Consider the following 265875-nt stretch of genomic DNA (forward strand, 5'->3'; position numbering starts at 1 on the left):
CTAAAATTCCTGACAATTCAAAAGGAAAGGGTATTTTGGGCAGTTCTACTCCAATTTTGACACAATCACAACTGGTTGTAACTACATGCACACAAACACAACCGACAGTCATAGAGAGTGTACAGTTTATACCGACACAAACCAATTTTGAGCAAGAGAGTGTACAGGACACTGGAAACATTGTGGATAATACTCCACCGACAGTAACCGACACTGCACCAAGTGGTGAAGCCATCAGTGCAAAAGAGGTTGAGATGGACAAGGTTAAATCTACCGAGTCCATGCAGGTAGGCAAAATAGATTCATCGGCAAGAGTTTTGGCAATTGACATTTCTCAGGTCGAGAAGAAATCAGTTTCTGAGTTAAGTCCAACAGAACTAATGATGATGGCCACTCAGAAATTGTTAAAGGAAGGAATTGTAGACCAAGGGTTAATTGATCAATCGGTCTCTATATTACATAGAATAATGCCTGACTGTCAGATAGAGGATGGAGCAAGCCCTTTCGGTAAGCTCAAAGCTTTAACAAAACACATATCAAATAACTATCAATCCTTGAGACAGATTGTAGACCGACAGGCTTTGGATAGTTTCTCTGCTGCAAAAAGAGCAGCTTATAGAAACTGGGAAGAAGAAGATAGAGGACAAACTTATCTCTATTGAGGTTTGTTTGAAATAATGCACCAATATTTACTGAGTATGTTGTAATATAGGAAGTCTAACAGCCAATGTAAATGACAAATTGAAAGAATTATATGACAAAATGGCTACTATTGCTAATTATTTTGATGGGCTAGCTACACTAACTACATTTGTTGATGGACAAATTTTGTCCTTGGAGAACCAAGTTTTTGCTTTTGAGAAAGAAAAGGATAAAATACTGAGGTGAGAAAGAAATTTAAGAGGACTGGTGAGTCCAAGACTTGACTCTTTGGGTCTTCACAAGAGAGAATGCATGGACATGCTAGCCAAGCCCACACCAATAGATACCCAGGAGAAGGAATCACTTGCCCACTTACTCAGTGGACTTGCATCGGTATCAGACACTTTTAAATCAGGTTGGGACACATATCTTCAGTTGTTGCAAAAGGCATACCCATAAATTTTGAAGATGACTAAGCTCGAATGAATCTAACTATATTATTACATTCTTTATTCTTTCACCGGTCTTTGGAATAAATGTCAAAGGGGGAGTATGTACATATATGAAAAATATCAAGGAATATGTTATCAGTTGAAATGTGTTGCTCAAGGGGAGCACACCGATAGGGAATCCATTTTTCACATGAGTGTTGCCATCAAGCCAAAGGGGGAGATTGTTGGCAATTGACACTCATTGGATTCATTTTATTGTCATTGATGGGAACAAGATTAGATAGAAGGCAACAAGATTTCATGGAAGTCACAAACCTACACTACGAGGCATATACTGGCATTGGAAGCATTCAGGGCTACACTAGCACTAGCACCGGTACCTAGCATCAATACTTCAAGGAAGCCGACATCAAGGAAGATTTATTTTTGTAAATCATTTTGTAATTATTGTCGAGGCCAAAATTGAATATCTTTTGTAAATGCATTGTAAGCCGACATAAGGCATATCATATGTAATAGGTATATAAGTCAGTCTGCTAGGTCAATTTTGTAAGAAGTGATATAGGATGCGAATGAGATTATGATGTAATAGGTGAATAAGTATAGCAGAACTATGATGCGAATTATATGTATGGAGATCATTTTTGTATGAAAACATTGTATCATGCAATGATCTATAGATAGCCAGGAAAGCACTCTTGGAGAAGAAGTAATACCGGTAATAGTTCAAGATTGTGAACTAGTACATAGCAGAACCAGAACCAGAACTCTTTCTAGCATATCAAATGCATTCCTGAGTTCATTTTCAGTAATTTACTTTAGCAGAAATATTGTAGTCAGTAAGACTTTTTAGTGATGAGCAGTATGCTCTAGGCAGTGTGCCTTCCTGCAAGTGCAGGCCCCTGTTTATGTAATATCTTTTCATATGGCCAGTGAACTGATATTGTGGGTCACAAATCTCACCATGGTTTTTCCTCATTGAGTTTTTCCATGTATAATTCTATGTGTTATGATGTTCATTTATGTGGATGATTTATTTACTTTTTGTTATATGCTTATTTGTTTACCGGTACATACTTGCATGGTGTAGAAAGTTAAAAACTGTTCATTCCGGTAGAACACTGATTCACCCCCCCTCTCAATGTTCTTAGATCCCAATAGCTTGAGGCCTAGGTTGTCCTCAGAGAGAGAGACTAGGTAGTGACATGATTCGAGAGTGCCAAGAGGGTACATGATGCTCTACAGAGCCAGGTCGATGACCTCCAATGATAGGTGGATGTTGCTTAGCAATTAGCAGGGTGCAACTGGTCACCTTAACCACCCCCGAATGCACCATCTACTAGAAGACGTGGAGGTGACTTTCTAGAGAGAGGCTATGCTTCGAGAGGATCTCACGATGCAGTGGGAGACCATGGCAGAGCTGCGAGGAGAGATGAGGGGATTGCGGTCACGAAGCATAATAGCTACAAGTTGGAATCTACCTCAGTCAGACATCCATAATGTTGGGATTAGGATCCTCTGGTGCCTGCAACCTCATGGACCCATCCTCCTGGGGGATCATGAGATATTTTGAGTTATATAGATTGATCCATTTCTTATTCATCGGATGTATAACATTATTTTTTATTTATATATGGATGTACTCATGTAGTTTACAGACACATATGCCACCATCACATGTTTTTGTAGTGATGTGATACATGTACATTGATACTTTATAGTGACATCATACACACGCACATATGAGATTCAACATTTTGATCTTACCTTATGTCATTATGGATGGATATAACTTTAGATGTATATGCTCATTATGTATGCTTATGTGATGGATGCTTGAGATTAGATGTACACCATGATTTAATTCATATATTGTTGTATATATGCATGATTAAACTCTATGATGATCATTATATAGATATTTTTGAGACATAGACTGAACATGTATACACACGCGCATGTGCACACACAAACACAAATATGCACAGTCACTCCATAACACAAAGATGATTAGAGGTCATGTTGATGAAGATATATCATGACATGACTATCGTAGAGATCTGAGTGTCATGTGCATGATACATACAAATTTCCTTCTATGCATAATATCTATGTAGATGCAAGGTGTTGACAGGTTCCTTGAGAGGAATACCATCCATAAGGGATAAACCATAGGCACCAGAACCATAGATAGAGGTGATGATGTATGCACCCAACCAATTTAGGCTAAACTTTCCTCTTTGATCAGGTGGTGCATTCACATTTCTCTGATTCTCACAAAGAACCAGGTCACCTATCTTAAAATCCTGGGGTAGTACAATTTGGTTATATTGTTTAGACAAAGACTTTTGATAAGCTTAAATATTTTGAAGGGCCTTCAAATGACGCTCATCCAACAACTCAATTTGTTTGAGGCGAAGGGTACGATAAGAATCATCATCAATAAGCCCTTTCAAGGAGATGTGTAATGATGGAATCTCTAGCTCAAGAGGCATGATAGCATCGGCGCCATACACAAGGTTGTAAGGCGTTGTCCCTATAGTTGAACCTACACTCATATGATAGGCCCATAATGCATATACCAACTGAGTATGCCAATCTTTACCATGTTTGGTAATGGTCTTACGTAGAATTTGTTCAATATTCTTGTTAGATTCTTCTACTTGACTGTTAGATTGAGGATAATAAGGTGTAGAAAAATGATGGTGGAGTAAAAATTCTTGAGAAACTGCTTAACCTCTTTGTTCTTAAATGGTGTACCATTACCAGTGATGAGCCAAAAGAATGACTCTATTTTATCTATGTCTATGTGTCATTACTGGGACATTAGGAGTATATATATGTCTTTTGAGTTCAAAACCTTTGCTAACTGACAAGACTTTATATGTTCTGATAGTGTGGTCATATGGCATGAACTCGTTTGATATATGTTCCTTTTTTATGCAATATAATAGGTAATTATGCTATGAGGAATATCCATGGTAATGTTGCATGTAGATTTTGAATGTTACTCTAATAGGAATAATTAGGCCTATATTTGTGCACGTTAACAATTTCATGCAGGACTAAAGAAGAATGTTAAACCAATCCAAGATGTTCAGCATTAAAGATCATGGACTTGTTGGCTGGTAAAAGAGACAGCGAGGATTGTCATTGAAAGAGTCAACTAGTGGTTGAAGATGGTTCATTATGACTTATCTGGGGACTTAAATGATTTCCTTTGCTATAGGAGTAAATTTAGGTTAGAGGTTGTGCTAGATTCTCTTTGTTGTTCCAACAGACTTTGAATGATTCTCAACACTTGTAACTGTAGACACCTAAAACTGGCACAACTAATTAAATGGATTTTATTCATTTAATCATCATTTAATCGCCTATTCATTAAATTAAGATTTAAAAATATCCTTGTTCTTCTAATTGACCTTTTTAATTAAATTAAGATTTAATTAATATCCACTTCTTCTATCTAAACCATTTTAATTAAATACCCCCACTCTAGCCATTTTAATTAATTTCACATTTAATTAAAAATATTTATTTATTCTTTTTCCCATTTTAATTAAATCTACATTTAATTAAAATCCCCTTTGCATCTAAATAAATCAAAATTTATATGTAAATCCCCCCACTTGCAAAATCCTACAAATGCAAGTTGCATCCCTTTTGGCTAAATTAAATCATTTTAATTTAACTAAAAATCCTATTTTCCCTCACCCACTTGCAAAATCCTACATATCCCACTTGCCTCATAATCATCCTTCTAGAACCTATCTAATCCCTTCATTATCCTAATTAATCCATTTTGTTTCTTCCTAGCTAGGTTGCTCACACATGTGTGAGCACATATCCCCCTTCTCCCAAGGTGGGACCACACTTGTGGGACCACATTGACTTTTCACCTTCTCCCCCTTATGACACTTGTGACAAGGCTAAGCTTGCAAATTTGGGACCACATTGATCCTCACCCTCTCCCCCTTTGTGACATTTGTCACAAGGCTAAGCCTTCCAACTTGGGACCACATTCCTCTTTCAATCTTGACCCTCGATTGGTAATCAATCTTGGCCATCCATTTCTAAGTCTTAAACTCTATATGATGATCCCTTGTCTCAAATCCAATATCCATCTTGATTTTGCATCCAATCTATAGCTAAATTATTTTGTGCAGGTTACTAAGGAGCTCCATTGTCTTCTCTTAGCATTGTTACATCATCTCAGTTGCATTATAGCATAGATTTCATCATGTTTTAGTATATCATGCTAGCTTAATCTCATACAAATCTTCTCATTTTAGAAGCATATCTAGTTTCATATCCATTTAGCATATCACTGAGATCTTAGTTGCATTTCATTTAGATCTTAGAATCATACTTATCTCTCGTTCTTTAGGTAGTCATCCTAAAGATCAAGTGCTCTTCCAAGTTGAGAGACACCTTGATTTGAAGGGTCCTTGGAGATAGAGGAACATGAGACACGCTTGGGATTTTTTATTTTGAAACTTAGTTTAGTTTCTATTTTGGATTTCTAACTCTAACATAATGTTTCATGTGTGTGCTTGTTTGTTATTTTCTCCTCTTGCAGGTTGATTCCACAATTTAGAGGTCACATTTTTTGCACCCACTGTGTCTATTTTACAAGTATCATACCGAATACTTGAGTTCAACTAATGAGGGGTGAATTCAACAAAACTAGTTTTGAACATACTCAATAGAAGTTGCATGATTTTTGCTATTCTTCTACATTCCATTACATTTCTATGATTTTTATGTTATTCTTCCATTACTGCCTGTGATTTTTCCAAAAAAAATCAACAAAAAAAAAAAAGTACATAAATTAGAAAAATAAATAAAAAATTAGAAGGGACGACATTTTTTATTGTTTGGGCATTTTTTTATATCTACACAGTCCACGGACTGTGCTACATAGCCCGTGACTGTGTTTTTGGTTAAAACAAAAAAAAAATCTCAAACTTTTCTTAATGAATTTTAATTTTTAAAATTTAATTTTACATTTTAAAATTTTCATTAATAAATTTTAATTTATAAAATTTATCTTTTTATATTTTAAAATTTTGATTTATGAAACTTGACTTTAATAAATTTTGATTTAAAAAATCTAATTTTATATTTCAAAATTTCATTAATGAATTTTAATTTATTAAATGTGATTTTTTATATTTTAAAAATTTTGATTTATAGAACTTGATTTTATAAATTTTAAAATTTTATTAATAAATTTTGATATTAAATTTGACTTCATAAATTTTAAAATTTTATTAATAAGATTTTGATTTATCAAGTTGTCTTTTATACAAGATTGATTTATCAAGGTGGATTTATGCGAAAGAATTAGGCTTTTTTTTTTTCATGTATGCCTTCTAAATCCATTTTCTTGTGCTTGCAGGACATCGACGAGCATTTTTCTAATACATTGCTTGCAGGTTTTGGAAGACTTTCACATTTGAAATCTTGTTGCTTTTGTTAACACATTCTAATTGGGAAAATTGATCGATCCTAAGATAGTCATTCACATTTCACAATCGGGGTTAAAACGAACAATTGCACATTTTCCTATCTTGGTCTAAAAACAAACAAATCACACATTGTTATCTTGGATTAAAAAGAACACTTCATTCTACTATCTTGGCTAAACATGAACCATCATTTTGCAATATTGGTTAAAAATAACAATCAACTTGTCCATTTTGGCAAATCACTTTACTTTCTAGAAATGTGCTTTAGTTTATGTTGACCAAGATTTCCTCTTCCTAGTCTAGAGAATCATTGCTATGAAGGATTAAAATGAACACCATGTTTGATTGGAGCAGTATCTCCAATTAGGATTTAGCAAATCATTGCTTTGGAAGGATAAAAAGAACATTGTTTTCCTTGTCTCGAAAGTGGTAGGTATATGCTCTCCCCTTAATTGGGTGACCGAAAAGCCAAACCCACTCTTTTCACACTTTCTTTATTTTCATGCAATTAAATCCTTTAGAGGGCCTGTCTTCCCGAACGCCTTGAGGGGGCTAGTGAGAAGAAAATGAGCCAAGAGAGTATGACTAAAGCCAAGTATTCTAACTCACTATAATCAAATCGCCTTTTGAGATGAAAATCTAGGGAACATAGCATTTTGGAGTTATCTCATATCAAGCACTTTTTAGGGCCTTGCGGTCTCAATCATGCTTGCGTGACTACACCTTGTTTGGTACTTTGTTGGGCTATAGGCCTCAATCGCGCTTGTGCAACTTCAAAGGGTATCTTTGAACATAAGTTGTTACTAGAAGCCATAGAGATAGAGACTTTGAGCCGAGTTAGTTGCCAAACATTGGCAATATCATAGTGCAAGGGTGGGGAAGAATCCGCCCCCAAGATTACTCACCATATATCTCCCGAGATAGCTACCCAATTGTGAAGCAATTCACTTTGGGTTAATTTTATGGAAAAGGGCAAAAAAATGGGCACCCTCTAGGGGGTGAAAACATTGTTTGAGCTGACGGAGTATCGAGACTAGTGGGCTATGATATTGTTAATGACCTTTGAATAAAGAGTATCTGATGTGTATTTATTGTGATCCAAACTAGTGAAAACATCATGGATTTGAACACGTCCTCAAAATAACACACACTCAATGTTTAGCATTAGGATGGCCATTTTTTTTTTGTGTGCTATGTATTATTTTCATAAATGCTAAAATATCTTGCAAAAAGATCCAAAATCAAACTCAAAAATCAGTTCAAAAACAAGAACAAATCATAGGTGAGAGAAAATTTTGAATCCAACCAAGCACCTTTGGAGGTGGGTATCAACATTTCAACTATCTTTAGGCAAGATTTTCATCCAATCAACATAGCGGAGTATCAAAACCAAGTGATCAAGAGTTTATCATCCAACTATCTCAACAACAATACCCAGCTAGGTATTCAAGTTAGTCAAATCAAGTTTCCATATCAGGAGACTTTATCCATATCATTTGATGCACTTTGTCATAGGAGCCTATCGAACAAACCCTTTATTTGACCTCTGTAAGCTTGAGTATTCGAAACAAAGTATCCATATCAACCATCAACATCAACACTCTTTGATCATTTGTATGACCACTCCCCATATTTTGAGAGGAAGAAGTCTTTGTCAAAAGACTAAGTTGAAGAAGAGACAACCTAGTCCTAAGGAACTTATCAAGAGGAGTAAATTTCTCAATATCAACCGTCAACTCTTTAAATCACATCATGTTTTCTTGCGTCATATGCGATTGTATCTCCAAGGAAAAACTAACGAGTTTGACAAGGAACCTTTGAGAAGTAGAGATTACATTCAGAAAGAAGCATTCAATCAATGCCTTAACAGTGGGGGAAGGATCAATCGTGCATTGTTTCCAATAAATTACATCACCTACCATGAAAATCGGCCTAAACCACCAACCCCTCCAAGAACCCCGTTAGAAGAGGAGGAATTCACTACTATAGAAATCTATTGATGCCTGCTAGCATTCGATCTCGAAAAGGCAAAGAATTGGATCCACAACCAAAACCTAGCATGAGTTGTAGGGAATCCAACCCTTTTGACGAATATGCAAATATGGAAGAAGAAGGTATTACTGAGGAATTTGTCCAACAATGTCAACAAAGCGTCTCCTTCCAAAAGATCATGGAAAGGCTTATAGACGTGGACAAACAAAAGTACCTCCTCATGCTCAATAGTACAGGAATCCTAATGCCTGAGGATTTTGACTTAGAAAATTCAAGAAATGAAAGAATCCCAAAAAAAAGGCCAAGGGCCTACACATTCACTCAACATCAAGAACACTTAGAGGAAGTGACTCCCAAGACAATGCCCACAACCAAGACAATACGCGTGATCATGATGACATTAGTGAACAAGGGGATTCCTGTCATCAGAGGTCCAATGAATAGAATATTCCCCTCGCTAACATTACACAACAACTTCAAGAACTTCAATGACAAATGTAGGACATGCAAAAAGGGTCCACGATCAGATACTCCTTGGAGGATATTTGTCCTTATCCTTTTGATAGGAGGCTAAACATGGTATCTTTCCCACCAAATTTAGATATACCAAAGTATGACAAATACGATGGTAAGAGTGATCCCCGTGATCACGTCAGGGAATTTTGTACTTCTAGATTGGATTTTGATCACAATGATATATACATGATGAGGCTATTCCCAAGAAGTTTGGGAGGGAAAACAATGGAGTGGTTGTCAAAACTCACACCTCCCATCAGATCATTTGATGAGTTGGTGAATAAGTTCTTTACACAATACTCCTACAATATCCAATATGAGGTCACCATGCTTGGCATATGAAATGCGAAGCAAAAGAAAAATGGAACATTCATGGTGATCCTACAATGATGGAGGTGCATGGTCTCAAGGTTCCCATGAGATGTACCTAAAAAGGAAAAGATGGAAATCTTCATAGACAATTTGAACGATGAAATGAGTTATCAACTCAAACTAAAATGTATACCATCTTTTGCAAAATTAATAGAGAATGGTATCCAAGTAGAGGAAGCCTCGATCAAAAAGAGGACCTTAAAATTATCTAAAGAAGGTGTTGGTTCAAACAACAACCACGCCTATAGCAATCAATATAACAAAAACTCTAACAAGTCCAAATTTTGGACTAGAAAAAAAAATATTGTTAATGATGGTGTAGTCGATGCCAACAATGTAAAGTCTAAACAACCAGTGTTGACTTTATTAGGTAACACACCATCCAACAATGATCAAAGAAGTGCCAATCAAGGCACTAACAATTATTAATGTGCTAACAACAATAACAACAATTACCAATGTAATACCAAGCAAGGGAACAACAACAACTACCAAGGAAACAACAACAATAATCGAGGCAACGCTAACTTTCCACCTCCCTCATATCGAAGAACCTATACACCATTGGGACAAACCCTGGAATCTGCATTTCAAGAACTATTGGCAAACAAGATCATCACATTTCTAGTCATCAACAACTTTGAACCCCAAGTCAAACCACCATGGTGGAATGACTCACACTATTGCAATTATCATCAAAACAAGGGGCATAGAACAAATGATTGCATGAAGTTGAAGAACCTGGCTCAAGATATGATAGATAGAGGAGACATAATGGTTGATGGTCATAAAACCAATGGTGATCATGAGGCTTTCAAAAATCCTCTTCCTAATTATGACAAGGGAGGAGCATCAACGCCAAACAACAACAAAGGAGTCTGCATCAATAACATATACAAAAACACCATAAATCACATATCGGCATGTGACAATCAAGTAAATGTCATAAAGATCAAAGATAAACAAGAATATGTGCTGGTAAATGTGACAATGAGGGCTCAGAAATATGTCTTGAATGGGAGCACATCAAAAGAAACAACTATCCCCAAAACTCAATATAACTTGGTCGATCAACTACGTAAGACACCCGCTTAGATATCAATACTCGAGTTGCTTAAACTCTCACCAAAGCATAAGGACATCTTGGAGCAATCTCTTGTCGAAACAACAGTGTCAAACGATCTGGATGTCAATCTATTCCAAGCCATGGTGGCACATATGATGGTGCCACATCACATATCATTTTTTGAACATGATGATGTCTCCTTGAGTCATCGACACAACACCCTGCTCCATATCTAAGTCCTAGTCTACAAATATCGGGTGAAAAGAGTACTAATAGATGGAGGAGTTGGTCTCAATATATGTACCTTAAATTTTATCCATGCATTGGGCTTCTCCGAGAAAGTTATTGACCCTAAAAAGAAGATCACTATCAAAGCCTATGATGATGAAGAAAGGTCATCCGAGGGAATAGTGGTACTACCCATTTGGGTAGGACCTGTGCAAAGAGACACATTTTCCCAAGTCTTGGACATAAACTTAACATACAACATACTATTGGGTTGTCCTTGGATCTACGAAATGCAAGCAGTACTTTCTGTGTGCCATCAATGTCTCAAGTTCCTCTACAACGGACAATAAATTTCAATATCAGCATATACTAACTCTTTTCAGTACTACAATGCTATGGGGGCAACACAAAATGTCTTAGTTCCACACAACAGTGAGACCCAAGCTTCCTCATCATCCAACCATCAAGAAAAAATCAAGTAGTTGTCCATGAAATTTGAGAAAAAGATGAAGATAAAGGACCAAGGCATGGGGGAATACTCTTTTGAACCCCTATGTCTATCTAAATTGCCAACTTCACCAAGGTCTCATGGACAACCTTCCACATCAAGACATCAAGAAACACAACTTATCAAGAAATTTGATGGTAAATTTATCCAAATGGTCACACTGGCTAAAGAATCAGACGACAAAGACATTCTCAACTGGTTATACAAGGATGAGGAAGAAATTAGAGTTTTTGCCCTAGAAGTGGTTGTTCCAATAGAACAATATGGAAATGGGTTTAGAATCATGCAACGCATGGGATACAAAGGAAAAGGACCTATTGGAAAGCGTCAAGAAGGAATCCTAGAACCCATACAACTCCATTCACAAATTGTAAAAGATAAATTAGGACTTGGGTATGGTCAACATATTCAACTTGTGCAAAAGAGGAATTACCATCAGAAACCCCAATGGAGAGAAAATATAACACATAACAAAGACTCATGGCAAGAGGTGCTACACCACACAATAGAAAAGACAAGAAAATAACAAGAGCGTGAAGAAAATGATAAGCAACAAGATGAACTCACTATCCAAAGGGAGGAAGCTTCTTATAAGAAATTACATCATGTTCAAGAACCTGATCAAACCGAGTCCGAGCCACGACCTAAGGAGATTGCTACTCAAAGAAGGGAAATTGTGTATGAGAAAATCCAAAGAATAAAAACAAGCACAGATATTGAATCAGAAAAAGCCACCCAACTTGTATCAATTATCAGTGATCTTTTCTCACCATACAACATCCCTATCAGATTCAGTGGGGTAACCTTGGACAACGATTCTAAAATAGATTCCAATGAGTATAAGTGGGACACTTGTTTTGATATTATAGAGGATATTGGAGTGGATACAATCTACACATACACACCCATTCCTTATGAGGGACAAGGCTCGAGCTCTAGATTGTTTGAATTCAGACCACAACATATTTATGAGGCTAGTCAGAATGGACAACTTCAATATGAAAGAGGCAATATCGACGAGAGTACCATCAAAAACCTTGAGACTGTTATAAACCTCACCCATACCCCGGACAATTATAAAAATATCTCTATCATGACCCTCACAGCAGCTGATCTTGACCCACCAAATGACTCCCTACTACTCATATATCCTAACCTCATAGATTGGGAAGAACCTAAGCACAATATACCAATCTTCCAAAATGATAAGGCCATTGTTAAATACCTCTACTCAGTTAACCCAGAAACATGATCCACCAGTGAACCACATAATGATATCTGCAATCAGGGGAGTGCCAAGTCTCTCAGTCATAAAATGAACAAAATCAAAAATCAATCTAATGGTGAAAACCATCTAGTGGTAGTATTAGATCGCAAAAAAGTAAAAACAAAGGACGCATCTAAAGGTGAAAACCTCTTTGAGGCACCTGAAGATGGGATACTTGGCACTCTTCTTGAACATTACCAAGAGAGGTCACCAATCTTGATTGAGCCAACTCAATCAATAAACATCGGCACTGAAGAAATAGCCAGAACCATACATTTGGCAGAATCGATAACAAAAAAGGAAAAACCGGACTTTGTCAAATTCTTCAAAGAGAAGAAAATCAATTTTGTTTGGTCTTATGCAGACATGCCGGGGGTAGATCCAAATCTCATCATGCATCACTTGTCCATTACTCCTAGAGCTAAACCTGTCAAATGAAAATTAAGGAAGATGAACCCACATGTAGCCATATTGGTCAAAGTAGAGCTGAAGAAGTTACTTGATGTAGGATTCATCTGACCCATCGATTATGCAGAATGGATCTCTAACATTGTGCCAGTATCTAAACTAGATAAAAGCATCAGGATTTGTACAAACTTCAGGTATCTCAACAAATCTTGTCCAAAGTATGACTTCCCTTTACCAAGCATCAACATCATTGTTCATCTCACCGTCAGACATGCTTTGTTATCCCTCAAGGACAGTTTCTTTGGCTACAACTAAATCAAGATAACTCCAGAAGATCAGGATAAAATGGCATTCACATGTCCATGGGGTACACACTACTAGAACGCCATGCCTTTTGGCTTGAAAAATGTTGGTGCAACTTATCAAAGGGATATGACAACAATCTTACATGACATGATGCACACTTTTATGGAAGATTATGTGGATGATTTTCTAGCTAGATCATTCACAAGAGCGGAACACCTAGACATCCTGGATAAAATATTTCAAAGACTGGAACAATTCAATGTTAGATTGAATCCTAAAAAGTGTGTCTTCGAGGTAACATCCGGAAATTTTTTGGGGTACATAGTCTCAGAAAAGGGAATCGAGGTGAATCCAGCAAAGGTACAAGAATTCATGGAGATGCCGCCTTCTAAAAACATCATCCAATTGAGATCTCTACAAGGACGGGTACAGTCTATTAGATGATTCATTTCTCAATTAGTAGATAAATGTCTCTCATTTACTGATTTGCTTCATAAGAATGTACCTTTCAAATGGAAAGACAAGTGTGCAAAATCATTCTACCAGCTCAAACAATATCTGATGAATCCACCAGTTTTGGTACCACTAATAGCGGGCAAGCCACTCATCCTCTATATATCAACAACATAAGTGTCATTGGGGGCACTTCTAGCACAAGAAGATCCAACAGACAAAGAAAGGGCAATCTATTACATCAATTGGATTTTGAGTGGATATGAACTTAACTATACATTCATCAAAAATGCTTGTTTGGCAGTGGTGTTGCCATTCAAAAGTTTTTCCACTATATGCTAGCCCATACAATCAAGTTGGTAGAAAAAAATCACCCTCTAAAATATCTACTCAGCAAAGCCGCTATCACAGGGAGGCTAGCTAAATGGGTTATGATCCTAAGTGAGTTCGACATTCAATACACAGAACGACGAGCCATCAAAGGACAAGCAATTGTAGATCAACTGGCAAAAGCACCACTACCAGACAAACACCCACTGTAGGTGGAATTTCCAGATACAGATGTGCTCACTATCAAACCCAAGCAATGGACCCTATACTTTGATGGATCTTATACCCAACATGGATCAGGTGTCGGTATCTTACTCGTCACTCCGAAGGGACACACAATTTCGAGATCCTAGAGATTGATGTTCCTATGCACCAATAACATTGTCAAATACGAAGCCTTGGTGACTGGTATCAAAGTAATCGTGGCATGGAAAATCACAGAATTGAAATTCTATGGAGACTCTCAATTAGTCATTAATCAAGTCAATGATGATTATCAAACAAAGGATGACAAGTTGATGCCCTACAAACGAATGGTGGATGATTTAAAGAAGTACTGTGTGGACATCACCTTTTACTAGATTCCAAGGTTGGACAACAAAGCTACTAATGGAATGGCCACTATCACCTCACTCCTACAAATTCCAGATAAACAGAATTGCTATGAATTCCTAGTGGAGCAATTGTTTTCCCCGGCCTATAACAATTCAGAATCCCAAGTTATCTATTCTCTAAACAGTTTTGATTCCCCCCTATACGAGAAGATCTATGCCTATCTCAAAGACAATACCCTCCCACTGACCTATCTCACAAACAAAAATGAAACTTTATCTGAAAAGTCACCCGCTACACCTTAACCGCTGACATGCTTTATCGCCAAGGTCTTGATGGTACTCTTCTTCGATGCCTTGATCGTAACGAATCTGACTCTGCCTTACATGAGCTTCATGAAGGTATTTTTGGTACGCATTCAAGTGATCCTACTCTTACTAAGAAACTCATGAGGATGGGATATTACTGGCCGACAATGGAGAAAGAGTCCTATCAGTTTGCTAGGAAATGTCCTAAGTGTCAAATTCATTGTAACCTCATACATGCACCAGCGCAAGACTTGCAACCATTCACTACATCTTGGCCTTTCTGCTAGTGGGGACTCGACCTAGTGGGAAAGACCCATCCTTCCTCGTTGAATGGACACAAGCTCATCATCACGGCCACCGAATACTTCATCAAATGGATTGAGGTAGTTCTATTAACTACAGTAATTAGAAAACATATAACTTCCTTCATCTTGAATTACCTCATCTGTCAGTACGACATCCCTAGTTCCATTATCACAGAAAATGGAAGACCTTTCAAAAATCAAGATGTCCAAGAGCTTTGTGAATGATTCCATATCCAACATCACTTTTTGACACCTTATTATCCACAAGGGAATGGCCAAGAAGAGGCCTCAAACAAGACAATCTTGAAAATCCTCAAAAAGACAGTGAATGATGCTGGTAAAGATTGGCACGTCCAGCTCAATCCTGCACTTTGGGCCTACAGAACAAGTATCCACACACCTAAAGGAGCTACACCACACTCATTGGTACATGGATTAGAAGCTATCCTACCTATTAAGGTAGAGATTCCATCACTCTGGGTGTCATTGAAAGGCCTCATTCTAGATGAGGAGTAACAAGTCAACAAACTGCAAGAGTTGATTGCAAGAGCTTGAGCTGCTAGATGAACGTCAACAACGTGCCTTTGATCATATCAAGGCATCTCAACAAAGAATGTGCAAAAGCTACAATCACAAGGTCATCCCACAAGCATTCAAAGTTGATGACCTAGTCCTAAAGGAAAACCCCCAGAATCAACAAGATCGAGAAAAGAAAGGGAAATTTGAACCCAACCGGTTGGGGCCCTTTGTTATCATATCAACTTATGGATCGGGAGCATATCAGTTATCAATTTCAGAAGGGGACGTGCTTAACGAGCCAACCAACAACATACATCTGAAGAAATTATACACTTGAGCCATCCAATGCACAGATCAAGCAAAAAAAAAAAAATTACCAAAAAATATCAAAAATCGTCACTAGGGTGAAAATCTAGCAAACAGGCGCCCTGTGACACACAAAAATCATAAAATCAAGAAAAATACAAATAAATGAAAAACAAATCAAAAAGTGCAATAAAAATAAGTGGTGAAAACCAAGCAACAGGTGCTATTTGTGAGAGAGAAGCTCCTCCATCTATCGGTACTCACGTCATATCTTTGGCTCCATCTGATCTAAACCAATGGCCACCGCAGAACACTTATACGTGCAACACTATCCCGAACATACTTAGCATAGTCACTGCCCCTGAATATCTGAATCAGTTATCCAACTCATAACCCACCATGGCTTGGTAATCAGTGTACATATCCATATCAAAGTAGTATCGACAACAAGGGGTAGAATCCTGACCTCGTTAGGGGGGCATTGTGCCTTGTGGGTTTTAAACATCAGACCAAACACATACCAATACAACAAGGATCAAAGCAACCAACAATGAACATAGCAACAAGAGAAGCATAACCATCAAGGGTAGACATCAAGGACTTGAACTGATTTCCATTGAACAAAAGATCTATTTGCCAGATGTTTTACTTGACAAGAATACATTTTTGATAACATGCATGCTTACTTATGGTTCTTAATTTTTTCTTAGCATATCTCCTAAGTGACTCAAGGATGTCTCAAAGACTAGAGAAGCAAGGAAGGAATGTGATGTTTTCTTTGTCTATTGTTTGGGAGTGAAGCCTTCTACTATGCAAATTTGTCTTATGACGTGATCAGGCAACATATCACTGAAGACATTTCAGATTTGTATGGGACTAAGGTTAACTCTTGTCTATTTTATGCAAGCAACACTCGATTCATCTTGGTTCAATTATACCTTGACTCTTGTGTCGTCTTGCAATATCAAAATCCACGTAAGTTATACTCAAGTCGTTATGGTCCAATTACACCATGACGTTTGTATCAACTTTCAACAAATCAAGGCTCGATGATGAAAAATAGGGATGCACTGGCAATTTGATCAAAAATAGATGGCAACATCTGGGAATGAGAATGCATTAGTATCATTTAATTATCATTGTCATATTAAATTTTGCATTAGGTTGCACATCATTTTCATTTTCTATTAGTGTCACTTATCATCTTTCAATTTCAATTAGGTTGCATATCATTATCATGTTAATCTTGAATTAGGTTGCATATCATTATCATGTTAAACTTGCATTAGGTTGCATATCATCATCATGTTAATCTTAAATTAGGTTTCCTATCATTATCATGTTAAACTTGCATTAGGTTGCATATCATCATCATGTTAATCTTGAATTAGGTTTCCTATCATTATCATGTTAAACTTGCATTAGGTTGCATATCATCATCATGTTAATATTGCATTTAGGTGCATTTGCATTATCATTTTCCACTTACATTTGATTGCATTATCATTTTCATATCACATTATAGTTGCATTTTCCTACCATATCATAATCATTTCCATATCATTGTAAGTGCATTACATATCATATCATACATCTCATATCATGCAAATCATTATCCATCTCATTTTCATGATACATTTCACATTTCATTTCATTATTGCATTTTGCATATCATATTAAAACATGTGACATTCTAGATCGCATTATCCAAGACACACAAAAGCACAAAAACATGTTAGAAACATCTACAATCATCAAATCTAACCATCATCTGCATATCACCTTCTAAACATATAGTATCATTACAATCATCATATAAGCATGTGTATCATAAAAAATTAAAAAAACACACATCACATCATCTGCATCATCATCTACAAAAGTCATATAGATCAAAAGCATACCATATAGCTGATTGAAATTAAAATAGTTGCATCCATATCATATAATCATGCACATGTGTGACCACATGTTGATCCAAAGTAAAATCAATGATACAAGTCAGAACCAATCGTCAGTCAGAACAAATAAATGTCCAAAGTCCCTAGATATCATATCATAACAAAGAGATCAATCAAAATACAACAATGTACATCTCGACGGAATCATCAAAGGTAAAATGATCTATGCATCATCATCTATAAAGAGAATCAATCAATCCAAGTTCCATACCGAGAATCAATCAATCCAAGTTCCATATTGTGAATCAATCAATCCAAGTTCTATATCGAAAATCAATCAATCCAAGTTCCATATTGAAAATCAATCAACCAAAGTCCCATATCGAAATCAAGCAACATATCAAAGTTCGGTATCATATCGCAATCATTCATTCAAGGATGCATATCATGCAATCAATCAACAATTGACCCATATTGACAATCAAGACCCATATCGAATCAGGACCCATATCCAATTAGGACTCATATCAGTTTGACCCATATCGACCTTTGAAACATATCGACAATCAGGATTCATACCAACATGACCTCGGTGGACGTGTGGGGCATGTGCACGATATTCCCACATTAGTCTTCCTCATATCTTCAATATAAAATTTATCGATAGATAAATATCAAAACATTTAAAAATTCAAAATCGTCCAAATTTTTGAAAATCATCCCGCATCGCGCCACTACCCCGAAAATCATAATTTTTCTCAATTTATCTCCCGAGGGGGAAATCAACATCAATTTCATATCAATCTCATATCGACATTATTTCTAACAACAAATTTCATATCGAACCAATTTTTTATATCTAAGGTTTCATATCGACAATTTTGACGACAACATCATATCGAAAATTTTGGTGACATATCGAACATTTTCTTTGAATCAACATGTGGTCACACGTCACTTCAAAGAGGAGCAAAATGTAGACACCTAAAACTAGCACAACTAATTAAATGGATTTTATTTATTTAATCATCATTTAATCGCCTATTAATTAAATTAATATTTAATTAATATCCCTATTCTTCTAATTGACCTTTTTAATTAAATTAAGATTTAATTAATATCCACTTCTTCTATCTAAACCATTTAATTAAATTCACATTTAATTAAATACCCCCCTCTAGCCATTTTAATTAAATACACATTTAATTAAAAATATCCATTTATTCCCTTTCTCATTTTAATTAAATCTACATTTAATTAAAATCCCCTTTGTAACTAAATAAATCAAAATTTATTTGTAAATCCCCCCACTTGCAAAATCCTACAAATGCAAGTTGCATCCCTTTTGGCTAAATTAAATCATTTTAATTTAACTAAAAATCTTGTTTTCCCTCCACTTGCAAAATCCTACATATCTCACTTGCCTCATAACCATCCTTCTAGAACCTATCTAATCCCTTCATTATCCTAATTAATCCATTTTGTTTCTTCCTAAGTTTCTCACACATGTGTGAGCACATATCCCCCTTCTCCCAAGGTGGGACCACATTGAGTTTTCAACTTCTCCCCCTTATGACACTTGTCACAAGGCTAAGCTTGCAAATTTGGGCCCACATTGATCCTCACCCTCTCCCCCTTTGTGACATTTGTCACAAGGATAAGCCTTCAACTTGGGGCCACATTCCTCCTTCAATCTTGAGCCTTGATTGGTAATCAATCTTGGTCATCCATTTCTAAGTCTTCATCTCTATAAGATGAGCCCTTGTATCACATCCAATATCCATCTTGATTTTGTATCCAATCTATAGCTAAATTGTTTTGTGCATGTTACTAAGGAGCTCCATTGTCTTCTCTTAGCATTGCTACATCATCTTAGTTGCATTATAGCATAGATTTCATCATGTTTTAGTATATCATGCTAGCTTAATCTCATACAAATCTTCTTATTTTAGAAGCATATCTAGTTTCATATCCATTTAGCATATCACTAAGATCTTAGTTTCATTCCATTTAGATCTTAGAATCATACATATATCTCATTCTTTAGGTACTCATCTTAGAGATCAAGTGCTCTTCCAAGCTGAGAGCCACCTTGATTTGAAGGATCCTTGGAGATAGAGGAACATGAGACGCACTTGTGGTTTTTGATTTTGAAACTTAGTTTAATTTCTATTTTGGATTTCTAACTCTAACATAATGTTTCATGTGTGTGCACATTTGTATTCCACAATGTAGAGCTCATAGTAATTTTACCTTCTTTTTCTCCTTGTTCAATAAAAGTATCCTCCTTGAACTTTGGGAGTGGTATGCTAGTTAGTTAGGAATTTTATGCTTTAAATAATCTCTCACCTTCTCTTGTATGGTGGCTAAGAAAAGAATAGTTTCAGAGTTTGTAATAGAGTTTTGATTTAGTTGAAGAGACAAACTTCTAGCAATATATTGTTATGTTATCAAGTACTTTTGGATTAATAAAGATGATACTTTAAGTTCCAGGCATTTGATTCAGCTGTTTGGATGCTTACTAAGGGGGGCCACTTAGTGAGTATTAATAGTTCTAATACTTAATATAAGTACAAATCCAATAGCCAACAAGATGAGAGGGTGGGGGTGAATCATTCAAACGTAATCTTCCATAAAAACATCAGATTCAACCTCGGTAACATATACTTCAGTAATATAACCAAAACTGCTAAACATGCAAACTCAAAAGCATATAAACATCATAAACCTCATAACACTAGATTTAACGTGGAAACCCAAATAGGGAAAAACCATTGTGGGATTTTGGACCCACTAAGAAATATACTCTTCTAGAGTATGCTCGGTTAAAAGCAAATCCTGTTAAAGATTACAAACACATTGCTAGATGTGACCCGGTTAAGGGATTTCCCTTAGATCTGTTAGGATCTTCACCTTGTTAGAATTGACCTTGTTAAAGGATTTCAAACACTCAATCAGAATGTCACCTTGCTAGAGGGTTTTACAAATAAGACTGTTAAGTCCACTCGGTTAAGAGATTTTCTGTCACTTTCACAAAATAACAGTAATAAAAATCTATCTGCAACTTCACATCTAAAATGCTAAAGCAGATTCTCATTTTCTCAATACAATCTAGACATAGAACTAATCTTGTCCATCTGCTGGGCTTCTATACTCTGTTATTCAAACAGGTCTTCAAGCTTCTGTGCTTGGTAATCACTATGTAGCATCCCTGTGCATACATTTGCCGGCATACATTGTTTATCAACTGTTCCCTATTTATATACAATTAGCTAACCACTTAATCTCCTTGATCACATTTCCATGATCAATCATAGCCATCAGATCTTCATGCTTGACCAGGTTTAATGCATCTTTCGATCTGAAAAACATTTTACCCCACCTTGGAACTTGCATATATTTCTTGAAACTTGTGCTAGGGTATTGCGGTTCAATATGAGTTGTAGATATTCCTGTCGATCTTCCATTGCCATAGATTCTTAACAAACTTTATTTACGGCATACCAATCATTTAATCAGTTCCAGCTCATCAGCTTCCTTCATTAAATAACACATGTAACCATTTAATGCATTATGTTACAGCTCGGTTATAACTTGGTTACAACTCAGTAAGTACTAAACTTCACTCGGTAGACATTCCGCCTTCATCAACTGATAGCGATAACCTTAGGGTTTACCGACTAGGTTATTTGCTGGTAACATAGTATAGTATTAACCTTACAATTTACAACATATGTATGATGTCAAAACAATCTAAACATCATGATCTCATCATTGTCTGACTCGGTAATAGTTGCCCACTAAATACCTTATTCATCCTCTTATTCATCATAATCTTTCTTTGTCTTTTACCGACATCTTTATACTCTTCAAATCATACTTCTCAAGATATGGCAACATCATACTGAATTAGAAAATCAATTTCTTGACATCAATGACAAAATAATAATATCAAGATAGTAAACATCCTTAATCAGTTATATCCATAATCATCAACAACCTTCTCAATATCCTTATTGAAATGTCAACAATCTTCCATTGTCTGTTATAATGCTAAATTGCCAACAATCTCCCCCTTTGGCATTGATGGCAAAACCAATTGATTTGACTTTAAAAAGATTCGGATTGCTGTGATTCTAAAATGCTGAAATGCTCTCTTGCTGTCATCAGACTTCTCCCCCATACATTTGACTTCTCCTCTTTTTTTCAGTCTTCTTTCCAATCTTCAGTCTTCTCCCCTTTCTCAGTTTTCTCCCCCTTTGACAACAATGCCAAAAAGTAAAGAACTAAAACATAATTTATGCCTATATGAAGTGAATTCCTGCTGTTGTGTATCAACTGAGTCTCGGTTAGAGCATTTTGTCTTCAATTCCTGTTCCCTGTATGTTATCCTGTATTGTTTCCTGTACACCTTTAGAAAACCTCCTAAAGTGTGTAAATCAGCATCAACTCCTAAAAGATATTCGATAGAGTCATCGGATTGATGCTTTCACCGAACTCGGTCAGTGAGTAGAAGATACGGGTAGGACCCCTAACTTACTTCTGAGATATCTGCTATTTGTTCCTTTGTGCTAACATACTCCAACACTACTTTCTTCTCTTGAGCTTCTTCTCTAAGATAATGATATTTGATAGAGATGTGCTTTGTCTTAGAGTGCATAACAGGATTTTTTGAAATGTTAATGACACTAGTATTGTCACAGAATATAGTTACTGGCTCGGTAACTTTCTCATTTATACCTTCCAATAGTTGTTTGATCCATGCAATGTTGGTACAATTCAATGCTGCAGCAACGTATTCAGCTTTTGTTGTTGACTGTGAAACACATCCTTGTTTCTTGCTAAGCCAACTCACTAGTCTTTCTCCTAAAAAGAAAGCTCCTCCACTTGTGTTTTTTCTGTCATCAATGTTGCCTGCCCAATCAGCATCAGTATAAACTGTTAAATCAAAATCATTTCCTTTCTGATATACTAAGCCATAATCTTCAGTGCCTTTCAAGTATCTAAAAATTCTTTTGATTGCTGGCATGTGTGTTTCCTTAGGATCTGCAGAGAATCTTGCAATTATACCTACTGCATGTGTTATGTCTAGTCTGTTGTCAACAACATATTGTAGCTTTCCAATCATGGATTGGTAAAGTGTCTCATCAACAGATGTAGATTCATCATTCTTTGATAATTTACAGTTGGTAGTCATAGGAGTACTTACTGGTTTTGAATCCTCCGTTCCAAATTTCTTCAAGATTTCCTTTATGTACTTGGATTGAGTAATGAAAATCTCATTTTTCATTTGCAGTATCTGTAAACCTATAAAATACTTTATCTCACCGATTAATGACATCTCAAATTCTTTGCTCATTTCATTTCCAAAGTTCTTACATAGAGAGTCATTTCCACAAAATATAATATCAATCAACAAATATGGTTGAGATCAGTATTCCATTTTCATCATTCTTCATGTACATATTGTTGTTCTCACTTGTCCTTATAAAACCAATCTTAATCAAATAAGAGTGCAATCTTTCATGCCATGCTCTAGGTGCTTGTTTCAAACCATATAAAGCTTTGTTCAATTTACATACCTGATCTTTATTATTGTCTTCTACAAATCCTTCAGGTTGTTCAATAAAAAGTTCTTCTTCTAATATTCCATTCAAAAATGTAGATTTGACATCCATTCGATATACCTTGAAGTTTTTGAAAGCAGCATATGCCAACAATGTTCTTACTCCTTCAAGTATAGCAACAGGTGCAAAAGTTTCACCATAATCAATTCCTTCTTCTTGAGCATAACCTTTGCAAACTAGTCTTGCTTTATTTCGAATAACCTCTCCTTTTTCATTTAGCTTGTTTCTAAAAATCCACTTTGTACCGATTACATTTTTGTCCTTTGGTCTTTGGATTAGTGTCCATGTGTCATTCTTCTTGATTTGATCAATCTCTTCTGTCATAGAATTTATCCAATCTTCACTGTTAAATGCCTCTTTCACTATTCTAGGTTCAAATTCAAATATCAGACATGTGTTCTATCTCAGTTTGTTCCTTGTCATCACTGGATCATCCTTATCTCCTATAATCTAACTTGGTGCATGATGTCTTCTAACATACTTGGCTAATATAGGCTCGGTAGGCTCTATATGATCTTCTTCATCACTCGGTAACTGGATATTCTCTTCATTTTCTTCAACAGTTTTCTCGGTAAGACTTGTCGGTTGAACATAGAAAAATTCATCATAATCTTCTGGTTCCTTGGGATTTCCTTCATCATTTCTTTCTGCAAATTCATCAATTTTCACATTTGCACTTTCTACTATTTTGTTAGATGATTTGATCAGACATTTAAATGCTTTGCTTCTAGAAGAATAACCTAGAAATGTTCCTTCTTCACTTTTTTTATCAAACTTGCCATTTATATCATCTTTGTGAACATAGCATCTACTTCCAAAGATTTTAAAATAACTTACATTAGGTTTCTTGTCATACCAGATTTCATATGGTGTCTTCAAAGTACCTTTCTTCAGTTGTACTCGGTTCAGGGTGTAAACTGTTGAGCTTATTGCTTCTCTCCAAAATGTTTGTGGCACTTTCTTTTCAATTATCAGTGTTCTAGCACAATCCACAATAGATATGTTTCTTCTCTCAGCTATTCCATTCTGTTGTGGAGTTCTCGGTGCAGAGACTTGTCTTTTAATACCATGATCATTGCAAGAATAAGTTGAATTCATCAGATGTGAACTCTCCTCCTCTATTTGATCTAAGACATTTCAGTTGTCTCCCTGTTTCATTTTCAACTCTTGCCTTGTACCATTTAAACATTTGAAAAGCTTCTGATTTTCCTTTTAAAAACATTACTGACATCATCCTTGAATAGTCATCCACAAATAATATGAAATATTTATCACCATAATAACTTTCAACTTTCATAGGACCACAAAGATCAGTGTGCACAAGATCTAAAATTCACTTAGAAGTGTAAGACTTACTTGTGAAGCTTTATCTTGTCATCTTACCCATCTGGCATCCTCAGCACATAGCATTCTTAGGTTTTTCAAGACTCGGTAGACCTCTTACTCAGTGCTTCTTGCTTATTTTGATCAGATTATCAAAATTTACATGACAAAACCTTTTATGCCATAACCAGGTATCATCTATCTTTGCATACAAACACTTGTTCTGAGTTGAGTCAAGGTGAAATGTGTTACCTTTTGTTTGTGTCCCGGTAGCAGCTAACTTTCCATTCTTGTCATGAACTTTGACAATTCCTTTCTGAAATTCTATTCAGTAACCTGTGTTGTTTAGCTGTGCTACACTCAACAAATTGTATTTCAAACCTTCAACCCAATAAACATCATTGCATCTTGCATTGTCAAGAAGTGTTATATATCCTTTACCTTTCACCAGACATGGTGCATCATTACCAAATCTAACATAGCCTCCATCATAATCTTCTAACATAACAAACTTGTGTTTATCACCTATCATATGATGTGAGCATCCACTATCTATGATCCAAGAATCATTAGTGTTTATGTGAGATATTAGGGCTTTTTCTTCATACCTTTCTTCATCTAATCCATCTTTGATAGCCACATAAACTACTTCCTCTGTATCAGTTTCATCTGATTTATCATCATTGGATTCCTCATCAGCTATTAAGCATGTCCTTTTATCTCTTCTTCTGAAGTCTCGGTATCCTCTGTAATGATTGTCTTTCTGTCTGTCATCTTGGTAATCTCTCTTTTCAGTAGAATCTTTGTCAAGACAGTTAGAAGCCATATGTCCTATCTTATCACAATTGAAACATTTCAAAGGTAGTTTTCCTTTATACTTACCTTTGCCTCTCGGTAACCTTTTGGCTAATAGTGCTTCAAACTCTTCCTGCTTTCTGATTTCCTCATACAGTTTGTGTACTTCTTCCATGTTCTTACGAAATCTTTCACTTGCTCCACTGTGATCTCCTTCAGAGTACCTATACTTTCTTTCATTGTAATCATTCGATTCATCAAGATGAAAAGAACTAAATGCAAATTCAACTTTATTTACCGAAGATCCACTGTTATCAAAGTTACTTAACTCAAATGCATGTAGCTTACCAATAGTAGCATCTAAAGAAACTAGCATATTAGGTACAGACCTCAATTCATTGATTGCAGAGACTCGGATTGCATAAGCTGGTAGAAGGGTTCTCAACAACTTACTTGTTATATCCTTTTCTTCAATAGTTCCACCTACTCCTTTGATTTGATTGACAATCTCCTTTAGTCTTGTATTGTACTGAGTTATGTTCTCACCTTCATTCATCTTCATAGATTCAAGTTGTCCTCTTAGACTATCTACTTTTGCTCTTTGAACATGTTCATCTCCTCCATATACTGATATGAGCTTATCCCACATTGCCTTTGCATCATTGCAGCCTTCTAGGTCATTAAACTCTGAGTCAGTCAATGCATATGTTATTTCAATCATTGCTTGGATATGTTCTTGCTTTGCCTTTATCTCTTCTATCGTCAATGGATAGGTGCTCGGTGTAACAAAATCGTTCTCTAGATAGTATACAGCATATTCTCCAATTCCTGATAGATGCAACTTCATCCTTTTCTGCCATGTAGAGAAACTTGACTTGTTCAGCTTCGGTGCATCTCTCTTAGACATCTTTGGATCTTTAACTCAAGTGCCTTTAAACTTTTCTTCTGGAGTCCAAAGCTCTGATACCAATTGATAGTTCTGATACTTAATATAAGTACAAATCCAATAGCCAACAAGATGAGAGGGAGGGGTGAATCATACAAACTTAATCTTCCATAAAAACATCATATTCAACCTTGGTAACATATACTTCGATAATATAACCAAAACTGCTAAACATGCAAAGTCAAAAGCATATAAACATCATAAACCTCATAACACTAGATTTAATGTGGAAACCCAAATAGGGAAAAACCATTGTGGGATTTTGGACCCACTAAGAAATATACTCTTCTAGAGTATGCTTGGTTAAAAGCAAATCATGTTAAAGATTACAAACACATTGCTAGATGTGACCCAGTTAAGGGATTTCCCTCAAATCTATTAGGATCTTCACCTTGTTAGAAGTGACCTTGTTAAAGGATTTCAAACACTCAATCAGAATGTCACCTTGCTAGAGGGTTTTACAAATAAGACTGTTAAGTCCACTCGGTTAAGAGATTTTCTATCACTTTCACAAAATAACAGTAATAAAAATCTATCATCAACTTCACATCTAAAATGCTAAAGCAGATTCTTATTTGCTCAATACAATGTAGACATAGAACTAATCTTGTCCATCTGTTGGGCTTCTATACTCTGTTATTCAAACAGGTCTTCAAGCTTTTGTGCTCGGTAATCACTATGTAGCATCCTTGTGCATACATTTGCCCGCATACATTGTTTATCAACAATTCCCTATTTATAAACAATTAGCTAACCGCTTAATCTCCTTGATCACATTTCCATGATCAATCATAGCCATCAGATCTTCATGCTTGACCAGGTTCAATGCATCTTTCGATCTGAAAAATGTTTTACCCCGCCTTGGAACTTGCATATATTTCTTGGAACTTGTGCTAGGGTATTGCGGTTCAATCTGAGCTGTAGATCTTCCTGCTTATCTTCCATTGCCATAGATTCTTAACAAACTTTATTTACGGCATACCAATCATTTAATCAGTTCCAGCTCATCAGCTTCCTTCATTAAATAATGCATGTAACCATTTAATGCATTTTGTTATAGCTCAGTTATAACTCGGTTACAACTCGGTAAATACTAAACTTCACTCGATAGACATTCCGCCTTCATTAACCGATAGCGATAACCTTAGGGTTTACCGACTAGGTTCTTTGCTTGGTAACATAGTATAGTATTAACCTTACAATTTACAACATATGTATGATGTCAAAACAATCTAAACATCGTGATCTCATCATTGTCTGACTCGGTAATAGTTGCCCATTGAATACCTTATCCATCCTCTTATTCATCATAATCTTTCTGTGTCTTTTACCGACATCTTTATACTCTTCAAATCATACTTCTCAAGATATGGCAACATCATATTGAATTAGAAAATCAATTTCTTGACATCAATGACAAAATAATAATATCAAGACAGTAAACATCCTTAATCAGTTATATCCATAATCATCAACAACTTCTCAATATCCTTATTGAAATGTCAACAATCTTCCACTGTTTGTTATAATGCTAAATTGCCAACAAGTATTCCCTTGATTTCTTTTATCAGTTACTTTCCATTCTGTATTTAGCATTATCTTGATTACGGACTGTTCCTACAGCCATTGGAATATTTTTTGTGATTGTTCCTGCAGCCACTGCAAACTGAGTAGAACCGCGTTTGTTGATCATAGATAAAGTCTTGTCTTTCTTATTTGTGTCTTAGAATTTAGTTAGTTTCCTTTTCAAGCATTTCAATTACTTGTTTTCAACATTTTCCTTCAGTAACATTTCATTTCTAGTAATAGGAAAGGTGATTGTTTTAGGCTTTCTAGTGCATATACTTTGCAGACCCATTTCAAGTACATGCCCTGGGTTGAAAAATAAATGAACCTTCATGATTAAAGATAATTACTTAGTTAAATGCCCAATCCCTAAGGTATGACTTCAAAGTCTAGTTGTTAAGCCATTGAGAGGATCAGTCACTTTTGGCACTGTTGTCGGGGATGGTGTCAAACTAGAAATGTTTGCAGTTATTGATAATTGTACTTTGTTTTCAATAGTTAAAAGTTTCATTTCCATTTACCTTCATAGAGTAATGACCCATAATTACTTTTGAATACTACTGCATGCCTAGGAGAAGAGACACTTTGGGGAGGTTTCTTCCTAACGACCCTTATCCAGATAATCATTTTGAGCAAGCTTATAGCCTATTTTTAGATGGGGACCAAGACATAAACCCTTTAGCTGATTTATTTGCCAATATTGAGGAGCCAGCTCACCCAGAACCTATTGAAAACCCATTTTCTTTGATACTTTATCAAGCGAGGATGGTTGGTGCTGCACAAAATCAGCCTAACCACGCTACCTTTGAATTCCCTATCACCGACCAACATGATAATAGCAACCTCAAGAATATCCCTGCTTCAGTTCTCCCTAAGTTTTATGGGTTTGCAATAGAGGACCCAGATACCTTTCTGTTTGAATTCGACATTCTTTGTCGAAGCTATGATTACACCACTGATTCACATCCACTGGTCTCATAGAAGAAGGCAATAAGATCTTTTGCAAAGCTTCTTGTAGCATACCTTGATACACTAGAGCAGTTTGAAGCAAATCCCATAGTGAGATCTTAATGGGAATAACCTTAAGTTGCTTGATAAGATCATAATCACTGGTTCGTTTATCTACCAATAAAGGTGCTTGAGGAAGAATAGGCTGAGAAGGTGGTAAAGAAACTTGTGGTTGATCAAAAGCTTGCTTATTCCTCCAAGTGTTATACATGTGATCAATGGTCTTGTAAGACAACTGTTTAGATTGCATAAACTTAGATTACAAATCAAAATTTTCTCTTTTAAAAGGTTTTCCATTAATGGTTTTGATCTTCTTTGGAGAAGGACTTGTTGTACTCACATAAATGCAAGGTCTCTTAGGCCTTTGAGGAGTTGCATAGATAACAATAACATTCATGAACTTCTCATTTTTGAATGAGGATGTTGTGGAGGATGACGCTTCTTTTACATCTCTGTTGGATAGAGGTGTTCCTAATAAGTCATCTAAAACTTCATCCAACATATCAAAGTCATCCTTAGAGAATGTCTTGTCGAAAGCATCAAACTTCAAGAGGAAGAGATTTGACATTAGGCATTCACGCCAAGTTCACCAAAATGTAGAGGGGATTTGTTACCTCTAAGATGATAAGTCTATATAGAGAAAATCTATTTTCCACTACCTCACTTATATTGGCACTAAGGGTGAGCCAGAGGATAACAAAAAAATAAAACTACACTAATAAGGAATAATTGAATTATTAAAGTGTAAAACTGATAAAATATTAAAATTTGAGCTAACAATTCATGGTACAGACTTAAGAGGAGGTTATACTAGAGAACTGGGAAGGTCTCGGGTTTTGGATGCCAACATAGTGCGTCGACGTCTACGCGACATGTTGTCGTTTGTATGGCTAGAGAGCACAAAATTCCATAGAAAGCTAATAGTGACTCTCCTCGATTGTGTAGAACCTGTTCATCACCTGCACACATCGAGACAAGGGAAAATGTTGGGGCTGTATAGGGGCCTGCTTCAATCAAACCCCTATATTGGTGTTTCCACCTCCATGAACAACCAGGTAGATAGATTGGATAAAAGATAAAATATAAAATGCAAATAGAAACTATACTCCGCTTAATGGAAGAAAACCCCTAAATCGCAAGTAAATAAAAAATGATATATTGATAAGCTAACTCCACCTACATGATAGATACACTTAGATATATGATAGATAAATTGCATGCAATGATAAAAGATAGATAAATGATAAAGAGAAGACAAGGCATGTAGCCAAACCCCCCTTTTTGAGATACGTGCATGATGAAGCTCAAGATAAATTGTGTGTTCCTGCGAGATGATTGGAAGAGTGTTGTGGATAGAGATATCTTGAGAGAACTTATAGAGTGTCCAAGAGGGAGAGAGAGATCAAAGAGCCCAGAATTACCCTGTGTATAACCCTTTCAAATGAGAAAAGAAGGGTTTTTAAAACTGGGAAGAGGCGCGAAGAGTTGTTACAGTCGAAAATGAGCCAAGGGACATGCATCGGAAGGCATATGATTAACTGCAAGACATGAGATTCCACTGATCTATCAGAATGTTAGCACGACACACAGACGTCTATGTGTCATGCTGCCATCCTCTCAAAGATAGGCCCAAATGGGGTTTCGGGGAAAACGGGAGCACTTTACCTTTGGGGCTCATGATGTCAAAATGATGGGATTTTGATCATGAGTTTGTCATCAATGCACTAGGTGCCATGCATAAGTGTCATAAATGCACTAGGCACAATTTAGGACACTACATAACTTTTAGGAAATGAAATGTTCTCTAATCTAGAAAAACACAAACATACAAGAAGAAACTCCAAATCCGCACTTACAAATGTATTAGTACTCTTTATTTTTAGTCTTGGATAGCCAAAACATAAGTTGTAGCACTTGCTAGTTCAAAATGGTTAGCCAAAAATAAACAAATTTATAAATGCAAAATTCTAAAAAAGAAACATTGAAATATAATACCAAAATGTAGCTATACCTAGTAGAAACACATATAGAAACTTCAAAACCATAGCTAGAATCCACTAAAATTGCAAACAGAGAAACCTACAAACCTTGCTAATTGACAACTTGCAAATACACAACTAGAAAGTGCAAAAACAAAGCATAATAGAGAAAAAATATAATAATAATAAATGTAGGAAGACTGCACAAAAATGCAAGAATAATAGACTTGTCAAAAACTGAAAAACGTACAAAAACTCAAATTCTTGTAGATCACATAAACACAAAAATAGTTAGCTAAAACATAGAAACACTCTCTAAAAATGCAACAATAATTTGCAAAAAAAATAAAATAAAATAAAATCCTCCCACAAAAATACAGAAAAAACTACAAACATAAATGCCACCAGATTCGACAAATACGTAGGTGTAATGGTGCAAATTTGGAAATTAGTGTTTCAATGATGAATCCATAAACAATCCCAAATTGACCAAAATAATAGGAAAGAGGGGTGAATGTAATAGATCTAACCTCAATCCTACTAAGGAAGGGCTAAGAATTCTGATTAGATTCACTTGGGTTAGGGTTTGACTTCCTCTTTCTCGAGGGTTGAATTGGATTGATTAAAGTTAAGAAGAATAGGTGATAACTAAGGTATTCTAATAGAAATAGTAAGCTACAGATATTCCATAGAGCCACCGACTTGGATTTGGGCAAATTAAGATGGCTGGAATCTATTCTTAGAAGTTCGACTTGATTTTTCAGGACTACGTAGTATCAATTTGCCATGGTCCTCCAAAAATTTTGTCATTGAAAGTTGAACCTGTTCATCTCTGTGAACTTTGTTGATCCTCCCAAGTACAACAAGTACAACTCTGCACCTATTTCCTGCACACAAAAAGAAAGGGAAAGATGTTGGGGATAAGGGCTTTTCTAAGTCAAACACTGGTTTATGAGTTAACCTTGAATGAAATAATGCAAATACTAAAATAAATGTTAAATAGATATACCTCAAATCTGCAATTGTTGATGATGATGCAATTCTCTTTGAATGTAATCACTAATGTTGTATGTATTAACATGACAAACATGTGAACATGAAAACCCTAATCACACACACATGCTTGCATAAGATTGATGTAATTTTGCTCCACAATGCTTGGATGATGAATATGCATCCTTGAAGATATATGAAAACAATTGATTATGAATACTTCATGAATGCATGAATAATGGCGATGAAGTCTTAAATTTCTTAACTTAGATGAAAATAGGTTGATAAAAAAAATTTATATAGGTTCCCTAGGTAATTTACCGATTAGGCCAACCTCCAATGGTCATGTTTAGCCACAAGGATCATTTTTTGGCGGGGAGATATGACACTTGCCCCAATTCAAATTTAGGCCCCATTGAGAGGGACCATGGCATTTTAAAGCACCATGGTCTAAACTAGGGTGTTCCATGCCTTGGTCCCTCTGCAAACAAGTCCAAAATAAGGTGCTAAGGGGAAGGGTACCTCACCATGGTACCCACCAATGGGTGTTCATGGCCTCAAAGTTGGAGAACGTGGTCAAATCAGACTTAGAGAGGGGATGAGGGTAGGACACGCTAAAGCGGGAGCCCAAACATGAGGTGTAAATTGTACTAGTGATAATTTACGATGTTATAGCAGGTATGCTCTACAAAAATGAAAAAACCCTAGTTGGAGAAAAAAAATCCGTAATTTTGGTTAGCAAAAACATGGGCAAAGAGCACAAAAATGCAATAGAACCTTGCAAAAATGCAGAACTAGAAAATCATCGCAAAACCTACCTACAACTCCTAAAAACATTTTAAAACTCAAAGAAAATTATTATTAACAAGGGACTGAGGTCCCACCAGGTGTGCTAAAATGTGTGTGTTAAATATTGATTTATTTGTAAACCCTAAAGATCCAACCACCAACCCTAGATCTACAAACTAATTCAACAAAACCTTCAACGGAGATCTACCATACATACAAATAATATATAAAGCAAGTATATCTTCACATTCATGATAGGCTTGTCTTCATTGGTCTCGTATCCTCCGTAATCTTGTATTAATAGTGTTTGGTTTCAAATTGTGTGCCCTTGCACAATAGCTCAAAGAGGAATGGATTATGGTTGTGATGATGTAAGCTATGATGTAATGTGATGATGTATTTTTGGAGAGATTTTGACATAGTGTAGGTATGCTCAAGCAATGTGTCATGTAGAATGAGAGGAAGAAGCCTTTCTATAGATCTCACAATGAGAATGGAGGGTTTAGATTAAGAGGTTAAAAGATGAATGGCCATGATCACACATATGATAGAGAATTGATAAGATTGAAGGGTAGGTAAAAATAAAGGGAGGCGATTAAGTGGCAGGTAGGAGTGAATAAGATTAAGAGGTTAATTTGAAATGGAAGGCTAAGATTGAGTGGTGTGTAAGAGTTGATAGTTGTGTTGTCATATGGAGATAAGGAAAGATAAAAGGTAATGAAGAGTAATGAAATAGTTGTCACATGCCTAGGAATTTAGATTATGATCCATGTGAACAAGCTGGAGGGCTAGGATTAGATAAAATGAGATAATTAATTCATTCATTCATTCATTAAAATTATTTACTTAATTAATAGAGAAAAGGTAGGATTAAGACAATTAAATAAATAATATATTTATTTAATTTTTAGAAAGAAAAGGGTAATGAATTAATTAAATAAATAAAAATATTTATTTAATTAATAGAGAAAATAATGATATAATAATTAAATAAATAATAATGTATATTTATTTAATTAAGGATAATTTTAGGGGTCTACATTTTGATTTTTTAATTTATTATTTGTGCAACTGAAAGGAGGAAGGAGGATTAGATTCTCTGAAGTAAGCAATGAATCAAGATAAATGACAAATATAGCTTTGTGATCACCCAAGGGTATGCCTTCTTGAATTTCCATGAACTGAGTGATAGCTTTATCATTTTCAAAAATATCTAAGCTCATTGGTCCTTATTCATCCCAATCAATGTGTTGCAAATGGACTAGAGGTAAGTTATCATCAATACTTGTGAAGGCTATAGATAAGACAATTAATGTGTAGACTAGAGAGTCATTCGAGTCCCAAAAGGTATCAATCCAAGAATTGACCATTTGAATATTTCGCTTCACGTGAGTCGTCAAAATCATACTCCCACTCATGATAGTCTATTTTAGTACTATCATTAGATGTCTTGATACTGTCAATAGCATTAACATTTTTATTGGCAAGCAACTTACTACTAGAATTGTCTGATTTCAATGGTGAGTACCCTGATCCTCTATTCTTTGGTAGACTTTGAGGTTGAATAGGCTCCTTAATTCCTTGTTTACGTGAGACAAGGTCACTGCATCCATCGTAGCCTTTTTTGATTCATGATAGTGAATCATTTATCATATTGTTCCACAAATAACTCAACAAGTTTTTTGTCTTCTTCATCCCTATAAAGCTAGTTAAAAATGTTATCCCGTATGGATTCCTTACCAAGTTCACCCCACTTAGTGAAGGTGGTAGGAGGTTGATACGATATGATGACCTTACATTTTAGTTGAACTGGATGTGGTTTACCATATGAACTAGGAGAGGTGGGTAATTTGCCTATGCAAAATAAGTCAACAATAGTGTATTCACCGCACCCTTTATCTTGAACATGAACCTTGATCTCATGAAGGGAAGAAGATGGAATGGAATACTTAGATAATGACAATGGGTTGATGTATGCAGAAGTGGTGGAAGATGAAGCTTCTTGATTAACATGTACTTGATACTTAGGAGTCTCTTTTAAGTATTTATTGCAATACTAGAAGGGATCACGATCATATGATATAGTGATCTTAGCTCTATTATAGGTAACTTTTATGCATTGATGGTATGTGGATGGGATGGCCTTTATTACATGAATCCATGGTCGACTAAGGAGAATAATATAGGGGAGATCTAGATCTAGGAATTGATATATTTTATTTTGAACCATGAGCCCAACTTTGATAGGAAGAGTGACTACACCTTTAGAAGGACACTCTACATCATCATATGCTCTAATTACAAATCTCTTAGATGTATATATGCAACCCTTAGAAAATCCCAATGTACATGAATGAATTTTAAAGTGAAAATGTTTATGCCTACTCTCCCATCTATCAAAATTCATCTAATTTTGTGTTTCTAAACAAAGACTCTGAGACGGAAAGGATCATTGTGGTAGGGTTTATGTGTAGGCATATCATGCTCAATAAATGTAATGTGGTGTGTGGTGGCAAGATTTCCTACCATGGCCTAAAATTCATCAGCATTTATGTAATTAGGAACAGAGGACTCTTGTAGTGCTTTCTCTAGGACTGCCTTGTGAGTTAGATATATATGTAATAGATCAAGAATGAATATTTGGGCAGGCATCTTTCGTAAGTGGCCTAAAAGGTTGTATTGGATTGTAGGTTGGGATTTTGAAGTGGTCCCTTGTAGGTTCATTTCAAATTAGCATTTTGTAATGACACAATTAGGATTTTTGTTCTTTATTGTGGTGGTTGAGACATTATTGTTAGGCTATTGGATATGATTGAATATATATTCATAGGTGATGTTAATATAGTTGGTGTTATTATTGTTGGTCCCCGAACTAGAGGCTATACATGTTTTGTGATTTTGCAAGGGATATTTGAATATATTTTGATATGTGTTTAAGGTTTTTGAGGGATTGTCAATTGTTGCTTCTCCTTGATTATAAGATTCTAGAATATGTTCTTGAGTTTGTAGCAACCAAAGGTCTTGTGTCCCTTAGCTTTGTGATATTTGTAAAAGTCATTATCGTTCCACCAAGATGGCTTAAAATATATTGGTTCATATTGTTTCACTTCTGGAAGCGTGATGACATTTGACAAGACAAGATTCTTAAGAGTTGATTCAATTGGTTCCCTTAAGAGCATGTAGTTCTATCTTGGGGTGTTGTTATTGGTCCTAGGAGGACCACATTGCTGATTGTTTTAAGTTGTGTTTCTTGAGTGATTGTTATTATGTGGCCAATTGTTGTTATTTGTTGTTTGTATACGTGGAATTTTAGGTCCTTGAGCGCTAACGATAGGCTGAGCCTTGTTGACCACTTTAGCATCTACAATGCCATCATTCATTATGTTTCTATTTTGTAACCAAAATTTTGTTTTATCTCTTAATGAGCTAGGGTTACTATCATTGGTCTCTTTCAAAATATTTACAAGTCCTTTTGTAATTAGGGTCTTCTAAATGACCTCATTGAATGTGTTGGTGCATTAGACTTGAAGATGAAACATCATCTCTAGTTTCTTTTGTATGTGGCATGGGATTTTATTGGTAAGATTCATCCATCTTCGAAGAATAAAGAAAAATATTCTCCATATTTTTGACATTACAAAGGTCTATCATTGTTACCTCATTCAATATTCTAGGAAAAATGTGTAATGAATTTTTTTGTCAATTTGTTCCAAGTGTGTATGCCATGAGATAGGTGAGAAAACCATTCCATAGCTTTCCCACTAAGATTGTGTGGGACGAGGTGCATGAGATAAAGTGATTATATGCAACCTCAAGATAAGCAATGTAAAATTCTCTAATATGATCCCTAGGATCTCCCCTTCCCTTGTATTTATCAAATTTAGGCATTTCAAAGTTGTGTGAGAAAGGTGGCATGGGTAATATTCTATCAAACAGGTGTAAAGACATATATCCTCCATTGTGTATGTCTTTTTAGGTCCACTAACTTGAATATTCAACATCTATTGCTATATTTTTTGCACTTGTTGTGCTAGTATTTTTGTTGGTGATGACAAAATGTGAATGTTGTTTTGGGGATGGTATGTTTGGATTTGGTTAAGATCTATAAAAGGGTTTTTGCTATGGTAGATCAGGAGTTGGTTGAATGTATGTGTGTTTTAGTTAAAGTGATGCAAGTTATGGTTAAAGGTGTTGTGGTGAGTCATGGATTGAGTGGTTTGATTAAAGTTGTATGAAAATGTTAGGTAAGATGGAGGTATGTATGTAGATCATGAATTAGTCGATATGTCGTGTTTAGAAAACTAATTGTGATGTGGGTTATAGAGGTTTTGGTTGTCTGCGTTTGTATGGATGGTATTTTGCTGTGATGGTGGGATAATATGTTGTTGGTTTAGAGTTTGGTTGGGTGGTGTGATGTAAGTAGTAGAGTTTTGACCATTTTTTGAATTGCTAGGTGGATGTGAATTGTTTGTTTGTTGCATGGTAATTGTGTTGAGGAGTTGGTGTTTTTTCTCTAATATAAAGGAGACAAAAAATTTGGTTGTTGGTTTTGAATTGGTGGATTGTGACTCATGTTTTGGTTGGTTATGATTGTGTTATTTTAATGTGTCTTTGTGTTGTTTTGGTCCAAAGGTGGTGCATTGTAAAGTGGGTTGTTGAAATAAAATCCCTATGCAGAAGATGTAGGTATGTTTATGTGGGTTGTTTCATGTGAGGTGTTTATCAAAGGCATGCTCATATTAAATTGTTGAGACATGAAGTTGTCTAGTAGGGGTGGTATGTGTGTAGATCCTATGTTCTATGACATTTGTTGAATTCAAGCTCTTTCAAATTGGAAATGTCAAAATCAGTAGGAATCTTAGCTCCATTTTGTATGAGCAATAGGAAATGCCTATTAGGGTCAGTAGACAAAAGTACATCCATGACTCTAAGAATATGGGGATATTGGGATGTATAGTCAATTTCCTCTTGAGTTATGTTTTTGTCAATATTATCCAAGTAAAACTCATCATTAGATGGTTCCTCTCTGGGGTGTCTAGTGTGAATTTGAGGATGAGCCAAAGTGCATCGTGCTAGTAGGATTGAAAGTAGGGTCAAATGTAGGGTCCATTTATTTTTTCCTTGTTTGGGATCGTGTAAATCATACAAGACTTAGAGATTGTCATGTGTTATACAAATGGGTGCTAAAAATGTTGTGATCGTGGGAGTATCCACAATGCTTTATTTTTTATTTTTTTTAAACTTCTAAATATTGGGTGCTAGCTAATGCAATAATTGATCAAAGTGAACAAGGAATGTCAATAAATCAAATTGCAAAGATTAAAAGTGTTGGTTGATAAACTCAAACCTAAACTAGCCTAGTGAGTTTTAAGCCCAACTATTGGTAGATTGATGAAACGACGTGAGATCAAAAACGATCAATGGACAAATAAAGTCTAATCAAGATATAATTGATAGGTGTGTGGTAATTATAACATCAAATGAATGCTTAGATGTAAGTTTAGTATAAGGATGTAAGTCTGGGATAAATGTGTGCAAATATATGTAAGGTGTATGATCTTGAACTATGATAAATTGTCTAATCTCTAGTATCTATATCTGATATTTATGACACGTATGATGATCTAAAAAATTGAATCCTAATGTAAACCCTGATTTATCAATTTTGAAATAGACATGGTAGGTGATTTCTTAGTTACAGTGCAGACAGTCTAAAAATGCATGATAAAATGTCACAATTGTGGTATTCTACATAGGGTAGCTTAAATAGAGGATATAAGTGACATGTCAAATATATTACTATTCATAGCAATTGTGATACAAAAGGTATTAGTTATATTACAAGATTTGGTGATTTGATTTTGTTCTTCTGGATTCGACCGTGTAAATTTTTGCATTGCTAACATTTTGGATCAAATACCATGATCCATCATCAGGGCAAAAGAGCAAGTAATAGAGCAAGAGAATAGAATATGAATCCAGAAGAACAAAATCCAATCATTATGGACTGTGGAAGCTTCATGAATTCAGATTTGGTGATTGTTGTATTGGATATTACAATTGTGTTACAAAATTAACAATTATGTTTTAGGATGTTTTTATTGCATAATTGGTATGGATTTTGCAAAATTAGTACTTAGAATAGTTTTTTGTTCCTTGTGAGTGTTTGATGTTTGAGATTTAGAAAGAATACACACCTAAATTAAGCGTGAGATTGTCAATATATAATGGATAGGATATGTTGAAATCTATTTGAAATCTTGGGTGGTTAATGGTTGATTCTTTGACGTAGATTGTGATTAATGATTACATTTTAAATTTTTCTATTCAATTAGCATAGATGTCTTTGTGGTGAGGTTTTCCCCCTACACTCATGGTTTTTGGCACATGTGCACCTCTATGTGTAAAGACTAGTTGTGTTAGGAAGCACATAGAGGATACCACTAGTACGTAATGAAGAATTATTTAAATTTCTCGATAACTAGTCAATCCATATTCGTGATGAACGAGAATGAATCCACGCTTGAAAATAATACAAGTATAGCATATATTTATACAAAATGTTGAAGAAATCTCTTAGTCATGAAATAATGTAGTGTAAAAGAAATGAAATTATCTCATTATTAAATGATGTACCAAATCCTATATTTAAATATAAGATATTGGGAGATCAATTTGAAGTGTTTTAGTGCACAATTTTGAGTAGGACAAACACTCTAAAAGGATTGGGTCCAAAAGTGAGAAACTAATTTTAGACTAGGACGAGACCACATGAATGATCATGTCTAGATAAGTTTGTGATGTGAACTAATCAAGAGTAAAAAAAGATAAAGAGATAGATTGATCTTGTTCTGCAACAATGGATTGAGCATGACATATGATAAGTTCAACATTAAGTTGAACTTGTGCATAAAACAAAACAATTTAAACATAACGACAATGTGTTTAGGATAGAACCTAATATGAGTATTAAAAATAGTAAAACATCACAAGGTATATTCCTTTCTCATATGTAGGATTATTATTACTTAATAAAATATTCATCTTCTAGGTAGTTTTGCCTCTATGCCCTGTCTTTTGATAAGTTATTTTTTTCATACATTTTTTTTCATCATCCCAATTCCATTAAGGTTTTATAATTTCAAGTAGAATTTTTTATAACTCAAGGGTGATTTGTAATTTAATTTTTCACATTTTTTTAGTAAATAATGTCAAAATATTTTGAACAAGATGACGATTCCAAAATTTTGAACAAGATGAGAATTCTAATAAGGAACAATGATGACAAAAGGAACAATGATGATGGGGTGGAGATAATTTTTATTTCTATATTAGATACATGGGTTGAATTAAAAAAAAAAACCATAAAATTATTGAGAATATCAAGCCTACACTACTTTAGCATGAATTCCTATTGAAGGAAAATACCTATACTCCTTACTCTCTCCATTTGCATACTTCCAACAAGATTATCACTATGATAATTGTTTATCTTTATTTTAGTGGGACTACAATTACCTCATCCTCTAGCAATATCTAGTCACATGAATATCGCATTCTCCAACATTGTCTAGTGCAAGTTCTAACAAACTACCCCATAATATGCCTTATTGTGCTAATATGTCCTTAGGGGAAGTTGAACCTTGGTCTCTAGAGTCAAATGATTCGACCATTTTTCCACACCCTAGTTAGCAAGGTTTTTAAAACTATAAAAATTTTAATGGTCAAATTGTTTAAATATATTTATAGACATTTTATAGTTATGCAATTATTATCATGAAACAAATTTATTTATAATAAATTTTATTTTGGTTCTAGCTCCCAAGGGAGATATTAAGGTTTTGGTTGCTCACATGTGGTGAAAATTGTTGGTGAGGGGAATGGGTTTCTTTGTGGGATCACACTTCTCCCAAATGAGGATGTTGAGTGGATTGGAGCTTTAAGTCAAGCTATTAGAATATATTTAAGGGCTATTCTCTTCCTAACTAAAGCTAAGTAAAAATTATTACAACCTCCAAATCAAAGAGGGATAGAAATCATGAGAAAAGTTGATCAATGGTAAGGTTTTTAACAATCTAAATTTTTCTCATAATTTGAAATCAATTATGGAAAAATAGAGCCTCCATCATAGTGCACTATATTATGTGGTTTGTAGATCTTGATCTAGATTTGAAAACATTCTTATAGGGAATTTTCTTATCTCTAATCTTAATGATGATATTGTTAGAAACTATTATCTAAGAAAATAGAAACTAAAAGGTCAAATTGAATCTCTACAAGGTTTTTTTTCTTAACCTTCTTTTTGGTTCACAAGAACTATTTTTTAACCTTTTTGAATGTACATTGGTTTTTGGAAAGAAAAAATTTATTCTTGAGAAAATAAAATAAATATTCGATTTTGAAAAATAAAATATAAACCTATTTCATACATAGGTTTGATGGTCTAGTGAAATATTGAGAAGACAAAATCATAATGGGACACAATGAAAAAAAATGGATAACTTACAGCTTTTCATCCTATTACTAAATCTACTAAGTATTTGGTTTATCCAAGGTTTTTATAAATGCTAATATTGATAAGGAACTATGGTCTTTTGTCAACTCATTCCCAAAGTATGGAAAACCGATTTAAATTCAACAATATGAAAAATCATCTTTTGTTCATCAAATCTACTACAAAACATGCCCTTTGCTAAATTTTGACTAACCATAAAGTGTGATCAAATGTTATGAAGAAAAAGGGAACATAATAAAGAAAGTGTGTTTCAATAAGGTAAGAAGAAGGTTGAGAATGATACAATGGATGATCTTTAAAAATAGGTCAATAAATATAGAGTAAGATTATGCCTCCCCTAGGAGTTAGGAGATTCAAAAATGAAAAATGAATAATTTATTACTAGTGGCAGAAAGTCCATCTTTGAATCAAGCCAAGGCTTGGACTAGAGATGGCATGTTTGATAGGAATTATATTCAAGATCAAACATCCTAATGTAGAAATTGAGAATGTTAGTGGGAAGAAAAAATCATGCTTCTAATGGCTCTTATTCTAAAAGTAGTGTTATAAGAAAAAAAAAAAAAAAAAATGAATTAAGATCTAATGTATGAAATTGAAGAAATGATTTATCTAATGGTAAAGAGATAACTTATATGAAACAATAAAGGTATAATGCTCCATATTTTAAACATGGCCTTTTGTTTACAAAAATACGTGTGATTCTTTTTAACTCACAAAAAGATTCTTAAAAAAAAAGTTCGTAATCTTGACTATTTTCTTGTATTTTCTAAAATTAAAAAATAATGCACTATGAATATAAAAATTCATATAAAACAATCTTATAAGAAGAAAAGTATGTCTACAACTATTGTAGACATGGCAAATGAAGAAACTTCCTTTCAAATGAAAAAAAAGAGAAATGCCTTTCAAATTCAAGCCTCAATAGAGAAGAGAATTTCCACAAACCATAAACCCATAACAACCTTTGCCACTCATAACCAATCCAATCCCACAACCAAGCAAAATTCAAATCCAAGTCATTCAATTAATAGAATTATTTTTTCCAAACAAGAAGGGTTTAAAGCCAAAATATTAAGTGAAAAAAATAAAGGATGTTTCAAAAATGACTTTTTGAAAGATATTAATATTTTTCTAACTTAACACATTTCTTTTAATTATATTTCTTTCAATATTACTAGTTTATCTTTTCCACAATATCAAAATTAATTTCTAATTATAGTGAAAATTCTATTTTCAAGAAAAATTAAACACTTATTTTTTTCACAAAATAAAATTAATCAAAAAGAAAATTTCCACTAAAGAACAATTAATTATCTTTCTACTCAAAGTATTAAATAATTTATAAAACGTGGCAAATACACATTCTAAAATAGATTATATTCAATGCAATAAAATGAAACAATCATACACAACACCCACTTAGTATATGTGTTTGGACACAACACACAAATTCCAAAATCACCACTAATTCAAATATAGGTTTTCACAAGGATTTACCAAATATATCACACTCAACTTGATTGAGATCGATGTTTTTGATTAAGGAAAACCAAGTTTTAAGGGACCCGAAATGCACTTACATATTAAAAAGAAAAGAAATAGAGAAACTGGAGAGGATAGAACAAAGAGAGAAAGGCTGCAAAAGAACAGCACAAAAGACAGCAACCAGAGAAAAGAACAACAAAAGGCCAGCGAGAGACTGGCACACCTAAAACAAAATTAGAGCATTTAGGTGAAAATCTTTATGGTCTCTTCAACATCCCTGACAAGCATCATCATCGCATTTGCTGCCTCTTTCAGGTCTTTACTTTCCTGCACCTGTTGATTACCTTTGGTCTTCAGCTCCATCTCTTTTGCATTTTGCCTAGTTCTATGTCTGGAAGAGTGATGGATAGGACTAGAACCGGCTCATCATCAACAATCACGGTGTCTTTATTCTGCTTATCCTTCTCCAGGCAACAACCAGTGCATTCATATTTTGAGAAGACACCTTCAACACAGCCAAGCTATTCTCCATGAATTTCCTCAGAACACTCTCGGTTTTTTGAATCCGATTGTTTATCAATTCATTATCAGACTCGCCCTTTTCTTTGAGAGTCCTCACCACATCCTCCAGGTGCTTCAAATCTCCCTTTATGATCTCACCTTCCAACCAGTCCGGAATTTCTTTGTCATCCTCTACTTCACTATTATCCTCTGCATTTTCCTCTTTTCCTTTATTATTGATATCCTTAACCAAATTATCTATTTTGAAGTCCAACTCTCTCTGTTTTTCCTGAATGCTGGTAATATTATCAACCACCCACTTCTGGAAATTAAACATTTCTAGAGAGTTGTTTCTAGCAGCATTCAGAATAGTATCTGCATCCTCTACCCTCCTCCATATTATTTTGAACATCATCCCTGTTGTCTGAATCATAGGGACTCTCCTTCGCCTCTGACTCATCAACATCCTCTTTTCTCTGCTCATTATCCTTGTCTCCTTCCTCACCCTCAACCTCCTCTTGTTGATTCTTCGCCTCTTCTTCCACCTCCTTCACCTGCTCCTGCTCGGAATCAGCCTTCTCTTCAGCGCCTTCTTCAGCTTTCTTACTGACCCTCGATTTCTTTTTAAGGGGAAGATTGGAAGAATCCTCATCAGAGTCAAAACTGTCATAATCCTCAGAAATATGGGCATTCTCCACAAAGGGATCATCCTTATTAGCCTTAACTTCATCCTTAAGATAGTCATAAATTAACAAAATAAGACCTTGGTGGGCAATGGGGTATGAATTAGGTTTCTTAGCATGGTAAGCCAAACTGTCATTAAGGGAAGAGACTAGATAGAAGGGCAGAGATATCTTAGAGCCATGGCGAAAGTGATTAAGGATAACAAAGTGATAATTATAGACTTTCGAAAACCTACCATCAACAGTAAGATACTTCATTAACACTTTCAACATTTTCTGCCAAAAGGATTTTACCTGGTTAGGGAGATAATAGGAAGTATTATCCTTTTTGGCAAGGCGAGCCCTTTATTCTTCGTTCTTGGGGAAATTTTTGATGGCTTCCACCGAGAACTTATGATCTCTATAAAACTTGATGTCGTCCTTCTGCAAACCAGTCACCTCAGCCACCAAATCTTCATCCACTCTCCAGGTATGACCAAACAGAGTAACTCTGTTATTTTTCCAACCCTTCGCAAAACCACGGGAAACGGACTTCTTGCTCCAATGCAATTTCTCCATATAATCAGTGAAACCGTTTTTATGCAACCTTCTCCAAATTTTCCTTTCACCCTTCCAACTTTCACAGCTGGTGGGCTCATTACGGTTGAGATTTCCTCCCATAATGTAATAGTTGTTCAAGTCGAAACCCTCAGGGGAACACAAACTAACCAGATGCTGAAGAACAGAGAAGCTGGAATCGAAAACCAAGGTAATTTTCTTGTTTTTCAAGTAGCCCTTTAAAACATGCAAATTAACCCAGTACTTAATATGATAAGGCCCTTCACACCTATACTCATTAGCGCAACGCCTAAAGACAGGTCATCATCTGACAAACCGCCTCACTCCAAATTCTAGCATTGAAGTCCGAACCAAAAAGGGTAATAATGAGATTAATATGTGATGCTCTGCAAAAAGGATTAGAAAATCTGTTTGATGGAAACACACACAAGAGCACAAGAAACAAACGTTAGTGTTAGCAACAAAAGATTATCCTAAACAGGCATATCAAGAGAGATATTAAGCATGAAATAGAAAGCATATAAACATAGAATGAAATAGCTAATCAAGATGCTCATAGTTGCTCCTCCCTTGTTCCTCTCCTCTCCAAGTCCCAAATGAGTGTAGCTCTCAGCTTTTAGCACTAGCCATGGATGCCATATGGAGATTCAAGATGGTTGAATATGATAAGCAAATACTATGCAAGAGTAGATAGTGATGCTATGAAAAAGCTCTATGCTAATGCCAGTATAACAACAATACTCTAAAAATGCTTCTCCTTTTGCTTGAGGAGAAGGGTTCTATTTATAGAAGAAATGGGGAAATGAAGGGTTAAGATTGAATGGTTTAATCAAGGGCCAAGTTTGAAAGTTGGGGATCCATGTGCACAATTGGCACCAATAAAATGGTGACAAGTGTCAACATAGGATTGGGTTGAGAGAAGAGGTTGGAGGCATTAAAGGCTTGAGAAGACCTCATGGTTATCTAGAAGGTAAGGGTCAAGTCTAAATTAAGATTACCCATTGGATTAAGAGTTAATCCAAGGATAAACCTTTGTGCAAATGTTTAAGAGATAATCATGGTCAAAGCATTAATGGCCTGATGAGACCTTTGGGTTGGGTAGAGGTTGAGTCAAAACAAATGTTTTAACCATGTGGGAGGGTTGAATTAACCATTAATGGTTATTGGAGACTTTGGGGATTAAGTGGTTGAAGGTTGGAAGCCTTCAAAGGTTATCCAAGACTTTGAGCCATTTAGTGGTTGAAGGTTGGAAGCTTTCAAAGGTTATCCAAGACTTTGAGGGTTAATTTGTTGAACACACAAAGCATTAATTGCTTTTCAAAGACTTTGGAGTCTTTGAGAAGTGACTCCAATTTGCTTAGGAATGTGACAATATTTAAGGGATGAATTTAGGCTAATTAGGAAGGGTTTAGAAGAATTTAGAAGGGGTTTAGGCATACAAGTGGATTTTGTAGGAAAATGCAAGTGGGAGAAATTTTGGTATTTTCAATTAAAATAAAATCATTTATTTCAATTAAATGGTGTAATTTGCATTTGGATAAATATTCAAATAAATATTAATTTATTTAAATGAGAAAATGAAGATAAAGCATTAAAATGCTTGAAGACTTTGAGGGAAACCATTAAAGGCTTGAAGACTTTAAGGAAAACCATTAAAGTCTTAAGAAGACTATAGAAGGAAGCCATCAAGTTTGAAGACTTTAAAGCCATCAAGTTTGACTACTTTAAGGGAAACCATTAAAGGTTTCAAGTGGGTGAGGATAAATAGGATTTTAAATAAATAATTTATTTAAAATAGTTGTGCAACTTGCTTTTGTAGGAAAATACAAGTGGGTGGAGGATAAAGGTGATTTAAATAAATTATTTATTTAAAATAATTGTGCAACTTGCATTTGTAGGAAAATGCAAGTGGGTGGAGGATAAAGGTGATTTAAATAAATGATTTATTTATTTAAATGTGAGAGGTGGGATTTTGGAGGATTTAAATAAATATTAATTTATTTAAATGTGAGAGAAGATTTAATTAAATAAATATGATTTATTTATTTAATTAATGGTCTGAATTTGGTTAAGTGAATTAAATCAAATAAATTGAATAATTTATTTAATTAATAGGAGAAGAGGGTTAAGATGAATTAATTAAATATATTAATTTAATTAATTATTAATTGATGGTTAAATAATCAAATAAATATTAAATATTCATTTAATTAAGTGGACAGATTTATGTGACTACATTTGCCCCTCTTTGAGACGGTGCGGTTTATCGCGTCGTTTCAAAGAAAGAAAAATAGGTGTGAAGAAATGCCCCATAAAATGTAAATTTAATGGGTGGTATGCCCCCTCGAGGGATGGGCCGAATTTTTTTTTGAAAAATCGAGCGATCTCTCGAAAAAGAATGCAAAGTGGAGGGGAGGTAGAATAGAAGAATTTAGAACTAATGATGAAAGAATGGGAGAAAATGGAGTGAATATGAAGAAATAACAAGCCAGCGAGTACCCTGAGGTCATGTAAGAGATACATAGCAGATGTAGTGTGGGGTTTGGATTGATGCTATACAATTGATCAAAATTGGTTGGACAATCTGGTGCAATCGGTTTAATTGCCCCGGTCAAGTCAAAGCGTGACAGTTGATGTCAGTTGGTCGCTTGGACATGATAAAGTCTGAGTAAGTGAATCAAAGTGACCTGATGGTGACTTAGACAATTGATGTAATTGCCCGATGAAGTCAAGGTATATGAAGCAAAATACTCGTTGAGACGTAGACAATTGATGTAATTGTCTGTTAGATTGTGTTTGATTGGTTGATCAATTAATAGTGTGTGCCTGTGATGGATGATTGTGGTGAATCATAGCAGCCCCGTTGAGACTAGGTCATTATGATAAATGCCTGATGTAGTCTAGGATTACCATGATCGATTACCTGTTGAGACCCGAAGATACTTGATCAGAGTATCTGTTGATAGTCTAGGTGTGTGGGAGTTGATGTACCTATGCAGATAGAGTAACTTTCTTGACTTTATTGGATGACTTAGGATAGGAAACACAATCCCTCCTATTTAGAGATGGATGGTGATGAACGTGGCTTGATTAGGTTGATTGGGACACGATGTAGGGTATGTGATGGTGATTATCGAGATGGGGAGGGTGAGGGGGGATTCGATGTTAGATAGAAGAAATGGAGGACCTATTACATTCCTATGGAAGAAGAGGAAAATAGAGTATCCATTGTCATTACTATGTATGAATGATATGCAGCTATTTATGAATGTATGGATGGATGGAATGCAACGGAATGCAATATATACAAATGAGATGGAATGATGATCCATGGTGCATTATTTTTCATCATTGAGCTTTAAAATGTTGTAAGAAAATACAAGCAACTTGACATAAAGATTCAAGATGACCAGAGTCTTTCTTACATGGATTTTGATATAGCAAGTTAATACAAGCAACTTGATATAATGGATCAAGTTGACCTGAGTATTGCTTGCGGAACAGACAAGGATTATCTCCTTTCGTGCATGACTTGGATCGTCCTCCTTGATCTTAGGCTTGATCAGATCCTGAGACAAGTTCATACCGTACTAAGAAAATAAAACCGTTATCCAATTTGGAGGAAGAGGAACCAAAGGATGAGCATTGTTCCTGCAATCAAACAGCATATTTACATAAAGAATAAAGAATAAGGATCCTTGGTAATGGCTCATGCTCATATGGTCGAGGTATACGCTGGAGTCAGCAAGCCGTAGTGATCTATGACTACATTTTGCATAAGATCACGTAGCTTAGGGAACTTCCCACGTAGACACCATTAGTACATGCCCCAGAACTTCATCGGAAGTAATGCGCAAACGATACAAAACAATGCTGAAAGATCCCGATACAGATAAACAAATGATTGTACTCATAAATCAACCAAGTATTTGATAGCTTAACATAATTTTCTTGTCAAAGAAAATGTCATCTTGTCTTTGTTTTGATAAGGAAGGATGCATCCTTGTTTAAGACAGTTTGGATTGTTGATGTTGATTGTGTTGGTCGAGTGATAAGTGGTCATTTGTGTGAGTATTTTGTATCTGATCAGATGAATATGTACAAGGTGTTGCCATGTTTTTGTGTGATTTTTGATGGTTTTTCTAATGTTTTTTGGATTTTGTGAAACAATTTTGAATGTTTTTGGTATTTTGAGAGTCATTTTTGAATGTTTTTGATATTTTCTGATGATTGCCTGAATGAAGAGCGTAATGATATATAAGACAATGTAGAATCCACTTCCATCATTAGGGTAAGGGTATTGCCCCCAGTTTGTAGACCTGACTATGAAAAGGTGGGATGCTAGACGCATGGAGTACTTTCTTAATTGCAGATCAAATAACAAGCCATGGTTGGGATGGATGGATGTATGTGTGCATGAATGTGATCGCAACAAGTCTGAAAGATAATGGAGCTATTGCCTTTACGAGTGGCGCCTGTTTGCCAGGTTTTCACCATCGTACTTACCCAATGTGCCACCGGAGTGGTTGTTCACCGTTTGGATGCATGATTTTTCTTTACTTTTTTGAATGTTTTTGTATTTTCTTCAGGAATTTTCTGAATGTTTTTGGTATTTTTCTGATATGTAGGGGAGCCTGATGCTCTGTACACCTTAGGTATAAAACCGTTTGAGGTGCATGCTATTGATTGGATCTGCAAGCGGTTCGCCTTCTAATGTAGCCAACTGATATGCCCCGGACCCGAATACAGCAGTGACAACATATGGGCCCAACCAGTTTGATTCAAACTTGCCTTGATGTTCTCTGTTTGGTTGGTTGCGAGGATTTTCTCGAAGAACAAGATCACCTACCTCAAATGTACGAGATCTAACTCGGTGATTGTAGCTTCTACTCATGCGCTGCTGATAGGCTTTGAGGTGATTGTATGCAGCTTGTCGCTTCTCATCTAGTAACTCTAAGTCCTGAAGACGGGATACTCTGTATGCTTCATCATCGATGAGATTATGCAATGAAACTCGTAAGGATGGTATCTCGACCTCAATAGGTAAGATAGCTTCAGCACCATAGACCAATGAATAAGGAGTTGCACCTGTAGGGGTCCGAATGCTAGTTCGATATGCCCATAGCGCTGGATTCAATTGAACATGCCAATCACGACCGGCATCATTGACTGTCTTCTTTAGGATCCTCAATATGTTTTTATTGGATGCTTCGGCCTGACCATTGCCTTGTGGGTAATAGGGAGTGGAAAAGCGGTGTTGGATATGAAATTTCTCACAAAGCTCACGAACATCCTGATTTTTGAAAGGAAGACCGTTATCTGTGACAATGGACATGGGCACACCATACCGGCAGATGATGTAATTGAGGATGAATGAGGCGATCTGCTTGCCGGTGACTTGGGTAAGTGGAACAGCTTCGATCCACTTGGTGAAATATTCAGTGGCGGTAATAATGAATTTATGGCCATTGGATGAAGATGGATGGATTTTACCCACAAGGTCAAGGCCCCATTGACAAAAAGGCCATGGTGTTGTGATTGGTTGTAGTTCTTGAGCTGGTGCATGTATTAGGTCACCATGAACTTGACATTTTTTGCACTTCCTGACAAAGTAGTAGGAATCCTTTTCCATAGATGGCCAATAGTATCTAGCTCGCATGATCTTCTTGGCTAGTGATGGACCACTTGAGTGAGTCCCGCAAATTCCTTCATGTACCTCTTCCAAAGCCTTTGTTATCTCACCTTGTTCTAGACATCGAAGGAGAGTACCATCAAGACTGCGTCGGTATAGGGTTTCGGCAATAATGGTATATCGAGCAGTTTGGCGAATGAAGGTTTTACGTTGGTTATTTGATTGGTTGGGAGGAAGGGTGTGATCGCGGAGATAGGTGTAGAACTCACCATACCATGGGGATTCAGAACCGACAAGGCGACATATCATTTCGGATTCGGGGATATCATAAGCGGGAATCCAAAGCTGTTCTACCAAGAACTCGTAGCGTGTTGAATTCTGTGGAAGATCTAGTAGAGATGCGATGGTAGCCATGGCGTCAGCAGCTCGATTCTGATCTCTTGGTATCTGCTCAAAAGTGATAGTAGTAAATGATGTCTTTAGACTGTCCACCATTTGCTTGTATGGCATGAGTTTATCATCTTTGGTCTGATATTCATTAGTTGCTTGTCGAATGACCAGTTGGGAATCGCCATATACTTGTAGTTCTTTTAGTTTCCATTGTATGGCTAGCCTAAGTCCTGTGATCAAAGCCTCATACTCTGCTATGTTGTTTGTGCATGGAAATGTGAGCCTGTAAGACTTCGGGATGCTATCACCTTGAGGTGTGATAAACAGAATGCCTGCCCCCGAGCCATGCCTAGTGTATGAACCATCAAAATATAGTTTCCATGGTTGTGCTTCTGTGATCATGAATATCTCTTCATCTGGAAAATTGGAAATGAGAGGATGATCGCCTATGAGTGGTGCATCGGCCAATTGATCTGCAATGACCTGACCTTTGATAGCTTTACGGTCCACATACTCGATGTCGAATTCACTTAGAATCATTACCCATTTAGCTAAGCGACCTGTCAATGCTGCTTTGTTGAGTAAATACTTGAGTGGATCAATCTTTGCAATGAGTTGCACCTTGTGTGTTAACAGATAGTGCCTCAGTTTAGTGGCTGCCAAGATTACTGCTAGGCAAGCTCGCTCAATAGGTGTGTAATTGAGTTCATAGCCCACCAGTGTGCGAGAGATGTAGTATACAGCACACTCTTTACCTTCTGCATTATGTTGTGCTAGTAGTACACCCAATGCTGTACTTGTTGCTGAGATATAGAGCAATAATGGTCTACTTGGATCTGGTGGCATCAACAATGGTGGATTCATGAGATAGTCTTTGAGTGACTGAAATGCTTGCTGGCATCTGTCATCCCACTGAAAGCGGATGTTCTTGTGTAGCAGGTGTGTGAATGGGTGACACTTATCGGCTAATTGTGCAATGAATCTGCGGATAGATTGAAGCCGTCCTTGTAGTGTCCTTAGCTGACTGATATTCTTTGGAGGTGGCATGTCCATGATTGCTTTAACCTTTGCTGGATCGACCTCAATACCTTTGCTTGAGACAATGTATCCTAGAAGCTTCCCGGAGGTCACTCCGAAGACACATTTCTTTGGGTTGAGTCGAACATGATATTGTTCCAGTCTATCAAAGATTTTATCTAAGATGTGGAGATGTCCATCTTTAGTAAGTGATTTTGCTAGTAAGTCATCCACATAATCTTCCATCATGGTATGCATCATGTCATGGAAGATGGTGGTCATTGCTCTTTGATAGGTTGCTCCTGCATTCTTTAGACCGAAAGGCATTACATTCCAGCAGTATGTGCCCCATGGACATGTGAAGGCTGTCTTATGTTGATCCTCTGGTGCGATCTTTATTTGATTGTATCCTGAAAAGCCATCCATGAGTGAAAGCATGGCATGTCCTGCTGTCAAATCTACTATGATGTCGATATTTGGTAGAGGGAAGTCATCCTTAGGACATGCCTTATTTAGATCTCTGAAGTCTGTACAAATGCGGATGCCCCCTTTTGGTTTGCCAACTGGTACAATGTTGGAGATCCATTCTGCGTAATCAATTGGTCTAATGAAACCAACATCTAGGAGTTTCTTGAGTTCTGTTTTGACTAGCACGGCAATCTGAGGATGCATCTTACGAAGCTTCTGCTTGACAGGTTTGGCTCCTTTTGCTACTGTGAGATGATGCATGACTAAATCAGGGTCAAGCCCAGGCATGTCTGCATATGACCATGCAAAGTTGATCTGACGCTGTTGGAAGAACACTATAAATTGAGGTTGTTCCTCTGGAGTGAGAAGAGATGCCAGATGTATGATATGAGGGTTTTCAGGAGTCCCCACATTGTATTCTTTAGTCTCCTCAATGAGAATCGTCGATCGTTCCTGTTGTGTATTAGCAGGGAGAATGTCAAACCCTTCATCCTCAGGCGCCTCAGAGAGGTTTTCACCGTTGGATACGCTCTTTCTTTTTACTTTTGTTGGATCAAACAGTGCCACAGTGTGGTTTTCACTAGAAGATCCATGTTTTAATTTTATATTTTTGCAGCTGAAGGGTTTGGCATCCGCCCCGAAGTATGCTGTGCTATTAAGTTCAATGGCGAATCCAGCTTTGTGATCCCCGCTTGGTAGATTATCCCTTAATTCCAAAAAGTCAATGATAGCCTCATCGTTTTGGAAGAGGTCAAGACATGGGGGATTTGGTTGGTTCCATTCAATGAGTTCAGGGTGGATAATGGGCATTACTTCATCGATTAAGTTAAGTGCGGGAGATGTATCAGTGAGGGTTAAGACGGTGTGGTGAAGGTCGTTGATGGTACTCTCCCTGTCAGAATCAGGCGTAGGATGAGACGTAGGGTCTGTGGAAGATGTTTCCAGCTCAGGTACCCAAGTGGTCTTTATCTGTGCTTCTCCGTAAACAGGGATGTCTTTGCCTGGTGGAGATGGTGACGTGTCTTCCTCATCTGAAGTGTTAAGTTGCACAGAATCAAATTCCCACTCATGTGAGTCGGTCTCTGAATCACTTTCCAGCATCCGATTGCTATACCATACTGGGATGTCTTTGGAGTTGAATACGGCAGGCGTGATTGGTTTATGTACCTTTGAGGTGATCGGTGCTGCAGGAACCGTGATGGGGTTTAAAGGATTTGTTACTGGAAGTATTGGTAATGGTGACTCAGTGGCTTCTGCTGGAATTACTGGCGCCATAGATGTTGCAGCTAGTTCTGATACAGTTGCTGCTGCTATTGGTGTTATTGACGGGATTACTGGTTCGATTGGTGGTATGTTTGGCACTGGTGATGGTTGCGGTGGGGTTGTGAGCCTCGATGGGGCAATGGCAATATTGCTTGATGGTGCTTTGATTATGAAAGGTGTCCTCTTTACAGTAGGTGGGCAAAATGGTTTGCTAGGTTTTCCTTTAAATCTGAGTTTAGGAAGGATCTCTTTTTCAAAGCCTAGGCCTGTATTACCTTTGGGCTTGAACTCTGGCAGCAGTGGTTCATGTCGTCCTTGTTTGCAGTATCCCAAAGCACTCTGACCATCATACCCCATTCTTTGCATAATGAGGAGGCCTTTACCATACTGTTCCGTAGGAAGTGTAACTTGCGGTTTATCAGTGGTGATGGGATCCTTATAGATCCAGTCCGCTAGGTCCTCATCTTGTGTTTCTTCCTCTTGACTCTTTCCAAGGATGAAAGGCGTTAAGGCACATGCTGGCGTGATTAGTGGTTGCTGGAGCAACTGCTGTGGTTTACCATGTGTTCTAGGAGAAGTGGGCATTTGTCCCACACAAAAGAGCTGACTCAAGTTGTATTCTCCAGGACCTTCCTCTGCGACTTTCATTTTAAGCTTTTCTTGCTTGGGCATAGGGGTGTTCGAACTGGCAAGAGAGGCAGGATTTACATATGATGTGGGGGAAATGGCTTCCCTATTATTAGGAACAGTAATCTCTGGTTGATGGCTGATATTATGGCAAAATGCAAAGGGATTTGCATCGCCCAGGATTGTGATCTCTACACCGTTATGTGGGAACTTGATACATTGATGGTAGGTAGATGGAACGGCTTGCATGGCATGTATCCAAGGTCTCCCTAATAATAGATTATATGGCAGAGGAAGGTCCAGAACCTGACAGATGATGTGCTTTACCACAGGGCCCACTCGGATTGGTAGTACCACAGCTCCTTTGGATGAACGCTCTGCATCATCATTAGGCCTTGATGGTGATCTTCTTGCGAGGATCCACTGATTCTACTGCATAGCCCAATGCTGTGACCAACTGTAGTGTGCAAATGTTTAGGCCTGCTCCATTATCAATCAAGACTCGCTTGATCCTGTGTTGGTTGACAAAGCCTTCAATGTGGAGTGAGGCGTTATGAGGTTGCTGGAAGGAAGAGTTATCACTTTCGGAAAAAGTGAGACAAGGTGATGACTTTAGACTTCCAACCATGGCTTGAAATTGGTCCGTGTTCAGGTTTGCAGGGACTGACGCCTCTTGGAGTGCTTGATCCAAGATTGTTTTATGAGAGGGTGACAGACGCAAAAGCTCCAAGATGGATATAAGCGCAGGGGTTTTGTCTAATTGTTCCACAAGATTGTACTGCTTTGGGATGGAGGTGGTGCCTTGTGGAGCTGCCTTGATGGTAACTTTGCCACGACGCGTAACAACATTGCAATTTGAGGTGGGATTTTTTAAGGTTATGGTTGCAATTTGTTCACTGGCATCATACAGGTGATTTACAGTGTAGTTATACGCATCCTGCGTATAATCAGTGGTATCAGTGCCTCGCCGGGAAGTGGAAGGACCCCTTTGATCTTGTGATGGAAGTGGATTCTTAAACATTAAATGATCATTATTTGTCATTTTTGGATCATGTCCTTCAATCTCAATTTCTCCTCGATCAATAAGATCTTGAATGAGATCTTTCAATCGGTGACAATTACTTGTCTTGTGTCCTCTTCCTTGATGGAACTCACAGTGTTTAGTATCTTTCCACCATGCTGGTTTGACTTGAGGCTCGTAGTTTGATAGCTTAGGTAGAGTGACCAAATTTTGAGAGAGGAGTTGTCGCAACACTGTTTCAATGGGTTCCCCTAAGGGAGTGTAAGTGCGTTTTTGTTTTTGTGGACGAGGTCTTGGTTCATCTTGAGATGTGATGCGACCTTGATTAGGAGGACCATGTGTATTATTTTGAGGTGGAGGATTTTGTCCTGCAAACCGAACCATAGGTTGTGCATTTTGGACAGTCCTGGCATCCACAACTCCATCATTGACGATATTCTTATTCTTGTTCCAGAAGTTTGGTTTATCACTATTGAATCGCGGGCGAGGACCATCTTTTGGTTCATTAAAGATTTTGATGAGTCCTTTCTTGATGAGTGCCCTTTCACATTTTATACCCTTGGTGATCATATCGTTAAAAGAGTCTGTGTCTTTGACATCCAGGTGAAATTCCATTTCTTCGTTTAAGTTGGAAATGAAAATTTCCACTAGTTCTCGTTCAGGTAACTGAAGAGAACGTCTGCTAGACATTTGGCGCCATCGTTGCAGGAATACTGAGAATAATTCACCTGGTTTTTGTTTGGTGTTGCATAGATCAGCCATGGTGATGTCGCGTTCAATATTATAAGAGTAATGAGATAGGAACTTCTGGATGAGTTCCTCAAATGTTCTTATGCCACCTGGTAGTCGGGAAAACCATGATGTGGTTGTTCCTCCCAAGCTTTGGGGAAAAAGGCGCATTAAGTATGTGTCCTCATAAGCTACTTCAAGACAAGCAGAATGAAATTCTCGGACATGATCGCGGGGATCTCCCTTTCCTCTATATTTTTCGAATTTTGGTGTTTCGAACCCGCGTGGAAAGGGTGGCATATAAAGATTCCTGTCAAATGATGCTCTGCAAAAAGGATTAGAAAATCTGTTTGATGGCAACACACACAAGAGCACAAGAAACAAACATTAGTGTTAGCAACAAAAGATTATCCTAAACAGGCATATCAAGAGAGATATTAAGCATGAAATAGAAAGCATATAAACATAGAATGAAATAGCTAATCAAGATGCTCATAGTTGCTCCTCCCTTGTTCCTCTCCTCTCCAAGTCCCAAATGAGTGTAGCTCTCAGCAGCTTTTTGCACTATGGATGCTTATGGAGGATTGAGATTTAATACTAAGCTTCAAATATGAAATGAAAAGCTAAATACTATGCTAGAGTAGATAGTGATGCTATGAAAAAGCTCTATGCTAATGCTAGTATAACAACAATACTCTAAAATGCTTCTTCTTTTGCTTGAGGAGAAGGGTTCTATTTATAGAAGAAATGGGGAAATGAAGGGTTAAGATTGAATGGTTTAATCAAGGGCCAAGTTTGAAAGTTGGGGATCCATGTGCACAATTGGCACCAATAAAATGGTGACAAGTGTCAACATAGGATTGGGTTGAGAGAAGAGGTTGGAGGCATTAAAGGCTTGAGAAGACCTCATGGTTATCTAGAAGGTAAGGGTCAAGTCTAAATTAAGATTACCCATTGGATTAAGAGTTAATCCAAGGATAAACCTTTGTGCAAATGTTTAAGAGATAATCATGGTCAAAGCATTAATGGCCTGATGAGACCTTTGGGTTGGGTAGAGGTTGAGTCAAAACAAATGTTTTAACCATGTGGGAGGGTTGAATTAACCATTAATGGTTATTGGAGACTTTGGGGATTAAGTGGTTGAAGGTTGGAAGCCTTCAAAGGTTATCCAAGACTTTGAGCCATTTAGTGGTTGAAGGTTGGAAGCTTTCAAAGGTTATCCAAGACTTTGAGGGTTAATTTGTTGAACACACAAAGCATTAATTGCTTTTCAAAGACTTTGGAGTCTTTGAGAAGTGACTCCAATTTGCTTAGGAATGTGACAATATTTAAGGGATGAATTTAGGCTAATTAGGAAGGGTTTAGAAGAATTTAGAAGGGGTTTAGGCATACAAGTGGATTTTGTAGGAAAATGCAAGTGGGAGAAATTTTGGTATTTTCAATTAAAATAAAATCATTTATTTCAATTAAATGGTGTAATTTGCATTTGGATAAATATTCAAATAAATATTAATTTATTTAAATGAGAAAATGAAGATAAAGCATTAAAATGCTTGAAGACTTTGAGGGAAACCATTAAAGGCTTGAAGACTTTAAGGAAAACCATTAAAGTCTTAAGAAGACTATAGAAGGAAGCCATCAAGTTTGAAGACTTTAAAGCCATCAAGTTTGACTACTTTAAGGGAAACCATTAAAGGTTTCAAGTGGGTGAGGATAAATAGGATTTTAAATAAATAATTTATTTAAAATAGTTGTGCAACTTGCTTTTGTAGGAAAATACAAGTGGGTGGAGGATAAAGGTGATTTAAATAAATTATTTATTTAAAATAATTGTGCAACTTGCATTTGTAGGAAAATGCAAGTGGGTGGAGGATAAAGGTGATTTAAATAAATGATTTATTTATTTAAATGTGAGAGGTGGGATTTTGGAGGATTTAAATAAATATTAATTTATTTAAATGTGAGAGAAGATTTAATTAAATAAATATGATTTATTTATTTAATTAATGGTCTGAATTTGGTTAAGTGAATTAAATCAAATAAATTGAATAATTTATTTAATTAATAGGAGAAGAGGGTTAAGATGAATTAATTAAATATATTAATTTAATTAATTATTAATTGATGGTTAAATAATCAAATAAATATTAAATATTCATTTAATTAAGTGGACAGATTTATGTGACTACAATATGTACCATTGATTTTGTCATGAAATAATTGCTCTCGGACTTTGTTCTTACATGATGACTCTCTGATATAATTAGCATCTTCCGCTAAAATGACCCCCTCATTGGCTAACAAATCGGCTACCCTATTACCTTCCCTAAAGGTATGGGTAATAATCACACTATCACAGGCGTCTAACATTTTTTTTGCCTTATCAATGATATTTTGGATATTCCAAGAAGGGGAACTAATACCTTTAATAGCCTGAATTATATTAAGGGAATCCCCCTCCAGCCAAATTCTTATAAAATTGAAGCCCTGAGCAACCTGAAGACATTTTAACATTGTCATAGCTTCTGCCACATGGTTGTTTTGAATTCCAAAGGGAGAGGCAATCGTAGCAACACAAAAGCCATAAGAGTTTCTGATAACCCCTCCCCCTCCAGCATTACCTAGATTTCCTTTAGCTGCACCATTGAAGTTCACCTTCACCCAATCTTGAGGAGGGAACCTCCAAACCACATTATCTCGTCTACTCTTCATATTAGACTTCCAAACCTTATTCATTAATTTCCATTCAGTTAGAATACTTTTCTCATTATCATTCATATCAATATAACTACACTACTTGTTGCTTTTGTGAATGGTATTGATGTTTTCTTCAATAGCCCTACAAATCTTTTCATAAACCACCTAAGAAGAACACTTAGTCTCCCTAAAAATTATATTGTTTCTCTCCTTCCAAATATGCCAACAGGTCATAGGAAGAAAAAAGAACCAGAGGGTCTTAATGATGAGAAGCTTGGTAGGGAAAATCCAATGCCAAAGGACTTCCTTAAAACTATTCTGCATAACCCAATCAACTTTCCATTGCGTCCACACTTTACCCCAGATTTCCCAAGTAAAAGAACAGTGAATGAACAAATGATCCACAAACTCGACCTCTTTCTGACATAACTCACACCTATTACGGATCATCAATCCTCTTCGAACTAGGTTATCAATAGTGAGAATCTTGTTGTGAATTGCAAGCCAGAAAAACATATTAACTTTAGGAATGAGAAATCTATTCCAAACTTTAGTCGATATGGGGTTGCAAGCCTAAGTAGATATCTTTTTGTAAGCAGAAGCAACAATAAAATTACCCCTAGGATTACTCTTCCATAAGAAGACATCATCTGAATCTTTGCTGACAGAAAAGGACAACAAATCATGCTGGAGCAAAGAAAATCCAGCATAAACCGCATCAAGTCTAACTCATTTATTCTCCTCCCAATAATTACTGACCATAGAACCAAACCTCCTTTTACAATCTTCAATGATATGGCTGCAATCCTGATTAAAAAGAGGCTCATCTTTGATCCAGACATCCTCCCAAAATCTGATTTTGTTACCTTTGCCAAGGACCTAATCAGCTCCAGCTTTAGCAGCTTTAATAGATTTTATCATAATATTCCATATAAAAGATCCAACAAGGATATCTTCAGAATAGAGAAGGGAATGAATGGGCAATTATGGATGTATTTGTCAAACCACACCCTACTCCAATCTCTCTTAATACCATATGCCCTCCAAACCTGTTTGGCTAACAAAGATTTGTTGAAAGGTTTAAGAGATTTGATACCTAACCCCCCACTACTTTTAGGACCACAGACTTTATCCCAAGCAACCAAAGCAATCATTTTCTTATCTTCCACACTAGACCAAAGAAATCTTTTCTAAATTCTTTCTAAAGCTTCTACAAATTTGATCGATATACTAAACAAACTAAGAGCATAAACAAGCAGATTCTGAAGGGTAGCTTGAAGAAGTTGTAGCTTACCAACCTGCAATAACATAGAGCCTTTCCAACCAGCCATTTTTTTGTTGAACTTTTCAATCAAAGAATTCCAGAAAGAGTTTGGAGGAGCCAAACCAAGAGGGAGTCCCAAATAAGTAGAGGGGAGCAACTCAACCTTACAGCCAATTATGTTAGCAATCCTTTGTTGCCTCAACAAAAGGGTGTTGATGAAGTAAATAGCAGATTTCTCCCAGTTAACCTTCTAGCCAGTAGCAAGGGAATAAGAGTTGAGAGCATTTTGAAGGCAAAAGCTTCACTCACAGAAGAGTATCCCAACAATATAGTATCATCAACAAATTGTTGATGAGTGCAGAAGAAATTAGCTGAAGAGGGTTGGAAACCTTTGATGGTCCTATTCTCCTTCAAATTTTGAATCAATCTACTCAAACATTCCGCCAAAATAGTGAAAAGAATAGGCTAGATAAGATCGCCTTGCCTGAGACCCCTTGAAGATTTAAAACATTCGGAAGGAGATCCATTAATAAGAATAGAAAAATTTAGCGCAGATATCAACTCTCTAGTGATTTTGATAACCTTCTCATCAAATCCAAAGGCCTCCATGATCCTAAAAAGAACCTGCCATTCAACCCTATCATAGGATTTTGCCAAATCCAGCTTTAAAAGAAAATCCCTCTTTGTTTGCAGCATTAAGAGAATGGATATTCTCATGCACAAGAATTATAAAGTCCAAAATCTACCTACCTGGGACAAATCCTTTTTGCTCCTCAGAGATAACAAGGGGAAGAACAACCAGCAATCTAGAAGTCGAGACTTTTGAGATTATCTTGTAAAAAGAATTACAGACTTATTGGCCTAAACTTGCCCATAGAATCAGCTCCAACCACCTTAGGAATTAGAGCAATGAAGGTAGAGTTGATTTCTTTAAGAATTCTTCTGGAGCCAAAGAATTCTTTGACAGCATTGACCATATCAACCCCAACAATGTGCCAATATTCCTGAAAGAAAAACATGGGGAATCCATTCGGCCTCGATGCCTTATCCCCTTGGAAGGAGAAAACATCTCTTTTAATTTCATCAACTAAGGGGATGGCAGATAATATCCTATTCTGATTAGGTCCAATAATCTTAGGAATATTTTCAACCAGATCTTGCTGCTTAACAAGGTCAATTTCCTTGCTACCTGTCAGGAGATTAGAGAAGAACCTAACAGCTTCATCACCTATATCATCATTTTTGACAAGATTTTTATCATCAACAATTAATCTGAAAATTTTGCTTGCTTCTTTATGCTTCATTGATGTCATATGAAAGAATTTAGTATTTATGTCACCAGCCTCTAACCAAATAGCCCTGGATCTCTGCCTCCAGTAAATTTCTTCTCTTGAAATAGTGTTGTTTAATTTGGCTAGAACCTCATCTTCTTTAGCCTTGGGGACATTCGTATAACCATGTTCCTGAATAGAATTTTGAATTTGTTCTAATTCCTCCTTGAGCTTCCTCTTAGATTCAAAAATATCCCCAAACACCTTTGTATTCCAAACCTTGATGTTATCTTTGATATTTCTTAACTTTTTAACAACTTTGAACATGGCAGAACCATCCACAGTTATATTCCACCATTTGGCAATGGAAGCTTCCAAGGAAGGGCGTAAAATCCACATTTTTTTCAAACTGGAAGGGAAAGCGACGTTTGACCTTAATAGAATCAGCAAAAAAGAAATGGGATAATGGTTTGATCCAATTCTATTAATAACGGATAGAGAACATCTATACTTAAGGACCCAGTCAAGAGTAATAAGAGATCTATCAAGCCTTACCTGAATAAGTTCTCCTCCATCCCTTTGGTTAGACCAAGTATAGGAAGCTCCAAAAAGGTCAACATCAATGAGGGCATTGGCATTGATAAAGTCCATAAGATCAATCCTGCTATCCAGTTGAGCTTGGGTTCCACCAAATTTTTCAATCTCCTGTAGAGGAGTGTTGAAATCTCCCATCAAAAGCCAACTATCCTGGGAAAAAGTCCCTCTTTTCTGTTGGATTTTGTCCCAAAACTTGCTCCTAGCTACTTTAGAGTTGGGATTATAAATGTTGGTGACCACCCATTCCTGTCCTTCAACAATGCATTTGACTCTCATAGAAATGATGTTACCATCTTCATCAATCAGATCTCCATCAATAGTTTTCTTATTCCAAAATATGGCAACCCCACCAGACGCTCCATTAGAACTACTGCCACATACACCCCCCTATTTAAAGAATTTTAATTTTTCAACTTTTTCCTTACTCATTTTTGTTTCCTGAACCAGGATAATGTGCGGCTTATGATATCTGATAAAATTCCTGAGCACATCTTGCTTATGGAGATCATTTAGGCCTCTAATGTTCCAAGAGATTACCTTCATTTGGAAACCTGGGAGCAGGATAATGGTTCGTTGCCTTCCATCAGCTATATTTTGTTTGCTCTCCTGGTCCCTGTGCCACTTCATAGTTTTATGCCCCTGTGGAGATTTGGATAGACCAATATCCGCCTTAGACCTGGTTCTAGTTTTAACCCCATTAGTACAACCTGTTTTCTTGTTTTTCTTTTTTCCCACTTCTATTAACTCTTCATCTTATTCATCTTTATATGCAGACTTCTTACCATTCCAAGGTTCTCCTTTTCGCTGAGATGAGGTGGGCGAATCAGTCCCAAAGTTCTGGAATAGAGAGTTGAGGTTAACCTAGGGCGATCTGAACTGGGTCTTTTCTTCAATGATAACATTTGAAGGTTCAGAGTCCTTTGAACACACTTTATTACATTCTTGTTCTGTATCTTTTGGAATCTCATATTGTGATTCATTTATGTCTCCAATCTCACCAAGAATTTCTTCTATAATTACATTTTCTTCTTCTTGAATCTGTAAAGCTTCAAAGCCATTGCTTGTTTTAACTTCAAATACATTCTCTTCATCCTTTCTAATTTCCTTCTGAGGAACATCCTTGGAAGGACTAACTTTTCTTTCATCCCTTGTTATATCGATGTTAACAAACATGTTTTACCAAATTTGATCATCTCCAAATTATTATTAGGGAAAAATTATGCATTTACAAGTTGAATTGAAACATTAAGTGTACTTGCATCATATACAAATTATTGAAGCAATGCATGAACACCCAAAGTGGCATGATATCTAAATGAAACAATATCAACTCTCATCATATCAAACAAGAAATCATCTACAATGAGCATGATTCAAATAACAAGATGTAGAATCAACAATGATCTAAAATGTTGAACCCAAGACAATAATCAACACAACATTTATAGTGAAAATGGTGAAGTTGAAACATTGTAACAATCAAAACATATGATGAAAACAATGAAGTTGAAACACTATAATAATCCAAACATATAGTGTCAACTACTGAATAATACACCATCTCTTTCACAACCAAATGCATCAATCACGAGAGATAATAAAGTGTTTGATTGAATTCCAATAACATCTACATTTCCTTCATACTAAAGTTTTTATAATCTTTATCAAAGCAATACTACACTAGCACAATCATGACCCCATGAAGTTCATTCAATTTCTCACACAAAGAAGAACCGTTGGCAAGTATCCAATGCATCAAGAAGGCAAATCATAAAAAAGGTAACTTTTTATAATAATCTCATAGTCAATTTATTTGACAAACATGCACATGCAAGAAAAACAAATTAGAGAACATATTCTTCATCCCAATGCACACAACCAAGGTAAAACCCCACACAAATATCAACAAGTAAAACCACACAACACAAAGCTCTCAATGCTACAACATGGGCTTAATTTCAACAATAACTCAAGTGTGGCCAAAGAAGTTGTGAGATAGCAAATATTGGTGACTAAATTACTCAAAAACAAGATAGTAAAGACAATGTTGGTCCTTATAAACAATAAAGGAAAATTCATTAATGATAAAAAGAAAGTATTAGTATCTTGAAATTACTTCTAGTCACTAGCGAGGGAGCCAAAAGCTACACTATACTAGAATTTCCAAAAACCAAGGTAAGAGAATGCACTCAAGCAATACCATGCAAGCAAATCTTCTAAGACTCCAATCATGTCATTTGAACATAAGATTGTAAATCTTCGATCATCCTCACTAAACATAACTTAGGTTGTCAAGCAACTAATATTTCATGACACTACTATCATATTAATTGCTTTGTAAAATGGTTCGAGCCCTTTCAATTCTCATTTTTTATCTTATCAAAAACAATTTCCAAAATTGTTAACTCTAGCCAATTACCCATTTTCCTAAAGCGACACAAACCCAAAGGAACACAGTACACAATGCATGACACTAGTTGACATTACAAGTGAAGTCACTTATGTCATCTCCTTTCTCAAATTGAAAAGGTATCTACTAGAAATTATTAAAAACAATTGATTTAAAGAATGAAATCAAAGAGGGGATCCAAAACGAAAGAACATTATACCAAAGAAAAAGAGAAAGATGTTGCTAATGGAAATTAGAGTACTCTATAGCTTAGTAGTGGTTCTCGATGACTTGTTTTAATAAATAAAGAACATATGTTGAAATATAAATGGGTTGTTTGGTTTGAACATCAAATATCAATCTCAACAATGTGTTTTAGTGATATCATTTTCATAATTTTTAACTATGATATTAACATTATCGATTTATAACCCTATTTGTAACTTCTTTGTTGCTTCTTGAACTCCATTCTTAAATGTGTTCTAGTCTTTGTAAAAAAAATTGGACCCTTTTAAAAACCCACCTTTACAATCTAATCAAAACCTACTTTCACTTTAATTTGTATACATATATATTTTCCTTGTTAAGTTCAAATGATTAATTATTGCTACCAATCTTAAAATGTAACATTAAATATGATTAATTGATTTTGAAACCAAAAAATAATTATATTTTTTATAATAAAAAAAAAAAAACTACTGTCGTTGATTTTTCAATAAAAAAATTTCATACTAACCACCAAACTGCATTCCAAAAATATTATAAACTGTGCGATTTAAATATTTACTTAAAAATTAGAAATAAGCTGTAACATAAAAACTGATAGAAGCCACATAAACTTGGATAGAACTTGGAACATATGGTTGAGACAAACCTAAGAAAGATTGTTACATACATAAACCCTAACATGAATGTGGTTCAAATTTCTCGGACAAATTTTTAAAATTCTTTATCAAACAACCGAGGCAGCAATCGGCACAAAGATGATGCAACTCCTAACATAGCCTGTATACCTGCTTTAACTTTCTATTGAGCAAAATGACGCAAAAGCAAACCGTATAGCCATTAATTAAAAATTTAAGTATAGGCAATAGAAATCCTAGCCAATTTTCAACCCCAGTTTTACACAATTTTCAACACAAAATCGGGCTTTTAGCACAGTGCATTCTATTACACCCTTCAGGGAAGCCCATAGCCACAATCTCAAGCAGCCCTTGCCGCCCATCAGCTCTCATGCTAAAAAAATGGTTAACTAACTTGTTTCGGCATTTTACATTAGCTAATTTGTTTGCTGCCCAATAGCAACGGTGGCAGCTAAAGCTGACTACTGAAGATAATTGTAGAGCTTATTCCAAGAGCTATCAAGTTTCAAGTTCAACGTTGGTCCCTTCATGGTGCTGATTACTACCACATCTCCCTCAAGCAACATTTCAATCTTTAGGTTTAAGGTCAAGCATGGATCCCAAAAAACAGGCATTGCAACATGCTTGTTATTTTCCCTTGGACATGGAGGATGAGTCACCAAGGCTCTGTCTATGCTCATATCAACTAATGCATCTCATCCTGTGATGTTCCATACTGAATTATATTTGATGGCCATAAGCGTAAATAATATGGATGAACATGGAAAGAGCCTTGCTGACTCATCCTTACATGCCCAAGGGAAGAAATAAGAAACTCTTGTATGTGTGTGTGGTGTTTATCATGCCCCATTTTCTCTTACTGTTATCAAACTTCTGGTGTGTGTGTGGTGTTTATCATGCCCCATTTTCTCTTACTGTTATTAAACTTCTTGTTAGAAACCATTGTGCACTGAAATTAAGCTGAAATTTGAACCTGTCTTCTGTATTTTATTACCGCTTGCTTCAATCAGCTTTACTGTATAGGCAGCAATGCTACTCAATAGTGGCTAACATTTATTCAAAAGTAAATAATATTTTCACCTCTTAACTGACCATATATCGTATAGATGCATGCATAATAAACTGTGTATTTCGTTAGGGGAATCGCCACTATCTGCATGAGGAGCCATCTAACTTTACTTATGTTGACTTTGGATACTGTTGATCCATTAGAAAGGAGGCCAATCCAACCCTTTTTAAAATTTACATTTCGATGATAAATTAATTGTAATATGTCACCATATAAAAACAAACTCATCGATTTTTTTTCCTTACCATTGTTGGGAATATTGACATCTCTCAATTGGGCTGGAAGGCAAAAAATTAACTAAGAAGAAAACAAGCGTAGCCTCCCTGAGCAATGCCCATAATGTCCCTTCTGTTTCGGGCATATTAATTTATTCTTATTAAATGTCAAGTGACTTCCATGTAGTGTTTAAGCTAGACAGGCTTTAAGTAGCATTAATCAAAGAGAAATTTGCTAAAATACACTCAGTTTATCATTGCAATGGTGAAGTAACCAATTTAACGGAAATAAGTTTCGCCAAATTTAACTTCCAAAATTATTTTCATGTCTAGTTAAAATTCACACTAGGAGGGCTCATTTAATTCCCGTTGAAATTTTATCAAATTCACAGTTAAACGAGGGACAAAGTGCAGAGATGGAAATCATTGCATTATATTGATACCTTCATAAGCATTTCTAGCATTTACACATCTAAAATATGATTTCAAAAGGAATCATAATTTTCTTGAACAAAAACACCCCACAGATTCTGCAAAAGAATGTGATACTGCCTAGCAAATACAAACACAAACTCGTTCAATTTCTCAATGGTTTGCAGTGGCATTCATCATTTTTCCTACAATGCACAAAATCCTCAGTTGTTTATACAACAGGGCCCAAAGCCCTTTACATACATGTAGCAATAATCATAGAATACATGATACCATAAGAATAATTGATTTCACCGAGTTGCTTCTGACATATTATCACTCTCACTTTTCCTTCGGAGCTGAGCTGACCTGTTTGATGGTGTACTTGGATTCAGTACATCTCTAGATGATTCATCTTTCTCGAGGTCGTTCGCAAAATTTTTCATTGAAGGAACTCTCATGGCCAATGTTTTGTATAACCTTGAATACCTTGCACGGGTTCCATCAGCAGTTCTTGCCAAGGCAAGCTGGCATAAGGCCTCCGGAAGTTGTGAAAGAATTTGTCTCATCTCTTCTAAGCTCAAACTTGTCAACACTGCAGGCTTTGGTACAGTGGCAACAATTTCGTGGCTAGTCTCATCTTGCATTTTAGCTTTTGCCTTCACCAGAAGCTCTGATTTTGATGTTGCACCACACTTAATTACAAAAGGTGCAGTTGAGCCAGTGTTAAACTGCAATACACTCCATTGAACTACTTCATTCTCAGTAGACTGCACTGGTGCTGGAAGATTCTCATTTACTACTTCAATATACTGCACCATAAAAGTACAAATAATTACATCTCATAAGAAAGCATATAAAATCACAAAAATATGGGAAGATCCGAGGATAACATTATTTCACTTATAAAATACTGCATTTGTTTGCAACCTATACAGTGAATCTGCTCCATATTGAAACACACCTCGATTGTTTTGCAAGCTTCTGCAATGTGTCTTTGCGCACAAGGATGATCAATTGAAAGAAGTAAAGGCATTCGCCCTGAAAGTTCATCCAACGCTTCTAACAGGACCTTCTTCTTGGTTTCAGTCATAGCTTTCTGAGAAGCTTGATTATTTATGTCCTGTGAACACAAGTAAAACATAATACTATGGTATAAATGCTTAAATAGAATCTCACTGCCTTTGAAATCAAAGAACTCTAGCATAACCCAAATATCAAATAAGAGTATGAAAAACCTTTCTTCAGTAGGTTCTTTGTTCTCTTATCTACTGGGAAACTGATCGATAAAGAGAACATCAATTTCAATTAACACAAGACGTACAGCAAGAATTGGAAGATACAGAAGAAAAACAAACCTCTACTTGTCTCAAAATATCTTCAAGGGATATAAGTGATGCTAATCGTGCATCTTCAGCTGCAGTTGAAGGGTTACGTACAGGTGACCCCCCTTGCTCTTTTGTTAATAATGCAATATCTGTTCGAACTTGTTGCAGTATCTGTACATCCACAAAACACCATTATTTTCAAGTTCTGTTCAACAAGTATTCAATTTTGCTAAAATAAGACAAATTCACTCGTGACTACTATCAGTGTTTGCATGCATCATTTTCTGACTGCAAGTTTCCCAAAGTTCAAAATTACCAGAGAGAATTGAATTAACATCCAAACCACAAACCTCAAGCACACAGCCCTAAACAGGCAATTTAATAATTTATTTCGGTACCTTTCAGAGCACCAAGAAATTCATACAATATCATTGGAGTGCAACAGTTGGAAAAATGCATCCAGCCTCATGTTTGCCAGAACCTTCATGCCAAGTTGTGCTTTCAAACATGCAAAAATGGAAGGGGATGAATAGGGCTACAATACAGCCTCTCCTTGTCTCACTCCATGTGTACAGGCCTTACTGTAAAGTATGCCCACACATGCACACATACACACATATCAGTGCTATGAAACATGTCAAGGACTCAGCCAAACTCATGATGCCATATACAAGGTGGCCCTAACAAGTATTTGCACTCAACTTGCACAATCAGAGAGTTCAACACAAGACTCACAATTCCTGGAATCACAAGTCCCATCCTGTACTCGAGATTCTGCAGCAGACCATGACCACTAAAATATGATAATTTAAAATTTCATGACTAAAACAATAAAACATAGAACACTTAAAACCAAAAAGAACATCACTCAACCTAATCTGCCACTAACAAAGTAAACCACTTGTGCAAATGAGGAGCTAATATATATATATATAAGTTTATGACTAAAAAACTAAAAAATGGAACACTTAAAACCACAAAGAACATCACTCATTAACTTAATCTGCCACGAACAAAGTAAAGCACTCCTATTTGACTCTTTTTTAACTTTGTCTTTTCTTTCACAATCTTTTCACCTTCACTCACTCTATTTGGTTTTTCCTTCTGTCTTCAAAATAGCTTAACTGTCCTGTACGAGGAGTTGGTATGGTTGGATTGGTGGTTTACTTGTGCAAATGAGAAGCTTATATATATATATATATATAAACACAGAAATAATAAAAAGATCAAAACTTTAGTTTTACAGTTGTCTTTAGTACATACACTCTACTTTTCTCTCCACAAAGTAGAATTTATAATTTTCGTATCTAAACCACAAACGAAAGACCATAGAAGCATAGCATACCAAGTACAAAGAAAGCGCACCTTTTTGTAAATATTGTGGTGTGAAATTTCAAGGAGGCATTGATCATCTCAAATACCACCTTGCACACATACCTGAATGTGATGTGGCATTGTGCAAATATGCTTAAACTAAGATTGTGAGCAAGGTGTCAGCCCAATTGGAGATCTTTCAAGGGAACAAAAAAAGGACAAGGAAAAAGTAAAAAACTAACAAATAGCTACTTCTATTTTTTAATCCCCTAAATGCTTCCACAAGTATTGGGCCTAGAGTGTGTAATTTGGAGGGTTGGTTTGTGCCATGCAGTATTCTCGGTTACTAGTTATCATTACAAAGCACCATGGGTTAGAACATTACGCACATGCTAGTGAGGAGTGTTGTGGACGATTTTTAGTCCTTTTTTTTTTTTTTGTATTCTAGATCTCCTTACTAGCAAAGCATTGGTTTGGGTAATTGTCATTGGATGGTTGATGTGATTCAAAGCCTCTTCCATTGATGACATATAAGGTGACCAATTTCGATGGAGAAAGTGATCGATATATAGTCACTTATTGATGAGCAATGGAGTATTTGGAGGAAGAAGGGTGGCAATATCATGTCCTACGGATGGACTAATATCAAAAATAGCACATTGTTGAATATTTTAGTATCTACTTGAGGTGGCACAATCTTCTTTAAGTCAGATGATACTTTAGGGTAGATTAAAAAACTCAAATTATTTGCATGGTGTATTTAAAGAAATTTTGGTGGAGGTGAGAAAGGAAAATGTAGTAATCACTAACAATTGAACAAATTATGTTGCTACAGATAGATTACTAATAGTAATGGAGAGACACCTCCACATTTTTCAGACTATGCTCAACATATTGTATTGATATGATCTCGGAAAACATTGATAAAATAGAGTGTGTCAAGCCAATTGTCGAGCATGAGTGCACTAATACATTTTTAATTTTTTAACCATGTTGGGGTACTCTCTTTAATGAGTTCACAAATAACGAGTTGGTCCAACTTGGTGTCACTCATTTTGCGATGTCTTTTATTAGATTATAGTCTTTGATACAAGCAAAAGCTTTTTTAAAGTAAATGTTTGTTAGTGAGCCATGAAGCAAGTCTTCCTACTCAAACACAAATGTTGGGATTAACATGGATTATAAGACATTTGATGGAATTCATTTTGAACTCATAAAAAAGAAATTGTGGATGTAAGACTTTAATTTTTTTTACTGCATATTTTTTGAATTTTTAAATTTTATTTTTCTTAATTTTCAAGTTAGGGCTCAGTTGTTGAGTTACTTTTTAACAATCTGACTTTTAATAGTTCATTGAGACATTTGTATCTCTCCTTTCTATGGTCGATCGTGCAAAGCCAACAATACGTTACATTGACAAGGGCATGGAACAAGTAAGGAACATACACAACTTTATGGTGGCAGCATGAAAAACTAGTATATGCCCATTCAGAATATCATTGACCAGCACCAGGTAAAAATTCTCTTCTAATATTCTAACCCAGTCATGTGATTGTCCTACTTCAATGAAAGGAAAGTATGTAAAACTCAAAACATCTTATTTAACAAAATGAGAGAAGAAATGCTAAATAGGAGCGGATCTAACAATTTTAGAAAAATAAGCAACATGCAACACAAAATAAGATCACACTATAAAAGGTATACCTTGGGAAAACCCTTCAGTAAAAAAGAAGCCCAACATCAAAGAAGCACTGAATCATCGATACTAAGATTACAGTACAATATCAGAGAAAGAACCCCTTTGATAGCAACCTTCAACCTATGTCTAGAGAAAATTCAACGACATAAACCCCACAAAATACAAGTGCTTAATACCTTGATCCTAAGCATATCGAATATATAGAGTAAGTCCATATCCAAAAACTACCAATGCCTTCCAACATAATTTGAAAACTCGGACTCAATGTAGGCTCAACTACCCAAAATTTTGACTCAAACTCCAGAATCAGCCAAAAACTAATAAATAATTACACAAACAATAAAACCTAATGCATTTGGAGAATTCAAGTCTATTATGATCACCAATTTGTCATAATTCAAATATTAAATATCATTTTGATATGAACCTCAAATCAATAAATTGCAATTCCACAAAGTCTCAGAATAAGGGGACCATGGGCTTGGATTTGGGACCAACATGGGGATAGTGACAAACGATGGCCAAGGGGTAGCGTCCCTCATAGGGATCTTGGGGGTAGTGCCCCTCGTGGGAGTTTGAGGGCAAGGTGGTTAGCATACAATGCATTTATCATGTTTTGATCGTATGGTTGTCTATGACAACGTATAAATTGTTTGTCAGCTTTCAAGTTGTGTTACCAAATCCAAAAAAGGACCGGCCAAATCTGAATCTATTTTGAACCAAATCCACGGTCCAATAGAACACATACGCATATTTTGATCACCAATTTGTTATAATTTGAATATTATATGTCATTTGACCCTCAAATCAATAAATGGCAATTCCATGAAAGCCTCAAAAAAGGGGGGCCAAGGGCTTGGATTTGGGGGCAACATGAGGATAGCGACAAGCAACGATCAAGGGGTAGTGCCCCTCATGGGAGTTTTGGGGCAAGTTGGCACACAATGCTTTTATTATGTTTTGATCATATGGTTGTATCCAACTATGTATTAATTGTTTATCAGCTTTTCGGTTATATTACCAGATCTGCCAAGGGACTGGCCAGATCGAGATCAGATTCGAACTAAATCTGCAGTTTGATCCAATTCACCTGTAGATTCTATCAAGGAATGCAGATGGAGAGTTGGGTTCATTTGAGATGAACCCAAGGTAATCCAAGCTGATCCAGCCAAAACCAAGTTGAACCCATCAGTTCTTTGACATTTTTTTTTTCATTTCCCCCTTTGACTTTTAACTTCATCATCCAAAAGCAAATTCCGAACCCTAAAAATGTCATCTAAAGCAAATCAAACACCAAAACAAACTCAATTTAGCTCGTTTTTATTGCAAAAGATATATACCATTCGAAAAGGTTGAATTTTCATTCTTGCTTGTCATTCAAAAAAGGGAGCTAAATATTGATCATTTAAGGTTCCATAGCAGTTGCATTGCTATTCCTATGCATTTGCAAGTGTTCATCAGCTAGTAAGAAGATCATAGAAGAACATTTTTTAGAAGAGGTAGCTTTTTTTCTCTTGCATTTTGATTTTACAAACATGAAACAAACTCTTTTTTTTGCTTTTCTAAGTTTTTTTTCATTTTCCTATGAATGTATCATTGTGCTTAAAATTTTAAAAAAAGTTTGGTTTTATATTATCTTTTATTTTTTGCTTTTTATGGAATTCCTAAACTAGGCATCAAAGCTTGCCTTGGAAAGAATACAGTATATGAAAGAATAGAGTACAAGTGTCGCCAAAGCAAGTAACGACACATTAATAAACAAGGGCAGGCAAATGAACTAGCAAGTTGTAGATAAAATCATCCTTTAGCAAAGCGAAGATCAAAGAGAATTAAGCACCCTATGACCCCATCTAATCCCAATGCTGTGGTAGAGAGCCACCCATTTTTTTATCACTCCTAAAGAATAACCCACTACAAAAAAGGGACCAAAGGGGCCTTTGAAAATGGCATTTCAAAATGAGACTCAAGACATTGCCAATCAACAAATAGAAAGATGTATTTATGCAAATGGGTTGGCTTTCAATGTTGTTGACTTATCATTTTAGTAAGAAATGCTGTAAAAAATTAATGAGACTCCAAAAGGGTACAAGAGCCCAAGTTATGAGAAGGTGTGTGGCACCTTATTGGGTAAAGAGATCAATCCCATAGAAGATTCATTGAAGACAATACGGCATTCATGGGCCCATACAAGGGTGTCCATTATTTACTATCTATGTTACCAAGTTTTGCTTATTTGCGTCGAAATCAAGGCTTGGTATGAATCTAGGCTCGATATGAGTTGGGTTCGCCCCCGAGTTCATCCTAGGTGTGTCCTAGGCAATTGGGTTCCCTGGGGTCCGACAACACCATACACACAAGGAACCCGACCACTCGAGGCACACCCAGCAAGCAAACCTGGACGTACCCAAGGGGACCCAAGCCTATAGGTGCCCAAAAACGGGGCCCACAGGTTAAAAAAACATTTTTAAAAACATTTTCATTTTTTCAAAACCCTAATTTCGCCCTAAAGATGCCACTATCTACTCTTTTCACTCATTTATCTCCATTGTACTTGCATTTTTCACCTTTTTTTCTCTCCAAGCAGGTTTTGAAGGTGATTGCATTTTTCTTTGAAGGTGAAGGCTACAAAGGTGTGAGACACACATCAAAGGCATAGGAATCATTGGAGAAGGAAGACTTAGCCATCAAAGATGAGCGAATCTTAATTTTTTTTAAAGTTTAAAAAAAAGTTTTGAATATTTTTTTAACACTTTGTATGCATAATAAGGGGTTATAATGCCAAATTTTTTTCAATATAGTTGAGTTTTCCATTTTTTATTTTAGGTTCATCATTCATACATAATGGCTAGAAGTACAAGAGCAAGTGCAAGGTCTAGTTCAATTGCCCAAGCCCAAATTCAATAGAACCCTTTTAAAATTGATGTTGATTCGGCAATTTGGCATTATACAACAATGACCAAGCAAATGCCTAGTGGTGGGAGTTTTTTTTACGGTATAAACATTGCGCATAGAGTATACTAGCTCATACTATCAAGTAAAAGGTCACTTTTGCACCATCCTTGGACCTAGAATAAAATTTTGGAAGGCAGGGTCCCATGGAACGAGCTTAAGCTCTATTTTTAAGGAAGAGGTGGTCCCATGAAGAAGTTATTTTTTTGCTACGAGATTATTTGGAATCTTTTCCCAAAAAATAGGAGCCCCTACTTTTTAGGCCTGTAATTTTAAGCAGGTGAAAACAGGGTGGGGCTAGAAATTGCCCCACCAACTTAGGAATATTTTATGCCACTTGTCAATCATCTGAATTTTAGAGGGAAAACTAAATTTATTTACAACCAGCTTGCTTAAGTTTAGGAGTTTAAACTTAAGATGAGATTGCCAAGATCCTTAAATTTAGGAGCTTAAATTTTTAAGATGAAGTGCAATACAAAATTCATGGGACCGCCAACTTTAAAATATTCCTAAAAAATCTCAATAGCTCAAGTTCTATTTTTTAGGATGCTCCCCTCCATGGGACCCTAGCCCTAAGGGGTCAAATGGTAAATGGCTACCAAAAGCTCTAATTATGGAATATATTAGAGAACAAGATAAAGTCGACAAGAGAAGCAACAAACCAAAGACTAATCATCCTCTTACCAAGGCAAGCTCAAAGAGGCCTCCTAGTAGTAGTGGCTCCACAAGACCGGTTGGCCCACATCCTTTCATGCCAATGCCACCACCTTTTGAACCAGAGAATGTCGTGGTTACACGAAAAGGAGTCCCATTGGGTAGTGCCTTCAAAAATGAAATCAGAGAGGTAGCAGATCAAAGCGTTGCTCATTGCATTTATGACAATGGGCTTCCTTTCAACATTTTTAGATCACCTTATTTTCGAGACATGGTGCATACCCTTTGCAATACACCTCATTATGTTTGTCTTGAGCATGAAAGGGTGCGAACCACCTTATTGGCAAAGGAGAAAGCTTCTGTAGAAAGTCTAGAGACACAAATGAGAGTCATCGAAGATATATGGAAAGAAATACTTGTGTCCATTGTTTCTAATGGATGGAAAGTTTGCAAAAATAGGCCATTGATCAATATTATAGCAGTGTTACCCGGAAACGTGTTTTCACCCTTAAGGCACACGTTCCGGAAACAAAAACAATTTTGGGGACAGGAGGATGGCTGAAAACATTTCCAACTTGTCCCCAATCCTCAAAAAGTTTTGGAAACGCTCAACTTTTTTTCGAGGACCGTTAACCATCCCTGGGATGGGGGGATGGCGGGACAGAGAAAAGGTATGTTTTTTTTTCCTCAGAAATTTGTTGTAACACTGTAAACATTCATCATTGCAACATAATAACATTTATAAATTAGAATCTAGATTATAAATCTAATATCATATTCAAACCCTAGGTGAAGTCTTGAGTCTATGCCTGAGCAATAAAATTCACACTTCATAGTCTTTTTTTCCCTTGCTCAGATGAAAAAACCCTTTCACACTTCACCAGTTCACAGAATTTTGTATTTCTCGTCCTTTGTTGAGCGGTGTTGTGAGTGAAAGCTTCGTCCGTAAAGGTTTTTATTTTCTTTTAAAACTAAGTCACTGACTTATATGAATGCAACAAATTGTTGTTGGTTGTTGGAACGAGATGACCACCCTCTTACATCTCTTAGCATTTGCTTTGACACCAAAGTTTAATAGCATGGAGATGCTTGCATTGCCAAGGAGGGTGCCAGCATATAGAGATGTGGAGGTTGCTAGTAGATATAGGGCTGCATTTAAAAAGATATATTCACATGAGGAGGCTAAAAATATTGCCTTGAGGGAATTTGGCCAATTTGTATCTACAAAATATCATGATGTTGAAGCTCTTCAAGCCAGATATGGGATGGATGCTGATGAGTGGTGGTATGTACATGGTCAAGGCTCCATTTTCTTGCAGCCTCTTGCAATTAAAATTCTCTCCCAAGAATGTATCTTTTTATTTTTTATTTTTTATTGTTTTCCAATTCCATTTGATGTTATCATATTAAAATATTTTTATTTTATAATTTATAAAATTAGAATTATGTTTTAATAGTTTGCAAGCTCTTCAGCTGAGTGGAATTGGAGTATATACTCCATCCACTCGGTCAAATGTAATTGTTTGGGTGCAAAAAATGCAAAGGATTTGGTTTACGTGCACTCCAACCTTCGTCTATTGTCACATAAGAAACCTGAATATAATGTGGTTGTGAAAAGGAATTGGATACTAGCCCTTGAATGTGCTGATTTAGATGCTACAGTTGCACAACTTGCCCAAGTCACTATAGAGGAGGTGGCTATAGAACTTGACAAAGACATAGCTAGTGGTAGTGGCAATCCAATGGATTGTGGTTCAAATGATGTTGAATTTGAACCAAATGATGTTGAATTTGAACCAAATGATGACCTTGGGCTTGGGCTTGATCCTTCTGATGAAGATGAATATTGAATCCCATATGGCTTGTAATTTGAAATTTCATTCTGTTATGACATTTTGAAACTTGAAAGTTGAATATTTTCATTTTTGCAAATTATGAATATGATATTATATTTACGATGTTATGAATATTTAATGGCAATTATGGATTTATGTATGTGAAAGTTACATTGTATGGATTGTATCATTGTAATAATGGGAGTGACAGTTTATATTTTATAATTTTTTATGTTTGAACATATATATAATATATGTATAAATTATATGTGTATGGATGTGCCGATACCTGTACCCAAGGAAAAAAAATTGTTGTACCCGTGAATCCGTACCCAATTCTGTATTTGTACTCATACCCGAACCGGTAACTTAGCTTTTACATTTAACAAAAGTAGTATAGGTTTAAAATTTGTATTTCACTGGTTAACCAGCTAAGAAAGAACTTGGTATTTATGATTTAAAAAAAAATTATATGGTTAATAGTTTACAGATATTTTGCTCATACGAGCATCAATATAAGACCAATACAAGCTCTTGCAAGCACAACCATGAAACTAATATCAGCTCCTTTCGAGCAACTACACTAGAAACCATCTATGGAAGATCTAAAGACAATGTACAAATCAACTTATTTATAAACCACCTCCTTGTTAAAAGAAAACTATGGAAGACCAAGAATCAACTTAGAATTCCATATTTGATGTCCCATTGGAATTTGAACTTGGGTCTCCACATTGAGAACTCAATGCTTTAACCAATTGAGCTCGGCCCCTTGGACAATTTACAATAAAATCATTAGCTGACCAGCTATAATATTTGATAATACCAATATGTTGAATTGGAAATGAATACAAAGTGCTGAACTTTAAATCTGATACAATGTACTAGAGGATCCTTTATGTAATAATGTTTGATGCATATAATTTACTTCATTTTTATAGGCCAGGCAGCCTCCATAGATGATCAAATTTATAAATGAAGTCTTCACCTATTTGCAACAACCACCTTGAAATATATCCACTAACTTGCTAAGCATTGGGATTGAAAAATCCCTTTTTTACTCCCATTGCTATCTTCTATATTTTAATGTTTTCCCTTTGGCAACCTTACACCTCCCTTTTCCTTAAGAAGAGCTATTATTTATGTAACGACTAGCAAGGTATATCTGTGATAACACTTTTCTTTTATTCCTCACATCCACCTTGGATTCCCTAAACCCCCCCATCACAGTTCCAAACTTTGAAAATACCTTTTTAGATGGTGTGGATATGATAATGGAGTCCTAATAGTATTAGGAATCCTTAATAATTTAACTTTTATCTTATGATACCTTTTTAAGACTAACAATACTACCAAAAATGTTGGGCAGTTGGGTTTGTGGAGTCCTATCAGCATTAGGAATTCAAAATTCACTTTTTAACTTGCACACCTCCCTTCATAATGGTATGGTAGATTCATCACTTCAAAGAGATATGTATGGCAACATTTAGAGGAACCTACAGCCTAATTTAGGGCTCTTCATCTGTATTTTATGACCGCTCCTTGTAGATATTCTATGAATCTCACAACTAGAATTTATAAAACAATAATACTTAGATAGAACTTTGATATAGAATATTTATTTCCTTTGCAAATCCTTTCGACAAATCTCTATAATCACCAATTTAAGCACATCTATGAATCTGGCATGAATCCACCTAAAGATTGACTAGGAGGGTTTCCATTCTTGAAACCAATTTTGCCTTAAGATTTTTGTCCTAGGGCAAAACAAGAACGATTGCTTGCTCTCCAAACTTAAGTTTTGAAATGTAAATGCCAAGAATGCCATTTCCCTTGTCGATTCTCCTCTTAATACATTTTTTGAAAATTATAAAATCTTATTTTCCATAACCTTTTAATTTCCTACCTCAAGTGATATTTTTAATTCAACTTTACTTTTAATCCCCAAAATAACTAAATAAGTTACTTTTATGTCTCCATATAATAACCCCTTTTTATATAATTAAATATAAGTTGTCTTCTAATTTTTCCACTTTACGAAAAAACATTTTATCATTTAATACTTTATTTATTTCTATGCAACCACCAAAGTTAAAGAAAATATTAAAATATCCCAAAATATGAATTCTAACCACGCCACCAATATCTTAAGTGCATGAGATATAAGTCTACGAAAATTAGTGCTCTCCCAAGACAACAGACTTCTCCAAGAAGTGTTGAGTGCTCCTAGAATATCGGATTTGCACATGGAAAGTACCATTGTACTCATCTTGGCTCTAAGAACTCTCTACCACTATCAAAATACCTTTCCAATAAAGTTGGCACTCTCCAAGAAAGTTGGGGCTTTCCAAAGATATCGACATGGACAAAAAAAGCATTGTTCCACGGTCGTTGGGGACAAGGAGACGGGGGGACAAAGGGAAAAAGTTTCGGGGACGGGGGGACTTGGGCCTGGGGAGGGGGGAACGCGTTTCTGCGGAACACTGAAAAAAAGGGACCTTACAAGAAAGCATGGATATATAGGTTTCTCCTACCAAACCTTTCAATGCCCTAGTCATGTGTTAAACTCTTATTCATGTTTGTTTTTGGTAACTTATATTGAAAGATATGTAATTTCCCCTCATGGATTTAGGGATGCTTTAGCCATAATTAATCAATTTCAAGATACTTATGACTCAAACTAAATATATTAGGAGACAATTCCACCTTAACATGCATCAAATCAGTGATATTCCGCAGCTCAATCAATTAAATATTAATAAATAAATTGTTTGTCTATCAAACATCCATAGTTCTTAATGTAAGTATCAAACCAATTGTAATGTCCCCTATTAGGAACATCTCCTTTCCCAACTCCTTAAACACAGACAGTCATAACAGAAAACAAATTCTTCTTCCTGATATTAACTTAAGAGTTCTTCTGATTTATATTATAATATTTATTTGTCTGATCAAATCATTACTTTATATATTTATATATATATATTGATATATATATTATGTATTTATATACTATTATTATGACATTTGTCTGTAGAGCATTTCTCAATTAATGTCATAATACTAATAATTATACAATTATCAATATTTATTTATTTATTATAATTTATTATATTTTATTCATTAAATTCTGCATAAGAACATTGTCGGACTTCATATATTAAGCATACATATTAAGCACATCCCCATGCATACCACCTAGTACAAGAATGTTACTGCCTGTAACTTACTATGACTGTCAGAATATACATATACCTCTTTTATTTATATTCCCACGAATTTCCCCAAAGTCTAGTCTATTCACTGTGCATTATGAAATACCTTTGCTGCACATAATTAAATCATACGTATTACTTGTAAAACATTTCTTTTTGATCCATCCTTTTTCCCTCCCTCCTTTCTGCACTTTCAATCTTCATATATATGCTTTTACATTATGAGACATACCTTTTGATCATCGAAGAAACACATCCTTTATCATCCCGTGGCAAATAAGAAGCATAACTAATATTTGTATCTTTATTTATTAGCAATCATCGATGTAATCTTTTCATGAGTCATGGCATTGACTAATCCACATCTTCTTATAACAAATCATTCCTTTGAATAATCGGTCTTTCACAGTTATTATTTTAATGGCAATTAACTTTAAGTAAATTGATTCATATAAAGAATCGGACTTATGCATATTTGATTGTAAGTTAATTATGTCTTTGTTATGTTAATCTGAGGAACGGCTGCATAACAGATTGCCATCTTCTGACTACCTTTATATGGGTGAAATCGTTCATATCAAGTTAAATTTATAAATTGTGTTTACAATTATGTTTAAAACTTATAATATATAAATTATCTTTATAATATAATATTAATTTATTTTTATTGGAATATTTCAAAAATATTATTATTATTATTTAAATAATAATATTTAATAAATAATTAAGTTTCAAATAATCATTCTTTGGTAATTATTATATTGATTAATAATTATTATTATTTCATTTATGATATATATAATGATCAAGGTGGGGAGATGACAAGATAACTCATTGAGCACTCGATAAAATACATGGAAATTATAATTATGGTATGCTCTAGCAATTGCCACTCTAGCAACACAAAAACACGCTTAATCACTATTACCAAATACCCAGAACCATGTGGACCAGAAGTCATGGTCCCAAAGGGCCAACAAACACTCTAAAATAAATATTTTCCAGAATTAGTTTCATTATCCCTGATATATAGCAATACAAATGGTTGTGAGAACATATGTTACTTTAAATCCTAAAAACGGGAAACACATGGAAATATATCTTGAAACAATTTCCATTCTAAAAACAATTCAGTCAATCTAATTTTGAATTCAATTACCTTTCTCAGACAAGTTGATAAAATATAAAAAAACAAATTCAAGAGGCACATATTGTGACACAGAAAAATCCAGACTCCAATAGAGTTTTTATTTTGACACTGGGATCTGATGATGAGACAGTAGAAACCAGTTTCCACACATCCCTATACAGATTGCTCCCATTCCAATACAGTTTCGTCCCATTTTTTGTAACACCACCTAGCTATAGAAAGATAAATCAAGCTAGAGAAATCAGACAGCATACAGACCTTTCTTCTTTTATGCTCCACAGATTCAAGAGCTGACCGCAGTTTTGTTATACTGGCCAAATCATCTGCTTCTTCTGTGGCCAAAGTCCCTGCGATATCCTGAATCACAAAAAATTGTGTACACGTGTCAATATTTTAAGAAAACATTAGTTGAGTATTTTTTTCATGAGCGTTTCAACTCAAATGGAGTTCTTTAAAATAAAGTTAAATGTTAGATTGTATTCATTACATTGCCTTCAGGAAAACAGGAATGCATAAATATAAAACATGATCTCACCAGTAACCTATTAAAAAAGATTGGAACAATTTATAAGAGATTTGAGCATGTTACCATCTACTTATCAATAATTGCAAGTGTTAGTGCTAGTCAGCTGTTTATAGAATTAAATGTATGTATCTTTCCCTTGGATAACAATGCTAAGAAAATTTGACCAGCTGGATCTTCTACAATTCACCATTGACATGTATATAGGAAAAGATATAGAAGATTATGAAAATGATCCTAGGCCTTCTACATTTGTTTTACATTAGTGGATGTGATGATGGTGTCAATGAATTGTTAGCCAGACTGGGTAAGAGAAAGGTCTTAATCTCACTAACTTGTGATTCCACCGTTCTCATACATATTTTTTGCTTTGACATGCTGATTCTAATGAGATGATTATGCTCCCTGGTGCTACTTAGGTAGAAATTTAGATGCTTGATTGTGCCCTTCATAATAGTGTTGGTAGAGAGACAAAAGAGTGTGAATCTGTTCGGAATGACAAGCAGTGTACCCATTTGGAATGCCAAAATGCAGAATGTGGTTCATGACACTCAGATCATTCCTATGGAAAATTTATCCTAAGTTGTACCCTTCATAATAGTGTTGATAGAGAGATAAAAGAGTGTACACCTGTCTGGAATGACAAGCAGTGTACTCATTTGGAATGCCAAAATGCAGCATGTGGTTCATGATGCTCAGATCATTCCTATGGAAAATTTATCCTAATATTACTTCATTTGCCATGTTTAAAACTGTGAAGATTGAATCAATGCATAAAGACCTACTTGAGTGTGGAAAGGCACTTTCTAAGAAACATCTAATTCCCCTTTCTGATAATGTGCAGTTTTGCAATGTAATTTTGCAAAAAAGGATGTTTGATAGGTTTGTGTTACACTCATAGTGCATATATCTATGTGCTATAGAATGATACTGCTTCATTATTCTTAGTTAACAAGTTATTAATATTGCCCCCTTTAAGTGGCACCACTTTCCTATTTGTGCTTAAAGTAACTTAGCTTTCCATCAGTACCACTGTGCACATCTACAGTTCATGTTAATCACTTTATCTTTGTGAACCTATTGTATTTCTCACATTAATATCCTAAAAGGTGATATCTAAGCATCAACTTGGAAGACAAATTCTTTGTGGCACATAGGCAAGGATTGGTATATAAGACTTCACTAATAGAAACAATTACTAGGCATTTTTCCCCTAAAAATTCTGGCGTTTCATGGAATCATGTCGCCCTGGCCTCCCCCACAAAAAGACAAATTTCCAAAATGGGGACATCCTCAGGACATGTGGACAGGGATGAGACATCCCCCCCATTACCATTCCTCCCTTCCCCCCAGCCACCATCACCAAACAGGAAACATCTCCATGGAGTTTGCCTTATAATGGAGTCCATTGGGGATGTCTAGGGGACTTTGGGAAGTCCGCAAGACAACATGGAAGCTTTGTGAAGTCCCTCAACGTCTCAAAAACATTGGGCCATCCCCATTGCCAGCACATGCAAAAAGTCATTTAAAGAAAAGAAAAAAAACATTTATTAAAAAATCTACTTTACTGACCCTAATCTTAAAATGTTAATGGGCCCACCCACACCCTAAACCCTCAAAAAAGCTATAAATATGTATGCCCGTCCTCAATCTAAATCACCATAAACACTTTGGCATTGCATTGGCCAGGAGGAAGAGGAAAACTTCAATCGTCTTCATCAATCAACTATTTGAAGCATTCATCGAATCATCAAGGTAAGAAAGACTTAAAACAAACTTTGAAATTTATATTTTGTTTTTGGCATTTATATTTTTCACTGCTAAAATGACAAATTTGAAATTATATTTTTGTTTTCAATTTAAGTATTCAATATATTATTATCCTGTTTACATACGCAAATTGCAAATTATTTGTAGGGTTTAGAAATTTTTAAATGTTATTTTCAGTACTGTTTAACCGTTGTTTTTACTATTTAGGGTTTTATTATTTTATGGGTTATTAAAATTATTTAGCATTCTAGGATTTCAAATTTATTTATTTTTAAATGTTTATTTCCAAATTTGAATACTAATACATCTGATTTTCTGATTTTCATTTGGCTTTTGTGCATCATCAGCTTCTACACTACGTGGAATCTAAAGAAAATCAACAGTAAAATGAAAATAAGACTTCCCCTTTTAGTTTCAAAGTTTTAAAGTTCCAATTTAAATGTTAAATTTTAGATTAGAATTCTTAGTCTTACTACTAAGAGCCAAATTAGGATTTCATCTTTTCTGTATCCTCTGCTTCTGTGCTTTGTTCAACCAGAATTAAGTAAAACAAAAGTGAAATCCTTGTTCAATTAATGTTTAAGAACACAGATTTCAATTTTTTTGTATTCTCTACTTCTGCCATTTGTTCAACCAGAAGGAAGAAAAACAAAAGGGTAATCCTTGTGTCTTGAGCCCTTACATCATGCATATGCACTAAATTTTAAATTTTAATCAATAAATTTCATTTCTTGTAGTGTCACTATAATTTCTCATAGCATGAGTAACTATAAGGCAGTTCAGAATCCAAAGATTGCAATTGAATCAAAGAATTGGAATAGATGTCAATGGGAGTGATACAACTAGTTATATTGGAAGTGCTCCTTTGAATTGCCCTTCAAGGACATGAAGAAAATAGATTATCAAACAAGTAGTTCTTGATCCAAGAGATGTGTAAATGTTTATCTACAACCACCACAAATCATATGTGCCATTCCAAACATTCTCCAAGACAACTTTTGAAACTTGTAGAGATCAAATATACATCATACTTTATTTTTTTAGAGAGGGTGCTTGAGTTGAAAGAGCCATTGCAACAAATGGTCATTACACAATAATGGAATCAATGGCTTGATTCTAAGAGTAGAGGAAGAGGGTGAACAAAGTGGTAAAGAGCAAGAGCAACACTTTTTGGGTCGATGCCAAATACATTGTCTCAATCATATCTTCAATTTTCATATCATTAAATATATGACTCTAATGCCCAAAAACTTGGATAGGTGCAAAAGTGCTTTGACAGCATATATTGCCAAATGAACGTTATTTTATAAGTGAAAAACGGCATCTTGTAGTTCTATAATGAACACATTCAGTAATCATTCAATAGAGATAGGAGACGCTCAACACTCCCTTGCACATGTTTGGCTATGCATTGAACTCAAAGTGCTGCATGCAAAAGCTTTGTAAGGCTTCCCCTATAGCTTCATGAAGGCAATTATGAAGTTGTATAGTGCTAAGGATGCTACCGCCATTATATATATATAACTAACACTTGCACCAAAAGAACGTGCAATGGTTACGCCAATACTAAATTATATGTTAAATAATATATTGGAGAGTATAAATCATAGACTATGAGAACTAAATTTAATAGTTATAATTTTTTTTATTTTTTTTTTTATCGGTAAAATCTGAATAGCTTTTGACTGGAGCTATGAACCAATGGGGACACAGTAGGGGGCCCCATCCCCATTACATATCTTTGAATTATTATTATTATTATGTTTGATTAGATTGACCCCAAGACCTTCCCCATCCTATGGAAGGCCAAGAGTCACAGCTTAGAATTCCACTTCAGATGTCCCTATTGGGAATTGACTTTGGGTCTCCACAGTGAGAACCCAATGTTTTAACTAGTTAAGCTCAACCCCTTGGACATAGTTATAATATTTTATAGTATGCTATAATAAGTATAAATTGTTTGATTCAATTTCTAAATCAACCTGGAGTATAAATTCAAATGGAAATTCAACAAAAAAAAAAAAAAAAAGTTGCATGAAAAAATTTTTAGAAAAACAAAGGAGTTGCATAAAAAAAGACTTGCATTGAAAAAGGGGATGGTGAATCATCAAAGGCTACCAATCTTTGTTTAGGAGATAGACTTTGAAAGGGGTTTAAAAGCTGGCTCTAAAGTGTTTCTTTTAAAGAATAGCTTGTTGGTTCATTTTCTATTATTCTAGTTGTAACACTTATTATAAAGCATAGCCACTTTGCAGTTCTATTATCTAGCCACTTTGTTGTTCTATATCAAAGGAAATATAGAATTAACCCCATGTTCATAAGTCACGTACAATAATTTTCTTGTTGAGCTGTATATTATTAGCCCACCTACCTAGATTACACCTCCATTTTCTGCAAACGATCCACGTGCTTGACTGGGCTGCCACGCTCAACAAGAAGCTCACGTGTCTAGTTTATGCCTCTACTTTTGCATGCAAGCAACAAGGATACCAAGTTTCTGTTCATGCCTTATGTCAACCAACATATTGTAATATATTGTCAGACATGTCGAATGATTAAAGACAATCACGTACCTTTCATATGCTTCCACGTTTTGCATGCAATCGGAAGAGAAATCCACATTTTGCATGCCTCATCTATGCTACCACATTTTGCATACATGCCTCTTACCATGGGAAATTCTTGGGGAAGATTTAGGTGTTCCTAATATTTATCTGGAAAAAAATAATAATCTAATGAACATCAGGGGAAGGAAAAAGGAAAACAATAGCTGACACAGCAACAGAAAGAGAAGGGGTAACAGTGGTTTAGCTAGATGAATTTTCAATATTCATTGTAGCTGCTTGTGTATCTACTGAACAAAACGAATGCCCTAAAATCGAGAGAAAAACACAGAATTTTTTCAAAAAATTGATTGATACATACATAATCTATGTTCTTGCAAAAATTTCACAGAAATAGAACCAAAAAACCATATTCTATATGCAGAATGCGTTTAAAGAAGTTCCAAAATTCAAGCTATACAAGTTCTGAATTTTATTTTAGTTTTTTACTAAAAAATTGAGATAAATATTTAACAAAAAGATAAACAGGAAATAGAAAAATGCCGAATGTCTCACAACAATAAAGCCGTAACTGCCAATTGGTCAATCACTGTACAAATTCATGTGAATTATGAAAACACAGAAATTATGAGAAAAGAAAGCTGATACCTAATAACCGTATGCCTTGTTACGAGTACTCAACTGGAGGACTGGAAAGATAAAATGATATAGAACCCAAAAAGAATAATGGAAATCCAATGTGATTCAACAAAATGGGAAGAAAATAAAAAATAAATTGGGCATATTTTCTGGGATTTTAAAAAACTGAGAAGAGAAAAAGAGTACATTCCAAGGGTTCCAAATAAAATGAGTACCATGGACTCCCGGGAAATTATCAACCTAGAACCATGGAAATCAAAATATAACTTCTGTCAAAACCAGCATATCCAAAGCTCTCACTGATTTTAGAAACCATTTTTTAAAAGAGAATTTTGATTCAAACGGATTCATCTCCTGCTCATTGCCATTTCTATCATTGCCACCGCAGACGCCAACAAAATGTGCATCGTAATATATCGGGGCTGCTCAGACATGAAATACAATCGGGGAAGCCCATAAGAAAGCAATCTGAATACATTTCTGGACTCTCTGGCTTTGGAGGGGCAGGCAACAAATTATGTTTAGAAGCAAAGAGTCAGCAAACCGTATGGCATGTTCCAGTGCAGGGGCCACGTTTCCGAGTCTTTAATGGATGAATAATGAGTCTTCGATGGAGGAATAATCTTTCATGGAGGAATATCTTTCATTTCATTATTCTCTACCATGGCAATGCTGGTGTGTTGGTGATGCTGAGCGGTTTAGCTGGGCAATTTTCATCTTCCCATGGGGAATAACACCCGCCATGGCTAAAGATGCATTGGCACCTTTACCGGCAATATCTTTTCCAGAATCAGAAACATTTTTTCGGTGTGAAACTCTCCAGCATGAGACAAACCCGGTGGGGGTTGCCCACCTAAAAAAGCCTATCAGCTAATTATGAAGTGGCCATGCTTGGGGGATATCTAGATGAGCCAAAGTTGGATAAGAAAACTATGGCACAAGAAAACCAAATTCTATTCACAAGCCTCACCATTTGTATTGACTAGACCAAAATGCCCATGCTTGGGGAATATCTCGATGAGGCAAAGTTGAATAAGAAAACTAGGGCACAAGAAAACCAAATTCTATTCACAAGCCTCATTCATTGACAATTACACTAGCCATTTGCGTCGTCCGAGGTTTCTTGTTCAACTACTAAGAAAAACTAGTCCACATACAATTTCATCCATTCTATTAAGAGGAACAAGCTTACCTCTAGGAGGGAAGAGAAGTTTGTAGTTGTACATAGTGCTTTCCATCTAATTGAATGCAACATACTTACATGCAAGGAGATTCCAACTATAGTTGGAAAATTCATACTTGGCACGGACCCCACAAATCAAAAATTTGAGTTAAAATGTCCTCTAGAATTCTGCACTTGTGTTTTTCGAAGATATACTTATCCATAGTCAAATTTAGAATCAAGTCTGCAGTATGTGGATAACATTTTATAACTTTTGGAAAGAGATCAGCTTTATGCCATGCCCCAAGGAAGTTTGAATATCTTGGGCAACGCTTCCTTCAAAGGTGTCAAAGTAGGCTTTAACAAGAACAAAACAACCATGGATTGGCCGTTTCCGAAGATTATAAAGGGTCTTCAATGATTGTTGTTTCTTGCACAATACTACAGCAAATTTGTGCAGAAATATGGTCACATTGCAGATACTCTAAAAACAATCTAGCAAAAAGATGTTTTGTCTGCACTAACAAGGAGATTGAAGCATTTAAGGACCTAAAGCAAGCCCTTGCAATGCCTCACCTCAAGAAAAATTTCATAGTGGAATATGATGATTAATATAACAGAATTGAAGTTTTATTAATGCAGGATGGTCAACCAATAGAACTGGGAAGTCCACAACTGAAAGGAGGTATGCCTCAAATCCACATACAAAAAGAAATAACTTGCAATTAAGTAATGCACTATGTAACTCATACATGAACGCTTCCCTAAAAAATAATATCATAAAGCACTTCTTTAGCAAAGGATTTATTTGAAAAAGCAACCAAAATAGGAATGGACAAAGATTACAGTCAGTGACTGAGGACTAGTTTTCAGAAGAAATGATTGCATTAACTTGATTCTAACTCTCAGTACATGGTACACAACTCTTCTTACCACCCACAATCAGATGGGACAACAAATATGGTAAACAAATGCCTTGAAGGATATCTTCATTGATTTGCCTATGACAAACAATCTCAGTGAGCCAAAAGATTAGCATTAGTTAAATGGTGATACAATACTACATTTCACAACCAAATTCAAACCCATTAAAGAATGACACAAATATCCCTCACCACCGACTTCTGCTTATCAGCATAAGCACTATGGGGTCATGGCAGTTTTGAAATCACACTCAACATCAACAAGTTATGCTATAGATCCTCAGCATACTTGGCCATGGCAAAAAATAGAATGAAACAAGCATATCAAGGCTGAAGCAATTGCCATTTTAAGGATTACGGATTAGCTCCTAAGAATTTAGCAGCCTTGCTTACAAGTTGGGGCTGCATCCATCCTAAAGGATCCACCTAGTTTCTCAGGTTTCTTGCATGAACAACATGATTGATCACTAAACCCTATAAAAACAACGTTTGGATTGAATGATAAGAGCAAAAACAATGGAACTAGAAGAAGTAATTGATAGGTAAGTCAAGCAATTGTGTAGCAAAGTTATCACGGGGTATCTTATCAAAAACATAATTTGACGAGAGAATGAGACATGGGAAGAAGAGCATTTCATGCAAAAGCACCTTCACCAGGAAAGTGTTGAGGGAGCAATTTTACAATGGGGAGGCATGCTATGATACCAGTTGTACATGTCACATGCATGATCACATAATGTAGTAGCTCACATATGGCATGTGTAACATATGGACATAGTCAAGTAACAATTGCTAGATTCTAGTCATTCATCTTATAAAAGTTTATGAGTTTGCCCTAACCAAATTGAGCTATTTATATAGATTAGATAAATATCTGGATATTACGTGTAGTGTGAATTTGTCCTTCGCTAAAGCATTTAGGAGGCTGCCCACTCAAAGTTGCATTTCTTTCTTATTCTAGACTCTAGAATAAATTAATTTTATTCTCAAATACTAAAATTCTTCACGTTTTTTCTTTATATGTTGGACCTATATTTCTTGTGCTTGTATCCTAACAGTTTGAATCATTCAGGATCAACAGACTTGATAATTTTTTGATTTGTTTGATGTGTATCCAAACAGTGGATGAACAGCATTCTCAACTCTTTCCCTTGAACAAACATTATAAAGAAGAGTGAAGATCTTCAACGTCTATTGTCTTGTATGATCTATCATTATTCATATATCTTCCACAACAATTTGAAGGATGAACTGGACAACAAAGAATCGGCTTGCTAGCTTAAGAATTGTACTTAAACATGCAGATCTAAATAAAAATAGCTTAGGAATCAATGAATGGCTAAGGAAAATAAAAAATTTAATGACATTTCTCAGGAATTATGAGATTTAGGATAAATGCTTGAGCAATGGTTTTCAATGAAAGAATGCTATACAGAAAAACAGTTTTTATCAAAAACAGTAGTAATTGGTGAAAAAATGGCAACATGGTCTTAACTTTTTGTAATGTCCCCATTTTCGGGTTCTCTAGTAGTGCAGTTGTCACTGACTTTCTCGGTTTGTGTCAGCTTGTTCAGGGAGGTAATTTGATTTTACCGGAGAGCTCAGATGGTTTAGAGGAGTCATACGCTTTCAGATGTTATTTCCAGCTTCTAGTTTGGGCTCCAAGATTCTTGGAGGGAGTGTCTATTTATAGTATGTCACCCGATTGGCTTCATTTGTCATTATTCTTCATCGGGGTCACTCTAGTGCGATCAGATTTCAATTCCGATGCTTTTCAACAATTTTTGTCAAGTTGGTGCATTAATAGCTTATTTTTTAAGTATTTTACTAAGGTCACAAAAATTAATTAAAATATTTAAAAAGCACCTAAGTGTGATAGCTCGTCAGAACCGGGGGAAGGAGTTTTAAATCTTGGAAGCATAAAATAGGGACCTTGCATGTCAAATTTTCATTATTTTAATGAAGAGATCATTTTCAGAGCTTAAAAGGAGTTTAATTTATAAAGTGACTTTATAAAGGGGTCCTTGGGAGACATAAGTTAATGTTTCTTTATATTTATTAAAAAGACACTTAAGTGGGTGACTAAAAAAGAGAAATAAAATAAAGGAAAAGTTACTTTTCCCACATTGGCAAGGCGGATGGGCAACTTCCAAGATGAAGTTATAAAATGAATTGAAGAGCTCATTCTTGAGTATGCTTGGTTGATTGAAGAAATTACTTGTTTAGTTTGGCGGAGATAATCTTCCTGGGGCTTTGAGGACGAAATCCCTCTCAGCTATCAATCTCCACGCTGTTGCAATATAGAGTCTGGGGGTTTATTTGGTGCCTGCAAATTAGAGAAGACTATTATGCACAGTGAATGGTGAATAGTGAATTGCTACAGTGGCGTGAACAGTAATCTGCTACAGTAACGTGAATAGTGAATTCGCTACAGTAGCGTAAACAGTGTACTGCTACAGTGACGTGATCATCTCCAGCAGTAGTGAACAGAGGATTGCTGAGCGTTGAAGCATATTGCTTGAGATATCAATTTCTTCCATTTGCCAATATTACAGCTGCCAGGAAAGGGTTCAATCTGAAGGTTTGGGTTTGAAATGAGGAGTGGCAAGGGTTAAGTCTGATCTGATGTTGGAGACTGAGTACTTCCATTGGTTTATTGCAACCGTAGACTGCCGTACATGTTCAGGTCTCCTTGCAGCAGTGCCGTACTGTTTGGGAATCACAACTAGGGTGTTGTGCATGACTGAAGATTGGCATTCGGGTTTTGTGAACCCAATTTAGCTGCTGTAACAGTCATAAAACATATCAGAACTGAATCATATAAGTCTGAAGGTGACTGTGGTCTGCCGTGCTAGCATAGAGTGAGCCATAGCAGCAGCTGAGAGCAACCATACAGGTCTGCAATGCAGTGACTGGGTGCCATAGAGTGTTGGAGGTGCAAAGTCAAGGGTTTAGTTATGCTGTTGTATTCTCGATAATCTTTATCATGTTAGAGCAGTAAATTGGTATGCAAAACATTGTTTTATTGTTACTTATTAATGGAATCAAAGTAGACATTGGATGTTTAAGATTTCTCAGATTTACTGGTGTTTGAATAATAAATACATCTGCTGTTGTAGCTTCAGTTTTATCAGTAATAAAATAAGTTTATGTGTGCATTGGATCCTATACAGTTATATACACTTGTGTCCTATCTTAGTGAGTAGCAATAAACAAATATATGCATCTGCAAATTGAGAACAAATCAGAAAATCAGTAATCAGCTTGCAAGTAAACTGTTTGACAAAATTACCGTGTAAAAGGCACTAAAAATTGGTCTAGAACAGGGGGTGTCCTTACACTTTTTCTTATAAATAGTAACCAAATACCTTTAAATGCTGTAATTGAGATGTGTAGACCCTCTTAGTGTAATCTGACAGAAGTTGACCTAAAGAGTCAGTACTTGGATGCTGAGGAGTCCCAAGTCCAGCCATCCAACCATCCATAATAGCAGTTGAAAGAAGCTCCAACTGCCCAGCAACTCCCCCAACACCATCACCACCAGTTACAGAAAGAAAGTCAAAATTCTCTGCAAGCCAGGATCGAATCTGACGTTGAAGTTCACCAGCAGGAGTATGGACAAAAAGAGCAGCAAGAGATTTATTTCCTGTTGCAAAATTTCGACCTTCTTCAGTTACTTCTCTAAGCTTCCCTCCTGTTACATGTTGCTGCCACGTTTCCTATTACAAGCATAAAACATAGGGTCAATACAAAAACATTAATGACTATAATCTACATAACACCAAACAGAGTGGAATAAGTGCACAAAGAGATACCTTTCTTCACCCATTGCTAGATAGAGAAAACGAAATTACTTCACATTTTATGTCGGCTAAGAAAAATATTTGGAAATGGAAACCACTTATATGACATGTTGATAAGTTTAAATTTTCACAATACTCTTTCTTTATTAGAAGTATATAGCACTGTTGATTAGAGAGCACATTTAGTTTATTTATATCACATAAGTGGTCATGATTACAATAGACTTGCACTCAAACAGGAAAAGCTTACAACAATGTCTTGTTTCTATGTAACACAAGATTGAATGGAAAATCAAATAAAGTTAAATGAGGACCTCAAAGATGACTAACATTATTTTTCTTACCTGGTCAATACCTCTGAGCTTCAAGACAATTGATGAAAATTTTGACTTCTTCTCTTGTTTGATATTTACTTTAAAAGTTCGTACATGATCGTCATTGAAGTCAGAACTTGAATTGTGATAGTACCGACCAGGAGATCTTCCTGGGCTGCTGCCCCTACTGGAATTCCTGCTACGCCCCATACTAGCTTTTTCTAAGAAACGTTCTACTGGGGGCACCTAAAATGAGTGTTCAACAGTAAGTATTCCTAGCTAATGAGTGTTGGTTCACTTGAAAGCAGATAAGTCATACATAAAAAGTAAGAAACATCAGTTTTTGTCAACAGATATTTGATGAGTACACTACCTTGATTGTCTGTAGTTCTGGTGACCTTGACAGTAAGGAACGTATATACAAAATCCGCACCCGAGACACAAGCATGGTATCCATCACTCTTCTAGGCTCCATCTTGCTGATAAAAGCAAAAACAGCATCCCGAATTTCTGCAAGCATTTCATGTTCCCTTGCAGCACCTGCTTTGATTACTGCTGCTAAAACCTGCATCATTAATAATTCCCAGCTTAGCAAATAAATGATGAAGTTGGTAACTAAAGGAATCCAGAAGAAAATGGCTGAGAAAGCATATTTCTTATTAAGAAATGCTCCAAATGCCATCATCTTGCAAAGTCTATTTCAAACATCAAGGAATATAAATCTATTACTATTGCCCAAGAAAATCCTCTCATCAGTTGTTCATTAATAGCAATGCCATTGAAATGTTCAAGTCTTCGCATGAGAATAACAGATTCATTATCAAGAATAAAAGGTGGTGATGTAATAAAGAACTGTAATCTCAGATGTATCAAAATAAATTTTAAGTTCACCTTCACAAAAGGTTACAAGATTAAAAAAGAATGTACAGGGAATTGCTTCAGCATATCACCAGTGAAAATTTAAAAAGATTGAAAAAACATTTTATAAGGAATTTGCTTCAGCATGTCACTAGTGAAAGATTACAAACAATTATATGGGGAACAACTTCAGCAAATAACCTGTGAAAGAAGAAACAAAACATTGTGTGGAATTACTTCAGCAAATAACTAGCAAAAGACAAAAAAGTGCACAAAAAGACAGTTTATACTCTTCCGTTCAAACTATCATCCTACACATGTAATTATAATAACAAGTTTCTCCAAGGTAATCCTTCCAATCACAACAATTCATAAGAACCCAGATATGGTTTATCGAGATGCAAATCAAGAAATAAAGTATTAGCAGGTAAAATATAATTGCTGGTTCAGTACAAAAATAGATTACAAGGATTACAAGAAATGGTGCATCAAGAAAATTAAAAAATCCTTTCATTTGAATGATTTTATGAGACAGAAAGTATTGAATGACACAAGGTAATACCAGGCCTTCCCTCAATAACACAAGTTTGCACGAACTCAGTAATGTCTCCAGTTTCAACCTGGTACGATACCAAGATTTCATATAAAATGACAATTGTTTAAAAAAGAATAAAACAATCTATTGCACTATAAGATGTTTGTTGCAGCCATTCTTTTTTAAAATAAATCCATAGAATGTGCTATAAAAGAAGAATTCAGCTGTAGGGCATGAAAATATAACTTCACTCTTCTCTCTTGCTTCACCAACATAATGATTTTTTTAATAAGAAGAAAATAATTTCAATTTTCCATTACTATAAAGTATAAAACATGGTGCACAAAACTGCAGAATTTTGCTTCTTCCATAACTAGATCAGAGATAATGAAACAGAGCTAGGTTCTACCTATAGAATAACCATAGATTGTATTATGGTTTCTGATATATCATGCATGGGCTCAAAATAATGAAATCTTAGGATGCCATGACTACTGTTTAGAATCTAGACATCAGCCTGCTACTACTGTGACCTAGATGATATCAAGATTTATACAGGTAGTGTCCCTTTAATGGCATCCTGAAGAGCCTAAGAAATACTCAGAATTGCTGGAAACTGACATTGCAACCATATGACTGTCATGAAAATCAAAGGAGAAGTCATCAGCATGCTATATTTATTGGTGTTCATGATTAAGAACATAGATAGTTGTACAGACCATAGTTGTAAAACTCGGACTCAGCAATCCCAAAAAATGACTTGGCAAAAACTCAGCAATTTAACAATTAATTAAATTTCATTAGAAACACATTTTTAGCAAAATTCAATGACAAGATGTATCCCATGAGTCCATAAATGAGTAAAAAAGTGTTCTCTATTAAATTTGATTGATTTGGAATTCAAATTGAGTACAAAATTGCATCCTCATGTGGAATCCTGGTATAATAGTTAGCTGACAACTATTATGAATTAATGATGATTGCCTTTGAACATCATCATGATTCAGCATAATTCAATAATTGCATATTACAACATTTTACATCTTCTTCTTCCTAGGTCTAGTGAAAACTTTGGGAGACATTCTAAATTTCTACTAATTACATTTGTATCTTTGACACTGATAGTCTGATATTTCAACATTGATAATGATTTTATGATAGTGATAAAATTAGTTGTTTAACTTCTCAATTCTGGTCTCCACTCCCAGACCCCCTCATTGTAATCAAATTTCTTATATGACGAGATCCCAATAACTAGTCAGGGTTTGGGATTGGAGACCCCAATGGGTTTGAGGGGCAGCAATGGCAAGCTGCACAAGGTGTTAGGTGCAATAAAAAACTAACGATAGAGGGAGTTGTGGGGGAACATTTCGTTCCCGTGGGCTGCAAGTGGAGTTTCGGAGGCTATGCCCCCGGAAAAAAAAAATAGATAATTTTTTGACATGTTTGAGCCTCTTTTTTTATGCAGCCAATCTTTTGCCAGACACTCACCGAGTTTTTGTGAAAAACACGCCAAAAACTCGACAAGTTTTTCACAAAAACTCGGCAAGTTTTCTCTGCATAATTTTATCTGAAAAACTCAGGAGCAAAAAACATGACTCGCTGAGTCTTCCATCTATAGTACGAACCTTCTCAAAAAATTATATAAGCCACAAACAGCCTCAATAACACTTCAAAAATGGTTGCCCAGAAATTGAAGATCCTTACACAAGTCTCAAGTACTTTCAAACCATTCAACACTCAATCTCAGCAAATCATGGATGGTATGTCCAGCTCCAGGAGGGTTGTACAGCCAAGTTTGAAAACCCCTTTGAATCTCTTCTAAATCACACCAAAAATTTTGAGAACAATTACCAGAAGAAAATCAAAAAACTGCAATCAAAATACTTTAAAAATCTTCATTTTTTGAAATCCCAAATCTGCAAATCTATGAATAGCATTGGTGATTCTTGAGTAGAACCACTCCAACCAGTTAGGGATTGTCTTCCAGATCCAAAACCAGTAGCCAAAAGAGAGTTTTCATCCTCAATCAATCCTTGGAAAAACACACAGGTTCAATCTGAGAATATTTCGTTGTGTACTCTTCAACATTTAGAAATTGAGAACCCCAAACCTCCTTTTATAGCTTTGGGGAGAAAATAAACCTATTTAAAATTTGAAATAATGTATTTCCCACCAAAAGCACATTTCAAATTATTAGAAGACTATGAGCAAGTCCCCCTTCCCTAGGCATCCGCTTAAGGGGGAATAAAATAACTTCATAAAAAATATAACATTAAAGTGAAATATAAACGTTAAGATTAAAACTTTAGTGAATAAATATTTAAATACTCCCATTTGAAATGCAAAAAGCAATATTGGGGAATCGAAAGCCAAATTTGAACACGCCATGACCTAACTCGGGCAATGGGACGATGATAGGTGTCAAAACAAAAACCTAATAAAAATAGACGTTCTCTCCAAGAACTTTGGAGAAAACCCCAAGAGGCTGAAAACACTTTTCAAAAAGTCACTGTGATCCAAGACGCCAACCAAGCTCAAAGCCATCAATGGAAACCAAGAAATCCTAAAGTTACATCTTCCAAGAGTTCTTCCCAACTCACCTAGCAACATACAAGAAAACTCGGAAATTGGCCAAAAGCTTGTGAAACCATATTGTGTAAAATGGGGACATTATAGTTGTTACCTAGTTTACAATCAATACACCAAAGTTCTTCACTTTCTTTTGTGTCCTTTAATTCTTTCATCATTCTCTGTGTGTCCCTTTAAAAAGCTTGTAGCAATTCAAATTCATTGTCACTTGAATCACAATCCTTTCCATTTTTCTTCAAAGGGTCAAATGTCTTAGTTTCACTCTCTATCTCCAAGACCCAGTCATATGCCACCTTATATGATGAGGGGGGATATATATCCATTTTCTATTGAATTGAGGGTATCAACCCTTCAATAAACCATCATTCCTATCATCTAGTTCCCTCTCCAATGAGTTGAGTAATTCCTTGACCCTCCTATTATAGGTTTGAATGCTTTTGTGCTTGCCCTACCTAGGATTATAGATTCTGATAGGGATCTCATCATCATCCGTTAATAATTTGAACTCTTTTTCAAAAACTTTGTTCAGTCTCTCCCATATCACTTTCTCAATATCAGGATGTTTTATTTATCAATCTATCAACACTCCCCAAAGTGTGGTTGCAACACACCTTAACCAATATCTTTGGTTCATTTGCTTGTTTCATGCCCATATTATAACACATGTTCTACAATGTCTTAGAGGGCCTTTGGATCCATCTCTAAAAGATTTTGGTAGTTGCTAGCTCTCGACACTAAAACTTTCTGGAGGAATCACCATCATTTAATGTGAGTGTAATGCCTCAAAAACTTCTCCCTAAGTAATTTTGGTCAAGACATTCCTTCACTCCTTGAGCACATTCGAACACGAACCCTCAACCCTTCCAAAGACCTTGATAGCCCAAATACCACTAGTTCCACATTCAAACTCTCTTCTTCCCACTCCAATCTTTAATCTAGGTATCTTAGGCTCAAAGTTGTCTTTGATAAACGATTCATTGATGCCTCAAAGATTACTCACATACACTTAGGGGAGTCAATTATTTCCTCCAACTAAACTTGGTTTATAAGATCAATGCACACTTCTTCACTCCACCCATTCTTCCTATGTATGGTTCATCACATTGGTTTAAATGTTTTGATGTTTTCACTCCTAACTATGACTCTAACTTACTCCTAAACTCCAACTTTTTCTTTAAATTGAGCTTCAACTTTAAATTTACATTGATGGAGTCTCTTTAGCTACTCCCCATAGTCATTTTTTTCACTCTCTTTGCTCCAACCTTCAAGATCATTTGATCCCTTGATCCTACTCGCATTGCGGTCTCTTCTAGCCTTTGTTGGGGTCTAATGGCATTAATGTCTTAATTCAGACCCTACTTCAAAAAGGCAACAATACCAATGTTTACTTCTTTATTTGATAAGGCTAATACATTCATAAAAGAATATAAATAATAATGCATATTAGATAGAGTAACTAAATCATATGTTTAATCACATCAGGTTCTTGTACAGAATTAGACCAAAGATAATCAACCAAGGATCAAACTACATTTCTTGACTAATAAAAACCTATGTAAAGTACCTAACAATCACCAAACAACTACTAATAACTATCTCCCAACACTACTACCCACAAGCTAACAAGAAAATAATACATAGTTGGATCTAGACAACTTAACAAAACATTACAAAGTCATTTTATGCTAACTATAGTGTGGCCAAGCATGGGGAGACTCGTGCGCACCTCAAAGCACTTGCACTTTTTGATCTAATTTTGAGTCAACAACTTGACAATCACCTCTCCATGGATGCACTTGGACACTCATTTGCACTTTTGTTATGTTTTGAACTTACAGAGTGACAAGTAAACATATAGGCCCACCCTTCCACATTCAACTTCACTATTTTTATGTTTTTAACTAGATAAACTAGCAATCAAGCCATCTGATGTGCACAAATCCACTTAGTGTCAAAAAATGCACATTTTCATTCTAATCCTTCATTGACATTTGCCTTGTAAATGAAAAAGTGTTTTTCTCATTCTAACTTTTGTTGGGTTTGGCCACTTAAATGAAATGTGTTTTTGGGTCAATTAAGTGATCTATTTCTTCATTGACGTTGAAAAGCCCATACACTTTATGACCTAAGCGATTTCTAGCTTGCAAAATAACCTTGGTCCCCCTAGGGACACACCGAAACTTCTTAGACACATTTGTTTGTGATTTTAACTCTTGAATACATATTTCTCTTCCTTGCGCATCCTTTGGATGATCACACCACCTTTTCCTGGCCTGAATTTGCCCTTAGGAGCCTTTGCTTCACCAAAGCATGGGCTAGAAGCTCTCCACTTCACTTCCCTACCTCTATATTGTACTACCTTGTCCCTATAATTGACTTCACAATTCCTCGTTTGGCATGCTTGAAAAAGCTTTTCTTCTAAGCCTTGCATAGGTGTTGCCTAAAATCCATGATGACAACATTGAAAATCACAAACAAGGACTCAAAAATGAATTAAAAGTCACAAGCAACAAACTTTATACTGAGAATTTGACTTGTGACCAACAAACGAATGGCATGGCATAAAACTTGACACAATATGACAAATTTTGTATGGCTAACAACAATATGTATATTAGTTCTTGTTTCTAGGCTAAAATATGCATATAGCAATGATTTTAATATTTTTTTTACCGACCTACCCAAAATGTATCCAAACCCCCAAATAATAGCATACTGGCATACTCAAACATGAGCCAAAACCAGTAATTTATAGTTAAATTAATACATTTTGCTCCACATTAAGATCTTTCAGTTTCTCCAACTCTTTCTCATTTAGTGATGCTGAAAGATTCACCATTTTTTCTTCTACAGGAAACTTTCCAGGATAAGAGCAACAGCAAGAATAGATGTCAAATGTCTTCTCAAGATTACCAAAAACTTGTGTTTCTGCCAACTTCAACTTTGAGAAACATCAGGAAAGTTTTTATAGAGCTTTAGGAATAGTCAGTAAAGACATATTTTATCCATAACTTTGGTTAGCTTGCTTGTCTGCCTGTTTAAAGTTTGTACATACTTTGCATGGATGGAAATGCCACCCTAACACTTTTCCTTTTCCAGTTGCATTTGGCATTGAGATTTGCTGCATGCTTTTGTCTCAGATAAATCATTACAGAATTAAAGATATCAGCAGCCTCAGTTTGCTGAACGCTCGGATCTTCTTACTTGTTTGACAACCATGAATCTTATACAGTTGTTTGCAATTTTCCTTATTCTTAGTATGTGCAGTTTCAAAATAGAAACTAGAGTTTCACACAGTTCCATAAAATATTACATTATTAGTCAATCCAATTTTCATAACTATAGTAAGGTTTCCTCCTTCAATTACCTACCAGCATCAAAAGCTTATTTGCCCCATCAGCAACAGTCGCCAAACTTTCATACTGATCTGGGTTGAAATCCATCAGAGCAGCAGTCAAATACTCTCCAGCAGGGGTTGTCTTCATCTTTTGAGAGCCAGATTTCACAAGAGATAAAGTCCCACCAGTGCTCAATGACCCTTGATCTGGAGATTTTGAATAGAAATTGCCATTCCTGCTAAAGGACATGCCATTAGAAAATTCATGAAATTTAAGTTACAATATGAAACAGAAATGAAGAGTAAATGTATTCTATAAAACTTCATAACAAAATACCTGACTGAGCCATCTAACTGGAGATTATCGAACCCTCTTGAAACTCTGCTTGCGACCTAAGACATGCACAAATGAAAAAACACACTAATAAAAACAAACCTCAAAGTATATATCAATTTGCATAAGATACAACCTAGAACAATGTAAGATTATCACAAAGGAAAACATACATACTAACAACAGAACTTGCATTGAACATTAAATCTAAGAATTGCATTCAATATGATCCAACTTTCCACTTGCAGATAGAACATCAATTTTAGAATAGACAAGCCAAAAGAAAGATTCCATAGAAGATTAAATCTAAGAATTGCATTCAATATGATATACCTCTTAGCCAATAGTAAAAGCCAAAAATAGAGGAAATATGGACTTAATTTTATTTAATTTAACTATTTCTAATTACAATCAGCCAGTAGGAAAAGGTAGCATTAGATATGCAGTGAAGGGGCAAAGAGCAATTGTCATCGTTACTCTTGCCTCTAGATCAAGTTAGTAATTCCAAATAAAATAAGAGTAAACTTTGTTGGGTGTGCATTGCATACTTTGCATATTCTACACCCCAAATGGGACCTTGGGCTGTGCCCCAGCAACAAAATATGAAGGGTCATGCATTAAAAAAATTGGGCCCTTATGGGTGATTTTTTAGCCCATGGTTTAACTTTGTACCCATTGTTTTGCAATACCACTTAGTGGTTTCCTATAGTGATGTGCCTATAAAATACTCACAAATGGATTAGAGCTAAAAACAAGTGAAAAATATTTTATATATAATGAACACTTAACATACCAAGTGTTGTGTCTTTATAGGTTTTTACCCTGTAGTCGGCAAAATGTGCCAAGTTTGTTTATAAATAAATATTGGTTAGCCGAAGGTATTAAGCGTGTAGTAGTTAGTTGACTAAGTCATATAATTGTGCTTGTTGTTCTCGATGAGTAGTTATTACTTGACAATTCCTAGCAGTGCCACGGACTCGCGAGTCCAGTGGTGCCATGAGTCGACTCGCCATGGACTCGCGAGGCGAGTCCTGGCAAGTCTTTTTTAAAGACTCGCGAGTCTAGTAACCCAAATAACACGTCAAAATTATCTAAATCTTTTTTTTTCAAATCAGTCTCATTCTCTTCATTAGAATATATACATGAAATGTTTGAGAGTGGTTTCAGATCTCTAGGAATTATAATGCAAATTCCAGGTTTTAGAAGATCTTTTAAATTTTCAGACTTAATCAAATTTCAATAATCAATAGGCTCCTATTAGCATTCTCTCGCTCTCTCTATCTCACTCACTTTATCTGCCCCGAATTTTAGACCTATCTATCTCCCTATCACTCTTCCTCTATCCCCTCTCTCTACCACTCTATATCTCAGTCTCTCCTCTCTCCCCCAAGATCTAGACCTATCATTATATGTAAATTTGTAGAAATTTAAAAACTTATGCTGCTATTATACATTTTAAAGTTTGAAACTATGAGTATGAATGATGAAATTTCAAATATTGAGTGTTTGGAGATCATATGACATGTGTAATGTTTCAATTATGGCTCTTATGCAGAGTTACCCGGGGACGCATCCCCGACCTGAAAACCCCCGTCCCCGTCCCGGGGACGTTTCGGGGACGGCCAGGGGACGTTTCCCCCCTCCCCCAAATTGCCCTGTTTTTTGAGGGGACGTCCCCGAAACGGGGGGACGGCTGCCCTGGCTATGGGGGACGTCCGTACGTCCCGGGGACGGTTGGGACGTCCCCAATCCGTCCCAGGGACGGCCAGATGTCCCCCATTCTAAGGCCCTTAAAAAATATTTAAAAAATTAAAAAAGTCGTATTTTCAATTTTTTATTTAAATTTTCTAATATAGGCCCCTTATTAATTCAAATTGTTATTAAAAATTAAAAAAATTAAAAGATAACATTAATTAAATTTTAAATTTATTAATTTATTTCATAATTTTGACAATGAAACTATATAGCAGCAGTGTAGCCTTTGGGCATTTTGACACAGATTAGAAAATCGCCAAACTCGGCAAGTCAATAGAAAAATAACACCCAATGCCTTTATTAAAGAATAAGTTTTTTTGGTCTCGCGGGGCGCTGCCCCTCGACCCCGCCCTGTATCGCGACAGGGAGCGCACAAGGGGCGCTGCCCCTTGACCCCACCTTGGGGACGCTGCCCCCAAACCCCCGTTGAAAAATATGGGGGGAAACTGCGTCGATAGAAGTAGGGAAAATTTAACCTCCGAGTCTATTGATATGCATATTGACAATGTGAATGAATTGAAATTCTGATTTATGAATGCATAATTGCATATTGTCTATTGAGTATTAACAATGTTGTATGTTCAGAATTTACATTCTAAAATGTTTTCAACTTTTCATAGTATCATACAGATGCTATATCCATGTTTTATTGTTTTCATATGAATATAATGTATGTATGCATGCTTTATCCATGTTTTCATATGAACATTTAGAATTTTGAAATTTTCCTATATATTTTAAATTTTTCCTATTTTATATCGCCGTCCCCTTTGCCGTCCCCAAATTTGGCAAAAAAATTTGCCATCCCGGAAACGCGTCCCGCCGTCTAAATGCATTAATTTCTTTATGTTTTTTTTGTAAAACTATGGTTTTTTTTTTTTGCCGAGTCTTTCGCGAGTCTTTCACGAGTCTGAGTCTGAGTCCAATTTTTTGGTTTGCAGAGTCCATGACAAGTCCGAGTTTTAAAACTTTGATCTCAACCAACCATGGACTACTATTTATGTACTCATTTTGTATGAGTTGGGGACCTGTTATCATTACTATATACACATTGCATACTGGAGTAAATGCTCTATCTTTCTGAAACTATATTGTACTTAGTTTTGCTTTGTTTTGAAATTATATGTTTTGTAAGTGATATTTCCATTTACACTATATGTTAAGTAGCATAATACTGCCCAAGTAAACATTTGGCGTCATTGACAATACGAATCCGAAAAATATACTACAACGGTATGAGGAAAGGAAACGGAGGGAGGAAGAAGAACACAACACAAGTAGACGTCATACCTCTAGTGATTATGCCCATACGACCAAACGAGGATAGAACATGTGAGGGAGAGGGATAACTAAGAAGATCTCTCCGGCTTAGAGAGCAAAGTGAACAACGATGGTAGTTGTGGAGAATCATCAAGGAATCAGAAAGTCCAACAAGAAGTTAGAGTAGAAGTGTTAGCAAAAGTCCTAATCGGAAGAGATGGAAACCATCCGGCGAGAAAGACACAACACACCGTATGAGTGAGTGGGAAGAGATTGCCAAACACCTATCACTCCTTGATGAAGCAAATAAAGACCTTGTTGACGAAGCAAGCAACGAGTCCATACAATCAATATCACATGAAGAGGATGAAAGAAACTTTGGGACCAAGTCCGCAAAGAGTTACCAATCCATACAATCTATATGGGACGAAGAGGATGAAGGAGGGAACCTTGAGAACGAGGTTGTCGAAATACTTAAAAATAATTTGCATTGCATTGAGAACCTATTCATCTCAGAAGAAACAAGAATAGGAGGAAATGAGCCAAAGACCTCGAGGAGGAGATAGTCCAAAAACGATGAGGAAGGTAACTGAAGTGCAAGGGATGTTGAAGGTGGATGTGTAGAGGGCTCACACATGGCTATGAGTGCAAGTAAAGCACTAGAACATCCAGAGCAAAACAATCCAATCAGGTCACGAGCACAGGGCACATACCAACTAAGGAGGATGGTGACTCCCTCGATGAGTCCAAATATCGACAAGTAGAAACTCCCTAAGTTCACAGGGAATGGATCAAAGGACCCTATAAGGCACTGTAAGACATGTGAAGCTATCTAGTTGGCAAGCAGTCAGCTAGATAAAGATTATTGGTTGATGGCGTTTCTCACAACGTTACATGGAATGGCCATTGACTGGTTCTCAGAACTAGAGGACACACACATGGAATCTTGGGAAGTGCTAAAGAAGGAGATAATAATGAAATTATTGCTGAAATCTATAATACCAAACAAGGGAAGCACAAGATCGTACAAGCTTCCAATCATGGGCTCAAGGACTTGCTAGGTAAGATGGAAAACCAGCCAACCGACGAATTGAAAAAAAGGTAGTTCGAGGGACTGATCCCCTCCCTACAGAAAAAAATGAAAGTAGTACCTACGTCCTCATATGTCAATGCTTACAACCAGGTGATAGACATTGAGAGTGAGAACAAAACATCCTCACTGGGAAAGAAAAAAGCAAGCAACAATGAGAGCTTGAAGGATAGCAACAGTGATAGTGAGTCGAAGACAATGCAAGCCTTGAGACTGGGATATGTTGTGCATGATGAAGGAACTGAAGGCCAAGAAAGAAAACCCTAAGGAAAACAAGAAATGTAGTGCACTAATTGTAAAGTATGTCACATAGAAACAACCTATCAAAAAGAATTGTTTTGCAACATCTATTAGGTACTAGGACATTCTATCAAGGAATGCCTATGCAACCTAAAAACAAGAAGCACGGGAGTGCTCTTTACTCAGGGGGAACAATCAACCCCACCAACCACACCACCCAAACCACCTCCCAACTCCAATGCATCACTTGGCGGATACCACAACAAGCAGAGTAATAACAAATAAAACAACAATAGTGACCCGCAAAGAAAAATATAATACAACACGAAAGGGAGGCCAATGATCCAGTGTTGAAAGTGCAAAGAATGAGGTCACTTTGCCCGAGAGTGCCAAAGCAGTCAAAATAACTCAACAATGTTATGCAAGTGGTGTGGACCCGGGAATCATGAAGCCATTGACAACCCAAAGCAGAAAGGGATGAATATGCTGGTGTGAAGGAACCGGATGAGGAAGTTATGGTGATAACCAAGTTACAAACTACTAAGGCAATATACCTAGATCCCCATGTGGAGGAGAGACTTCGAGAAGCGAAAGCCGGCATGGAATGAGCAATGGCGAATGAGAGAAGAGCCTCCAATGAAGCCGCCAGTACTCCACTATAATTGGAGTCTTAGAAGAATATAGTACAAGAGCTGCAAACAACAATACTTGTAAAGGTAATACACCACCTATAAACCAAGCGATAATTAAAAATGGCAACCACTAATATAGACAGTGACAACAAAGGCTGCCAAAACCAATGTATGTCATAAGAAGATTTGACAACAAGACCATCATGTGAAGGTAACAGGTCATTGATCCTATGTTGTTGACAGTGAGCATCGATAGGAAGTTGGCTATCATCGAGATGGAAACAATGGGGAAACAGCTGACAAATACCATTGTCGATAGAGGCTCAGTAGTTTATGTGTTGCCAAAAGAAACTTGGAAATGCCATGAAAGACCAACACTCTGGCCACCAACCTTCCACTTGATCAGTGCCAACCAACATGGCATCAAGTCGTTGAGAACACTCATGGCAAAAAAAGTAATGATTGGGACACAACAATTTTTCTTGGACTTCCTAGTCATCCCATTGCAAAAGAAGGCATACGACCCACTCCTTGGGAGGGGATGGTTGATTGCTACAAAGGTGGATAATAATTGGAAGTGGAATAGACTCTCGATCGAGAGTGAAGGGTAGAAGTACTTCAGAAATCAGGCGATGAGTGAGGAATTGCCATCCTCTAAATCAAAAGCCGAAGACGGAGAGTTAGGTATGGACGAAGGAAGGAAAGGCATGGAACCCAATGATGAAGGGGTGCCTAAGCTAGAAGACTATTCTGAAGACGAGACAAGTTTCCTAAATGGACTATTCCACTGGCAAATGGAAGACTATGAAGTCTTCCACCACAAATGCAACATGCTACAGATTGGGGAAGTCGATGAAGGTGACCAAGGTGCTAAGAGTAATAATTTCCCTTTGGAGTATGAGGAGTACAAGGAGGGAGTGGCATGGGTAGATGATAGGCCAGCCCATCACTTTGAAAGAGACAAGACAATAAAATATGAGGAGCCTAGTGTAAAAAGATAAATCTAAGCAATGAAGATAACCCAAAGGTCATCTTGGTCAATGACGATTGGGACCCCGTACTGAAGGAGCTGCATTCAAAATATTCATGGAATATAAGGACACCTTCACTTGAACATACAAGGACCTAAACGGTATACCACCAGAGCTCTACGCACACGGAATTCCCCTCGTGCCTAGTGTGCAACCAATACAAAAGAGACCTTACAGAATGAATAAGAATTATGTTGCCAAGGTATATGAGGAAATTGAGCATATAAGACAGGCATAATTTTTAAAGTGGAAACGAGCAATTGGGTGTCGTCGATTGTAATTTCCCTCAAAGCGGCAAACCAAAATAGGATATGTGTGGAATTCAGGAGCCTAGATGCAGAAATATTTAATGATCCATTCCTAATCCCATTTATTGGTACCATATTGGAAGAAGTTGTGGGCCATGAGATATGCTCATTTATGGAAGGATTCTCGAGGTACAACCAAATAAGTATTGTCGAAGAGAATAAACTCGAGACTACCTTTGTAGTAGAAGATGGAGTGTACGCATACAACAAAATGCCAATCGGTTTATGCAGCACCCCAACAACCTTCCAAAAGGTTATTTTACACATTTTTGACAAGATTTCAATAGAGAATTTCAAAGCTTTCTCGCATTACTAGTCCATATACAATAGGCAAGACATTCACCTAACAACATTCAAAGAATTCATGGAGAGGTGCTAAAGGGAAAGATTGGTGTTGAATCCAAAAAAATGTTGATTCATGGTGTCCCAAGGCAAGTTACTTGGTCACATAGTCTGCAAGGCAACATTGAAGACTAATCTAGACAAGGTAGGAGTCATCATACAATTGAGGCACCTGTGAACGTCATAGTGGTAAAATCCTTCCTTGGGGCATGTCAACTACTACAAAAGGTTCATAAAGAACTTTGCCCGGATTTCATACCCCTTAGATATGATGACAAGGAAAGGACAACCATTCACATGGGGGAATGAGCGAGACAAAGCTTTATCAAGACATGATTGGTCAGCGCACCTATCCTGTCATACCCAAACTAGAACAAGGAGTTCCATGTGCATGTAAATGCCTAAAATTATGCCATTGGGGCTACAATTGCACATGTAGGATCACAAGGGCTAGATCACCCAATGTTCTTTGCCAATCAATTACTCTTGAAGGCAAAGAGGAACTATAGTACGATTGAAATAGAGGCACTGGGATGGTGTACTCTATGCAGGAGTTCCACCATAATTTGCTAGCAACACCATTCACATTTTATGTCGACCACCAACAATCCAATCTTTCAGGGACGAGTAAGCAAATGATTGCTCTTGCTACGGAAGTTCACCTTCACAATCATTGTGCAATCAAGGAAAAGCCATGTCATTGCCAACCAAATGTCAAGAATCAAGTCGGGAGAGCCACCTGACGGTGTGAATGAGGACTTCCCAAATGCTCACTTGTTCTAGATCGCAGCATTGCCTCCGTGGTATGAAAGCATCAGGGAGTACCTATCTACCTCCACCTTCCCAAGGGAGATGTTGCTAGGCAAGAGGAAACTGGAACTCAAAAGCAAAACCTTCTAGCTCATAAATGGGTCCTAACCAAGTGCTATGGAGATGTGTCATGCCAGAAGAGATACCTAGAGTGTTGAAGGAAACACATGAAGGTCTGGTTGGAGACCATATGGGACCGAATGCTACGACAAGCAAAGTCTTACTAGTAGGGTTATGGTGGCCAATGGTACACACAGATGCCTGCAAATGGGTAGTCAAATGTGATACCCGTTAGAGAACCGACAAACCCCAGGATAGAGACTACATGTCGCTATTCCCCTCGTAGCCATAGGAACTCTCCAAGAGGTGGAGCCTAGATTTCATTGGACCATTGAAGGTCAACCAAATACATAGAGGTTGATACATCATGGTAGTCACTAAATATCTCACAAAATGGGCGAAGGAGAGGATACTACCAAACAACACAACCATCAATTCAGCAAGGTTTATATATGAGAAGATAGTGACATGGTACAACATCCCAATCCAAATCACAAATGATAGAGGGGTGCACTTTGTCAATCATGTCATCCGACAAATGACAATAGAATTCAAAACCTTTCAACCTATCTAGTCTATATTATCCAAGAGCCGATGGCCAAGCAGAGTCAAGAAACAAGGTACTCGTCTTCGTCATTTAGAAGTTGTGTGGGGTCAAGTACAAAGATTGCAAAGAAAGATTGCCAGCCATACTGTGGGCTTCCCATACGACTTAGAAGGTGACAACAAGCCATATACCATTCTAATTGATGTACGAACAAGTAGTGGTCCCCACCAACTACATGGTTACAAGCTAGAGAATTGTTGTGGAGAACAAGCTTGGCGACATTGAGAGCTTGAAGGAACAACTCTTCACCCTCAACAAGTTAGACAAGCAAAGGATAATGGCACAATGGGCCACCGAGACCATGCAATGACAACGACGTCAAACACCTCTAGAAAATGAAATTTCAGCCAGGGTAGTTGGTTTTAAAATATAATGATCATAATGAGATCAAGCTTGAGAAATTCAAAATTCGGTGGCTAAGTCCCTATAAAATCAAGGAGGTTGGTGAGAATGGTGCAATTAAGTTGGCAACCTTGGATTACACCCACACGAGACCCCATTAACGGATCGAAGCTCAATGTTTATGAGGAGAGAAAGGGACCTACCATGGAAATCAATATGTTGGGATATCCAACCAAAGGAGGATAAACTATAGGAAGGGGCGAGGCATTAGAGGAGGACCCAGTGATAACAAAAAAACAATTTGTACCAAAAGAAGACTGGACCGAAGGAGGCAACAATCTGGTTGAAGAACAACTGGTGCGGAAGCATGTGTAAGGCATTGTTGTGTCGTGCATTCACAAACATATGATGAATGGCTTCTTCTGAACATCGACATTGTGGAGATGAATGGGTGGTTATTGGAGATGAGTCGCGCCATACAAAGGTGAGCGCCGCGAATATCTGGCACACAACATAGACGAAGAAGCCAAGAAAAGGAGGAAGGAGTAGCAAGCCACACAAGATGCAAAACCTGAGAATGACCCGAAAGAAGAGATTGATCTTGATGAATATGAGAAAGAAATTGGCCCATGTTTAAAGGCTATAATAAAGACAAACGATAGGTTCATGTCTGAATAAGATGGGTACAACGAAGACATCATCAAGCATTGTCAAAAAAATAGCATAGAACCCCCACCGCTACCAACATCAAACACACTCCAATGAGTAATAACAAATCCAACAAGGCCACCAGAGGTTGATGGCGAAGAGGCAACATGATACCAACAGTATGGAGGGCGATATGTCGATGGACGTTACAAAGGTATGGGGCCTACTCTATTGTTTGATAAGATTTTTGGTTTGGAATATGCGAGTGTGTGTTATGAAAACACTTGCTATAAGAGGTAGTCATTCACCTATTGGTGGCGATATGCCTCGGAAATAAAGGTCAAACTATCCGATAGGTATAGAGGAACAAAGAGAAAGATCAATGATGAAGACAGTGGAAAGAACAAGGAGTTAAAAATAAAGAGGCAAAAATCAAAATTTTGAAAAAATTAAAAATTAAAAAAATTTAACGGAAAAAAGTCTTATAGCGCAATAAAGGTAAGAAAATTGAAATTGAAGAGGACGATATGGGCAAAAGGTATAAGAAGAATTTTTTGATTAAAAATTAAAATTAGAAAATATTATTGAGGTGCCAGAAATAAAAAGCAAAGTGGAGGTCAAATTAATAGATATTGTAAAACATGGAGGGGCAAAAAAGGAAAAATTTAAAGTGAAAAAACTATAGTGCATTAAAACATTAGAAAAAGAAATAATATCTTTATACCTTTGGCCATTTTATATATTCTCTACTCCATAGAGAACTTATAAATTTTTCAAGGCACTTTCACTAAAGGCATTTTTGTGGTACAACAAAGTCCTAGGCAGGTTCATTTTTTACCGGTAGAAGCACCTATACAACGAAACTCCTAGCAAGGCAAAGTACGTCACTTCTTGGCAATACAAACTTCTCATCGAGTCATACCATTTTTTTTCCAACTCATGCAACAGCCTTCATCCAAGCCTCAGTCCGTACGGCAACACCCTTTCCATCCCACATGACAGACTCAGTCCGTACGGCGGTTGTCATCTAATTCCATACGATGTCCTGGTCTCTATCCCATATGACACCCTTGTCATCAATTTGTCCAACATCTTCATCATCCCGTATGCACTTGCTTTCATCTCACACCATTTCTCTCCTACACCGTATGGCAGTTGTTTCTAGGTAGCAACGTACGACAGTTCTTCACCGTACAACAAGTTCCTGCTGAGCTCATAGTGCATTACTACTCTCCATCCGTACAATATAATTTTGCTTATGTTGTATGGCATACTTGGAACCATTTACCTATACGAACTTTGTATCATCATTGGCACTTCAGCAATGTATGTCACTTCTACCCTACATAGCATAGCATACGAATTCTAGAGCTGTTAATATGGTTTGGTCTTGGACTATTGGTACAGTAAAATAATTAATAGCATAGTTACAAAACTCTGTCAGTACATGAAAAATCATAAGCCAAATTAGTACTCACATCTATTACTCAACCCCTCACCTTACAAGAAAATCACCCTTCCTTGCCCAGCACTAGCATAAATCTTGGCCACAATTTTTAAAAATGTGATTTTACAATCAAAATTTTAACAGTCGTGGGTTGCTTTTTGCATACAATTTGTTTGACAGCTGCTTGTGTATGTTGAGGGTTTGTTCAACGAAATGTTACACTTGCAATAAAGGAATAGGAGGTCTGTTTTTCCTCATTCATGTCAGGCTCACAGTAAAGGAATTGTGGGTCTATCTTTGCCAAAAGGAGGAATTGTAGAACTAGAACTCTAGAATTTACATTGTCTATTCTCCAAAATAATGTCATGTCCCCTTCTCAAATATGAACAAATTATTTTATTATTTTTCCGGTTATCTAAATGAGACTATTTAGCCATTGTAATAATTGCTTTTATGTAATTGATTCTAGGTGCCTAGGGGAAAAAGTGAAATTTAGAATATGAAAATTATTGGGCCCACTTTCTGATGCCTATTTTTATGAGACTAGCACCAAGTGTAGTTTCCATTCATGACATTTGCAAATTCAAATTTTGAATTATACTCCCAAGGATGGAAACTCTTGTGCGATGTACTTTCCGGAGGACAGAAATCCTTGAAGGAATAAGCATTTTAAGGATGAGGCCCCTCCATTTACCGGACCAACTTAGAAAGCTGCTGATTGTGATTTTTATGTGTAAACAACAGCAGGATTTGGGGCATGATTTAAGATTTTTATTTTCTGCATTAACTTTCAGCTTGTGTGGTGAACTTACTTTAGAGCACAATTAGGGTTGGCAAATACTTTTTTGTTATTAAAATAGATTTTGTGTTTTAAAATTGTTGTTTTCCATGTGCACCATGGTCCTCCCAAGAACAGTCTAGGTTAACCCAAGGTTTCTGAGGCAAACCCCAGCCCAACCCAACACCAAACTAGGATCAGAACCGAACTAGCTGAGTACAGTAGGGCCATGGACAATGCTGTAGAAAGCAGTTACATGAGATATGGAAAGAAAGAAATAATTGTCTTGAATGCGTCAATAATTCATCTTGCATCCCTCTTGCCATTTGGAGTTGCTCCATTTGATGTTATAATTAAAAAAGAATCCAGTTCATGTTGCTTGCTTCTCATATTATTTTTTTCTTAGTTACTAGAGCAAATATTTATCCATATCTTATAAAAGTTTGCCAAATAATGAGTACGCCATAAAGATTAATTAATATGGGTTTTTACACTGTGTATGCATATTACTTGCCCAATTATACATGAGGTATACCAAATATCAACTACTTGCACATGGTTGAATGTTTACAGATAACTAATTTATTTATACTACCAAGCATGGTATTCATTCATGGAAAAGAAGTGTTTCAATTTGTGAAGCATTCTCATGATTGTTAAGAACACCTCCCTAAATACAATAGGGAAATAATCATGTTCATGTGGAGACAGTTTTCTCTATAGAGTAGATACAATGGTGTTGATGAGTAAGAAATAGCAAATTTCAACCTCTATAGAAATTAAATCATCTTCCATTAATATGTACACTGTCAAACCTCGTCAGACTTATTGGCTATCAAGTACGAAACAATATGTGATGACAAAATATAGAGGTTTTACCAAACAAACTTCTGGTAAAAAAATCATTTTTTGAATGCTTAACAGAAAGTGAAGCAAAAAATGTATGCAGACAAATAGAAAAGCAAAATTTAATTATGGAACAATTTGTCAGTAATTATATTTTAGAATGTTTCACACTACTGAGATTTATTTAACAAAAAGGACAAATGGAAGATAAAATGAAACCTTCGGTGAGCCTCCCGATCCACTTCTCTCAGTAAGTCGCTCAAAAAGCTTTTCGTTTTCCTCATGCAAGCGCTACACCAATGGAAACCATAAACATAAATCAATACAAAAAGGATGTATGACTGTCAAGCTGATGTTATGTTATAGCATGCCATTTGAAAACTGATAATTTATTATTAACAAAAAAAATTATGTGCATACTTAATAAGTTAATAGAACCTAAATAAAAAGATTATAAAATGTGGAAAGCAAAAATTTAGTTGATGAATTTCTTTGTATTATGGTACTAACATATACATTGTGGTTTATATATGTTACGCAGAGGAGTACTTAAGTCCTTCCCAAGTTTAATTTTAAAGAAATCAATACAAAATTGCTGTGTATAAATCTTCAAAAACCATAGATATATATCCCTTTTAAACAAAAATGGCATCATACATTGTTTCATCACCATAACTAGATTCCTTCCCTGTAACCATAACTGATACCCTAGAACATGTCTGATATTCTTATGTGAAAAAGAATCTGCACTAAATCAGGTAGTCCTATTAAGAAAAATATCTGCAGAACAGAGGAAAATGAACCTCATTGAGCATCAAGAATAAATTGCCCTTCCCATGAGCAACTAACAAAGATATTAAATTTCTTGTAGAATTCGCAAATTTGCACATCCGATTTCAGTATCTTCTAAGCTAATATACACGACAGCATAGTGTGCACTAAGATTTTCTCCTGATTATATAATTCACTTATGTCCAATCATAGTGCTGGATGCCTAAAAGGCAGAGAGCAAATAGTTTTCAGTTTTACCTGTTGTATCCGTATAAAACTCAACTTCCATACAGCTTCTGGTCCATTTTGTCATCATCAATCATCATTTGTTTGTTGCTCATTGCAGTTGTAGTATTTTCTGATCAGGTTGTAAGGGCATCTTGCCATATTCTTGCTTTCCAGCTAACTCTTGCAGGATGTTCAAAGTTGCAGTCATCCAAAGATGAAATAAAAACAACATTCAAGATTGATGATGGATGTGGTGAAGGAAGTGGCGTGGAAATGACTAAGGTATGGAGCTTTGAAAGGAAACACCAACAGTCCATGACATTCTCTCTTCAAATCTCCAAGACTCCAACAATGTGATCAAAGATGGCAAGGATGTAGGCCAATTCTGTCAAGGATGTAAGGGTGCACCTTTTAATTTGCTTTGCCAATGGCTTTTTCCAGTCAAATTGTTTAAAATGTGGCAAAAACTTAGCAGATTCAGGCAAGAGAACAAAGGAAATGAAGAAGCTGTTTTGAGTGCCCTTTTTGATTGGTTTTACCATCCCAAATCTCAGCTATACTAGCTACCAATTCAAAAAATATTTGTCTAACAATCAGCAATAAAGGTAATTTGTTATCAGTAGCTGATATTCTGCTTTTTATTTGGTAGTTGAACTAGCTGTTGTTAACATTTCTGCTAATCATCATCACTATTTTTAGAAAAAAAATAGTATTTTGCATTGTAAATTTTTATGCAGTTTACTGCCAAAAATATTACAAAATATGACACTGATTTAAATATTGTAAGTCTGGATGGCTATTGCTGCCATGACATTAAAAGTCACTTTCATCTCCAGCATCATATTTCAAATGATAATCTGTGCAGTTCTTCACCAGATTCAATACATGTATTTAATTTGAAAGGTTTGCCCCCATGGTGTATTACATCATTTCCAAATTTTTGTATCAATCTGCTATAATAAGTTGTGCAACCTGCCCCAAACAGGCATTTTTTTTGTAAAAATCAGTTGAACCCCTTGTACTGTGTGCTCTCACTTTAACTACATCAAGATCATAGCGATCAAAAGATGTTAAAGTTGCATGCATTGTCCATTGTGAATTTCCAAAAAGCACAAAATTTCCACTTCAGGATATTCAACACTAAAACAATATGGTGCACATTTTATTATGTATTTGTCATCTAAAAACTCCTCCAAGTGCACATTCCTAGTGGCTTTGCCACTCATTTTCTCTACCTAAAAATCCCAGTTGGCTAAAATATGTTAAATATCTACCTAAAGTTAAGTGTTAAGGAAGATTTTAGCAAAAGGTGGCACCTTCCTACTCAGTCAGTCTGAAAGTAAAAATCAAGGATAAAGCGATCAAAAGAGAATAATTTCTATGCCTACATGAAGGCAGCTATTCACTGTTCAAATTCACAAAGTAATTCATCACTGCTGTTCACAGAAGAAACAAAGGCTTTCATTCTTATGAATGCAGGTCTTTGAAAAAAGTTTTCAAGTAAAACAATATTAATGCAGGGTTTCAAAGTGACAAATTCAGCCATCTAAAGCAGAAATAACAGTAATTCTACACCTGTTATTTGTCTGAAATTTCTGCATACTTGATTGCTCGTCTCCAACATGAAAGCTAGGGGTTTGGGATCCCCCTGGGCCCTATTCAAGAGTTTCCATTGCACATTTCAATCTTATCAAAGCCCTAAGAATCTTTCTCCGCCTTGAGAGTGGATTCATCATGGTTAAGATCTTACTGTTCTTCAGAAGATCCAAAGATTCAGCAGTCACAAAGTAAAGATTTGTTTTAGAATCGTGAAAGCCACTTATGTGCAAGTTGCTATTTTTAGCAGCAGCTGCAAGTACTGGATATTCTCCACATTTTATTTCCAAGCCATGGATATGAGCCAATTTTTAACGTTTTGTCTTTTAGTGATTGTTTTAGGATTAATTTGCTTTAAAGTGCTTTCTTTCCCTTTTCCTACAGCTGTAGATAGGTTTACTTTAAAGCTGTTATTTTTGGAATATTTTATTATGATTCTTAAATCCTATAAACTCTTTATTGTGACCTATACATAAGTGCTTTGAGCACATAAATTGGATATGATAGTTGAATATGGACTATGTGGCAGAGATCATCATCCAAATTGAAGTTACTGTAACTGTGACTGTAATTTCTCCAAGTAAACTGAAAGTATATTGTATTGAGTCAAACTTTGTATTGACAACATCTGTCTACTCTAAATTGTAGCTTGAATGCATTTTAACCATTTACTTATTGAAATCATGTGTCGTTATCCCTTAATATCTTGTTGCAATAGGATATCGTTCTTTTCTTTAGCCAGAAGAAACTATTTGTGTGTTTGTGCTTAATAGTTTATTCTCCTTAGTAACAAAAAATCTTTCTGCAAGGTTTGATTACTAACAATTTGGCACATGCATTCAGAGCCAAAATATGTGCATTTAGTAATTTTCACTTATGCAAACACCCTTGCCCCAAAAAGGGAAATAATATATAGTGTGTCTTCCATCTATAGTATAGACCTCAGGGAGCTTCCACTCTAAGAAGAACGGTTATACTGTACATGTTGTTTTGCTTTGTGTTGTCTCTCAAGAGACAAATTGAAATACTAACATTACAAGATAAACCCAGAAGTTCAATTCCATTTAAATTTGTGCCATGCCATGAAAATCAAATACTACTATAATAATTATATCATTCAAAAAAGCAATAAATACCAGTCTCTACAAAGTGTAGCCTAACATTATGACGTAAAGACTCTCTGCTGATACAACGCATAATTCACAATATAATGAAAAATTACAAATACTTGCCAAATTTATTGATAACAGAATTTGTAAAATTATATCTGCAACAAAATACATAAATGGCCTTCATGGTCTCTCATTATTCATCCCTCTTCTCTCCATTTACTTCCCCAACTCTATGCAGCTTCCTCTTCCTTCAAAACTGCATCTTCTCTACCTTTTTCCTTATTCTCCGTGCAGCTGTATATATTTTAATTGCAGCCCCAGTATCTTTGAATTTCTGTTTTTTGCAAAGCTCAAAATCAGCACCTCTTTCTCTTCACCTCCCACTCCCTTACCTTCCGTTCTTTCTTTCCTACATAGCATCTTTTGTACCTTTTTATTTGCTGACTTTTGTCTCTTCCATGAAAATGTAATGTAGCCCTACTATCCTTAATTAAATTTTCTGTTTACGGTCAATGAAGTGGCAGATGTCTCTGAAAATTATCATGATCAAACACCTTTTCACACTCTCAAACAATTTATTTTTGCCTATTTTCCAATTCGAATGCCCCCAAATTCTTTATGCAATGGAAAGATGAAGCATAAAGAAATAAAAATCAATTATTTAATTGCCACAAACTTTATATTACATTGCTAAAATAATTCAATCAAATTGGTGTCTTAGAAAGTTAGAAGTGCATGAACGGATGCTGGAAAGTGACTTTCGATGTAACTTTCACTCGGAAGCTCTATTTCATCTGAGAACTGGTGAAGCGTGGAATGACCTCTTAAAGTCCCCAACAAAACCATTTCATTCCAGCTTTTAAAAAACCTTTAAAAAATAATATTTATCATAAATTGTCTAGAAAAACAAAGAATTTTAAATTCTCCCAACTGGTGAAGAATCCAACCATGAAAATTTGCCACATTAAGCAAAATCCACAAATATCCTTGTAAAAGGATTTTGCATCAGCTCTCATAGACTTTTAAAGACAACTGTTTCCACAAAACTACTTGTGGAGCATTAAAACTGTGTTCGATAAAAACTCCATTTTTCCAATGTTGATAAAATCAAAAGTTCTCTAATTTTGAGAGATGCCAAAATAACCAAAATTGAGATAGAATAAACCAGCATTTTTTTGGTTGATGCAAGATCGCCTGTGGACCCAGATGCTCCTACATCACATTTTTTTTTAATAGTCAAACATTAAATGATATCTAAGGTTGCCAATAAGGGTACGGGTGTGGGTACATGAACTAGAACCCAAAACAGTGGTATGGCAATTTTTGTACGGAAATATATATATATAATGTTCAAAAATCTAAATTATAAGAACAGTGATACTAAATTGCCAAAAAAATAGAACATTTAAATCCTCATATTCATAATTTGCAAAAATGAAAATACTCAAATCTCAAAATGTCATTAGACAATGAGAATTTAAATTAAAATAGATATTTAATATTCATATCCTTCTCCATCAGAAGCATCAAGGTCAACAGCAACATTTGGTTCAATTTCATTTGAACCACAATCAATTGGATTGCCACTCCCACTAGCTGGTTCAATGTCATTTTGCAAACATTTGACAAAATGCCAAATCATTATCAATACAAGGAAAGTGATTTCACAAAACATTAACAAACAGCTGCTACATATGAATAATGTAAATCAACCAAAATAAATCTCATTAAAGCTGATATAAAGTTTACTAATCCCATGTACACTCACAAATGTAATTGAAATGATATTTAATTGCTTGCTTGCTGGCATATTCTGATATAAAATTATCTTACAAAGTTATGATACAGCTAATGCTGAATAGATAAAGGAAATAGCATACCCAAAATGATGGAGAGTGAAATTTAGGCTATAATGTATCAATCTACACTTGGGTATGGCACCAGGTATTACTTAGATTCTCAGGTTTGCTGTGGGTCCTTTACAGAAATACCCACAGCAAACTCAAGTGCCCAGATAGTACCTTCGGCATAGTCAAAGCCGTACTCAGACTGTACATGTACCCATGTCATAACCATACCAAGAGTCAATGATACCCATTGGATTTCCTCCTTTTCTCCGGTTTAGAGACACTTGCATTATACATGGATAACTGAAATGGTTTTGTGACTGGGACCTATTGTCATTTTATAACACCCTTGGTCCATCAGCGAGAACCGATCAGAGATATGTTCCATGGACCAGCGCGGCCCCAGTTGATCAAGGAGAGAAGAATGATGAAGTGTGAAGTGTTGCCTTGTCCGAAGGAAGTTCCTCCCTTGGCCTTTTCTTTTTTCCCGGAACTCCGGAATCCCGAGGTTCCGAAGTTATTTGCCTTAGCCGCTTTCTTTCCTTCTCCGGAACCCCGAGTTTCCGGAGTTCCCTTCCTTCCCTTAGCTTTTCTCCAGTTCTCCGGAACTCCGGAACCCTGAGGTTTCGAAGTTCTTTCCTAACTTAGCCCCTCCTCTCTTTAGCCTTTCTCTCTTTTTGCCTGGAGCTCCGAAACCCCGAGGTTCCGAAGTTCCTTGTCTCTTTTCTCCTTCCCTCTTCAAAACTCCGAAACCCCGAGGTTCTGAAGTTCCTAGCCTTCCTTTCCTTCGCCTCTTCTCTTAAGTTTCTCCTTTGCCCGGAACTCTAGAACCCCGAGGTTTCGAAGTTCCTTTGCACAGTTCCCCGAAACTCCGGAACCCTGAGGTTCCGAAGTTCCCTCCTCCGCCTTCTTCCTTCTTCTCCCCGGAACTCCAGAACCCTGAGGTTCCGAGATTCCTTCCCCTTTTGCCTTCTCTCCCTAGTTCCTCCGGAACTCTGGAGCCCCGAGGTTCCGAAGTTCCTTTCCTTCTCTTCCTCTCTCTATCCCGGAACCCCGTGGTTCTGAAGTTCCTTGCTCCTTCCCCTGTCTCCCTTACTTCGGGAGTCCGAGCTTCCGAAGTCTTCGGGCTTCCTTCCGACTGGCGACACTTCCGGATGGCGTGATCGACACTCAAGGCTTTTAATGCTCCGACAGCTTGGTGACTTGTGCACTTTCTTTTATGCAGCCACAAGGGTGCATTAACTGTTTTTGGCAGGATTTCCATCAGGGAGGTACGGGGCCATGCTTGGTGACTCATGTCATGTCTGACTTTGGAAGGTTAGTCAGTCCACCTTCCTCAGAGTTGCCTTTGGTGGTATGGCTAGGTTGCTTGCATGTACAAGCCAAGTGCATGCACTTCCCTGCACTCTTAGACTGACATGCATGGTTCATGATCACCATTGTAGCCCATTTTTCTATATAAGGTTGTTAAGCCTCATTGTAAAGGGTCTCTCCCTCCTACCTTGAGCTTTCCTATGCTCTTTCGATTCTCTTGAAGACTTGTAGTTATTTTTTTTGCATTTCTGCAACTATAAGATTGGCTTTCAGCCTTATGATTAATTTAAAAATCACCATTCTTGCCTCCTAACCTATGTATGTTGTGTATGTTTTTCTTACCTTCATCATAGGTGTATGTTTTGTGGCTTTTCTCTCTATATATGCTGTGTTAACTTGTTATCTGAGTGTGACTTGTGGGAATCCTTCTCCCCTCTTGACACTTAGCAAATTCTAACCTCCATATATGCGTTTGGGTCACTTATGCAATTGAAATTGTGCATCTCTTGGGTTTTTTAGTTGGTTCCTTGTGCCATTTTGATAGGGAGAGAAACAATCTCTTCTTTGTGCATCACCTCCTTTATTTCAAGCAATTCTCTCTTCCCTTTACCTCTGCAAATTGTTAGGAAGGCTTAGAAATTAGTTTTAAAGTGTTGAGTTGGTTCAACACCTGCACCAAGAGTGAGAAGGAAGTCGGCCGTCTTCGGAGATTCAACCCCCTTGCGCAAGGTCCCACATTTCGGGGTTGTTTCCATGTTTCACAAGGTTGCTGAGTTGATAGCCCAGCAAGGGTGGAAGCTTTTGTGGTAACAGTTTTTGGCACGCCCGGTGGGACTTAGTTCGACATACATGCTAAGGATTTAGTGCTAATTCTTAGTGTTTTAGCCTCTGGAGGCAATCATCTCTCAAGCACTTGGCAACTCTGCTCAAGGACCAGTTTGTGTTCACACAAAGTTCATAACTCTAGGACCTCGGGACCCCCAGGTTTCCAAGTCATCGTAGCTCTGCTTACCCTGGAAGTCTGGAACCCCTAGGTTTCGAGGTCAGTAAAACCACTTCACTCTGTAAGTCCGGAACCCCTAGATTCTGAGGTGCTTAGGACCGGACACTCGGATCCCCCGGGTTCCGATCTCTCGAACTACCTCACTCTGGACCTCCAAACTCCTAAGGTGTCGAAATGGTCATACTCTGCAACTTCGGACCTCTGAACTTCCGAGGTCGGTTGCAGATTTCATGCCCAGAATTCATACAAGGGCATCTTCTAGAGGCAGTTTCCAATTTGTAGAGCTTCCATCTACAGGCTCTAGAAGGAGCAAAGGCAGACCTTCATTGTCACCAGTCAGGGGTGTCGAGGTTGTAAACACTCCATCTCCCAGGTCTCATTCTACTCCTCCATTTACAAGACCATTACTATGAAGGGCTCCCACCACTCATATCAATAGACCATTCTTCCGCATGGCTAGAAATCAGGTTTTCATTACCTTCAATGGAGGGAGTCCCCTTATTTTGACTCAATGGAATGACATACCAATGGCTGTGTTGAAGAGTATACCATACTTCACTAGTGAAACAGCTATTACCCCCATTGAGCACATTCAATACATTGCAAACATCTGCTCCATCCATAATATCACTCAAGATGATGTTGTTGTCAGACTCTTAGCCACATTTTTGAAAGGCAAAGCCTTGCAATGGTATAGAGGGTTGTCGTCTAGTTCCATTCACAATTGGAAACGAATTGGGGGAGAGGTTGTGCAACCATTTTGAAAACAAAAGTGATCACCTATCACTTGTGGAGCAGTTGACTACAATCAAGAGGGCACCCCACGAGTTCATGGGAGACTTCAACTTCAGATTCCATAAGACATGGAATAGGATTCCTGCTTTAGTGAAGCCATCTCCAAATCATGCATTCTTGTATTATCTCAGAGCTCTCAACAGTGATATAGCTATTATGATCCAATCAATGGGTGGAGCCTCTCTACCGGGTGCATATGACATAGCCATAAGAGCATAAAATTGTTTGATTCAGGCTGGAAAGATAGCTCCAAGGCCTCCAATGCCTCTCTTCCCAGAAGCTCCTACTCAACAACCCACCTTGGCTCCTATCCCCATGGCTCCCGCAGGACAATCATCCACGCCCTCTACATCCTCCAATGAGCTCCATGAGGTCAAGACTCTATTGCAAAACTTTGGCAATGAATTGGTGGCACTGAAGAGGCAGCAAACTCAGTATAGCAGACCTTATTAGTCACAAGGTCAAAATTATCAGCAAAACAGGCCACCCTTCCAAGCGCAAAACCAATGGAGCAATGCCAAGCCTTTGAATAGTATGAACCCCACAACCGCAAGCAACTCAAAGGCGATAGTTCCAATGCAAAATAACCTCGCCCAAGAGCAAGATTGGTGTCAACCATGTAATCAGCCACACAACCAAGGTGTATGCCAAAATGGAGGGTTTGTCCAAACTTTAGTAGCGCAACATGAGCCGACAACTTCGGGCCAGCAATATGACCCAAATCAGCCTAGTGTTGGCTCCCAAGCTCACCTACGAGGGGATTCTACCTTTGTCAATTGGAAGGAGGCGGAATTTTGTGGTTCTAACCAAACAAATGGTGAGTCCATGCTGCAGTATGCGAGGTCAAAGAAGAGAGCCATGGAGGCTACCTCACCTTCAACATCAGCCCAAGCTCCAACACCCAATGTAGCCGCCCATGATACAAACCAGAGTACCATGCAAGGGAACAAGAGGCAGGAGGAGGCCCAAGTCGTCCAAAGAGCAAAGGCAAATCTTGTAACCTCAAAGGGGCCTCTAAAGTCAACTAGTGTTCCTTTCAACATAGTTGATCAGATGAAGAAGGCCAACCTCAACGTCACTATCTGGGAGGCCCTTTCAATCCCATCTCAAAGGGATTTGCTTAAGGAGGCACTGAAGGATGTCAATCAATCAAGTGATGAGGCAGCAGTCAGAGAAAGGGCAGTCTCCACCAGTTTGGTGCAACCCAAGGAGGAGGAAGATTCAAGCAAGATCAGCAAGCCTCACCTTTCTATCTCTCCTTAATCATAGGAGATAATTTGGTTCACAACTGCATGATAGATTCAGGAGCTAGTAGCTCAATCATGCCTAAGAAGATAGTTGGTCTTCTTGGCATAGAATATGAACCCGTGACCAAAGGGGTAGTCCAATTAGATGGCACTTCTATTAAGACAGTAGGGGTGGTAAAAAATTTGAAGTTAACCTTGCATGCATGCCCTGGTTGCACTGTCTTGCAAGACATATCAATCATAGACCTTCCTGCCTTCTTTGCCATCTGCTTGTCTAGAGACTTCACAGCTAAGATAGGTGGGTGCTTGTCTTCTGACTGGTCCCATATGCTATTTCGAACAAGGTATGGTACCAAGGTCACCATGAGGGCAAATCCCATTGCCCAAAACCACATTGAGCCCTACACCCCTAGCCCTATAAACATGAATTGCACTTTGCATGAAGAAGGGGAGGAGTGTGTTGTCTGTGAGCCTGCTAATCTCTTGCAAGAGGTTCCTGATTGCCTGTTGGACGAATGGGCCAATGATTTTCAGTTTGATCCATTACCTGAGACTAAAGAGACTGGACTTGGCACCTATTGTATCCATGAAGAGGATGCTCCTATTCCTAACCTCATCAAAACACAAGGAGATTCAGAGGGGTTATGGAACATGTTTTTTGATGGTTCAAGAAACAAGAATGGTGCAGGTGTCGGGGTGATACTTGTTTCTCCTAAGCAAGAGAAATATTTCTTCTCTTTTAGGCTTCAATTTGGTTGCACTAACAATGTCACTGAGTATGAAGCCTTGATCCAAGTTCTCCAACTTGCACAAAGCAGAAAGATCAAATCTTTGCAAGTATTTGGAGATAGTGAGTTGGTTGTTAACCACATCCGAGCCCAAAGTATAGCAAAGAACAACCTACTCAAATCATACAAACACAGGGATTGGGAATTGATTGAAGGATTCGAGGCCTTCAATATCCAAAGCATTCCTAGAGGTCAGAACAAGCATGTTGATAGGCTTGCCGCGGTTGGTGCTCAGTTCGACATACCAATGCATGTTGCAAGTGAGAAGGAGCAACACATCAGGCTTGTTGTGGGGCCTGCTGTCCCAAACAACCAAGCGAATTGGCAAGTGTTTGAAAGCGATCCGCAAATCGTCAACTTCTTGCAAAATGAAGCAGAGTTTTCTGCCAAAAATCAGTCTAGGGTACAAGACCAGTATGGAGATCAAATCATGCAGCTCAACTCCAACAAGTTGGCTAAAGGTCTAGTTACCTTGGAAGGCACTTTCAACTCGAATGATCAGTTGAAGAAGAATATGAACTTGGCTGCAACGAGGGGTGATTACAAGCCAGTTGTTGTTGTTGAGGGTAGGTCCTTGAACTTGGGCAAGGCGTGTTCTTCAACCGAGCAAGAAGCCTTTGTTGAACTTTGCCAACAATATGATGACATAGTTGCTTGGACCTATGAAGACTTGAAGGGTTTTGATCCTTAGCTTAGCCCAACATACCATAGAGCTAGACCCAGATGCAAAGCTAGTTAGACAAAAGCAAAGGCCAATAAACCCCAAAGTTGAGCCACTAATGAGGAAGGAGTTGACCAAGCTGATAGAAGCCAATATCATCTTTCCTATCAACCACTCCTCCTGGGTGGCCAATCTTGTCCCTGTAAGGAAGAAGAATGGGGAAATCAGACTATGTGTAGACTTTAGGGATCTCAATAGAGCCTCCCTCAATGATCACTATCCCCTTCACTCTATGGAGCAAATTCTCCAAAAGGTCAGTGGCTCGGAAAGATTTTCATTCTTGGATGGGTATTCAGGCTACAATCAAATCTTGGTCCAAGAATCAGACCAATACAAGACTGCATTTACTACTAAGTGGGGTACCTATGCTTATTGTAAAATGCCCTTTGGGCTAACCAATGCAAGTGCCACGTTCCAAAGAGCAATGGACATGGCTTTCAAGGGTGTATTAGCAAAGTTTGTGCTTGTATACCTTGATGACATAACTGTTTATTCGAAGCATGCAGCTGACCATCTTGGTCACCTTGAGCAGGTGTTCATGAAATGCAGGGAGTATGGTGTGTCCTTGAACCCTAGCAAGTGTGTATTTGCTATTGATCAAGGAAGATTGCTAGGACACATCGTATCCAAGGAGGGCTTGACCGTTGATCCAGAACGAGTGGAGGCTATTCTTTCTGTTCCACTCCCCAGTCACAAGAAAGGATTGCAAAGTTTCCTTGGTAGGATCAATTTTGTGAGGAGCTTCATTCCCAACCTTGCCACCATGGTAAAACCCCTCACTTCCATGTTAAAGAAAAACTTGGCTTTCAGTTGGACCAAGGAGGGAAGGGTCGGTTTCGAAGAGATCAAACAAGAAATTACTCAAGCCCCTACCCTTGTCAATCCTAATTATGAAAGGGATTTTATCCTCTATACCTTCGGAGGAGAATCCAATATCTCAGCTATCCTAACAGAGCTAAACGACGACAAGTTGGAGCAACCTATTGCTTTCTTTAGTGAAGGGCTAAAGGACTATGAGCTTAAGTATAGCTACGTAGAGAAGCAAGTCCTCACTGTTGTGAGGGCATTAAAAAAGTTCAGACACGTGTTGTCCAACAACAGGATCCAGCTCTTAGTTCCACATGCAAGTGTCAAGGATTTCCTTCTAAACAAGGACATCAGTGAGAAGAGGGCTGGGTGGATAACCAAGGTCATGGAGTATGACATCAACATCAAAATCACCAAGCTTGTAAGAGGCAGGGGCCTATGTGAACAACTTGTCTCATCTTCTGAGACTACTTCAGAGGTCGCCCTTGTGTTACAAGAGGATCAACCAACTGGCAACAACAGTCAATCCAGTTGGGTAGGTGACATGACCACCTTCTTAATGGAAGGTAGATACCCCCAAGGTATGGACCGGACCAAAAGAAGGCATTTCAGGTTGCAATCCATTCCCTATGTCTTAGTAAATGGCACTCTTTTCCGAAAAGACTCCAATGGAGTCTTACTAAGATGCATCAAGCAAAACCAAGTCAGCAGACTGTTAGAGGAATTTCATGATGGCTCTTCAAGGGGCCACTTCTCTACAAAGACTACAGCTATCAAAATAATGAGGGCTAGTTATTACTGGCCATCCTTATTCAATGACTCACATAGATGGGTGAAGAGTTGCAAGAAATGTGCTCTCTTCTCTGGGAAGCAAAGACTAGCTGCCCTACCTCTTCATACCATCCAAGCAGATCAACCATTCGCCCAATGGGGTTTAGACTTCATTGGCATGATAAACCCACCTTCTAGTGCTGGTCATAAATGGATCTTGGTCGCAACAGATTACTTCACTAGGTGGACAAAGGTAGTTGCATTGAGGGATGCCACTAAGGCCTCAGTGTCGGAATTCCTTGAGGGAATTGTGGCAAGATTCGGTGCCCCCTCCACCATCATATCAAACAATGCCAGGGCATTTGTTGGGACCCAAATCAGTTCTTGGGCAGTTAAGCATGGTGTATACTTGAAAACATCATCCAACTATTACCCTCGGGGTAATGGCTTAGTTGAATCCTCCAACAAGAAACTCATCAGGATAGTTAAAAGGACAATTGAAGACAATCAAAGGGCATGGCATATTAAGTTGAAGACAGCCTTATGTGTTGACAGGATCACACCCAAGAGGGCAATTGGTAACTCCCCTTTCATGCTAGTATATGGGAAGGAAGCAAGACTCCCAACTTCCCTGGAGTTACCCTCTCTTGAACTAGCGCATTAGCTGGAATTAACAGAGAATGATATCACGACAATAAGGCTAGCAGAGCTGATCGAGCTAGAGGAGGTTAGAAGTAAGGCTATGCATACACTTGAGACTCATCAAAAGCAGATCAAGAAGGTTTTCAACAAAAAGGCGACTAACAGGATCTTCAGAGAAGGAGATCTAGTTCTCAAGTGGGATGCAGACAGAGCCAAAGATGGGCGACACTCCAAGTTTGATGCTATCTGGAGTGGCCCATATGTCATCACTAGTTGCAAGGAGGCCAATGCATTTCATCTCTCCAAGCTTGATGGCAAAGCTCTTCCAATCCCAGTGAATGGGATTCATCTCAAGCCCTGTTTCTGAAGAGGGTGTTGATAACTATGTAAATATTAGACTAGAGGTTGTTTTGCTTTATAAGTGCTTATGCACATGCCGCATTCTCTTTAAGAGGGTGTGTGCTCTAGTCTTCAATTTTCCTCCAAGTGATGGCACACACATGTTTTGGTCTTTCGACAACTCAGTGCCCAATGGATGCTTAAGGCTTCTAGACTTCATGCTTAGCAAGCAAGCATCCCGCAATCGCCAAAAATGTTGTAATTTTATGACACCCTTGGTCCATCAGTGAGAACCGATCAGAGATATGTTCCATGGACCAGCGCAGCCCTAGTTGATCAAGGAGAGAAGAATCATGAAGTGTGAAGTGTTGCCTTGTCCAGAGGAAGTTCCTCCCTTGGCCTTTTCTTTTTTCTCAGAACTCCGGAACCCCGAGGTTCCGAAGTTCTTTGCCTTAGCCGCTTTCTTTCCTTCTCCAAAACCCCGAGTTTCCGAAGTTCCCTTCCTTCCCAGTTCTTTTCTCCAGTTCTTCGGAACTCTGGAACCCCGAGGTTCCAAAGTTCTTTCCTAGCTTAGCCCCTCCTCTCCTTAGCCTTTCTCTCTTTTTGCCCGAAGCTCCGGAACCCTGAGGTTCCGAAGTTCCTTGTCCCTTTTCTCCTTCCCTCTTCAGAACTCCGCGGTTCCGAAGTTCCTAGCCTTCCTTTCCTTCGCCTCTTCTCTTAAGTTTCTCCTTTGCCCGGAACTCCGAAACCCCGAGGTTCCGAAGTTCCCCTCCTCTCTTTAGCCTTTTTCTTTCTTCTTCGGAACTCCGAAACCCCAAGGTTCTAAAGTTCCTTTGTGCAGTTTCTCGTAACTCCGAAACCCCAAGGTTCCGAAGTTCCCTCCTCCCCCTTCTTCCTCCTTCTCCCCGGAACTCCGAAAACCCGAGGTTCCTTCCCCTTTTGCCTTCTCTCCCTAGTTCCTACAGAACTTCGGAACCCCGAGGTTCCGAAGTTCCTTTCCTTCTCTTCCTCTCTCTATCCCGGAACCCCGAGGTTCCGAAGTTCCTTGCTCCTTCCCCTGTCTCCCTTACTTCGGGAGTCCGAGCTTCCGGAGTCTCTGGGCTTCCTTCCGACTGGCGACACTTCCGGATGGCGTGATCGACACACAAGGCTTTTAATGCTCCGCAACTTGGTGACTTGTGCACTTTCTTTTATGGAGCCACAAGGGTGCATTAAGTGTTTTTGGCAGGATTTCCATCAGGGAGGTACGGGGCCATGCTTGGTGACTCATGTCATGTCTGACTTTGGAAGGTTAGTCAGTCCACCTTCCTCAAAGTTGCCTTTGGTGGTATGGCTAGGTTGCTTGCATGTACAAGCCAAGTGCATGCACTTCCAGACTGACATGCACGGGTCATGATCACCATTGTAGCCCATTTTTCTATATAAGGTTGTTAAGCCTCATTGTAAAGGGTTCTCTCCCGGCTGCCTTGAGCTTTCCTATGCTCTTTCTCTTCTCTTGAAGACTTGTTATTTTTTTTGCAATTTTGCAACTGCAAGATTGGCTTTTGGCCTTATGATTAATTAAAAGATCACCATTCTTGCCTCCTAACCTATGTATGTTGTGTATGTTTTTCTTACCTTCATCATAGGTGTATGTTTTGTGGCTTTTCTCTCTATATATGCTGTGTTAACTTGTTTTCTAAGTGTGACTTGTGGGAATCCTTCTCCCCTCTTAACACTTAGCAAATTCTAACCTCCATATATGTGTTTGGGTCACTTATGCAATTCAAGTTGTGCATCTCTTTCAATAGGGAGAGAAACAATCTCTTCTTGGTGCATCACCTCCTTTATTTCAAGCAATTCTCTCTTCCCTTTACCTCTGCAAATTGTTAGGTAGGCTTAGGAATTAGTTTTAAAGTGTTGAGTTGGTTCAACACCTACACCTAGAGTGAGAAGGAAGTCGGCCTTCTCCGGAGATTCAGCCCCCTTGTGCAAGGTCCCACACTTCGGGGTTGTTTCCATGTTTCACAAGGTCGCTGAGTTGATAGCCCAGCAAGGGTGCTTTTGTGGTAACCGATGAGCATTTTAATCCAGACTCAAAAGACTGATTCAATGATTTTAGATTTAGAATCTAGATTCTAATTTATAAATGTTATTATGTTGCTATGATGAATGTTTACTATGTTACTATTATATAAATATATAATTCATGAATATATTAAAAATTTCAGATTTCCCTATATATATATATATATATAGGGACGGCTATATGTCGTCCCTTGCTCCGGAAAAAAAAAGCATCCCGAAAACCCGTTTCACCATCCCCCCATCCCAAAAACTCGGGATAACATAGGAAAATATTGGTTTTTACCATAGTTTTAAAACTCGTGGACTCACCACGGACTCGCGAGTCCATGGGAGCTACGAGTCGACTCGCCAAGGACTCGCAAGGCGAGTCCATCTGAAAGACTCGCGAGTCTTTTGCAAGGACTCGTGCGAGTCTTTTGCATGGACTCGCGAGTCTTTCAGATGGACTCGCGCGACCCAGAAAAAAAGTCATGCAAGCTTTAAAATTGAGTTTGTTTTTTTAAAAATTTGCCTTCATTTGGCATAACTAAGGGAGTGAAAAATAAAAGAAAAATAACACTCGACACCTTTATAAAATAATAAAAGTATTTTTGGCCTCGCGGGGTGCTGCCCCTTGACCCCGCCCTGTATCGCGACAGGGAGCGCGCAAGGGGCGCTGCCCCCAAACTCCCATCGAAAAATATAGGGGGAAATTGCGCCGATGGAAGTAGGGAAAATTTAACCTTTTGAATCTGATTAGGCTCCATATAAGAGCATAATTAGCATTGAAGAAATCTTGGTATTATACATTTTAGAGTTGAAAGTTTGAAACTATGAGAATGTGACATGTGTAATGTTTCAATTATGGCTCTTATGTTCTCTAAATGCATTAATTTCTTTATGTTTTTTTGTAAAACTACGGTTTGTTTTTTTGCCGAGTCCTTGCCGAGTCTAACATGAGTCCGAGTCCGAGTCCAAATTTTTGGTTTGCTGAGTCCGTGGCAAGTCCGAGTTTTTCAACTATGGTTTTTACAATTGTACTTTATGCCATGTACTTAAGGAAAATGACAACCTTGAATTTTTAAACCTACTAGAAGTGACCTCAAACTATTAACTATTTTTGGGGATGAAAATCCCTTTACATGTATAAACATGTGAAAGAATAAAGTTTTTATGAGGAAACTAGTAACATAATGCATCAAAAATGAACTCATTAGAACCACGAGTATGAATTTGAGATTCAGTTAAGTAATTAGTGTTGTCAAAAAAGCAAAGAGAACTTCAAGGTGGGCATATCCAGTCTTTTCAAAAGACCGAAGGCAATGAAAATAAGAAATTGATAAAATTTTGACAATGCTAGGCAAAATAAAAATCACAATACAAAAGAAGTCCAAAAAGGGATGCAATAGGGTAAAAAAATAAAGCGGGCAGAAAATCAATAATGCCTGAAATACTAATATGGGAAAATTGAAAGATGGAAATGAAAAAATGCATGCAGACTAGAATGTTTTGACATTGTACACTCTTCAAGATAGAACTAAAAAGCCATCAAAAAGAAAGCATAAAGAAATGTATTAAAAAGTGAATGTGTTGAGCTTTTCTATGACATGAATATAGTGCTTCTTCAAATTGATATAGTGCTTGCTCATATTTAACAAAAGAAGAGATAACATGCATTCTAATTAGACAGTGTTCCAAACATAAATGTAATTGCTGGTCTCAAATAATTATCAATCAGTTGTAAATGTGTAATTTATTTCCTTGTAGAACTCTAGCATTATATTATATGGAAAACACCAAGGCAAGTGTTTCTTTCAAATTATATAGTGCTTGCTCATATTTAACAAAAGAAGAGATAACTTGAGTACTCTAATTAGGCACCCTTACCAACATGAATGTAATCGCTGTTTCCAAGTAATTTTCAGAAAGCTGTAGATGTACATGTAATTTCATTGTAGACCTCTAGCTTTATATTATATGGTATAAACCAAGGTAATAGCATCATCCACAGTGACCATGAAGTTGAAGCTTACAAATATAGTTCAAATAAGATTAATAATAAGTATTTTAATTCTCTTGAACAAAGATCAATACCAAACAAAGCTTGCACTTACAAAAAGAATAATAACTAGTTTAGAAATTTAGAAAACTAAATGGAAATAACAGGAAAATAGTTAAATGTTATCTAGCATGTGAAATAAGAACTGTAACTTAGTTATGCACAATTACAAACCTCAATAAGCTTATCCCGTTTCGCAAGTTCTTCTTCTAGCTTGTTGGTTATTGATAAGGTAGTTGTATCCTTTTCCCTAGTGTTCAGTGATTGGGAACTGCTAATATTTATTGATCCTTGGCCTGAGTCAGTGTCACCCTTATTCATTCCCTTGATGGCATGGACTTCTGAAAGCTTACTTTCAAACTCCTTAATTTTGGCCTGCACCCAAGCAACCCCAAGAAATTTCAATTGGCCAAAATATCGATAATGGAATACAACATAAGCCATATACGTCATAGAAAAATACAATTGCAATATCAAACAATATCTATATTTATAACTCTATTTTGCACACAGCATATAATTTATACTGAAGAACTTTTCAAATTTAAAAGTTAGTTCTTTGCATATTTTCATTAAAAGATTCTGGATATCATCCCCTGGGTTTGGACAAGCTTTGAGGAGCTGTGAGATTCACAGAGTTCCATTCCCAGAAGCTCCTCAGCACATCAAATTGTCCATGGGGATAATTAGAAGTACAGGACGGACTCGTCATAGCAAATCACAGTCCATACTCCCTAGTATTATGAAGCAAAGCCCATCCTCATGTACAATTTGAGTTCAGCACCATGATTTACCCTTAGTTTAGTTGAACAGGGTGATCTCATGTGGTAAATCCAAAGAGAAGCCCCACATAGAAATCCACATAAGATAAAATAACGAGAATGAGTAAAAATACCATGATTTACCCTAACTTGCTGCGTTTGGCATAAACAAATGGGCAAAGCTGGGTGCAATTCCTGTGTGGATTCACAAAAGAGATACCCATAGGTCATGGCATCTCTGATGAACATCACCCCATAAGGGTAATTTGCTGAATCAAAAAATTTAAATGTTCCCCAGATATCTCCACCATGGAATCAAACATAAGACCAATAATAGAGAAGAACAATTAAACATTCCCCAGTTCTCCACTATGAGCCAAGAAAAACAGAGATCTTTCCTGAGTTCATTCCTTTCACTCACAGATTCTTTAACTTCTCAACCCACAAGTAATTTTTTTTTTTTTTTCTATGAATTATGACTTTTCATAACAGTTATGGCTGCATCACTATGACCAATGGTGAGTATAAATGCCAATGGCACCAAAAATGTAGATCCTAAATCTGCATTAGTATAGTTTCTCAGAAAGTATTATATAAATCACATATGCTAGAGTACTAGAGATATAAAACACAAAAAACTTATTTTATACATATGTTATAACACTAGAGACACAAAATACATTAAAAGGTATCTATACCATGAACATTCACAAAAACACATGGAAATGGAATGGTTTAATTATATGAATGCTACATGCATGATCTCTAACATATATAGGCATGAGCCATAATTATTCATCTCAAACATATCAACTCAACGGTTGCAAGAATGAAAGAATTATGATAGGTGGTTCCCACAATTGCATTCTCATATACATGCACTACAAGAACTACAATCAAACTGAAAACAAGTCTTACATACACTCTTACAATATTGAATGTTGATATTTCGCCCAATACATAGTAGCAATATTTATCTCTACAAGTGAGATCTATACAACCATTACCACAACACTACTCTCAAAAACCTTTTCGCTTCAATCACAACCTCTAAAATGTGACCTCCACAAAATAAACTATTTGTCTTCCAAAAAGACACTGCTAGTGAGAAATTGCACAAGGTAGATTACCCTTCCTTTAGGAGGACATCCTAGAGTATTTAAAACTTTATGGCATCTCTGAAGACATTTTAACTGGCCATACATGCAAAACAAACCATTTGTCATCCAGACTAGACTACTAGTGAGTGATTGATAAAGGTGATTCATTCTTTCTGAATAGAGGACACATTGGACTACTTAAGCCTTCATGGCAATGCGGAAGGTACTCCTCACATAAAAACTACTTGGGGGATTAAATTATGGTAATGACCAACAACCATAACCAGTCAGTGTTATTTTCAAATACATTATCTTCAAAATCCCAAGTTTGCCTCGTCTCCTAGTAAACCAAAAGTGAAATGCAAGGACTCAAAACATAAAACCTACAGACAATCTAATACACAATATACAAGATGCTACTAATTTGAGTAGCACTTCCAAGGCATAAGATGCCATTCTCCCTCAACTCATTTGAAAATACCAAAAATGTCAACATGTTTGACCTAGCCAAGCAGCAACTCTTAATTTTATTTCTGGTTTGAATTACTTAGAAAGCATTTATGAAATGTTTTCTACACTTTACCTCTAGGGTTTGAATCACATTTGTACACTCTACCAAGTGTATCTTCTGTTCTTGTTCGACCTTCATCAACCTGGCTACTTGATTTCTTAACTGTGCATTCTGTTCTTTTTCAATTTTCTGCTGCTCTTGTAGCATTACACTCTCAGTCTGTAGAAATGGTCCACAAATCAAAACCCATCCATCAGAAACTCAAATTATGGCTGCAACAGACCAATTGATGTATAACAGTCATGTTGACTGCATATTCATAACATACTTAAACACAAAATGGTTTATATGTTCTATAGAGATAAAGGTGTTAATCAAAGGAATTGCACCAAGTAAACTACCAACCTTTAGGTCTGCCTGTAGTGCGAATGCCACTTTCCAAGCCTTCTGGACTTCACTAAATAATAGAAGAGATTGACTATCTGCCTCTTTAAGTTGTTTCTTCAACCGGATGATCTCTTCCCTTGCATCACTAACTTGCATTTCCTTCTCGTACATCTCTTTCCGTGCATCATTTGCCTTTTAAGGACAAATCAAAAACAATGAACATTAAATTTACTTCTATATTAGATAATACCAAAAATACAAAAATAGAAACATACTTTTCTGGTCTATTTCCTATATAGAGAGAAGGAAATATATATTGCAAACTAACATCTACACACTTGTAGAACATTCCAACAGACACATTTAGATTACAATAACTTAAAAAGATAAGAAGATGAGCACTGCTAAAAAAGTCTGCTCAAAACAAGAGAATAGAGCACATAATCCAAATTGCTTATCTGATTAATGCAATCACATTCATGCAAGCAAGTTGATTACATAACAAACAAATGTAATTGATGCAGTTTCCTACTAAACTTGAAATCATACATACAACACAGAGATACATCTCATCACATATAAAAAAAATAATTCAAAATAAGATCTATAATCAATTTAAGTCTTTTCTGTAATTAACTTTCATATTAATTCTTTCAACAAATTGAGCATTCTTGAAAGAATAACTCTAATTTCTGGCCTATACTTGGTTCTCAAGCTTTTGAGATATGGTTATGCTTCCAAGTTTATCCTTGAAAAAATAATTGATTCTCTTAAAAGAAAAACTCCAACTCTCTTAAGAATTTATGCTATTAGGAAATAGAAAACACACATTTGGTAAAAGTTTCAGCAAATTTTAAGATATAATAATCTAAGACAGGCCACATGAGCTTATCAACCATATCATAAACAAATAGAATGACAGACAACTAGAAGACACATATGGTAATTAAGAAAGAAATCATATTAATTTCCAGAGATGGCCAGACGTAGGTCAACTGGAATCAAATAATTGCATTCAGTTATGCTAGACAAATACGAGGTTGACAAAATTTATTATGAAAAGCTACTAAACACCAAGAATTTACAAAATGCAAATGTAAGAAAGGAGATTCCATGAATAATTCACTAAATCAAATTCTAATCATTCAAATGGCTCTTTGATTAAAAAATATGCTGTTCTTCTTAAGTTTACTAGAGAAAACATTCATTACCTACCAGAGAGAGTTGTTTAAAGGCATAAAAATGATGGATATAGTTATATGCACGAATTCAATACTGAACACTGCAAACAGTACGTAACAGCACATCACACATAAGATTTACCATTGAGAACCCAATTGGGAAAAATATAAAGAAGACTAAGGCAACTTTTTCTTTTCTTGCCACTATCTCTACAGCCATTAAAAATTTATTGTATTCTTGAGGATTTCAAGAAAACCAATCTTCACTACAGCAGTGTGAGAACAGGCAAGCAGGATGTCATATTAATGTCTATGGATTATCAAAGATAGTTTGATAGGATTCAAAAAGAACAATCAGTTAGAATACAGAAATACTAGGGAGAAAAAATTTATGAAAACCAACTAAAAACTAAGCACTTACAAGAAATGCAAACATGAATGATCTGTAATTAGCATAGATATTCTATAACAAATTCAATAAAACATATCTGAATCATACAAATAACCTCATGGTTAAAAAATTTCCTCCTGTTCAGTTTTTCAGTGAAAAAAGACATTTAGAGTCGAGAAAAGAGTTGTTTCAATGTTTACAAGAATGGTGATAGTTGAATACAAATTATACAAGAGCTTTTCAACCTATTTCCATCTTCTCTCACAACATGGTCAAAGAATTGCCCATGAACCCCCGATCCCTGTCTCAAATGATAGAGCCAGGCACACCTAAGTGAACACAAACATCAAAGTAGAGCAACTCAGTTCTATCTCTGCTATTTAGAGACTTTATTCAAGGAATGAGAAAAGCATCTTACTAAACTAGTCTACAAAATCCTGCCCTTTCATTGACATGGAAAACTTCCTACAAAATCCATGGACATTCTCTCCCAATGTCTAGGAAGAACCAGTTATGGCATAAAAATCCCAACTTTAAATTTAGGTTTATTTCTGCTAAACAAGACAGATCCTCTAATTAATTTTGCAACATCCACTTGCAAGATTGGTTACTAAACATACCTTTGCAACTTTGCAAAGTAGTTGACACATCAAAGCAACAAACACCTTTTGAAGTCAGCTCTAACTACTTGAGCTATTTCTTCTACAAGCACACAACTTTCCCATCTTGCAGATCAAATCTTCTTGGTATAGTAATCTTCCTAGGCTGAAATTTACATTTTTTGCCCCGTGTAAATGCTTAAACATATCCCAGAACTTTACATTGTGGTCATACCCTTCACTATATGTCTCAGAGACAAGCGGCTCAAGCTAAGATATAGTTCCCAAAGTTAAAACCAAAGGATATGCTCCCCAAGGACACTTCCCTGCCCTAAATGCCACTTCATGATGCAAAAAATTAAAATGAATCATGCCCTACACAGAACTAATAGAACAATCCCATCTATTAGTATCCCAGTCGAGATCAAACTAGAACATAACCACTTACTTTTTACTGAGCCATTCCTCTTTGTTAATTAGTTTGACAACACAACATGTAGTCTTGAAGGCTTTAGGTAAACTTCGACAATAAGTCCCACCTAAATATACACACTAGTCAAAAATGTCTATATTAACTCATGCTTATTCATCCATGCTCACAAAGGTTATATAATGTCTACGATAAATGCTTGATCAATGTTATCATATGAATATTTGAAATTTTCTTATATTTTAAATTTTCTTCTATATTTTAATAGCCATCCATGCTATTAACTCATGCTTATTTACTCATGTCTTTATTAACTCATGCTTATTCATCCATGCTCACAAAGGTTATATAATGTCTACGATAAATGCTTGATCAATGTTATCATATGAATATTTGAAATTTTCTTATATTTTAAATTTTCTTCTATATTTTAATAGCCATCCACTAAAAATCACCTTAAAAAAATCTGTCTGGGAAATATGTCCGCTTATCCCCTATTGTCCGTCTCAAAAAGCTTGGGGGAGCATAGACTAAAGGTGGTCTAGACAACATACCCTTGTAGTTGTTAGTCATACTTCTTTTATTTTTGATAGCCCAATAAGACTGTTGCAAGAAACCCAATCATTTGCAATGACATCCTTTCTACCATTTTGATTATGCTCAAAATTATTGAAGTGGCATGTGATCCATGTGAACAATTGTTTGCTTTCCCACTAAATAGTGTTTTGTTTTCTTAACCACTTGAACAAGAGAATAAATTCCCTTATCAATGTCTAATAATTCACAATTACTCCATGAAACAAATCAAAAAATTTACAAATGCACCTACCTCCTTGCCACCGCAAAATCCCAATAGCATAGTCACTATCATTAATTTCTACTTTTAAAAGCAGTTTAAAATTGTTAGCTTTTAATTAAGCACCATAAAGTGCAACACAAAATAGAACAGATATATGATAGAACCATTACTTGAATTAGAAAGAAGCTTCTTGTAAAAAAAGTTAATCTAATTCAAACAAATATATACTTGCTATCTACATTCGTACATTGTTTTCTATAGTGTTTCATGCAAAGAGATAAAGGTATCTTTTAAATAAAACCCATCGTGTTTGGTTCTCTAACTAAGGCACAAGGTAATTCAGCACTTCTACTCAAAGCGATAGATTTTTGTTCTTTTTTGACTAAAAGTAAACCCTACATCAACTACCACACTTTCATAATTCAATTAAAAGGCTAAAAGTAAGCAGTCCAAGTAGACACAAGGCTGGGATCAGTTTGAAGAATACAAAGGACATGGTAAATTAGAAGAAGGGAATGATAGCTACCAAACCCACTTCACTAAGACCACAAAACAAAGCCTGCAATGAATAGTTTAAGCACTTCAATTCACTTCATCTACACACACATATATCACTATAAGATAAACACAATTTTTGCATTCAAAGATATGATTGCCAACTTAACACCTATTGTAATACAAAGTTTCCAATAACCGTTAAGTGATATTCAACTCACAAAAGCACAATAACACATAAGGGAACAAAATAACAGGAGTAGCAAAATAAGTATAGAAAATTCCATTGAATGAAACTAGCTTTTTAAAGTAAGTACCAAGAGCACTTATTTATAATGTTCACAAAACTATAGCATGAAAAATAAATCAAAACAATAATGTCATGTCCCATTTTTAATTAATTTAATTTCATGGATAAATTGCCCAATTCAAACTAGATGATTTATTTCTTGCAAGGCCTTTGGGGCCGACCCTGTTATGTAACTTGTAATTCTTTATTTTGGGGGCACACACCCATTTAGGATTACACTAATAGATGATTTATTTCTTGTAAGGCCTTTGGGGCCAACCTTGTTATGTAACTTGTAATTTTAAAAAAATTGGGCCCATGCACCCATTTAGGATTAGGCTAATAGTTTTGAGGAGTTATTTTAATGTGTTTTCCCTCCAAAATGAGGTATGGGAATTTGGATACCCAAGTTTGGGTTGCAACATATAAAACTTGTAACATTTCCACTTGTGAAATCGTCTCATGTCAATTTATTTGTTGGAGTGCTTTCTATTCAAGTTACTTCTGCGGACAAAACCCATAAGAGATTGCAATTAGTGGACAAAAACCCATTGATAGTAGTATCAGAGGACGAAATCCCTTTGATACATGAGGATGATCTCATTCAGAGTTTACAACAAAGCGTCAAGGAGTAAGACAATTCAACTAGTTTAGTTTTATGTGTTTGCAAGTTCAGAATTGTCGTTTGTGTCACCAAATCACAATAGGGTTTTCTGTTGTTCCATGATACTGTAATTACTGTCATAACAGTCCTCTGCGATGCATAAATCAGATCCATATCACTATATTAAGTTGCGAGTATTTTGGGATCATTTGGTAAAGTTTTAGTGTTGAGTAGTTTGCTAGTTGTATTGATTTTATGTAGAGTTTGCAGTTTATGTTCCAATTTATATTTTGTTGTTGCTACTGGTTCTGAGCAGCAGCTATATTAGATCTGATTATTTCAATAAAATCACGTTTGGAAGGTTTCTGATACAAATGATGTTTATGTGTTGAAGACTAGTTATCATTGTGTGTGGAGATTTGTTGTGAATGGTGTAAAGTTGTTTTATCATTTCTAGATCTGATTTTAATGGTTATAAATTTAGTAGGGATATTACAGCTAACTATAACTACTATGTTACTATGACCATGTGCTGGGTATGGCCAGGGAACATACCATTGATACCTTAAGTATGTTCAAGTGACTGTTTCATGAGCTGAAAGAGGTCAGACTTAATCAGAGGGCACTGGGAAGCAAGATGGAGGCCATTCCTGTGGGTAATATCCAAGGCAATCAGAAAGAGGCTGAGCAGTGGATGGAGGAGGAGAAGAAATCGGTGTTGGAGTGCATTAAAGGGGCTAGAGAAAGTATTGACCAAATGAAAAAAGGGTTTGAAGATAGAATCTCCAATGTGGAAGCTGGCTATAAGAAAATCCAAGCTACCCTTAGGACTATTATATCTTGTAGCCATAAGATTGTTAAGCAAACTGCAGATGCCATGAATGCAATGGTGAACAACTTTGATAGTATGCAGCAGGACAGAACTATTGTTACCATTGGAGATGATAATGATGTGATCCAGGCTGACGAAGGACCCAGTAAGAGGACTCAAGGCAATATGAAGAAGAAAGCGGCCACTCAGAATGTGGACTACAAGGAAATGAAGGCTGTAACTGACAAGATGAGTATCCTAGAGGCAGAGGTGGCTGAAACCCTCAAGTGCCTCATGTAGTTGGGTTGCTCGTTCTGTTAGTTTGTGGGTTCGGTCTCTCTGCTGGTTTTTTGCTGCCCGTCTGGGCTTTTGCTGTCTTTTTGGCTGCTATTTGTAATGTTCTATACTTCGCAGTCTGTCTTGTTTTGGATACTTTTTATAAAGCTTTGATTCTAAATCTTTTAGAATCCTTTTTGTAAAGGGTTTCAGGGCCGCCCCTTCAAAACCTGTTTTTGCCTTAATCCAAAACTATAACTACTATGTTATGAACGGATTACTTGCATGCAATACAAATTTATTAGGCAATTATGCCCACAAATACCAAACCCTAACTCAAGCAATCTTCAAATAGAATTTTTTATTGCAAAAAGAAGAAAACCTAAGAATATCCAGTATATAAATAAACACTAAAAATAGGTTTCTTAGAATATGCTCCTCTCCTTGAAAATGCTGATGCCTGAAAATGGCACTAGCTAAAAATACCCAATTAGGCATTTGTCTCTTGATGACAACCTGATGAAGTTTGGTGAAGTTCTTCCACTTTGACCATGGCAATTTATCTAAAAACATTTTGGAACCCTATCATTCAGGTGTTTATGAATCTGAAAACCTCTTCTATGTCAATTCTGGATCAAACCTTAACTGAAAGGTGCAGCCTTGAGAACTCTGAATCACTGGTATCTATCCTCCACCTTCTCTGCCACCTTTCGGATATCCAACTTCTATGACAGTCCCCTAGAAAAATAGCCAAATACCAAGAGCAAATACTTCTTCAAACTCACCGTTACACCACCGATTTCTATTGGAACACTTCACTTAAAAAGATGAAAAACAGTATTCTGTGGTAAACTAGGGTTCAAAGATAGGAATATAAAAATCGGTCAAAAAACCCTAGGTGCTGTATTAATATGAAAATCTGAATTCTCAGAGTAAAACCTTTGTGAAAGCAGAAGCCTTTTGAAAGAAATATTATTGGGCACGACTGGGAATCAGAAGCCATTGCAATGATTTGACAAGGAATTAGCTGATGATGAATGAAAAATGAGAGGCTATGATAAATTCACTTCTAATATTAAACCCCTGCAGATATAATGAAGCTGCCAGTCTACTAATCAACAAAACGAACTGTTGCTGATCACTGCTTCATATAAAGTAGACATATCTATTTTTGAAAGGTTTTAACTAAATGGGCACACCCTTCTACTTATAACAAACCTTCATTGACAAATCTTGGTTGGTATGCTGGCCCTTACCAAACAACCAGTCAACCATTTAACTACATGCACCTATATGAATGAATACATCTTTTGTTTACGGTGATTCCCACTAATAGGTGCATGCCTATACATGGATTTGCAGCTTCTTTTTTTGTAAACCTGACTATGGTGTATAAGGGCACAGGCCAACAAGAGCCTATGTAAGCCTTGAAACTTCAACCATTGACATTTCTAATAACAGGGTGCATGCCAGTGAACTGTTCTTTCAACTTTTAAACTTTGATGTCTGTCCTCCCCTATCCTAGGTGCACACTTAGCTATGCCAACACTTGTTTTCACTAATACAAACCTGATTTTCACTCATGAGAGTGCACCTATGACTGTAAAGGTAGTTTTAATTTGGCAATTACTATTTTTACTAACTTTGGCATGCTTCATAGCTCATACAATGCTGATACGAATTCTGACTTAAAAAGCATCTGATATTTCTTTGCTGATGAATTCAAGGCTCTATGACTGCAATTGTTCACCTCTCCTTTCAGAGAAAACTTGTTTATGCACCTAAACATACATGTAGTTTTGATGATTCTAAACCTCGAAAATCCTATTCTGCTCATATGGCACACACCTATGAATGTAATTTTAAAAAAAGTTCCAAAACCTGTAGCTTACCTTATCAGGTTATGCCTCATCACTTACCTTGGCATATTTACTCAGCCAAATTTAACTTCTCCTTATTGGGGCATTATGCTTTAGTATTGCATGTTTTAAAATCTTAAACATCATTTTAGGGCACATGCCAACATAGGCATTGCTACAAATTTGTTTTCGATCAGCCCTCACTACTATATGAGACTATCCAATGAGTGCATTTCCATATTTCCTATTTGGAATCTGCCTTCCTTTGTATAAGGTGCACCCTAATATGCATACTTTGTCTTTTCACAGCTTCCATCCTCTTCTTTCTATTAAAAGTTCTCTACCATCAACAACTTTTATGTCTTGGTGAATCTCAGGATATCTCTTCATTGTTCCTACTAAGCTTTGTGCCCTTAATCCTATAGTATACATGGGATATGAGTAGTCAGCTTGTGGCTACCATAATATGCGATCATTAATATGGTATTGCATAGGTAGTTAAGTTGGCCTAGATGACACTGAAAACATAAGGAGGGTTTTTATAGGAGCTAGTAAATAGTTTATGATCATCATATTGCGAATTGTGTTCTTCTTGGAGATTTTTTAAGGTTTGCCCCCCTTATAGTGGATTATTATTCTCAAGTACTTGCAGCATATTTCCCATTATATTCTTCTCTAGTGCAATTACTTCATTACATTACGACATGGAAGAAAAACTATTAGAGATTATTAAGACTTACTTTTGCAATAAAGTCACTTTAGTGATTTAATTTAGATTAATTTATTTTTATTATTAGTTTATTATTTTTAGATTAAATGTCATACTTCTTTTTATCTCCACTCCAAACTCTATATAGAGGTGTTCGTCAATGTAATCATAGATTGAATCTAATAGAATATTTTTGTGTCTATTTATATTCATAACATGGCATCAACGCAGGTCACATGAAAAGGTTTCAAACCTAAAAGGGTTTGCAAAATGAGAATTGCAACATCAGACAAGAACAATCACACAACTATTATTTGTGGAAATCGCAATGGTTTTTTGGAAATCATATAGAAATTCGTGGATTCTTCATCAACAAATCATGCCAACATTCATCAGCAAATTAGGGCATGTTGTCCTACAATGGCTAGGGTTTTCTAGCATTTTTCAATTGTTTTTCTGAAGTTTCCAAACCTGCACACAAGAGATTTTGAGAAATGCAACCACCAAGGTTGGTTAATGTCACAACTAAGGTTTTCCTAAGCTAGGTTTCATGCCTAGGTTTTTCAAAGCAATGGCTAGGGCTTATCAAATCCAAAACCAAGGCACACATTCATGCAAGTTTTTACCAATTTATCTTTGATTCTGTAAAACTCCATGGCTAAAGTTTGTGGAAGATTTGTCTAGTAGTTGTGACAAAGTTTATCGAAAGTATTTGGGTTTGAAAATTTTCTGTTTCATTATTTGGGCTTCTATAGTTTCCGGAAGTGGAAATTTCGTTAGATAAATATTGTGGCTTCAATTTTCACACCTGGAAAGTAAAAATTCAGATGCAACTAATGCACAAAAACTTGTAGGGAATCATAAATGGAAATGAGAAAATTCCTACACATGCTAGTAAAGTACTAGAATGGCAAAGCAAATATGATAAAGCCAAAACTATTATTGGTCTTGCCCTCTTAGATTCCATGTTATATCATCTAAGGAAATTTGGGAAATTTTGACATTGTTTCAAGCAAAATAGGTTACTTTAATTTCTTTAAAGCTTAAGAATTTTAAGTTCAAGATGACTGAAAGAGTCACTATGTCAAGCCATATGAACAATCTAAGATCTCTTCTTCAACAACTACCAAAAGACAATGCTACAGTGAATGATGAAGATGCTAAAGCCATTTTATTAAATGGATATTCAAAATTTAGCAATGTAACTTTTACTTGTAGTCAACTTTCTTCTGAAAGTCTAAAAGATATTATTTCAACTCTCTAAAAGATATTATTTCAACTCTCCTAGTTGAAAACAAGAGAACTATTGCAAGAGATTCAGAAGATGATCCTCTAACTATGGTAGCATTTTACTCAAATTGCAAAAGATCTAATATGGACAAAAGGGGAACAAAATGCTTTTATTGCAAGAAAACAGGTCACACAGCTTGGAACTATAGAAATTGGGAAAAAGATCCCAAGGGAAAGATCAAGGATGCTAATGTAGCCATTGTTGAAGGTCCTTTGAATGCTAACAATGGTGAAGAAGTTGCTTTGAATGCATTTTAAAGAAATATAGTTCTTTGGAAATAGGAAGGAATCCGGTATGGATAATGCCCAATATGGATGGCTTCCCAAATCGCTTGTTGTCTAAGGATCTTGGGACTCATACCCTTACGAGGGTTATGAGACAACTTCATGGAGCTCTGTGAGTGTAGCTGAACATGGATTGTTGTTGAATAGTTTGGCTAGGTGGCAACCCGGAACTCAAGGGAATTCAACTCAAGAACTATGCCTTTACAGGGGTTACAAGGCAACTTGATGAAGGTCTACTTGATTGAAGATGTTTAGTCCTGAATGTATAGTTGATGAGTAATCAGATAACACAGTAGTTCCTGCACGTACCAAGCATTCATGGAACAGAACAATCGTACATCATAACATAAATGACAAATGCTAATAATTAGACCAGAAAGTTATATCTTTATTCCAATGTCCAGAATTGTTCATACATGATCCCCCCCTGCCGAGGTTCCAACCAAACAATATATAGACCCAACGGTTGGCCAAGTTGCCAACCGTCACCAACTCCCAACTACCCGACGAGAACCTTTTGGCAACAACAAAACATAACCACACATAACACACTTATAATTATTATTCATACTAACATACGTTTTTACCCCTAACATTAGCCCCCCCAAAAACGTAGTCCTCTTCCAGACGACTCAGACAAGAGAAACTGAATTATATAAAACATAGCTAAGATCGAGAAGAGGGAGGAAGCGTCCCTGTAGTGGTCGCAGGAGGAGGCGTCCCTGTAGTGGCCGCAGAAGAATCGAATTCAAAGTAATCATTCTTTCAATCCCACTTGCCAACATTCCTTCTTTGCCCTCCTTGATGTTATATCCTTCAGCAAAACATTTTATCTTTCTATACGTTTTAAACTTGAATGGCATCCCCAAGCCAACATTTTCTGGTTTATAACTTGGCTATGGAAAAATGAATATATTGATCCTCAATGTTTCCAACATGGTAATAGGTTTCTTTAAACGCTTCTACAAAATCACTCCAGGTACATACAAGTATTATGTCATCTTCATGAGTAAAGCAGTAATTATTTCCCCAATTTTAATAAGCAAGGAAACTCTAAGAAGTTTTTCCACATAAAAAAGGGCAAAGGCAAGCAGTTTTCTCAAGCATTCACATCTATTTTGACTTTGAAAATAAGGACATCTAGATTGACATGTACCTTATGTAATATTTGTACTAGGAGTACTTGATAGCACACAAAAGGTTCAAGAACATAAGGACTCAATTGACTGGAGTTTCTTGCTATTGATATCAGTGACAGTTGATAGGATTTTTTTCAGTTGACGTAGATGTTGTGCGTTGCACACGCTCCCTGTCGCCGACAGGGTCCCCCTTCCTGTTTTGAGCTTTCCGTCGTTGCCCTGCTGAGTTTCGCGCAGAGTTTCTCGGGTCTCTTCGAGCGAGTCCGCAACTGGTCCGTGAAGTGATTGATGTAAGAGTAATGAGCCGATGAATCTTCCCGGCTAGTCCAGCTCTCGAGCGTGAACGCCAAGAGTTTTGTTCGAAGTTTTGAGAATTGCCTTGGGTAGGCGTGAGGTAGTAGGAATTGGTGGAGCCCGCCAAGCAAGGACAGTGCGCCTAAAGGTCGCACGAAGACCAAAGCCGCCGTTTTTCACACAACAGCTGTGAAGCAGACTGCATAAGGTTTGTCGCCGCGATGTTTATAAGATTTGAATAAGAGATGATTTTCGCCTACTGATGAACGATCGAATTGCCTGGCCAAAATGCCTTAGAATTTTGAAGCACCCGAAATCTAAATTTGTAGGACCTAGCGAAAACTGGTCTGGAGTCTAAAATTTTGCTTAAGTTCCCAAAACCACCCAGGAGCCCAAATTTCGGACCCTGGGGCGAAAATTTCAAAATTCAGAATCTATTATTTGGTCCGAAATTCACTTGAAATGCTCAAAATCGGACCTTGGAGCGAAAACTGGAGACTGCGAAAAAGGTGAAGTCCTACAAAAGACCTTCAAGCTCCGAAAATCACTTAAGTCTTCATATTTCAGACCCCAGGGGCAAAAGCTTGAAAAGTGCGAAAAGTTGTGAAAACCTTCTCTAGGTCCGAAATTTACTTTAATTCACCAAATTTGGACCTTGGCTCCGAAATTTCAAAACATGATGCGTCACAAAAGGTGCTAAGAGCTCCGAAATTTGCCAACGGATAGTTCAGGTCCGAAAAACGCTTTAAGTCTTCATTTTTCGGACTCTGCTAGGTAAATGGAAAGTATGTCGAATTTAAAAGAACGCGTTTGAGGTCCGAAATTCGCCAAAAGCGCTTCAATCCCCGAAAAATCACTTGGGCGTCTATTTTCAGACCCTAGGGCGAAAAGTGTGGGTGCAAGATGTCGCAAAAGGTAGCTCAAGGTCCGAAATTCACTTGAAATCCCTATTTTCGGACCTTGGAGTGAATATTATAAGAAGAGATAAGGTGCAAAGTATTCCAAAAGTGCTTCCAATGCCGAAAATCGCCTAATTCCTCATTTTCGGACCCTGGGATAAAACGGCAAAATTGCAAAGTATTCCTAAAGTGCTTTAGGCTCCGAAAACCTTCAAGCGCCTCATTTTCGGACCCTGGGGCGATTTTGGAAAATTTAAAAGAGCGTCGGAAGTTGTAAAAGCCTCCTCCAGGTCCGAAATCCGATTTAGATGCCAATCTTCGAACCCTAGCCCCGAAATTTCAAACATATCGAATTTGCCAAAGCGCCCCTTTTGTCCGAAGTTGGTGCGAACTTGCCAAATCGCCTTTTAAGTCCGAAGTTGGTGCGAAACGTGAAAGGCACGTTTATAGATCCGAAGTCATCGCGAAGGGCATCCAGGTCCGAAAAACCCCTTCTTTTAGATAGCGAAAACATCCAACGTAAAAACGGTAGCATAGCGCTTGGGGTCCGAAGTTTTCCACAGGCGTCGAGCTCCTAAGTTTTGCCTCAAAATCGCGAAGTGCACACCAAACGCCTGAAGCTGCAGAAGGCTAAAATCGCGAAAGTTTCCCCCCAGCTCCGAAAATCATTTAAGATCGAAAACGCCTCCAACTCCGAAGTTTTATTCACAAATAAGGGCGTCGTGACTCTTGAAGTCGTGAAAATCGCGAAGGATGGCATAGTTTAAAAGGTTCGCGTAGCTTGCGAATTCATTCAAATCCTCCGAAGTCATCGCAAAATACTCTCCAAAGCGCCTGAAGCTGCAGAAGGTTAAAGTCACAAAGTATACCTCAGGCTCCAAGCTCCGAAATATAGAAGCGTGTTGAGGTCCGAGGTTAGTCTAAAGCCACCAATAGTGAGTTAAGGATCTGAAGTTATGGCGAAACCATTGAAGTCCGAAAATATCTCCAAAGTAGCGAGAGCATCCCAGCTCCGAAATTTGCAGGATCATCTTCTAAGTCCGAAAGTTACTTGCAAACAGTGCTAGTGCTCCGAAAACCTTCAAACGCCCAAAACCCCAGTAGGTGAAAATCGCAAACTTTCCAAGTTGCAAAAGAGGAAGTGTTAGGTCCGAAGTTTTCCTCAGGCTCCAAGCTTCGAAGTTCGCCAGAGGTGTGCAAATCACGAAATATAAAACGCGAAATTTGCAAAACTTGCAAGGAGGAAAACACAGTTCAAAATTTGAAAACCCTTTGAGGTCCGAAAACAAGAAGGTAAAACGCTGCATTAACTCCTCCTAATCATTTAAACTCAGATTGCCAATTACCCAGGGGTAAAACCATTTAAAAATGATAAATTCTCTTTTGTCCGGTAACCGCGAAAGTTTAAAACAAAGAGATAACCGTTGGAATTCAAACTTTGCAGGATCGTCCGTTCATTTCACGCGACAAGGTTGGGTAATCTCTCGCCATCCGCTCCCATCAGGTAAGTACGCTTTGTTGCGTATGATCATTTGAAAAATGCTTAAATCGAATAGACAAATGCGTGAAATTTGATCGCAATGATTGAATTCTTGAAATTTGCATCTCTTTTGCTCATAAACGTTGTTCAAAGCACTCGAAAATTCAAAAATCCATTCCTAAGGCTTCACCAGAAATTGCATCTCTTTTCAAACTTAGGAAAATTTTCATGCTTTGCCTCTGTTGAAAATTAATCCAAAATCCAGAAATGAGCGTAGTCAGGAATCTTCGTGAATATTTTGGTTTTAAGATTGATCAAGCTGTTAGCTAGAAATATTGCTCCATGTCCAAACTAAACTTTAAATTAATCCCGGCATGCTGGAGCATTTTGTTATCTAACCTGCATTACCTTTCTTGTATCACCTCGTAATCCGCATCCGACTATGCAGGATAAATGCCTAAATCGGTGGTGAAATCATCAAAAATGCCCGCAGCAGCCGAAACCTCACGAGCGTCCAAATCAGATATCCTGCGTAAGGTTGAAAAGATGAAGTATCAGTATCAGAGGGGAGGATTGCGGGAGTCGAAAGTTCAGAGCGTCTGGGACAACATTGTTGATACTGACCTTGGCCATATCGATATTCAGGACTTCAGGAATCGGGTCTTCTCACCCAACGCATATGGCAGGCCTAGGCAGATGGTGGAAAGTGGCATCGCCCAAGCGGCGGGTTTTCCTCCATCGATACAGAACTATGAATTAGTAGTGGAGACTGCTCGGCATTATGAACCGAATTCCAGACTAGTGCTTCTGGAGAATATGACTATCGCCGACTTCTCCCCTGAGGCTATTGGTGATGCATTTGACATCTCCTTTCCAAATAATCCCATAGCTACAACCATAGACGAAGCACAAGGGGCATATGATATGAATCCGGCCTGATGCAAAGCACTGATCAACAAAGAATGGTTCAAGGAGAAAAGGCCTTCAAGCACCAGGATTGTGAAAAAGACCCCCAGGAGTGATTTTCATAATGAACATGGGGATATGGTCACCTTACTCAGCCGAGTCATGGGACTTCCTAAGTCCACCTACTTTGAAGAATGGATGTTCTATTTTACAGAGCAGGTCTTCGCCGGAAAGTCTAAGTTTGACTAGGCCCAGATCATAAGCGATAACATCCACACTCAGCTGATTGAGCTCGAAACGAAGAAGTACTTCACCATGACCTCTTATTTGGTTTATATGTTCGCCAAGAACCAGCCACTGCCAGGATTGATAATGAAAGGTGAAATCGGGAATGGGCCCGGTCAGGTGAAAGTCTATGATTGTTACCCACAGCTACACTACCAGGATATAGCTCAGAGGGAAAAGAACAGCCCGGCTTATGCAGTTCGTCAGTATGAACGCGTCAATGACGCCTTCACAATGCGCCTGGTCAGGCTAATGCAAGGAGGGTTACACATAAGGCTCTCGGAGCAAGCTACTACTTTAGTGCAGAGGTATGGAGCCTGGTTCATTCAGTTCCCCAGGTTTTCCTACATCCGAATAGCTAGCTTCAATGGTGCTCCCCTCCGACTTCCACGGTATCCAACCGACAAAGTAATTCTTATGGAGGTTGCAAGGCAGTCACGCCCGGTCGGCATCTTACTCCAAGAAAGCAAGCAGGCTGGATTCACATTTCCTATGATCATAGGCGGCCATGATGTCCACTTGAAGACCCCTACCCTAGCAGAGGAGTCCCTTGCAGAGTTGGCCTCTTATGGCCTACAGGGCCATTTCCCAAGAAAATACTTTGATAACGATAATCTGGCAAAAAGAGCCTATGGTCGAAGGTACAGAGCAAAGGAGTTAGTTGAAGACTATTGGAAGAATTGCTCTGATGACTACGAGGTCAGGCGACGAGAATATTCTAGGTTGAGTGTGCAGCAGATGTGACTCTTTGAATACCGTCGGGTCCCAGATCAGCTCATAGACTCGGGAAATTGCCTCCAAGTCCGAGAATTTGAAGCAGTAAGGCATCTCTTGCCAGGCGTTGATTGGTCCCAGGACCCAATCACAGATTTCGAGGCAGTTATGGCAGCCCCAGCAAGGTACACAGATTAGTGGTTACATCAGCAGATCGAGAGGCTAGTCCATGAGGGAGTCCAGTTCACTTACCATTTGATGGGCAGTCTCGATTCTCAGTCTTCAGAAGACGAAGGAACATCTAGTGCACCCCGAGAAAGAACTGAGAAACCAGAGAAAAGAAAGAAGGCTAAGGCTTGCAGAGGAACTCGGACGTCCAAAAGAACAAGAAGGAAGAAGATTCCTATAAAGAGGTCGGAGGTCACTTCATCTTCAAAAGATCCCAGTTCGTCCGACGATGCTATAGAATTAGATTGCGTACCTGCTCCGCCCTCCCAGAGCGACATCGATGCATTTGAGGCCAATGATCCTCCTGCGCCTGATGTACTGGACACTGAGCTAAGAGCCCTCGAGTTGACCGAACTGGGTAACCAAATAGAAGAAGGAGAAATCCCATCCACCCAAGGTGTCAAAGTGCATGAACCTACCCAAAAAAGTCGTCACGAGTTGCTGCTCCTCAATACAACCAAAGACGACTCCACCGTCGAGGGAGAACAAAGGATAGACGAAACTCATGAGTATGGGCAGCCATGCTTTATGGATGAATCTGGGCCACTTGTTTAGATTAAATCTAGGCCATTCATCCTTTTTGAAGCCTATTTAAGGGACTGGTTTTCCCTCTTTTTTGTAAGAATTTCTTGGATTGTTGCGAAAAATCTAGAGAAATTTATAGGAATTAATGCAATGAATTAAGATTGTTTTCAAGTTTCCTTGTGAGTGCATGGTCTCCTTCTTCACTTAATTTAGAAAGCTTTCAGTTATGTCTATTTATTTTACATAGCATTTTTCAAATCAAGCATCTGATAGAATCCTTACAATCCATACCATTAGAGACGGCTGATTACTTTTCTTTCTGCATGGTTAATCTGGACCCTTTCATGCTCAATTCGGTTATCAAATACATACTATGAATGTAGAAGTTCTAATATCGTACTTGATAATATGAAAATCTAGTTTCTCCTTTGAAGATTGCACTGGATTTATGCAAACATTGTGTCTAAATAGCTGGTGATGTTTAATCTAGTTTCCTGGAGGTGTCTATCTGCTTGATTGAACTTGCTATCTTAGTTAGAATTTACAGTTCATGTCTTTCTCTCCCTCTCTATCCTTCCCTCCTTTTTTCCCTTTTTTTATTCAGAAAATCTGCAGTCCTATCAAAACAGTATGAAATTAACCGATATCATCCGATAGAAAGATCGTAAAAGTTCCAGGGAACTTATCCATAAATTGCCAGTTAAACATAAGTCCCCCTTGTGTTTCCAGCAAAAACACATCAAGCCACTGAGAGGTCCCGCAGTCAAGACCTGACAAAAGAAACCTTGAGGTAGTCTCCTTTGATCAAACTTAGAAAGCAGCATTAGAGACTTCCTTATCTCAAGAGAGAGTAGGATAATCAGTTGGCTATTCTATTATGCATTGGCCGTATGGAGTTTGCTGCAATGCGACTTCAGACACGTCAACAGTAGAGTATTCCAAATGAACATGAACGCGACATTAATCCTGCATATTTGACACATGCCATCTTATCCAACTGTGTAAACAAAAGGATAATTGATAGAGTGAAAAATAAGTACAAATTCCAAAGTTGAATCAGCAAAATCAGGGAAGAAATTAGTTCCAAAATTACAGTTCCATTGAACTTAGCGTACACTTTGACACATGCAGGAACAGTGAAGCTATTTTGAAGATGGCTATCTTCTTCCAATTTCATAAATCTGATTCATCACCTTAATGCACTCTATATTCTTCACTATCCATAATTCTCACTTTTCTATCCCACTTCCTATTGGATATCTCTAGCTGCAAGGGTATCAAATCATCACCTTCTTGTAGAACACAAATATATTACTGAGAGGGGGGGTGAATCAGTAGAAGATATAAATTTCTGATCCTTGATCAATTAAAACTTTTGATGAACCTATCAAAAACTTGAAACTGAAATCTGCAAGGAAGGCAACTTGAAACTGAAATCTGAAAGGAATACAACCACACAATGAAGGCAGTGCACAACAAATATATGGAAAACCCAAAATAGGAAAAACCACGGTGAGAAGTGCTACAAGGAACTACTATCCTAATCTAGCCTCACAAATAAGATTGTTTACAATACTTTAAGGCAGTGTTCCACGGGGACGCGTCCCCCCGTCAAAAACGTCTCGGGGACGGGGACTCGACGTCCCCCGTCGTCCCACCACCGCCACCCAAGCTTCGTCGGGACGCGAAGACGTCTCCACGTCTCCCAAGGAGACGTGGAGACATCTGGGCGTCTCCCGAGACGTGGAGACGTCTGGGCGTCTCCTTGGGAGACGTCAGGGCATCTCCCACGTTCCCATGTCAAAGCTAACCAAAAAAAGCAGTTTTTAAAAAGCATGTGACTTTTGGGGGGGGTAAGGGGTAACCCTAATTGGACGTGGGCCAATAGAAAAATAACACCTGACGCCTTTAGAAAATAATAAAAGTATTTTTGGCTTCGCAGGGCGCTGCCCCTTGACCCCGCCCTGCATCACGACAGGGAAAGCGCAAGGGGCGCTGCCCCTAAACCCCCGTTGAAAAATATAGGGGGAAACCATGCCGATAGAAGTATTGAAAATTTAACCTCCAAGTCTGATTAGGCTCCATATAAAAACACAATTAGCATTGAAGAAATCTTGGTATTTAGATTTAGTATTTCAAATTTCCTATAGTCTCATTTGAAATGTAATCCTTATACTGTAATACTGTCATACATCTTTTCAAAACTAGTTTTTCAAGTACTATATGTATATGTATAACTATATCAGCACCACCACCCCGCCACCACCCCCCCCCCGCCGTCCCCCCACTGTCCCCAAACTTAGGCCCTTGGTCCCCCCGTCCCCAACGCCCGTGGAACACTACTTTAAGGGCACCAACCCTAAAGAAATCACCCAATCCCTTACTTAAGAGCACCAACTCTTTTTTTCACAAACTTCTCAAATTGAGCACCAATTCAACATCCTTAGGCACCAACCTTGAGATATTACAAGTTATTACTGATCTCAATTTGCAATATCATACTTAACAACTATGAAGATATATAAACAAGGTATTACAAACTGAATAGAACCACCTTTCAGATGTTTTAATCTGTTTTATACATCAGCACAATAATAATAATAATCTGCTGTAATGTCCCCACTTTGGAATAATATTTAATAATACATAATAATAATAATAATATTAAAATAGAAAAGAATAAAAATAAAATTTAAATTAAATATAAATAAAATTTAATTCAGTTAATGAATGGTCAAAAGACATGAAAGGAAAAGTTGTGACTCGCTCAAACATGGGATATAAAAGGGAGAAGAGAACCTCATTTTGAGAAGGGGATAATTTGGGAATCAGCAGTGCAAATCTGATTTAAATAAGAAGTGCAGATCCGATTGTGAAAGGTTGTGTCCCTTTCAAAGGGCAGAAATAATGAAGAGTTGCACTCTTTCAAAGGGTGTGTCTCTTGCCAAAAGGCAACCATAATGAAAAGGTGTGACCTCTCCCTCACGTTGAGAGATATGAAGGAAAGGAGTCAAAAAGCATCGAGTGACATGATCATCAATCAGATCAGATCAGAACTACTATTAAGTTACAGGAATTGGCAGCCTCCTAGTAGGGGACATTACATCTGCAGTTAAACCTTTACAAATTAATCATTACATCTGCAGTTAAACCTTTACAAATTAAGTGCTATCAGCAACCCAGATCCTGTCAACGCACTTAGACAAGTTGTCAAACAAAATACAGTCTACAATTTTTATAGAAGTCCTGTTCACATCAACTCAACACAACTTCACAGGCACTATTTTGTATTCCGCTCTCCTGTCCACAAACTCAGAAAACCCTGTCAAGAACTTCCACAAACTGAATCATAGTATTGTCTGAATCTTCTAGTATGAATTACTTATTGAGAGTATTTTGTAACAGCAAACAAATATGTTTATATGTTCATCTTTTCAACAACAATACTCACAGCAGTTTGCAACAGCAAGTATATTGATATGTTCACCTTTCTTTTGGCAACATTACTTACAAGTATCGTAATGTTTTGTAGTGATTTCTTCAGTGCTTCATTCTTGTTGACAACATTGATCTTGTTAAACCCATGCTTCTGCATACATGTTCTCAGTTTGTTTCGCTTTTCATTTAGCAATATTACACACGTTCTGCCTCGAATATCATCCATATAGATAGACAAAGAACTGTTACAAATTGTTGACAGTTCATCCTAATTGTTACAAACTATCACAAACAGTTAACAATTTATCCTAACTGTTACAAACTGTTACAAAGAACTGATTATGACTGATTGTAACCTCGTTGATTATAGACAAAGAGATCAACAAAACAAATTAAAGTACAACTATCCTCATCTCTCATGGGTATAACTGTTTCAAACTGCTTTGAAGATAGTTGTAACTCTAATTACCACCCAATAAACCTGTCATAACCAACTGAAGCAACTGCCATGACTGATTCTTTAACCAAATTTTGAAGTGCCAATCTGCTTTGTGTATACGATGGACTGCACAAGGATTTAGTTTTGCCTTCAAAACGAAATAGGTTCAATTTGTTTCTTTCCTTATTTGGTGGAAACAACTCGTACACACAAAGGAGAGCAATGGTAACTTCTGATTATTACCATATATATTATTATTCTGAAAATAAGAGCAAATTAGATTGCATGTTTATTTACTGTTCTTCATCAGACTAACACTTGGTTACTGTTCTTTATCAGGGTCAATCTCAATCATGAAAAAAAAAAAAAAAACAAAGAACATGATGAGAAGTCGGCAATCTTAGTATTATCATTTGCAGATACACCATACTGTCACAATTTATTGCCTGAAGATTGATATATCATCATAAAAAATTACCAGATATGTGCACCTGAGGAATTCAGATTCACTGTGAATTTCATGAATGCATTTAACTGACCTTGACATCAATGACAGACATAAAAACTTCTAACACTTATCTTGTAGTAGTACTTCTAGTAATGGGAATCAATTTCCAAAACTAGTCAGCACCAAAAGACTAGCAAAAACAAACAAGGAATGCAATTGTTCTAAAACCGATTGAATGAGTAATTATTAAAGATAATTCATAGCTAATACACCAACAAAATATTTTAACCTCCTTAATCAAATCTTTGTCGATGGCTTGGATTTCCCCCATGCTGTCTTAAGAGATGGTCAAGACTCAATACATGCTCTAGAAATGAGTTATTCTAAGAGTTGAATTTTATATAAATAGTTGAATCCATTTTAAGTAACAATAACTAAACCTGTAACACTTTAACACTGCAAAACAGAGCCTGACATAAGACAATTACCTTGAAAACCCAATCTGAAACAAAACACCAAAAGGGTAAGCTATTTCTTTCTATTGCCACTATATTTGACGCAAATTAGAGGTCTACTACCTTCTTCAGATCTTCAAGGACAACAATCATCGCTATAATGTATGCTTCAGACTTTTAATGTTTTGCAAATTGTTCATTAGTGCAATTCTCTAAAGCAATCAACTCCCTATGCACACTCAACCAAAAAGAACTAGCCCAACGAATTGAAAAATCACTCCAAGAACTCTTAAAAGCATAGTAGAAGAAATCAGCATCTAGTCGCTCAGCAGACTAGCCGGATATTTGATCTCAATTGGATTGCCATTTTTTTTCATTCACTTGCCAACACACTTCTTGAAGGTGATTTATTCACAAATAAGTCATGCTTTCTTTAAATTATAGTGATTTACTTGCAAATAGAACGGTTTTTTTATAGTTTGGCTACTAAACACTTGTTTCTTCAGTAAAGACTTCATTTTTACATTGTAGAGCAGATTTGGATTTTACAATAGTAAACAAATACTGGATTGATTAAGGCACACTCAAGGGTGTTTGTGCTTAAGCTAATATGCATTTCATTTTCATTCATATAGGGCCTAATTACTGTACTGTAGCCTTGCCTGCATTTGTTTTAGGGGTAACTTGTGTAAAACTGATAATTATGAATAATGGCACAAACCATGCCTTCCCTGCCGACCCCAAATCCCTACTCTAGTATTAAAAAGAAAAACATAAAAAATTGTTTGGGCTGCATCAGATGGAAAAGCAACATATTTCTTCCATCTATTTGGCTTGAAATATTAAAAAAAATGTAATTTTCCCTATTTTTCAGAATTGTTTATTTTCCCAAAAAAAATCTGAGAGAAATGCAAATAATTGAATTCCAAACTATATTTTTGGTTTTCTAATTCAATTCTGATCCTGAGTAATGCTGCTATGATTGAACGCTTTATAATAAGCCCTAAGGATATATTTATGAATACAAATCAAAATAGGCTTAACATTAACGACACTTAAACGTCAAAATCTGGGAGAAAGCATCAATTATATTTTGACTCTTCCTGTTCATTCCTTGTGGCCCCATCACATAATGCAGTGCAAAACAACCACAATATTTTTGCAGCCATCATTATACATGCACAGGTGCTACCCTACTATACTTGGCAGTTTCATAAATGAAAAATATGTACATCATTCACTCTATATTCTCAGCAACTTGCTTCAATCAAGTTTAGACTCCAAGGTGTCCCAGTCAACTCATAATCATCTGCAAAATCTGTCAACTCTTCTACAACTGTTATAACTTATACATCATACTTGATTGAAATATTTTGTCTCAAAAATGTAGTGTTTCAACTTAGATCCTTAATCAGGTTTAATTAAGCTTTTGTGATCAAATATAGATCAATATTTCGTCAAGTTTGATGCTTATCTTCTAAAGTCAAAAAATTGCAAGCAAGGTGAAAGGCAGATCACTGAATGGGAGACAAACATCTAACAAGAAGAAGGATTCTTAAGAGGAAGGGATCAAATGGTAGCTAGAGCAAGGAAAGGAAAAGAAAAGAAAGAACACATCAAGCTCCAAGAAGCTAAACATGATTTCGAAGTGGAGTATTTCCATGATAAGAAACAAATGGAAACTGGTCAATGAGAAAGTCAGCTCAGAAATTTTTAAGATTGACAAGCTAGAGAAGCTACAGTTATTGTGTACATTGCCCTAGATTGTTGGTTGTGATACATGTTGAATTTTTTAAAGAGAAAACTGAAATCAAAACAAATTATAGCTCTGTACTGTCCTAGTAGAAATCGTACTAAAGATATATTTTAAATCCACCATCTTCAAGAAGCATTTTCAAAAATGTTTTACCTCGTCAGGCAATGGCCTTTTGAAAATTGCCTCCACAGATCTCCTTAAGGAAATTGTCCCAAAAGAAAATCACATTTATGACAGAACATGGCTTTATAGGACCTTAGGATTGCAGGAGCTTGAGGCAGCTATAAAGGGCAAGAAGAATGAGTAATCTCCAGGTTCAAATAGGTTTCCCTTTGGAACTCCATAAGAAAATATGGCCTATCTTGAAATGTATAAGGAGTCCATTAAAAATTGTATCATGATGACTTTGTCAGGGAAAGCCTCAACAAACTCTTCCATGCATGTGTCATCCATAATTCTTGCTCAAGTTCTTCCAAAGAGAATTAAGCTGCTTGTGGATCAGATCTAGAAAGAGTAAACTAGCTTTATCGAACGTACATTTATCATTAACAATCTCATTCCATTTGGAAAGGCCTCAAATGGGCATGTGGTCTAGGCAAAAGGCACCATCACTCAACATGGACTTTGATGAAGCTTCTGACAAGATTGAATGAGACTAATTCCTTGACATGTAGACTATTTGGGATTTAACTCATTCCATCACAACGTTGTAGTAACTTTCTTTGCACAAGTGTTAGTATGAATTCAAACCTTTCAGCACCTATTCATCTCAAATAATCTGTTGCGCAGAGTTGCCCTCCGCATTATTTGGCAATACAACTTATCTTAAGAAAAATATTAAGGGCTAATAAAAAATAAAAATATAGGCTTAGAATATCATCAATTTTAATACCAAACCGAGAAAACAAGTGGCAGGATTGAAAATAGAAAGTTAAATATAATGGTTGTTCTTGTGCCATCAAATATGAAGTACAATGAAATGCTAGAGGATACTCCCAGCTTCAAATCAAAATTATAATGATGCAAATAAAGTAAGGATGAACTTATAAAGAATAACATGTAACTTATGGATGGTGGAGCATGCAATACTTATAACACCATACCATATCTCTCCATTTCTTTATCGTATCACGATTTCCAAGACTTAGTTCAACATTGCGTGCTCTTGCAGCAAAATTAAGAGATGATATTGTCTCTCGTATATCTGCACAGCTGGGACTCACATTGGTAATGATTAAAGTCTTGGAATCCCCACCTGTGACATAATTTAACATATCAGTTATAAGATATTATGATATAATGAATCAAGATTCAAAATTATACTTAGTATTTTAAACAAGAAATTTGAACTATAACTAATCTAGAATAAAAATAAAACACCAACCTTGCAGGAAAAATAACAGATTATGATTATGAGAACCACTGAAAACAGTAGTTGTGTTCATTAAATTGCTTAAAGCATTCCAAACCATAAATATAGACAACAGGCCTATTGCTAGGGAAACCAAATCTGCTACACTCAAGCAAGCTTAGCCAGAGAAGAAAACAGTTCAAAACTTTAACCCCAGCTCAAGGTATCCAATAGCTCTTTAATAGAATATTTGTCTCTAATTTATCTCAGCCACAGATAGATTTTCATTTTTTATCACATTCAAAATCAAAATCCTGGAAAACATAGAGGCTAAAGAATTGTCCTGAACGGTCTTACTAAACAATATTTTATTCACAGATTTGCCAAGGCATTCTATTCCACTCCACAAACTTTGCTGTTACACAAAGAATCCTAAGATTCTAATAGAAAATTGCATTCTATTATATTATCTTCATGTCCGATTCTAAAACGCACATTCTCGTTTGTTTTTACCCTCTGAAAGAATGGATAGGTTCTCTGTGTCTACTCAAAATGTTCAAACTAGCTTGCTTAATAGAATAACTCTGGTTTACATGTAATATCAATTAGCTAACTACTTTTAATGAGTGAAGCCCACATTGTATATCTAATTCAAGTGCGATCTTAACTATCTAATACACAATAAGAATAGTTCTTCTTTAGATGCTATCACATGATCAAGGACTCCCATGTGTTATGAAAATGATATAGCATGCCTTATAGCCATTCCAAGATAGTTAAAAAACATGAATTAAAAGAAATGAACTGTGCTAAGAGAAAACAAAGTTAGCAATAATCAATTAAATGTTGTCATTAATTTGTTAAACCTCATGGAACCAAATACGTTTTTTCACATGTAATATAATATGCACTTTAAAACATCTGGCATGCATTGCATAGATGGATATTGCATTGGCAGTTCCATTATCATTAGCAATATCTAGCCATTAGTTCTGTTAATAAGCATGAGATACAAGCAAAATTTTATTAAAAAAATTGAAAAATACAGCAGAAGAATGAATACCCAAAGAATCTGAGAGTATTTGAGTGAGCCTTGAGTTGCCATAAGGTACATGATCCTTCTTTCCTGTCAAAGCAGACACAACATCCCCCAACCTGGAAGAAATAATCCAATTCATTACTCGGCAAAACTTAAAGAATAAATTCAATTTATAATAAAAATGCTAGGGTAGGTCCATATGATATCACATTCTATTTTAAGTAATAAGTTCACATATTAAATAAAATAATATAAATAAATAGATGCTATTGAAAGGAATACAACTCAAATGCAGAACCACATACAATGCCTCTCAAAACAACACCTAATATTGATTGTAAGCTTGTTATTGGTACTTCAGAGATCTTTCTACTATGTAGTTATTGCCTCATCCTTCTTCCATGATTTTCTAGCTAAGAAAAACTAACACAAGTACAAATGTAAGAACTTGAACCTTGGCTCGTTAGATCATAAAGTCTTAAGTCCAACATATCAAATTTTTTGTTAAATAATATAAAAATGTTGTCTCGTCAAAGTGCAATTTCAAAGATCAAGTTCTCTAGGAAGAGATTAGAGTGTAGAGAAAGGCTTTTACAACTATGGCACAAAAGACATATATGCCAGGGTCAAACAAGAAGAGGAGCAAATCATCCTAAAGTACAATGACAAAAGAGTTGCCAATCTAATTGGGCTATCATCTTCTTTAAAGCATGATGACATCTTAGCAGTCAAATCAAGACTCCACAAATTTGACATGATTCTATTTGCACCCATGTGGGAAGAAGAATTGGTGAGACTTGTCTTTTCGATAAATTAAGAAATCCAAAACCATGGTCTTTGATGTCTCCATGGATGATTCTTATAAGTTTCAATTTTCCTAAAGAGGAGAAAGAATTACAAGTCCAAGAATAGATAAAAGAAATTATAATGTACATCAAGTATAATAGCAAAGAACTAGGGCTGGGCCCTAGACTTGAAGAAAATACAATAAAACAGGATAGTAGGAAAAACAAAGAAACAGACATACAAGAGTTAAACTCAAAAAAGGGTAAACCCAAACTAGTACAAGTATAAATAGATGTGCAAGAGATGACCCTAACAGTAATGGAAGTTGACGAATACCATTTGAGTGAGGAACCAAAATCCTCGAGTATCAATATACTAGGATAAGTTGGAAGAACTAACAATATTATCATTGTAGAAGTACCAATGCTTTGTTTCAAAATGATAATCGATAAAAGTCCACAGCCATAGGCAGCAGACTAGTCAATCCTAGGAGGTAGTCTATCACATAAAGCATCTCCTAACACTCAAGCTCAAATAATAGATAGTGATTGAAAAGAAACTAATAATGTGAGCTTACCTACCCCTAAGATCTATGTCATGATCAAGAGGTGTTTGAGGGCCTCAAATATCAAGAAAAGATAGATTTACAACCACTACAATGAGAATTGGGGTGCCAAGGAGTCTTAGCCATAGTAGACTACAAGAATGAGCAATGCCTAACCTATTTGTCCCCACCTATACAATAATCAAATGAATCCAAAGTGTTATTGACACCTTCAATATCTATGACAAGGTTGGAAAAAGGAAGATATCAATTTGATAGATCCTAGACCTCCACAAAGAGAACCATGCCTAAAAGTGGTAAAAGAAAAAATTACAAGCATCTTTGATCAAGACAACGAAAGAATGTGAACATGTAACCACAAGAATCTTTGTATAAACAATGGTATCTCCCATGGATTTCATGGTAGACTGAACAACAACAAAAATGCTCCTCAAACTCAACCTTTTGGAGAGAACAAAGATGAAAAACCCCCACTCTATAAAATATAGTTGTTTGTCTCAACAATAACATGATGGGAGTAGACCCACAACTATCCAAGGGGAATCATCAAACCATGACAATAATTATGCTAAAAGTAATTGGATCGAACAATGGTTCCACTAAAAACCTATAAAAACTACTCACCCTAGAATGCTATTTTGGGGCTAAATGAATTCAAAGGGGATGTCTGTTGACGTGTTTTTTAGGACAGCGTCTAACACAAAATAAAGTTGCCTAACGGTCACTTCACTCTCTCTTGATCAAAGTACGATTGCATGCTAAGATTGCAAGAAGTTCAAACAATCGACTCCAAGGTTCCTTCAATGCGTGGACGTGACTCAATTGGCTGATGTGATTGCTGGTAATCCAAGGGGCCTTACGTTTGCATCATTCTTTCACTTCTCTGTTGTGGCTGGAACTCCATCATCGGATATGGCAATTCTGCGATCCTGTTGCTTCGAACGGACTAAAATGAACTGAAAGTAAAAGGAAAGGGTTTAGAAGGATCTAAATCTACTCCTAGGGGTAGTGATAACAATGAATAGTGCTCTGGTGGACAAATTTCAAATAAACCAAGCTCTGCTTCGCCAAGTTCAACTACAACTCCACAAGAACCGGTGCAATCTTCTGAGGATATTGAAGGATTTTCAAATTGAGAAAGTGCATTTGAATACCCAAAACGGCGCAATCCAAACGACTGTCCACAACTGAACTTAGCACAAGTTTAGTGGCTCAGGCTAACTTTACACTGCAACTTACAATCAGAAAGATACAAAAAGTATGAACCATGGAAATTCATCAGACACCATTACATTCTCCATTGAAATCAAAGCACTTTACTACTTCTAATCTAAGTGAGGAAGGTGAAACCATGAAAGTTTTGAAAAAATAACTCAAGTGGACACCATTAGAGAACAATGTTTCACTATTATTTCCTCAAAAACTTATCGCAACAATTTCATACAAAGCTCCCTCCCCCTTACAAATGAGGGGGGTCATCCCTTTATATAGGCCTCAGGCCATGATTACATGCAAACCTTAATTAGGGTTTTCCCTAAAAGATTCTCCATTCAAGATGCAACAAGGTGGGAATCTCCAATTAATAACCCATCATGCCCATATACAATTAATTCAAAAGTACCCAAAATAGCATCCATTGCGCATTAAATGTACCACCTCCTTCAAATTCGCCCAACATGCGTTGAATATTCATCCATGCAAAAATCACCCCATTATGTTATAAATGCTCCATCATTTCCACATGCGGCGGCTGCATGCAAAAGGAATCTTCCATAAATTCAACATGCAATGACCAGGTTGCCATTTGGCCAAATATTCTGGCAATGAATGCGCCACCATACTACCATGTGTTCAATAGATCCTCGCCATGCAAATGGACTCTGCCGTCGTATATCCGCTCCTGCACATCTGGAATTGTTGGAGAGGAAAATTCGATTCAGGAAGAATTTTCTTTAAGTCTCTTCAACTTTCCTTGCTCAGAGAAGGTTTTTCATCAATTCTGCACATTTCCTATTTTTTAGGAAAATTTTCAAATTAGGGTTCCGCGGTCCAGGAGAGAGAAAATTCTCCTACGAATCCAAATCTGTAAAACTTTTGAAATTTGGATGTGATTTGATGCCCGAGCATGGATTTTTCAAATTTTTCCCTGGAGGGGAAATTTCTTGTTCAGTTCATCCCTGATTCCTTCCTTGCCTTGGAGATTTTATGTTCAATTCATCCTTGGGTGTATTTCTTCCTTGCTTGGAATTTTGTCCCGAAAGAAGGAATTTCCAATACTTAGCCAAATTTTCATCTTTCCTGGAATTCTGTCCTGAAGGAAGGAATTTCCAACACTTAGCCAAATTTTCACATTTCCAAGAATTTTGTCATGAAGGAAGGAATTTCCAACACTTAGCCAAATTTTCACGTTTTTTGGGAACTCTGTCACGAAGGAAGGAATTTCCAACACTTAGTCAATTTTTCACCTTTCCTGGAATTCCGTCGTGAAGGAAGGAATTTCCAACACTTAGCCAAATTTTCACGTTTTTCAGGAACTTTGTCATGAAGGAAGGAATTTCCAACACTTAGTCAATTTTTCACCTTTCCTAGAATTATGTCCTGGAGGAAGGAATTTCCATTACTTTGTGAATTGTCCATGTCTCTTTTTCAACATCCCTATTTTTTAGGGAACCTCCTAAAATTTAGGAGCCAGGTTCATTGGATGAAGAATTTCACCCCGATTCTGAATCTATAAAATTTTCCACATTTGGTCGGGATTTGATGTCTAAAAATAGCATAACTGAAAATTCACCCAAGGGGAATACTGCCTTTTATTCCTCCTTGACTCCTTGGATTCCGTGCCTTAGGCAAAATTTCAATTTTTTTGCTTGAGTGAAATTTTTTACCACGCCAAGGATTCATGAATTTTCCTTTTGTGAATGCATTTCTCAATTCAACGCCCCAGCCCTGACCTGGGCGCATTTTGGAAGTGTCCATGGAGAGGTGGAATTTTCCACTTGTGAATTCATTCTTGGTTTTAGCGCCCCAACCTTGACTTGGGCGCATTTTCAACATGTCCATGGAGAGGTGGATTTTTCCACTTGTGAATTCATTCTTGGTTTTAGCGCCCTAGCCCTGACTTGGGCGCATTTTCAACATGTCCATGGAGAGGTGGATTTTTCCACTTGTGAATTCATTCTTGGTTTTAGCGCCCTAGCCCTGACTTGGGCGCATTTTCAACATGTCCATGGAGAGGTGGATTTTTCCACTTGTGAATTCATTCTTGGTTTTAGCGCCCTAGCCCTGACTTGGGCGCATTTTCAACATGTCCATGGAGAGGTGGATTTTTCCACTTGTGAATTCATTCTTGGTTTTAGCGCCCTAGCCCAGTCTTGGGCGCATTTCACCATGTTCATGGATTCATGGATTTTTCCATCATCTCAGGCTCTTCGTCATTTAAGTATAAGTGGCATCTTCAATATGTCTTTTTCCTTTCTTATACTTTAAGTTATATTTCATATATATTGTCAGGATGTTTGAGAGTGGTTTCAGGTCCATAGGAATCATAATGCAAATTCTGGATTTTGGAAGATCTTCCAAATTTCCAGACTTAGTCAAATTTCAGGCCATTTTCGGATCAGGATGACATTGGTGGATTGATGTGAATTTCTGGACTTGGATGATTTTGCATGCTTTCCTCTTTGGAATGGTAGTTCCAAACTTAGCCATTTTTTTGACCCAAATTGTCTGCCTTCTGACTCTTCCGGATTTAAAAATGGTCTTCAAGAACGTTCAGTCTTCAAGAACGTTCAGTCTTCAGAGATATTCAGCTTTCAGTGTTTTCCTGTGAAGAACCTGCCAAAAATAGATTTTTCCAAATAGTAAGTGTTTCAAAATGTTAAGGTTTGGGCAAAATAGGTCAGAAAAGCACTTACTAAAAATAGTAAGTTTAATTTTTGGCAAAATTATACCAATCCGGGACTCAATAAAATCCCTAAAAATAGGAACTTTCTAAAAATAGAAAGTTGCTCTGTTTTGGCTCAAATTTTACTGGGAGGTTCCTTGAAGGGTCCTAATTCCAGTCGTATGTTCAGTTTTTTCAAAACCCTAACAAAAACCCCTAAAATCTAGGACAAAAGGCAAAAAACCCTAAAATTCACAAAACGAGTCCTAGACTTGGCCGAATTCGCTCAAACAAAAAGCAGATTTAATCCATATGACCCCCAAACACTTGCAAAGCAGAGAGATTGACAAGACTGCTGCGAAAAGACCACAAAAACGCAAGCCAAAAAACCAGGAGGGCCTAAAAAGAAGGGGGTCCCCATTTGCAATGGGGCAATGTGTGAAAACGTCATAACAATGTCCACATAACCTAGTTGTGTCAATAGTAAATATCATCTAAAATCGATTAATTGAGGACATATTTTCTTGGAACAATGTTGTGAGAGGCACATAAGGAGTACTTGAAAGGAGGAAGTGTATCCAAAGAAATGCTAGTGGACTAGAAGAGCAAATAGACCTCCAAGGAACAAAGTTCTAAAAAAGAACATATCCCACAAGACCAAGATGAACCATTAATGGCTTTAAGCATGTTTATAAACTAAGTCTGAAGATACTCTTAAGGTGAAGGAGTTGGGCAGCAAATTCCACCTAGAAAATGCAATTAGGAACCATCTATTTGCACCTAAACATACACTTAAACATTATCCTCTAAACCCTCAAGACCTATACTTAATCACAAGCTTCCAAGCTAGGGCTTCAAACCACATAACTATACAACATTGTGAGCTTGATCATCATGTCGACGTGATGCATCTTCAAAGGGATATCCTAGAAATATTCCTAAAAGCATCAACATAAAAATAAACTAAAATATTATCATCTAAACCCCCAAGACCTGTACTTAATCACAAGCTTCAAAGCTAGGGCTCCAAACTACATAACTATACAACATTGTAAGCTTGATCATCATGTCAACGAGATGCATCTTTAAAGGGATATTCCAGAATTATATTTAAGAGCATCAACACTCAAGGATACAAAGTGACGTGTATCCCTTGCAAAGACGAGACTAAGAGACAAGTCACAAAGAAATATAAGAACCAGCAAACTAAAGTCTCAAATAAGTATAAGTGATCTCATCTCCATTGAGATCCATTTCCAGAAGAAATAAAACCTAGAAAGAGCATTATTGTGTTGAAAACCATTATCTTTCCTTTTCCAAGGGTAGCCACAAACTAGAAAAGATCAAAAACTAAGTGTTTAAAGATATCTCTACATATTGTTGGGAGAACGCGAGAGAAGAACCAAGTCATTAGCAAAGAGAAAAATAGCAATCACAACATGGTTAAGCAGGCAGCCATCATTTACATGGGTCATCAAGCTCATCAATGTAGATAACAAACACCTAGCTTGACTCGAATAGTATTTTGTACAGAATCAAAGATGCCATGAAGAATTTGGAGTCATCTAATAAGTCTCTCCTAGACCGCACGATGGCAATAACGAAAGTATCATAAGAAACAATGTCCTAAAATTTGTGGGACATTCAATGTCACAAGATGGAGCCAAACACTTACCACAAAACAATAAAAGCCTTTAGAAAAAGGGTGGCAAGCCTCTTCAATGATAGTACAGTGTGAAAATGTGGTCAATAGTCTAGAAATCCTTCTTGAAATCAACCTAACCCTTAGCCCTAAAATTCTTGTCCTCTAGCATCATAAAAGCACCCAATCAAACATTGTGGCAAAGCTTTGCAAAAGTACTATCAATCAAGATAATTTTGTAATTACTTGGACTAGAGCAATCTCCAAATTTGTGGATGGGGTGGATTATATATTGCAACAAAACAAAGGAAAATCCAAAATAGAAAATCTCACTGGATAGTTGTAAAAATACGATAAGCAAGCAAATATACACCATGCTACAAAAACTTAGCTTTAAGCCCCTCACAATCAAACACTATTTTGGAGCAAAGTTTCAAAAAAGCTATTTTAATGCAACCTATTAAAAACAAGTGCTAGTTAAGAGGAAAGACAGATCTCTAGGGATAAGTTGATCAAGAATATCATAAAGAAAATTAGCATGGGAGAACCAAGAAAATGTGGTGATACGTGTAGTGGGGGAGCTCCTTGGGAGGGAGGCATGGTAGAAGACCTTAGGGGAATGACAACAAGCATCAAGTAGCTCATTCACCTTGACAAAAGAATCTTGTGTTTATTACACCGAAGGAAACGATGCTAATTTCTAAGGATGGTAAACATGGAAGAAGGGTAGTAGACAAAGAAAAAACAAAGTTTCCAATGCTTGGTTTTCCACAAATCAACAAACCAACAAGTCACATGACAAAGGCCATAAAAATAGGGTGGTGTGGAGTGATAGCCCACGTGGAGAAAAGAGTTGAGGGTTGTCTCCAAAATAACATTATAAAGAAAGCGAAAATATACTAATGTCCACAAATGACCGAGAAATGATCAACAGCTAAAATTTACAAGTACAATAGCAAAAGAATAGGTTAAAAAAAAAAGAACCTTTAAACATAAAGCATACACGCACTGGGATTAACCTAAAAAAGGTATGAAAGGAAAAAGGGGGAAGACCTAAAAGGAGATAAGAAAAAGATGATCATCCAAGTATAGAACTAAAATTCTCAAGTATGATCATCCAAGTATAGAACTAAAATTTTCAAGTGTCGATGTTCTAAGATGCATTGGACGAGCCAACAAAAACATCATTAATCATAGTGGGAGTACCAATGCAAATCCTAAGAATGCTTAGCAAGGAGAGTCTGGGGCTAAGAGGTCAAGGCTAGACAATCCTAGGAGGTAGTCAATGTTGCCTTAAACAAATATCATCTATGACCAAACACCTATAGTGGGGAAAAAATCAGCAATGTAAGATTGCCTCTAAGATTTGTACCATGTCAGAGAGGTGAGAGAGAGTACTCAAGGTCAAGGTGAGATAGAGCCATGACCACTACAGTGAGCAAGAGTGCCATAGAGCCTCAATCAAAATAGATCACAAGGAAGAGCAATAACCCATTAATCTATCAACATCCCTATGTGAATTAGTAGTGTCTAAATGGCATTTAACTACTACAATAGTGATAGGTTGAAAGAAAGAAGTAATAAATTTGATAGATATAAGATCTTCACAAAAAGATCTATGCATAAACATGGAAATCTCACAAAGAAAAAGGCCAATAATCTGCATATAAACAATAGCACCTCCCAAAAATTTCATAGTTGATGATGTAGAAGCATCATTTAACTTTTGTTCTAGGATTGCATTCAATGTTGTGCTAGGTTTTAAATTACATGTTAGGAGGTATCTAGTTAGATTTCAATAAAAAAGAAATCATAAGTTCACAATTTTGGTGTGTACCTCAGCTCCAAACACCTACTCAAGCGTTCTAGATTTTTAATGCATGGATTGTGAACTATAATTTGTAAGGTCGTGGGGGAATTAGGGATGATATAGAACTTTCAAAAACATTGGAACAAGTTAGTTTTTGTAATGTCCCTTTTTGGGCTTTACTTGAATTTAGTCATGAAACAGTAATTCCAACTTAAGATGAGAATTGCATAGCTTTATCAATATAAACTTGTAATAAAACTGCCAACTGTAAGGTCCCTTTTGGAATATTTCTCATTTGGGGCCTACACCCACCATTAATCACTAAAAACCTACATTACCCCGAGTTTCCACGATGGGGACAACAAGGGACGGAGGGATGTGTTTTCGGGATGGTGATTTTTTTCGCCAATTTTGGGGACGACTAGAGGACGACACAATTGATGGCTATATATAAAATATAGGGAAATTTTAATATATATAGGTTAGTTTTAAACATTCATATGAAAATATCAATAAAACATGCATATATACATTATATTCATATGAAAAACATGGATAAAGCATGTATATATACATTATTGAACCTTAACATATAACATTTGTGTTCAATTGATGCCCTTGTTTGACCACCAATATTGATGGTATTAATTAGTCTCATAGATGAACCACTCAGCGAGTTTTAAAAACTCGTCGAGTTTTCAAGCACGGCAAGTAAATTTGACCTTTACTCGCCGAGTTTTTGACAAAAACTCGTCGGGTTTTTGGTGAGTTTTTGTCAAAAACTCGGCGAGTCTGAGACAAAACTCAGTCGCTCCAGCATTATACCAAAAAATGTCAACTGGGGAAGAGAAGAAATTGCAAAGGGAGAGGGCAAAGCTAGCCATGAAATCAACCATAGCTAAATCTCAAGGTGCTTCTATTGACATTGAAGAAGAACAAGAAGCACTTGAGGGCATAGTGGGCTCTCGACGTGGCCCACATATCTGCAAACCCACCACCACCTCGCCCATCGCTTCTGCTTCCTCTAGTAGAGTACATGGGGCTGGCAGAGGCACTGCTGCATCACAATCAGGGTCCATAGGTGATTATTTTGTGCCCAGGAACACACCTGGAGCACAACCATCATTAGAGGCCACTGGATGGAATAGGGAGGCACATGAGCAAACCGACATTTCAGCAGCTGATTTTTGGTACTTCAACAACATTCCATTCAATGTGGCAGACAATCCTTATTGGCTGAATTTGGTGACCGCAATGACAGTTGCAGGAAAGGGGTACAGTGGGAAGTTAGTAAATTACTAAATAGTCCATTTGATTTCATTTTTAATTGTTTTTTAGATTTCTTGTTTATTAGATCAAAATTGTGTACTAAGACCTAATTTCACTTTGTTCTTGTAGGTTGCTCACAAGTGCAATTGCTAGGGCAAAAGAAGTGGTGGAGGACCAAAAAAATGAATGGACAAAATATGGCTGCACCATTCTTTCTGGTGGGTGGACAGATGGCAAGAACCACACCATCATTAATTTTTTGGTTGCTTGCAAGGACAATGTACTGTTCTTGAAATCAGTTGATGCCTCCAATAAGGTGAAAAATGCAAAAACATTGGCTGGAATGTTGGAGCACGTTGTCATGGAGGTGGGAGTAGAGAATGTGGTGCAAATCATCACAAATAATGCCGCAACATAAGTGGCAACAGGTAAAATCCTTTTGAATTATCACCTTTAGCAATATTTTCATTTGTTGTGGCTTTGTTTTTCTCGGTTGCATCTTTCTTAAGAATAACTTCTTTTGCAGGTAGAATCCTCCAAGAGAAGCACCCCACTCTTTTTTAGACACCTTGTGCAGCACGTGTTTTTCACCTTCTTTTGGAGAACATAGGGAAACTTGAGTGGGTGACTCCAGTTGTGGAAGATGCAAAGAGGATCACGAAATATATTTACAATCACCCTTGGGTTTTACATTTGATGAGAGAGCACACCCAAGGGAAAGATTTGGTGAGAGCTGGTGTCACAAGGTTTGCAATGATTTTCTTGGCGTTGCAAAGCATTCTTGCTACATTGAATTCTTTGAAACAAATGTTTGTGAGTGAAACATGGCTAAACTCACCTTATTTGAAGAAGGTTGAAGGAGAGGCTGTCGCATGCATAGTCTTCAACAACCAATTTGCACAAAAGACTGCAGAGATTGTGAAGGTAACTTCAAAACTTTAATTTTTAATTATTCTTGATTCAAGTCTCTCATTACTAATTTGTAACTTCATTAATTAATTATTAATCTTTTTGTAATTTGTATTTTTCAATTGTAGGTGTCAGAGCCCTTGGTTAGAGTTCTCCACTTGATGGATGGGGATAAACCCCAATGGGGTATATTTATGAGGCCATGGATAGGGCCAAGGAGTCTATCAAAAATTACTACAAGGGGGATAAACTCAAATTTGATCCCATTTGGGAGATTATTGATAAGAGGTGGAACAGTCAGCTCCACCAACCCATTCATGCAACAGGGTACTTCCTCAACCCTCGTTTTAAGTTCAGGGGTTCTTACTCAGATCCTCATGGAGAGGTCATGGAGGGCCTCACTACATGCATTCAGAGGATGGTACCCGACGTTGAGAGAGACCTCATTGTGTGCGAACTCCAAAATTATGAGGAAGCAAGGGGTAAGCTATTCTCTTTAGAGCTGGCTAGGAGAGGAAGAACCACCAAACCCCAAGTATAACATTTGCCATTTGGATTATGGGATCTAAAGTGATTGATAAATTGATAAATTATGTTTTCTCTTTTCTCTTTGCTTTCTAACTTTTCAAATTTTTTTACTTTGCAGATGCTTGGTGGCAAAATTGGGGTGGAAACACCCCACATCTCAAAAAATTTGCCCTCAAAATCTTATGTCAACCTTGTAGTTCATCCAATTGTGAGCGCAATTGGATCTTGTTTGAAGCAATCCACACGAAGAAGAGGAGCAAGTTAGCGCAAAAACGCCTCAATGACCTTGTCTACGTGCAAAATAATCTTCGATTGCACGTAAGGAAGGTAGAGGAAGTAGAAGTTGGTCCAAATGACTTGGATGATATAGATCCTTACAGTGATTGGACATCACAAGAGCAGCCTCCATTGTTTTTAGAGGATGACATCACTGATTTGAAGAGGCAGGGTATGGAGGAGGAGGGGAGTGGATTTGGTTTCACGCTGGATGACATTGAGGAGGAAGAGGATGAGGATGAGGAGTCATTGTCAGTGCCAGAAGCAGGTAGAGACATAGCTTCATCCAAGATGGAGGACGAGCCAGCCATACCGAGCAAGGAGGCACAGTCATGCCCACTGCAAACTTCTAGGACTAGACCCTCTAGTTCTACCTCTCCACTAGTTTTTGCTAGAGCTGGGAAGAGGAAGTTGTAATTGTAATGATAAATTTACTTTTGGTTTTACAAAAACTATTTACTATTTTGCTTCGAGGCTTCTAGCCATCAGCATTCCTCATGAGGATGAGATTTTGTAGACACTTTGCATTTAAATATATATAGAATCAACTTGTTTCTTTTGTGTTCTCATTTATTGACTCATCGGATGCATCTTCTCATTAAATTTTGCAAAAAAATGCATTTTTTAATTAAATTTAAGCATGTTTTTAAGTTGCTGAGTTTTTCGCCGAGATTTTCCCGAGTTTTTTTTTTCAGGCCTCGGCGAGTTTTGCCAAGTTGCAAGTAGTTCAACTATGATTAGTCTACACTAGCCATTCCCACTGATGTTCATTTCCAGCCCAAGCATGTGAGTTTGAGGAGTATGAACGGTTAACAACCTGAAAAGTATGGCCCAGTACAGGTAGTACCTCTTGCAGACCTGATATTATCTGCTGGGTATGATTCCCTGCATTTCTTGGTCCCTTTGTTGCTGTTTGGTGGTGCTGGTAGTGTATGTTGCTGCTGGGTAATGTTGGGACGTGTCCTTTGATGTTTTGGGAAGGTGTTTGATAAATTTTGTAACTGTTTTGACCTGCAAAACAGTCTGAGCACATCCGTAGCATCAGAACGTTCTTTTGATCATTCTTTCTCCTTATTGATTTTGATGCCTCCTCCAATTTTTGGAAATCTTGACTCATTTGCAGAGGCGAGAGATTGGAGACAAAACCCTATGACACCAAAACACAACCCTAAAAAGCGAAAACAAGGGGGTTCCCATTTGCAATGGGGTGATGTGTGAAAACGTCACAACAGATTTCTAATTGAAATGTAGATAATGCCTTATTTTAGAACCACAATATTTGATAAACACGTACTGCTGTTTAGTGTATATATATATATATATGTATTTCTGAATCTGTAATTCTGATTAGACCGATACTTGTCCTTGTCTTCCAATGCCTTCCCTTGCAACGATTTCCTAGATGGTTCAATGAGGGCAGTCTATATGATAATTCTGATCCCTTTTCCCTAATCTGGAGTCCTGTTCTTTAATTGATTGCTGCAGCTATTTTATCTGATGTTGATGCCCTCCTTTATGGGTCAATAGATGGTACTTATATCCTTTTATCGGGTGGAGAGTTATGTCTCTTCCACACAACCTCTCTTTGCAATGAGTGTCCCTTGGCTATGTGCCTCTTTGCGCTAACTAATCTTTGTGTAATCGCACCCACTTGGGGGTCAATTCTCACATTAATGTTCAAGCGATCCCTTTGCTATTCCCTTAATTGATTTTGTGATCAGATCTCTGCCTGATCACTGATGTAGATTCTGAATAGATCGCCAGTCTTTGACTCTTCCAACAGAAAATCATTATCACTAAAACGATTTTCTGTTGCAGCTGTCCTCTACTCATGGTCATGACATCATCTATGGCCATTGATGTCAGTCACTCTTCATATCAAATCCTTGTGTTTACTTTTGTTAACATTAGGCACCATTTTTAGAAGTCTTTGTGTGTTTTGACTTCGTGCAGTTATATAGGCAGTGATGATCCATGACATAAATGCACCCTAATTTCCTAAACAGTCACCTTTTTTGTACTTCATATAGGGAACTATGGATATAAATCTAAAGAAGCATAGTGGATTTGCACTTTCGTCAGGCTCTTTACAGAAAACATTCTTCACAATCATTAGATCACATTCTCACAAGTCCCGGCTATAGTTCTTGACAAAAGGATTAAAAGAATAATAATACTGGGACAAATGAAAATTCATTTTCAGAATCGGATAATTGGATGTACCACTTACATCAAAATATATAAAACTTATCCTACAGAACTCAAAGCTTAATGAATCGTAGTTTTCTATTTTATTAATTCTGATGTAATCAGACTAGTAGAATGTTTGGACATAAGAAGTTCAAAAATATAAAAATGAAGAATTTCAATGGAATAAATAAGATGAAAAGCAAACAAAGTTTTTTAATATTTGAGTTGAAATCTTTCTCGAGCTCCTTTCACGAACAATATATGTTACAAATAATATACCACCAAAGTTGCAGTTGTATATGTTCAAGAACATAGTATAAAGCATAAATTACATCCTTGTTATCCTACCTAATCATGACAAACAAAACATGGCATGTAGTTCCGAGAAGCTGCTGAAGTCTAAACAAAATAGCCCAATATCTATGTAGGAGTACATAGTTATGTTGAATAAGTTTGTGAATCCAAATATTCTTCCTATACCTAGTTGTCCTTATAATGAAGATAAAAGTTTAAGTTTTCAAAAATTATAAAAAGAAGTGTTCCGATGAATGCATACGCAGAGAGTGATTTATTCACATGCAACAACTCCGTGAGATGTTCCCCACTAGCTTCCTCAGGCAAGCGCTCACTTCCAGCCAAATCTACTAGCGAAAGTTTGCTATAATGACTTTGACCGGTGAGACTGCTAGAGCAATGTATATGAATTGTAACAACCCTGAAAATAACATGATTGGAAACTTTAGATCGCCATATTTAGCCACAGTATAATTTGAGACAACAATCTCCCAATCCAAATAAAAAAATTGCCCCCAAAAATTTTAACAAGAAGGAAATAAGCTTGAAAGGACTTCGAGACAACTACACTCCCGAAAATTTGCATACAAAATCAAGCATCATTTCAAATTTACATTTGAGGTTTTTCTTTCATTAAACATGCATAGATTCCTAGAAAGATGATTTAATACAACTCCTTGGATAATATAACATACAGATGAGAATGCTTGTGTTGTGCTGTCTTCAGGTTGTTCATTCCTCGGTTTTGTAGTACCAATTTTAGGACTTTCGAAAATTCGGTTGGGTTTTCAACTTTTTCTTGTACAAGTTCTATAGAAGACCCTACCATGCCCATATGTATTCTTGAGATATTTCCACTAGAGCTCAAAAGCAAATCATGGACCTGCATATCATTTCATGAGTTGAATACACCTAAATGTTCCCAAACAAAATACGTATAAAGCTAGAATATACACACAATTAACCAACTCCTGTCCATTGGATTTCCATCCATAAGTGACAAGATGAGGACAAGGAGATGAAGATAACTCAACAAGGCATGCATAGTTCAGTAGACTAGAAGCCCTAAAATTTTCCCAAAAAAGAATAATGCACAAACAAACCTGCTCGTTGTGCAACTCAAAGACAGTGACATGGAAGTAAAACTTAGAAGAAGATGTGGTGTCCGCATTAGATAAATCATATAGCTCCTCAAATGCCCTAAAATATACTCCACGGTCATGGCTTGAACCTTCCTGCAGACAACCACAGCTAACACATATTTAAGCATTTTTCAAAATTTCAGCAGAAGCATACCAATCATAAGAACTTAATCCAAATCCAGGACAACTCTTTTAGTAAATAAGTATTCAAAAACAGTTTTAGTTGTTCACTAAAGCTTAGAGAATCACTCGATCATAAAAGAAAAACATTAAATTAACAGTTATCTCTAACAACTAAATTCAATTCAGAAGCAAATAAATTATGCATTTCCTAGATGCAAAAAGATCTAAAAATGTTAACCTGATGCTTTTCAATAGCGTTTGTAAAGCTGAGTCCCATCTCTGACTAGCCTGAGGAAGGCCTCACTGAGTTAAAATCTCAACTCCAGGATTATCAGTCACATGGACTGTGCGCTATCAATGAGGGGGAGAATGCGCTTCATTGGGATTTGGAGGGAGATGGAATCTTATCTGTTGAAAAAGGATCTAACTTTCTCCAAAGCCAAGAACGTTCTAGCCATAATGAAATGTAGAAACATATTTGGATATCACAGAACTGGGCTAAGGTTAATAAATTGACCTGTCTGGCCTGCAACAAAAAGCTTAACCACCACAACCTGGACAAAAGTGACTTTCATAACCACCTTCCTGTATTTTATGTTCTGAAGATGGAGAATGTACAGAGTCCTCTGTGTTCTAGTGAAATAATTATGGCAGTTTCAGTTCAATCTCTTCTAGCCTCCTTGGTAGCTTCTTTCATCGATCATGAATAGGTGGATGAATAGGAAGGCATTTATTTTCAAATCTGGAAACCTTAGTCTTGATTGGAACAAAACCTCAGGATTCCTATGTTGGCAACTGTGTCTTGAGAGAAACCATAAATTTTCAACAGATACTCAAATTTGGGGCACCGTCATGAAGAATGTCAGTGAATCTGCTGCAGTATGGTGTCCCTCTTCTTGTGCTGTCTCTAATGTTGAGACTAAGATTTTGAGAGAGTTAGGACGACCGCTGGCCACATTTTCCCAAGTGAAGAGGTTACTAATTAGAAAGCCAAGATTGTGTGTATGGGTTCTTCCTAGATCAAAATCAATATAGATGGGGCCTCCAGTGGCAATCTGAGTGCTGCTGGGGCTGGAGGTTATCATGACAAAAGAGAAATCTCATTTTTAGTTTTTGTTGGGATCTTAAAAAAACTTTGAACAATGTGGCTGAGGTTATGGTTGTTCAAAAGGATCTTCCCAATTTGATAATTTTAATTTTAAACAGACATCATAATTTTAGCTTCAGACCTTCTCGCAAGCAAGAACATAAGAAAATGGAAACACAAGCAAATGATGGCTGATATCCAATGCCTTCTAGACAAAGTTAAACAGAGTGCACTCATTATACCCTCGATGGTGCTAATAAAGATGGAAGCAATGAGGCCAAGCATGCTTCCTCTCCCAAGAAAGGTCAAGAGTGGGTTGATATTTGAGCTGACTCCCTCTCCAGAGGCCTAGAGCACACCTTATCTAAATAATGAAAAAGGCAAAAAGGATTTGATCTTAATACTTATAGAGGAAGACCCCTCCTTTTCACTATGATAGTCCAGTCATTATCAATAGGGTTGCTATGTTGGGTGGTAGATATTGTAATTGTCTCCTTCTGCTGGCTTGCCTTTTCAAGTTTATGGATAAAATCATGCATGCGATTCTTTCTATTTCTACACCACCACCACTGATTTCTTATCAGGGATCCAATCATAGCAGTTCATGTATATAAGTAGAATGGTGCCATTGTGTTCTATAGACCTTTGGTTTTTCAGAATTGTTCGTTGTAGTCTGCGCTCTTTTCTTAAACCCAATAAATGAATGCCAATCTTTCACCTAAAGCTCAAGTGGGATTTTATTTGGCAGGTTACTCCTGAAGAGGCAGCTATTTCTTGTTCTAAGAGGGGCAGACAGACGAGTTTTGTTGTGTTCATTGCTAGCTTGGGTTCATGCTCCAGATCCCTCCTGGCTGGCATGAACTTTTAATGGACTCCAAGGTCTCCAAAAACAGAAAAGGTGAGACCATCAACCAAAGACCCTGCAGAGAATCCTGCCATTGCTAATATTAAGTCTCACCTCAACCACAACAATCAACTTGATGAGTAGATCCCTAAATGCCATCCATCTACTTCTACCTTGGGTAGTAAAGTTCTCAAGAATATTTTTAGGCTTTGAGAAGAATTCTACAATCCATATTGCTCTAAAGACTCCTCCAATTCCCATTCCCAGCTCTCCCAATCCAATGGACAACACCAAGGCTAGGCACTATGTCTTTAAAAACACCATAGTCATCACCCATTTCAATCAAGGATGGATTACGAATTCATAAGAGCCAACTGATTGAATGTCAAGGACTCAATCCAAGAAGAATTTAAACCAGTAACTGAAAAGAAGCACTGTAGTTATCATACATTGAACTCGTTATGTTTTGTCAGTATGTCTGCAACCAACCATTTTGTTTGTTACTTGTTGACTTTGGGTGGTTGTAAGGAGATTGCTGTAAGTTGTCCAATAATTGTTGTCTAACTAGCAACCATCGGACACTTTAAATAAGTTTTTTAATACTGAAGGAAGGGAGTCTGATTTGTGCACAGTCCCTATTCTACATTCTTTGTATCAAACGCTTCCACAATTATGGTAACTCATCTGCAATTAATTGGTAATGTAACAATTTAGTAGTAAACATTTCGTACCACTGCCAAGGATAGCACCCGGGTCACCTGCATGACAGGTGGAAATAACTGTAACACAAGTATTTCTATTAAACTTTATTGTCATATTATTACATAAGAAAGTGCACCATGCATTGTTGGGTCAGGGTTGATTGGCAGTGAACAAACTCAAACATAAATAAAATAAAAAAAGCATACTCTGCATTAAAAATAATGGCTTGAAATATATAATTGATCAAAGGAATTAGGCAATGAGTGAGGAAGCTGCTCCCTCAAATTCATCAAATTTGAACGCTGTATGAGGGTGGTCAAAAAAGAATAATCAAGGCCCCGTGCAGCTGAATGTCATAGAAATCTTGGAACTTCATCCATGTAGAGATAAAACAAGTTCCCTTAGTCATTTGTTCCGCTGCCAAACAGAGGACTATAAAATATTTCAGCCTAACTACAATTTTATTAAAACCATGGAGGGCGCTTCAAGAAGATGAATAAGAGGTGTTGACAAGAAGCAAAATAAGGAAAAAATTATAATTTAGGAACATATGGGAATAGATCGATGTAACTAGAAAATTTGGATGGTATAAGTGTGAAGGACATCATGAAAAGTTCAATATTAAGAATTTATCACCAAATTAGAATGATTAACATGAATGATTCTGGTGTTGCAGCATAAGTACCAAACATGGATCTAGAGCATATAAATTATTGTTGCCCTAACCAATGTTATAAAACAGCTATTTCTTCTTGTTTACCAGTAAGCTCCACCTGCAATTAATACTCCTATGGCTGAATTGCCAGACCCTGGCATCCAAAAGCACTCTGAGGTTTTTATTGCCAGACCATACCACATGGTCCTATAGAATGCTAGTTAACACCGTGACTGCTAACACCATACAGTCAACAACAGGAACAATACAGCCCTCTTATAAGCAAAAGGAAAAAGTATAGCGTATGATATGTTCACCATTAACTATACACCCTGGATATTTTGAAAGGTTGAAAACATCTGATTTTTCTGCAACCGTTGTACAAATTATTCCTTCATGAGTGGACCCCAGTGTACAGCCTCAAACCATATGGCCCTTTCTTGTGGGCAACTTTCCAAACTTTGCAATACAGTTTTCAAACTCTGTTCTACAGTCCTCTACCAGCATTGATGTAACCACACAGATTGCTTAACACTTCTGGCTAAACCCCACAATCACCATACGTCAATCAATCACCATATTGTCCTCTAGAGCAAATTTGGAAGTGTATAATTTGGTCATACAATCAACAGGGTGCTCACTTGCAAATCCAGCCGTACACCTATTTGTTTTAAGTGTGTGTTGAAATATGCTCCAGTTCTACCATACAATCAAGCATCAGTTCCATCATAACTCAAACATGATTTCACTAACTGAAGCATAAATTGTCATATGACCTCAAATTCTATGTAATTTAATGTCCTCAACTGTCACACAACCCTCTCTCAACATCGATGCCATCATACAGTCTTCAGGTGCCAAATGGCCCTCTTCAGCAATTGTCTTTCCCGCAGTATGGTCTATAAATCACATTGTACGCCCTGTGCATGCAATACAACCTCCAGGAAAAGAACCAATAACAAAGGTTGTAAGCTCACTTGCAGATAAGTATTCTGCCATACAGTCCTCAATAGCATCAATTTCAAACTCAAGGTCAGGCAATTTTGAATTTTACATTTTGATTGTCCCAACTCCCATAAACTACTTGTACAGTCCACAGCAACCAATTAATTACACATCCATTGGCACATACATTCATTGTACACTTTGCAAATCCCTACACAACTTCAACACAAGGAAATCAGCAAAATTCTTTTTTATTTCCAGATTACGAATGAATTGCAGATTTAATCTAACACCGTTATGGCTAAGAGAAAAAAAATCAGCAAGTAGGAGGGTATTCATGAACAAGAGGATGAGGCAGCCCATTTGTCATGCATTTCAGAAAGGTCTTGTCTTGGCCATTGTCAACTAACAAAAGTTCTAGTAAATTTAGTGTGGGAACCTTCTTATGCAAAATTCTCCAAATAGGAAATCTCATCCATTCCATAATTCTGTAGATCTAAGATGGTCCACCCACAACATCTAAGAGACTCACAACCTCTGAAATTCCCAATAAAGCTTGGACTGTAAAATTGATGTATACGCATTCTGTATATATTATTCTATCATCAATTCCTTTAGAAAGGAAGATTTATTCTTCCTTTATACCCATCGGTGGTGCCCCTTCACCAAGGGTAACCACTCTTCCAAGTTGTTCTCCAATAATTATATTATTAATAATAATATAATAATTATTATATTATCATATAATATAATAATTATACAATATATTTATAATATAATTATATTATCACATAATAATATAATTATATTATCTCATAATAATAATATAATTATATTATCATATAATATTATAATTATATTATCTCTCAATAATAATATTATCACAATAAATATAATTATATTATATTATCACAACCTTTATGTTGTCTATGTCGGCCCGAAGGAATCCGACCATAGCATCAACACTCCCTCTTAGTCGATTAGGCCGATTAGGCCACTTACATATTTGTCTTCCTCAGGCTGGAAGTGATGACCGACGCTGCCAATCTTCAACATGGACCACAGGTCCCATAATATGTGATAATTGAGTGAGAGTCCCATATGGACCATCCCAATGTGGATGTGGAGAAGTCACAAAAACTCCATCCCTAGTGTGTGAACTCACAAGATGTACAAAATGCGGTTCCACCTCTGTAGCAACCTCCACTGTGGGCAATTGCTCCTCAATTGGTGCCCATGCTAACACTGGACTAATGGGCACTTCCAGCTCTAAATTATCTGATTCACTGACTTGGTTCAACTAGTCTTCAATATTGTTCTCAATCATCTTTTGTAGCCAAAGGAATCCCTATAACAAATATAGTGTCAAAGTAAGAAGAATTAATAATCCAAGCATCCATGTGCTCTTCTCTGTCCTCTTCATCCTCAATATCTTCACCCTCTTCCTCAAATGTTGTTGCTGGTTCAAATACATGCTTATGTTTTTTTCCTTGCTCAATATATCGGTGTTAACCAATAGAATACCAAGATGTCTACATCTAATCGCAGATGGTCAACTGGAACCATATGTATCATTTGGGCTAAATTCCCCTTTTGTTGTCGCTTGAGTAAACTGTATCCAAAAGGAATCCAACTGCATGTTGTGTCATATAAAAATCTTTATATCAAAACAAAAGAAATGTGTGGATTCTTGCCACAAGGAAATCACCCTAGTACATTTTTTAAGCACTAGCATATGATTAGTCATTCACACTTCAGTACCTAAGGCTCTAGTAGTTAAAACCAGCCAACATCTAATCATATCCAGGACACACCTCCATTTGGCAGATGCTAAATATTGCTTTTTTATGCCCCCATGTCCCTTATCCCTCATTTGTGTCAACTCTCCCTGACTCAAATATGCCCAACATAGATGTTTTCCTAGAGTCATTTTGGGCCTATGTACCATGGGCACTACCATTAGGTTTGTTCACTGGCAAAGGGTTGTTCACTGGCAATCCAGATGAAGCTACACTGAATACTCTCCTGAAGTTCTCAATCCTGGAGGTAATTTTTATTTCTTTATCCATATATTGTACATAGGAACATCGACTCTCTACATGGTAGCTAAATACCATCCACACAAGGTATGGATTGAATTCACGGGCACTAAAATACAGCATCTGTAAATCTTGTTAACTGCTACTCTTCTGAATGCCAATTCGAGTTCATGATCATCCAGTTTAGCAGCCCACCATGTTCAAGACTATGGTACCCATAAACTTTCCCAGTTCAATTTTTTCTGGGGTTAGACAAACCAATATGTAATATTAATTTCATACTTAATTTATATACTCACAAGTAAGTCACTATTATGCACTCATAGTAATTATAAACAATTAAGATTAAGAAAATCAACACTGTTCCATAAATACTCCAATCATGATTGTTGCACATTAACTAATATTTCAAAGGTATTTCTCATTACATATCTCAACATGTCTTGGGGATTCATTTTCCTGTGTCCCTTAACAAACAGAACCCATGTTACAGGAAACATGTGCAACAAGGGATGAAACTTAGGATTCAAATTTAACACCAACCATAGTTTGAGAAAACAAAAAATTGCTGGAATTAGGAAGATTGTGTTATTAGATTCAAATATAAGGTGACAAACCATTTAATGGGTTTTCAAACTTCTGTTTGTTCAAGAAAGAATCAGTCAATCTCTAATGCACATTCTGTTGAAGATAGGTAAACTAAGATATTAAATTCAGCAAATACATTTAATGGGTTTTCAAACTTCTGTTTGTTCAAGAAAGAATCAGTCAATCTCTAATGCACATTCTGTTGAAGATAGGTAAACTAAGATATTAAATTCAGCAAGTACATTTAATGGGTTTTCAAACTTCTGTTTGTTCAAGAAAGAATCAGTCAATCTCTAATGCACATTCTGTTGAAGATAGGTAAACTAAGATATTAAATTCAGCAAATAGAAAAGGGGGAAAAAGAGACCATAGTATGTGTTTTTCCAGCACCCGTTTGACCATAAGCAAATACAGAGACATTATACCCATCAAGTGCAGACTGAACAAATGGCTGAATATCCTGAAAGAAGTCACCTGCATCCAACGCAAAAAAAGCAAATCTCAAAACTTCATAATTTTGTTTTGCCAGAAAATCTATCAGGTTTTCTGTTTTTCAGGAATAACTGTTACATGTTTTTATTACTATTCTTTCTGTATACAAAGTTGAAAGAGCCAATCCCCAATGCAAAGTCTAGTAATTTGAATTTGAAGAATCAAGTGTATGTAAAGAAAAGCGAATAAGACTTTTTTTTAACCTAAAACTGAATCAATCTATTAAAGATATTATTCAGAGGAAACCCATTCCTCCCTTGTATGTAAATATAAACAATGAAATGTAAGAGCTTATTTTAAGAAATACGTAAAACCAAACTGCTCTTTCACAGCATAAACGTTGGACAATATAAGATTAAAAAAATCTTTTCATTACCTTGGCCAACATGAGGTCCATAAACTCTGTCAAATTCAAAATCCTTTTTAGAACTTGTCACTGGGTCACCACCAGGATTTATACGTATTGTAAAATCATCAGGAAATTCTGTTACTGGCAAACCCTCATCCTCAAATTGAGGTCGAACACGACAAAATACCCTGATGGTTCCTGGAATGATTTACAGCACTATTAATCAATATAATATGCTTATGGCAACCATACGTAATCATAAAACATATTACCACAGATGAAGATAAGACATTATTGTTGACAGGAAATTATCAATATTTGTAATTTATTAGAGAAATGAGGTCATATCATGTAGGCAGACCTTTGACAGTTAACAAATCATTGAATAGCTTCTTCTTTTCTGCGATCAATGGGGCAATTCTGGCCTCTGTTTCTAGGGCAATCCGATCTGAAATCACGAAAAAATTCAATTCATGTAGAACTGCTTGGAAGATTAGTGCAAAAAACTTCAAGATCTTAAATTAATAGCACCTTTGTCCCCTTATTATTTTATAGAACTCTGAAAAGAATCTCACATTCTAAAAAGAGTTTTCCTTTACTCAAGTAACAGCAAGATCTAGCTGAAGATTCAATGGAGGATCAGGATGTAAAATTACAATTTAATCACAATGACAATGCTTTGTAGAACAGACCTAATTTGCGAGCTTTCTCTGCAAGGACACCTAAATACCGCGTAACTCGACCCAGTTTTGCACTTGAGTACTCCTGCAAGTCACTTGCTTCCTGTCTTATTTCAAGCATATCTTCACGTGCAGCCTGTAATTTAAAATGTATAGATGTGTATATTAGACAGATGAACAACCTCAAAAATGAAATACCAATTCAGCAGGAAATCCCTTGATACAAAAGACGAATATTAACTACAAAGAAAAAGTTAATCTGATGAAAAGCTTCAAAGTTCAAAATATAAAGTGCAACGTGTTAAAGAGCAACTAGAGCATTTGTCATAGCAATCTCATGCTTAATACTATTGACAAGAAATTAGATGACATTAAGCATTATCAACTTTATATAGACACATACTCCTTATAAAGTTTGTTTGGAAATAGGAATCAATATAGTTGCTCACAAATTTTATATTTTTTGTAGCTTAAACAACATATGCTAAGGTCGATACCCTAGATAGCTACAAAAATGAGCGAACCATTCCATTTATTTTGTCTTTATGTGAAACAGTATGGTCTTTTATTGATAGGACTTAATAGTTATAAGGAAGTCTCTTCTCTGACCAGAGAAATTGCTTCACAAAATGTGTAAAGATTGCTTTGTGTATGTTAAAAAAGCATCCTTCCCCCGGTTTTAATGAAGCAGAAGGCAGACACAAAAAAGTACAGAATAACTAATTAACTAAATATTTCAACAAAAATGTTAGACTCGGCCAAATCAAGATGATCATCACAGGATAAAACTAGATAAGTGTAACCCGCCTGGAACAAAGCAAAAAGCTTGCAACATTTGTTATTTTCTCTTACCAAGACAAGCAGATTACCGCTATAAAATCATACCTGAAATGTTGCAGCTGAAAATCAAAAGCGTAAAACATACACTACCTCAGTTTACACTTAATATTCAGACATAAACATCATGGCTCTCGAAAACTAACAGATTATTCTACCATCTATTCAAAACATAAATTGTTGCAATGCTAAATTATTTGCTAAGACACATTCTTGGAAAGGAAAATAAAAATTTATTCTGCAGCTTGCCTGCATTGATTCAACTATCTTAAATATGAGCTTCAAAAGCCAGCTTTCAATTCTGTTTGCAGTTCGAATAGGGCAGGAACAAGTTTTGGAGCAAACACAAAGTAGATTTCATGAAATGCCTTAGAACGCTTGTTAGGAATTTCAATTTACATATTTCCATGCGTGTAGAAATATAAATAATGTAAAATGAATAATTAAAATTTCATGAGACGTTACTAAATATAACTTTTGCAATTAATTTTCATTTTTTAAATTATAGCATCTTCAACTACAACTAATATTAAATTTAAAATAGAAAACTAAAATGAGAATAAATATTTGTCTACAACAAAGCAACATGACAATTCCACTTTTTTGGGGTGGATCAAATGATAATTTTTGGATTCTATTCCCAAACTACAATGAAAGATGTTCATGAAACAAGGAGTTCCCAATCAAAAATTACTTTTGCCTCAATCATCTAAAATCATACCCTTTCCATAATGCACCATCAAATTTCTATCTTAGAACAAGATCTTTATGGCTTAAGTTATTCAATGATGCATACTCACGTTATTCTCAAATTTCAAATCAGTCTCTAAAAATGTCATATAAGTAGCCATAGAGAAGACAACTTCACATGGAAAGGATAAATATGCAGCAAATTATAGTGATTTATAGGGCAAAAATATATCATTATTAGGTGAAGCTGCATACAGAACCAATAATAGAACATTCAAACTTGTGAGGGATGAATAATACAATTATTAATCTGTGTGATTAGATCAGCTGGAAACTGCCTGGAAACAGGCATGAAATGTTTCAGCCTTCCAGTGCAGATTCAGGTACAGGTACTGTGTGGAATTGCACAAGGACCGAAATGTGTCTCAGGTATGTCCAGCGACACAATCAGACAATTCCAGGACAGAAATGCAGTACCTGTGTGATTCCACAGGGTACCCACACTTTTTCACCTTTGCTTTAAGAAAATTGAAATTGCACAGGGTGTGTTATAATGTTTCTAGCTGAAAACTGTGTAGAATTCTTTCTTTATCAACATTTGGATTATATTCTCTTACTAATGATGGATCACCGAGTGCGATCTGAGTTGTTGATACAAAAAGAATTCTACACAGTTTTCTGCCAGAAACATTATAACACAATTTCATGGACTGGAAATTTCATGTCTCTAGTTGCACGGGGTACCAAATTTCTGTCCCAGCTATGTCTGGTGACATAACAAGGCAATTCCTGGACAGAAATGTGGTACTCTGTGTGATTCCACATGGTACCAGAGCTTTTTCACCTTTGTTTCAAAAAAATGACACTTAAGTTTGACTTTTCAGCTTGAAAACCTAACCCTAAACTTATTCTTATACAGAAAAGTTGTAGGCACCAATGCAACAACATATGAATGCAGAATGAAGGCAATAAGCAAGGTCATTTGCACTTTTTTTTTGCCATCTTAATTTTATCATATGCACAAAATCCAACCTTTGGTATGCCCCTGGCGGTGCATTACATAGCAGATTGCTACCCTCCTTGTATCCAATATCAGATACAGTGCTCCACCTGTAAGCCCCTTCAACTGGTAAGCTTCCCTATCCTTCCAAGAGTCTTGCACCCACTGTCAAGAAATTACTGTTCCTTGCTCTTCTCTGAACTCCAACTCACATATTATTTTAAACATTGTATGCCCATAATTCTTAGTAATGTTTTGAGAGTCTTGCAGTTGGCCAGTAGAAGGCAGTAGGGTGTTTGCATGACAGTTTAAGACAACAATGTTTGGTTTGATGGAAGTCCTAACCCTAATTTGTGGTTTGGTGAGTTGGACTTTACACCAACCAATTGTAGTTAATCAAAAATATCCAAAAATTATCAGCAAATTCATACTGTCTGTACCCAACAGCAGTTGCAGTCCAAGAAATCATCTCAAACTGGGATAATGTGTGCTTTCTGTATCCTGCTACATGTCTTTCAACGTCGTACCCAAAACAAACTCAGAATTCTCAATCTAGTTTTGGTGAGCTTAAAACCTGTTTCCAAAGCTTCATGATTGACAAAATAGGTGCAATGCTGAAAATGGTTGGAAAGTCTAGATTTACACATGCCTATTAGATTTGCTTAAAAGCCACCAAGGCTTTGTAAGAATCCTGAATTTTTCATCCCAAAACAGTTTCATAATTTCATTCCATGAGACCCAAATCATAGAGACAACTCCTTTAAAATACTTAAGTTGGTGAAAAACACTGGTCAATGCCACATCCTATGCCATCACACTCCAATGAACAACAATCCTTTTAGATAAAAAATCGTGTCTTTGTATGCTTCAACATTTGGCATATATGTATATCAGGGAAGACAACTAATATAACAGAGAAATTTACATTTGTTTATTCTACGCATGTCACATGGTTATCTGAAACTACTTCCTTTTTTTGGGCTAAAAAACATTTATTGAGGGCATTCCTCCATCAGTTGTTTCTACAAGTCTTTGCAGTAGGTACACATTAGTATTCTCAATTTAGTTAACTGGGATAAGTACTTAATAGATATTGCAGGTTTGTTTTGTGAGCCCCACCTTGTAGATATGGAGGGCACAATTAAGGATCTCCATCTCCCCTTTGATAATTACCTAATCATTGCTATTGTCCCATCATCTTCATCTTTAGATCTTGATCTACATCTATTTCCACATGGTCATGGTCTTGGCTCACCACCTTCTTCATTCATTAGGATTTTACTTCATTTGATTGTGGTATCCTTTGATACCAACATGGCCATAGCAAAGTTCAGAGATATCATTCAATATGATATTTCTTCCTTTATATTCTAAATTGGAATGGGAAGACATCCTACATTAAAAATTGGTTTTGTTTCTTCCAAAGGGGAGGAATGTTGTTCGACATTCTTGGATCTTCATCATCATCCTTTTTCAAGCATCCATTATCATTGAAGGAGACCATACATTGTGGGGAGGCTGCATAATCCTTCTTCTTTGCTCCTATGTGAGGAGCATCTGTTGTATATTGGTGATGGAACTAGTTGTTGGGGAGTCATCTTGAGTCCTTCCTCTTTTCAGTTTCTTGTTCTCTCTTTTGGAAAAGGGTTTTTTTGTGTGGATTTTTCTCCTTTACTCCATTTGTGAGAGATTTGTTTGTACATGGACACCTAACATGGCCTTGTAGTTGGGACCTGTTGTGACATTTTCACACATAGCCCCATTGCAAATGGGGACCCCCACTTTTCGCTTTCTAGAGTCGTCGTTTTAGGTTTAGTTGTCCTAGACGTTTTCACACATCGCCCCATTGCAAATGGGGACCCCCACTTTTCGCTTTCTAGAGTCGTCGTTTTAGGTTTAGTTGTCCTAGCTTGGCAGCAGTTTCTTAGTTTATAGCCTTTGCATATGAGAAGGTTCGGTTTGAATCCGGAATCCATGGTAGAGTGTTAGGATTGAGTTTGAGGACAAGTTGCTAGAAGTTGTAAGAAATTGTCAAATGTTGTCACGTTGCAAAGTTGTTCAGAAAGAGGTCAAGGTGAGCAAAAATTGGAAAACTCCTTCTATGGGTCGAATTTCCACTCCTGGAGATTGAATGTTAAGTGAGAGAGAAATTGGAAATTTCCTTGTGGGGATCGATTTTCCCTTCTAAGGGGAACATTTATAAGGCAAAATATGGTGCGAAATTGAGAATTTCCTTGTACCCATCAAATTTCCACTCCTAGGGATCAGTGTTGAATCAAAAATGAGGAAGAATAATCTTTCTAGTTTCCTTGTGAAGATCAAATTTCCACTCTTGGAGGTCAAGTGTTGGATGGAGAGTGAAGAATAGTTATCTTCCTAGTTTCCTTCTAGGGGTCGTTTTTCCACCCATTGAAATTGAGCGAATTATCAAGAAGAAAGGAAGCAAAGGTGGAATCTTCCTCCTAAGGGTTAATTTTCCACTCTAGGTGAAAATTTACTAGTGAGATTGAACGAAGAAGGATGAAAAACAAGGAAATCAAAATCTTCCTCTATGTTGCAATTTTCCACCCTTCCTTCTAGGGGGTCGATTTTCCACCCTTCCTTCTAGGGGTCGATTTTCCACTCTTCCTTGTAGGGTTTGATTTTCCACTCTTCCTTGTGAGGTTTGATTTCCACTCTTCCTTGTGTGGTTCAATTTTCCATTCTCCAAGCAAATTGATGAACAATGCAAGTAATATGGAATGACGAAGGATGAAAAACAAGGCAATCAAAATCACATTTCTATGTTGTGATTTTCCACCCTTCCTTCTAAGTGGCGATTTTCCACTCCTTCCATGTCATAGTCGATTTTCCACTCTTCCTTGTCATAGTCGATTTTCCACTCTTCCTTGTAGAGGTCGATTTTCCACCCTTGTGCATGTCGTTTTTCCTCCCTTGGCCAAAATTGAATGATGAAAAGGAAAGTAAAATTTTAAGGCAAATAAAAGTGGAATCTTCCTTGTGGAATTCAAATTTCCACTCTTCCTTCTAAATCAAGCATTGAGTGAAATTTGAGAAAAAAAAATCTTCCTTGTGCCTAGCAAATTTCCACTCTTCCTTCTTCCTTGTGAGTAACTACTCTTCCTTGTGAGGTGTGAATTTCCACTTCAATTTATGATGAATTTTCAAGAGCTAAAACGAAATCTTCCTTGTCTTGTGCGTTTTTCCACTCCAAGCCTTGGCGATTGAATGATTAAAAAACAAGGAAATTAAATCTTTCTTCTACCTAACAACTTTCCACCCTTGTCATGTTCAAATTTCCACCCTTTTAGATTTGAATTTCAATAAAATTGTGAAATAAAAAAAGGAAGTTGGCTTGGAGTACTACAACGTGTAAGGGCAAGGTGAAATATGTTGCAAAGGGCTTGTATTAATGTGGTCCTAAATTGAAACGTGTAACAAGATGCGAATTGGGCTGGTTTAGATCCATAGAACCTTTGAAATGTGTTGAGGAAATGGAAATAGGTCCTCACAAGGCGTGTGAACCTAAATTTACGTCCTGATCTAAATGCCAAACATGTAGAAGAGACCAAAGCAAAATAGGGGCAACCTAAAAGAAGCTAAATGAAACGTATCGAAACAAAGTGGGAGGTTAGGTCCTGGCCTAAAAATTGAAACATATGGACCTAAATGAAGAAACGTGAGGATCTAAGTATCAAATGTATAAATTGAGGGAAGGACCTAAAACATGTAGACTCGTAGGGATAGACCTAAAGGCTAAAGACCCGATGCATGAAACGTGGCACGGATTAAACATATGGCTGCTGACTTAAAGTTTCACCCTTTCAAAAGCATGTATGGATAATGTCAAACATGAGGGGAAATTGCAATAACTTAAGTTAAAGGGAGAACCTTCATGAAACATGTAAGTATAAATTAGACCTAGGCCTAAATGAAACATAAGGAAGATCATTTCACACTTGAGGGTGTGATTAATTTTAAGGGATTAATGATTGTTTCTTTAATTCATGATGTTTTAATTCAAATTATGTCTCTTTCGCGGGTCTGATTGCAAGTGGATAAGGGGTGAAGCACAAGAATGGAGAAATTCAACATATGCAAGATGAGGAACCAAGTGCAAAAGGACTTCACCAAGGCAAAGACTCTCAAAAAGACTACACAATGATATCAAGAGTCAAATCATTCAAGAGAGGAGGTCAACATATACACTACCATTTCAAAATTGCAAAGGAAGATATTTTACAATTATCTTGAATTTCCTCTGGAAATCCAAGAACCATTGCTAGTACAAGAAGGAAGCAATCCAAGACAAGAAAACAAGGTGAAATTGTGTAGGTGTGATCAAGACAAGTTACACAAGGATTTTGTAACAAGGTTAGAGGATGGAACTCAACAATGCGCACAAGACATTGCAATATGAAGAGCCGCATGAAGATAGGGAATTATACAATTACTACAAGAAGATCAAAGGCCATCAAAGATATGATTTGCATTTCAAAATAAAGTTGAGTAAAATGCATCAAAAGAAGGGAAATTCCCGAATTTGAAAATGAATTGCACAAATGTGATCGAGTCAATTAAGCATTTGAGAGGTCTTTGTTCAAGAGAGGATAGAATACCTTGGTATTTTAATCTGTGTTTGAGGTGCATTAAAAAACACATCAACAAGACCCATCCTTGCATCTTTGCATGTTTTTCATGCGCCATGGCTTCCTATACTCTTGCTTGTGTTTTATCCTCTCTATAACCCATCTATGATAACTTGAACCTCTTTATGATGATATACATTTTGATTTTGCAAAGATAGTAAATAAATTAATAATAGTATAGATTTTTCTTTAAAATTTATTTTAAACATATGTCTTCATGCTTTGTAGCAGTTATAAGCCTTTAATGAGAAAACCAAGGTTACTAAGAGATTGGTTATGGCACTGGTATGGGAAATTGGTATTGATACCGATATGTCAATTTTTGAAAAAATAGGAGATGGGGGTACTTGGAGATGCCAATTTTTTAATATAATTTATTAATTTATTTATTTGCATATTTGCAGGGAGACTGATATAATTTAATAAGCTAGCAGATATCCCTGGTTGCATGGAAAAATACAGTTGACAAGCAAAAATAAGCTTGTGCGATGGAAATGGTGGGAAATAAACTCGCGCAAAAAGCAAACAAGGACAAAAATGATATCATGTGCCGCGATTTAGATTTTATTTTTCAGTTTTTTGTTTCAGGAAACGCATCCCAGTCCCTGGGACATGTCCTAGGAGGCCAGAGACATGTCTCCCTGTAACTATGGTGAAAACAAAAGAAAGGCAAAATGATGCTATCTTTATGTACCAATCAGGAAAAGTTTCTGCTTAACCAATGGTTGCTGCAAGTTCACTTGCAACAACATTATATTGGTTAAAGATAGTTATTGGATAAGAACTGCTGCCCTAGCTGTTGTGGTCATCTGTGAACAATAATGCAGATAAAATACCCCCATTCTTTCCACTGTGCCATTAAGTGTTCATCTGTTAATATGTTAATATGTTTGTTACATGCTTAAGGTTTACCTTAAATATTGCCAGATTTTGTGGAACAACGTATCTTATTTTATTCTATTCAGTTAGTAAGAACTTCATATATACATGTGTGTATGTGTGTGTGTGTGTGTGTGTGTGTGTGTGTGTACACACACACACAATATGATATTTACAACTTGAAAATAACCTTGAAACCTTACTATAAGTCAAAGTAGAAGTTATCTTAAATTCTTGTAACAGCAAGGGTGAGAAAGGGCCCACTCACTCCCCTACTGTGACAACATATATTTCCATTTGCTAGTTGAGCTATAAGTTTGTATTTATTTTAAGGTTACAATCATGTTAATGTTTGTTCATTCCAATATAATCATCGAAGTAATTTAGTTGATGTTATTATTTAAAATACAAACCTATACAATTGACTCTCATTGCAACACTAGTTTGTAATTGCTTGCAGCAACAAAGTTATAGTGTTATAATCACTTGCAGCCAAAAGTATCATCTACATAAGATCAAACAAATAGGTTTGGGATAGATAAAATAGGACTAAGTAAGGTTTCTAAGAATGTTTGAGTTAAATATTTGAAATTGGCTTCATATGTTATTGTATCACATTCGTATCAAATACATAGTTCAACATACCTACAGCTCTTTGCATATATTTTCCACTGACACTCTCACAAGTCTTATGACCCTAGATTGATGAGCCAACCATATAATGAATATAAATTATTTAATTTAGCAATCTGATTTGGCTCAACAGTTTTATCATTGCAGGCAATTTAAATCACTCCCATATTTTAATCTTATTTCCTTCCCATCACCAAGAAGTAATCCCACATCAACGCATCACTAATTAATTAATTAAATAAATTATATTATTTGATTAATTCCACATTCACTAAATAATTATACAAACTTAGTTAATTAGATTAATTCCCTATTCACTAATGAAACGAATAAAAATTAAGCTAATCTCCTTCCAATTATTTAACTAAATAGACTGTGTTTAATTAATTAGAACAATCTCCTGCCACTAAATTATTAAATAAACAAGTTTCTTTAATTAATTAGGCTAAAGTCATCATGTACATTCCCCTTTTAGAATAGTTTTGAATTTAATTCATTCAAAACATGAAAATTGATGTTTCTCAAGATTAAATATGGGTCAATGAGTTTGACTTGAAAACTATGCAAATTGAATCTTAATAAAACATCATGATTTGACACACTGAAAACTACCACCTACTTGTCAATGTGAAAATTGAGTTAAATGTGAATGATGATTTTTTATGAAAAAGTGATGTGGATTAATATTGTAAATTATATGATGGTGAATGAGATGATTTCCTTGTACCAATTTACGAGCTTGATTTATATCTATGAGTCTATAATGATAGGTTGTGATTTTGATCTAAACGAGTTGTGTTTGCATGTGGATGTAAATAGAGTGATTGTTGTATTTTTCTTCTGCTATATATGTTGTGATGAGATTTGATGTGTGCATAGAGTGTGCAGATTATAACAGTTTGACCAATGAGGGTATCAAAGGATTATCAAGAATTCTCATTTTGGAATGTCTCTTTTTTCAAAACTAAGCCAAGTTGAAACTCAAGACACCCATCATACATTTTCCAAGGATTTTGCAAATTTTACACAAGGAAATGGGATTAAAATTAGAATAAATATGGCCTCAAATAAAAATAATAGCATAAAGTCTTATAATTAAAGTATATTTTAAATAACTCCTTTAAAATACCAATCAAAGATCATGTGGGAAGTTGTGTGGACAAGCATTCATAAGTGTATTTTCAACAAGCTATCAAGTTCAAGTCATCGAAGTTATTTAAACATTTGCCAATATCGTTAGAGTTTCAAGTTTCTTTTGAGGATCCATCATGGCCAGAATGAAGGAGCTGCATCACTCACTAGGAGGGGCTGTTCACGTGTTAGACAGGCTACTTTTTATCATGGCTGTTATTGGAGGATGACTATTTTGAGACGTCATATTTCAGAATTTCCTATTTTGGATAAGTTATTTTAAAATTATTTTGTATTTAGGACTTGTTTGGACTGCAAGCAAACTGTTTTTAGTATAGAAACACTTCGCTATGTTTTTTATTTATCTTGTGATTAAACCACGTGCAATTAATGTTGTAAACATTTATAAATAAGTGCTTTATGCACTGAGATTGAAGCTAACAGTAATTTTATGCCTACTGCTTTGACTAGTGTTCAAGTTTCATTTGATGTCTAATGTGTTGATTAAGTATATTAAATAGAAATCGGTGACTGTTCTTGGTTTTGTATTGCAATTTTCATTAACATGTATGTAGCTTTGCATGCCGTTTCCATTATTCAATTTGTCAGGTATTGCCTGTTGTTTTCAATTTACTTCAACTCTAGTGCTGTAGTCATTCTTTTTGGTCTCTGCTTTTAGCCAAAAAGAGTGAGCATGTGTTAGCTGTCATGAATTGGGTTGTTTCCATCAATCAAAATGATACAAAATCTCCTGGCCATGTATATAAGGGCATTGATTAGCCTTGTGCCCATACCAAGAACCAAAAGATAAGCAATTTCTTTACCATTTTGCAGCGCATGCTCAAAACCTAGAGCTTTAATTTGTACATATTGTAGAACACTAGATGTAATTTCTTTAAGTTCTAGGGATTAGCTTAGTTTTTAGTTTCAAGGGAGCTTCCCCTTCTAATCCAAAGAAAGGTTTTACCTCACACATTGTTTTATTTTGCATTGTGCTGAAAGGCAAATTAAAACTCTAACACACATTTTGGGTATCTTGGCCATGATTAGATGTAGCTAAATCTGATTCAAGCTTCATAGACTCATGGGAACAAAACTAGCAATATCTTTGCCACAGAAATCCCATTTCATCTCAATTTCAGATGTTGCTAAATTTGTGGTATTAACAGTATGTTTATATAACTTTTAGCACTTTAAATCCCTCCTAGGCCACAAACCAACCCATGCTATTAAGGTTACTCTATTTATCAAATTTCACTGATGCTAAGGTATTATTACCTCTTCATGATTTCAACAATGCTATCTTGATTTCATAGCAATGGCATTACAATAGCTTTACAGCATCAATAAATAACTTCAAGACATCAAATTTACAGGCATCACCTCAATGTACCATCCAAACCTCTATAGATGATACTTGAGACATTAAAACTATAAGCATGTGCCTTCTTGCTGCAAAGCCAAAAAAATGAAATGCCATTTTAGTGATTTCTTATAATAATCTGCAACAGACAACCATGATCTTACTGCTCAATTATGGTTCTTGCCACAATTTCTTCACGTTCTGATAACAACTTTAGGTTGTTCCCCCCCCCCCCCCCCCCCACCCACATGTGATGTTGAAATATCTTTCCATTCTGTTTCAACAGCCTACATTCTTTGAAAATAAATTGACTTTGCCTCTAAGTGGTCCACTGCTGGCTTGATATTTTGGCGGTCTCATGATGAATGGATCTCTTGACAGCTTTCTTCTGATTAATTTAACTGCCATTTGAGAGATGAGTTGCCATGAATAGCAAATGAAAATGGTGGCCAAAAGGAGGCTTCTTATATCAGCTATCTCCTTGCAGCTGCAATTTTTCACTTATTTTGAACAATCTTGGGGGCATGTTGTTTCTTGCCATAGGCCTATGACTGTCTGCCTCAGATATAGAATCTTCCTTGCGCTCATCTAAGACATATTGGTATATTTTAATCCTCATAAACTCAAGTCAAAACTCGAGGAGGCAAACTCTAATACAAAATATTTATACTTGAAGGCCCACCAAAGGTATAGAAGGAATATGATTAAGTCCAACTTCCTGAGAACTTTTCTACTAAGGATATGGGGGAAATTATGAATCTTGCTTCTCAACACTTTGAAAATCTATATTAAGCTGAAGGTTGTGATATTCTGGCTCATGAGTCGCTTCTGGATTTCATCTCTTCTATTCTCAAAGAAGACTCCAAGGACATTCTTTGCTAAGCTGTTTTCATGGCTCAGCTTCAAGAGGTGGTGTGCAAACTCCCCAAAGATGAGCCTCCTGGTTCTGATGGCTTCACCAACAACTTCTATCACCAATTTTTTTATCTTATCCGCCAAGATCTGCTTCTTATGGTCGAAAGCATTTGAAAGAGAGGTATAATATTAGGTTATGTTAAATCCACCTTTCTTGCTTTGATGCCTAAGATAAAAATGTGAGTTTTGTAAGATCTAGACCTATATCTTTATGTGACTTTTCATGTATCCAAGATCATTGATGACAGAATCAAGAAAATTCTCAACAAAATCACTGGTGAAGAGCAAAACAGCTTCATCCCTGACAAGCAGATTTATGACAATATTGTGGTTGTTCATGAAACTTTACATTCTTGTGGGAAGCAAAAAATGAAGAATATGGCCATCAGGTTGGATATGTCCAATGCTTTTGACAGAATCAATCACAACTTTCTTCTTCGCATCATGAGCAAAATGGGATTCCCTGTTGAATTCAAAAACTGGGTTTACAGCTGCATTAAAGATCCTTGAATCAGGCCTTTTGTAAATGGATGCCCTTCTGGATTCTTCAAGGCTGTAAGAGGTCTCTGCCAAGGCAGTCCCCTCTCTCCTTATCTCTACCTTATTCTTGTTGAACCTCTTGGAAGAGCTTGTTCAATAAACAGAGAAGCTACAATTTAACTAGGATAAAGGTTGCTCATGGAGTTAAAGAAACCACCTGTGCTCAATTTGTTCATGACACCACTATCCTTGATGAGGCTAGCAAATCCAATGTCAAAAGAATCAAAGCTATTCTTGGCTCCTTTCTGAATGCTTAAGCAACAGAAATAAAAATATTTTTTTTCTTTTTTAAATAAAAGTAAATTTTACACTTCATGTTCCTCTTCAGCTGAGACTAGAAATTTTTCCCAGATCCTTTATTCCCTCACAGTGGGGATGGGCTCTTTAGATACCTTGGGGTTCCTATCAGCTTCAAGTTGATGCATGTGGACTACCAGAACAATCTTTTCAAAAAAAATTGATAAAGACAATTCAAAGCTACAGCACTATATGGCTCTCCTTGGCTAGACAAGTTACTCTCATTCATAGAAGTAAATATTTTTCTCCGGAATATATCCGCAAACCAAAAGAGAGATATTTTCAATTCTCAGGATGATATTGTGAAACTATCAAGTAAATATTGGAAATCTAAAAAAAACAAAAAAAATTACCAAAAAAGGAGAAATAACTGATTTTTTTTAATTTAAACTTTAAAGCCATCTTCGTTGCATGGAGAATGAAATAGAAAAAGTAAAGGAAAGGTACAGCATCAAATTTGAAATAAAGATCTTCTCATTAAGTTTGACCATTGTTTATAATGCAAACTATATAGTGTGTTATTACATGGTTCCACTTCAAAGTTTGAACGCTCAAAATCAATCATAAACTACAAAATACAAATGGCAAGCTACAAACTAACTACAAAGAAACAAGAGGCAGACAAAGCTTAGAAGACTAGCTATTGTGAAATACAATCCACTAGGGGGCTATAGTTCCCAAAGATGAATCTCCAATATTATACTCCTTCCTAAGTTGATTCAATTGCTCTTTATCAAATACATCAGCCTTCCTCAAGATCTCAAGGTCTTCCTCATCAACCAAGTCTTCTTCATCAACAAGCCATTCCAAGTCAAAACCAATCTCATCAACATCAATTGGTTGATCATCCTCAACACTCCTTATATAATCAATTCAAAAGCACTAGTTTGAAACCTTACGCAAAAAAAGAATAATAATTGCTAATTCAAAGAAAACAATAACTACAATTTACAAATAAAAATGCAATTTTTTGTTAATTTGAATTTCTTTCATCCAAGGGCAAAGCTTGTAGCAGACAAAAACCAAATCATTCATCCACTTTTGAGTCAAAAGATCGCATTTCTTGAAGTGTATGTGTTGAAACACACTCCAAGAATGCTCACAAGCAAATGAACCACATGGCTGGCTCAAGATGTGCATTGTCATCCCACTTAATTTCTTAGCATCTTTGCCAAAAAAATTCCATCATTTGACTAGAAAAAAATAATCAATATTGTATGACATTAAAATGTTCAACTTAAAAAAAAAAAAAAAAAAAATCTTATAAATCCCCAACTACCTTGTTTCAAAGTGTTCCCGTCTTCTACAACATAGAGAGTGGCAAAAAAGCCCTTTCCCAAAAAAATAATCAATATTGTATGACATTTAAATTGTTCAACTTTAAAAAAAACATTCTTATAAATCCCCAACTACCTAATTTCAGAGTACTCCTGTCTTCTACAACACAAAAGAGTGGCAAAAAATCCCTCTCCCAATTGGTATGTGAGCAACTCTACCACAGCTACTTGGAGATTCTATGATTCGCAGAAAAATATTTCAATGAATTGGAAGAGACCCTAATTCACCTCTTCAACTTGACTGAAGGAGTAACTATAAAACAATGTTGGATTAAGGAAGTATCCAAACAGCATGAAGGGCACAATGCATTTGTTGATCTCATCTTGTATTAATGACCTCCCATATCAGCAGTACCAACTTGTCTCACAGTCCATCCTAGCCCTAGTAGCCACTTTGGCCTTATCCATGACCCCGTACAAGTAGCCCATTGAGGATTTTTCCCCATTGATGAATCACAACACTCTAACTAAAGGCTCTAAAAGTCTCACAATCTACTCTACCTTGTCCAAAAACTCTTAGCAAAAACATGTTCCACCACATTTTGACTACCTATATGATCAACAAAGCCACACTATGATCACTCATTCAAAAAATACATTCATTTCAAATTCATTTTGGCCACAAAGAATCTGCAATGCTAGGAAGTATGTGACTATTTCTATCACTCTACAACACAAATTTAATCCATTCAAATTTCCCAATGTCTTCTAAGACTAGATTGAAACAATGTGTTGCACATAGACTCCAAAAAAAAGTAAGATACTTATCCATCAACGATTTGCCAAAAACAACACAGGCAACAGTATTGTTTGTAATAAATTGGACCACATGTTGTGGCCCCATCTTAATTGCCACCTCATCAAATAGAAAGAATAGTGCTTGATTTCACTTTATTTGATGCATCCACTAATCTCAAAAAACATTGTGCCAAGCTCTAATGCAACAAGGAAATTGATGAGCATGTTATTCCTCCCATCCGTCCATTCATCTAACATTATTGTGCAACCTATCCTAGTCCACTCCTTGTGATGATCTGCAAGAACACTACCCAAATCCTCATCTACATCTGTCAACATGCTCATCCTCGAGGTCTCATATGAGGGTTCTTTGAACCTAACCTGCAACTGCAATGGCATCCACCATGGACTGCCAGTATGTAGAACTTGCAATGTGGAATGGCATGCTAGAATAGTATCAGAAATTAGAAATGACCTTTTTGGCCTGCTCATGCACAATCTTCTTCAACCTAGTCTTTTGAAAGTTGGTTGTGCTCCAGGTGTAGTGTATGTGGTGCAAAGAAGTTGTTAATGCTCCACCCACCTATGTTATGTCTTTGTGATCCAGACAACGGCATAGAAATTTATTCATCTGATAAAGTTTGTTCTAGTTGAGCTACCTAATCCAAGTGATTGACTCTAGCCTTCTTTGCCTTATTTTTTGAAGGAACTTCCATAGAATACTTTTCTTGATAGGTGACATCTAGAGGAAGTTGGCATTTTGATGATGTTGTGATTGTCATTGATGGACACACACTTGCTTTGTGTACACTTTCTTGATGTATGAGTTATGCTCAACCAATATTTGTTCGAACCAGTATTATGTAGTATAGTCTTTAGACTATCGGTGTTTTGCAGAAGATGTTTACCGGTCCCAAATTGATTAAAGATCTCAAGCAGTATGAAGACCTCAAGCGGTTCGAGAATCTCAAGCAGTACAAAGGAACAAAGCGGTAGTTAACATTTTTCCAGTCTTCATTTTTGACAACCGGTAATCAGTAAATTGTATGAACCGGTATTACTCTGTGATGAGTTACCAGCCGGTATTTCTGTGATGAGTTATCATCCACCGACACTTTGGCGGTGATTTTGTGCCGTGTTACCAAATGTGTCTAGATGCACTGAACCTAGGAACTTGTAATTCAATCCTATTAGACCGACATGAAATCAGACTCCTTTATAAGGACATCATGTCTAGGGTTTTAAATGATGATGAGGTTTTGTATGTGCGATCATAGAAGACAAGATTAGGTCTGTGTGAAGAGTAGGAGTGTGGTGATATCGAAGACTGAAGTAATGCTGAAATGCATTAACAACGAGCTATCAAGGATCTAACCAAGCATACTGTGCTAGTATCTAGATCACTCACTTGTTGATTACTCACATCTTCGACAAGTTTGAAACCCTTAACCGGGTAGGCCTAACAAAGCCTTTGTAAATCCTCTAACAAGGTGGTTCACAACTGTGAATTTGAAATCCTCTCACAAGGTAGTCTTTAACAGAACTTATCTCCTAACAAAGATCTAGATTCCTAACAGGATCTGTTCTGGTGAAGAACATTATATGACCTTAACCGGTTTGGTTTCTATTCTGCAGATAGTAACTTGTGAGTTTCTAAACGTGGTTTTTCCCATTTGGGTTTCCACCTCAAATATCTTGTGTTATGGTGATTGTGCTTTTGTGGGTGAATGCTTTGTTTGCTATTTGGTTTGCATTTATCTTAACCGGTTTATTTGTATCTGTCATACCGGTTATCTGCTAAATTGTTTAAGTGTTTGAGTTCAGCAATTTTTGGTATACTAATTCACCCCCCCCCCCTCTCTTAGTATTCATCAATTGGTATCAGAGCCAACCTTTCTATAAGTCTAACCACTTGGAAGGAGATATGGGGGAATACACTGTGAGGGAACTTACTCATCATCTCACTCAGACTGAGAGAGCCTATGATGAACTAAAAGTCAAGTACAAAGCCTCTCTGGCAAAAAGAAGAGAGCATGCTGAGAAACTAATGGAGCTTACTGAAAATAGGTCTTCTGATGAAGCAGACATGGATGCCCTAGTTGAAGAAGTTGAAAAACTGAATGAATCTAATGCCAACCTGAGAAGGGAACTGGAAGGACTGACTATCAGAATGTGTCAAGAGCTTGAGAACCGAAGGAAAGTTGAAGATCTGGTAAAAGACAAAGATCATGAGATCTCCAAGCTGAAGCAAGAAATCAGTGCCCTTACCGCTCATCTCCAAGAAAGTAAAGTGGAAAAAGAAGAAATGCAAGGTGAACTAAACATGGCTATTTCTGAGAATGCAACCTTGAAGGAATCCAATGCTTCTATTTCCAAAGAACTTACTGAGACAAAGGAGATACTCGCCAAATTCAATTAGAGTACTGCTAAGCTAGAGCAAAAGCTTGAATCAGCAAAACCGGTAAAGAATACCACTAGACTTGGTTTCTTTGGTTATGAAAAAGGTGAGACCTCTGGAACAAAAGATGTAGCATCAAAGAAGCAACCAACATCAAAGGATAAAGGTAAGCAAAAGTTTAAACCCGTTTGCTTTAATTGTCTCAAGGAAGGACATACTGCTAATGTGTGTAGAAATAAGGCCTACAATAATTTTCCTTATTTTCTAAACAATAAGCCTAGATCCAATAGATTCAATGGAAACTGCTATGCATGCAACAAGTTTGGGCATAGAGCATTTGAATGCAGGTCTGTTTTGCACAGCACTGGGAGGTACCCTCCAAGGACTCAACGAGTTATCCCGAAACCCACTGTGAACCGGAATCCAAACCGGTATAATGCCTATGACCATCAGTCAGGTGGTGGTGGCTATCAAGCGGCAACTGGTTGGAGAGCAACCTGTTTGATCTATCATGGTAGCGATCACACTGCTGCAACATGCAGAAGGAAGAATGGTAGTATGAACAATGGACCATGGAGAACACCTGGAATGGTATGCTATCATTGCAACAAACCGAGACACACTGCCAAAACCTGCAGAATGAGAAAGAACCTATCGGATAATATACCAAATACTCCAGAAGGAAAGATTGATGTTGAAACCGTTCAAGCGGGAATGAATAAAACATGGAAAAAGAAACCTGAAGAAGTGTCACAAGATGAACCGGTTTTTGCACCTAGTGTGGAAGTCTCTGAACCGGCAAACTGAGCTTCAGAAAAGCTTAGGGGGAACATATCGGTGAAATATTTGAACCCCTGGTTTATATCGGTAAAGACCTTAATCGGTATACGTTACCTGTCAATCGGCAGAAGATTTTGAAGCGGTAAAAGGCAAAATTAGGGTTTGTACCCTAGCGGTGGAGCATTTATTATGGTAGGTGAAAGATCGTTTGAAATGGATTTTTGACGTCATTTTCACTTATCGAGCGAAGAATTTTCAAGTGCAGAGCGATAAAGAGCAATTCGTCAAGCAATTCAAAGTGAATTCAAAATCTTGCAGAAGAATCCAGAGATCATTTTCAATCAATCAGGTGAAGAACATCAAAGCGGAAATCCAACAATCGAAGTGGTGTGTTGTGAGCGACATTGCAAAACCCTAAATTTCAAAGTGTGAAGGTATTTCTCGAAATTTTTGTCTATCATTTGATCATGGCTTCTGCATCGCACTCCAGTCCTAGTGCACCTGTAGACTCAGCGAATTTTATTCAAAAGAAGATGAAATACAATGCCCTATCCCAGATACCTGCTGGAGTCATAGTTGAGGAAGATCTTTCAGCTTATATTGATTGCAAATTGGAAGACCTAGGATCCCTAGTGATCCATTCCCAACTAGGTCTATTCTGTGGGAATGACAAGAAAATCAAACCAGAATACAGCATCCTAGAGAGGAAGAAACTACACAATGCAGTTTATTTTCTTGAAGAGTTCACGGAAGATCACATCCGCATCATCTTGAGCAGAGTACACGGTGATAAAATGTACCTCGAGCGGACGCATGATATCACACCAGAAGCAATTCATGCCGTCACTGGTTTCTATAACATTGGTGAGGTGCCAGCTTTAAGGAAGGTCATCAAGACTGAAATGACTAAGCTCACCGATTCTCTGAGCAACCAACGAGGAATGACTGTCAATCCCATCAAAGATGACTTGGTTAAGTATGCCTGCATGGTGATCGGCTACCGGGTGTTTTATGCCAGTAGAATAAACTCTGTCCCCGTTGCTGCAGTGAATGCCGCATACAGAATGATTCAAGAAGACGCCTCATTTGATTTGTGTACCTGTTTGCAGAAGCAACTGCTATTGAACCTAAAGTCCATTAAACAGGATAATGCTTTAAGATTCAGGTTTGGACAACTTTTGGTCGGTCTATTTTCCTGGAGTAGGTGATATTCAATGGTTTGCTGACCAACCGATTACTAAGCAAATTAGGGAAAGTCTCCAAGCGGTAGGAACCGGATATCCTAAGGTTCTAAATAAATATTTTGATGAATTCAGGCGGAAAATGAGCCAAAGGATGAGGATTTCTGGAGATATTGTAAAGAAATATGAAGATGACATTTGCTTTATCATAAAGGTAGATGAATGCATAATGGAAGCGGTAGAGCCAAGAAAGGAAGCAGTAGGACCTATGGGGTATGAAGTAATGTATGACATGTTGGATGGGTATGCCTCTACCCTGATTGCCTCACCCTTAGATGCAAAGAAAAAGCGAACCGGCACCTACTTAGAGAGGGTAACACCGGTTGAAGATCCTACAGTGAAAAAGGGAAAGGCAGTGCCATCGGTATCGGCACCGATTACCTCAGCCAGCCCAAAAGTGACCAAGCAGTCACCTGCCAAGTAAGAACCGCAAGTTGCACCCGCTAAAGTATTTGAGAGGAAGTGGAAGACCAAAAATAACTCACCGGAGTCAAAGGATACCGAACCGGAAGTGCAGCCTAAGAGAACCAGGCAATCAAGCAAGAAGGCTAAATCTACCGGTAATGCACCTGCATCGTCAGCACCGGTAAATATAGACATCTCTTCTTATAAGCCTCTGACAAATTGTCAAAGGACCTTAAAGAATATCAAAAAAAAGGTGCTTGATGACTTAAAAGAGTATTTTGATGATTTTTCTGATAATGAGAAGGAAGAAGTAGAGCAGGAAATGATAAAATATCTATGTATAAATGACCGGTCGCCATCTAAAATTAGATCGATGACACCTGATTCCTTATACAATTCTTTGGACAATAAATGGCGCATTGCCATTAAGAAAGAACAGGAAATAAGGGAGAAAATCTTTGCTTAGTACTTTCCTGATGCCTCCAGTTCTGAATTATTTGAAATTATGGACAAGAATAAAGGTCTCTTCTTCATGAGAAGAAGACTCAGGCTGCTAGAAGGCAAAACCTCTAAAGAGGAGAAGAGAAAAGAAGAGGAGATAAGAAAAGAAGAGGAGAAGAAGAAAGAGGAGGAGAAAAGGGAGGAAGAAGATAAGAAGAAGGAAGAACTGAAGAAAAAACAAGGAGAGGAACAAAGGAAGAAAGAAGAAGAAAAGAGAAAAGCAGCAGAGGAGAAGGAAGCAGAACAAGCCAAACAAGCGGAGACTCCCAAGGCAACCGGCGGTCAAGCCAAACCGGTTGACATCCCCAGTCCTATTGATCTCCAATCTGCGAATGAATCTGAGCTCCTTCAAAGCATAAAGCTTGCACAGGAATGATTGGAAGCATTGAAGAGGAACAAGGAACAAGATGTTATTCAAACTGCGGTTGATACTCTTACCAGTTTGATTCCTAGTACTAACCTTCCTAGTACCGATTCCTCTTTGTCAAAGCTGAAACTTCTATGTACCTTTGTAGAGGACCAGGTCCAATGCCTGGAAGAAGTTGTTGAAGCAAATGCAAAGAAGAAGCATGAAAAGGAACTCAACACTGCCTTAGTTAAGAAACTGAATGAGCTTCGGTCTCAACTTCAGAAACAACAGAAGGACATAAGTGTTGCTATGGATGAGGGCAAACTCCTGTTGAGCAAAATCAGCCAACCCCATCTATTTTGCAATGATGTGCTCACACAAAAAGATAAACTCCAATCAGATTTGCAGGCATACATAAGCAACTTCAAGATGCCATATGATTCCTTCACTACATATGGGCAAACAATTCATCGTTATCAGCTTCAGTCTACCAAGATAGAAGTGGAGATCAGCAATCGATCAAGAGATTTGCAGGAGCTTCAACTGGTCGTATTACCCAGACTGCAAATTCTTCAGAAGTGCTTTCTCAATCTGGAAGCCCTAACGGTAACTCAAGAGATGAGTACTATTGATGCCATGGAAGAACAGGTATCTCAGATGCAGACGGAAAGTGAAGTTGCTACCTCATTACTTGAGTCATGGTCATTAGCCATGAAGACTTTTTTGCAAGATTTTAAATCTGTTTTTGACAAGTTTCATTCCTTATTGTCATAAACATTTACTCAATTTAATGATAATGAGAAACAGGGGTTATTTTGCAATACTTTGTCATTGTTGGCAAAAGGGGAGTAGTATTTAAAATTTTGGTGAATGTTACCATTTCATGTATACTTTCATGTTACCTCTTTAAGGGAGTAGTATACGTTGTAATTTCTACAAAAGGGATAGTGTATATGCTTAGGGGGAGTAATTTTGCATATGGCATATTTTTGTTGTAAAAACACTTAGATGTCAAAAATTTTCTAAGTGTTGCCATCAATGCCAAAGGGGGAGATTGTTGGCATTTTGATGATGTTGTGATTGTCAATGATGGACACACACTTGCTTTGTGTACACTTTCTTGATGTATGAGTTATGCTCAACCGGTATTTGTTCCAACCGGTATTATGTAGTATAGTCTTTAAACTATCGGTGTTTTGCAGAAGATGTTTACCGGTCCCAAATTGACTAAAGATCTCAAGCGGTATGAAGACCTCAAGCGGTTCGAGAATCTCAAGCGGTAGTTAACATTTTTCCAATCTTCATTTTTGACAACCAATAATCGGTAAATTGTATGAACCGGTATTACTCTGTGATGAGTTACCAACCGGTATTTATGTGATGAGTTATCATCCACCGACACTTTGGCGGTGATTTTGTGTCGTGTTACCAAATGTGTCTAGATGCACTGAACCTAGAAACTTGTAATTCAATCCTATTGGACCGACATGAAATCAGACTCCTTTATAAGGACATCATGTCTAGGGTTTTAAATGATGATGAGGTTTTGTATGTGCGATCATAGAAGACAAGATTAGGTCTGTGTGAAGAGTAGGAGTGTGGTGATATTGAAGACTGAAGTAATGCTGAAATGCATTAACAATGAGCTATCAAAGATCTAACCAAGCATACTATGCTAGTATCTAGATCACTCACTTGTTGATTACTCACATCTTCAACAAGTCTGAAACCCTTAACCGGGTAGGCCTAACAAAGCCTTTGTAAATCCTCTAACAAGGTGGTTCACAACTGTGAATCTGAAATCCTCTCACAAGGTAGTCTTTAACAGGACTTATCTCCTAACAGAGATCTAGATTCCTAACAGGATCTGTTCTGGTGAAGAACATTGTATGACCTTAACCGATTTGGTTTCTATTCTGCAAATAGTTACTTGTGAGTTTCTAAACGTGGTTTTTCCCATTTGGGTTTCCACGTCAAATATCTTGTGTTATGGTGATTGTGCTTTTGTGGGTGAATGCTTTGTTTGCTATTTGGTTTGCATTTTCTTAACCGGTTTATTTGTAAATCTGTCATACCGGTTATCTGCTATACTGTTTAAGTGTTTGAGTTCAGCAATTTTTGGTATACTAATTCACCCCCCGCCTCTTAGTATTCATCAGAGGACATAAATGGAAACCCTTCACATCATGCTCTAGTTGCTTTGCTAAATGCCATTTGAAACTAGAAATCCTTTTGTTGCATACCTTGAAGAAAATATTACACTTAAATTTGTTCATACTCTAAATTGACATGCAATATACCCATGCAAAGTCTTTGTCATGCAGCATGATGACCAAAATAAAGGAAAAAAAGAAAAACTTGCATTAAAGCCTTTTAAATGTTTTAAAAATTTGATTAAATCTTAATAAGAAAAGAAAAAGAAAAAAAGAAATCATAAAATGTTTTTATGTTTTATAAAATAACATTTTAAAATTTATAATTTAAATTTCATTTAATATGAAAATTTGAAATAATTACATTATTTACTAAAAAAAGTTTTTAAAAAGATTGAAATTGATATTAGAATTTTAAAAATAAAATTCACCAAAAAAACTTTTAAAAAAATGTTAACATATACCAATTTAAATTTTAAAAATAAAAGAAAAATATATACAACAATGTAAATTTATTTTATTTTAGTTAAATTAAAATTTAAAATAAATACAATATTCCATAAATTTTAAATATTATCTTTTAAGTTCAAATAAAAAATTATAATTGAAACAAAATTTAAAAATAAATGCCCACTTGAGTTGTCTCTTTCTCACATCTAATCCCTGTTGTAGAAATCGTGAGATGGCCTAAGTTGTGCAAACACATGAATGTGGAAAAAGAACCAATCCTCATAGTTGATTTTCTAGGTAGATATCTTCCCAATTTGATTCAAGCCTTATGCTAATCTTTGCAAATCTTCACTATGTGGGTGAAAGCTTCCAATCTATAGGTGGTCCAATAGTATGCTACAAGGTCTCAAACCATGAAAAATTCTACCTGAAAACAAAGCTCAAACCATAGAAAACTCTGCTTTGGTTTATAGATGTTCAGTGTCTCTCAGTGGGGAATCACAACCCAACCATCTATTCATAACATTCTCAACTCACTTGGGGAACACAGATTGATTCACTACTTCGAGCCTATAGAAATACACATTTACCTACTCAAATGAAGCATTAATGAGAAGGAGAAGAATGACATCATAGCAAATACCAAAAGAATTAAATGTGATTTTGGCAAGCAAAAAATGTAGTACTCTTTTATGAAATTCTGGTGCAATTTTCAAAAAACATCACAATTCATGTTGAGATTCAAAATCTCGCAATAAATCACGAATTTTCCTACAATCTACTACTATGCTACCATTAAAATCTGTCCTCACCGATCTCACTATTTATCAGCTATGATTTATCATGTCCCTTCACACATTCTTCAAGAAATTGACAAAAAGGTCTGAAATGTCTAATGGCAAGCAGGAAAACAAGACACTAACATTAAATTTTGACCTAGTGAGCTGGAAGAATGTCATCAAAGGTAAAAGTCATGGCAGCTTGGGTTTAAAATCTGCCCTTTACAAGAGCAAAGTTGTTAGAGCCAAATTGGTATGGACTCTTATAACTCCTCCCTTCCATCTCTAGAAAGATGTTGTTGTTCATAAATATGGTAAAGGCCTTAGCAGCCTGAACATTAAGAAAACCGCCCCTATCCACAGTGCTTCTCAAATATGGAATTTGATTTGCATTTCTTCCAGCATCACAAATTACAAGTCTTATGACTCCCAAGTAATGGTAGAGCATTCCTTGTAAAGAGAACTCCATCCTTGCCAATGCTCCCAACACTCACCTTATACCTTAAAACCTTCTTCAACCATATTGCAAACTATGCAAATCACCAAGCTCAATCAACTAGTCTAGTCAAAAAAACAAGGTTCCTTCGGCTGATATCAAGGACTCGATCAATTGGAGAATGAATCTTGGAAACAAGATCCACTAACCTACGGCCCTTGCTTCAAATGAAGGGGATAAACTTATCCAAGGGAGCCTCAACTCAACTACTCAGTACTTAGTTCGTATTGGTTCTACTTTGCTGCCCTCATTGATCCTCTAGCAATAAAACCTTCCACTTTGTTTGGATTTGGCACCTCACTCACAAAGTTATCTTGTTTCAATGGCTTCTATGACAATTTAGAATCTTGACCAATGACAACTTGATCATTAGAGGAATTGTCGACACCCACATATGCCATGAATGTCTAAAGATGATGAAACTTTGGATCAATTTCTCTTTGAATATCTAAAATCCTACATTACGAGGTTCTCTTATTCAAGCCCAATATTGCAAAAATGAAAAATACAATTCTAGTATAGGTTCGAGTCTAAGACAACCTTGGGTTTGCCCATGGTCTGACCTAAGCACCCCACGTCAACCCTAAAAAAATATAAAACATGAAGAATTGACCAAAAACCCAAACTCTCTTAAGGCTTTGAGAATTTTTGCATATCACTAGCTATTACAATAAATTTGTCAAGGGTTGTGGTAGAATATCACTCCACTCACTGCCATGTAAAATGCATTGATATGTAGGAAGCAGCAAATATGGATTTAGATTTCCTCAAGCATGCTATGTGTTGTACACCAATATTTGTGCTACCCAACCTTTTCTACCATTGAAAGATGCGTCAAGTAGTGGCATTAGAGCCATTTTAATGCAAGAGGTGTGACCACTAGCTTTTACTAGTATGGTATTAGCTAGGCAATATCATCCCAAATAAACTTACGAGAAGGAGTTGTTCGACATTCTTCATGATGTCAATAAATGGAGGCTATCTAGTGGGACACCATTTTATATCAATATAGATCATCATAACCTCAAGTACTTCCTAGAACATGTCTCCTCTCCAAAACAACAAAAGTGGGGTACTAAATGAGATTATCTACAAAAAGGGGAAATTGAATGTGGTGGTTGATGTCCTTTCCTAAATATTTGAGGACCAAGGGATTTTATTCGCTTTATCCTTCCCAACTCTAGATTGATTATAAAAAGTCCAACAAGAATGGCAACAAGTTGTGCCATTTTGACAACTTCTTCAACAAATAACAAATGATCCCACAACTAAGCCTAGCACTACAAAGGAAAAATTGATCTTTCTAAAAATTCTACTCAAGTCCCACTACTAAATGAATTACATATGCCCCTTCACCAAAACATTCCAAAATCCTCGAGACATGTGAACATATAAAACCCACTTTCTTTTGGATTGGCATCAAAAAATTGTTGTGACATGCACTATGTGCCAAAGACAAGAAGGTAAAATTATCCCAATTCCAAGCACTATACAACTATTGCCAATTTTGGCAACACAATGGACTAACAAACCCATAGATTTTATTGAAGGACGGTCTAAGTCTGGTAGCAAATCATCATTCTAGTGGTGATTAATCACCTCTCCAAATATGCCAATTTTGTCCTTTAGCCCATTCATGTCATACCTCTACCATTGCCTATATCTTCCTTGACCAAATCTTCTACCTCCATGGGGGTTCATCATGTAGTGTGATGGTTAAGTGGTTGCATTGTTGATGGTACAACCAAGGTTCAAATCCCCACTGGGCTCACACGGTATTCATGTCAGGTCTGGGCTATCAATGTGGAGGTGATGCCGGTTATAGAAACGCTAGTGGTGAAGGAGGAGACATTGGTCGTGGTGGAGACATGACAGAGGAGGACATGAAAGAGGAGAAAGAAGGAGGACGTGAAAGAGGAGGAAGAAGGAGGACGTGAAAGAGGAGGAGGAAATGCATTAATGTCGAGGATGAGATCCCTGTTTGTGGCCTCACCTAGAGCAAGGGCCAGGCTAAAAATCCTTGCACTTCACTGATCAAAAAAAAAATCTTCTACCTCCATGGTATACCCACTTCCATTGTCTATGACCATGACCCCACCTTCACTAGTAATTTTTGGCAAGAATTTTTTGAGTTGCAAGGAGCAGAACTTAAGATGAGCTTGGCATACCAGCCACAAACTAAAATTCAAACAATGATAGTCAATAAATGCGTGTAAACTTATTTACGTTGCTTTGCTTTAGAGCAAGCTCATTGAGCTAAATGGCTACCCTTTGCAGAATGGTGGTACAACACCTCCAATCATTCTTCGACCAAGATGATGCCCCATGAAGCACTGTATGGCCAACCTCCACCTTACATCACTTCCTACTTGCCCAATAGTTCCAATCAAAAGTTGTTCAATCAACTCTCAACACACAAGTCTCTTTATACAAACTCTCAAGCACAACTTGGCATTGGCTTAAAACCATATGAAACAACAATCCAATCATCATCATTCTAAGTGTGCATTCACTATTATGGGCATGGTTTTCCTACATCTTTAGCCGTATAAGCAAATGTCCCTCAAGCTTATCAATAGTCAAAAATTGGTGTCTATGTTCTATTAACCCTTCTGAATACTATAGTGGGTAGGTGAAGTGGCTTACAAGTTGGATCCACCCTGTTTTCCATGTCTCATGTCTAAAGAAGGTCCTTGGCCAACATCTTTAAATTTTCTCCACTTCCTAAATTGGATGAAGGAAGATCTCTCCTTGAATATGCAACTATAACAAACCAATACTTGTGTTAACTTTGTAACCACAACATTACAAGTGTTTTGATTTATTGGTAAGGATTGCAACTAAAGTACCACTTGGGAACCTCTCCACCAAATTTAACAACAATTTCTCAAGTTCAAGCCTTCTAGACAAGGCTTTCCAAAGGAGGATATGTCAAACCCAACCATCCTAACTATTTTAAGCATTGAAATAGTCATAGTGGAGTTATGTAGTAAATATTATATTGTTTGGATTTATTCCACATCAGTCGTATCTTGTAAGTCACTCTTTTTAATAATTTTATGCTGATGTTGTAATAGAACAAATATTATCTTGGAATTGTCCAATCAGTTGAGATCAAGAGGTTGAAGCATTGGATTGTGAATATAGAGACCCAATTTCAACTCTCTGAAATGACATCTAAGGTGGAATTCTAAGCAATGACTCTTGGACTTCCACTATTTGGTTTATAATAGGAATTTCTAAGTTATTATCTAAACATTAATGCTATTAAGAAGCTAAGTATTGTGTTGCTCATAAGGAGCTAAGTCTTAGTGTCAATTAGCTCAAATACTTGTTTGGACTATATTTGTAGGTTATCAAAAAAATAATTATAGTGTCATGGAATCATATTTTTTAATCAAGCTTTGCTCTCAAGAAGGATGCTACCTTAAGGAGGCCTACAATTCTCATTATCAATACAAGCATATTTGCAGCTATTTTCTAAGCATTGTATTCTTCTCAAATGTTATTATTCTATAATTCAATTTCATAATATTTTGCAAGTAAAATCCTAACATTCTAGAAGTACATGTCGATCCATGTGCTTTCCTTGTGCCAAAATAGAACTTATGACTCCTTATAGCTCCAAAATTCTAATATACGAGAAAACAAGGTTTGCAATTACTAAAATGAAATTGTGAAAGAAGGAATCAGCTTCATAAACAAGAAAAGGATCTTATACTCAAATGATCACAAAGATGAAACCTTCGAAAATGTCAATCTTCTTATTGGTCTTAGACCAAGAAGCAACTTGAGTAAGGATGCTCTAGGTTGGAATGGGAATGGAAATGGATCCTACACATTGAGTGAAGGCAAACTCAACATTCTAGATAAGGATAGGGCGAATTATTCCTATAGTTTATCGTTGATGGTATGGTTCTCTAAAGAGTGGCCTACGGCCAGAGATTTCCTACAACTAGCCAAGAAAATGTCAAATACAACTTTCCATTGAAGAAGAGGTCAACCACGTCCTCGACTTTTCATTGCCCCTATGCAAGGATATTTATTACAAATTCTTAATTTATTTCAATTCTTTGTGGTTCTTTAGTCATACTCTCTCAAGTCATTTAAAGGCTTCGACAAGTCCATCATCAAGCATTCTTCTTGATCAATGGAACCTTATTCTAGTTGCGATCACTTCAAAACTATGGGTTGAAAGATGTAAAAAGATATTCAATAATATCAATAAATTACAGGACCAAATTTGGAAGTAACTTTGTTAGATTTTGCAGAAAGCAATAACCAAGACTTGATGTAATGGAATTACCCACAAACATCTACGTTCTAAACAAAATAGAAGAATAATGGTATCCCATTAATCAAGATGCAAATACATGCAAAGCATTAAATGCAAGATGCCATAAGTGAGTATATTTATAAGAAATGTGCAAGAGAGGAGGTGGTAAATACATTTGATAGGAAGTGTAACTTTTCAATTTCTAAAAGAGGAAAGAGTAACTCCTATGAAATATGTTGATGTGTCATCTTCTATGACTCACTCCAAGACAAGCCTATGCAAGCTAAACCTAGGTGTAGGAAAATGCATGACAAAATGAAATAAAACCTATACCACCACACCCCTAAGCATAACTCAAGTGGGTAAAAAATGGGTCTCAACAAATGTGTATCCATGTTAGGTATACCCATGTACAGAAGATTTCCCCTCACAAAGAAGAAGCCCCCTGCCTCCCCCTACCCTCAACAAGAAAATTGTTTTATGTGAAGGGTTTGGTGAAGCAATTGCAATAAACTCTAACTTGCCCCTAAATCAAGTTTTTGGCATGGTACATGTGCACCTCAATGTGTTTGGTCCACTAATAGTGAATTGAGTTCCTTGAGATCTATATAGCACTCTAGTTGCCACAATAAATGGTACATGGTTGATTAATTTGAATGCCAAATTCAAAAGGATGTGGTAAAGTCAAATGGCCTCAGTGATGGCATTCACAAAACCCAATACTTGGCCTTAATAGAAGATAGAGCAATGGCATGTTGCTTCTTGCTCAACAAACAAACAAGACCTAAACGCAACCAGGCTATATTAATCCCAATTGTTTAGTGAATCTTGTACCTATGAGTGCCCTAAAATATAGTCAAAAAAAAAAAATCCCCTTAGTTGCTTTCTAATGTAACTCATATGGCTTTTGCACAAAGCAAGAGACCATACCAACAAAGTATTGAATGTCAGTGTGTGAATCAAGTATATGAGGCTGCTAACAAGGTGCCATGATACCATCAACCAAAGGTGGAAAACATTGTGCCTCAAGTTTGACTCTAAAAAAGAATGGATTCAGCCTTCATAGAAAATCAAGTGCATACTTGGATTATGCAATACTAATCCCAACCCCAACTGAGGATGAAGAAATCCATGTGATGAGCAAGTTGTCAACACACAAAACCAGCAGCAAGAGTGTATCATTCTGCTGCAAGATGTAGACATTCAATTTAGAATGGCACCTAGAAAATCCGACTATGAGAAGAGAGGAATCCATCTTATCGTACCAAACCCAAGGAGCCTATTTGAGGCCAAAGATGGACTTCCCAAGCCTACAAGCCATGGAGGGATATTGTAAAAATCCCTATGGTTATTCCATGGAAACCTCCTCCTGAAGATCCATGAGAAAAAAAGCAATCTTCACATCCATCTCATGAACCTCCCAACAATGTGTTGCAACAACAGCAAGTGTGAGACGAATGGAGTTTGCCTTTCCAATCAGGGCAAAGGTTGTAATGAAAGCAATACCAATAATTTGTGAAAACCCCTTTGTGACCAGTCATGCTTTGAACTTATCAACTAAACTATTCCCTACAAAATTTGATCTAATAATATTCATCATGAACTGTGGAAATTTAATATCTTTGATTGATACCCTTCATGGGAGGGAAACTTGTTTCAAATTGATGCAAACAAAATACACAGTTGAATCCAGAAGCTTATCATAATATTCATCATGAACTGTGGAAATTTAATATCTTTGACTGATAGATCCTCTTCCATCAAACAAGTACCCTTCCCTTAAGAAGGAAGACAAGATCCCAATTGTAGTTTCTCATCAAGGAACTATAATCCTCCATTGTTCAATCCCACTCAACAATACTTGATAGCTCTTGAAATAATTATAAATCAAAAGTTGAGGTAACGACAACATGAGGATGCACCTAAAATTGTGATCTTGTTCTCCTAGGATTTTAAGGATCCCCAACCGAATCATCAACTATCTACAAAGTCTATCTAACTCAAAGTAATGTTATAGTACAAGAAAAAAGAAATTCCTTGACATCAAAATGGAGACTAGGAGATGGAGTTGAGTATGTTGTTTATTTTGTCGTTTATGTAAAAGGTTTGTTGAAAAGAGAATTGGAATGAAATACTAGTCAAGCTGCTGATTATTCATCAAATTTTCATCAGCTCCCTAGCTGTGTGCTTGAGATAATTGGCTACCTGTTTGAGCTACTTGGTCGGTTGCCTGCTTGAGCTACTCGGTTGCCTGCTTGAGCTACTCGGTTGCCTGCTTGAGCTACTTGATTGCCTAGTTGAGCTGCTTGGGTGTCTGCTTGAGCTGGTTGCTTGTCCAATTCACCTGCCTACCTGTCTACTTTCTTGTGCCAAGTCAAAAGTATCTGCCACGTCATCCTTTGAAGGTTGACTCTTCAAAATATGTCGATGAAAAAAGACACAATTACTTCATTTATGGACTGTGTAGTCTCTTGAAAACGGTGGCTATTTTTAGTTTGCCTTCATCTCATATGCGTCAAAAATTTATGTCTAGCATTTTTAATTAAAACAATTTCTTTTTTAGTGTGGGGCGTAAGAGAGTGGGGCTGTTTTCAGCTTTTGTAATGCCTTTCTGACCAAACAGAAATTCCTCTTGGTGAATACACAGTTTCGTATTTGAGGTTTACGTTTTCAGGTTATCGCATGGTAATAAGTTTCCTTCTTTTGACTATCGCGTCATATATACAAGACGACTTTGGAGAAAATGGGGCTTTTGCTAATTATATACGAATTGATTTTCTGTTGTTGTTGTGATAACATGTTTTTTAATCTATCAAATTTTTGAGTTTATGTTGAGAACATATGTTGACCTGCACATGTGTATATACCATAACATTTAGGAGGCACTACTACGCAGTGGGTATGATATGAGTTTTAATGAAGACTCTACTCTGTTTTGGTGAGTGGAATGTTTTGCAGGAGATGATATAGAGTTGAAGATTCTGAAATAGTCCTTTTTGAATGAAAAAGTGTGCATGGCTATTGAGTCGAAGTTGTGGAGTTATTTGTTCTTGATAAATACTGGACTTTACTGAGCCCTAGCTGCAGATTACAAGTGTATGGCATGAAGATTAATTTGTGCAATTGTTGTTGATTTCAGTCTGATATCTATAATAAAAAGTTGAACAAAGTTGGTGCTTCGAGGAGAGTTCATGCTTTCAGTGAGTTGGTGCTCACTTATGTAATCAAAGTTGGTGCTCTCAATGAGTTGGTGCTCGCTCATGTATTTCTGAGTTGGTGCTCGCTCATGTATTTCTGAGTTGGTGCTCATTTGGTAATTGAAATCTATTGATATGTCGTGGTTTTTTACGCAAAAGGGTTTTCCACGTGAAATTCGGTGTTTGCATCTTGATGTTTGCTCTTTCTATGTTTTATGTGGTTTCGTGCATTTAAAAGTAAAAACTTTAAAATACTGATTCACACACCCACCCACCCCCCCCCCCTCAAGATATTTTCTATGTGCCTTTCAGAGTACTCCTCAACACTCTCATCAATTGGTGGAGAGGGAGCCGAATCCTGATCATCAAGAATGTACCTAAGAGGATCCAAATTGTTAAAAATGTTGTCACTTATATCAATAGAACGCAATACAAAAGTAGATGGTGAAGAAGTATCTGAGATAATCATCAAAACAAACAGTTCTCTCAATAAACAACTTGTGAGTGACAAGACGCAAAGCCCCTAACACCATCTACATAGCCCACAAATATGCAAGACCTACTATATGGATCCAAGGCCTTATGTTTCTCAATGATCTATTCATTGACATTTTAACACCATTATGCTAAAGTTGTATGGAACTGTGTTGTAAGTCAATACCCTCTATAGTGCAAAATTGCTTAAACCAATGGTTCACATATCACTATTATCAATGCATAGCTTTGATGGTTTCCCAAATTGTTTCTCAACAAGTACTTTAAAGTCCTCTAAGTTCTCAAACATCTCTCTTCTATTGAATGAATTGGACCCGTGTGTATTGATAAAAGTCATCTACTGACACAATCTACTCATACAATCATAAAAGTGTCATAGAAAGAGTATTAGGAACAAAATATGAGAAGGCATACAAACAAGAATGATGATATACCCTCCCAACTACCACTATAGTGTCACTCTACACTCTTGTATCACCACTATATCTCAAGAGAACTCAACTTGCTTACTTGGACCAATGTGAGTGATCCAATATATTAATAGGAGATTCGTCAACAAAGAAGGCACACATATAACATCATGGGAATTTCCCTCACCCATGTCAACAAACCCTCTCCCATAAACATTGACTAAAGAGCCACCACCAATCAAAATTTGCAACATTCACCAAGCTCTAAAGATGAGAACTCATCCTATAATGGATCCATGTGGTGCAACCAAGTCAATTATACATGTCCTAGAGCATGAAGTTGAACTGCTACAAGAGCCTTCACCTTTCTTTTTCCCTTAGACTCCATTTGAGAAGATCCAAAATTAAATGAGCCCTTAGAGAAGGAATTTGGGAAACTAATATTATGCTTGTAGAGAATATCTACCAAATGTTCTATCTGTTTATTCATGCATTTGTGTTCATCATGACCGGATTTCTTACAATATGATTTGACCTTCTCTTTATTTTGACTGTTGCCTTTAAAAGAGGTCTCAAATTCTACTTTGAAAGCAATGGAGGATTTTCAATTCTATTTTTCTCTATGCCATTTTTCTTTGGACTTATCATTTTGTTCTTCTCCTTGTTGCCAAAATATTTCTTATACCTTTAATGCTCAAATTTGCCACCAAACCATGTGCCTTTAAAGATTTTAGATTGCCCATCTCTATGAGTTTGTCTTGCTGTGCAATGAGTTCAACAGTAATGTAATCAAAATTGGGCATTGTAAACCATGTTCCTAAGGCAAACTTAATAGCATCAAAGGTAGAAACATACACAAAATAATCAAGTCCAATCTTAAAAAGCACACTAAGCACTACTTGCATATCTTTTTTCTCAATTTTACAATACTTCAAAATTGAGTATCTGTTTTGTCAATTTTACAATACTTCAAGTTCAAATGTATGAGTCCATCCTCCAATGATGAACTTTAATCTCACCTATTTGTCCAAACAAATTTCCAAGCATATCCCACACAACCTTATGTGTGCCTAATGTTTGAACATGAAAGAGTAAATCAAGAGACACAACTAGGCACAAGAAACCAAAGACATCATCACATTTGTTAAACCATTTTATCTTTTCAACGTCCTTGGGTTTTGTTTCAATTCATTGACTTATCCCATACAACCCTTTGCCCCTTAGCAACATTGTCATTTTTGTTTTCCATACAAAATAGTTATAGGGTACTAGAATTGGATTAAGTTGAGAATCCATGATGTAGAAAGGAAAGATAGAAGACAGAAATCACACGTACACCCTGTTATTACTTGGCCAAGACCCACCACCAAGTACAATGTGTGACACTTTATATTCAATGCATTTATAATGCCAAAATGTGCCAATAAATTTTACAATCTCCAAAAAGTAAAATCTTGGGATCTGAGCAAGAGAAGCTCCCTTCTGCTGATGAGTTGTTGGTTAAAAAGACATCAGCCTTGGAAGGCATCCCAGTAAGCACAGGGTGGCTCAGCCTACATCCCAGAATCAGCATGTAGATGATTCTAGTAATCTTCACCCAAGTATCCAGGAGAATCTTTGTAAGAACTTTAACAAAAAAAGGAAAATGTAAAGCGGACAGCATTGAGCATATGCATATCAAAAAACCTTTTGTAGGTGGCAACAATTTCCACTCTAATAATAGGAATGGGCAGTCCTCCACTTCTCAAGCACTGCCAAAGTCTGCTATGGAGAAAGAACGCTTCCATATTATTGAGCTTCTAAACAACATGAAGTCTTCAATGCAAAAGATTGGCATGTCGATCCATAATAATCATGATAATGACCACAATAACCTTGGTATGGAGATTCCTCTGATCGATGGTATGAATAAACATGTCCACAAGATAGGTCAGGAAGCTAATGACAGATGCCAAATATTGGGAGAAATCCTCAATGCCTTACTTGCAATCAAATGTAACTCAGAGAGATAGAAATCATCTGCAAGCATATGCACCTTACTCTTAATGATACTCAGAGTATTCATAGGCATATTCACATGGATGAGTACTCCAAATATCCATAATAGGAACAATAAAATTTTGTCAGCAGTCAATTTGGAGGACACTGAAAATGATTTTTAGTTGTCTTTGCCCATCAGATTGGTGTTGTCTTAGTTTGTTTTGTTGCTGGCATTTGTCTGTTCTAGTTTTCCTTTTGGCTCTTTGTGATAGTGGTTCCTAGTTATCAATTAAAAATTTATAACATTAATTTTAACAAACAAAAAAAGACGATGCAGTTTTCATGTACTTCTGCAAGTTGTCCATCTATTCAAAAGTCGTCAATAAAATGTTTTTCACAAGTGCAGGTTTTAATGACCCTCTTTTATAAATATTTTGATCATTCCATATCCAAATGTTGATTTTTCTGCAGCTTCTGCCAAAAATGCAATGAGGCAACCCTTCAACTATCAATTTTGATTTTCTGAAGTACAAGCCACTTTAATTTCTCTTCATATTGATGATGTTGAAGGAAACCATGAATGCTCAAAATCAATAGCAGTTTTGTAAAACAGATCCACAGTTTGTAAATATAGGACAACTTTATTACATATTAAAATGAGGAAAAGACAGGAAGACTCTGTGGCAGACCACTGAAAGAAGAGGCATAAAAAATGTACCCCTTAGTGTCTGAGACTATTAGACAATGGATCAAAATATAGAGGCTTTAATGAAAGAGCAGTGAAGGATGAGCGGTGCAAGCTGTACATCATATTATAATTAAGCATCAGCTTATTGAACCCATATTAGGCAACAGGCTTGCTTACTATCTCTGAAACTTTAAAAAGATGATATATAATGAATTTCATTCATTTTAAGGAGATTCAAATCTTAACAATCTAGATATTTAAACTGTTGACTATCAATATCAACTGACTACAACTACTTTTCCTCGTATTTCTTGGCAACAAAGATGTCGCATTTAGGTACTCGAAGTACTTCTTTTGTACAGAACATTAACTATCAGTTTGGACTCCTAAACGATTGCAAAAACTGAACTTGATCAAATTTGGCAGTTAGCAAAAGGCATTTGCTTGATATTGCTCACAGTTTTCCCAGCTATCACCTCAAGCATGTACAACAGCCTCCTTTGTAAAGTTATGATGAATTTAATGATTATGACCTAATAACAAAGTGGTTCTTGCCAGATAGCTGTCACAAGAAAATCTTCTGCGAAGTCCTCCTAAAAACACAGTACTGGCCATAATACAAATGAAACTAATCCCATCTTCATATTATCAATCAATCCCATGAATCGATAGCAATCAATCAGTGTCAAAAGAAGCAAATTGCTCTCGGCATCCATGTGTGCAGATAAATACACTTGACACCAAATTTGGAAGAAAATGGCTATATGAAACATCAGCCAGCAGAAATAAATTTGACAGAAGCATCTGAACAGATATTGTGATTATTCTTCACTTATATCCTTCATTGAATTCAGGTCTTTACTAAAACAAGCTTGTCTTTATCACAGTATCCTAGCAAAATAAATAGTATTTCCTCGGCACTTGTCAGAAATTTGGGGTGCTGTGTAGGATCCTCAGTATGGGTAAATGAAGATTGACCAGAAACTATGCACTAGAATCATCATAAATCATCGCATAATTTGATACACTGGTCAAAGTAACTTATAGGAAAAGGGTGTTTTTTTTGTCAAAAACAAGCTTGGGTAGACCACGTTCACGCTTAATAATTCACCAGAAAGCCCAGAGAATACAAATGCAATGTCAGCTATTGTTTAATGGAGGTATGAAAGAGAAACATGCAAACAACAATAGGGTGTTGAGGCGATTTCCGTAATCCAGAACTGACAGATGTGATATGTCGGCGCAAGTGTGAGTCTTAGAATGTATCTATTGAGCTTGAGATATTGTGACAAAAACAAAGTAGATGGGCATTGAAAAACATACCAGGAGCTGCTCTTTCAATTGGTGGACCTTGACAAAAAGGTTGTGCCTCAAAAGTTGAGGTGGAGGAGGCATAGTTGATGTGGAATACCTTGGAGTCCTCTCATCCTCCTCTTCCTGGTGGTACTGATCGAGTGCGGTTCTGGGTTCAAAACCTGCAACCTGCCAGTTCCACCTGCCTCTGGGATCCCCCACGCCATCTTGCCCACCCTTGAGATCCATGATGGTTGGGGATAATGAATTGGTTATGCCACGAAAAGAAGCACCTTGTATTTGGATTGTTATGAGGGTAGTGTTGAACCTCAGGATGGCCCCGGCCCCATCGTTTAGGGTAATTGATGGCGCATCCCAGACCTCACAGCAGTTTGTATCCTCCGCTACCACCACTTTTTTACTGCACTCTATTTCCCTCTACCACGTTTCAAAATTCACCTTCACCTTTCCTTGGGCTTCTATCCCTAGACAAATCATACTCCACCCGTCTAGAACCATCATTCCTAATTATAGGATGCAGCACCTTCTACGGTACCAAGGATGTAAGCTGGAATGATTCATTTTAATCACGTCCCTGACATGTAAGTGTAAAGAGTATGTGGAGCAAAAGATGGACTACTATTTTTCTATATTCTGTAATATTTCCGCTAAAAAAATTACGTCTTTCTTTGTAGTTTATTATTCTATTATAATAATAAAAATGGAGAGGTGAAAATTTGTGTATCATTTTCTAACTAGTCATTGGACATATTCTATTGCAATTAAGAAGCCGTAAAAATAGTATAGATTATAAAACTATTTTTTTCACAAATCTGAGTAATGAATTGTAATAATTTTAGTCGAAAATTATGTATAATTTTTTCAATAATATTTCATATAGTCTATTGTAATTTTAAAAAGATAAAAAATTGTTGGTGATGACATAGTACAATGGTTAATTCTTTGTGTTGTGATTCTTACTACCAAGTTTCAAACCTGTGTTTGTGGATGTTTATTATGAGTATTCATGTTGGGGATGAGGTCCCCTCCCTGACAAATGTTATTCTGAATATTCATTCATCTTGGAAATGGTCCCTTGTTATAGCCTCGTGATTAATAGCTCTCACAAAAGATCAAAAGTTCTAAAAAAAATAGATACATTAAAACCAAAATTACAAATAAATACGTATATTGAAACTAAATTATTATTACCATATCTAGCTTTTAAAGAATCTATCTAAAATATGGTGATATATATCTTTCCAAAATGCCCTATTTATGCCCTATTTTTCAATCAATTTATCACATATATTTACATTGTTTGATATATTTTCATTTTTATTGGAAGAATTTTATTTTATTTAAGTGTTCTTTAAATTTGTTTTATTTGTTTTACTCACTATTATCAATATTAAAAAAAATTATTTTACTTCTATTTACTTTAGGTTATTATATTTTATTGTATTTACTTAAGAGTTATTTTTATAGTTTTAAACTTATATGTATGTTAATTATGTTTTAGTTTTAGTTAACATTGCACTTCATCCCTTTTGTAGTTATACCTCTCACCATAGTAAATATTTATACTTATTTTTATGAATTTATTATAATATTAAATATTATAAAAGAAAATAAATTGACTTGAAAAATAAACCCAATTTTACAATTAATGAAAAGAATAGTAAATTTGGCAAATTGGATCGTAGCAAAGGATGGGCTAGGATGCGAGAAGAGAAAGAGTTGAATGTACATGAAGAACAATGACATGCAATGAACATGTTGAAAGGAGACATAAAGATGGAGACAAGAGAGAGTAGTCCTCAAGTAAAGGTTAGGGGAGGAGAGGAAACAAGATAAGGAGAAGAAAGAGGGTGAGGGGGAAGGGGAGGATAGGAGAAGGGGGAGGCATAAGAATGAAAAAGAATGAGAGGGGAACCTAATATGGGGAGACAAGTCGAGAAAGAAAATGGGGAGAGGGGGAGAGGTAGAGAGAAATTGAAGATATGGTGAGTTAGATTGGACAGAACTTAAAAAAGGATTATAGGTGTGAATTTAGTGCTTCATATTAAAGAAGTGTTTCACAAGGAAAACTTACAATCTTCTCATGTCTAATGTTAGTACCATACTCCTTGATTTTAATGTTGTTAGAGTGACTCGTATCACTAATGTATGGAGTCCCACAAGAATAATCAAACTTATAGACCTTCAAGTTGAGTACAATGTCTCTATTATATTTGGTGGATGGGGTAAGGTTTCTAACAATAGTACATGATTTGAAGGCATGCTTAAAGCCGTTTTCTAAAAAGGATTTGGTGATCGTATTAGAGATAACTACTATGTAGGGGAGGGTAGCAACATGGATAACATGAGAGTCCGAGTCTAATGATTTATAACTTAAGCAAGATTGAATTTGTTATGTACTTTTGTTATGCGTTCATTAAGATACCCATTTAATTTGAAAACCTTGGATACGTTGGGAAGCTCCTAGTTAAGGTTTTTCTCATCGCAAATATGGAAAGCCTCAGTGACTAGAATTTTAAGGACACCTATTTTTGGATAGGATGGTGTGAAGAAGCATGGAAATAGACGCTTATGTGGGTGGAATTATAAAGATATGAGAGTGAGGAAACATCCACTTTCTTGATGGAAAGATGTCCAATAATGGGAGTTGATTATTATTTTTATTTATTTAGTGAACTTGGTGTAGTCAATATTTTTGTTGAAGTGAAAGTGGAGTTTCTCTATTTGAATAACATTATCAAGTTAGCATATGTTGGCATTATCAACATAATGTGTTCACTGTTCCAATTTAAGGGGGGAGGATTTTAGAGATAGCTTTTTAAAATTTCCCATGTAGAGGTTAGTTATGATAGGATATAATGAGGATCACATGGTGAACCCATTAGATTGTTCATAGACCACACCTTGGAAAGTGAAAAATTTGACCCTTAGGCCCAATTTGACAAATGAAATTATTTCATTATTGGTTTGGTGTCTATCTCGATGGATTAATTAACAATGACTATAGTAATTAAGGACGTCATATTCAAGATGACCAACAAATTTTCATAATCTACATTGTTCTTTGATAAAATGGACAATCTTTGATTATGGAACTTATCCTCTGAATTGGATATGGGTTTATATTAGCTAGGTAAGGGAACTATTTTGTAAGTTGGGGAAATAGTGGTATAAATGTTGTTTTAAGAGGAATGTTATCTTTATGAATTTTAGATGTGTTGAACACAACACATGACTAAGAGGGGAGGTGAATTAGTCTGAACCTTAAAATATGTTACTTCTAATTTTAAAAAATTCAAACCACGATTGACTTATTGTTTCAATTATGAAACATGAAAACAAAAAGCACAATGAACACATGAACACCATATTTATGTGGAAAACCCTGAACAGGGGAAAACCACGGTGAGAATCAGACTCACAATATGAGTAACTAATTACAATGTTTTAGGCTCAAGGCCAAAGAGCTTACAACACTTGATAGGAATTGCAATACTAAGGCGCACAGCCTAGGGCAAGATACAAAGGACTTGCATTACTGAGACTCACTATCTCAAGGCGAGATACACATTATCATACAAACTGCCAATAGGAATACACCTTATTTTGATAGGTGCAAAGAATCAATGAATTGAAATGAACAAGATCTCTTGATCATGCAATTATCCTCGAACCTCTGTATCAAGTGACCAACATCATGGCATACAAAACTCATAATAATTGTTGTCTCAAAACACTATCATACAAAAAATATCATCATCAAAGCTCTTCACAAACTGGCTTTTACACCAAATTTGCTTACATGTCATCAATATTTATTTAAATAATTGACATATTAAACAAAGAAGACGAAGGCTCCTTAAATAGATCTACAAATATGATGTTTCTTAATGAAACAATCATTAACTAAAGACAAATTAAAAAATAATATAAACTAAATAAGATGGCCATTAAAGAAACATTACATTATTTAATACCCTCCCTTAATGTTTATTGTCCTAACAACCCTACATAAGACAATTTGCAGGTCTTTTGATCAGAAACACAAAGAAGGTTGTCCATTCTCATCAAGACACATTGTTGAGACCATCCCTATATCTGCAAAATGTTAATGATCAAGATAAGCAGAAACCTTCCAACCTAATGTTGGGAAAACAAAAAAATGTCCCTCCATATAGCCAGAGACACCAAGAACAACTTCTCAAACTAAAACCACGATTGTGAGGAACAATCAACAAATCCTTGTTTAAATAGATTTACAAAGACGATGTTTCTTAATAAAATAATCATTAACTAAAGACGGATTTAGAAATAATCTAAACTAACTAAGATGACCATTTGATACAGGGGCATTTCCTTTTCCTTGCATGGTTTTTTGGGTATTTCGTTTATTTCAGTTCTGGTTTTGGTTTAGTTTATTTATGTTCTCTTTTTGTCGTAGCTTCTTCATGTTCCTATCGCAGGTTTGTTCGTCAATGTTTATGTTCATGTCTTAATTGTGACACGAAGATGCGTTCACTTTAGAATTCAAGTCCTGACTAACAACTGATAGTTGCACTCATTGGTAGTTAGTTACATGGGCTCATCATGGTAGTCACTTGCCAAGGCCATGTTGGCAATCGTTAGCCAACTAAACCAACGTTTCTTCTCTATTTGTAAAGCGACTAAGGTGAATTGGGGGTTGGTGGTAATTAGGATAGAATCAGTCGATTGGCACAGAGGAGATAGGACGTTGGTCCGAGAAGAATCGGCCAAGAATACAGATCGACTAAATGTCTATATCGTGAATGGTCAAATAGGCCAATAAGGGATAGGCCAAAGCAACCTGCAGGGAGTTTGTGTATATAGGTGTTTGTGTCAATTGATTCCGGTGAGAATCGATATATTTTGCAATAACTGGTGAATCTAATATGAATAAAGTCTCAAACCGATCTATTGATACATATTATTGTGGTCTGAGCAAACACATTCTGTTTCCTATCACATTTGAAGCAATCTATCATTGAAGTAATTTGTTTTTTGATTAGTACATGAACTTCCTATCATTTTTGCCCTATTATTTATTTACAATTGCTTGTGAATCTATTAATTTGGTCAGCAGGGTGTGCTATCACCATTAAAGAAACATTACATTATTTAATACCCTCCCTTAATGTTCATTGTCCTAACAACCATACAGAGGACAATTTGCAGGTCTTTTGATCACAAACACAAAGAAGGTTGCCCTTTCTCGTCAAAACACACTATTGAGACCCTCCCTAGATCTGCAGAATGTTAATGATCAAGATAACCAAAAACCTTCCAACTTGATGTTGGGAAAACAAAAAATGTCCGTACCTGAAGCCAGAGACACCAAGAACAACTTCTCAAACTAAACCACAATTTTGAGGAAAAAATGACAAATCCTTGTGCAAACCATTGCCCTAGCAACTCTAGGTGTGATCCAAACAATTGCAAGAAACTAGGCACAAATTTTAAGGAGAAAAATCGATCAAAACTAGACATGATTGTTTAGGAAAAAAATCGATCAAAACTAAAAAATGATTTTTAAAGAGAAAATCACACAAAATCCATACATTGAAACATCAGCAAGTAGTTGACACAAAATCCAAGACACAAATCAACATACAAAACTTTATTTTTGAGGAAAAATAGTAAAACCCTCATACAAAACAATTTTTGTGGAAAAAATAGTACAAAACCCCCAAAAAAATTATAAAACCCCTCCAATTCTTTTAGGAAAAAATTTTTTAAAATAATTTTTTAAGTTCAAAATTTATAAAACCTAGAATATTTTTTTTTTGGAAAAAAATTATAAAACACAAAAATAATTTTTAAAGGAGAAAAAAATTATAAAAACCCATCACTAATTTTTTTATGGGGAAAAGATAAGAAAAACCAAATAGTAATTTTTATAGGGAAAAAAAATTAGAAAACCCAAAAATAAAACATCTCCAGGCAACCAAACAAATAGGCAAACTATGTGCCCTAGTCGTGTTGATGTGGGGAGATGAAGACATCGCAGGTCACAAAAAAAAATAGGGGATAAAACTTGTCATTGAGAATGCAGAGCCAAGCCTGTTGCAGGTCGAAAAAAAAAAAAAAGGGGTGAGTAGAAAGGGACTTGGAAAAGCCACAGGAGTCGTCGGGTTCTAGAAACACATACAAAATACAAGATAAATTGTGTCAAAACTCTCCCATGAGTAGAAAATAACTCAAAAAAACTGGACGCGTGGGCAAAGATGACGCTTGAAAAAACATACAAAATCAACACAAAGACTTCCACAAGCCATCACATGCCCTGGAAAAGGAAAATTACGCGCGAAAATCATAGGAAAAATGCCTACAAACTCTCAGTTTGAAAAGCATGACCCATGCAAAATGAATCCACGAACCAAACCAGAACAAACAAACTTTGACGGGTCTTCAAAACTAAAAAATATGACCAAAGAATTTCAAAAAATTCTGCACTAAAAAAATTTCGTTGAGAAATTTTTAGAATTACAATTTTTTTCAAAATATCTCATTCCCGCTCTGATATCATGTGCAAATAATCGATATATTAAACAAAGGAGATGAAGGCTCCTTAAATAGATTTACAAAGACGATGTTTCTTAATGAAACAATCATTAATTGAAGACGAATTTAGAAACAATCTAAACTAACTAAGATGACCATTAAAGAAATATTAAATTATTTAATAATATCCACTTCACATCAATTCACATGCATTCCATACCTCACTGATACAACCATACATCTATATGTTCTCATGTTTGAAATCATCAAATCTAAGCTAATTAAACTAAAAGGACGAATCACAAAATCCTTAACTAATTAAGCTGATTTTAAACACAAAACAATGAAATAAATGATAAAAATAGAAAGATTAAACTAAATTAAAACTCCCTATTCTCCACTTGTGCTTCCATTGTTCTTCTCCATTATTGTTGGTGTAGGTGGCTCTCATGTATTGCACTTGATTTCCTACATAAGATAGACAACAATTTTGAAGACTATGATTCTAGCTTGAATTGAGAAAAGAGGTTGAATTTATAGATTTTCCACACAAAGGAGGTGAGAAATTGAACTCGAGTCCTGATTGATAGACAAATGATTTTGATTGACCTGTTAACTCATTTTGGTTGATCTGTTAACAGGGTTGATTGAGGAGTCAACTGAATTGATTAACCAGAAGACTGAATAGACTAGCTAGTTGACTGAGTTGATGAATCGGATGACTGAATTGATTGGAGAGATGATTGATTAGATGGATTAGAATACTGTTGTGATTTAAAAGATAAGTGATTAGTCAAAAAAGTTGATTTTGAGTGAAAATGGGTGATTGAGAGTTAACCGAGTTAACTGATTAAATAACTAATTTGATCAATCAATTCTGATTTTAGCATGTGTTGTAGGATTTTGAAACTGAATTTCATTTTCATTTTCAATTTGGATTTGCATTTGAACTTTCGAATGCTGAAATGCGCATGAAATTAACTAAAATTTAGATTTGGTGAAATGCGAATTTGGAAGAAATGAAATTAATTGAAATTAAGTGAAATTCAAATTTGGGAGAAAATGTGATGAAATTGGATGAAATTAATTGGAATTAGAATTTGGGGAATTGGAAGAATTAATTAATCAATTAAATAATTTAAACAAAATTATTTAACCTTAGGAAATTGAATTAATTAAATAATAAAGATTATTTAACTAAGGAAAATGTCGCAATTAATTAAATAATTAATAATTGAGATAGGGTTAATTGATTAAATGATGAAATGATATAAATTTGATAATTAGAAATGGTCAAGGGTGATGACTAGAAGAAATAATTAATTTAATCAAATAATTAAAGAATTACTTAATTAAATAGACGAATAATTAATGTAGAATCAATGAGGCATTTTTAGGTGTCTACATTTGCCCCTCTTTGAGACAATGTCGGAACGACGTTGTTTCAAAGAAAACAAAAAATATTCTACCCCAGTATGCCCCGATGACATTTAGGGTATAAATATGCCCCCTCGAAAAAAGTGGTAAAAAATTTATGGAATGAAGACCATTTTTTTGAAAATGTGCTAGAAAGTGATAATGTGAAGTTTGGTGAGTCACTCAAGAAATTTGCACATTTTTGTTAGTTTTTTCCAAATTTTTCATTGATATGTAGAAGTGCAAAAAATATGTCATCTGCAATTGAGTGTATATCTATCCACAATTGCTAATATTAATTCACAATTGAATTATTTTCTCGCAATTGAAAATATTAGTTCGCAATTGCTTTAATTGATCCGCAATTGCTTTAATTGATCCGCAATTGCTTTAAATGATCCACAATTGCTATAAATGATCTGCAATTGCTAAAATCAATTCGCATTTGACATTATATTAATATTCTTTATTTTTCTCTCGATGCGAATGACGTATCTAATTCATTTTGATTTTTCTCAAATGCGGGAGAATTATGCAGTCTTGATTGTGAAATAGATGAGGCCAGATGGTCTTGATCTACATCATGAGTTAGATGTCGAGGATACAACTCTGCTTCGACAGGTTGGATTATACCACATAGTGCACTTGTCTGAGGTGACGGCCAACAGGGCCATGATTATTGCGTTGATTGAGCGTTGGCATTCGAAGACTTGCTCATTTCATCTTCCGACAGGTGAGGCGTCCATCACACTTGAGGATGTGTGGCGTATTTTACACATTCCCATATTTGGTTACTTGAGAGATTGTTTGTGCATTGAAGGCACGAATGATCTCTGGAACAATGAAGAATGTTAGATGAGAAATGGAAGAATGGTTAGATTTTGACATGAATGAGTTTGATTGGATCGAAGAAATGGTTAAAGTGATTTGTAGATTTATTAAATGATAAGATTGATGGGATTGATAAGATAAAGATAAAGTCTGGTTTCAGGAAGGACACGTCCTGTATAAGACAAAGATGATCAAAATGTCTGGTTTCAGGAAGGATACATCCTGTATAAGACAAAGATAGATGATCACGTCTGGTTTCAAAAAGGATAAATTCTATATAAGACAAAGATAGATGAGCATGTTTGGTTTCAGGAAGGATAAATTACTGCATTGATTGGATGGGTGATAAAATATGATGAAGGTGAGGAAAAATTTATTAATAGATAGAAATGTTGAAGTGATAGATGAAAAGATTGAAATTAAGTGATGAGAGAAGTGTTATTAAACAAAATGAATGATTGGAAAGAATTGAAAAGGTTGATTCAAGAAGAAAAATGCTTGATGAGAGAATGATCTAAAGAGACAATCAACATGATGAGATCAAAAAAATGAAATGACATGATTGATGACGAATAGTCTTCTTCTCTTTATTCATAGTGAAACACATTTTCATCATTGAGCCTTATTATGTAACAATGGAGCTTTGTACACTAGGGTATAAGGAACCAAGATGTAAATATATCTCAATGCAAATAAACAAACACATAGCACACGAGGAGTGAACCCTCCATTCTAGGAATAACAATAGGGGTCAAGGTATGTGCGGTAGTCACAAGCATAGTTATCCTTCATGGGGCACTTGCCAAATGAATGTGCCAATCACAGACACCCACTGGAACTAGTGCCCCAGAACTTCATTGGTTCACACCAAAAACAACAAACAAAGAAAAGGATCGTGCCCATCCTGGCTCCTCTAGTCACTCTTTGGACATCCTTGAGTAGCTAAAAGCAACGATCTTTGCCAATTTGATAAAAAGAGAACCAAAATAGACAAAACTCAACAGTCAGACCGACTGTGTCTTTACTTTGATATGTTTGATGTGATTTTGATAATGTCCGGTTTCAGAAGTTTTGGACCCCGTTTAAGACTGACCTGTTTGGTTTCGAGTGTACCGATTCTGTTTAAGACAAGATGTTTGATCATGTTGATAGATTGATAGTGATTCGATAGATTAGACAATTGATCAGCTTGATTGTAGACGTTTTGACAAGATAGTTGTATCCTTTGTTTAACTTCGTGTGAAGTGTTTGTTGGATATCTGCTAGGGTGTTTGATTCGTGCGAGACATTTTATTGCAAATTTTCATATTGTTTTTAGATGTTTTTGTATTTTGTGGATCAATATTTGAATGTTTTTGGATTGATTTTGTCAGGACTTTATCTGAATGTTTTGATTTTTTCATGACTTTATCTGGATGTTTTGGTATTTTTATGGTTTTCAAATGTTTTTGGTATGTTGATGTTTTTGATTGATTTTTGGATTTTTTTTTAAACATGACCTGACATTAATTGATAAAGATAAGACTAACCTGGACAAAATCCAGCAACCATACTGATCTATGTCATTGTTTTGATTTGTGTGATCATTGATAGGAATGTCTGGTTTCAAAGAGTAAGTACCCCGTATAAGACCGATCTGTTTGGTTTCGAGTGTACCCTTCCTTGTATAAGACATGTTGATGTTCGATAGATTGATTAACAAGACATGTGATCAAATTGTTGTCTGTTGTTGATTTGATTTGATTGATGGCCCATGCTTTCTTGCTTTGATTTTTGATTTTTGTGTTTTTTATTTTTTGGAGAGTTTTTTCAAGACTTTTTATGATTTTTTGGATTTTTTCAGGATATTTTTTGTTTTTTTAGATTTTTTCATGACATTTTTGTGAACGTTTTTGTATTTTTTGTTGATTTTTTGATATTTTTGCCCCTTTCTAGCAATTGCGGTGGATTTTAGAAATTGCAACGGATTTTGATAGCAATTGCGTGGGATTTTAACATCAAATGCGTGGGATTTTAGCATCAATTGCAGATAAATATTAGCAATTGCAAATTTCCATTTTCTGGGCTTGATTTTTCAATGTTTTTAATTTTTTTGATGTTTTTGATTTTTTCAACTTTTTATGTTTTTGATTTTTTTTAACTTTTTATGTTTTTGATATTTTTACGATTTTTTATTTTTTCAGGACTTTTTTCAAATGTTTTGGTATTTTTGGTATTTTCGATTTGTTTGGATTTTTATTTAATGTTTTTTCGATTTTTTTCAAAACATTTTTTTTTTAGGATTTTTCAGTTATGCCCCTAGTATGCAGACCTATGATGACATCATGATTTAGGCGATGCGTATGGAGACAATGAATTTTTTATATGAGTTATGCTAATGCAAGATGCATGACAAAAATGTAGTTCCTATTGGAACAAGGATGAGCATGTGTGTCTTTCAATCTGAAATACACTAATTGGATTAAAGGTGCAAAACGTTTCAGAGATAGGAGTTCAATTTGTTCTCAAAAGACTTAGACCATCCAACCTAACACACTATGTAACCAAGATTTATGAGTGGAGATGCGGAAAAATTCTCCATCAATTCTTGAAACTTTGATCTTCTTTTGCCCATGTGTGTGCATTTGAGTTTATTTTGACTCTTATAACCATCAAAGACCCTTGGAATGCTATGTGGCTAGCTACGTGAGTTATTCTGACTTCAAAAGAAACCTGGATAGAGCCTCGCTGCTAGCAAGATTTTAGGGCTTCGACGAGGTTATACACCATAATCTCTCGGATATTTCTCCATTGCCAGCAGGCGTCCATAGCCCTAATGGAGTTATTTGCATGCTCCCATAGTCAAGCTTTTTGTTGCACTTGTATGCATGATATTTCAGTTATATCTCTTTGTTCTTTTTGCTTTGAGATGGATATTGGCATAACACTTTTTTATTTTATTTTCTTGCCTTGACTTATAAGTAATGAAACCTACTTGGGTATGACAATTACAACGACGCTGAAGCAAAATATTGGATTTTTCACTAGCCACATGACCAACTAGGTATCTGTAAAGACTTACAGCTTTTGATTAATGTGTGAGATATAGCAATTGATAGATTTTGGGTAACAAGACTTGATAGTGAAACTTCTACTCAACCAAGGATAAAGCTTAATCACAAGGTGACATTGAAGATGAATGACTAAAGGACTCCTAAAGACTTCATGAACAAGTATCTAAGAAATGAGACAACCTTCGTTCCTTTCAGTGCAAATCGGTGATTAACTCAGACAATCATCATGTTTTTATTGATGCAACTATATGAGAAATAAATAATGATATGCAGCTATATGTTGTGCAATGGTGATATGCAAGCAACTATGGTGCATTCTGAAATGGAGATATGCAATGCAATAAAGGAATATGCAAATGTAGTACTGAAAATTGAAATGAACCCACCCTTAGATGTAATATCTTTTTAGGTGCATGTTGTTATTGGGTTGGTATGAACTTTGTGTAGATAATTCATTGGCCTTTGTTTGAAGAGTTGGATAAACCTATCCTTTTCAATAGGATATTCAACTGGGTATCTTTCATGTACTGTTTCTACTATAGCCTCCTTATTTTCAAACCAATTTAGTTGTGGTAAATCTTCTTGCCCCCAGTATTTCAAGTGTGGGTGTATGAGGAAAATATATTTTGGTTTCGAAGTTGTGACATGAGTGGGTGCTATGCTTGTTTTTATTGATGCACTTGAAGAGTATGATGAAGCCAACCAAGTGCTGATCGCATTAGCTGGTGTTATGCTTGTGCTTGAAGAAGATGATGTAACAATTTGGGTGTTGATTTCATTAGTTGGTGCCATGCTTGTTTCTGTCACCACATTGGCGTGTGATAATGGTGCACATACAATTGTTGATAAGTTGTCTTGTATAGTATGATATGGATTGGTGATTCCATTGGTAAGGGGTTCATGAAAAACTTGTGTAGAGGCATTGGGATCATGAGGAAATTAGGAGAAATGGTAGATTCATTTGAGAGGGAATCTTGTGAGAGAAATGGAGGATTATGACATGGAAATGAAGGGAAAGAGGGATCTTGATAAGGATCTGGATAAATAATGGGATCTTTTTTAGGACGTGAAAGTGAAGGGATGCTTCGATCTTGACTTGGAAAGAGATTACTAGGAAGGATGGAAGGGATGTCCTGATCTTGCTTAGGAGATGGATGTTGGATGGAACTTGAAAGAAAATCTTGCTCTTGAGAAATAAGGGTGTTATTATGAGTGGAATAGAAAAGAATGAGGGGTTCGTCATAAGATTCTTGATACGTGGAGTCTTCATAAAAAATTGGGTAGGATAAAAAGGTTTGTTCTTGATCTTGATTTATTTCTTCTGATTTTGGATTGTCCTCTTGACACAGAGAAGGAGTTTGTATGGGAGATTTTTGGAAGGTTCCAACACTTTGGCATGATGAGGAAGGATTTTGAATGAGATCCTCTGAATCATGACTTGAATTTGATTGGATTTGTACGATGGATAACTCTTGGGAGATTGTGTTATTGGATAGAGACAACATGGATTGGTCTTGTGTGACTTCAGGGGATGATGAAATGGTGGATAGATATGGTTGATTTGGACTTTGGTTGAAAGGGATTTGATTTTGGTTGAAAGGAGTATGATGTTGGGTGAAAGAGGTTTGATTTTGGTTGAGAGGAGTATGATTTTGGTTGAGAGGGGTTTGATTTTGGTTGAAAGGGGTTTGATTTTGGTTGAAAGAGGTTTGAATGTTGGGTTGGTGTGAATTTTGATTTGGACTTTGGTTGAATGGGGTTTGATTTTGGTTGAAATAGGTACTTTGAATGTTGGGTTGATATGATTGGTATGATTAATATGTTGTGTTGAAAGAAAAAGAAGGTTTACATGATTCTAATGTTGGTTGAACTGAAGCAGGAATGATTTTATCAGAAAATGAAGGTTGGCATGTTTGAATGGTCTCGCAAGAAGAAGAAGGTTGGTCTGATATTGATTCCTTCATGGTTATCACTTCCCTCATCATATTTTCTAACCGACCCCTATGGTTGCTAGGACTAATCATGTCTTTCATGTGTTGTTGCAAAGTATTGATTTGTTGAGCTAAGACTTCTATGGATGATGATGGAATAGGAATAGAAGGGATGAATTCTTCACCTTCCCTACAAAATGTATAATGCTAATCCATGATGTTTGCTTGATTGGTTTGAACCTAAGATCACATGTAAGATATTTTCTTCATTTCTAGAATGTTGCAAAAGTTTGATCTGATGTTTGATGTTGATGTTGAAACTTGACCTTGTTGAGGGTGTTTGATCTTGTTTATGTTGAAACTTGACCTTGTTGAGGGTGTTTGATCTTGTTGATGTTGAAACTTGACTTTGTTAAGGGGTCTGATCTTGTTGATGTTGATGTTGATGTTGCAAAGACACAGTAGTAAGCACATAAAACAATCTTAAACAAAGAGAGAACTTGTTTGAAGGATTTTTTCAAACCCTTGTGAATGTTGAGATCTTTTTCAAGACCCCATTTTGTTTTCAATAGTATTTTACCAATTTGATAGCACATCAATCAGACTCTCCTAAGGTCAAAAGGTCACAAGTATTACCACAACCCACATCTTAATACTCTGTCAGCTCAAACTATTTACGGTGAAAATGGATAATGGAAACAACAATATTGAAAGACTAAATGAATTCAACCACAAAACCCTAGCCTAACAACAACAAAAGATCCACCATAACATATCAAGATTACCTAAAACAATGCAAATCAACAAAATCACAAAGATTATACCATCACATGTCCACTAGGGTTTGAATCTCCATTCTTCCTATCTCTATTGATCTTGCTTGATATATTTGCTCTCAAATTTTATGTGTGCACAAGAGCTCAACAAAGAATGGAAATGTGGTTGATAGCTTGATCGCATATGAAAGTTTGAATGCTTGAATTCTTAGGAGGATTGATAATGAGAGAAGCATCCTCTTATATAGAAGACACTGTAGGAAATGGAGGGATAAGATTAAGAGGTGTAAAAGATAGATGATTGGCTATGATTAAAGGGTAGGTAGAGGAAATAAGAAAACAATGAGAGGGTAGGTAGTGTAGGAATGAAGAGATGAATGGCATGTGTCATGGGTAGAAAAGGATAATGAATTAATTAAATAAATAAAGATTTATTTAATTAATAGAGGAAGTGGGATCAATTAAATAAATAAAAGTATTTATTTAAATGAGGAAAGGCTTAGAAGAGAATTAATGAATTAATTAAATAAATAAATATTTATTTAATTAATAGAAGAATTAGGCTAAAATAATTAAATAAATAAAAATATTTATTTAATTAGACAAGACAATTTTAGGTGTCTACATTTTGCCCCTCTTTGAGACAATGCAGCTTGTCGCATTGTTTCAAAGAAGATAAGATGAACTGATACAAAGTTTCCCCAAGATGGGAATGATATCCCCCTCGAGAGATTGGATGAAAAAGTCTGAAAAGATAGCAGGTAATCTCTCGATAAGAAAGAAAGGTTAGAAAGGACTGACCAGATAGGATAGAGTGACAGAGTCACGGGATAAAGAATACTAACACGGGGGACTATGGCTAGGGTATTCTATAAGATAGACTACGAGGGAAAACATCCTCATTGGCATCCACACACCTAAGAGATCAAAGTGCAGAGAGAGCATAGAGCAGTCAGCAGTCAGCAACGATGGCATTGGTGCACAGATTTTATCGCGTTCGTCGATATAAGAGGCCAGCAGATGCAGGAGAGCCAATGAGTACCACAAAACCTCCTTGTACCTCATTGCATTAATTGTTGCCATAAATGCATGTTAGGTAGGTCAATAAATGCGCATTAGGTATGTCATAGAAAATTGTCAAGCAGCTAAAAAAATGGGAAGGCGTGTCTACGTTGGTGCCAGGCGCGTCTGGGTAGGTTAGGCATGTTTGTGTTGGTGCTAAACATGCCTATGGTTGTAAAAGTGTCTATGTTAAATGTGAGCACGTTTGTGAAATGCAGGCACGTCTATGCAGAATAGAGGCATGTCTGTGTGTTTCAGGTGTGTCTGTGAAATGCATAAACGTCTATGAAGTATGTAAGTGCATTTGTGTCATGAATGCGCGTTTATGTCTTCAAGGTCAAATTGACAATTATGTGATAAATATATGTTGTCGATTGGATAAGCTGCTGAGAGGATACACTCAAACAGGTCCTTTAGAGAAGACTAGGATAACAAATGGGGCTAGGATTGACAATTTTGTGATAGAACATACGTTGCCAATTGGATAAGCTACTCAAGAGGATACACTCAAGTGGGTGCCCTAGGATAGGATAAAGCGAGGCACATTGTGATGAACAGGGAGTGCCATAGAAATTGACAATTATGTGATAGAACATACGTTGCCAATTGGATTAGGCTGAAATTGACAATTAAGTGATAGAACATACGTTGTCAATTGGATAAGCTACTCAAGAGGATACACTCAAGTAGGTGCCATAAAAGATAAGATAAAAGTAGCACTGTGTGATGAACAAGGAGTACTACTAGGATAGAGTTCCATATGATAAATATAAGCACTAGAATAAAAAAGCAACACTTTGTGATGAACAGGGAGTACTACTAGGATAGAGTGCCACATGATAGATATAAGCACTAGGATAAAAGAGCGGCACTTTGTGATGAATAGGGAGTACTACTAGGATTAACACAGTTGATTTTCTTGATTGCAGGAGGACCTACCTATGCTAGAGTCACGAGAGAGATTCCCTTCGACTCAGGGGTTACGAGTAGAGCTAACATTCGAGGATAGAGCAGCAGTTGAGGCCATGGGATTGCAATACATTATGTATATGCCTGAGTTTTGGGTGAACATGGGATTGATGACTGTATTAGCTGAGAGATGACACTCATAGACATGTATGTTTCATTTACCGATGGGTGAGATGACAGTCGCCTTAGAGGATGTGTACAGGATACAGCGGATATCGATCGATGGGGAGTTGGTTCCTTATGATTGAGAGGGAGATAGGGATGCACTGAGATGAGTGTTCCAGGATCCAGGAATGGATATGAGGGTAGGACATGTGGCCTGGGACACCATGACAACTACAGGATTGGTTCTACCCGTGGTGCTGGCAGGAGTGATTAGTGGGTTCCTCTTTCTAGACAGGGCGACACGAGGGTTGGTTGTGGGATGGAGAAGGACACTGGAGACATTGGTGACAGAGCACACCAGGTTTGCATGGGGATCGTGTCTACTGGCACACTTGTATTATGAGCTCCATTAGTTTGTGTATTGTGGATCAACAGGATTGGGATGCAGAGTGACATTACTGTAGGTATGGGCATATGAGCATCTTTTCATTACACAAGGTCAAACTGAATGGGCTCACTACAATCCCAGAGTACCCAATGTTGAAACATGGGCTCTGATACCAAATGTAATGCCCCGCCAGGAACCCTAAAGGATAGCAACACAACAAGGCAACTAAAAGGCGCAAAATTTTTTTATTTTTAAAAGATTAAATGAATTAATCATAACTCTGCTCAATAATTAACATAAGCGGAAGACTAACATTACATCCTAAAGGGTTACCAATGAAGATTACTTCTAAATAAAACCACATCACAATATTAATCCAATCATCCATTTAAATTAAGGAAAGTCAATAACGATGAAATAACTCATGTTCATAAATTGATCTCCAAAAGATAGGCTTAAAGAATTACAACATATATACTTCCAATGATTCATTTATACATAATAGGAAAGATAATTGAAACAATATACATCCCATGACTTAAATTACAATATTCCATAAATTACATGGCTTCCATAGAACAATAAAATACAAAGGTTACAAGTTGCTGATACAATGACCACACGGCCTCAAGGTACAAAATCAAGAACATAAGTGCTACATGAAGCAAGAACCAAGATGCACCGGCGAAGCCAATCCTCGCGTGAAGGTAGGAACAAGATATCCGATGGGAAGTGGCACTACCACCCGACCATGTGGTCCCAAAATGGAACCACCCCACCGTGCTAGGAGATAGCAGACGACCCTCAAGCAAGCAAGAAAAGTACAACAGTACACATGACTCCGCAGTACACAAGTGACTCGACTCACAAAACACTAGCGACCCTAGAGAGAGAGTGTCATCACATGGCTTAACATGGTTACCCTGGGTAGGTCTCCATAGGTCCCGGCCCCCATCATGGGTTATCCTGGTAACCTCTCCCGAACCCCCGGCTCCATCTAAGCATCATGCGGACCCTACCATCCTTTCGTGGGGACAAGGTGGTAGGTTTGCCATTCCAGGCCTTCCCAAACACCTTGAGCCTATACAAGCACTCAACCGTGTACGGGGTGCATTATCTTAATTAAATTAATAACTACCCACCCCCTAAACAAATTATTAGGTTATCACTTAATAGCTGACTTTCGAGGGGTTATCCTGCCATCCACTTTGGGTGCAGCCCCCGCCCGAAAGCCACTCTCTCTACTAGGTCACTAACTGGATAAGACTATCTATGAGAACTCTATGGTGGACTAACAACCATAAATTATCCAGACATAACACAGGTGGAGGACTCACAGTCACAAACCCAGGGTTGACCATAAGGGACATAACACATAATAGCCCACTTCCTCAAGGTTTGAACATCGACACCTGACCAAGGGTAAACATCGACAACATAATGACAATTTTAAACATAATGCGACGACATTAAAACAACTAGACTGCAATTATTAAAAACACAAGATCCTACACAAGCAATCTTTCTTTAAGCAGTCAACATTTAAAATCAAATTAAACAAATGTATACAAGCTAATATAAAATAATTCCAAAATAACATCTATTCGACGAATACAATCATCATACGATTATTTTATAATACTTGGATAACAAACACTAATAATAAATTTAATCCAACTTCCCTTTTTTTCCAACGTTAATGCTAACCTCCAGATTATTCTATTTATTTTCAAAATATAAAGCAATTAAATGCTAATCACTAAGACGAGGAATAATTAATTAATCTAATAACATTATAAACTAACAACTAACTTAATATTATTATTTAATATTAAATGATAACATATTATTATTTTTATTAAAATAACAATATTTTATCACGTAATATTAAACATAAAATAACACTAAAGATTTTATTTAAACCACTAACATAACATAATATCATTTTCGTTTTTTTTTTAAACTAAAAAAAAAATGTTAAAAAAAACAATATTTAAACCCCAACGTGGGGCCCCCAAGCTCCCACGCAGCAAGCCTGCTGTTCCCAGACTGGGGAATGCAGCGCTTGCTGCATCCTCAGTCTGGGGAAAGCAGCGCTTGCTGCTAACCCCAAACTGGGGGAAATGCAGCGAGCTGCAAGGAAAAGGGGGGGGGGGGGTGCGTGGCTGGGTCGAGCCCAGCTCCCCGCCACCGCCCCCAATGAATTTGATTTCATAATTTAATTAATTTTTTTGTTTTAAAAAAAATAATTTAAAACTCATTTTTAAATAAAAACGACAGAGACCATAAGAAAGACAAAAACTAAAAACAGAGACAGAGGTGAAAACCTCTGGTAAAACAAAACTAAAAATTAATTTCCCAGCCACATCATTTCTAACAAATATACAAACAGAAAGATAAATATAAAAGTCACTGGTAATGCCAAATTTTACCAGCAAACAAACAAAATCTTCTGAGACAAAACAGGGGGAATAAACTTTCATCCAAATCAGCCCAGTTCACTCTAAAATTCAAATTAAATGGGAATAGAATTAATCTCTAACCTCCAATTGAATTTCTTGGCTCCCAACAAGCATGAACAAGGGAAAAATTAACTCATAACCATCATTTTAAACTGGAAATTACTAGGGAGAGGTATTTTATGAATGCTTGGCAAAATTTTGCCAGCATAACACTACAAAAACCCAACAATATTTCCAATTACAAACAGCAAAATAAACTAAGAAATTTCTTGCACAAGCAAAGATGAAACAATATAAATTAAGTTAAGAAACTACATGGAGAGAGATTAAGTTTGAATTTGATAACAAATTGATAGAATCCTTCTTCCACAAACCCATGACAAACAAACACCCAACACCCAAAATTCACAATTCAAGCTTTTAAACAAATAACAGAAAATGGGAAGAAAGCAAGGATTTTTGTTGAAATAAGCAAGGATTCAACCAACCTCTATGATTTCCAAGCAGGAATGGTATGCTTCAGCAGGAATCCCAGCTAGTTCAAACCCAAATCCACCCTTCAAGCAAATTTTCCAGAATTTCTTTCTCCTCCTCCAAAATAAGCATAACCCCCAAAATCTCCTCCAAGGTAAATTAGTAAGACAATCTCTTTAACCTAATTTTCTAGGTTGCAAAATTTCTATTTAAAAAAAAAACATTAAAATCCCACAATTGACTTTCTTTTCTTTTCTTTTTCATATTCCTCAAAACAAATAAATGAAAATTCCCTCTTTTGAAAATTACATTTTTCATAAATAGCAATTAAATCAACTTTTCTACTAAATAGGAAAAACAATGAGTTAGCTTTATTTGCATATATTACAAGCAATTAACTAATTTATTCTACTTCTTCCGTTGGATCTAAACACGATTACTTTGCCAAAATAAGCAACTAAAAGTTAAAATCTAATAACTAATCAATTAAGCTTGATTCAAGACATAAGGCATAATAAGGAATAAATCGCTCAAGCCAACAAATAATGACAACTTAAACTTTAAATAAATAACCGAACCACTATGGCACGCAAATCGAGGAAAGCAAAAAGACTCGAAATTCGAACAAAAGGGATGAACGACCGACTGACGACACTCACAAAATAAAGACTAAGGTAAGGACTAGGGTCAAAAGCTATCTCCTCCACTCCCATCGGACATATAAGGCACGCTCAGACCTGTGAAGCCAGGTGGAGACGATACCCCATACCTACCCGGTACTTGTACCTGCAATATCCTGCATCACCGAAGCACACATACATGCATATAAATATAGAATACACTGCACGCACACCGATGAAGGAGAATCGCGACGTTCCCTATCTCATCGAAACGAGTGAAGGAAAATCGTCCCCTTGCATCCAATACAATAGCAAACACGCAACATATATATGACACATCGCCTAGATAAAGTAAGATGTCAGTACGAGCAATAATCCATGAAATACTAGAAATCACCAATACTGAAATACTGAAAATAACTCATGCATCCAATATCCAGATAAACATGAAATAATATCAAATACGTCTGCAAAATGTCGAGCAATAAAGTGTCAACTGAATAGTAAACTGAAACACAAAATCAGTCTAATAAGTCCGATCAAAACGGGGTACTACATATGTACATTTGTATGAAATGATTACTTCCCAGCCACGGATTTGTAGGCTACAGTATTAGCGTTGAGTGATCGATGAGGTAGACCGTGTGGTATGGAGGCCTTACCGAGATTATGAGGAGTGAGAGGATGATGCAGTGGAGCTGCCATATGTGTTCGGGAGTAGGTATCTGATTGGGCAGACATCGTATGTTATTGAGCGACAGTTGATTGACAAAGTATGCAGGCAATTTGGTAGGATACAACGGTTGCCATGAGGTTCAGGAATGTATGCACAGACAGTGAGAGATCAGGCTCATTTAGGTCCATTACTATCTTATGATCAGGCAATGACACAAATGCAGGAGATGGTTCCCATGCGTTGGTATATTTGGGAAGATGTGGAGTACGCAGGGATGGATGCAGAGTATAATGCATATTGGGCAGAGCATCTGTTTCCATGGCTGACGGATCCAGGGGAACCGATAGAGGGGGATGGTGATGATGATAGTGGGGATAGTGGAGATAGAGGCAAATGATGGAGGTGGGGTGCAGTAGCAGAGAGGAGGGTAGCTCAGAGGAGAGATGAAGGAGAGGAGAGATCGACCCATGTAGTCAGAGGTAGAGGTGGACTACCTTTACAGGTGCCAACAACACAGGTTCCAGGACAGAGACAAGGACAGGGACAGCCACAGGGACAGGGGGAGGAGGGAGGATAGGAGGAGGATGAGCTACTATCCTTGAGAGATATCTTTCGGGGACAAGTAGATTAGATTCAAGACCTATATATGGATGGGGTTAGGCTCAGGAGATAACTGAGGGACACTAAGCGAGAGAGGGATCAGGCTATTCAGCGCTACACGGAGGTTGAGACAACACTGAGGGCAGGCAAGCAGGCAACATAGGACACAACCTACTAGAGAGACCTGTATTATGGAGTTGTGCCACTAGATCAGTGGGCTAGGAGCTTCCAGAGACCATCGCAGACTACGACGACCACTGGAGGGAGAGACAAGAGATAGGCATCTAGTGGTGGGGTCATGGGTCCTCCACCACCATCAGATAGAGGGGGCAGGAGAGATGATCCTAGGGCGAGGACTTCCAGGGCGAGGACTCCATCGAGGCCAGCTAGCTCCGAGGGAGGGAGTTCAACATAGCCTTAGAGGGCTCCCTATGTATCAATTTTTGTACCATTTTTGTATGATGATGTAGCTTCAGGTGATGTTGTAGCCATATGGTTTTGACATCATTGTATCATGACACTTATGATTTTGATATATATATGAGATGATTCATCCTTGCGGTAGCTATATGCATGTGTACCTATGTGGTATTGCTTTTATGTGATGCATGATTCTATGTGATGCTTATGATATGGATGCAAATATGTACATGATGAAATGCAATATTATTTTGTTCTTTTTCTGGGTTTTTAGATGAATATGATAATGCAAATAACTATTTACATGATGAGAATGTAAAATGTGCTAACATGTGTTGTGTGCAGGATATGGCGCAATTGTGATATCTATATGTATGTATGAAATGCTAATATGTGGTAATGCAGGTGCAGACTACATGAAATGCAAATATTTTTGGTGTGTCATTATTCTTAGTCATGTGATAGTGAGCTACATGGACTCAAGGAGGACGATGGAGGTCAATTACGAAAGGGGGATGAAAGATAGAAGATATGGAAGTGAAATAGCTTATTGTGTTTTATCATCATTAAGCTTTATTATGGCAAATGTGTTATGACATTCCATATATAGGTTTGACCCAGAAAGTCATTGTACCCATTTGCATGGAGATCAAACAGTTGCAAACAAGGAATGCCCCAGTTCACACTAGACTCACAGTGTCCTCATATCCTTAGACAAGTCATAACATTACTAAGAGACAATCCATAGACAACAAAATAAAAGGTGAACATATCCCATCCTCGCCTTTCTAGTCAAAGACATCCTGGAGATAGAATCTCTAGTCAGAGACATCCCGAAAAAGCTAAAAAACATGTCACCAAAAGATAAAATCAAAAGAAAACCAAGACTCGACACCAACATCCACTGTAGTCCTCAAGTTTAGTGTCTCTTGTCACTTGTATAAGTCTATTTGATTGTGGTCACAATGTTTTCATTCACAAAAGGATAGATAGCACTGAACCATAATGTTGTCTAAGTCTGTTTGAAAGAGTTGATTTGTTGAAGCCCATTGTTGTTGTTTGCATCTCATTTGAAACTGACCGAATCCATGAAACTGATACTTTATTGCGGAGAAGACGAAAATTTATTGCGGATCTGTGATGCAAGTGTTGCTTTACTGTGGATTGTGCACTGATAGACTAAAAAAAATTGGAAGAAATTGTACTCCTCGGAACGTGTGATGCTCTTAGTTCCACACCCATCACTAGAATTAGGATTTTCCTTAGCCACAGATAGGAGCTGATTTATTCTGGATGGAAAGGGGTGGAAAGGAAGGATTATTATGAATGGCTAACCAATCTTAGGTAGATCAATAACAAGCCATGATGGGAATGGGTAAGTTTATTATGGATGGATAGGGTGTGAGTGTATGCAAAGTGAAAGGCTGAGATTGAATCTTGAAGGAGGGAGGAGCAATGTCTCTACACATGGCGCTAGTAACCTGGTTTTCACCATGGCACTTTCCCAGGGCGCCACCAAAGTGGTTTTCACCGTTGGATGAAATTATTTCTCTTTACTTTTTCTTTTTTTTTTTCAATTTTTTTTGTGTCACAAGGCGCCTGTTTGCCAAGTTTTCACCAAGTAACAATTATATATATATATATATTTTTTTATTTTTTTTTATTTTTTTGTTTTTGTATTTTTGAAATTTTTTGATTTTTTTTTGTATTTTTGAATTAAGATATTCTGAAGAGCTATGTGTAAAACCTGTGAAGGTGCATGTTGTTGATAGGATCCTCCAAAGGTTCTCCATCTGGTATCGAAAGATGATATGCACTGGATCCATAGACTATTGTGATGATGTAAGGACCAAGCCAATTTGGTTCAAACTTGCCCTTCTTCTCTTTGTCTTGCTAATTTTGAGATTTTCCTTGAGAACCAAGTCACCCACCTGAAATAGACGAGGCTTAACCTTATGATTGTAATTGTGACTCATTCTTTGTTGATAAGCCTTGAGGTGATTAAAAATAGTTTGTCTTCATTCATCCAATAGTTCTAGTTCTTGTAAGTGAGGGACCCTGTAGTCTTCATCACTGATAATATTGTGCAAAGAGATCCACAAAGATGGTAACTCAACCTCAATAGGCAAGATATCTTCGATGCCATAGACAAGTGAATAAGGTGTGGCTCTTGTAGGTGTGCGAACACTTGTGCGGTAAGCCCAAAGTGCAAGATTAAGTTGGATATGCCAATTTCGGCCAGCGTCATCGACTGTCTTTTTGAGGATTTTAAGAATGGTTTTATTAGACACCTCAGCTTGACCATTACCTTGGGGGTAGTATGGAGTGGAGAAATAATGGGTAATATGGAAGCAATCACAAAGTTCACGAACATCTTGGTTCTTGAAGGGATGTTCATTATCAGTGATGTTGGAAAGAGGAATACTGTACCGACAAATGATATAGTTAAGAATGAATGTAGCAATTTGTTTTCCATTTACTTGTGTAAGAGGCATGGCTTCAATCCATTTTGTGAAATACTTTGTGGCAGTGATAATGAATTTGTGGCCATTGGAAGAAGGAGGGTGAATCTTGCCTATGAGATCGAGTCCCCACTGACAAAAGGGCCAAGGAGTCGCAATCGGTTGAAGTTCTTGTGCTGGCACATGAATAAGGTCTCCATTAATTTGACATTGCTTACATTTCTTGACAAAATGATATGAATCTTTTTCCATAATGGGCCAGTAATATCCAGTCCCGATGAGTTTCTTGGCTAAAGTAGGACCACTAGAATGTGGACCACATATACCTTCATGAACTTTGCGTAACGCAATCTGAGCTTCATCCCCTTCTAAACATCTAAGAAGAGTGTCATATAGACCTCGACGGTATAGGATATTGGCTAAAATGACATATCGGGAAGATTGGTGAATGAAAGTACGACGTTGGTTGTTGGATAAGTCAGGAGCAAGGATATTGTTACGAAGGTATGTGAAAATGGAACCATATAAATGGGAATCAGGACCAACAACACATATCATCTCAGTAGGAGTGATCTCATATGAGGGAACCAAAAGGTTGTCCACCAAGAACTCATAATGGGTTTCATTTTGCGGTAAATCAATTAGCGAGGCAATAGTAACCATGGCATCTGCAACTCGATTTTGTTCTCTTGGTATCTGCTCAAAGGTTATCTTTATGAAATATTGCTTGAATTCATCTACCATTTTCTTGTAGGGCATTAATTTATCATCCTTTGTTTGGTAGTCATCAGTTGCTTGATGAATTACAAGTTGAGAGTCCCCAAAAACATGAAGTTCCTGGATCTTCCACTGAACTGCAATTAGTAAACCAGTTGTTAATGCCTCATATTCTACTATATTATTAGTGCAAGGAAATGACAATCAATATGATTTGGGAATGGAATCCCCTTGAGGTGTGATAAAGAGTATGCCAACTCCTGCACCATGCTGCGTGTACGAGCCATCAAAGTATAGTTGTCATGGCTTAGTGTGTGATACCACCAAGATGGATTCATCTAGAAACTTTGAAATTAGAGGAGCATCATCTATCATGGGTGCATCTGCTAACTGATCTATGATAGCTTGTCCCTTTATTGCTTTTTTGTCCATACGTTCAATGTCAAATTCACTCAAGATCATCACACATTTGGCTAGTCTTCCAGTAAGCATCGCCTTATTGAGAAGATACTTCAATTTATCGATCCTTGCGACCAACTTAGTTTTATGAGTTAGCATGTAATGTTGTAATTTCTACGAAGCAAAAACCACAACAAGACATGCATGCTCAATTGGTGTGTAGTTAAGCTCATAACCAACCAAAGTATGACTGATGTAATATATTGCCTTTTCTTTGCCTTCAACATCTTGTTACGCCAAGAGTGCCCCTAGTGCTGTTTGTGTAGCTGATATGTAGAGTAACAGGGGTTGTTCTGGAACTGATGGCATCAAGACTGGTGGATTCAGAAGATAATATTTGAGTATCTGAAAAGCCTATCAACAGTTATCATCCTATTTGAATTTGATGTTTTTGTGTTGCAAGTGCTGAAAAGGATGACATTTATCCGCAAGTTGTGCTATGAATCTTCGTATGGACTGGAGTCTTCCTTGTAAAGATCTAAGTTGACTAATATTCCTTGGAGGTGGCATTTCTAATATAGCTTTGACTTTTGTTGGATCGGCTTCAATTCCTCTTTTTGAAACAATGTATCCAAGGAGCTTCCCAAAGGTTACTCCAAAGACACACTTCTTGGGATTGAGTCTCACTTTGTACTTTTCCAACTGATCAAAAATGACTAAAGGATGTCTAAATGTGTGTCTCTGTCTAATGATTTTCTCAAGAGGTCATCAACATAATCTTCTACAGTTACATGCATAAGATCATGAAAAATAGTAGTCATGGCTCATTGGTATGTAGCGTCTGCATTATTTAGCCCGAAGGGCATGACATTCCAGCAGAAAGTACCCCAGGGACAAGTAAATGTTGTTTTGTGTTGGTCCTCAAGTGAAATTTTTATTTGGTTATAGCCAAAAAATCCGTCCATCAAAGATAGCATTGCATGACCTGCTATGAGATCTACTATCAGGTCTAAGTTTGGAAATGAAAAGTCATCCTTAGGACAAGCTTTGTTGATGTCTCTGAAATATGTACATATCCTGATGTTGCAATCTGGCTTACTGACTGGTATTAAGTTGGAGATCCATTCAGGATAATCAATTGGTCGTATGAATCCGACATCCAATAATTTTTCAAGCTCCACCTTTACTAATAATGCCACTTGTGGATGCATCTTTCTTAATTTCTGTTTCACTGGCTTTGCTCCTGGTTTAACTGTCAAATGATGCATTACTAAATCCGGATCCAGTCCAGGCATATCAACATATGACCATGCAAAATTGATTTGTCGCTCTATGAAGAAACTTATGAACTTTGGTCTTTCTCTCTCTGTTAGAGATTGTGCCAGGAATATGTTATGTGGAGTCTCTTTTGTATCAATGTTTGTTTTGATGGTCTCCTCTACTAACATGGATGATTTTTCTTCATATGATGCCGGGAGAATGTCGAGCCTTCCATCTTCGGGCGCCTCAGAGAGGTTTGCACCCTCAGATATGTCCTTTCTTTTTACTTTTTTGGGGTCAAACAGTGCCACAATGTGGTTTTCATCGTAAAACCCATGATTTGTTTTTATTTTTACATTTTTACGATTGGAAGGCCAAACACCCTCACCAAAATATGCCACATTGTTGAGTTCTATAGTGTATCACGCCTTATGATCCCCAAGCGGAAGATCATCTCGTATGCCTAAATAGTCGATGAAGGCCTCATCATTTTGGAATGTGACGAATTGTAGAGGTCCTTCATGGTCCCAATCAATAATTTGGTGGTGAACAAGGCGAAGGCCTTCAATATTTTCAAAGTTAGCGGGAGTAAGGGTGAAGATACAATTATATTTAGGTATATCAAGGTAGTTTTCGAGGTTGTCACTAGCACTCTCCTCATCTATCTCAATCATGAACGAGTCCAAATTGTCATCAATAAAAGTGCATTCTGGAATGGGTGTCCTTATTCTTTGTGATTTCGACCTAGAACTTAAAAACAACGACTATGTGGGGTCCTCAGGGGTTGTTTCTTGACCAACCCTGAATTTTATATAAAATTCCTCTTCTTCTGTGGGTTCACCTAGTTCTTTGAATGTCTCGGTGAGTTCATAATCATTGGATGATTTGTCTGAACCCCATTCCCATTCATTAGAGTCAGTGGAATAGCAGCTCTCTTGTTGATATTTGGAAATCTTGATTTGCAATGCTTCTTCTGATTTTCAAGTGTTTACCCTAGAAGGTATGAAACCAAGCCTTTCGAGCACTGATTTTTAAATGTCAATTCTGGTTGCAAAGGTTGAGTGATACCTTCTTTTCTTAAGCCAAGAGGACTTTTACCATTGTACCCAAACTTTTCTAGGATCTTGAATCCTTTGCCATATTTTTCACATGGTATCTTGATGTGATCTTGTGTATCATCTTCAGGGTCTCTGTAAAGCATTTTGTATAAGTTTTCTTCTTCCATTTCACCCCACTTTTGGAATATAGTAGGATCCCATTGTAGTGTAATGATAGATACCCGTTTAGAAGGATGTGGTCGTCCATATTCTTTTGGTGCATTCATAACTTGTTGCAAGCACATGGTTTGATTTAGAGTGTATTCACCCATGCCTTTATCCTGATATTTACTTTTAAGCTCACCTTGCTTTGATGTTGAAGGTTTTAATGACTCAGGGTCAATATATGCCGATGATGGGATAGCCGAGCTCTATTAATTAAAAATATTGTCTCGGCTTTTGGCCTCAAATTATTGCAGTATATAAATGGATTAGGATCACCATTAACTGTTACTTCAACTCCATTATGAGGAAACTTAATGCATTGATGGTACGTAGATTGAGCAATATGTTGTATGTGAGATCAAGGTCTAGGACTTAACAAACCACATCCTTTTTAACTGGCCCTACTTTGAGAGGTAAGGTGGTTGTGCCCTTTGATGAACTCTCTTCATCATCATATGCCTTGATGGTAATTTTGTTTGTAGCATTCACAACTTTATCTGAATATCCCAATTGTATTATTGTGTTCAAAGTACATATATTGAGACCAACTCCTCCATCTATCAGGACTCATTTTATTCGATGTTTGTGTAGGAAGGCTTCAATGTGTAAAGGTGCATTATGCGGTTGGCTTACAAAGGCATCGTCAGCTTCGGTGAATGTAAGGGAACGTGGAACAGAAAGGTCTCCCACCATGGCTTGAAACTAGTCCACGTTTAGATCAGTGGGTACAAAGGTTTCTCTTAGGACTTTATCAAGTATGGTTTTATGCTAAGGAGTGATACACAACAGTTCTAGGATTGAGATAAGCATGGGTGTCTTCCCTAACTATTCTACTAGGTTGTACTCAGGTTTGGTTGATGAGGAAGTAGTGGTTTTAGCTGGAGCACCTTGTAGGGTGACCTTGCCTCGATGAGTTGTGATATTACATTAAGAGGTAGATTCAAAAGAAGTTCCAATGCCTTTTAGGACAACTTTGTCTCTTTGAGTAGAACTTTCAGGTGTTTTGTCCTTTATGATAATAGTAGAAACATAGTTGTCCATCGAAATGTGATTAACGGTTGAATCATAATCATAGGACACTTTGGTATAGTTGGCTTGCTCATATGTGGCTTTGGATTTTCCCTTGTCATGTTTAGGGAATGGCTCCTTAAACACATCTTGTTCTTGATTGGATGTATGTCCCTCGATCTCAATGTCACCTCTATCAATAAGATCTTGTATAATGTTCTTCGAGCGATGGCAATTTCCTATTTTATGTCCCTTGCTCTTGTGATATTCGCAATACTCATCGTCATTCCACTAATTTGATTTGACTTTGGCTCATATGGAGGATTATTTGGAATTGTTATTATCTTGTTTGCCACTAGCTTCCTAAAATATGACTCAAGTGGTTCTCCCAATGGGGTGTATTTTCTTTGTGGTTTTGAAGTTGCTTGAGTATTTACTTGGTTGCTTGTAGAAGAACTTGATCCTGAAAGAGTGATTTTTGGTCTCACTGTGTTAGCATCAACAACGCCATCATTTAATGTGTTCTTATTCTTGTTCCAAAATCGTGGCTTGTCCTTTCCTTTAAAATCCTCTTTATTTTGTTTGAATATCTTGATGATTCCTTGCTCAATAAAGACCTTCTCTGTTGCTAAGCCTTTCTCAATGAAATCCTTGAAAGTGGACAAACAAGCTTTCCTCAAGCCATAACCAATTTCTCTATTGACATTCTGGGTGAACATCTCTACCATTTGTTTTTGTGGATTTTCACAAGAGCATCCGCTGGCTAAATTCCTCCATCTTTGTAAGAATGATGAAAATGACTCCCTATCTTTCTGTTTGGTGTTGCACAAAGTGGTAACTGATATATCCGTCTCTATGTTACATGAAAAATGTTGTATGAAAGCTTCTGCTAGGTCACCCCATGACTCAATTCCAGGTGGAAGTTGGGAGAACCATTCCATAGCTTGTTCACCCAAGCTTTGTGGGAACAATCTCATCAAGTATATTTCTTTTGTTGCTACCTCAATGCAAGCTATGAAAAATTGTCTCATATGTGCCTTAGGATCCCCTTTGCCTCTGTATTTATCAAACTTTGGTGTTACTAAATGTGTAGGAAAAGGAGGCATTGGAATGCTTTTTCAAATGGACAGGGACATATATCTCTCATTGTGTAAGTCGGTTTTGGTGTATTGATTTCCTCCATCTTCTTTTGTACGTCCTTTATCTGTTGTTCCAATTTTTTTTTGGGTGGAGACCGAATTCTTGGACCATATCCCATGCCTGAGCCACCAAGTGGAGGAAGAGGATACTACATATATGGATGGTATTGATCATAAGCATGCTCATATGGAGGAGGTCTATAAGGATAATGCATGTAGGGACCAATTGATATAGGGTCATAAGGCATGTCATGAGTTTGCTCTTGTGCGTTGCCCCCAAATTTGACACGGGGTTTTCTTGTGTCCAAATTTTGAGCATGCCTTTGGATATCCAATTGCTTTTGAGGTTGGTCCTTAGCATTGGTATGCGATTGAGTGTATTTATCCGTAGAAGATTTCCATAAAGGTCTGCATAAACGGAGTTGTTCATGAGATGTTCTTTTGTGAGTATCACAAGCTTGACCACGTGTACTTGGGATCTTAGGTTTTTGAAACAAGGATGATGGTGACTCAGGCACAAAATGTGGTCCTCTAGTACCTCCACTATTAGGTCTCCTTTGATCCATGTTGAGTTGACTTTCTTGTATAGGTCAATTTTCCACTATTTGAGACATGTCAAAATCATGAGGTATCTTGGCTCCACTTTGTGCCATCACTTGTAAGAAATATTGTCTATCTCTTCTCATGATCTCTTCAACCAATCTATTAAAATGGGGATCCATGATAGTTTCTTCCACGTCTGCTGAGTGTACTGAAATGTTGTCCACATTGTCATTGTGTGCATCATTGTTGTTTGTAATATCCATGTTCTCAACATTTTGAATGTTTCTATAGATGTCCATGTCAGGTAATGTGGTATGATCAGAATTGAAAAAGATATCATTGTCGTACTCATAGCCACTCATGTTTGCGGATTCTTGAGCCTCTTTAGCTTCCCTCATAGATTTTTGGGAACGGGTTTCAACCATGAACTAGGTCTTGACCAAGATGTGTGAGACTAGATGAAAATGGAAAGAGTATGGAAGACCAAGAGTTGGATGGAATGTAAATGAATCTGAGGCGTACTTGCAATGTCCAAAGTGTAAGACCAAGTATGTATGTAGTAGAGTAGGTATGACTTCCAAAGAGATGATATATCTCTTGATGAGGTAAGTTGACCTTGACTCTAAGTAAGACCAAATGAGACCCAAAGGTGATAGACCTTGATGAGGGTCCACTTAGCAAAATGTTGTTATATGTATTGTATTGACAAAGTAAGATGTGAACAAGCAAGTGACCTTTTGACTCAAGTTTAGACAAATGTGAATGTAATGCAAGGTGTAAAGCAATGATGAACTTTGTGAGACCCAAAAATAGGTTGAATTCTAGATGAAAAAATGAAGAAATAACCTAGGAAGCTCAAGAATTCTGAAACTGATTGATCTTGTTTGTTGGACTGTAAATTTTTCCATTACTGAAAATAGACGTGCCTGTATACTTCACAGACATGATTACCCAACATAGACTTGACTATATGTTGCATAGACGCGTTTATGAGAATCTTGTGAATGCAGTTTGCTATGATAACATAGATGTATTTATGCCATACATAGATGCGGTTACAAGACACAGATGTTTTTATGTCAAACACAGACGCGTTTCTAAAACCTAAGTGCAATTTTTCCAATTTGTGAAGTTGTTGTTGTGACTAAATATGAATTTTTGACCGTTTTTCATGACAAGAGGATACAATGTTGATGAGGACTCTATGTTTGCAGGTGTTTAGACTTAAAATGACTCAAAATAAAGTGTGTTGTTTGATGTAAAAATATTTTTGCATACACTTGAAGACACAAAAGACACAATGTGTTGATGTTTGATCTTGAATGTTTGAATGTTTAAAATAAGACAAGCACAATTCCTATGGTTGGCCAGGACAATAGTTGTTGATCCCACATGGGGTTTCCCTCGAGGCTACGCTATTCAAAGCGGATACTTAGATGCTTGACCCCACTGGCTCCACCCTCGACACTCACTTCTCTGGGGAAACCAAGCACCAGTCCCCACGAAAACTCCCTGTGGTGAACTTTGTATCTGTACTAAGAACCATGTGTGTGTGGGTCGCTCCAGAGGTCTGACCTCCTACCCCAAAAACTAGAAGGATTTTGGTTTTCTAAAATAAAAAGGTGCTAGTAAGGGCATCTGCTCATGTGGCCATACATGCGACACTTTCAGCTCTGTAAATATAGAAGGCTCCTAGCCGGTAGGGGTTACGCCCTACTACTGATCAAATAAATTTGATCAAACGGGTTTATGGGGAGACATAGTGTTGGTATAAACTAATCAACACATGTTACCCATGGCTTTCACCATGGATACAATTATTTATAGTGGTTCGAAAGAGGTGGGTTTTCCTCGCTACCACTTGGGTCGTTCCCTCCTCACTAGTAGTCCTAATGACTACACGGGGAGGCAGGCCCTCTAGAGATTAAACACAAAGAGCGTATTGCCCAAGACACAAAAGAAATTGGTTCAATTTTAGTGCACCAATTGAAGTGTTTGCTAGTCTATGAAAACAAATCAAGCAATGAAAATCAAAAGAAAACCTTCGCCAAGATCCTACAATAAAGATTTGTTAGTAATTTGGGTTGTTTCAAATGATTACCCCTCCCTGCAAGCAAACAAGTTAGGTAAATTTTAGATCCAAAAGACTGTGAAATAGGGGCTTTTGATAATGCATTTCGCTTCAAAGACAAGCTGCACCAATTTGTTAGCTAGATCACAAAATATTAGCTTGAATAAACCAGATCTGAAGTAAAAAATGCTGAAATGAAACCCTGAACGACGAAACAAAAATTAAAAAATTACAAAATCGAACACAGACGCGATTAAATTCCACATAGACGTGATTCTGCCACACAGAACACAGATGCAACTATAAACCCCATAGACACGATCCCCAAAGACAGGCGCGATTCCAAGACACAAACGCATTTCAAATGATCACAAATGTGGTTCGGCAACATAGATGTAATTCTGCAATCTGAAAAAAATGTAAATATTGTCGGAGACACAAACGCTATTCAAGGGCCCACAGACGCGACAAAAAAACAAAAACGCGGTTCCAGAAGATGTAGATGCAAAAAGTCAAAATGTTGTCGAAAAATGTCAGATCTGCAACTTCAAAAACAAAAAAATTGCAACAAAAGATGTTAAATGCAAAAGGGACAAGGGTCCCACCGGGCATGCCAAAATGCTTAAGGTGAAAATGGATAAGGGAAACAACAATATTGAAAGACTAAATGAATTCAACCACAAAACCCTAGCCTAACAACAACAAAATATCCACCATAACATATCAAGATTACCTAACAATGCAAATCAACAAAATCACAAAGATTATACCATCACATGTCCACTAGGATTTGAATCTCCATTCTTCCTATCTCCATTGATCTTGCTTGATATATTTGCTCTCAAATTTTATGTGTGCATAAGAGCTCAACAAAGAACAAAAATGTGGTTGATAGCTTGATCGCATATGAAAGTTTGAATGCTAGAATGCTTAGGAGGATTGATAATGAAAGAAGCATCCTCTTATATGAAGACATTGTAGGAAATGGAGGGATAAGATTAAGAGGTGTAAAAGATAGATGGTCGGCTATGATTAAAGGGTAGGTAGAGGAAATAAGAAAATAATGAGAGGGTAGGTAGTGTAGGAAGGAAGAGATAAATGACATGTGTCACGGGTAGAAAAGGCTAATGAATTAATTAAATAAATAAAGATTTATTTAATTAATAGAGGAAGTGGGATCAATTAAATAAATAAAAGTATTTATTTAATTTAGGAAAAGGACAATTTTAATAAATAAAAGTATTTATTTAAATGAGGAAAGGCTTAGAAGAGAATTAATGAATTAATTAAATAAATAAAAATTTATTTAATTAATAGAAGAATTAGGCTAAAAATATTGCTCCTCAATTGGCCTGTTATCTTGGGAGATATATGGTTAGTGTCTTGGGGGCAGATTCTTCCCCACCCTTGCATAGTGATAATACAAGTTTCTGGTTACTGACTCAATTGGGCTTCTAATTTCTAAGGTGTTTAGAAAGGGTTTTGTTTGAGTTGTCACAATCAACAACATTTTACACTCTGTTGAGGGAGGTCTCCCAGTATGTAGAGGTTATGCTCTACAGATTTTAATGTACCGTATAGGCACCGAGGGAGTCATAACGTCGTTGTGACAACATGTAACACTCATCGCATATGATTTTCATCATATACATATTTATTTATAGTGTCTTGGATTACTTGGCTTTAGTTGTTGCCACTTAGGCCGTTCCCTCTCACTTGGCCTTATGGGCTACTTGGGAGGCAGGCCTTCTAAAGGTGTCATCCTAATGCGAAAAATGAAATAAAGCATGAAAAATATGGGTCTGGCTTTTTGATCACCCAAAAAAGGGAATAGCATATATCTATGACCCTGAAGACATGAAGAACAATGATTCCTTTTAAACATTCATTGCAATGTTTTCTAAACTATTGGAGATGTTGCTCCAAAAGGCATGGGGTTCATTTTAACCATCATAGCAATGATGAAAGTTTTATTGTTATTTATTAAAAGCACCAAAAAGAAAGATTTAGCTAAACTAAGTGGTGCAGGAGCACCTAGGACTTAGGCTTATAGTCTTTTCCAATTTTGGCTTGTACTGACCTTAGCCAAGTCAGGTTCCTAATAAGGGCTCCAAGAGGGTCCAAAGAGTGAGTGTGATGTTTATTTTGAGTCAAGTGTAGGCCTCGTTGAGTTAGTTTTCTTCCTAGGTTTGCATTTTGTGCATAGGTAGTAGTTTGAGTAGGAAATTGACCTTCTTGATGGTCGAAAGTGGTAAAAATTGGTGTGAGCATGAGAGAGGTTTAGTATGGTCTTAGGAATTCTTGAAAAGTCATGATTAATGACTTAAAATAGGTTTTATAGGTTGGCAAAGCAAAAAGCAAAAAGTTGTAAAAGTTGTCATGACAACTTTTGTCCTAAAATGCTTAGCGATGGAGTTAGAGATGGTACAACTCCCTAGCATGCCTCCACACATGGGTAAGACTATAAGAACCTCCTCTTGCATGGTTACCAAGGTTGGAAGTTTGTTTTTGTATGATCAACAATTTGAAACTACTCATTTTCAGACTGTTATCACTGTTTTGGCTCATTTTGCTTACAAGGTGAATACAAATGTATTCAATCCATTGATCCAGTTATGGATTGAGATTCTTTGGTGTATTTCAGAGTCATTTTTTTCATTTCAAGCTTTGTAGATAGTGTGTGTTGGTGTTTTCATAGTTTTGTTTTCAAATAGCCAGTTTTGGCTTGTATATAGCAATTTTATGTAAAATGGTTGCCCCATAGAATCCCTCTGTGCTACCATCACGACCTTTTGGGACATGGAAGGAAACCAATTTTATAGTGTACATATGTAGGGAGAAGTTTTGGAAGTGATGTTGATATGGCTACCACCTTGTTCTATGCGAGTCCAGGAGCAACCTGGCTAGAGAAGATAGAGTGAAATTTGAGTGCATAGTGCAGAGGTAAACACAAAACCATTACAGATCCATTTGGAGGGGTCCATGAAGTCCATATAGAGTTTCCATAGAAAGGAGAAGCCTTGACAAGACCTCTGGATGCCCATTTCACTAATTTGATCAGTCACTGTCGGTTAGGAGGCCTAAAAACCCTTCAAAACCCTCATTTTTAGGTTAGGGCATTGTACGGTGAGTTGGGAAACCAAAACCACCAAAATCACTTGGGGATAGGTGAATTATTGAAGAAAATAAAACCTTTTTGTAGGGTCTTTTGGACCGTTTTCTTCAAAACCCTTGAAAACCAGATTTTGGAGACCTAATAGGGGCTCATTCCTTGTAGCCTTTTTCTAGGCAAAATGGTGAAATCGATAGGAAGAAGAATGGTTGCAAACCACAAATGGACCCAAATGGAATTCATTTCATGTGAAAATCCACCTCCACACCTCTGCAACAACTCACAACAGCAGGAGGTGAAATTGACAAGTTGAAGACAAGACAACAAGAATGAGCATATGGGAAACACTTTGAAATGGCGGGGTTCCTAGTTAAAAACTAGTTGCAAGCACCTTGAGATTGGTAAGAAGAAAGCCCTAGAAGAGATTGAGAAGGACTTGGAGGTCTTGGAGCATAGCTAGACCTAGAGAGGTTGGTGGAATTGAGCAACACCAACTAGGTGAAGTGTGAGCAAGCTAGGTAAACCCCATCAAATTGGTATCAGAGCCTATAAGATTTGGGCTAAGTGAGCAGGTGTCTTCAGTGGAATCTATAGGAGACAAAATAATGGTGACCAATGTAGAGTTGGAAAATAAAGTGGATGATCGAGATGAAGAAAATGGACTTCTGAAGGAGAAGTTGATTGAATTGGAAAGTAAGCTTGGTGAGATTGAAACCAAGGCAGATGAAGTGTTGGTAAAGGTTGAAGGAGCAGAAGGGAAGGGTAAAGAAGTGTCAGAGATAGACAAAGTACCTGAACCTAATCCTATCTTAGAACAAGAACCTTTCCTAAAGGAATTGAAGGCCTTAAGTGGTAAATCACTAGAAGGATTGCCATTATTTACTGGTAATATGGATGCAGAAGTGGTTCTAGAATGGATAGAAGGCATGGAGAACCATTTTGAATGTGAAGGCATAACTGAAGCCCAAAGAGTCAAATTGGCCAAATCTAGGATGAGAGGAGTTTCTCTCACATGGTGGAAATTTGTGCAATATGAGAGAAAGAAAATGGGAAAAACATCCATCTCTTCTTGGAAAGGGATGTTAGTCAAAATCAAAGAAGTTTATCTCCCTGATGACTATGAAGTGCAGATTCATAGGAAGAGACAAAACCTAAGACAAAAAGACCTTGATGTGAGTGGTTATATTGAGGAGTTCCATAAACTTTGCCTTAGATCTCATGCGGTGGAAGAAGAGAGTCTTAAATTTGCTAGGTACCTAAATGGACTACGGTGGAACATCCAAGAGGAACTCAGTATAATGAGCCCAATAGTTCATCAAAGATATCAACTTGCCCTTAAGGTGGAAGAAAAACTGAAAAGAAAACATGATTCAAGTAGTAATAGGGGCAGGGGTAGAGGAAAAGAAAATAGAGGCCATAGGGGAGGCTTTGGAGGAAGAAGTTCAGAGCAAAGAACATAAGGTGAGTCTAAACTCACTGAGCAACAAGAAAGTGGCACTGGTAAAGGAGGATTCAATAGGGGAAGCGGGTCAAATAGTGGTTTTAGAGGAAGATCTAGTGGACAAGGTAGAGGTTCCTCATATTTTGCAACAATGAAGTGTTACCATTGCAACCAACTTGGTCATCCAGCATATAGGTGTCCAGAGAAGGGATCATCATCACAAAATAGTGAAAGGAGAGTGAACTATCTTCAAGAAGAGACTTCAACCAGCAAGACTTCAGAGGTTGCCTTAGAATCTGGGGTAGGTGACAACTTGATTATAAGAAGGACTTTGATAAAAGAACATGTTAGAGAAGAGCCTAGCCAAAGGAGGTCATTATTTAGGATCAAATGCAAGATAATGGACAAAGTTTGCAAAGTGATCATTGATTCAGGGTCAACAGACAACATTGTGTCAGAAGAGGCAGTGAGTAAGCTTAAGTTACAAAGGATACCTCACAACAACCCATATAGAGTCACTTGGTTGAAAAAAGGCTAACATGTCCTAGTCAATGAGCAAGCATGGGTGGATTTTACCATTGGGAGGTATAAGGACAAAGTGTTACGTGATTTCCTACCCATGGATGCATGTCATCTTCTATTAGGAAGACCATGGCAATTTGATAGACAAGCTATTCATGATGGAGCCAAGAATGCATACTCATTCAATAAAGATGGAGTCACTTTCAAGATCCAATCTGTCCTTGAGGAAGGTGAAAAGAGGGCAGCAGGTCCTAATATTCTTTTGGTGAGTGAAAAATAGTTCTTGAAGACACTTGAGGAAGGTGAAGGTATAGGGTTTGCATTAGTAATGAAGCCGAAAGAGGAAGACAAGAAAGAGCAGCCAGATTGGCCAATGGAGGTTCAAGACCTATTGAGGAAGTTCAAAGGAATAGTGAGTGATGGACAACCAGCCACCTTACCTCCTAAAAGAACCATAAGCCATCAAATAAACTTTATTCCCAGAGCATCCTTACCTAACAAGGTAGCTTATAAAATGACTCCCCAACAAATGTTGAGATTGCCAAGCAAATCCAAGAGCTTTTAGACCAAGGCCTAATTAGGAAAAGCATTAGCCCTTGTGTTGTCCCTACCGTGTTAGCTCCAAAGAAAGGTGGTACTTGGATATTGTGTACTGACTCTAGAGCTATAAATAAGATCACCATCAGATATAGGTTTCCAATTCCTAGAATAGAAGACCTAATGGATTGTTTAGGGGAAGCCACATACTTTACCAAGATTGACCTTAAAAGTGGATACCACCAAATTAGGATTAAGGAGGGTGATGAATGGAAAACTACATTCAAAACAATAGAGGGTCTTTATGAATGGCTTGTAATGCCATTTGTCTTATCCAATGCTCCAAGAACCTTCATGAGACTCATGAATGAGGTGATGAAGGACTTCATAGGTAAATTTGTGGTGGTATACATAGATTATATTCTTATTTTCAGTAAGGATAGGGTAGATCATATTAATCATTTGCAAAATGTGTTACAAATATTGTATGAAGAGAAGCTAACCATGAACTTGGACAAGTGTGAATTTGTTAAGCAGGAGTTGGTTTACCTTGGGTTTGTGTTGTCTCAAGGAAACCTCAAGATGGATCCCATCAAGGTTGAAGCCATAGTAAATTGGCCTACTCCTAAGTCAGCAACAGAAGTGAGAAGCTTCCATGGACTAGCTCAGTACTACATGAAGTTCATTAGGCAATTCAGTGTTATATGTGCACCAATGTTGGACACAATTAGAGGTGGAATGAAGGCAAAGTTTCAGTGGAATGAACAAGCAAATAGAGGTTTTGAAACGTTGAAGGAGAAGATAGCTACTCAACTAGTGTTAGTGTTGCCTAGTTTTGAGAAACTCTTCATAGTGGAATGTGATGCAAGCAATGTTGCAGTAGGTGTTGTCCTAAGCCAAGAAGAAAGACCAATAGCCTTCCATAGTGAGAAGCTAAGTGATGCAAAGAGGAAATACTCCTCTTATGACTTGGAACTATATGCTTTAGTGCAGGCTTTGAGGAAGTGGAGACACTATCTCCTTCCTAAGGAATTTGTAGTCTATACGAACAATCAAGCTCTAAGCTTTCTAAACTCACAAGACAAACTCAGTCATAAACATGTGAAATGGGTGGAGTACATGCAAGCCTACACATTCACAATCAAGCACAAAAAAGGACAGTTAAACCAGGTTGCTGATGCATTGAGTAGAAGACTCTTGACAGTCCAAGAAATTCAATTAAGGAGCATAGGTGTTGACAGTTTTAGAGACCTATACCCGGAGGATGAAGACTTCTCAAATGCCTAAAAGGTGTGCAAAGAATACCAAAATCATTTTCATAGTGAGTATTCAGATTTTACCTTGCAAGATGGACTATTGTTTAGGGGTGGACAACTTTGTGTGCCTAGAGGGTCAATGAGAGAAAATCTCATACAAGAGAAGCATAATGGCAGCCTTAGTGGTCATTTTGGACTCAATAAGGCTCAAGAGTTGGTTCAGAGGTATTATTGTTGGCCAAGGATGAATCAAGATGTGAAAAAGTATGTGGAGACATGTATTGTTTGTCAAAAGGCCAAGGGCACTTCTTCAAATGCCGGTTTATACCAACCTCTTTCCATACCAAATAGACCTTGGGAGTGCATTAGTATGGACTTTGTAGTAGGTTTACCAAGGACAAAGCAGGGATTTGACAACATTTATGTCATTGTGGACAGATTTAGTAAAATGGCCCACTTTGTGCCTTGCAAGACTACACATGATGCATGCCAAATAGCTCATTTGTTATTCAAGGAAATGATAAGGATACATGGTTTACCCATGAGCATTGTTTCAGATAGAGACTCAAAGTTCATGAGTCATTTTTGGAAAACACTTTGGCAAAATCTTGGCACCAACCTATCTTTTGGATCAACCTACCATCCACAAACAGATGGGCAGACCGAAGTGGTGAATAGAAGCTTAGGGAAACTATTGAGGTGCCTTACCAAAGAGTATGGTTAGACATGGGATCAAGTGCTACCACAAGCTGAATATGCTTACAATGACACAATGAATAGGATGACCGACAAGAGCCCTTTTGAAGTGGTCTATGGTGTTCACCCAAGGGGTATATTGGAGCTAAGAGACTTAGGTAATGCAACAAAAAGAAGTGGATATGCAAAAGAATTTGCTCAGTCAATGAAGGAGGTACATGAATCAATCAAGCAAGCATTGAAGGAAAATATAAGTAAGATCAAGCAAAAAGTTGGTGAGAGAAGGAAGAAACTACAATTCCAAGTAGGAGATCTTGTAATGGTGCACCTAAACAAAGCAAGGCTACGTCAAGGAGTACCTAACAAGTTGCAAATGAGAAGGTTGGGTCCATGTGCCATTCTAGCCAAGTATGGAGAAAATGCATACAAGGTGGACCTACCTAATGACATAGGATTGTCACCAATTTTCAACATAGCAGACTTAGTTTCCTACAAAGGACCAATTCAAGGTTCAAATTGCAGTCACTTAGAGGTATCAGATTGTGCAAACAACCTTCAATTACCAACAAAACCAAATCCAAAGGCTGAAAAGGTATTGAGTTCTAGGATCGCTCAGAAGATAAGGCATCAGATCTATTGGGAGCACCTAATCAAATGGTAGGGTATGGATGATGCTGAAGCTACATGGGTGCTTGAGATAGAGTTTAAGAAGTTAGGAATTGATCAGAATCTAATTCCCAAGGAAGTGACTTAGTTTTCTTTTGTTTGGGAGAATGGTGCAGGAGCACCTAGGACTTAGGCTTATAGTATTTTCCAATTTTGGCTTGTACTAACCTTAGCCAAGTTAGGTTCCTAATAAGGGCTCCACGAGGGTCCAAAGAGTGAGTGTGATGTTTTTTTTGAGTCAAGTGTAGGCCTAGTTGAGTTAGTTTTCTTCCTAGGTTTGTATTTTGTGCATAGGTAGTAGTTTGAGTAGGAAATTGACCTCTTGATGGTCAAAAGTGGTAAAAATTGGTGTGAGAATGAGAGAGGTTTAGTATGGTCTTATGAATGATTGAAAAGTCATGATTAATAACTTAAAATAGGTTTTATAGGTTGGCAAAGCAAAAAGCAAAAAGTTGTAAAAGTTGTCATGACAACGTTTGAAAGTTGTCATGACAACTTTTGTCCTAAAATGCTTAGCGATGGAGTTAGGGATGGTACAATGCCCTAGAATGCCTCCACATGTTGGGAAGACTATAAGAACCTCCTCTTACATGGTTACCAAGGTTGGAAGTTTGTTTTTGTATGATCAACAATCTGAAACTACTCATTTTCGGACTGCTATCACTGTTTTGGCTCATTTTGCTTACAATGTGAATACAAATGGATTCAATCCATTGATCCAGATATGGATTGAGATTATTTGGTGTATTTTAGAGTCATTTGTTTCATTTCTATCTTTTTAGATAGTGTGTGTTGGTGTTTTCATAGTTTTGTTTTCAAACAGCCAGTTTTGGCTTGTATATAGCAATTTTATGTAAAATGGTTGCCCCATAGAAGCCCTCTATGCTACCATCACGAAATATTGGGACATGGAAGAAAACCACTTGTAAAGTATACATTTGCAGGGAGAAGTTCTGGAAGTTATGTTTGATATGGATACCACCTTGTTCTATGCGAGTCCAGGAGCAACCTGACTAGAGAAGACAGGGTGAAATTTGAGTGCGTATTGCAGAGGTGAACACAAAACCACAACCAAACAATTTAGAGGGGTCCATGAAGTCCATACAGAGTTGAAATGGAAAGGAGAATCCTTGACAAGACCTTTTGATGCCCATTTCACTAATTTGATCAGTCACTGCCGATTAGGAGGCCTAAAAACCCTTCAAAACCCTCATTTTTGGGTTAGGTCATTGTACGGTGAGTTGGGAAAACAAAACCACCAAAATAACTTGGGGATAGGTGAATGATTGAAGAAAATCAAACCTTTTTGTAGGGTCTTTTGGACCATTTTCTTCTAAACCCTTGAAAATTGGATTTTGGAGACCTAATAGGGGCTCATTCCTTGTAGCCTTTTTCTAGGCAAAATGGTGAAATTGGTAGGAAGAAGAATGGTTGAAAACCACAAATGGACCCAAATGGAATTAATTTCATGTGAAAATCCACCTCCACACCTCTGCAAAAACTCACAACAATAGGAGGTGAAATTGACAAGTTGAAGACAAGACGACAAGAATGAGCATATGGGAAACACTTTGAAATGGTAGGGTTCCTAGTTAAAAACTAGTTGCAAACACCTTGAGATTGGTAAGAAGTAAGCCATAGAATATATTGAGAAGGACTTGGAGGTCTTGAAGCATAGCTAGACCTAAAGAGGTTGGTGGAATTGAGCAACACCAACTAGGTGAAGTGTGAGCAAGCTAGGTAAACCCCATCACTAAGTTCAGCTAACCCTGCAAGAAACCATGAGAATTGTTAGCACATTGTGGGCTCCCTAGGCTATTTTTTTTTTCTTTTCTCAGTTACAAATTTTAAAACTTTCAGAGGTATTTTTCTACATGTTAGTAAACTGCATTTTCAGAGGTCTCCGGAGCATTTTGAGCCCTCAAAACTTTGGATTGTTCTTTAAGGATGTTGTCGTAGGTAGGTCCAAAAAGGACTGGAACTAGAGATCTTGGAGATCTTTCCAATAGTGTAAGTAGTTTGCAATTTCGAGTTTGAAGTAAAAAGTTATGACTTTTCAAAGCTGGATACAAATTTGACCTCTTTGTTTTAAAAAATAGAGGCAATTACGGACAAAAAACACAGAGCAATTGAAACAAAAGCCTTATACCCTATTCCTGCAAATCTAAATTAGTATCTAATCAATTGTGAACTAATATGATAGCAATTGCGAACTACTGACTGAGCAATTGCGAATTTTTGACAGAGCAATTGCGAATTTCTGACAGAGCAATTGCAAATTTTTGATAGACACAAAATGTTCACCAAATGTCAACTAGGTTAGCCACAAATGAAATTAATAATATTACATAAATTAGGTCACGTGGACCAATAAAACCAAATGTGGTCCACTCCAAGAGATAGAGGGGACCAAACACATCACAACACATCCTTCTAAGATGATTCCAATGAACCGCATATGCTAACACACCCTCCAAAGTTAGCACCAAATGAAATGCGTAGATAAACAATAAAGCACGTTAACCAGTTGACCCAAAAAAGTCCTCCAATACAAAATACACATTACGAATCTACACACATCACTGTGAGACCCATATCAATATCCAAACACAACCTCCAAAGCATATCCAAACTAAAAGAGCATGATCAAAATAAGATACACCACATCAATCAGCTAGAGACCTGTTATCCTCGATTTTCGCATTATGAAAATTAAGGGTACCCCACAAATTTTTTGCCCATTTGTGGTTTCAATGCTCTATTTTTTATTAACTAAGGTGTGTGGCAGGTTTATAACCCTACCTTACACCTTGGAGGAAGGCAACATTTTGGTGGAGGGCAGGTTTGAAACCTTGCCTCACACCAAGAAAACATGGAAGGGCATCGGTGTTTGGCAGGGTTATAGACCTACCATACACCATCTATGGTATATGACTTGTGATAGATAGTGAATGATGGCGATGGTGGTGGTTGGGGTCACAAACCCACCACACACCATAATGTGGTGTGTGTCAGGCCTACGACCCCACTTAACACCACAATGGTATTACAAAGCAAAAGGAAAAAAGGATGGTGTGCGACGAGGCCGCAAACCCGTCACGCACCATCATGTATGGTGTGTGGCGGGCCTACGACCTCACCACACACCGACAACAAAAGGTAGTGCAGTGCAAAGCATATAATATTGATCTATATCAAGGGAAAAACCCATCCAACACCACAATGGACTGTGGTGTTTGGCGAGTTTACAACACTACCAATACCATTGTCAATAAGGGAGTTATGCGAATGAAGAAAGAATAAGATGTCGGTAGGTCTGTTGGCCCAAACGACATCACAAATGTGGTGTCGTTCAAGATAGTAAACCCATTGATGTCACAATCATAGGGATTGTAAAACATTACGATATGAAAATCATTCAAAACTAAAAGGGTTTTGAAACCCTAAAATAACAGATAATGGTAAAAAAAACTCACTTGAGAAAAACAAGATTGTTTGAGATAGCAAATCCTCTTCCACACCCTCCAAGCAATTTGAAATGAAGAAATAAGGATGAAAAATGAAGAATAAAAATATTTAAACCAAGAGATAGACTTCTAAACAAAAACTACAAATGAGCAATTAATAACTCAAGTGTAATAAATATGTGCAAACAAAACAAGTCAAATGAGGTGTAAATCGAGCGTACCAACCTAATTTGTACCTAAGGACATGGTGTAAATAGGGTTTATGAACTTGATTTACACCTGAACTTCACATAAGTGAAAAAAGAGATACAAGGGGAAAAAACATGCTTACGATGATAAAATGTCTTGTAAAGCGTGCATAAATAATTGAAACCACAAATGGGCAAAAAAATTGTGGGGTACCATCAATTTTCATAATTCAAAAATCAAGGATAACAAGACAAAAATAGCTTACAACACTGAACACAGATCAACATAACTTCACTTTCCACCCAAACCAACACTGGAAAACTAAGCTGAAACATTGTACAAACCAAATGAACATGTCCTCCAAGCTGCAACACTTGAATCTACGTATCAAAAAACTGCCAAGAATTCTCTGAACCAGTTATGACAAGCAACCTCGCTGTTAAAAACAACAACAATCAACTTTACCATCTGAGCAACAGAGGACCTAAAAATTTGATAATACAATATACACATATCATAAGCATCATGACCAGAACCACAATCCATAATCTTCACAAACTAGAGGAATACAAAGCATTCTTCCACTAGGACATTAAATACTCTTTCCCTGGACATAAATATTGTTTTTGACATATTGAAAATTCTACCATACCAACCTTTCGAAAAACACCTCAACATCACCACCAGACCACACAACAACATTAAAACACTCACTTCTAGACCATCTACAACACATACTGACATCAATGACAATACCAGACAGGTTGACATCAATGACAACACAAATAAAAAACTCAAGTTTCCAATATTCTCCCCCTTTGTCATTGATGGCAACACTTGTACCACCAATAGTAAACAACACATTCTCTCTAGCAATCTCTTTGTGAATTTATCTCCCCTTTTGACATCAAGGACAAAGGGTACTCTATTGCAAACAACTATTATTTTACTAAAGTCTCCCCCTTTCATCTTGACTTTGTTTCCATCTTTTGGGATTCACTTTTATCTTTACAACACATCATTTGCAACCATTTTTTTGAAATCACATACACTACATTACTCTCCCTGAGAGTAGAAACCACATCAATCCAAGCAAACAAAAGATGAATGATAAATCTCCCCTTGCATAGATGCACCACTTGAAAGCATCTAGTTTGAAGGAGGGGCAATAACCCCTAACTTCTACTAGAGATACTCAAAAGTATCCTTTGTCAAAGCCTTAGTAAAGATATCTATAGTTTGTTCCTTAGTTGTTACATACTCCAATATGACTTCCTTTTATATAACCTTATCTCTAAAGAAATAATACCATATTGAAATGTATTTATCCATTGAGTGCATCATCAGATTCTTTGAAATGTTAATTGCACTTTTATTATCACACATAATAGGAATTGCCTCATCATACTTCACCTTGATATCCTTAAGAGTTTGCTTCATCCACATGAATTGAGTACAACAAGATGTTGCTGCAATATTTTCTACCTCTACCATAGATAATGACATTGAATCATATTTCTTACTCAACCAAGAGACCAATCTGTCTCCTAATAAAAATGTA

At 36.7% G+C, this 265875-nt stretch overlaps 1 protein-coding gene across 2 annotated transcripts; it reads right to left on the reverse strand.

The window, feature by feature from the left end:
• Window positions 1–66595: 66595 nt before the first annotated feature.
• On the reverse strand, window positions 66596–219886 carry LOC131070585 (kinesin-like protein KIN-14L). Of its 2 annotated transcripts, XM_058006167.2 has the most exons (23): window positions 219275–219886; window positions 182357–182480; window positions 182026–182112; window positions 181692–181862; window positions 181191–181297; window positions 173802–173933; window positions 173394–173581; window positions 172961–173119; window positions 158571–158662; window positions 157260–157411; window positions 133151–133324; window positions 132818–132964; window positions 130548–130748; window positions 112507–112578; window positions 100095–100150; window positions 99792–99993; window positions 92809–93000; window positions 92466–92681; window positions 91687–92037; window positions 80996–81094; window positions 67952–68092; window positions 67558–67716; window positions 66596–67405 (listed from the first exon to the last, which is right to left on the reverse strand). In XM_058006167.2, exons 1-23 carry the CDS (start codon window positions 219491–219493, stop codon window positions 66905–66907), a joined length of 3942 nt encoding a protein of 1313 aa, XP_057862150.1. In that variant the 5' UTR covers window positions 219494–219886; the 3' UTR covers window positions 66596–66904. The 2 variants fall into 2 exon arrangements, with proteins under 2 accessions (XP_057862150.1, XP_057862151.1); XM_058006168.2 differs by lacking the exons at window positions 66596–67405; window positions 67558–67716; window positions 67952–68092; window positions 80996–81094 and adding an exon at window positions 85604–85744.
• Window positions 219887–265875: the final 45989 nt, after the last annotated feature.

The sequence above is a fragment of the Cryptomeria japonica genome, chromosome 8, assembly GCF_030272615.1.
Source record: "Cryptomeria japonica chromosome 8, Sugi_1.0, whole genome shotgun sequence".
In the NCBI taxonomy this organism is placed as follows: Eukaryota; Viridiplantae; Streptophyta; class Pinopsida; order Cupressales; family Cupressaceae; genus Cryptomeria; species Cryptomeria japonica.

Coding starts and splice junctions, on each gene's coding strand:
- LOC131070585 (XM_058006167.2), bottom strand. CDS start 219,493: ATGGATCTCAAGGGTGGGCAAGATGGCGTGGGGGATCCCAGAGGCAGG. Junction 158,663..172,960: donor GTGAATAAATCACTCTCTGC/GTATGCATTCAT, acceptor TATTTCTTCCAG/GTTGGGGGATGTTGTGTCTG. Junction 67,406..67,557: donor AAGCTTGCAAAACAATCGAG/GTGTGTTTCAAT, acceptor TTTATGGTGCAG/TATATTGAAGTAGTAAATGA.